The 252,037-nt window shown below is 42.8% G+C and overlaps 8 protein-coding genes and 5 long non-coding RNA genes across 19 annotated transcripts in view; 7 read left to right on the plus strand and 6 right to left on the minus strand.

Annotated features, from left to right (window-relative positions):
• The window catches only part of LOC138947084 (uncharacterized), a 14,453-nt gene extending 11,793 nt beyond the window's left edge, over positions 1-2,660 (plus strand). The window contains exons 3-4 of the mRNA XM_070318526.1: positions 1-200; positions 1,471-2,660. The exon at positions 1-200 is cut by the window's left edge and continues 223 nt beyond it. Coding sequence (XP_070174627.1) covers positions 1-200; positions 1,471-1,892 — 622 coding nt within the window. The 3' untranslated portion in view covers positions 1,893-2,660. The remainder of the gene's footprint in view (positions 201-1,470) is intronic.
• A 3,107-nt stretch (positions 2,661-5,767) lies between these two features.
• LOC138947083 (zinc phosphodiesterase ELAC protein 1-like) lies at positions 5,768-20,764 on the plus strand. The gene is made up of 9 exons (XM_070318525.1): positions 5,768-6,010; positions 6,694-6,809; positions 7,253-7,441; positions 8,125-8,219; positions 8,643-8,738; positions 15,275-15,374; positions 16,718-16,898; positions 17,427-17,521; positions 18,151-20,764. Exons 1-9 carry the CDS (start codon positions 5,926-5,928, stop codon positions 18,277-18,279), a joined length of 1,086 nt encoding a protein of 361 aa, XP_070174626.1. The 5' UTR covers positions 5,768-5,925; the 3' UTR covers positions 18,280-20,764.
• A 2,393-nt stretch (positions 20,765-23,157) lies between these two features.
• On the minus strand, positions 23,158-67,319 carry LOC138947078 (NK-tumor recognition protein-like). Of its 2 annotated transcripts, XM_070318515.1 has the most exons (22): positions 67,288-67,319; positions 61,372-61,439; positions 59,139-59,213; positions 55,195-55,302; positions 54,339-54,383; positions 53,641-53,728; positions 50,029-50,058; positions 48,665-48,810; positions 47,232-47,448; positions 46,440-46,583; positions 44,731-44,860; positions 43,762-44,003; positions 43,393-43,464; positions 42,414-43,121; positions 38,655-38,717; positions 37,858-38,109; positions 37,036-37,137; positions 36,032-36,377; positions 29,689-29,772; positions 28,915-29,021; positions 26,388-27,848; positions 23,158-24,188 (listed from the first exon to the last, which is right to left on the minus strand). In XM_070318515.1, exons 2-22 carry the CDS (start codon positions 61,430-61,432, stop codon positions 24,035-24,037), a joined length of 4,635 nt encoding a protein of 1,544 aa, XP_070174616.1. In that variant the 5' UTR covers positions 61,433-61,439; positions 67,288-67,319; the 3' UTR covers positions 23,158-24,034. The 2 variants fall into 2 exon arrangements, with proteins under 2 accessions (XP_070174616.1, XP_070174617.1); XM_070318516.1 differs by lacking the exon at positions 38,655-38,717.
• Positions 27,977-99,246, plus strand: LOC138947089 (uncharacterized). Its single transcript, XR_011449543.1, has 3 exons — positions 27,977-28,027; positions 60,579-60,893; positions 98,042-99,246. It is a non-coding gene; the product is annotated as an uncharacterized lncRNA (long non-coding RNA).
• Positions 67,734-91,060, plus strand: LOC138947072 (ankyrin repeat and MYND domain-containing protein 2-like). The gene is made up of 11 exons (XM_070318506.1): positions 67,734-67,811; positions 68,426-68,490; positions 70,161-70,299; positions 72,052-72,225; positions 72,575-72,660; positions 81,637-81,845; positions 82,247-82,382; positions 83,446-83,568; positions 84,257-84,329; positions 89,495-89,596; positions 90,198-91,060. The coding sequence occupies exons 1-11, from the start codon at positions 67,745-67,747 to the stop codon at positions 90,386-90,388; spliced, it is 1,365 nt and encodes a 454-aa protein (XP_070174607.1). The 5' UTR covers positions 67,734-67,744; the 3' UTR covers positions 90,389-91,060.
• On the plus strand, positions 85,526-86,966 carry LOC138947073 (uncharacterized). Its single transcript, XR_011449541.1, has 2 exons — positions 85,526-85,871; positions 86,703-86,966. It is a non-coding gene; the product is annotated as an uncharacterized lncRNA (long non-coding RNA).
• A 6,524-nt stretch (positions 99,247-105,770) lies between the features above and the next one.
• LOC138947090 (uncharacterized) lies at positions 105,771-143,526 on the plus strand. The gene is made up of 2 exons (XR_011449544.1): positions 105,771-106,413; positions 140,407-143,526. It is a non-coding gene; the product is annotated as an uncharacterized lncRNA (long non-coding RNA).
• On the plus strand, positions 121,123-136,327 carry LOC138947081 (zinc transporter ZIP10-like). Its single transcript, XM_070318521.1, has 8 exons — positions 121,123-122,449; positions 124,368-124,563; positions 124,800-124,969; positions 127,406-127,594; positions 129,718-129,856; positions 132,435-132,776; positions 133,087-133,274; positions 136,052-136,327. Exons 1-8 carry the CDS (start codon positions 121,469-121,471, stop codon positions 136,196-136,198), a joined length of 2,352 nt encoding a protein of 783 aa, XP_070174622.1. The 5' UTR covers positions 121,123-121,468; the 3' UTR covers positions 136,199-136,327.
• LOC138947088 (uncharacterized) lies at positions 138,570-146,325 on the minus strand. The gene is made up of 2 exons (XR_011449542.1): positions 145,337-146,325; positions 138,570-138,736 (listed from the first exon to the last, which is right to left on the minus strand). It is a non-coding gene; the product is annotated as an uncharacterized lncRNA (long non-coding RNA).
• A 138-nt stretch (positions 146,326-146,463) lies between these two features.
• On the minus strand, positions 146,464-172,009 carry LOC138947082 (STE20-related kinase adapter protein alpha-like). 3 transcript variants are annotated; one of them, XM_070318522.1, is made up of 15 exons: positions 171,934-172,009; positions 167,049-167,168; positions 161,858-161,938; positions 160,927-160,944; positions 158,422-158,536; positions 157,424-157,542; positions 157,012-157,120; positions 155,201-155,324; positions 154,225-154,396; positions 153,484-153,588; positions 152,865-152,958; positions 151,762-151,885; positions 150,409-150,533; positions 149,241-150,040; positions 146,464-149,013 (listed from the first exon to the last, which is right to left on the minus strand). In XM_070318522.1, the coding sequence occupies exons 2-14, from the start codon at positions 167,058-167,060 to the stop codon at positions 149,970-149,972; spliced, it is 1,269 nt and encodes a 422-aa protein (XP_070174623.1). In that variant the 5' UTR covers positions 167,061-167,168; positions 171,934-172,009; the 3' UTR covers positions 146,464-149,013; positions 149,241-149,969. The 3 variants fall into 3 exon arrangements, with proteins under 3 accessions (XP_070174623.1, XP_070174624.1, XP_070174625.1); XM_070318523.1 differs by lacking the exon at positions 160,927-160,944; XM_070318524.1 differs by lacking the exons at positions 160,927-160,944; positions 161,858-161,938.
• Positions 172,010-174,879: 2,870 nt separating this feature from the next.
• On the minus strand, positions 174,880-225,209 carry LOC138947074 (upstream-binding protein 1-like). Of its 4 annotated transcripts, none has more exons than XM_070318509.1 (18): positions 225,054-225,209; positions 222,462-222,995; positions 210,652-210,840; positions 210,063-210,113; positions 209,138-209,214; positions 207,913-207,980; positions 207,440-207,545; positions 204,245-204,498; positions 202,990-203,058; positions 200,541-200,582; positions 199,361-199,446; positions 198,513-198,708; positions 191,326-191,419; positions 189,770-189,860; positions 189,026-189,075; positions 183,481-183,623; positions 181,970-182,021; positions 174,880-180,000 (listed from the first exon to the last, which is right to left on the minus strand). In XM_070318509.1, the coding sequence occupies exons 1-18, from the start codon at positions 225,110-225,112 to the stop codon at positions 179,954-179,956; spliced, it is 2,208 nt and encodes a 735-aa protein (XP_070174610.1). In that variant the 5' UTR covers positions 225,113-225,209; the 3' UTR covers positions 174,880-179,953. The 4 variants fall into 4 exon arrangements, with proteins under 4 accessions (XP_070174610.1, XP_070174609.1, XP_070174611.1 ...); XM_070318508.1 differs by having other exon boundaries at positions 198,507-198,708; XM_070318510.1 differs by lacking the exons at positions 222,462-222,995; positions 225,054-225,209 and adding an exon at positions 213,108-213,209 and having other exon boundaries at positions 198,507-198,708.
• A 1,956-nt stretch (positions 225,210-227,165) lies between these two features.
• Positions 227,166-242,615, minus strand: LOC138947075 (uncharacterized). The gene is made up of 9 exons (XM_070318512.1): positions 241,921-242,615; positions 241,443-241,608; positions 240,535-240,740; positions 238,101-238,243; positions 237,108-237,471; positions 234,906-235,133; positions 232,233-232,437; positions 231,564-231,939; positions 227,166-229,030 (listed from the first exon to the last, which is right to left on the minus strand). The coding sequence occupies exons 1-9, from the start codon at positions 241,988-241,990 to the stop codon at positions 228,701-228,703; spliced, it is 2,088 nt and encodes a 695-aa protein (XP_070174613.1). The 5' UTR covers positions 241,991-242,615; the 3' UTR covers positions 227,166-228,700.
• Positions 242,616-246,790: 4,175 nt separating this feature from the next.
• LOC138946649 (uncharacterized) lies at positions 246,791-247,255 on the minus strand. Its single transcript, XR_011449391.1, has 2 exons — positions 247,096-247,255; positions 246,791-246,927 (listed from the first exon to the last, which is right to left on the minus strand). It is a non-coding gene; the product is annotated as an uncharacterized lncRNA (long non-coding RNA).
• Between the last annotated feature and the right edge of the window lie 4,782 nt (positions 247,256-252,037).

Raw genomic sequence — 252,037 nt, forward strand, 5'->3', positions numbered from 1 at the left:
CTCCAACATCGCTTGGCTCTTCCTTTGGGATCGAGAATACTTCTTGCCGGCCGTGCCCGTAAATGGGGTGACGGCTGTGACCTGCTACGTCGGTCTTCTGATTAGCTACTGCAGCCTGGCCATTAACAGACAGGAGCTGGTAGAGGAGGGGAGATATGCAGAGATAAATGTCATCCGCATCTTTGTCTTCAACGGTCTGGGTGAGTGTTCTGCGTTGAACTGTTGGTTAGACAGGTATCTGAAGGTGCTTGTTGAAATGGGCTGTTGTTTGGAGCAAGTTTGTACCGTATTTTTGGGACTATAAAGCGCTTTGTTGAAAAAGGCGCAACCCCCACTTTTAAGTTTAAAATGAGAAAAATCCAGACAATAGGCGCTTCCGGTGTACATGTATAATTGGATTGGCCGCAAGTTAAAGGAATTATATAGAGTGGTAATACATTATCTGGTCGATGTTTGGTGGGATATAAGAGTCTGCATTCTCCGAGCTGTTTTGTCTTGTGTCAGATCAGTTACCCTATTTTCAGCTGAGACCAATTTACTGCCTGGCCTAGTTTACAGACACTGACCTTCTGACCATTGGTCAATGACAGAGTTTTAACTATGACACCGATGCCTTTTGATGTCTGAGGAAACTGTGTCCATGTCATAGAAGCAGAAACGTGCATATCACTAGACAGGGACTGTGCCTTTTCTTTGTATAGCGGTGTGGGTACATTTGTACTCTTATTTTAGCCATACACAGGGTGAGACCGGTCAGTAGGGCACAGGGGTAAAAGTTGAGGGAAAAAGTTGTGCCTTATAGTCCCGAAAGTACTGTAGATTTGGGTGTCTGAATGTCAGAAAACCCTGGTTTTTGAACTTAAAGAAACTCCAGACAAGTCTATATGTGTGTGACTTCTCTCCTGATGCATAATCATGTGCCTGTTTCTACAGGAATGCAAAAGAAGAGGAGTTTGTGAGCAGGGCTGAAGAATGAAATGAATAAAAGTTATAAGGCCAAAAAAAAAGGTCTGTTTACGGTAACATAGGCCCAAAAAATAGGGTCGGTAGGTCGGGATTATTTTTTTATTTTTTTTTTCCCAAAAACCATATTTTTACGTTATTTTGCAAAAAAACCAAAAGAATTTTTTTTTTTTCCCCAAATGCCAAAAAAAAGTCTAGGGTCGCGCGAAAAAAATAGGGTCGGTCGGGTTACCGTAAACAGACTATTTTTTGTTGTTGTGCCTAATGATAATAATAATGACAGCTTATATAGCGCGAACTACAGGAATCTATGCTCTCCGCGCTTAACATATTAACTATTTTATATGAACATCAAATACTAATATACAATCTAGCAAAATAACGTAACCATAAACTTACAACACATCAGTTACTTATGTAATCATGTGTGTGATAGGTCCAATGACACACATGTTACTTGTTTGTTATTACCTGTTTGTTGTTGTAACCTGTCTCATATTCACACAGGACTCTACGGAGCGTGGACTACCATTGCCACAATCCTCTGTCTGGGCGTCACACTCGTCTACAAAGTGGACCCCCCTCTCTCGCAAGACACCGCCTCCCTCGTCTGTCTCGGCGCCCTTGCCCTTATCTACGTGACCTTTGTGGGTGTTGACCTCACTGTTCTGGAGCAGTATTCTCGCTACACGTTCTCCCCCTACCTCCTCCTCCTCTGGGCCCTGGCGGCCGTGCTGAGCAAGAACTGGAACCCGGAGCAGACGTCATCCATCGTTGTCGCTGTCCTTGCTGGTGTGGGTCTTGTTGGCTTGGTTTTGAAGGTCGTAGTGTCGTATTGGCGCCAGAAGCGAGAGCCGTTTGAATACAGGCGGCTAAAAATCTGGTCCACTCCTGGAAATGACGTCTACCCCGTTCTGTCCACAAAGTAAATGGCTCCTGTAGGTTTGGACTTTGTTTAGTCAACTTTGCGGAGTCTACTTCACCAAGCTTGCTGCACAAAGGTTTGGCCCTGAATTTTCTGTAAAAAGACTTTTCAAAGTCAACTTCACGCAGTCTACTTCACCAAGCTCTCTGCTTGAAGGTTCAGCCCTGAATTTGCGGTAACAAGACTTTGCGAAGGTTTTTTGAGAAGTCAACTTTGGACTTAAATGAAGGATCTAAGCATTGTGGCATATTTTTGTGCCAGGTATTCAGTATTTTCACCTAGTGTTCATGATTGATCTAGTTCAAGTTACACAGAGGTCTTCACCTGCGTTCATGTAACAGCTACAGTGGAACCCCCCCTTTTAAGACCCCACCATTTTAAAACTATCTTCCGGGCGGGGATGTAGCTCAGTCAGTAGCGCGCTTGATTTGTATCCAGTTGGCCGCTGTCAGCGTGAGTTCGTCCTCACGTTCGGCGAGAGATTTATTTCTCAGAGTCAACTTTGTGTGCAGACTCTCCTCGGTGTCCGAACACCCTCGTGCGTACACGCAAGCACAAGACCAAGTGCGCACGAAAAAGATCCTGTAATCCATGTCAGAGTTCGGTGGGTTATAGAAACACGAAAATACCCAGCATGCTTCCCCCGAAAACGGCGTATGGCTGCCTAAATGGCGGGGTAAAAAACGGTCATACACGTAAAATTCCACTCGTGCAAAAAACACGAGTGTACGTGGGAGTTTCAGCCCACGAACGCAGAAGAAGAAGAAGAAAACTATCTTCCTTTTAAGGCGTGATTTTCTCAGGATTTTGGAGGTCTTAAAGGGGGGCTCCATTGTGTTGTAGACTTCCACCCAGGCACCTGATGAGGGACGTTCCGAAAATAAAATGTTTGTTTCTGATCTTCTTCTTCTTCTGCGTTCGTGGGCTGAAACTCCCACGTACGCTCGTGTTTTTTGCACGAGTGGAATTTTACGTGTATGACCGTTTTTTACCCCGCCATTTAGGCAGCCATACGCCGTTTTTGGAGGAAGCATGCTGGGTATTTTCGTGTTTCTATAACCCACCGAACTCTGACATGGATTACAGGATCTTTTTCGTGCGCACTTGGTCTTGTGCTTGCGTGTACACACGGGGGGTGTTCGGACACCGAGGGGAGTCTGCACACAAAGTTGACTGAGAAATAAATCTCTCGCCGAACGTGGGGACGAACTCACGCTGACAGCGGCCAACTGGATACAAATCCAGCACGCTACCGACTGAGCTACATCCCCGCCCCCGTTTGTTTCTGATGACAAGGCCCATAAAATTATGATCGGTAGGTTGATAACTTCTTTTTTTTTTGGAGTGAAGTTTGCCGTTTATATACACAGGCGTATGTGGCGAGCTGTGTACCTTGAATATTGGAGAAGAGCACATATGGAACTTTCCTTGTTAAATCTGCAAAAAAACAAGTTTTGTCTTATTTAGTTACTTTTTATTTTAAAGGGTCAAAAAAGTTCAAGGTCGGGAGAAAAAATTGGGTTAGTCTTGGAATCAGAAACCTTGATTTTTTTTCCTTTGTCTTTTCTGTACTGTAGATCTGAATATTTTGTCACATTATTTCTTGCTAAGAAAGCTGTTACTTGTAGCAAGTCTTACGTTTTTGTGAACCAACCTTTTTTGGGTAAAAAAAAAAGTATATTTGTTTTGCTTGTACGGTTTCTTTTTTTCTGTGAAAGTAGCCTCATTGAGGTGTTTGCGTTTACTCTATGAGGCCAAAAAAAAGAATAGGTGTGGTTACGGTAACATAGCCACAAAAAATAGGGTAGGAAGGTAGGCAATCACTTTTTTTTTTTTTTACTTTTTTTTCTAATGTGTACAAATTAAACCTACTTGACAGGGAAATAAGTGTGCGACTCAGGCGCTTTCGCTTTCATTGCGTTTTCTGCACTCGTTTACTTGTTTTTTTGGGTATTTTTTTGACAAATGTAATAAAAAGTTATAGGGTCGGCCCCCAAAAATAGGGTAGGTCGGGTTACCGTAACCACACCTATTTTTTTTTTAGGCCTGAACGTCCTAATTTCAACAGTAGATCTGAATATTTTGTACTGAACTCTTTTCACCGCTAAAGGGGATTTTCAGCTGCACCCTTGTCTATGTTGAACATGAACCAAGTCTGAAATTTACACATATAACTTTAAAATTTTTTGATACTGTTTACCAAAGTGGTCATGAATTTGGGACCAGACATGATCGATGACTTCCATATCTTTTGTTCACAGAATGCCATGTTAATAAAAGAATCTATGTTACTTCCATGTCATTTGGTGTGTTTGTTGGAGTTTTCTTTCTGTGAGTATGGATGTTTTATCCCCGAGTACGCTAGTACAAGGGTCCAGCAGACTTTAATTGTCTGTGTGTCTGTGTGTGTGTCTCGACTTTACAGCTTATTGCTGGGAAACTACTGGGCGCAGTTCGTTTAAAAGTTGATACACTAACTTGATAATAGGTCCGATTGATCGTATTAAAACTTCATAATGTTACCTGGGACCTAAATGCGAAATAAACCACAAAAAACCGACTTGGCGGTGGGAGGAATTCGCGGTGCAACAGGCAGTCTGATAAAACGGTGCAAGGTCTCGGCAAACCAAGACTATGCCATACTCGTAGCAAAGCCGCCGAATGGTACCGTAAACCAAGAATAGTGACGTAAGAAAATAGAATGTCGACTTTTGATTTGGAACGTGACGTGTTTTAGAATGGAGATGTGGTAGTGTGTGTGTGTGAGTGTGTGTGTGAGTGTGTGTGAGAGAGAGAGAGAGGGAGAGAGAGAAGGAGTGAGGGGGAGAGAGAGTGTGTGTGTGTGTGAATGTCTGAAGAGTACTCAGGTCCAGCGCGAGCGTTTTTTATGTGAAGAAACAAGAAGAAAACTGCCAAGAAAAGAATCTGTTGTGAAATTATGTCACCAGAATTGCATATTCTTTGCATGTGCAGTTAGAGGAGAGAGAGAAGTACTCTTGCAAAAGGAGAAGTGTAACATTTCTTGGCATCGGCTATTTCATTTGTACAATCTTTCAAGTAACAGAGTGTTCAGTTTTCCATGTTCAATGACATTGTGAAATTCCATACACCACATGAGAAACTATGTTTAAAAGTGATTTTATGGATTGTTAAAATTAATTTCACTGCCAACATTTGACAGTATCAATCAATCAATGAGTCTTATATCGCGCATATTCCGTGGGTACAGTTCTAGGCGCTCTGCAGTGATGCCGTGTGAGATGAAATTTTATACGGCCAGTAGATTGCAGCCATTTCGGCGCATATTTACCTTTCACGGCCTATTATTCCAAGTCACACGGGTATAGGTAGACAATTATTAACTGTGCCTAAGCAATTTTGCCAGGAAAGACCCTTTGGTCAATCGTGGGATCTTTAACGTGCACACCCAAGCCATTACAATGTGCCTGCAAGCAAACCAAACGAATAAGCAAACACAGTAAAGAAAACAAACCTTCAACAAAAGAAAAGCGGGAGGGAGAAATACAGAAACAAAATGTGCAGTGCGGTATATATACACACACTAAAGTACCTGCAGCCCTCTAATTCACATTGAGTGTAACCATCATCAACTTCGTAATGACTTTGTAATGGCATAACAAAATGTCCAACATGGGGGCGTACAATTTACACATTTCAAATTGCACATCCTACAACAAACTAAATGGCTGTGGAACCCCCCTTTTAAGACCCCCCAATTTAAGACTCCCTCCATTTTAAGACCTGATTTTCTCAGATTTTTCAAGGTTGTAAAATAGAGTAGTTCCACTGTTCTTCATGAAACCCGCAGAGGGGCGAGCACCCATGCAGATACATAGGGACAAATAAAAAGGACTGGCCTCCCCTGAATGGCGCCGTTTGCAACATCACACGGCAATCCAACACACTGACTAATCAATAAACACCATACCAGGCACACTATCGCTGCTTGCTCATGACACCGAGCAAATGAACATCAAGCGAAAGAAGTCAGAAGCTCTCAGGGTCAGATTTTCAATATGGATGTGACTTTTTTGGGAACGGCATCTGCGTACCCTACCCCTTCTCGTTGCGTGTCCTGCACGGCTATTCGCTTCACAAACAGTGAGTGAGGGGATGTACGATTCTCCTAACGTATTTGAGTGGTCAATGATAATATGACGGAAGGGAGTGTGTGTGTGTTCACACACATACACGTACAACGGGACACACGCACACATACACACACACCGACACACACGTACACTCACACACACAGTCACACCGACACACACACACACTCACTCACAAACACACGTTCGCACAAACACACACGCACACACTGACACATACCACACACACACACACACACACACACACTCTCTCTCTCTCATTCTCACACACATGCACACTCACACCACATACACAAACTCTCACAGACACGCACACACACAGCAACAAAATTAGCTGACATGCAGAGAATACATTACATGTGTATCATAAGGTTGTACATGTATATTATAATGAGAGCAAGTCTCAGTGCTAATATTAACGCCCTTTTAATGTTGGACATGAATGCTCTTCTTAGGTTCATACACAAGGTACCATAAAGTAACTTTTGGACTAAAATCTCATGATAAACTAATATTGAGGAACATTCTATTTCAGAGATCAAATAACCAAAGGGAAGAATTGCTCTAAATGCATACGGCATGTGTAATGGAGTAAGCGAGAGTTGTACTGAACCAATCTACAAGCATTGAAATGAACAAGCCACTTTCATCCTCAACATTTTTATTCCATTTCAGAGGACAGCGTGTGGATGTTTGACTGCGGGGAGGGCTCACAGATACAGCTGATGAAAAGCAACCTCAAGCCCGGCAAGATCAGCAAAATCTTCATCACTCATCTCCATGGTGACCATGTGAGTAATCAGAAGGGGTTTAAGTCGAGCAAAAGTGTGTGTTTTCCTTGTAGGTGTAATTCCTGTAGTTTTTTTCCTGTATTCAGTCGACTTAGACCCGTAGGTAAGGGTGCTAAAATGGTGAAGATTTGTGACGCAAATGTCTATATGGCATATATATGTGTGTGTGTCCATCTGTTTGACTGTATGCTTGTCTGTATTTTGTTATACGTATGTGTCGTTCTTCATTGTGTATATATATGCCTGTCTCTTTGTATTTCCATGGTCCAAACATGACAAAAACTTGAAAGCTTGAAAGTTATGAATAATCATAGCCATTATCACTAAAAAAATATGTGCAAAAACTATATTTCTTTGTAACTTAAGAAGTCTTATAGTGTTCAAGAATTACATTTCTGCCTCCAGAACAATGACAAATTATGATTTTAAATTTTGTGCGACAGGTGTTTGGTCTGCCTGGACTTCTGTGCACGGTCAGTCAAAACAACCAGCGGTCAGAGCCTGTGGAGATTTACGGGCCGCTGGGTTTACGAAACTACATCCGGGTGTCCCTCGGCTACTCTCGATCGGAGCTGGGATTTAATTTTGTCATCCATGAGATGGAGCCCATAAAGCAGCAGCTACCTCCTGATGTAAGTTGGTGGGGTCTGTGTGCTTGTTGTAAGAGGCAGGGATGGCAAAATCGTCCGCCCGATCGCCAGGAGCGAGTAAAAAGTCCGTTGGGCTAGTAGAAACCGCCTGGCAACTTGCCCGGCTTGCCAGTGAAAATGCTGGTTGAATGCAAAACTGGTTGTAATATCGAGTTGTAAAGCCATATAAACACGGCAGTTGCGGCAACTTTGGTATGTACCGGGCCAGCGAAAGTTCTGGCGAGCTAGTAACTTTCTTGAAGTTGCTCGCCCGGTTGGCGAGTTAAACTTTTGAGATTTGCCAATCCCTGAAGAGGTGTGTGTTTTGAGGGAGGGGGGGGGGGGGGGGGAGAAGTACATGGACCAACAGCACGCTGCACTGTGTTCCATTCCAGGTACTGTCAGCTCCAGGCTGGCTCCAGTTAAAAATAACTGGCAAGAACCATTCCCCTCCCGCCTATTTACCCTTTCCTCCCCCATTTCCCTCCAACCCCTCCCATCCCAGTGGCGCTAGAAATAGGGCCAGCAGAACACTCTTTCTTTGTCTATAGCAGTTAGCCTGGCCCGCTCTGGCTGTGTTGACAGAATATCACACACACAGCCACTCTCTCTCTCTCTCTCTCTCTCTCTCTTCTCTTCTTATCTCTATTTTATTCTATCAACTAAACCCTGTTTTGTTGCGACAGACGTGGGCAGTTGATACACCGACTGAAGCGGGCGTCCATCCCAACGAACAACCAGGGTCTGTGATCAAGTGTGATGAGCGACATGTGTGGACATGGTAAGTGTGTGTGTGGGTGTATGCATATTTTTTAATCTGTGCATATGTTTCAGTTTGTATACATATTTTTCGAGTCTATACATATTTTTCAGTCTGTATGCATATTTTTTAGTCTGTATGCATATTTTCCTGTCCGTATGCATATGTTGCAGTCTGTATGCTTATTAATATTATTCAGTCTGTATGCATACTTTTCAGTCTGTATGCATATATTATGTTTCAGTCTGTATACATACTTTCGAGTCTGCATACATATCTTTCAGTCTGTATGCATATTTTCCTGTCTGTATGCGTATTTCTCAGTCTGTATGCATATATTTCAGTCTGTATGCATATTTTCCACTCTGTATGCATAAGTTTCAGTCTGTATTCTTATTATTCAGTCTGTATACATATTTTTCTGTCTACATGCATATTTTTCAGCCTGTCCGACAACAGCTGCACAGTAGAGGCAGTGTGGATCAAGCACCGAGTGCCGAGTTTTGCCTTCATCATCAAGGAGAGAGACCGGCCTGGCAGGTAAAGCATAAGTGTGTGTGAAAGTGTTCTGTTTTTCATTGTTTCATTTCTGGACATGGCTTTTTATGGATGCAAGTTATATTTGCAGCTTCTTTTGCTGGCCTTAATAGCTAGTGTTAATAGTCAACAATCGCTACCCCACATACTTGCTGGACAAAACATCTAGCTTTGGACTCCCTAATACATGTCGTGTTTTTCATGTTAGGCCCCCCCCAAAAAAATAGTCTGTTTACGGTATCCCGACCGACCCTATTTTTTCGCGTGACCCTAGACTTTTTTTTGGCATTTGGGAAGGAAAAAAAAAGAAAAAAAAAGTCTTTGTTTTTTGGCAAAATAACTTAAAAATATGGTTTTTTGGAAGAAAAAAAAGAAAGAAAAAAATCCCGACCTACCGACCCTATTTTTTTTGCCTATGTTACCGTAAACGGACTATTTTTTTGTGTGGCCTTATCCCTCTTCTTGCTGATTTAATACGAGATCACTGCTCAGAAGAAACAACAACAATGACATGGTGAGATAAATTATGCTTATTAAACCACAGGAGCTTGTATCAAAGCGTCAGCCGATGGAGGTTTCCTACATCCTTACTGTAGTATTAAATTACATATTATTACCCAACTCACATATAGCAATTAACTCTAGTTCAGTGCTGGTAACGCTGTACGCGTCCCCTTGGTAACAAGGGAGACCACCCTAAAAAAGAGTGATCCATCCCATAATATCGGACCGATGTCCGGTCCAACATCCGTATGCGTGCGCATACGCCGCCATTTGTATCATTCTCTCTCAGCGGTTCAACTGGGAAGGACGCTTCTGATGTACGCTCCTGCTGTTTGCAGTTTTTCGCCTTAGTCCTTGGCTTTGGCATCTCCCCTTGGTCGTCGCCTATCTGTTCACCTTTACCTAGCTGTGTGGTGAGATCTTTCCGTTTTATTATAACTTTAGCGACATTTTCGTCGCTCGTTTTGTACTTGTGAAATTTTTCTGAAATTGTTTTTCTTTGAAATTTTTCGTGAGTTATTTTGCTATGGCGGAGGCTGCGCTTGTTGATAGCGTGAAAAGGAAGCCGAGTTCGAGGCAGGTGCCTGACGATTCGCCTCCTAAACGTAGCTCGAGGAGAGAGAAGGGCGCAGGAAAATCCGCGTCTGTTTCTTCTGATTCAACTTCTGTTAAATCTCCCGTGTTAGCAGACGTCAGTTTAACTTCCGGTCAGGCTTGTTTACGTTCTGGCAAGAGTGGTGTTTCGGGCAAAGCTTCTTCTTCTTCTGCTTCTGCTTCTGCTTCAACTTCAGATGGCTGCCCTGGGTTAGCGCCAACTGAAGTTGCGTCTTTATTGTTGACTTTGAGCGCTCAAGTTTCGACACTTGCGTCGGAATTATCTTCCACTAGGGAGGAATTACGAGCGCTTCCGTCTGGTGTTTCTGATGTTCTCTCCTTAGCACAGGTACGGCAGTCTCCTGCAGTTCCGGCTTCGACTTCCGCTAAGCCTTCGGCGACTGTGACTCGGGCGGATGTCCATGCTTCGCAGGATGGGGGTACCAAGTTGGTGTCTCTCCTGAATGTGACACCAGTACAAGGTATGTCTACACCGCTTGCCGGTGTGCGAGCTCAGGGGGCTCTCTCGTGCGTTGGAGGCCGTGAGAGTTCTTATGAGCAGCGAAAGGACGAGCGCCCCCGTACGTCTCTTTATGAGAATATCGGGGACCGTTTTAGTCCTCTTCCGCCCAGGGGGCAGGAAGTGGTCGGTTCTGCCGACGATAAACTGTCTGATGTTCTGCCTCCTGGCTCCGAGCTTGATCTCGAGTCGGAGGGTAGGGCGGAAGACGGGGATGCCTCAGTGGTAGAGGATTCCCAACTGAATTTGCCCGTGAAGCTGTCAGCCGCAGTGGCGCTGGCGGCGGAAACGGCGTTCAGATACTTTCCGGAAGGGGTGGTGAAGGACAAGGCTCAGCTTCACCCACCTCGGTCTGCTTTTGACGATTTCCGGAGTGCACAGGAGCAACGGCCTCGCTTCCGCTTCCGGGAATCGTCAACTATTGCCTATGAAATGGCGAACGTCCTGTGTGGGAAACGCAAACCGGCGGTGCCGTTGTTGGTTCAGCACGGCGATGCTCCGGAAGACGTTGTCTCTTGGCTGGCTCAACCTGGGGCTCGAGCAGCTTCCGGTGTTCCGAAGTTCAAGCTCAACCCTTATCCTGTGAGCCTGATTGACACTTTTGCTCTGCCGTCAGGGGCACTTCCGGTGACGCCGGAACTTGCTGCTTTGAGAGAAGATGGTTACAATAGGGACAGAGTTGTCCCATGTACTGACGGTTCTCTCTCAGCCTTGGAGGAAGTCGGAAGGTCTTTGCTGGAGCTCACGTCCTTGTCGGAGTCTCTGCAAAGGTCTTTGTCGAGATCGATTGCCACATCTCTTGATCCTTTTGAATTTCGGTTCGATGCGTCGCCAACAGATGTTTCGACACTGCTGGCCACTCTGGGCAAGGTGACTAGAGAACAGGTTGCCTTGTCTGCCCGGCTGTATACTCACGCAGTGCTTTCAAGGAGATCAGCCTTCTTGACGGGGTCCAGATTTCGGGACACCGCGACTGTGGAGAGGCTGAAGGTCTCCCCTTTTGCTGAGGGGTCTCTCTTAGGGCAGGCGTCTTTCGATGCACTCCAGAAAGAGACGCAGGACGCGCGGGATGTAGCGATCGCGCGTCTGGCTTCACAGGGCTTCCAGAAGCCTCAGGGCAAGTCTCAGACTCAGGCGTTTTCTTCTGCTAAGCCTCAGACGTCTTCGTCAGGTGGTGGGAAGGCCCAGAAGCAGTCCTTCTCCTCCAGGGGTAGGGGGCGTGGAGCTCCTTACCCTAAGAGGGGTCAGTCTTTCGGGGGTTCCAGGGGGTCGGGGCGTAAGCCTCACCCCCAATGAAACTTCCCCGAACAACACATCCCTGTGGCCCCCGCGCTGGTTGTAGCGGGCGGCCCGTCCAGGGCCCTTTCTTCCTGGCTGCAACTGGTGGCCAGCAAGTGGGTCACGGGGATAGTGTGTTCGGGGATAGTGTGTTCGGGGTTCCGGCTTCTCTGGTCAGGGCAGAAGGCTCCCCTGGTCAGGATAATCCCGCCCTGCAGGGCGCCAAAGGATTGGGTGGCATGGAACGCGGTCCAGGAGGAGGTCTCGGCTCTGCTGCTCAAGGGAGCTATAGAGGAGGTCTTGGACGCGCGGTCCCCGGGGTTTTACGGCAGACTTTTCGTAGTGCCGAAGGCCTCGGGGGCGTGGAGGCCGGTGTTAGATCTTTCTCCTTTGAACAAGTTTCTGAGAGTAATCAAGTTTACCATGGAAACTCCAACTTCGGTTCGGGAGGCCTTACGGCCGGGAGATTGGGCAACGTCGATCGATCTTACAGACGCTTACTTTCACGTCCTCATACATGTCGCGGACAGGAAGTGGCTTCGCTTCCCTTGGGGCGGCAAAGCTTACCAGTTCAGGGCTCTGCCGTTCGGCCTGTCTTTAGCTCCGTGGATTTTCACGATTGTGGTCAGGCAGCTTTGCGCTCTTGTGAGACAGGAAGGCATCCGTCTCAGAGCATACCTGGACGATTGGTTAATCCTTCACCAGAACAGGGGGCTTTGCGAGGCTCATACGCACAGGGTGCTGAGCCGGGCGGCACAGCTGGGTTTCTCTGTCAACCTGACAAAATCCGAGTTGGAACCATCCCAGACGTTTACTTACCTGGGCATAGAATTCGACACACTTCGGTGGTCTGTCCGTCCGTCTCAAAGGCGGATCGACAAGCTTCAGGGTCTGATTCGGTCTCTCTACGGAGAGAATCACGCCAGTGCAAGGGTTCTGACTTCGGTTCTCGGTCAGATGGAATCCATGGCTTCCCTCATTCCGTTGGGCAGGGTTCACAAAAGGCCTTTTCAGGCCTCCCTGCAGTCGAGGTGGGATCAGACATCCCAGGACTGGAGTGTTCCGATCGCTCTGGGAACTTGGTTTCAGCAGACCACAGGTGTTTGGCTTCTTCCGGATTTGTTCCGGGGTGTTCCCATTGTTCGTCCACCGCCGGAGAGAGAGTTGTTTACGGACGCATCTCTGACGGGGTGGGGTGCTCATCTGGACGAGCACTTGGTTTCGGGAGTTTGGGATTGCTCTCAGGCCTCCCTACATATCAATGTACTGGAGTTGGAGGCCGTTTCCCTGGCGCTTCTAGCGTTCAAGCCTTTCCTGGAGGGCAGTCATGTACGTCTTCACACCGACAACTTGTCTGTGGCGTCGTATGTGAACAAGCAGGGGGGGACTCGGTCTCACAGTCTTTCCGACATTGCATGTCGCATTCTCAAGTGGTGTCACGCCCAGCACATTCTGTTGTCAGCAGTGTACTTGAAGGGCAGTCTGAACGTCCTTGCAGACACTTTGAGCAGAGGGGACAGGATTGTTCATTCAGAGTGGACTCTCACACACCAGTCTTTGCAGCGGCTTTGGTCGCAGATCGACAAGCCCAAGATAGATCTCTTTGCAACGAGGTTTTCGGCGAGACTTCCTCTCTTTGTGTCCCCCTTCCCGGATCCTCTGGCCTGGAAGGTGAATGCTCTGGAAGTGGATTGGTCAGATCTTCCGGCGTATGCTTTCCCTCCGTTCTGCCTCTTAGGCAAAGTCCTCAGGAAAGTGGACTTAGAGAAACCAGCGCTGGTTCTGGTCGCTCCTCTGTGGCCAAGCCAGCACTGGTTTCCCGACCTACTGCGTCTAGCAGTTCGGCCCCCGATCCCTCTCGCCCTGAAAAGAGGAGATCTCGTGCAGCCTCGGTCAGGCGTTCAGCACGAGAACCCACAGATCCTGGCCCTTCACGCGTGGATTCTGTCCGAAGCGCTTTGCGTAGGGCAGGGGCCTCTTCCCCTACTCTGAGATTCGTTGGACATGCACATAGAAAATCGACGTCTTCGGTTTACTCATCGCACTGGGCCTCTTGGTCTAGGTGGTGCGCGCTTAACGGGGTTAAACCTCTTTCACCTAGGTCTATTCATGTAGCCAACCATCTGTCGTGGTTGGCTGATCAGGGGGCTTCTCCCTCTTCTATTAGAGTCCGGAGGTCGGCGATCTCTTCGACCCTCGCGCAATTAGGCCACAAAATTTCGCTCGGAGGGGTTATCGCTAGTGTTATTAAGGGGGCTGCCCTTTTAGCAGCTCGTTCGAAATCGCTTCTCCCTGCATGGGATTTGTTCCTGGTCTTACGTTTCTTAGCCTCGGAAGAGTTCGAGCCTCTTTTGTCAGCCAGTTTGGCCGATTTGACGCGTAAGACTGTGTTTTTAACGCTTCTCTCTACTTCGAGGAGAGGTAGTGAGGTGCACTCTTTGTCGGGTTTAGACAAGGATATTGCGTTCGAGAAGGATGGTTCCATTTCTCTCAAATTTGTTCCCGGTTTTCTCGCGAAAAACCAGAAACCTGGCCAGCATTCTCCAATCTTGCGCATCCCGCCCTTGAGTAAGATTTTGGCTCCTGGAGATCCCGATATTGCAAATTGTCCTGTGAGAGCTCTCCGATGTTATCTGTCTCGAACTCGGCCTGTTAGGTCAGAAAGTCAAAAGCTTCTTTTCATATCTTTAAACACGGCTAGGTGTAAGGATATAGCTAAGGTGACTCTGGCCAAATGGATCTCCACTCTGATCAAACGAGCATATGCCTGGTGGCAAGTGCAGTCGGGTGATATTAGGGCAGTGTTGCCTCTCACCGCGGCTAGAACCCATGAGGCGAGAGCCTGGGCATCCTCTGTGGCAGTTCTTCGGTCCGGCAAGCTAGCCGAGGTACTGGAAGCTGCGTACTGGCGCTCTGAGGACATCTTCGTCAATTATTACCTCAGAGATGTCGCTTCTGTAAGACAGGATGGAAGCTCCGCGCTGCCTGCCATGGTAGCGGCGGGACAAGTCCTGCATGCCTAGTTTTTGGTAAGTACCCACCACCTATAGTAGCAATCTGCTATATGTGAGTTGGGTAATAATATGTAATTTAATCCAAAATTTTAATAATAAATTTTCATTTAATTAATATACTTACCCAACTCACATCGTTTAAACCCTCCCGCCTCCCCGCTGTGGTGGTATTGGGTTCTAAAAAAGTAGTGAGTTGGGCTTCGTTCGAATGATACAAATGGCGGCGTATGCGCACGCATACGGATGTTGGACCGGACATCGGTCTGATATTATGGGATGGATCACTCTTTTTTAGGGTGGTCTCCCTTGTTACCAAGGGGACGCGTACAGCGTTACCAGCACTGAACTAGAGTTAATTGCTATATGTGAGTTGGGTAAGTATATTAATTAAATGAAAATTTATTATTAAAATTTTGGATTACTACTGTACTATTATTCACTACAAGGAATCTTAACCATGCAAGCTCGCACTGTGAATAATAGTAATAATACTACAGTAAGGATAAAGGAGTAGGATACCTCCATCGATCTGCGCTTTGATACAAGCTCCTGTGTATTGAATCAAACCATGTGAATATGAAAATGCTTTGTGAGATGACTGTGGACAGAACTGACTGCATTGCTTGCAGACTGGAGGTAGAAAAGCTGAAGTCACTGGGTGTGCCCCCAGGTCCTATGTACGGCCGTATAAAGGCTGGGGAGACAGTCACGCTGCCCTGTGGAAAGGAGGTAGGATGGAGTCTTTGTCTTCTTCTTCGTTCATGGGCTGAAACTCCCACGTTCACTCATGGTTTTGCACGAGTGGGTTTTTACGTGTATGACCGTTTTAACACCGCCATTTAGACAGACATACGCCACTTTCGGAGGATGCATGCTTGGTATTTTTGTGTTTTTATAATCCACTGAACTCTGACATGGATTACAGGATCTTTTCTGTGCGCACTTGGTCTTGTGCTTGCGTGTACACACGAAGGGGAACAAGGCACTAGCAGGTCTGCAAATAAGTTGAACTGGGAGATCGGAAAAATCTCCACCCTTAACCCAGCAGGCGCGACCAGGATTCAAACCTACAACCTTCCGCTTGGGAGGCTGGGGTCTTATTCACTGGGCCATTGCGCTCGTCGGTAGGATGGAGTTACAGCTCCCAATAAAGGGCATTTACTGTCCAGGTAGGGGGCCGGGTAGCTCAGTTGGTAGAGCACTGGACCAGTGATCCTAAGGTCACAAGTTAGAATCCAGACTGGGACGGACCCAGGTCAACTTTATGTGCAGACCTGTATCCATGTCCCATCCCCGTGGCACCACAGTGGCACGTAAAAAAAAAAACATGGTCATTTTGCTGTAAGTGCAGGTGGATGATCACACCTAAACACGCACACACCTGGGTAGCGCCACTCTTGTTGCTGCTAGCTTTCCACTGGGAGGAAGCGACCCGAATTTCCCAGCACAAGGATAATAAAGTAAATGAAATGAAATGTGTTCACCTGGTTTGTAAGGACACCTGTCGGATAGGGACAGTTTAGGCCAGTGTCCCCTTATCACAGGTACTACTGTATAACTAAAGCTGATGTCACAAAACAAAAGTTTTCAACAAAAAATCCATCTCAAAACGTCGGGGAAACAACTGTTTTGAGAGCAGGGATATCACACACGAAACACACAGATGAAGCGCTGTGAGTTGTCACAGAAATATGGGTCAATGTACACAGCTACAACGTGCTTTGGCTAGCTTGACCCGCCCTGTGCTCGGGTTTGTAAAAAGTACGGCTGGCAGCGTCCACTAATATTATTGCCCCTCGTCAAACAACACTGGTTCCACAGACTCTGGTAAGAACTCAGGTAAGATTCGGCACCGCGTCTAGATCTGCAATTTTGTCCTCTCCGTGGTGCCGTAAATTGAGTCAAGTGAGTTGATCATTCACATGCTTTAAATCCCAAAACACCATACGGAACCAGTGTTTTCTGAAACGCGTTTTGGGGGATGTGACACAAGAAACATGCTGTTTTGTGTTTGTTTTGCAAGAAAACACTGTTTGTGTTTTGCGTCTGACATTGCCAACCATTGTCTGCAGGTTGGTCCACAAGATGTTCTGGGAGAACCACAGAAGGGACTGGTGGTGGTGGTGGGGGGAGATTCCAGTGACTCGTCAGAACTGCTTAAAGTGGCACAGAACGCCGATCTGCTTATCCACGAAGCGACGTTGGAAAATGCCTGTCACGAGACTTGTGTTGAACGCGGCCACTCTACGCCAAGTGAGTTGTGCATGTATTAGTGAGTATGTGTGAGTGTGTGTGTGTGAGTGTGTGTGTGTGTGTAAGCATGAGTGTGTTTGTGTGGTAAGCCAGGTTCACATGTGGCGATTTGCTTCTCCAAAATAGCGTCTGCTCTTTGCGCAGTGCATTTGCTGTGTGGAGCTAATCGTTCGTCATGTGACAGGGGACTGCCTACGAGTTGATCGGCGATCAGCTCGTGGTCGGCTCTCAGGAACAAATCCTACGATTGAATCGCGGCAATGTGACGGCCCCATCATGGTGTGAAGAGAGAGAGAGAGAGTGTGTGTGTGTTTGTGTGTGTGTGCATGCGTGTGTAAGCAGGAGTGTGACTGTGTGTTAGGGTGTGGAGAGGGAGGAAGAGAAAGAGAGAGAAAGTGTGTGTGTGTGTGTGTGTGTGTGTGTGTGTGTGTGTGTAAGCATGGGTGTGACTTGTTTATTAAGGTGTGGAGAGAGAGTAAGAAGCTTCAGTGTTTGATATTTTCACCATGACAAACAATCTGCGTGCAGAAATGACAGCAGAACTGGCCAAGAAACTCAATGTGCGACAGTTGATAATGACTCATTTTAGTCAGCGTTACCGGCCACTGTCCTATGACATCAAAGTAAGTCCTTTTTATTGGATATTTTAGGTATGTTGAATAGTCATAAATGTTTAAAAGAAAGGATATTTCAGTGCTCTTTAGGGCATTCCTTTGTCAATGCAATTAGTTTACGAGACATATCGAAGCATTACTGTCCATGATTGCTATATCAGCAAAATGGTCGCATATTATTCCTACCCCAAGCTGTTAAGAACCTCCATTAGATGACAGCAAAATGGTTGCAGTTCCTCTGACGTAAAATTAACATGGAGGAATCGTGCCAAGACGTGAACTGTATGCATAAGTACAAGTGCACACACATACACACACCACACCACACCACAACACACCACAACACAACACAACACATCACACAAATGCACTCACACACACACACACACACACACACACACACCTCAGAGAGATAATGGCCGCTTTAAAATTTAACTGTTATTCTGTAAGATCAGTGTGTGTTAATTAATAGGGAAACATAGCTGTGTTTTAGAATAGTGTGACCCTTGTATTGTAACACACATATAATCATATTATATACAGCTTGCAGAAATGGTGCGTGCACTGGTGAGTACCAACACATTTATCTCATATATTTTCTGTGTGATGTTGCAACGGTTCTTTTGAACTCTTTGCAGGAAGGCGAGCAGTCGGTGCGAACACTACTGCTGGAAGCTCAGGAAATCCTCGGTGATTCTGTGACCTGTGCTGAAGATCTCATGACCTTCACCTTGACCCACGAAACCTTGACTAAACTCTGTAGATGATGTTAGGATGCTAGGACTTTCGTCTGGGGACAGGAAATCACTGGAGGTTCTGTGATCTGTGCTGAAGATCTCATGAGCTTCACCTTGACTCATGAAACCTCGAATAAACTCTGCAGATGATGTTCTTCTGGGGGTAAGACAGTCTATGAGTTTATGTTATCTGTGCTGAAGATTTTATGACCTTCACCATAACTTATTGAATCTAAGATAAACTCTACAGATGGCAGTAGTTTATGTTTCAGTGTTACTTTAGAAGCTGGGTCTAACAGACTTATGTAGGATATAGGTGACAACGTGGCCTTTGTTAGCCATTGCAGTCTGTCTCTTGACTGTGATCTCCATGGTAACATAGATGGATCATTTCACCATTTTGAAGGTCATAGAAAAACCTGTTAACTGTTTTGAAGGTCATCTTATTTAGCAGCAGAAATCTCAGCTCCAGAGGGTGTGTTATAGAGCAGCTAATTTTTTTTTAGCTCAAATGTGTGTTTGAACCTGGGAAATAATTTCCATTTATGTATGCTCCCTTCTGGTGTGACTGTCTAAGTGACCTTTGTGTTTGTGTGTGTGTGCATTGTGTTGTGATTGTGTGTGCGTGTGTTTGAGCGGTTTTCATGAGGAAGCACATTCCAATTTCTTAGGATTGTTCATACCTTATTTTTGGCGTTTAAGCATGCCAGGTCTAATGTGTTAGTCAGTCAACATAAAATGTTTAACTTCATTGTAGCAATCTGAAATGTTTAGAATTTCCCGGTAAAATTCTCAAAATACCAACATCCATTTATAATTATTTATTCATTATAATTATTATATATTTATTGGTTTCTCACTGACAATTACTGTATATCTAATAAGCGAGTTGAACTGGTCGATGTAACACAATGTTTTGTGAGAGCAAGGATTTGTACTTGCAACACATAAAACTACCCAAAAGGACCACACTTTTGTTCTGTATAATTTGCCTTTCTTTGCCTTTGGAGATTGCCTGTCTACAACAACTTTTTTTGGTCGATCCCTTGAGTGGTCGTTATAGACGGTGTTGACTGTATTTACAATCAGTTGTTGTAAATCCAAAAACAAAGAGACTGTGTACGTTCCAAAATTCAGAATCAAAAAACAAGAAATTTGTAGTTTTAAATTATTTTTTAGTTTTATTTCTTTTGCAATTTTTGTAAACCTAATTGTGACCTACATATACACCGTGAACAGAGGGTTTTTGTCTTGGAACTGTTGATTGTCTCATTAATTCTTACTCTAAAGAAATCCTTTCCAGCAGATAATCTTTCATCAAATACACACATGAATCAACTTTTTTCTTTTTACATTTAGTCAAGTTTTCACTAAATGTTTTAACATAGAGGTGGGAATCGAGACGAGGGTAATGGTGTATGTGTGTGTCTGTCTGTGTGTGTGTGTGGAGCGATTGAGACTAAACTACTGGGCCGATCTTTATGAAATTTGACATGAGAGTTCCTGGGTATGATATCCCCGGACGTTTTTTTCTTTTTTTCGATAAATACCTTTGATGACGTCATATCCGGCTTTTTGTAAAAGTTGAGGCGGCACTGTCACACCCTCATTTTTCAATCAAATTGATTGACATTTTGGCAAATCAATCTTCGACAAAGGCCGGGGTTTGGTATTGCATTTCAGCTTGGTGGCTTAAAAACTAATGAGTGAGTTTGGTCATTAAAAATCGGAAACTTGTAATTAAAATTATTTTTTTATTAAACGATCCAAAAACAATTTCATCTTATTCTTCGTCATTTTCTGATTCCAAAAACATATACATATGTTATATTTGGATTAAAAACAATCTCTGAAAATTAAAAATATAAAAATTATGATCAAAATTAAATTTCCGAAATCGATTCAAAAACTATTTCATCTTATTCCTTGTCGGTTCCTGATTCCAAAAACATATAGATATGATATGTTTGGATTAAAAACACGCTCAGAAAGTTAAAACGAAGAGAGGTACAGTAAAGCGTGCTATGAAGCACAGCGCAACCGCTGCCGCGCCAAACAGGCTCGTCACTTTCACTGCCTTTTGCACTAGCGGCGGACTACGTTCAGTTTCATTCTGTGAGTTCCACAGCTTGACTAAATGTAGTAATTTCGCCTTACGCGACTTGTTTGTTCTTCTACGGAGACGACTCTATGGAAGGAACATGTTTATTTACAAGAGCTATGTACTCTTTCTTACAACTTAGCATCAATGTTTATAGAAACCTTGTGAGCGTATAAATTTAATTAGATTTTAAAAATAAGACTGTGATAGCATTCACACACACATACACACAAATTCACACACACAGATACTGGTACATTCAAGTTTATTTAATGTTTTTCACACACTGACAGGAATTCTCAAACTACACAATATATTCATTACATGACCTCATGTACATTTCTCACTGACAGACTATTAATATAATTCTGCAACTGGGTTGTTACATGAATGGAATAAAAAGTGAAACACGTGGATCAGATTTTTCTTACAAGATAACAAGATTGTCTGTGTGTGTGTGTGTGCACACATATGCCCATGAATGCAAACTTGTTCGTGTTGATGTTTCAGCACAAGTTGAAGCGTATAACTTGAAATATTGCAAGCAAACTTTGACAGTCATGAAACAGCTCAAATCTGGTCCTCCAGAAGACAGGAGCATTTCATTTTCATTCAAATCAAATCTGTCATGCAAGTGAACATGCAAAACAGAAAATACTCCACCAAAGGGAAAAAACACACCTGCATCTACATGCAGTTTTAGGAGAAACCGCTAAATACTTGCACTAACAACCAATTACAGCGATTCTTTACAAATTATTTTGTTGATTTCTATCAAGCAGATAAGCACCGAAGGTTCCACTGTGACATGCAGCTGTTAACTAATGAAAATGCCATTCCATCAGGAACAGACACGTTCCTTATTCTCTGCTGCACTGATGACAATAAACCTGAGAAGTCCACAACTGTCAACTCTTTCAAGGCATTTTTTTTTTATAATGTGAAGCATTTATAATGAGTATGTCATTTTAAAGTGGAAACACTCGAACGCATTCTAAGGTGCAGTTTTACACTTCATTCAAACTTTTAATTGAAGAATGCTGCTTTGATGAATAACTGCAAACTAAAACAATACACTGATTTAATGAACTGTGCTGTCATGTCACAGAAGGGGGCCCAAGAGAGCAAGAGTAAAAACAGTTACAAAATTACATCATACATGTAATAAAAAGAAAAAGGCTAATCAAAACAAAGTTCATCATCAGTCAGTTACAATTCACAACGCATAGCAACTAACCCCAACCCCCATCTCAACATTTTGTTTTATTCCATCTGCCCAATGCTCTTTACATAATCCACTCAATCATGGTCTACTTGTGTTTACATCTTGTCAGAAAGACACAAAAACTCCTTAGTTACAGGGGACAACCAAGCCCTATCCCTTCATACAACCCCATTTCAATACCTCCTAACCATCATCAAAGAACAGGTAAAGAATAAACAGCCAACATGATTATCATCCTCAAATCTTACAACCACATTCTTCACAAACAAAAAATCATAAAACATACAACCGTTACTATGAAAACACAAGAAGAGCAAACGCTCGATCGAGTCACTTTCGCAGTTCTGAATATTATATGAGGCATCAGATGGACAGGAAGAAATTGCTATTCACAACACAATACAGATGTAAATAATTTGATGTAAAGAATAATCCTATAAAGTTTGAATCAAATCCGATGAATAGTTTCAGAGATATGATATTTCAATTTTTTTCCTTCAAGACATACCTGTGACCTTGAAAAAGGTCAAAGGTCACCAAAGCAGACGTCAAAGTGTAGAGGTCACTGGGAGTCACGTTCACATAAAATTTGAGCCCGGTCACTTTTATAGTTTCCGAGAAAAGCCCAACGTTAAGTTGTGTGTTGCCGAACAGAAAAGGCTAGTTATCTCCCTTGTTTTTCTGATAACGTTCGTAAAAGGCTACAGATGTAAATACTTTGATGTAAAGAATAATCCTACAAAGTTTCAATCACATCCGATGAACTTTGTCAAAGATATAAAATGTCTAATTTTTCCTTTGACGCTGACCTGTGACCTTGAAAAAGGTCAAAGGTCAACGAAACCATCGTTAAAGTGTAGAGGTCATTGGAGGTCACGACTAAACAAAATATGAGCCCGATCGCTTTGATAGTTTCCGAGAAAAGTCCAACGTTAAGGTGGTGTCTACGGACGGCCGGCCGGACGGCCGGCCGGACAGACTAACACTGACCGATTACATAGAGTCACTTTTTCTCAAGTGACTCAAAAAACAATATCAGGAACGTTAAAAATCACTGCAAATGCATTCACTGGTTCCATACACACAGTGCCTACACTGTAATCACTTTAATATCAATGACAATGACTTGTTTTTTTACTACCTATTTTATTCATGTTTTTATTACTAAGTTAGTGGAAGAATCTTTTGTAATGTATGTGTGATGGTGTATGCTTTTGCGTTGTTGACTATGAATGTAGATGTAAATGCTTGTATAACTGTGTTTTTAATTTTAAATGTGTCAAGCGCAAAGAGCATAATTGTAAAGTTATGATGTTGCGCTATATAAATGCTCATTTATTATTATTATTATTTATTAATTCAATCAAACAGATCAATGACAATGACTGAATTCAATCAAACAGATCAATGACAAGGACTGAATTCAATCAAACAGATCAATGACAATGACTGAATTCAATCAAACAGATCAATGACAATGACTGAATTCAATCAAACAGATCAATGACAAGGACTGAATTCAATCAAACAGATGAACAAACAAAACTAATAAAACAAGAGGCGAAGCCATCAAGGCTCACGTAAGAAATCGACAAACAGTAACACACACACACACACACACACACACACACACACACACACACACACACACACACACACACACACACACACACACACACACACAGAAAGAAAGAGCATAGGTGAAACTGTGCAAGAAAGCGAGACACTAGATCTAGATCTGTCTGTCTGCATGTAGCCTACTTACAAGGACACGACTGCCAACTAGTCTCGGCGCGCTCAAAATAATAATGACCGAGACTGTCAGTACTTCCTTCGCGTGACGTCTAACCCTCTTACGTCATAATGTGACGTCAATGTAATGTGACGTCTTCAAATGTTAGAGTTTCTACCACAGACATACACACGCACAGACGCACGCACGCACGCACGCACGCACGCACAGACAGACAAAGTTACGATCGCATAGGCTACACTTACGTGAGCCAAAAACCTGTTAAACATTGACATCAAAGCCTGATGAAATCAAAGCCTAATGACATCGAAGCCTGATGACATCAAAGCCTGATGACATCAAAGCCTGATGAAATCAAAGCCTAATGATATCAAAGCCTGATGACATCAAAGCCTGATGACATCAAAGCCTGATGAAATCAAAGCCTAATGATATCAAAGCCTCATGACATCTTCAAAGCCTGATGAAATCAAAGCCTAATGACATCAAAGCCTAATGACATCAAAGCCTGATGATATCAAAGCCTGATGAAATTAAAGGCTAATGATATCAAAGCCTAATGACATCAACACCTAATGACATCAAAGCCTGATGAAATCAAAGCCTGATGAAATCAAAGCCTAATGATATCAAAGCCTAATGACATCCAAACCTGACGGTTCATCAACCAATGACAACAGTGGACCAAAGCTCCTCCAGCCTGAGTCTAATCACTAGATGATGATGACGAGGAAGAAGACGATGATGACGCACGCTTGCCTCGTTTCTTGTCAGGGCTGGAGTCGCTGCTGCTGCTGCTGTCACTGCTGGAGGAGGCAGAACGTTTACGTTTACTGTCCTCCGCCTTCCCTGCATCTCGTCTGAAAGACAAAAGAAAATAATGAAGAACAACAGAAAAACAATTAGATAACTACAAAAAAACAATAACAGACAACTGAAAAACAATGAAAGATAAACAAACAAAAACAATGAAACACCTAACAGAAAAACAGTGAAAGATAACTAAAAACAACAGAAACATAATTAAAGACAACAGAAAAACAATGACAATCATGCTGGAAATCTCTTCGATAAGCCCTGTGGAAGTGATATTACATACAGAAAAAAAGAGGAAAGGTTTGCGGAAAAGTGAACGAGCTGTCTGGTGCACAAGAACTGGAAATTTGGACAGAGCTGTCTGGTGCACAAGAACTAGATGTTTGGACAGAGCTGTCTGGTGCACAAGAACTAGATGTTTGGACAGAGCTGTCTGGTGCACAAGAACTAGATGTTTGGAAAGAGCTGTCTGGTGCACAAGAACTAGATGTTTGGACAGAGCTGTCTGGTGCACAAGAACTAGATGTTAGGACAGAGCTGTCTGGTGCACAAGAACTAGATGTTTGGACAGAGCTGTCTGGTGCACAAGAACTAGATGTTAGGACAGAGCTGTCTGATGCACAAGAACTAGATGTTTGGACAAAGCTGTCTGGTGCACAAGAACTAGATGTTTGGACAGAGCTGTCTGGTGCACAAGAACTAGATGTTTGGACAGAGCTGTCTGGTGCACAAGAACTAGATGTTTGGACAGAGCTGTCTGGTGCACAAGAACTAGATGTTAGGACAGAGCTGTCTGATGCACAAGAACTAGATGTTTGGACAAAGCTGTCTGGTGCACAAGAACTAGATGTTTGGACAGAGCTGTCTGGTGCACAAGAACTAGATGTTTGGACAGAGCTGTCTGGTGCACAAGAACTAGATGTTTGGACAGAGCTGTCTGGTGCACAAGAACTAGATGTTTGGAAAGAGCTGTCTGGTGCACAAGAACTAGATGTTTGGACAGAGCTGTCTGGTGCACAAGAACTAGATGTTTGGACAGAGCTGTCTGGTGCACATGAACTAGATGTTTGGAAAGAGCTGTCTGGTGCACAAGAACTAGATGTTAGGACAGAGCTTTCTTTCTTTATTTGGTGTTTAACGTCGTTTTCAACCACGAAGGTTATATCGCGACGGGGAAAGGGGGGGAGATGGGATAGAGCCACTTGTTAATTGTTTCTTGTTCACAAAAGCACTAATCAAAAAATTGCTCCAGGGGCTTGCAACGTAGTACAATATATGACCTTACTGGGAGAATGCAAGTTTCTAGTACAAAGGACTTAACATTTCTTTCATACTGCTTGACTAAAATCTTTACAAACATTGACTATATTCTATACAAGAAACACTTAACAAGGGTAAAAGGAGAAACAGAATCCGTTAGTCGCCTCTTACGACATGCTGGGGAGCATGGGTAAATTCTTCCCCCTAACCGCCGGGGTTTAGGACAGAGCTGTCTGGTGCACAAGAACTAGATGTTGGGAAAGAGCTGTCTGGTGCACAAGAACTAAATGTTTGGACAGAGCTGTCTGGTGCACAAGAACTAAATGTTTGGACAGAGCTGTCTGGTGCACAACTAGATGTTTGGACAGAGCTGTCTGGTGCACAAGAACTAGATGTTTGGACAGAGCTGTCTGGTGCACAAGAACTAGATGTTTGGACAGAGCTGTCTGGTGCACAAGAACTAGATGTTTGGACAGAGCTGTCTGGTGCACAAGAACTAGATGTTTGGACAGAGCTGTCTGGTGCACAAGAACTAGATGTTTGGACAGAGCTGTCTGGTGCACAAGAACTAGATGTTTGGACAGAGCTGTCTGGTGCACAAGAACTAGATGTTTGGACAGAGCTGTCTGGTGCACAAGAACTAGATGTTTGGACAGAGCTGTCTGGTGCACAAGAACTAGATGTTTGGAAAGAGCTGTCTGGTGCACAAGAACTAGATGTCTGGACAGAGCTGTCTGGTGCACAAGAACTAGATGTTTGGAAAGAGCTGTCTGGTGCACAAGAACTAGATGTTCGGACAGAGCTGTCTGGTGCACAAGAACTAGATGTTTGGAAAGAGCTAGTTTGGAAAGAACTGTCTGGTGCACAAGAACTAGTTTGGAAAGAGATGTCTGGTGCACAAGAACTAGATGTTTGGACAGAACTGTCTGGTGCACAAGAACTAGAAACAACCTCAACAAGAAATTCAAGTACCTAATACTTACCCAGCCTTTGGTACAGGGGACTTGATGCCAGACGACTTTGGTGCTGGTGACTTTGACCTTGCCTTCTGTGACGACTTTGACCTCGACTTCCTCTCACGGGGTGACTTGGACCTCGACTTCTTCTTCAGTGGTGATTTTGATCTCGACTTTCTTCGCTGGGGGGACTTAGACCTTGACTTTCTTGCCTTCGGTGATTTTGACCTGGACTTTTTTGCCTTTGGTGATTTTGACCTGGACTTTTTGGCCCTTGGTGATTTCGACCTTGACTTCTTCTGGCGTGGTGACTTGGATCTGGATTTCCTTCTCCTCGGTGATTTAGAGCGAGATTTTTTCAGCTGAGGGGACTTGGAACGAGACCTGCGTCTAGGTGATTTCGACCTTGACCTCCTGCGTGGAGAAATGGAGCGTCTGCGGCGTGGGGGCGACACTCTTCGAGGGGTCACCATTTTGGATCTCCAGGACAAGGACCTGATGGGTGACAAAGATCTGCGCTGAGGAGGTGACCGTCTCTTCATCGGGGACCTTCGCACAGGAGACCTTCTCCGGGAGTCTCTTCTAATCGGTGACCTTCTGGGGGATCGCGCGTTCCTTCTAGGCGACCTTGAACTTCTCCTGTTAGACCTTGACCTAGATCTCTCCGGGACCCTTCGCCTTTCAGCACTTCTTCGCCTGGCGGAGGGTGACCTGGACTTGGATCGGCTACCCCTCTTTTTGGGCGGAGGGGACTTGGCTTTGGGAGGGGCGTCTTTTTTCTTTTGCCGCTTTTTCTCCGGAGACGAGCCACTGGTGTCACTGCTAGAGCCACTGCTGCTGGAATCGCTGTCACTGTTGCTGCTGCTACTGCTGCTGCGTTCTCGCACTTTGGCTGGCAGCGATTTCTTTGCCTCTGCTGGCGATGATTTCTTCGCCTCTACTGGTGAGGGTTTCCTAGCTTCTGGTTTCTCCTGGCTGTCTGGTTTTGGAGGAGTTTGCTTTGAGTCCCAGCGAGACGGCAGTTTAGCAGCCAAGGGTGCAGACTCTTTCGCAACTTCACTTTCCTTGCCCTTCGTAGCATCACTAGCTTCTGCCTTCTTCTCTTTGGAACGTGATCGAGATCGCGACGATGAAGATGATGACGACGAAGACCTTGACCTTTTTTTCTCCACGGCATCGCCTTTCTTGTTGGGTTGAGGCAAGCCAGAGGTGGGCGGGAGGGGGATCTGTTCGGCCAAATCGACGGAAGAGGTAAGGGTAGGAGGTAGGGGAAGAGCTTTGGTTTTGGATTTTACCCGGGATTCTGAATCTGACCCTGAGCTGGAAGAACGGCTGTTGCTGCGTCTGTTACGCTTGGCGGCGGCAGGTAACGGGGGAGGGGCATAGAGGGGAGAGCGAGGTTCCAGGGGAGCTGATGAAGTAGGTTTGGAGGTGTCAGAAGGAAGGGGAATGCTGAGGGGACTGGTGCGGTTCATCTCGCCACGTTTCCTGTGGAACACAAGTTTTCGCATGAGCTGTGACATTTCATTTTCATTTTTTTTGTTATACTTTGATAAATAGACGACGCATTGAATACTTTTAAACAAGCTTTTACGTCGAAGATGTCTGCACTACATACAGGTATGTCTTTCTTTATTTGGTGTTTAACGTCGTTTTCAACCACAAAGGTTATATCGCGACGGGGATACAGGTATGTAGAGAGAAGAGTTTACTCAGGTAACTTCGAAATACTCAGGACAATGAATTAATATTCCAATGATGTTTACAAAGAAACAGGCACTGACTTTCCTTTAAACTAAATATTGCCACTGTGACACAGACAAAACGCAATCAGGCATGGGAATTGAAGAAAGTAAACAAGGCTGAAAATTTTTAAGTAATAGCAAAGTCGACGGCGCGAAGCGCCCAGCCCTGCTAGGGTGGTTCGGGGGCATGCCCCCCCGGAATTTCTTTTTCTCCAAAGAACCCAAATGGTGCAATTTGGTGTCATCTAAGTTCCAAGTTTGCCATTAAATTCTGTTTTTAGAACCATTTTTGCCTCCACCATTTATTTTTTCGGCGGACACTTGCTTTTTCGGCAAAAAAATAAATAAATAAATAAATCGGCGGAAATTTGCCTTTCGGCGGACAATTCCCATGCCTGGCAATGGAACCAAGTAGACCAAAAGAAAAACAGTTGGCTGAAAGTACCCATAGCAATTTTGAAAAGACTATGCGAAATCTGAATAAAACGTTGTTGAAGCCTTAAAAAGGCTATACACAACGGGGTGCGTGCACAGTCTTTTCTCTTTTCAGGCATGAAGCATGTACAGGACCCCCCCAATTTAACACTTCCTCCCTTTTCAGGCGTGAAGCATGTACAGGAGACCCCCAATTTAACACTTGCCCCCTTTGAAGACCCTGTTTTTTTCTTCATAAACTCTTTAAATTTAACCCCATTTTAACACTCCCTCCTTTTTTTTTTTATATAACTTTCAGATATGATTTTCTCAAATTTGTACAGGTCTTTAAAGGGGGCTTCCGCTGTACCCTGTTTGCCAAGTTGAGTTCTTACCTGGCCATTTCTGATGCTGCCATAGCAACCTGTTCCATTGGAGGAAGGGGTGGTGTCTTGATGCGCAGCACTGGGCTGTCAATCTTCTTCTCCGCCGCGGCCAACCCCTGCATCACACACACGGAGCTTTTAGCAACTTTCACACCACACACTGGTAAACAGCAACTTGCAGACACGGCCAACCCCTGCATCACACACACGGTGCCCTTAGCAACTTTCACACCACCCACTGGTAAACAGCAACTTGCAGACACGGCCAACCCCTGCATCACACACACGGTGCCCTTAGCAACTTTCACACCACCCACTGGTAAACAGCAACTTGCAGACATGGCCAACCCCTGCATCACACACACGGTCCCCTTAGCAACTTTCACACCACACACTGGTAAACAGCAACTTGCAGACACGGCCAACCCCTGCATCACACACACGGTGCCCTTAGCAATTTTCACACCACACACTGGTAAACAGCAACTTGCAGACATGGCCAACCCCTGCATCACACACACGGTGCCCTTAGCAACTTTCACACCACACGCTGGTAAACAGCAACTTGCAGACATGGCCAACCCCTACATCACACACACGGTGCCCTCAGCAACTTTCACACCACACACTGGTAAACAGCAACTTGCAGACATGGCCAACCCCTGCATCACACACACGGTGCCCTTAGCAACTTTCACACCACATGCTGCTAATCTGTTATCTGTAGAGCGCTGAGTGCTTTTACAAGGGGGGTTCTACCAATGTGCACAAGCTAGTGGTTACCTGTAGAGCGCTGGGTGGTTTGGGGATACTCTCCTCATCTACCTCCATATCTTCAGGCTCTGGAGGCGGCTGCCATTTGCGCTCCTGGAAAAAATGTCTCCATCAGTCATCACTCACAATTAATAACAGCAACCTATTTACGTTAAGAAGCTGCAAGAAGTTGGTACAGAGAAACACGCAACACCTGACTGGTGAGCACATTCAAAAATAGAATGAAATATCTTGTCTTCCAACCTGTCACGATCTTGCATGGGCGACTGAAAAATGTCATGAATCCTGAAAATAATTTAAAAAAAAAATAAAACAAGAAGGGCAAAGCACATACGACTCACATGTTTGACCTTGCCCTTTACATGACCTTGACCTTCAGGGTCAAGGTCAAATAACTAAACCTAGCAATGACATCATACACTAAGAACTGCTTTACACATTTTTCCTACCAAAATACATGTGACCTTGAGGTCATCCAAGGTCATGCAACACAAAGCTGTTAATTCAAGACATAGGAAGTACAATGGTGCTTATTGGCTCTTTCTACCATGAGATATGGTCACTTTTAGTGGTTCACTACCTTATTTTGGTCACATTTCATAAGGGTCAAAGTGACCTTGACCTTGATCATATGTGACCACATGTGTCTCATGATGAAAGCATAACATGTGCCCCACATAATTTTTAAGTTTGAAACAGTTATCTTCCATAGTTCAGGGTCAAGGTCACTTCAAAATATGTATACAATCCAACTTTGAAGAGCTCCTGTGACCTTGACCTTGAAGCAAGGTAAACCAAACTGGTATGAAAAGATGGGGCTTACTTTGCCCTATATATCATATATAGGTGAGGTATTGAATCTCAAAAACTTCAGAGAAAATGGGAAAAATGTGAAAAATAGCTGTTTTTTAGACAACATTTATGGCCCCTGCAACCTTGACCTTGAAGCAAGGTCAAGATGCTATGTATGTTTTTTGGGGCCTTGTCATCATACACCATCTTGCCAAATTTGGTACTGATAGACTGAATAGTGTCCAAGAAATATCCAACGTTAAAGTTTTCCGGACGGACGTCCGGACAGACGGGGGGGACGGACGGACGGACGACTCGGGTGAGTACATAGACTCACTTTTGCTTCGCATGTGAGTCAATAAAAAATAAAAATAAAAAAAGAGAGAAAAACAAGTCGCGTAAGGCGAAATTACTACATTTAGTCAAGCTGTGGAACTCACAGAATGAAACTGAACGTAGTCCGCCGCTAGTGCAAAAGGCAGTGAAAGTGACAAGCCTGTTTGGCGCGGTAGCGGTTGCGCTGTGCTTCATAGCACGCTTTACTGTACCTCTCTTCGTTTTAACTTTCTGAGCGTGTTTTTAATCCAAACATATCATATCTATATGTTTTTGGAATCAGGAACTGACAAGGAACAAGATGAAATGGTTTTTAAAACGATTTCGGAAATTTAATTTTAATCATAATTTTTATATTTTTAATTTTCAGAGATTGTTTTTAATCCGAATATAACATATTTATATGTTTTTGGAATCAGAAAATGATGAAGAATAAGATGAACGTAAATTTGGATCGTCGAAGATTGCTTGGCCAAAATTTCAATCAATTTGATTGAAAAATGAGGGTGTGACAGTGCCGCCTCAACTTTTACAAAAAGCCGGATATGACGTCATCAAAAGTATTTATCGAAAAAAAGAAAAAAACGTCCGGGGATATCATTCCCAGGAACTCTCATGTCAAATTTCATAAAGATCAGTCCAGTAGTTTGGTCTGAATCGCTCTACACACACACACGCACAGACAGACAGACACACACACACACACACACACACACCACGACCCTCGTCTCGATTCCCCCTCTATGTTAACCCTTACACTGGTGCAATTCCGTAACACATTTTACATAGCCACTGGTGAATTAACAGAGAGAAAAATAAAGAAAATCGGTCATATTCTAAAGAATGTGTTATCTTTTTGTGTGTGCATATTTGAAAAATACATGTTGAATAAAACTTGTACAGAAATGAACAAGGAACAACACAAACACAATTTTAGAGGGTCAGTAGCATTGTAATTGACGCACCTGGAGAAAATTAAGGATGACAGGTATTTTATTCAGAATGAAGCTGCAGTTGATCATAAAGTACTCAACAGTCACCAACAAAAGGATATTCAGTCATCACACACTAGTACAGTATCTCAGACTAAGACTCACAAGTATCAGTATCTTCCTTGGTAGTTGTAGGTATGAGTGATCCAGGTAAGAATCCAGGTGAAAATAGCCTTCACATCAGAAACGTTTCAATTGGTTGTCGGCATGTAACTGCAGGTACATGTACAACAAAAAACAAATGGAAACAACTCAATCTTTGCAATGTCCCAAGAAAGACTGCATAGCACGACAGAATGGCAGAGTACAGGTGATGTCATTATAGCAGTTCAGTTTTCACCAGCACCATCACGCGGACCACCTTCTGCTGCTCCCATCTGCTGCCCGAGGACTCTTTGGTAGTCACTTCTGGTGTGGTACACCTCACAACCGTGGGGAATACACAGAGTGACTTGGCATTGTTCACACTGATAGGCAGACTGCTTTCTCTTGAAGCCAGCTCTATTCTGCCTTACTAGGTAACAGGCCACATAGTCACGTTGTGGACGCTGTCTCTTGGCACCGACTGTGGCGGTGTTGTTGGTTGGTCGGTGTGTACCAATCATGCGTCTGGGGGAGTTGACTGCTTTCCTTCCTCTTGGTACTGGCTTTGGAGCTTCTGGAGAAGATTAGATCAGCTGTCGGACTAGCAGCTTCCGGAATTCATGATGCGACAGGGACACACCAGCAAACTTGCGGTGGAGAAAGTAGGCATTGGCCCGTGTGTTGTCCGCAAGGTGGAAGTTGCTGAGGATAGCCTGGAACCTCACAAGGGACAGTCATGTTCTTTGTGAAAAAGGGAGTGGAGGTGATCTCATCCTGGCTCCAGTACTCTTCAATAGTAGGCTTGATGACCAGGCCTGTTGTAATAACCAGCGACAGGAAAACCTTCATCTCGTCGAGAGTGACAGGTAACCAGCGGTGTAGCCTGAAAAATGGAGATGAAAAAATAAATGTTCTATTTTATATTGGTTTTTTTACACACACACACACACACACACACACAAACACACTCACGCTCTCTCTCTCTCTCATACATGGGCATCATACATACAGTGCACACACTCACCCACATACATATACCCCCCCCCCCCCCCACCCCCGTACACAACCATCCCACATACAGTGCACACAGTCATCCACATGCATGTGCAAAAGACACATGCAACCCCCTTACCCTCTCTCTCTCTCACACACACACACACACACCAACAAACAAACATAACACACTTATAAACACTTCATCCAGTCATAGATCTAACTATAGATCCCTACCCAGTTGACTGCATTCTGCTTGTCAATCTTCTTCTTCTAATGGTAACCATTCATAGTTCATTCTTCTTCTTCTTCCAATAATAACCACAGTCACAGTCTATTATTCTGTTGCCCCACACAAACAACTCGTCCCCCCCACCCCGAACACAGATCTACACACACACTGACACGCCAACCCAGACGCACACTTCTGCTTGAGCACTGACACATGAACAGAAACTACTTTCATATCAATATTCTAATATCGTTTTTCAGTAAAAACAAACTATTCACCTGGACAAAAAGGAAGAAGAAAGAAACGGAAGAAAACATGTTTGCAAGAGACAGAGAGAGAGAGAGAGCAAAAGTCGGTCGAAACTGACGAAAGGCTTACCGTGAGTGTGTCTTTAGATTTCCAGCGTCAATTTTTCGTTGAGCGTAGTGATTCGTTTGTTCGACTAACAAATCGATCATTTCATCGCCAACAAACAGTCAGAAAAAATCCAAGGGCTGTGGGTTTTCTGGAAAATCTTCACCGACATTCAAAACGATCAAACGGCATGTGGACAGTATAGCCCCTTCCCCCCACTCACTAGATCTACCGTCCAGCCTTCTTGAACGTCTGCTTCGAAGTCTCTGTTGTTTGGGGCCTGATCTAGGTCCATAATGTCCCCAACGAGCATTACATCTTGTAAATCATGTAAATGGCTTCTTCCCCTATTTCGTCAAGATCGGGATCGGCGAAGAAATCATCAAAAAAGTCTTGAAAAACATTGCGATCACGCCGTGGATCTATGGGAGCAGCCATTTTGGAGCATGTGCTACCAGCTCAGCTGGGTGCCCTGTATTTGTGACACTCGCCTACTCAAATGTGCTTCAGAACTTGGATCTACAGGTTCAGGGCCCAACTGACCTTATTTCTAGTGAATACAGATCTAAGGATAGGTTTTCGCATCCATGGGAGGCAATCGGAACCGACCAAACAGACTGACGCAGCCCCACGACATATGTCGCGACAACCAGGTGACGGTATACGTAAAGTAGCGCGACATATGTCGCGACAACCAGCGTAAGGGTTAAAACATTTAGTCAAAATTTGACTAAATGTAAAAAAGGCTATAATCAAATCCGGATTTCCAGCATATACTGGAAGAATCCCACCCATGATCTTGTGAAATTTCTGAGTACATGTAACCCTTTTATTGTTTTGATGCTACTGAAATTGAAGCTATCATGAAAACAACAACATTCTACTGATCAATATTACACGCCTTCCTCATATTTGTGTGTAAAAAAGTCAAAAAACAAAGGATTACTGTACTCACTGTAATTACTGTAAAAAAGTCTCTTTCGTCTTTCTCTTTAGTTGCGTTTTCCATCTCTCAGACATGGGATTCAGAAAAAGTGATAATTAAGGAAAAAGAAGGTGGGGGTCTGGGGGCCGCAGAAGGCCCCCAGTAGGGTCCAGGGGCAACGCCCCTGGTCGGGGTCTGGGGGCTTCACCCCCAGAAGCTGAAGGTTTTTAGTGTTTTAGACACACAAAAATGGCCCTGAAATGCATATTTCAGCTTAATCATAGCCCCCCCCCCCCCCCCCCCCCCCCTTCTCTTCCTTCCCATGTTTCTCAAGTTAATTTTACGCTAAGACTCAAAATAAGGAGGAGAAAGAGAGAGAGAGAGAGAGAGAGAGAGAGAGAGAGAGAGAGAGAGAGAGAGAGAGAGAGAGAGAGAGAGGCGGGGGTGGGGCGGGGGGTGGTGGCGTGTGACGGTGTGGTTTCAATGTTCTTACCTTGTCGGTGCCAAACGACCCCAGTGACTGATTACCCGACTGGGTTTTCAGGATAGTCAGGTGCTTGTTGCTTTTCAAGTGGCTTTTGAGGGCAGTCTTTCCATTGGAACCGTAGTTGATAACATTAACATCGTTGCACAAAGTGCACTGAGCTTTTCCCGGCAAGTTGATTTTAGCAAAAGCATCGCCAACTTTCAGTTTCACGTTTTGTGTCTTCTGGCCCTTCTCGTATTTCCAGCTCAATGATACAACTTCATCGAGCCAGTCGAATCTCCAGAGATTTTTCTTGTACTTCTGCTGGTCAATTTCCCGGGATAGAACGGTTTCGTCTCGCTTTAGCTTCCTCATCATTTTGGCAGGTGGCTCGAAGCGATGTAAAAATGGCGCCGAATCATTCTCATACGGTATGCTTATACTGAATCCCCGATAGCTACGTTGAAACGGTGACTGTAGGAGACAAAGAGCGCGTTCCCATACGGATCGACCAGCAACAGTCTGACCGTTTTAGGAACCAACCGTTCAAGAATAGTATGGAATGGAGCGTCGCGATCAGCGGACCGGCCGAAAAACTTGGGTCTATACCTACATATACCCCAAAATTTTCTCAGCGGATTTGCACGAATCTCAAGAATGATCCCTGGAGCCTAAAAATTTACGGAATTCCGTAAATTTACGGAAGAATCCCATGTCTGATCTCTACATTTTGAACTTTAGCTGTTTTATCACATGCAGCCAGGTTCATTGAAGCAATAGATAAATTTTGGAAATAACTATGGTGGAATTGTACAGGTTGTGTAAGAGCGAGTACCCTTGCCTTTTCTCCGACAAACGTATGACATGTTGTTCCTGTACACTTGTATACCCCCTCGCTAGTGACTGGCCTATAATGTCATGTGGGGAAAATGTCCCAATTTACATAACAGACCAATCCCTAGCGAGGGTGTGTGTCTCACACACGTGTACAGGAACCACACGTCGTAAGTTTGTCCGAGGAAAAGCCAGGGTACTCACGCTTTCACAACCCATACAATCCCAACAGAGTTATTTCCCGAATTCGTCTATTCAACAGCAATCTCTCATGAATGACATTTGGCTGAAATCAAAGTGAACTCGCATGAACTCGCACCAAAACGTATAGACACTGTACCCACCTCTACAACTTTCTTCTCCTTCTTCTTGTCGGTGTCAGACTCGCTGCTAGCCGACCGCTTCTTCCTGGGTGGTGGCGACCTTGACCCACTGCTTGAACTGTGCGATGACCTTGAACTCTTGGAGGATGACCTCGCTTTGCGTTGGTTCTCCTTGGCCTGAAGGGGTCTCACGGGAATAGCGGTGATCGGTTCTTCCTTGTCCAAGTCGTACATGATCTTAGGTTTTTCTGAAGAATCTGGTTTCTCTCCCAAAGTTTTGATGGAGGACGAAGGACCTGAACCCTGGGGGAGCGAGATCTCATGCAACGCGGCGCCCACCAGCACTGGCGCCTCCATCTTGTTGGACCTGAGAGCGAGGGAGAAAAGAGAAATGATAGACAACTTTGGCATAATGGAGGAAAGAGAGAATGAGGTGAGAGGGAGAAAAGAGAAATAATAGACAACTTTGGTACAATGGAAGAGAGAATGAGGTGAGACGGAGAAAAGAGAAATAATAGACAACTTTGGTACAATGGAGGAAAGAGAGAATGAGGTGAGAGGGAGAAAAGAGAAATAATAGACAACTTTGGTACAATGGAGGAAAGAGAGAATGAGGTGAGAGGGAGAAAAGAGAAATAATAGACAACTTTGGCACAATGGAGGAAAGAGAGAATAATAATAATGATAATTAATCACTTTTCTAAAGCGCAAATCCCGATTCACAGCTCCAAGTGCTTTACAAGTCCAATAAACACCTCACACATACACACACACACACTTCAAGAAAGTTACTAGCCCGCCAGATATTTTGCTGGCCTGGTACATATCACAGTTGCTGCATCTGCAGTGTTTATATATGGCTATGAAACTCAATATTACAACCAAAAGTGTTGCATTAGACCAGAATTTTCACTGGCCAGCCGGTCAAGTTGCAAGGCGGTTTCTGCTAGCCTGGCGGATTTTTTACTTGCCCCTAGTGATTGGGCGGACGATTTGGCCATCCATGCATAAACATCAAGACTCACTCGTCAAGGCTGATGCCAGCAGCATTCTTCCCAGCCAGTGATTTCTGTCCTGGTTTCCAGTGGGTAGGGGGTGGGCTCTCAGACTTTTGCACCAGTGGCATTCTGAAAACAGAGGTATTGGTTATCCTCAACTTGCTCAAGCGACAGTTTTATAACAAACAAGAAACTGCAATGGTAAACACATCTATTTCTTTCTTTATTTGGTGTTTAACGTCGTTTTCAAACACGAAGGTTATATCGCGAAAACACATCTATACTTTACCTGGATTCGTCTTACTTTTACAAAAGAAGTATGTAATAAAACGCAGAAGAAAAAGAGCCAGAAAATCAAGAAAGAAAACAAACAAAAACTCCAGCCACCTAAACATTCCTTTCTTTTTCACAGATGCAAAAACATTATCTTGCTTTTGCAAAGAGATAAAATTAAATGAAAAGTAGAAGAAGAAAAAAAAAGAAGAAAAAAAGACAACAAAAGAAAAATGTAGTTTTTACAAGTAAATTGATTATTTCTCAGAATACTCACCTCAATTTAACTAGAGTGCTTCTCAGTCTAGCACTCATAAGTAAGGTAACTCCTATTAGTTATATTGAGGTGATGTATTTGAAAGAAAAAACAGGGTCAGAGTTCGGTGGGTTATAGAAACACAAAAATACCCAGCATGCTTCCCCCGAAAATCGGCGTATTCTCCCTGAATGGCAGGGTAAAAACGGTCATACACGTAAAAATTCACTCGTGCAAAAACATGAGTGAACGTGGGAGTTTCAGCCCATGAACAAAGAAAAAGAAGAAGAAGAAAGAAATACACAAATAGCTCAACTCACCCAAACATTCTCATCTTCTTCTGGGTGGCTTCTCTGCGACGTTTGCCCCGGTCGGACTCGGAGCCTGACGAACTGGAAGACGACCGTCCTCTCCGGCGTCTGAAGGGTGGAGTGCGGCTTTTCCGGGAATCTCTACGAGGCGGAGATCTTCTGCGGAACGGACTCGAGCCTCGTCTACCGCCACCCCCAAAGCCTCCTCGTCTGACTGGTGAAGGTCTGCGGCCTCGTCTGTCCACTGACCGAGAGTGTCTCCTATAAAAGTAGAGAAAAACTTGAAGCTTCCAGCATCCCCGAATATATATTCAGTGGAACCCCCCTATTTTAGACTTCCTCCCTGTTAAGATCTTGCTTTTTCAGATTTTTGGTTCATAACAAGTTCTGCTTGCCATTCAAACTTTTCATTTCAAGTTTATCAAAGCCTGTACAATTTTGAAAGTTCTGCTCTTTTTGTGAGACGATTACTATTTTCAGTCTGCATAAGGGCAAAAACTGCCCCATCTTAAAACCATGGCAACAACTGAGGTACTGCGAATTTTCTGCATGACATAGCTTGTTAAAGCAGTGACAAACAAAAAACATCTTGTTCCACATACTTGGAAGGAAGCATTATTAATATATGGAAACAATGTTCATTGTTTGTACAATGTATGTTTTATTAATGTTCATATATATATATATATATATATATATATCCCATGAGCTGCTTCTTTGTCTCTGTAATACCACTATGGGTATATATGTTGTATTTTTCGGCTTCAATAAATACATAATGGGCTCAAAAAAATACATCATAGTACCGATTCCGGTTTGGCCGAGGAACTATAGTTCTGCCGACCCTTGACCCTGCACCGAACATGTTTCTGTGGATTGAAGAGCATTGGTCACATGACTAAACAACAGAAAACACAACATTCACAGAAGACAAAACCATGATACGTATCTGAGGTATGCGATTCAATAAACAAAGCGTTTATCTTTACACTTTGGGTGCAGGTCGAGTCAAAAAAGAACAAAAGCGAAGAATCAACTGATAGTGATAGTGACAGCAAACGAACCTCGCTGTTCTGATTGGAGGTAAAGCAAGAGTAACCTCCCTTCCACGAACACTGCACCAGTGATCTAAAAAAATGCACACTGATCTAAAAAAAAAAATTAAAAAAAATTTAAATGGCACGTTGCACTGACACAAGGTGAATCAATGAAACACTATGCAAGACTGAAAATGAAGTGGAAACAACTCTTAACTGCACAGCGGGTCGAGTTCTCCAAGCACAGTTTCATCTAACCTTACGAAACACAAAGTTCAGTTTGAACTGAAGCACGGTGATCGACAGACAAAACCATAACAATTACAAGGTAAATTAGCTTTTCGTGTGTAGCGAGCAGCGTCTGCAGCTAAAACGCACTCACACAAATGTCAACAGCACTGATTCTAAATCTACATTGCAACCTATGGTGCAAACATTCAGTCATGATTCACCCATCAATAGCAACAGCCTCAGTGCAGAACTCAAGAAGTCTGCAGCAAGCACTTCCATTCCTTTTTTCTTTAAAAGGCCCAATATCCAACTACAGCATCAACATCAATATCTTGCACGGGCATTGACATTGTCGGTGTTGCCCAAAGGCAAAGGGGAAGAACCCTATTATCACTGACCCATTACCTTGAAGCTTGTTCAGATTTTAGATCTGCAGCCAGAATACTGAGATTGCCTTCTGTAAAGTTAACAAATGAAACACATGATGTACACTCAAAATCAAATAAATTGTTTCAGACCTTTTTAATTTGACATCCAACCTAAGCAATTCACTCGCGTGCACGCGCGTGTGTGTGTGTTTGCGTACGGGTCGGTGTCTGTGTGTGTTCCTGTCTCTCTGTGTGTTCAACAAGCAAAGATGCACTGCGTCAGTGTACCTTTTTCGCTGGCCGGTTCGCTTCGTCATCCAGCACAGGCTGTTTCATCCTTTTTTAGAGCATGTCCAACTGTTTTGCTTTACACTGCAGTAAGTTCATGGTTATATGAAGGCATCCAAGAGCTCAGCAAGCGTGTATTTCATCCTGATAGAGTAAAATCAGTCCAAACGGCATTCAACACGCACTTTCAAGGAGCGGCCATTGATACCGTTTTAGACAGAATTGACACTACCAGTATGGGTTAATCAACGCAAGCACGATCGGACAAATCAACTCAGAGAGATATTTCACGTACATGAAATGACTGGTTAAATCTAAAGGAAGTTATCCAGTAAAATGTTAGTTTCTTTTAGTAATTCTACACTCCAACACAAAAATTAAACTAGAATTGGGATCCGAGTCAGCCAAACCGGTTTTTCCAAAACTTGATGCACATGGACCTATAGACCGGATGTGCAAGGGGTAACCATGCTTTGGAGAACTTGCGCGATAGTCGTTCAGTGTTATAGCTGAGTTTTAGTCTCGACTTGCCGAGACTATCATCGTAGCGTCATAGATTTCATGACGTCTGTCGTCCATCGCGTCATATTAAGGGGACGTAATCTGTTATGTTTCCTTCTATTCGCTGTTCTATTTCTCTCTTGTGATCAACATGACAAGCCGTATGTGTTTGAGTGTGTGCTCGTGCTACTAAAACAAAAGTCAAACTAGCAATCGTTAAAAACCCAGTCCGTCCGACCAGCACTGCTATGTTCAGACTATCCTCATGTTAAGGTACAGCGTACCCGGTACACACGCCCTTATCGGTACATCATCGACTACGAGTGTTCTCTGGACAAGCTGTTTAATGCATTTTGCGAGTATTTCTAGCTCTTCTGCGGTACAGTAGGCCCTATAGACGATGAAGGTGTCCAAGATCTCAGGAGATGCGTGTGTAACCACTGGTATTCAGTCAAATCCGTGTTTAAGAGGCTTTCAACTGACGGGGACAACCAAGCCACCATTATGCACCGACTTGACATAGATCAACAGACGTGCCTTTAGAATAAGGTATGTGCAGAGGTGTCTCATCTGAACAGACAACTAAAGTTTGATGTTTCCGTCACACTTTGTCTTTTAGATCTTCATGGGATATACAGGTTTTATACAACTCCTGCAATGCAACCGAGGGGTGGATTAAATCTAGTTGATTATTTTTAGACAAGTGAGAAATTAGAACGAACTACTTTGATTACACCAAAAATCACACGTGGATTATTCGAAGTAAGAATAAAGAGGGCTAAAAAATAATCAACACTAGAATTTATTTTTAGAACATTTGAAACCCAGACGATTGGACCCTGTTGCGGAAGAATACGTACAACGTTGACTCAAAACTGTAACAACAATGGCTGACGTGTATGAAGTACACGCATACCTCGCCAGGTTTGTTTCTGTGACCAGTCGACAGACGATGCCATTTGCTTTGTGTGTGTTTTTGTTGTTGCTTACTGTACATGACATACATTACGTGTAAAATCCAGTTCTTTAACAGGCAACAAACCTTGCAAATTTCCAGAAGCTGCAATCTGATTCTAGCAGACGATCTCTCCAATGTTTAACACAAAATCAGCAAACTCTCCTGTCACATAGAACGTCCATTATATAGTGCAATGTTGAAATGAAGTTACCGGTCTGAAACATTTAGTCGTTTCTTCTGAGACAATCCTTGTTCTCTTATCATCTACAGATTTACCGCAGTCTTCACCACGCGAATTCACAACAGAAGTCAGACTTTCGATCATACAATCTACGTAGGCAAGCATGATACGTCATGACGTCATATGATTCCTAGCATATTGACGTAATGCTAAACATCCGGTTATCCCGAGTTTTATCCGTAATACACGTCCGTGGGTTTTTCAATGTTCGGTTATTTCCGTGGCTTCATGCGGAAAGGGAACCGTCGTCTGCTATCAACGACATGGACCATTCTGGTCCTTGTTGCTGACAAAAACATGATTTTAACACAGAATGTAATGTCAGAATAGCTATATAAAGGCTATTGTGTTTTAATCGTAGCAATGGGGTCCGATATTTAGACGAGACAAGTATAATGCCGACGAGTCGGAGACTAAGAATAAAGTAAAAGAATAGGGACTATTTGAATGACGCGCATTTGACACTCTGAGTGATTAGGCTGAAATGAAATTGCCTACCAAATGTCGTCTGCATGACTGCATGTTCGACCCGTGTTGTTCGTTGTATAAATAGCTTAAACAATGACGACAACTCGTTGATTACTGGAAAATAAACCACTCGTGGGTATTTGCAGCCGCTTGGTAATTCACTCGTGTGCTCCGCACACTCGTGAATTACCAAGCGGTTGCAAATACCCACTCGTGGTTTATTTTCCAGTAATCAACGAGTTGTCGTCATTGTTTAAGCTCTATATAACACTCGTGATTTTTTATATGGCTTATATTTCAGTCATATAAATATATGATTGCCAGAGGCTCGTGAGTCCCTTGATATTCATCGGCTGGGTCTTGACTGAAATACAAGCCATATAAAAAACCACTCGTGTTGTAACCTCTATATATGTACCCTTTATGTTTAATTAATAAACAAATAAAAAAAATATTTAAAAATAAAAATCCACCTGTCTTCTCTGGATCTCTGCCTGTCCAGTGGCCGTCTTTCTCTTGAAGCGGATCTGGATCGTCTTTGATCCCTTGGTCCCTTGGCGCCAGCATTTCTACCTTCTCTGGATCTGGATCTGGACCTTCTCTTGTCCTTCAACCATGACAGAGCATTCTCTTTGGACTTTGACCTTGACCCAGATTTGGATTTTGACCTTGACCCAGATTTGGATCGCCGCCGTTCTGTTGACTTGCTCTGGTCTGTGGACTCATTGCGATCTTTCTTCCCTGGTCTTCCGTTCTTCAGGTTGTCCCGACTGCCGGATCGGTTTCTTCTGAACGCGCGGTTGTCTTCTCTTTCTCTGCTCCTCCGCAAGTCTTCTCTTCCTTTCCTCCTGTTGTCGGAGAGGTCCCTCCTCTCTCTGGAGCCGGAGCGATCACGCAGGTTCAACCTTCCACCGTCCCTAGCCGTGTTTTTAACTTCGTCTCTTTTCTTCTTGTCTTTGTTTTCCTTCTCTTTCTCTTCTTCCGAGTCGCTGCTACTAGCGGCGTTTGTCTTCCTGTATTTCTTCTTCTTTGTATCCGCCTTCTTGCCGTCTTCCTTGTGGTCCTTCTTCTTACTCTTCTTGTGTTTTTTCTTGTCTTCCTTCTCCGAGTCAGAGTCCTCGTTGCTCGACTTGCTTTTCTTATGTTTCTTGTGTTTTGAGTCTTTCTTGTGCTTCTTATGCCTGTAAACACAAAGGAGTTTTGTATACAGCGGAACCACCCTTTGACCCTCCCCTGCCCCCTCCCGATGTAAGACCCTGTAAATGTATTCCCATTTTAAGGCTCCCTCTTTTTTCAGATCTGATTTTCTCTCTCTCTCCCTCTATCTGTCTGTCTTCCTATTTCACACACACACACACACTGTGACACACACACACTTTTTTCTGTTCAAAGCATCTGTAAATGTACTTACACACACACACACACACCTTTCAACTAACAAACATCACTTACTTCTTGCTCTCTTTCTTCTCCTTCTTGGGCGGTTCTTTCTTCTCCTCCTCTTCCTCCTCAGAACTCTCCTCCCTGAAAGCAAACAAACATTTTTTTAAATTAAGTGGAAGTTCAATGCCTTTGGTACAGTCGCCAACCAACACAGGCACTGCATACTCCCAGCGAAGGACAAATCAGCCATCTCTCTCTCTCTGTCACACAGACACACAAACCCACGCACACATGCACGCACACACACACACACTCACAAACAAAGAAACACACGCACACATTTGTTCAGCTTCTAGTGCATACAGGACGCAGGCATGCACAGTCTGAGGAGCACTGCACTCTCTTACATTGACACACACACCTTCACCCCCCTCTTACCCTTCTTCTTTCTCCTCCTTCTCAAAGCGTTTCTTGATCGGTGCAGCCTCTTTCTCGATTTCCACACGTGACCCCAGCCTCGACTTGGCTGAAGGTCGTTCTTGTTGCTGCAGGAAGTCACCTTTGGCCCACTTGTCCTCCACCACTGGCTCCGTGGGTTCTGTCCCCTTGACTGTCCGCTCCATCTCCCGGCGCCAGTGAGGGGGCGTGAAACTGCGGGAACGACTGCGAGAGCGGAACCTCTGAAAGGACAAAGGGCCAGGTTAAATAGGAATATTTTTTTGAATTCCTAAACATGGAACTGCTTTTGAATGGAAGCATTTTTTCATCAAAAGGTCACTGATGATTTGCAACTGCATCCATAGACACAAAGGTGATTTATAAATGTAAATTAAAAAAATTAAAAAAACAAAGATATTGAAAGAAAGAAGGTGAGGCTGTACAAACACAGACAATACTTTATGTACATTTTTCCTGTGTGATAACAAGTTTCCACATATCTTCTTTTCAGTGTTCTGTAGAGATGCAAACGCACAATGAAGGACAAATTCTAACAAGTGCCTCTGACTCTTTGAACCTACACTTTTGCAGTACATACAGACTCACTAAACAGAGGTACTTGTGACAAGACACCCATGGAACCATCTAGAAGTGTCCTTACATTGTCCTTTCCTGACAGGTATATTTTAGTCAATAGTGAAAGTAACAACACAAGGTGTCCTTTACTGCGAGGTGTCCTCTCATCAGAGGAACCCCACATAACAGTTACCGCTGCAGACACACACACACAGCAATGTTCACTTAACAAATATACAAACTCACACCCACACACACACACCCAGCAATGTTCACTTGACACACACACACACATACACACACACAGCAATGTTCACTTGACAAATAGACAAACTCACTCACACACACACACACCCACACAGCAATGTTAACTTGACAAATAGACAAACTCACAATGCTGCCTCTGCCCTTGATGCGACGTCCAGTGGACGAGTACTTCACCCTGGAGTTATACGGGACCCGCTCGTCAGAGCGACGGCGGTTCATGTCCTGCGACGATCTGCGTCTCTCTTTAGTGGCTGTCCTGCAAATCACAAAAACGTTTATCCCTGGTCATCAGTTGGAATCCTCCCATCTGCATCTCTTAGGACACAGACTGTGATTTTTTTCCCTGCAGAGCATACTGAAACCATTCTGTTGTTGAGTGTATCCACACTTAAAACCTGGTCAGTTGGTACTACATGTACCATCAAAATAGTTGTTCAGCCCCCACCCCCCCCCCCCCCCCCCTCCCTATGGGCAGCCATACTTCTGTGGAGGAAAAACCTCTGTTTAAAAACCTGTTATTGTAATTTGTTAGATTACCTGTGCTTGAAGACCTGATTTTCCAGCTTTTTCTTTATGACAAATTGACCTCCATTGTAAGGCTTACTCTTCTTTCAGCCCTATATGTCTCAGATTGTATCTGCTTTTAAATACAGGTACCAGTGTTCTCTCATTCCTAACTTAAATACAGGTAACAGTGTTCTCTCATTCCTAACTTAAATACAGGTACCAGTGTTCTCTCATTCCTAACTTAAATACAGGTAACAGTGTTCTCTCATTCCTAACTTAAATACAGGTTCCAGTGTTCTCTCATTCCTAACTTAAATACAGGTAACAGTGTTCTCTCATTCCTAACTTAAATACAGGTAACAGTGTTCTCTCATTCCTAACTTAAATACAGGTAACAGTGTTCTCTCATTCCTAACTTAAATACAGGTAACAGTGTTCTCTCATTCCTAACTTAAATACAGGTACCAGTGTTCTCTCATTCCTAACTTAAATACAGGTAACAGTGTTCTCTCATTCCTAACTTAAATACAGGTAACAGTGTTCTCTCATTCCTAACTTAAATACAGGTAACAGTGTTCTCTCATTCCTAACTTAAATACAGGTACCAGTGTTCTCTCATTCCTAACTTAAATACAGGTAACAGTGTTCTCTCATTCCTAACTTAAATACAGGTACCAGTGTTCTCTCATTCCTAACTTAAATACAGGTTCCAGTGTTCTCTCATTCCTAACTTAAATACAGGTAACAGTGTTCTCTCATTCCTAACTTAAATACAGGTAACAGTGTTCTCTCATTCCTAACTTAAATACAGGTACCAGTGTTCTCTCATTCCTAACTTAAATACAGGTTCCAGTGTTCTCTCATTCCTAACTTAAATACAGGTACCAGTGTTCTCTCATTCCTAACTTAAATACAGGTAACAGTGTTCTCTCATTCCTAACTTAAATACAGGTAACAGTGTTCTCTCATTCCTAACTTAAATACAGGTAACAGTGTTCTCTCATTCCTAACTTAAATACAGGTAACAGTGTTCTCTCATTCCTAACTTAAATACAGGTAACAGTGTTCTCTCATTCCTAACTTAAATACAGGTAACAGTGTTCTCTCATTCCTAACTTAAATACAGGTACCAGTGTTCTCTCATTCCTAACTTAAATACAGGTAACAGTGTTCTCTCATTCCTAACTTAAATACAGGTACCAGTGTTCTCTCATTCCTAACTTAAATACAGGTTCCAGTGTTCTCTCATTCCTAACTTAAATACAGGTAACAGTGTTCTCTCATTCCAATGCTTTGTGAAACGGTCGTGACATAAGAAAAGCACGTACTTGTCATCTGCTGGCGGAGGGTCAGCCTCTTCCTCTTGCTTCCCTCGGAACAGAAACTTCTGGAAGGGCACGTCTGGAATCTCGTCAGGTCGGATGTCTGCGAACACCATGGGCACCTTCTCCTTCTCGGCAACGATCTCTCCACTGCAACATAAACAAACAGCGTACAATACTTGTTTTCCGTTTTCATTAGGCATACAAAAATAAAAGTTGTATGTTTCTGGTAACATGGCTACAAAAAAATAGGGTAGGTAGGTAGGTAGGGATTTTTTTTTGTTTTTGTTTTTTGGTCAGGGTAGAAAATAACTATACAGTGACGCAAAGAGACTGGACTTACTATACAAAGAGAAAGACAACACATTACAAAACAAATGAGACAAAAGGGATGCGGGGTTATCCCCCTTGTGTTACTTTCGTTTTGACGCTTTTTTTGTGCATTTTTATTACAAATGCAATAAAAAAGAAGTCTAGGGTCGACGGGAAAAAACTAGGTAGGGTCGGGTGACCAAAAACATACAACTTTTTTTTTTTTTTGCCTTTCGTTACTGTCCCATCGCTAGGCAATTTGGGTCGCTTCTTTTGGGTCGCTTTAGATGTAATCAGCCACTTGCACTTATGACAGAATGACCGAGGTCTTTTACGTGCCACAGTGGTCGATCTTGTGGACAGACAGACAAATAAACGAAGTAAAAACTTGTCTCAGAAAGCGTTGATTGTGTTCATTATGGCTTGTTTTGTTAAAATCAAAACATTCTAGAACCTACCATTCTTGGCTTTTTATTCTGGACTTACTCTTCAATCTCTCCTTCTTCGGACGGCTCCTTCTTGCCGCGGTTCTCCTTGTCTTTGTCCTTGCTCTTCTTCCTCTTCTTGGAGTCCTTCTTTTTGTGCTTCTTCTTTTTCTTCTTCTTCTTCTCGTCCTCCGATGAGTCAGACTCCGACTCTGAGCTTGACGACGACGAGGAAGACGAGGATGCAGACACAGCAGCTGCCGCTTTCTTCTTTTTGCCTACACACACAATTCAGTGATACAAGTTTCACAGCTGACATTTTTTGGTCATGGTCTTTTCTCCTCTGTTATGAGAGCTTTCACAAGTAAGTGACAGACTGTTGGTAGGCCCAAAGTAGTCTTTATGAACAGGTGGTCGTTATAGAAAGATTCTTTCTATAACGACCACCTGTTCATAAAAAGATGTATTAAATAGGGAAAGACTCGTCGGGAATCCCTTTAGGTTGTTTTATTACCAATTCAGTGCCCCATATGGCTTTTTGACCAATCATGACGGATTCCAGGTGACCCTCTAAATGTTATAACGTTCAGACAGGGACCCTTTTTGTTTATCACGCTAAAAATTAACAAGACAAAGTAAAAATGTAATTCAACAATATCAGCGTGATTTATTCTAAAGAATGACACTTCAAATGCTGTCAGGTAATAAATACTCTCTTTATCTAAAAAATACCGAAAAGCGAGTTTTGTCGGTGGGTGCATAACGGAACAGCAAGGCACCGCCCATCGTCTGAGTGTGCAATGCCGACCGCTCACTAGAAATCTAAATGATCAAAGTTTGGAAAAATCAAGTGAAATTGCGCCACTCGCTTTACATCAAATGTATCTTTACGTCATTTCCCATCCGTCTGGAGTCAGTTCTAAATCTGTCGCTCTCTGTTCAACGAGAAAAAGCGAAGCAACCGAAACGCATGTTCAACATGGTTTATCTTGTGAGATTGTTGTGTGTCAAAGGCATTTGACCTGTGAATATTCATCACGTCAGGTGTGTTACTCTGATTGGCTGACTCGGGTCACGAGAATTCTTTGACTGACAGGCATAATCAGGTAGAAGCGCTCAAGTTCCCATTGCGGCTGTTCTGTCTAATTCGCGGGGTTGCTTCGAAATTTCTTTTGGTCGAATTAAACGGTAATAAAACCGTTATTTCTAATATGCTGACTGTTACTGTTAGCAAATGATAAGAGACATGTCTCACAAACGATATTAGCATTCGCCTAAAAGGCTCATGCCTGATATCTTTTTTCTCGACATGTCTTGTTATCATTTGCTAACAGTCAGCATATCAGAAATAACTCATAGTAATGGACAGGTGGTCGTTATCATGAGGGGTTCGCTACGGCAGGTTCGACTGTACCAGGTGAGATGTAAAACTTAACGATTATCGTCCAGCTTCTAAAAGCATTGGTAAAGCAATGTGTAAAACTATCTTCTCACCTTTGCCCTTCTTCAGTAGAACCAGTTCTCCGCAGTTGATGATCTTGACCTCTGTCTCCGGGCGACTGCGGGCATCAGTGGGCAGCTGCTCCACTTTCTTGATCACATCCTGACCACTCAGCACTTGACCGAACACCACATGGATACTGCAACATGACAGAATGGTGGTCAGTATCTCAAACACTTCCTATCTGTAATAAGGCTTTAAAACAAAGTTGTGTGGTTACGGTTACCTGTATATTTTTCTGCTAAACCTAAAAATTTTATTTGAGAAAAAAAATGTTACGGAAAAACACACTCACACACTTAATACTATTAGACAACAAGAAGAGCAAACGCTCGATCGAGTCACTTTCGCAGTTCTGAATATTATATGAGGCATCAGATGGACAGGAAGAAATTGCTATTCACAACACAATACAGATGTAAATAATTTGATGTAAAGAATAATCCTATAAAGTTTGAATCAAATCCGATGAATAGTTTCAGAGATATGATATTTCAATTTTTTTCCTTCAAGACATACCTGTGACCTTGAAAAAGGTCAAAGGTCACCAAAGCAGACGTCAAAGTGTAGAGGTCACTGGGAGTCACGTTCACATAAAATTTGAGCCCGGTCACTTTTATAGTTTCCAAGAAAAGCCCAACGTTAAGTTGTGTGTTGCCGAACAGAAAAGGCTAGTTATCTCCCTTGTTTTTCTGATAACGTTCGTAAAAGGCTACAGATGTAAATACTTTGATGTAAAGAATAATCCTACAAAGTTTCAATCACATCCGATGAACTTTGTCAAAGATATAAAATGTCTAATTTTTCCTTTGACGCTGACCTGTGACCTTGAAAAAGGTCAAAGGTCAACGAAACCATCGTTAAAGTGTAGAGGTCATTGGAGGTCACGACTAAACAAAATATGAGCCGGATCGCTTTGATAGTTTCCGAGAAAAGTCCAACGTTAAGGTGGTGTCTACGGCCGGCCGGCCAGACGGCCGGCCGGACAGACTAACACTGACCGATTACATAGAGTCACTTTTTCTCAAGTGACTCAAAAAGGACGATCTGGCCAGAGACTTACTATATCTTAGCACAGTTTTTATAAAAAGCTAAAAAAAAAACCTTCCCTAGTTTTTTTAACAAAATATGGAACACTCCTGTCTGTGTTTTTCGTAACGGATCTCTGGACTAGAGCGGTTCTTACATACACAAATTCTAAATCAGGTAAAAAGATAATAACCCTGTCTGCTTAAAACAAAAGCACTGAATTTCTACAGCAAATGAACAGACCTCACACAAGAAATGAATACAAAAAAGTCACAAACGTACAAATGAATAAGCAAGCAAACAAAAAGTATGACAAGTAAGTACATACTTGTCCAAATGGGGAGCAGGTTTGGTGGTTCTGGAAATATAGGAAACATTCGTGAAGAATAACTTCAAAACTTGCATCAAAAGCATGAAAATACAGTTATCACAAAATAAATTGCACTCAAATATATTCACCATGTGAGAATCTTATACTGAAAAGATATTGTCAAACAAGTTTTTCTCTCTCAGAGTAATAGAAAATGGTTTTCATTTCATCTGGTTTCTGCGTTCAACGTCAAGCTCTCAGAATATTTTAATTCTTACTTATTTATGCAAACTCTAGCGCTCATCAATCACACAAAAAGCCCAGTATCTCAAAATTATTCTCCTTGGGTATAAAACGGTTGGTAAATATAAAAGTTTTCCATCAAGATTCCAGACAAGCCATCAACATTTGAAATCTGGATGGAAAACAGCTACCGCTGAATAAAACTCTTGTAGAACAAAAATGGCAGAGTTTTCCAACTTAAAATGTTCACTCGAGCATTCACATGATATAATTTTACAATTGAAGATTCCCTACCAAATTCCAAAACAGCCTTAAAATGGAATTTGGAAGAAAATCAAATTCAGTGTCTCCTAACTTTTTCCACTGTCAGTATCAAAGATTTTCTACCAAATTCCAGACAAACAAGCCAAAAAATGGAATTTGAAAGGAAATCAAATTCAAAAACTTTGTCATCTTTACAATTTTTACTTTACAAGTAAAAGACTGTTTACACAAAAGGTAACAAAACCCCGTAGAACAGTTAAAAATAAAGGGAAAATATGGGGGTGCGGGGAAGGGGCAAGGTGAGGGGGTGGTGGGGGAAGATGGGAGGGGGGTGAGGTGGCCAGACAGCGCATCAGTTCAGTTTGGCTCCTCTCCCCAACTGCATGTGAGAAAATGGCAAACAAGTCTCCAGCCCGACCAGACACCAGATTCATCAACCAGAGGCGATTTCAATCTTCCAGGCCGACCGTTTCCTTCAGTTACCTGCCAGCTTGCCCAGTATAACAGCCGGTGGGCTCTGTGGGTGAGTAGACATAATGATAAAACGCTCGTTATACCACCTGCTGCAAAGTTTGATCACTTACCTGGCTTCCCTGCCCTGAAAATTGCTCTAAGTTTCAGTGAACATTTCATTTTCAAAAGCTTGCCGGCTTCAAACACACACACACACAAGTCTAAACACAGTCAAGACTTTAAGTTTAAAAACCCATCACTTCACTTCACTCAAGACTTAGATATACAGTGACTCAGAAACTTGTTCACTTCAACTGTAGAAAAACCTTCATCTATATGTGCAGTGGAGCTCCCCTTTCAACACCCTGGTTTCTCATATTTTCTTGTTATATCTCTTCTTCTTCGTCTTTGTTCATGGGCTGAAACTTCCACGTTCACTCATGTTTTCGCACGAGTGGATTTTTTCGTGCATGCCCGTTTTTACCCCGCCATTCAGGCAGCCTTACGCCGATTCCAGGGGAATCTTGTTATATAATATTTGTAAATTAAGTTTAGTTTCTTACTGACTTGGGTAGCGTCCTTCTCACCTAGCCAATCATGTCAGCCATCACAGGTCTGTCCATGATTTTACACTGGTTAAGAGCATCCTTCAACTTGAACACACACTTCTTCTTCTTCAGCGTTCCAGAATGTTCTGGTTACGTGTGAGCTCGTTTGCCCATTTGGGTTCCCCACACTATACTCTGGGAGCATAGCCAGCTCACTCCGCTTTCGTTGAGTAGGCATGCTGGGTATTTTCGTGTTTCCATAACCCACTGAACTCTGACATGGATTACAGGATCTTTTCCGTGCGCACTTGGTCTTGTGCTTGCGTGTACACACGAAGGGGGTTAAGTCACTAAGCAGGTCTGCACATAAGTTGACCTGGGAGATCGGAAAAATCTCCACTCTTAACCCACCAGGCGGGCGGGGATGTAGCTCAGTCGGTAGCGCGCTGGATTTGTATCCAGTTGGCCGCTGTCAGCGTGAGTTCGTCCCCACGTTCGGCGAGAGATTTATTTCTCAGAGTCAACTTTGTGTGCAGACTCTCCTCGGTGTCCGAACACCTCCGTGTGTACACGCAAGCACAAGACCAAGTGCGCACGAAAAAGATCCTGTAATCCATGTCAGAGTTCGGTGGGTTATAGAAACACGAAAATACCCAGCATGCTTCCTCCGAAAGCGGCGTATGGCTGCCTAAATGGCGGGGTAAAAACGGTCATACATGTAAAAGCCGTGGAAGATTCAGCCCATGAACGAACAAACAAACAAACAAAACCCACCAGGCGGCAGCGACCGGGATTCGAACTCACGACCTCCCGATTAGGAGGCCGACGTCTTTCCACCATGCCACTGCGCCCGTCGAACACATACCAAAATTCAGCAGCCTGGCAACTCCCTGTGCGCAGTCAAATTCTATCCTCTTTCAAAACAGCATTTTCCCAGACATTTCCCAGTCTTGAAAGGGGACCACCACTGTATACATCTCAACATAAATCTACATGTAATGTTGGAAATCACTTAACTTGTAACACAGAAGTAAACCAGCCAAATGACATGGGACGTGTGAAATATTTCATCCATTACCAACAGTTCTCTAAATGTAATTGTAATGTTGAAAACCACTTAACTTCTAACACAGAAGTAAACCAGCCAAATGACATGGGACGTGTGAAATATTTCATCCATTACCAACAGTTCTCTAAATGTAATTGTAATGTTGAAAACCACTTAACTTCTAACACAGAAGTAAACCAGCCAAATGACATGGGACGTGTGAAATATTTCATCCATTACCAACAGTTCTCTAAATGTAATTGTAATGTTGAAAACCACTTAACTTCTAACACAGATGTAAACCAGCAAAATAACACGGGACGTGTGAAATATTCTATCCATTACTAACTGTTTCAACCAGTTGCATCATTTAATACACAGTCTCTGCCTGTGAACACTTCATACCCACAAAGACATCTTACAGTGGGACATTGTGACATGGATTACTCATGAGTAATTACGTTGATATGATTATGAGGTCATGCACACTGACTAGCAATACTCTGAAAGATTACGCCGTCGATCAAATTGACCAGTCACTACATCTAGCTGATTGTTACAACCAAAATGTTACAAGAGTAAGAAAACTCGGGGAAAAAAACTTGTGAACAACGTTGCCACCCTGCTTTTCACAAGTTTCTGCTCAACATAACCCTTAATAGTAAAAGTTATTTGGATGCCAAGAGAGTGTGCCTAACAGCTACTTCAATCATTTAACTGCAAAACAACTAGATCCTAATCTCGACATAATTACGCTGAAATAAACTGTGCGTGCACCTACCAACACAGTATCACACACCAGACAAACTACTAAAGGAGTACAGATAATGGTATTATATAAAACATAAACCATGGTGATTGAAAACAACACCACAGACATCCCTTGATTCAATTTCTCTTTCAACTCATTACTAGCAACACAATGAATCTATAATTTTTTACTTCAAATAGAATTTTTTGCTACATTTTCACTGCACGCACACAGCTGCAGGGATGTCTGTTAGTATCACAACTCGCAACATCCTGAAAGGCTCGCGGTAATAAATGTTTGAGGCTGAAGCAGGTAATACTCACATGAAGAACTGCGAACCGTTGGTATCCTTTCCACGATTTGCCATTGAAAGAAGAAACTCCTTTTCATGTTTGAATTTGAAATTTTCATCTGAAAATTGACAAAAAGTAAATCAATCATAAGCAAAAAGGAAGAATTATCAAAACAAAACAAGCTGTAGGCACCAGGAAAGTTGATCAAACCAGATTTATATTCTTACAAAAAATAGCTGAGGGTGAAATGACCCGAACAGTTTGGGCACATTTATGAAATGTTTATAAGTAAACCTTGGAGTCCTCTTTCCCCACGAAATAATAGCCTTTTTAAGTTTTCCGCCATCTGCAAGAAGTTTTGGCACTCTGCCATGCTGCCGGTGCCAAGCGACAAATTCCTGCGTACCCAACGAAAACACCTATAGAGCAATCTCCTGAAAACAAATGTCACATGGGCTATCTGATTCTTAACACCAGCTTGCAACATTGTGATAGACAAGAGACAGACATAGACACACAGGTACAGTGGAACCCCCCTTTTAAGACCCCCCAATTTAAGACTCCCTCCCTTTTAAGACTGTGTTTCCTTAGACTTTCTATCCATAACCTCTGTATATGGACCCCATTTTAAGACTCCCTCCTTTTTAAGACCTGATTTTTTCCGATTTTCTGAAAAGGGGGTTCTACTGTACATCTCCAGGCATACAGGTACATATGCACACACTTACCTGGGAAGTTCCCTCCATAAATGGACTCTCCCCCTGTACCATCACCTGCAAGAGAAGACAAATGGTTAAGACTCAAAGAATCACAAAAACACAGCATTAGAGAAGACCTAAAACTAAAAGAAACACATCTGTAGCGAACTCTCATCACCTGTTGCTATGGGTTACTCTGTACTCCTTGCAGACCTGTTTACCCCAAAAACTTGACAAGAGTAATGGTCAAGTGAAAAAATTGTAATCTGATGACCAAAATAGTAACCCAGTGGTTACAAACGCCAACACAAACCTAATTTGAAGCACATTTGAAAATCATAGTCTGAACTCAAATGAAGTATTTTTTTCCCAACATCTCCAAAAAATAGTAATAAATTACTCCAAAATAGTAAAGGTAAACAGGTCTGACCTTGTCTTCGTCAAATATTTCGCTTTCGATAGTAGCCATGGCTACTGAATAACTGGTACATGGACAAATGTTTGAAGATGGATGTGGGTTTTCCAAGCCATGTTATAATTAATGACTGAGAGAATGAGAGAATGAGAACCTGACAAATGTCCACTGTAGAAAGTTCTAAACAGCATGAACACAAATTCAGTATTAGCAACGATTAGTTATTTGCAATATATTACTCATTGTAGATCAACAAATTACGCACTGATCGGAAAAGGTCTATGTTTCAGACCTGGGAACCCCTGTTTTTCATGCGTACAAAATACGGTGAAATCGTATTGGTTCCCAGGTCTGATGGTTCTTACCATATGAACAGAAAAATATTTACACCTGAATAATTCAGTTTGACTTTACATACTGTGGGATAAACTCACGTCACAAACAAGTCTACAAATGATTTCCCCTCCTTACCTTTTGTAAAGTCGCCACCCTGGATCATAAAATCCTTGACGATTCGGTGAAAGGGGGCGCCTTTGAAATGGAGGGTTGCTCCTGTCTTTTCGCTGGTGCCTTTCTCACCTGAAACCAACAAGAAAGTCAGGTAAGACAAACATACATAAAACATGCAGCGTTTTCTGTCTCCTCTTCTGACAATTCCAGACTCTCCTAGCTACAGAAATCGCACGACAAAAGTGCTCAAAAAAGATGAGCCATAACAGACCCTTGTGATGCACATTCATGTGCCTTCTGCCAGGTGCATGGGTGAAACCTAGGGAAAAAACATCTTGACTGAAAATTCTGAGGCAGGGGTCCAGGGGCCGTCAAGACACTGCTGGGGTATGGGGGGTCCAGACCGAAAACGATTTTTGGCATTTTAAAGGTGATTTTGTTGCCTCTCCTGGGTTCTAAAAAACCAAAAATGTGGCACTTTTATGCCTGTCTAAAACAGTAACAGTAAAACCACAGACTGTAATCAGACTGCAAAAAACGGAAATCCATCAATTGACGGACTAATGTCACCCATGCAGGTGACAAAACTACTGTTCCCCTCAGGCTTTATTAAAGAAAAGATATCATGCTGGTAGCGCGACTCCCGCATATGTACGGGTTACTTCCCTTCCTCTGTCAGTGCGGCTCCCGCACAGGTACGGGAAAAGCTAGTGATGTCATTCTCGAACTTAAAAATAGCATGCCCACTTTGAATATTGACCCACAAGCCAGCCAATCCGCTTCTTGGATACATAAATGGCCTCCACATCGCAGGAAACCCGCTTTTTCATTGGTTTAGAAGGTAAAAGACAGCGTTTTCCCAATAGTTTTCTGCGGTTCCTACCAGAGACAAGCGAGCGCTAAAATGGCGAGACTACCTGATCATCAAGAGTTTCTAGAGCTGTTTTTTGACAGTGACAGCGACGAAGAGTTTATGGGATTTGGTGAAGAGGATTTAGTTGGCAATCCTGACAACGATGAGGAAGGTGTCATGCACTTTCCAATCGATAATTGGGAGGAAGGTGACCGAGTACCCGCGGAACTCAGATTCACTGGCGAACCTGGACCGACCGTCGATCGTGACGAACTGAGGAGAAAAACTCCAGCTGAGGTGTTTGATTTGTTCATCACTGAGGATGATTACAAGTCGATAGCTGAAGAAACGAATCGATATGCGGCAAATTATCTCGCCACTGCCCAGCTGAAGGAGCACTCGAGATTTCGTTCCTGGGTGCAGACAACATGGCAGGAAATGAAAGTGTTTGTTGCCATGACTATTGCGATGGGGCTCGTTGGTCAACTCGACTTTTCAGAGTACTGGACAACAGGCGAAGTCACGGAGACACCCTTCTTCAGAAATATTATGACCCGCGACAGAGCTTATTTACTCATGAGTTTTGTTCATCTTGCCAACAACCAAAACATCATTCGTCGCGGACTACCTGGCCACAACCCCCTCTTCAAACTGGGGACGCTCTACACTAACCTGATAGCCCGATTCGCCACCCTGTACACCCCACATCGACAGCTGTCACTTGATGAGGGAATGGTGCCATGGAGGGGTCACCTTTCCTTTAGAGTCTACTACCCTGACAAACCAAAAAAGTATGGGATCAAAGCCTACATGGTGTGTGACGCAACCAACGGCTATTGTGTGAAGTTCAAGCTGTACACAGGTAAATCAACCACACCTGTGTCAACGAATGGAGCAACCTATGATCTTGTTATGCATATGTTGGGGGGGTATTTTGGGCAAGGATATGTTTTGTACATGGACAATTACTACAGCAGTCCCATATTGTATTGGGATTTGTGGCTTTCCGGTGTGGGGGCTTCGGGGACACTTCGTGCCAACAGAAAAGGTGTCCCCCAGGTTGTCAAGGACAAGAAAATGAAGGAGAAGGGGGAGACCTTTACAGTGCACAATGCCAACATGATGTTGATGAAATACAACGACAGGAAAGTAGTACATCTCCTATCAACAGTGGACAATGCCAACATGATGTTGATGAAATACAACGACAGGAAAGTAGTACATCTCCTATCAACAGTGCACAATGCCAACATGATGTTGATGAAATACAACGACAGGAAAGTAGTACATCTCCTATCAACAGTGCACAATGCCAACATGATGTTGATGAAATACAACGACAGGAAAGTAGTACATCTCCTATCAACAGTGGACAATGCCAACATGATGTTGATGAAATACAAGGACAGGAAAGTAGTACATCTCCTATCAACAGTGCACAATGCCAACATGATGTTGATGAAATACAAGGACAGGAAAGTAGTACATCTCCTATCAACAGTGCACAATGCCAACATGATGTTGATGAAATACAAGGACAGGAAAGTAGTACATCTCCTATCAACAGTGCACAATGCCAACATGATGTTGATGAAATACAAGGACAGGAAAGTAGTACATCTCCTATCAACAGTGGACACATCAGCCCAAAAAGCGACCGGCAAAACTGATCCAAGAACCAACACTCCAATCACAAAGCCAGAAGTGGTCGTAAACTACAACTCCCACATGGGCGGCGTTGATCGTAGTGATCAAATGGTCAGCTACGCGACCTTCAACTTTCGTACATTGAAGTGGTGGAAGCGTGTAATTTTCCATGTCATCAGTTTGTCAGTATTGAACTCTTACTTGATGTACAAAGACAGCACTAGAGATCAACCCCCGTTGTTACACGGACAGTTCCGGAAGAAACTTGTTCAGGGCATGATCAAATCTGTCCGACCTGAGGACGTACCTGGCATGAATGGACGGAAAAGACCTGGACGGCCATCTGCGGACAACATCATCAGACTTCAGGCAAGGGGCCACATGCCAGAGAAAATGGTGGGAACCGGGAGGAAAGACAGGATTGCTAGGGCGTGTGTAGTTTGTGAGCCAGCAGAGAGGAGCAGAGTTCAGCCGGGACAGAAGAGGAAGAGGTGTGGCAGGGAGTCTACCTACCAGTGTGACACCTGCAGACAAACTCTTTGTGTCACTCCCTGTTTCAAGATCTACCACTCTTTCACAGACTATCAAAAGAAGTATCTGGAGTGGAAAGATGCTCAGGAAGCTCCTCAGGAGTAAGTGATAGTCTGTCATCATCTTACCTGGCAGACTTACCTGTGCTATACCTGGAATTTGGTGACACTTGACACTGATTATGACTGAAAACAATTTGTGCATTGTGTGTGCTAAATTGTAAGGACATAATGTGTGTACAACTTTATTGTGGGTCATATGTGGAGAACATTTTCACAACTGGTGTGGAAAAACTTACCTGGACTTACCTGCTGATTCATGAGGACAAAACAGTGAAAAAAAAGGACTCAATGACTGTCACAGTGTGTTGTGTTGTTCCCTTCATCAAGATGTGTTCTCATCATGCATATTGTGTTTTTTGCTGAATACAATTCAAGAAAAGTGAGTACTGTTTTCATTTTGTTGTTGTTTGTTTACAATATTTTGTTTATTTTCCGTTGTTTACTAAATGCAGAATCCAGATTTTATACAAACATGCACATCAACTTGTAGAGCAGAGTCTCCTCTTTCCAATGATATATAACATTAGTAGAAACAGATAAGAATGGGGATGCTAGAAAGCATGTCTCCACACCACCCAACCTCAGACATGCTGAGTCTGGAATAAACCCAGCCAATGGCACTGAAACAAAGGCAGAGTAATAGGGCGCTAGAAGGGTTAAAACTAAAGGCAATTTACACATAAAAGATAAGAAAATGTCGGGAACGAAAGAGGGAGAATTAAACGAACAAGAAAGAGAGACAGACAAAGAGAGCGAGAAAGGGAATGTTCAAATAGGAAGAAGCAGGTGACAATGAAACAGCGAGATTGAGAGAGAGCATCAGCAGAGACTTGTCATTATCTTCAAAACACAGAAAGGATACTACATCTCACCTGTGCATAACGCTCTGAAGTTTTCACAGGTCCTGGGGCACTCATCGGAATAGAGCTCAAAGATTACCCGCCCCACTGCAAACACACAATGCACATGATCAAAGCAACAACTGAAAGTAAATTAACTTACTGCAAGAATGTGACAGTGAAGTCAATCCCAGTCAGACTTTATTACTCTTAGTTCTAGTGATCTACACAGATGTGTACACTGGAACCCCCCCTATTAAGACATACCAGTTTAAGACATACCAGTTTAAGACATACCAGTTTAAGACATACCCGTTTAAGACAATAAATTTACCTCTATTTTAAGACCTTATTTTCTGATTTGTGGAGGTCTCAAAAGGGGGTTTCCACTGTACTTATATACAGCTGTGCTCTCGTACCTGCCATGAGAGGTCCCTCTGAGGAGAGGACACATCCTGTTGCCCCTTTTTTTATAACCCTGACCAGAATAAACCTGCCACAACAGGCCACCAGCTTCTTCTGCGTTCGTGGGCTGAAACTCCCACGTACACGTGTTTTTTGCACGAGTGGAATTTTACGTGTATGACCATTATTACCCCGCCATTTAGGCAGCCATACGCTGTTTTTGGAGGAAGCATGCTGGGTATTTTCGTGTTTCTATAACCCACCGAACTCTGACATGGATTACAGGATCTTTTTCGTGCGCACTTGGTCTTGTGCTTGCGTGTACACACGGGGGGTGTTCGGACACCGAGGAGAGTCTGCACACAAAGTTGACTCTGAGAAATAAATCTCTCGCCGAACATGGGGACGAACTCACGCTGACAGCGGCCAACTGGATACAAATCCAGCACGCTACCGACTGAGCTACATCCCCGCCCCACAGCAATGTATGGACATGTTGGGCTGGTCCTGAGGCTGTCCTTTGTCTTATTGCAGGCACCACTGTACATGACACTGACAGAATGCCCTCCATTTTGGTAAAACCTTGATCATCACCCAGAAATGTTTTGATGAATGAATTAATTTCAATCCACTAGAGGCTTATTATTTATTAAAATTATTTCACTAAAAAATCCCACTGTGCATAAAGCACCCTGGCTTTTCTTTCTGTCTTTCTTTCTGTCTTTCTTTCTGTCTTTCTTTCTTTCTTTCTTTCTTTCTTTCTTTCTTTCTTTCTTTCTTTCTTTCTTTCTTTCTTTCTTTCTGTCTTTCTTTCTTTATTTGGTGTTTAACGTCGTTTTGAACCACGAAGGTTATATCACGACGGGGAAAGGGGGGAGATGGGATAGAGCCACTTGTCAATTGTTTCTTGTTCACAAAAGCACTAATCAAAAATTTGCTCCAGGGGCTTGCAACATAGTACAATATATTACCTTACTGGGAGAATGCAAGTTTCCAGTACAAAGGACTTAACATTTCTTACATCTTTCTTTCTTTATTTGGTGTTTAACATCGTTTTCAACCACAAAGGTTATATCGCGACGGGGAAAGGGGGGAGATGGGATAGAGCCACTTGTCAATTGTTTCTTGTTCACAAAAGCACTAATCAAAAATTTGCTCCAGGGGCTTGCAACGTAGTACAATATATGACCTTACTGGGAGAATGCAAGTTTCCAGTACAAAGGACTTAACATTTCTTACATACTGCTTGACTAAAATCTTTACAAAAATATTCTATATACAAGAAACACTTAACAAGGGTAAAAGAAGAAACAGAATCCGTTAGTCGCCTCTTACGACATGCTGGGGAGCATCGGGTAAATTCTTCCCCCTAACCCGCGGGGGGTCCTGGCTATTCAGTTTTGGTATGTAATCAAGCAACAAATAATGGTCTTATCCAAAGTAATTTGTAAAAGACTGGCCAGATCTGAGCAGCTTTCAGTTTCACCAAACGAGTGTGCCTTTAATCATTAAAGCATGTCCTGGGTAGGGATGTCACCCAGGTTTATTTATTCGTGTCACCTTTCCTCAACTGTGAAAAAGTTCAGCAGCTAGAGAGAAATACAGGCAAAGTTATTAAACATTTTGATTTGTAAGCTTTGACATTTCGCTGACAGCAAATGCCAAAATACATCACTGCCTAGAGGTGACAGATCGGACTTTTTTTTAATTTGAAACCGACAGTTTTGCATTTCACCAGGCACTGTATCTGTAGCAGATGTTTCGCTACAACAAACTTCACTATTTCGTTCTTATACTCCTACTGTAAAACTGGTAATTGTATGCTAATTCAGTACAAAATTGATTAATAGTAATAGTGTACCTGATTGTTCTGCGATGCTTATATCGAAGAAACATCGGGGACGGAATACTGTCACTGACATCTTGATTCTGAAAGAGAGAAAAAAGAACTATCAGGTGAAAGAAACTTTTTAAAAATCAACACATTCCTACTCTGCTATAAATATTAATTTCAACTTTTATTACGAACAGGAGAGCGTTAAACTTTAGCAATATACTTTTTATATAGTTGTCAAGCATCACCTCTCCCTGTTTCATGAAACATGCAAAGTGTTACTGCGTGATCTTCAAAGGTTATTGTAACCACATGCACAGTTTCACATCAATGGTGTTGTCCATATGAAAGCTAGAGGAGTTTTTGGCTCACGTCAGTGTAGCCTATGCGATGATAAACTTTGTCTGTCTGTGCGTGTGTGTGTGTGTGATAGAAACTTTAACATTTCTGAGTCTATGGATAAAGCTCGCATAAGAAGATTACGTCTCGGTCAAAAGTGTTTGACGTGTGTGATAGAAACTATTTGAAGACGTCACATTATGACGTAAGAGGGTTAGACGTCACGCAAAGGAATTACTGAAAGTCTCGGTCATTGTTATTGTGAGCGGGCTGAGACTAGTTGGCAGATCCAGTGTCTCGCTTTCTTGCACAGTTTCACCTATGCTTACTGTGTGTGTGTGTGTGACGGAGTGATTGAGTTTGTGTTACTGTTTGTCGATTTCTTACGTGAGCCTTGAAGGCTTCACCTCTTGTTATGTAGGTAGTGTCTCGTTCAAAGCCAATCATAGAAAATAACTTGGTTGCAGGGGAGAGAATACAGAACAAAATATGCGAAGTGCTAAAGATTAAGCAGCAATCAAGCTCAACAAGATTCCCATTAACCTGTGATTTCAATTATGTTGTTTTTGTAGCATACCACAGAGCCTGATATGCTCGTCAGCCCTGAAAGTCTAAACAATTGTGCACTAGCCAAAGGCTGGTGATTCTGAAAATGTACTAGCCAGAGAGCAAACTTGACTAGCCAAACCAAGAATTTGTTTCAGCAACTTTAATTCGCATTTGAGAGTAGATGAACATATATACATCTTTCTACTCGCCATGGCGAGTAAAATACTCGCCACTTTCAGGCCTGCTGGTGTAGATTCATGAAGTCCCTGACCCCCCCCCCCCCCCCCCCTCCCTTTTTAAAACATTTATCGAACATTGATTGAAAACTTTTACACTAGAACATGTCTTCTTCTTTGTCTTCCGAGTCATGAACTGGGTCCTTTTGAACGTTTTAAGTTCAGCCGGTGGAGTTTTAAGTAGAGCTGGATAAAAATGGGTCTGTGGGTGGCCCAGGCTCAGTAAAAGTTTAAAACTACGGACTGGCTATATACGCACTCGGAGTGTATACAGGATCTTGTATACACTCTGGCGTTAACTTCTGGTCGCGAAGCGATTTTGCCATTCGACACCACTTTGCGATAGGAACGCAGAGCAGTTGATTATAATAGTACAAAGAAACAAAAACAATCTGATGCTGCACAGCCTTTGCTGTAATGTAGATTACATTCTCGGGGTGTACTTATAAGACCAGACACTGAACCGCATCACTCGGAGTTGGAGCGTCAGGAACGCTTCACTTTCGATTCATGGTATCAAAGTACGCTGGGAACAAACACAGACAAAAACAAACAGGAAACTGATGCTTCACGGCAGTTTATTGTCGGAGTTTGGAACACACTTGGAGTCTGTATCGACCTAGAAACGGTTGTATACTATCTGCATGGGTAACGCCGACAGAATCCAAAACTTTGGTTTAGTTCCGGCGGAATGTACATTATTTGCCAACCCTTGACACTCCGTAAAAGAAATAGAGGAGGTCCACACGTAAGACTGATTTATCATTGGCTCATCAATTTATACTTCCTAACGACTTGTTATGGGGCATTTCATTGGCTATGTAGATTTGTAAGAGCTTTTCATTGTCCGAATGTATACAGACCCATCGATCCTGTATACTCGGGTACATGACATAAGCTCGAACGACAAATGCTCAAACGACAAATGCTCGAACGACAAAACCTCGAATGGACAAAAGCTCGACGCGACATAAGCTCGAACGACACAAGCTCGACCGGACAAATGTGTTTCTTGTTCACAAAAGCACTGATCAAACAAGAAGAGCAAACGCTCGATCGAGTCACTTTCGCAGTTCTGAATATTATATGAGGCATCAGATGGACAGGAAGAAATTGCTATTCACAACACAATGAGTCACGTTCACATAAAATTTGAGCCCGGTCACTTTTATAGTTTCCGAGAAAAGCCCAACGTTAAGTTGTGTGTTGCCGAACAGAAAAGGCTAGTTATCTCCCTTGTTTTTCTGATAACGTTCGTAAAAGGCTACAGATGTAAATACTTTGATGTAAAGAATAATCCTACAAAGTTTCAATCACATCCGATGAACTTTGTCAAAGATATAAAATGTCTAATTTTTCCTTTGACGCTGACCTGTGACCTTGAAAAAGGTCAAAGGTCAACGAAACCATCGTTAAAGTGTAGAGGTCATTGGAGGTCACGACTAAACAAAATATGAGCCCGATCGCTTTGATAGTTTCCGAGAAAAGTCCAACGTTAAGGTGGTGTCTACGGACGGCCGGCCGGCCGGACAGACTAACACTGACCGATTACATAGTCACTTTTTCTCAAGTGACTCAAAAAGTAAGATCTTCAAAGAGAGGAAGTCTTCAACTGGGGAGTCTTTAAAGGGGGGTTTCCACTGTACAACATATTGGAATAGCACATACTGGTATACGGTTACATCATATTTATAACATAAAGCTCTTGAAAATTATTGGTACAAAGGGTTACAGAGGAGATGTCACATGCAGAGAAGAAAGAAATAAGCTTTAGTCAATAGATCTGTACGAAGTTATGTCTTGCAGGGGGAAAAAAGAAGGAAAAGGTTACAACCACCACGCAACAAAAAGCTGAAGCAAAAGCATGCAAGCGTACAACCCTGTTACTTTAAGAGAGAGAGAGAGAAACTGAAAAAGACTAACGTTTTCATGCTTACTTATTTACTTACCGTACTTTCCGGGTGACAAGGCGCTTCGTTATCTAAGACGCACCCCCTTCTTTTAAAAAAAAATTGTAATCCAGTCACCCATTGGACGCAGGGGGCCGATAGGGCGCACCAAAATTGAACAAGAAGAGCAAACGCTCGATCGAGTCACTTTCGCAGTTCTGAATATTATATGAGGCATCAGATGGACAGGAAGAAATTGCTATTCACAACACAATGAGTCACGTTCACATAAAATTTGAGCCCGGTCACTTTTATAGTTTCCGAGAAAAGCCCAACGTTAAGTTGTGTGTTGCCGAACAGAAAAGGCTAGTTATCTCCCTTGTTTTTCTGATAACGTTCGTAAAAGGCTACAGATGTAAATACTTTGATGTAAAGAATAATCCTACAAAGTTTCAATCACATCCGATGAACTTTGTCAAAGATATAAAATGTCTAATTTTTCCTTTGACACTGACCTGTGACCTTGAAAAAGGTCAAAGGTCAACGAAACCATCGTTAAAGTGTAGAGGTCATTGGAGGTCACGACTAAACAAAATATGAGCCCGATCGCTTTGATAGTTTCCGAGAAAAGTCCAACGTTAAGGTAATTTTTCATTTGACGCTGACCTGTGACCTTGAAAAAGGTCAAAGGTCAACGAAACCATCGTTAAAGTGTAGAGGTCATTGGAGGTCACGACTAAACAAAATATGAGCCCGATCGCTTTGATAGTTTCCGAGAAAAGTCCAACGTTAAGGTGGTGTCTACGGACGGACGGCCGGCCGGACAGACTAACACTGACCGATTACATAGAGTCACTTTTTCTCAAGTGACTCAAAAATTGCTCCAGGGGCTTGCAACGTAGTACAATATATGACCTTACTGGGAGAATGCAAGTTTCCAGTACAAAGGACTTAACATTTCTTACATACTGCTTGACTTTACAAACATTGACTATATTCTATACAAGAAACATTTAACAAGGGTAAAAGGAGAAACAGAATCCGTTAGTCGCCTCTTACGACATGCTGGGGAGCATCGGGTAAATTCTTAACAAGCAACAACGCGTTAAGCGATATCAAACAATTTGTCGCTCGAAACTAAAATAAGTACACTAAAAAACAGCCATATATGATGTCATATAAACAGTTTTGACATCGCTCTACACAAGATTAGCAACATGTGTGTGTGTCATCGTTCGAGCTTTTGTCGCATCGAGCATTTGTCCGGTCGAGCTTGTGTCGTTCGAGCTTTTGTCGCGTCGAGCTTTTGTCGTTCGAGCTTATGTTGGACCACAGGCGGAAGGTATCGTTCACTGGACCACTACTTTCATAGAAAGACTACAAGGTATGACACTGAACTTCGAGTCGTCTGTGTTCTTGGAGTCGCTTCCTGCGGAAATTTTTTTTGTTCAAGACGGTTTGCCTCTTCCTACAGTCTGTGTGAGGTCAAATAAATACAGTTGAATGATTGTTTTAACTGTATGTACCTTTAATTTTCAGCTGCCGTCCGCTGCAGGTTGTTTTTAACCATCATTTGGACGAATGTTCGTTTGCGAACCGCGATACTGTAGTTGGTAAGAAATCATGCATCCCGCACCGAATATGCATACCAGTGCTCATTGGTCTAAAACATATATGTAAATATTGCAGCAAAGGGAAGCTACCCACGGGAGTTTCATTTTAGAGGTTTGGCATAACAACGGAATAACAGTAACCGTGAACGGAAGCGATGCAGACGATTTCAGTCGACCAATGAAAATAATCATCGAATATCCGGTTATTATATAACCAATGATCGCATCGGACTACTATCTCCTCGGACATACGACGATCATCATTCGCACAGGATCTGAGTGGTATGCCGTTGACAGACACGTTTGGTCGCACAAAATACGGTTTAACAAGAGGCGAAGCCATCAAGGCTCACGTAAGAAATCGACAAACAGTAACACAAACTCAATCACTCCGTCACACACACACATACACAGAGAGAAAGAGCATAGGTGAAACTGTGCAAGAAAGCGAGACACTAGATCTAGATCTGTCTGTCTGCATGTAGCCTACTTACTGGGACACGACTGCCAACTAGTCTCGGCCCGCTCAAAATAATAATGACCGAGACTGTCAGTACTTCCTTCGCGTGACGTCTAACCCTCTTACGTCATAATGTGACGTCAATGTAATGTGACGTCTTCAAATGTTAGAGTTTCTACCACAGACATACACACGCACAGACGCACGCACAGACAGACAAAGTTACGATCGCATAGGCTACACTTACGTGAGCCAAAAACATGCAGCTAAATAGAAAAGGTACAGATAGTTAGAACATTCATTTATCACGGCATTTGTAAAGTTACAAAGATTCTTGACATTGGCAATTATTTTTTGCATAATTTTTTCTGAAGTTAGTGGAGCACGACTCGAAGCTGAGTGACATACCTTGTAGTCTTTCTATGAAAGTAGTGATCCAGTGAACGATACCTTCCGCCTGTGGTAGGACACCGGTATACTAGGAATGCACATAGCTTTTTGCCTTAAAAACTATACACACAGTTCAGTGGCAATCAGTGTTCCACGCGGATGGACATGGCATGTAATATCTTAATAACGTGATCACAAACTTTACTACATCTACATCATCAAGAAATGCGTTCAGTTCCAGCGCCTGTGAGCGTGTGTGTAACTGTAACGTGAAATGGCCTTGATCATTGATGAGTCAATGTAGCCGGTACATGATAAAATTCTATTTTTTACAAGTATACAGCAACGTTCGTAAATTTATTGCAGCAGACAACTTTGTCAGTTGACTTGCTTTTAAAATCAGTACGTTTATTCCACGAAAAACACCTGGATTAACACCGAAATTTGAAATAACTTAGAAACATTACCTAAATCCACACTGCTTACTGCGTACCGGAAGTGGAACTCGCATAGACGGTTCCAATTTGCAACTAGGAAAGGGATGTTCACTTTTCAAGCAGAATCATTTACACATTTTTGAGAAGTAGAACATAAACAGACTGACTAAAACACAACCATATATTCCTAAAACTGTTTTTTAATCAAAATAGTTGATACTTTCAAAATATTTGCCTTTTCTTTCTAGAATGTGCTTCATAGAGTCTTTCATCTTATAAATATATAATAGACTCTCCCAGAAATACTCTTTGATAAAACTTATTTAGAATAAAAGATTTGATTTGTCTTATTCAATCAAAACTCGTCAATAAATAAATTCATAATATACCAAAAAAATCTTTGAGCGTGCTCAAGGTAATAAACTATTTTGCTTGAGATTTAAAACAAAATTGTACGTTTTTAATAGCGAGTAATATCAGTTTCAAAATGGCGCCTGTAGTGAAGGGAGAGTTGAGCGACGCTGAGCAAAAGATGCTGGATGCTATCTTAAAGGGTTAGTACGTCACATGTTGGTCCTGAAAATCATGCATAGCATCAATTTGAAGCGTTCTAGCACATTTGTTTCATATTAGGCACACAATTTTGAATCTGTGCGCACTTTTAAGCAGTAGAACTAGAAGATTCCAGAATCTTCAAACTTAACTTTCGTTCTTGATGACGATCGCATGTCTTAGTCTCTCTTACTGGTCTAACCGCTCGTACAAACCAATTACATCGACGTGCGCATGCAAAACAACTGCTAAAGTGCTGTGTTTCTGTTAGGGTTTCCCTCGAGCGACTTTCTGTTAAACCAATGAGCGTGTGTATGTGGTAGTGATACTGAGCATTTGGCCAGTGTGATTCTGTGAATCTGAAACACTGACAGTGTGCATATTTTTGTTAGATTTATGTCTAAACGGTTGCTCCCCCGCCCCCTATTTTTTTGTTTAGTCATAAGTCAGCGCTATGCTGGATGTAAGGCTTTGGTTACCTTACAAAATCATTAATTTTAACAAAACGTGTCATTGTCAACTGGTTGCCATGGCAATAGCAGCCTCATGCATGGAACTTGCTGGAATGTTGACAAGCAACACTGTTTCATGTTACCATGGTGATTTCTGTTTACAGGTAGTACAGCAGAGATTGCGGCACTTCTGAAAGAACCAGGTGTCCGTGTGGACTGCCTGGATAAGGTGAATAATGGTTTTCACTATATATTTAACTTGGAGATGTAGAAATTCAATAGCAGTAATTTTTATTAAAAGGGTCTTGCTCACTAGATGTCTGTGTAATGGTTGGGGGGCTAGGGGAGGGGAATGGAAAAGAATGTTTTTAATTATTTAATTCTTTACTTGGCACTTTGAATGTCAAACCTGTGCAGATGACATTTCTCCATGTAAGTGAGACATTAATTTGTATTACCCATAAAAACATAAGAAAGAGAAGGGCGCAATACAGTGGAGTCCGGGTACAACGAATCTCAAGGGAGATACATTTTAGTTCGTTATATCAGCGATTCGCTGTAGAGTTTTCAACCCTAATTAAGACAAGTTTTCCCACTCACCTTCAAATGATCGTCCCATCGATCTTTCCTTGGAGAGTACAATCTCTAAAAACCCCATCTAGACTAACTAAATCTATCTTCAAAGTGAAGTATTGGACATGCCTGTGAAAAGTAAGCCTGATTCATGCTACATGCACCCTTATATTTGTGTTGAGAGCCGGATTTTTGACGAAATCGATGCAACAATTTCAGTGCAAGGGAGGTAACTCTTGTTACTCGAAAGCACAAGTATTGATGACGTCATGTGATTAGTGCTTCCGCTCCTTCGTAAATCTTCGCACAAACACGAAAATAAAGCCATGAACGGTGAAAGTTGCAAATATAAGTTACGCTGCTCAGAACTGGCACACTTCTCCACTGTACACTCCAATTTGGAGATCATATCCAAGTCACAGACATCGCTGCACTTTGCCTGCAAGTAGCGACGTAGGGTATTGGCAGCAACACGTGCTTCTGTGGCAGTCATAGCTCAGCACAGTCATAGCTCAGCAGCTGATTGGAATAGTGAAAACACAGCGGCGGTGGCTGTTCCGTGCACCTCCCGCTGTTTGTTCAGAGTTCGCATCACGCGATGTGCACTTGTGTTTGTGTATTTTTGTCTTTGGAGACAATTATTGACATCAGTTCGTTGTAGCCTTGTGACTTTTAGAGACAAAACGGCTTTGGGGCGATGAAAACGTGTTTGTTAAAAGAGGGGTTCGTTATGCAAATGAGTTCAAAAGGTTCGATGTAGCCGGAAAGTAACAAGTAAGAAATAGAAGGCTGTCTGCCGGGAAATCAATGGCAGTTTGTTAAAAGAGGGATTTCTTTATACCCAGGTTCGTTATAGCTGGATTCCACTGTATGTATACATCTTCTATCTATACGGCTTGTGTGTGTCTGTCTGTCTGTGTGTTCGCCATGCACGGCCAAAGTTCTCGATGGATCTGCTTCAAATTTGGTGGGCATATTCAGGTAGACCCCGGACACAATCTGGTCGATGAAAATTTTCAACACGTGCTCTCAGCGCGCAGCGCTGAACCGATTTTGGTTTTTATGGTTTTTCTGTACATCCATTCACAGTAACTCTTCCTTATCTTCTCCAGTGTTTTGCGCGTTTATCTCCCTTCCTTCGTGTGGCGTCAATCGCGTACGCCGGGTACCCGGCACAGCCGGGTATTCGGCTCTACTTCTTCCCGGCGAAGCCGGGTATTCATCTAGTATATATGGTCCACCCTAGAACTGTGAAGACCACTATATCAGTGGATGTAATTTGTGTTTCTATTTGAAATGATGATGAATATCTAACTTATGCTGCAGACTGGAATGACCCCACTTCAGCATGCAGCCTTCAAAGGTCGTGCTGACGTGTGCAGGCTCCTGCTTGACAATGGAGCTGATGTGAATTCAAACTACCATGAAAATGACTACTCCACTCTCCACTTTGCTGCCTTGTCTGGTGAGGCTGGTTGAGTTTCCATTTTTGAGTCACTTGAGAAAAAGTGACTCTATGTAATCGGTCAGTGTTAGTCTGTCCATCCGGCCGGCCGTCCGTAGACACCACCTTAACGTTGGACTTTTCTCGGAAACTATCAAAGCGATCGGGCTCATATTTTGTTTAGTCGTGACCTCCAATGACCTCTACACTTTAACGATGGTTTCGTTGACCTTTGACCTTTTTCAAGGTCACAGGTCAGCGTCAAAGGAAAAATTAGACATTTTATATCTTTGACAAAGTTCATCGGATGTGATTGAAACTTTGTAGGATTATTCTTTACATCAAAGTATTTACATCTGTAGCCTTTTACGAACGTTATCAGAAAAACAAGGGAGATAACTAGCCTTTTCTGTTCGGCAACACACAACTTAACGTTGGGCTTTTCTCGGAAACTATAAAAGTGACCGGGCTCAAATTTTATGTGAACGTGACTCATTGTGTTGTGAATAGCAATTTCTTCCTGTCCATCTGATGCCTCATATAATATTCAGAACTGCGAAAGTGACTCGATCGAGCGTTTGCTCTTCTTGTGGTATGCAGGGATGGCCAAATCTCACAATTTTAACTCGCCAGCCGGGCGAGTAACTTCAAGAAAGTCACTATCCTGCCAGAAATGTTGCTAGCCCGGTACATACCACATATAATGAGTGTAAGATTTCTTTACACAATTAAAACAGGGGTGACACGCACATGAGCCTCGGTTTTTTGTTTCATTAGAACATGGCGATGATTTTGCAGACGACAGAAGTTCCTGCATCTGCAGTGTTTATATGGCTTTAAAACTCCACAGTACATGTATAACCAAAAGTTATGCATTTGACCAGCGTTTTCACTGGTCAGCCGGGTGAGCTGCCAGATGGTTTTTACTTGCCCGGCGGATTTGGCCATCCCTGGGTATGCATGGGCTTAGTATAATTAACCATATTAATGGTCTGTTTCTCTGTCCACTTTAAGACCGTTGGGTTGATGTACTTGTGAATGATATGTTTTGTTCAAAACAAAATGTTTCATTAACTAACCATTCTTGGAATTTTTATTCTGAATATTGGATTGTTAGCAGTCTCTCTGTTTTGGGATGGTTATTGTTTTGGCTGGGTGTTGGGGGGGGGGTGTTCTGAGGGAGTTTCTTCTTCTGCGTTCGTGGGCTGAAACTCCCACGTTCACTCGTGTTTTTTGCACGAGTGGAATTTTACGTGTATGACCGTTTTTTACCCCACCATTTAGGCAGCCATACGCCGTTTTCGGAGGAAGCATGCTGGGTATTTTCGTGTTTCTATAACCCACCGAACTCTGACATGGATTACAGGATCTTTTTCGTGCGCACTTGGTCTTGTGCTTGCGTGTACACACGGGGGTGTTTGGACACCGAGGAGAGTCTGCACACAAAGTTGACTGAGAAATAAATCTCTCGCCGAATGTGGGGACGAACTCATGCTGACAGCGGCCAACTGGATACAAATCCAGCGCGCTACCGACTGAGCTACATCCTCGCCTAAGGGAGTTGAATACCTTGGTTATATTCTAGTGCATACCTTCCACTGCTATAGTGCTGTGTTTTTGTGTTGTTGTTTTTCCCTCGCACAACTTTCTGTTTACAGTGTTGCAGTTTGATTACTTAATGCAGTAACTGAGTAAGAGGCTCGTAGCAGATTTATAAGTTTTAAAGAAAAGCTGACTTAAAAATTAAAAATAAAGGCATCTCCACCTTTTCAGGCAAAGTGGATGTTACGAATCTGGTGCTGGAGGCTGGTGCCAATGTGGATCACACAAACTCAGTCAACCGTACTGCGTCACAAATGGCCGCCTTCGTTGGGCAACATGACTGCGTCAGGGCTATCAACAACTTCTTCCCCAAGTTTGAGCTGGAGAAATTCACTGTGCCGACAGGTACGGAAAGACCTCCCACTAACGACCTTGAAAATGTCCAGAAAAATTGGTCGTAAAATACGATGGGTCTTTATTGGGAATTTGCTGGTTGAGTTTCATCACAAGGTTGGTGACAGCTTGGCGGTTGTCGCAATTTCTGCTTTGGTGCTTCTGTTTATGACTTTAACTTAATCTTCAAGCGTCAAATGTTTCTGTGGGGGCGTTATTAGAAGGGAGCGTTATGGGATGTTCCACTATAGTTATTTACAATGCTCAGTTGGAATTTCATTCACTGTTCTGACAAGTAGTTATTTCGGATGTTCCACAGAGAAATAGATTTATTATACCCATATGACTGTTTGTTGTGCAGGGTTTGAGAAAGAGCCGAAGCTGCCACCCGTCCTACTGAACCCTCTGTACTTGCTGATCAACTCAACAAACCTCAACCCTGTCAAGGTAACGCTATTTGTACAGGTGTTGGCATTGTCCAGGCAAAAGCAGAAACGGAATATATTTATTTTTCCCAAGAAAATGTTGCTTTTTAATTAAAAAGTTTTAAATAGTATGAGTCCATCTATCACTCTTGTTTGTCACTACAGTGAGACTAAGAGAGCAGGAGAGAGTTTGTGTGTGTCTGTGTGTGTTCTTGCACTATACAGACCTGTGCACATCTACGGTTTCTCCGTAGTTTCTCCGATTTTTATATGCAGAATTACTCCCAAAAAAAATGTTTGTACTTTTTTCCTGTTTTAAGATGTTTTGACCAATTAGTTGGCCGTTGCGCTGAAAAGACGTTTTCTGATTTACCGGAAGCGCGCGTTCTCAGCATTGAGTCTTCGTTCAAGATTAGACTTAGTTTGTCCAGCGTCTGCGTGGCAACTTGTGATTGAAGTGAAACATGGAAAAGAAAAAAAGAGTACGAGATTCAGATAGTGAAGAGGAGACACCAGCTCTGTCACCAAAGAAGAAGAAAACAGCACAACAGTGCTGGACGTCAAGTTATTCTCAAGACAACCTTGAGATCGTAAAATCCAGCAAAAAAGACGAATACGTAATTCCCTTTCTACTGCATCATAGTGTTTGAGTTTGTGTGCTTTGTGAGCAGAATTATGTCTTGAACTGTCGTTAAAGCTTACTACTGAAACATTTTAAAAACTACTGAAATTTGGTTTGTTTACAACTGATGAGCGTTTTGAGTGTGCACAGGTCTGACTATACAATACCCATATAATACTAAAAGTAAAATAACACTTTCTTTGTTCAATGCAAGAAATTATATCAATGACTGTCTTTTACACATTTCTCTCAGTCTTAAAGATTGCACTTATCTCTTTTTCTCTGGTCTTTTTAGCATTACATCCTTTCACTTCAAACCACCAACATGTTCTCTTTGTCTTTTTTTTTAAAATTAAATAAAATTGTGATTTCTGTTAGGTTGCTTTATTCCTGAAGTCGCACAAAGTCTGCATGGTGTTCCAACTTGTTCTCTTTGTCTTTTTACATTTAGTCAAGTTTTGACTAAATGTTTTAACATAGAGGGGGGAATCGAGACGAGGGCCGTGGTGTATGTGTGTGTGTGTGTGTGTGTGTCTGTCTGTGTGTGTGTGTAGAGCGATTCAGACTAAACTACCGGACCGATCTTTATGAAATTTGACAGAGTTCCTGGAAGTGATATCCCGGACGTTTTTTTTAATTTTTTCGATAAATGTCTTTGATGATGTCATATCCGGCATTTTGTATAAGTTGAGGCGGCACTGTCACACCCTCATTTTTCAATCAAATTGATTGAAAGTTTGGCAAAGCAATCTTCGACGAAGGCCGGACTTTGGTATTGCATTATTGGAGGCTTAAAATTTAATTAATGACTTTGGTCATTAACCCTTTCGCTGCCAATCAAAACTTGCGTATGTGCATTCCTGACTGCCAGGGAATATTGGAGTTCACAAAAAATTCTAGCTCCAGACTGGCAGTAGGTAGGTAAGTAAAACCTATGTTATTTCTTAAAGGAAATTGAACCAAGAATCTGTTTTTAGTGTCTAATCATGGAAATAATAATTAGTTTGGCTTATAATGATGTTTAAATATGAACTTTTGAAAAATCAGTCCGGCGCATCTTCCGGTGCCTGTGGATCAAACACAGGTGGCTGTTTTGCTTGCTCCAAGAAAGGATTATAATCACTGTCATCTACCTGTTTCCAACGAATCGTCCGAAAGAAGATCTCCCCTTTCCTTTGTCAGTATCCATAATCATTTGCACCCCCTGTAGCGTCAGTCCGGCTTTGTTTTTCCCTACTAGGGCCCGGTCGACTGTCACCGTTAGCCATTTTGACGAGTCGAGATTTCTCTCCCCTACCCTGTCGCCAAGGCCGAAAATAGCCTTCAGACGCAAAACTGCGTCACCATTTATGTTTATTCATGAGAATGAGGTATCCTTCCAAGCCATTGGCTGCTATTTGTGTGTCAGCAGTGACGTAGCATTTCTGGAAAATTCCTGAACGGAGAAGACGGGTAAACCCGTCCTGAGGCGCTGCGGCTGCACAAGCGCATGATGGGTATACCTGTCATAAGGCAGTCAAGGGGTTAAAAATCCGAAAATTGTAATTAAAATTCTTTTTCTATAAAACGATCCAAAACTACGTTCATCTTATTCTTATTAAATTACATATCTTATCCCGACTCACATCTAGCATTAACCTCTGGTTTAAGTGCCGGGACGCTGAACTACGCTTCACCCCTTAAGGGGAAGTAACCCTAAAAAAGAACAGCCTAGACCCCGTAAACTGGGTCACAGGTCAAGGCATACCGTCACGTGACTGAGCACGCGAGACCGCCGCCGCCATATTGGAATACTTCACTCTTTCCTCAGCGGTCCTAGCGCTAGGACGTTGTTCTCTCGAGCTACGCATTTTGGCTTTCAGCCAGCTGCCTGGTTGGCAGTTTATCTTCACCCCGGTTATTCTTCACGGTCTCTGCTTCTACGGCTGTATTGGTGAGATCGTTCTTTGTTTGTTTTACTTGAATTTTTGCCTTGTGTCCGTCAACTTTGTTGTTGTTGTTCTACTCTCTGTGAGTTGTTTTCAACATGGCGGACAAAGAGAAGAAAAAGCCTAATACTCGACAGTTAGTTGCTGATTCTTCCCCTGCTAGTAGTCAGATAAAGATAAACCCAAAGGGACAACGGTTACTCTTGTAAAACCGGTGTCTAATTTTTCGCTTTCGGTTGATATTGTTGTACCAGCAAGCCCTACCATGCCTGTTCTAAAAGAATCTATAACAGGAGTAGGGCTCGTTCGGCTAAGCCTAAGAAGAGTGATAAGCAAGATTTCTCTTCCCTTTTCTCTTCTTTCTCCTCGCATATGTATACCATGTTTTCTCAACAGCAGCAACTTGCCGCCGATCTACAGGCTACGCGAGATGAGTTGCGTTCGCTGCCCAAGGGTGTTGGCGATGTTTCTTCACTTTCCCGCATCCGGTTGCCTCCTTTGGCCACAGTCACGTCAGCGGACTTGCGGGCGGGATAACTGGCGCACGCCAGCTTCGGAGAGATGGTCCCTCGGGACACTGTTGCTTCTGCACAGCAGGCACTCTCCTCAGGTACGTTGGGTTCGCCGGTAGCCAGGCTCTTTGGCGAAAGCGTTCCGCATAGACCGCAACTAGTAGCTCCCCCGCCTCATAGGTCAGGGAGTGAAAGTTCGACATACCCGGGGCATACGACTCATACGAAGCGGAGCTCACGGGATGTTGACGCGGGAATGCAATCGATGTTACATTGATCTGGAGACCAAGGTGCACGCGGGCTGTCTATGACTTCCCCCGTCGGTGTACTTGCGTCACCACTTCCGCCTGGGCAGGAAGTTTGGCTCCATGCAGGCTCTGCACCGAAGTTCTACTTCCGGTTTGCAGTCAGCCTCGCTTCCGGTTGATCATGTCCAAGACTCGGCGAGTCACGCGGACTTTTCGACTCATACGGAAGTGGAGTCGGAGCTCGACGATCATCTCTCATTCTATGATGACGACGTTGAGTTCCAATTACCGTCAAAGCTGAAGCCAACCTTAGCTATTGCAGCACAGGTCGCTTACAATATGTTTCTGACGGCGTTGTTTCATAGGCTGGACTTGTCTTACCCCCACCATCAGCGGTGGGTGACTTCCGCCCAGCACCAACAGCAGCTGAAGGTTTTCAGTTCTCTGAGTCTTCTTTAGTTGCTTATGAGCTCTCTAATATTTTAGCAAGCTTTCCAGGCACGGCGAGCTCCCTGACTGTCGGCACGGTGCCTCTCCTCTCTGCTCATGGTCAGGCTCCAGTCGCTGCTAAGCCTTGGCTTGCCACTGTCCGACTTCCACAGGCTAGTGTATCTGCCCTTGCGCGCAGGTTTTCACTCAGCCGTCGGCCTCAGAACCTTATTGACACTTTTGCCCTACTGAGTGCAGCCCTTCCGGTCACGCCGTAGCTGTCCACTCTTAGGGAGGACGGTTACCGTCAAGACAGACCTTGTCTACACAGAAGGTTCTCTTATTGGTTTGGAAGAGACAGGCAGGTACCCTCTTGATCTTGCCTCTCTCTCTGAGACACTCCTTTGGACACTCTCTCGTTCTATTAGGTCTTCCCTGGATCCGTTTGAGTTCCGGAATGACGCAAGTGTTAAAGACGTTTCGACCTTAGCTAAGGTCAACACTGAGCAGATGTCTGTCCCGGCACGCCGTTTCTCCCACGCCGTGTTTACACGAGGTCTCTCACTTCCGATTTCGCTTCGGCTGTTTGGGCGAGTGAAGGATCGTACGCATTAGCATCAGTTTGCACCACCACGGTGTTGCGGGTACTTCTGCACTGGAGTTTTTCGGCTACTTCTGGTTCGTCTTCCGGCGTTCCGGGTAATCGTAGCACTTTGTTCTTTCCTGTTCGCAACTTACGACGTCAACCCTTTGGGGTTCTGGGTCGTTGGGGGCAGTGATGCCTTATATCTTACTTCCTGTTCAGCTTCGCCTGTCTCGGATGATAAGGTTTTGTACGTGATGGCATCTTTTATACAGCTTGCGTCGGTCCCCGCGTCTGACCTTTGGTCTTTCATCGATGAACAGACTAGTTCTGGTTTTTCGGCCAAACTCAGGGTTTCTCTCGATTTGGCAGCAAAATTAATTCCAGGTTTTTTTCTTGAAGACACTTCGTCTTTTGAATCTTTTGACAGGTTGGCTTCCTGGTTTTCGGTATGCCGACCAGTAGTTGCTTTGATTTCTGTTTTTGGCTTTGTTACGTAGTCATTTGCCTACAAGCAGACTGACCTACGGGCACTGCGGCTTTCAGCTATTTCGTTCATGCCACTCCAGGCTTCGGCCTTTGTGTTTCCCGCACGTTCGGTTGCTGTCGTTCAACCAGAATCGCGGCTTCCTCGTACTATCTCCATCTGCTCATGCATGGTTGGTTTTTGGTTTTTGGGGTTTAATGTCTCTTCAGCAGATGCTAGCTGCTATTCGAGACCGGCTCATGCATGGACTGGAGAGGATAACTTGTGGCAGTTGGACTTATCGTTTTCTGTTTCGCTGAGCACACAGACCTCTTTTTATCACGAAACTTTTTCGGATTACTACGAGTCTGATCAGCATTCTACTTAGGTAGAAAGCGGATGACAGACTTTGTTTGAGTAGATAGGCGGTCATTCACGACAGCTGTCGGCCTTTGAATGCACTTTTTTTTTTTTTTTTTTTTTTTTTTTTTGGCCTCTTTAGGAGGTCGTTCGGACTTTCTTTTAACTTCTTCTGTTTTGGCAAGAAGATTTAAATTCAGTTTGTGGGCAACAGGACTGCCGGTTTTGGCACTCTTGTTTAACTTACTCGACGGGTATTGACAGTCCAGTTCATAGCCATGGTCTTTCTTTGGCTTTTTCTGTCACAACCCATGAGGGTTATGAGTCCTTGTCTTTCTTAGACTTGGACTCTTAACGCAGGAAGCAGGACTGCGTCATACACTCGGTCTTGCTTGGGTAGACACTCAAAGCAGGTCATGCACCAGTAGTAGCCTACTTTTGGCTAATCGTTTGGATCAAGCTGGATTCACAGCTTGGTTCTTTGGAGGTGTTTGTCCCTTATAGTTTAGGAACTTCAGGGACACTTATGCTCTATCTTGAGGGTTTTTTCCTCGCTAATGAGGGCTTGATATCCTGTACTCAGGTATCACCCGTTTATCGGGAGGAGATTGGTCACGTCTTTCTTGAGCTGACGTCTATCTCCTAGGCCTGGGGGGCTTCACGCCTTCCCGAGGTCTCACATACTTTCACATTATGTTTTGACGGTAGCCTACAGGGTTCGTCCTATTCAGTTTTGAGCGGACAGCCTTACGTACTGATCGTTCTGTGTTCGGCACAACAGCAAGCGCCCACTTTGACGCTTGCTCCCTTCCTTGTCGATTTAATTTTCATAGCTACTTGCTAGTGAGAATTAAGTTAAGACTTTTGCCGCTTTTGCTTAAGCCGCATTGGTTGTTGAGGAGCAATCTCGGTTCATTTTTTGATGAGAGGTTGCAGTCTCGCCGGTCTACAAATTATTTCTTTGTTTTCGGTTTTAAGACGTTCTTTCGACTCTTCTTTGTAAAGAGTCTAGTTTGTCAGATGGTTTTTTGCCTTGCATCTTTTCATTGAACAAGGGACAAGTGTTTGTCTCTGGTTCATTACGAACATTAGCGTCTACCTCATGGGACTATGGTGCTGTGGTTTACTCAAGCCATAATCCTTTAGTGCTTCACTCCTCGGAGGGTGTTTCACTTGTGGTCATTTGGAACTCTTTGTTCTATTCAGGCGGGAGACGCCGCACAGGTTCGTTTTGTTTTACTCGCTCGCATCGGAAGACATGTCTTGTTGTCTTCCGAACTTTCACAGCTCTCTTTTGAGTTAGGACTGTCTGCCTGGTCTTGCTGATTGCAAGAGATTGTTCACTCTTTTCGTCAGCTACGATCAAGACAGGTCAGTGAGTTTGGCGCTCTTTTCGGCTTCTGGAAGACGTAACTCACGAATCTCTGTATCTGTCTGTTACGCTGTACTTGTAAAACAAGTCATCCAGATGTCTGGCATTGTTGCAGCGAATCTTAAGGTTTTTCACTCGGCTGTTTCACTCAGGTCTCAACAGACTTTATGTGAAAGGGTTATTTATCTAATTTGACCTTATCTGGTGGTTTTTTTTTACTATCATTAGCAATCTATGGGTGGTTGCGACCAAAAAGCAAAAAAAACAAAAACAAAAACAAAAAAGTTCACGAGGATGCTAAGATGTTCCACGAACTTTTGTTGTTGGCGGAAGACGATGTTTCATTAGTCTGGAGAAACATCGTTCAGAACTAGACAAGTCATTTCTCTTTTTACGCCCAGCGTGAAAAGGGCCCTGTCTTCAAGCCTTTTGTCTTTTGTTTACGTACTTTTTGGGTCTCACGCAAGATATTGGGTATTTTGGACATACTCATTCTTGCATGGCTCATTTTGGAGTGCCAGACCAGTTCTTTGGTTCTTTCGTTTTGGACGGATAGAGTCAAATTTGTGCAAGGAAGCACTGGCTAGATGGGCTTTCACACTCATTAAACAAGCTTATGAGTGTGGCAGTCAATGGGGGGGGAGCGTTCTGTCCTTCCTCTGAGTTCGCCTAGAACTCATGGGGCCTGAGCTTGGGCTCTTTTATTCAGCGGTTCTGCGATCAGGCAAATCTCGATCGGCCTCACATAGGTGTTTTGGACGTTTTTTAGGACGTCTTTCTTTATTACTTTTGGCGGGTTTTCTAATACCCGCTGGGATGGTAGTGGTTGCTTACCAGTCATGGTTGAAGCAGGCCGGTTTCTTACCAGAAATAAGTGAGTTTCACTGAGAATCTGTTTACTCGTCAGGATGGGACCAACACCTTTCCGGCTTTGGTAGCCGCAGGGCAGGTTCTCTCCAACTTGTAGAGTGAGTTTCTTTCCCACCACCTACATTAGCAATCTGCTAGATGTGAGTCGGGATAAGATATGTAATTTAATCGAAAATTTTAAAAGTAAATTTTGATTTGATTAATATACTTACCCGACTCACATCGTTAATACCCTCCCGCCTACCCCGCTCTAATTTACCCTAAAAATGAATGTTTCGCTTCGTTTCGAGTGAAGTATTCCAATATGGCGGCGGCGGTCTCGCGTGCTCAGTCACGTGACGGTATGCCTTGACCTGTGACCCAGTTTACGGGGTCTAGGCTGTTCTTTTTTAGGGTTACTTCCCCTTAAGGGGTGAAGCGTAGTTCAGCGTCCCGGCACTTAAACCAGAGGTTAATGCTAGATGTGAGTCGGGTAAGTATATTAATCAAATCAAAATTTACTTTTAAAATTTTCGATTCTTCATCATTTTCTGATTCCATAAACATGTAAATATGTTTGTTTGTTCGTTCATGGGCTGAAACTCCCACGGCTTTTACGTGTATGACCGTTTTTACCCCGCCATTTAGGCAGCCATACGCCGCTTTCGGAGGAAGCATGCTGGGTATTTTCGTGTTTCTATAACCCACCGAACTCTGACATGGATTACAGGATCTTTTTCGTGCGCACTTGGTCTTGTACTTGCGTGTACACACGGGGGTGTTCGGACACCGAGGAGAGTCTGCACACAAAGTTGACTCTGAGAAATAAATATCTCGCCCAACGTGGGGACGAACTCACGCTGACAGCGGCCAACTGGATACAAATCCAGCGCACTACCGACTGAGCTACATCCCCGCCCATGTAAATATGTTATATTCGGATTAAAAACAAGCTCTGAAAATTAAAAATATAAAAATTATGATTAAAATTAAATTTCCGAAATCGATTTAAAAACAATTCAATCTTATTCCTTGTCGGTTCCTGATTCCAAAAACATATAGATATGATATGTTTAGATTAAAAACACGCTCAGAAAGTTCAAACGAAGAGAGGTGCAGTAAAACGTGCTATGCAGCACAGCAAAACCACTACCGCGCTAAACAGACTCGTCCGTTTCACTGCGTTTTGCACGAGCGGCGGACTACGGTCATTGTTGAAAAATGCAGTGTGTTCAGTTTCATTCTGTGAGTTCCACAGCTTGACTAAATGTAGTATTTGCGCCTTACGCGACTTGTTTTAAATTAAATCAAATAGTGATTTCTTTTAGGTTGCCTTGTTCCTGAAAGAGCACCGCGACCTTGTCCTGGACTCGCACAAAGTGTGCAAGGTGTTCCAACATGTTCTCTTTGTCTTTAACAAAAATGTGTAAATCAAATTTTGATTTCTTTTAGGTTGCTTTGTCGTACAAAGTGTGCAAAATTAAATCCAATTGTGATTTCTTTTAGGTTGCCTTGTTCCTGAAAGAACACTGCCACCTTGTCCTGGAGTCGCACAAAGTGTGCAAGGTGTTCCAACATGTTCTCTTTGTCTTTAAAACATTTTTAAAATCCAATTGTGATTTTTTTTAGGTTGCTTTGTTCCTGAAAGAGCACCGAGACCTAGTCCTGGAGTCGTACAAAGTGTGCAAGGTGTTGGACCTTGTGGTGGAGTGCGCCATGAAATCACGAAGTACCAACGATGTACAGGCCATCAAGTGTCACTACTTTGCTTCCATCATACGCCATGCTAACAAGTCGCTCAAGAACTCGGAGGACAACCTCGATGCATTTGTCAAAAGGTTTGTCTCTGTGTATCAGTCTGTCTGAGGACAACTTGGTAGTATTTATCAAAAGGTTTGTGTCTGTGTGTCAGTCTATGTGACAATTGTAGGCTTATACTAGTGATTACTGTGTGTGATACATGAAATGTGATATGAATGCTGTTTTTAAATGTTATACTCTTACTTTCTCCCAAGCGCAAGACAAATTCTTCTATGAAAATTGAAGCCAATAAAATTTGAGTTGAGTTGAGTCTGTCTGTGGACAACTTGGTAGTATTTATGGTGGTATACACCGACTGTTATAGTAATATTGCTGTGCTATCTTTCAGTTTGGTGAAGAGTCGAGATTCACTCTTGTAACTGGTAGAAATGGTGGTATGCACTGCCTGTTACTGTAATATTGTTGCGCTGTCTTTCAGTTTGGCGAAAGGTCGAGATTCAGACGGCTTTCAAGAGATGCAGGATCGCCTGGTCCGTCAATCCCTGAAGGAGTTTCCCTACCCAGAGTCCCAGCTGCTACAGACGCTGGTGCGGCAAATTGCTCCCATGAAAATCGTATGTATCACCATCGTCTCAAAGAGGTTTTGACATTTAGTTGAATCTGTGTTGAAATCGTAACACAGATAGATTGCCTTGAAGACATTTACTGGAAAAGTATGGACTGGTTAATTCTAAACACGATACAAGACATTCCTTTTCAGATGTTTTTTATTTTTTAATTTTTTATGAAGCATCCCATAATTTAAACTTTCCTGTTTTTGAATGTTGAAAGAATGTTGGCAACATTCTATTTAGGGAGTGCATGACACATTAATCATTCTTTTAATTGTTTTGTTGAATAAACATGATTTTAATTTAATTCATGGCAAGGGGGGGGGGGGGGGGGTGGTCAGAAAAGGGGGTATCACTGTATCTCAACAGTATTGATGTCAGTGGTCCAGCTTGTACTCAGAAAGTGACAATGATTGTCTACATGTATAATTATATTGTAACCGTGTGCCGAAACACTACGATCACCTCGGGAGGCGAAGTACCTCGGGAGGCGAAATGCAATCAAACAGGATTGAAAGTGTTAGGGCCAATTTCTTAGCCCTATTAAAACTGCTATGCAAACCCGAAGGTTTCCATGAACATACAGACAATCGGAAACCACCAGACCCCATCACAAACAGATTTCTACGATCCACTGGTGTTGACTTTAAAGGCCAACAACTCGGGTGCAGAGTCTGCTGTGAAAGGAGCGGTAGCCTCCCCTGTCACAATATTAACAAATATTATAAGGGATCCATTGTATTGACATAGGTGTTGGGTAGCTCACTTTGTACAGCACTGGACTTGTCATCCTAACGTTGCCGGTTCGAATCCTGGCAGGGTCGGACACAGGTCAGCTTTATGTGCAGACTTAGAGACGGTATCCATGTCCCACCCCTGTGTCACCACATTTGCATGTAAAAGACCTCGGCCATTCTGCCATAAGTGTAGGTAGCTGATTACATGCACACATCTGGATAGCGCGACTCGTGTTGCTGCTAGCTTTCCACTGGGAGGAAGCCACCCGACTTTCCCAGCATTGGGATGATAGAAAAAATTAAATGAAATTGGTGTTGGTTATTTTCAGGGTGACGGGTCAGCCCTGTCAGTGCTGATCTCGGGGATGTACGGTCCGTCGTTCGAGGACGACACAGCCTGCACCACGTGTGGGGAGACCAAGGCGGAAAAGAAATGTTCTGCATGTAAATGTGTAAGTGTCCAATCAGCAGCCATACTACTACAGTGGAACCCCCCTTTTAAGACCTCCAACAATCGGAGAAAATCGGGTCTCAAAAACTTTCTACCCCAGGGCGGGGATGTAGCTCAGTCGGTAGCGCGCTGGATTTGTATCCAGTTGGCCGCTGTCAGCGTGAGTTCGTCCCCACGTTCGGCGAGAGATTTATTTCTCAGAGTCAACTTTGTGTGCAGACTCTCCTCGGTGTCCGAACACCCCCCGTGTGTACACGCAAGCGCAAGACCAAGTGCGCACGAAAAAGATCCTGTAATCCATGTCATAGTTCTGTGGGTTATAGAAACACGAAAATACCCAGCATGCTTCCTCCGAAAGCGGCATATGGCTGCCTAAATGGCGGGGTAAAAACGGTCATACACGTAAAATTCCACTCGTGCAAAACACGAGTGTACGTGGGAGTTTCAGCCCACGAACGCAGAAGAAGAAGAACAACAACAAATCTGAGAAAACAGGGGGGTATGTTCAACCCTAATGGGAAATTACAAAGGGGAGTCCTATAAAGCATTTGCTTTTCTTGTTTTCTGTATAATTCACCTTTTCAAAGTGACCACCTGTTGATAACAACCTCTTTTTCTTCAATTGGATCGTCGTTATAGAAAAATTCAACTGTAATCAGGGCAAAGTAATCACTTCTGTTCTGTTGCAGGTTAACTATTGCAATCAGACGTGTCAAAAGCTGCACTGGCCTACGCACAAAAAATTCTGCAAGATTCTAGCAGGTATGCTTATGATCTGTTCCTTCTACTGCACAACTGGATTCATTCTTTTTGTATGTGAGAGAGAGAAATTGTACATGCCTGTGTGTATGAGTGTGTGTGTGTGTGTGTGAGCATCATTTGAGAGATTGTCTTTTTGTCTGTCTCTTCTACAGTGTGTTCTTCTTCAAACCAGAATGACCCAATTAAATTCGAACAGATGTGCTTGTCGTTTTGCAAAAAAAAAGGTCAAAAATGATGTGTCATTTCATTTGAAAGACAAGTCAACACGTTGTTTTCAACTTGGTAATGTTGTTGGTTAAAGGGATACTACATGTTTTGATCTGAGGGGAGTTTGGGGAATCTTACTGTACCTTAATCTTGCTGCACATGGCACAATTTGCTCAAAAACGCGCCAGAATTATGATGATTAATTAAAGGTACTGAACTTGTCAAATCCAGGTGCACGGAGCCCCTGGGGCTTTTAGTCATACCTCAGGCAGCTATCCGTTAGAAGAACTACCAAGTTTCATTGACTTGCACCCAAAGAGTCAAGAACTGCGATTTTTTTACGAATTAATTTCGTACTCGGACCCGGCTGGTCTTGACCTATTTTTGGATCTAAATTTAGATCAGGTAGATCACCACATCATGCACAAAAAGACACGTCACCAAGCAAACTATGTCAGACGTCATCATGAGTTTGTGTAAAACAAAATGGAGGCCGGAATCACTCAGTTGAATCGAACTCCGACCAAACACCACGTAATAACTAGGTTAATTTATGCACTCGCGTGAACAAGAAACTGTCGAGCTTCACAGATGTCGTCGTTGGGTAGTTTTGGGTTTGTTTTACTACCATAGGTATGTACCCGCAGCCTCTGGGCTGCTAGGCTGGAAAGAGCGTTGCCAGCTAAAAATAGACTGTGTTCCTCTGTCTTGTTCAGGTCGAGAAAATGCATGGAAATAAAAAATAATGATTGCAAAATAAAGATCTGTTCTTAATCTATCTGTCTGTATTATTTGTTTCTTTCTTTATTACCTTTGTAAGTTGTGCAAACGTGTGAAAGGTGCTGACTGTACATGCGATCGCCGCCGATTGTCGCTTACCTCCATTTCCGTCTCCTCACCATGTTTTGCATCGCGTTTCTAAAATTGCGGTTGTAAGAGTCAAGAACTCATTCAAAGTATGCAAATTACAAGGGTCATATTAACGGGGAGTAACTCTTTCATTACATACAATTCTTTCTGAGACTTTTTGCCCGTAAAATAAAGAAATTCAAGTGTAAAGTTTGGCGTCAGTTTGAACTTGAATATCTCCAAAACTACTGAACGGATCGCACAACAAATAGATGCGCAAGAAAGCTCGTTTTTTGAACAATCCGACGATAATTGTCACGTGAGGGAGACATGCTCCCTGACGCTGCGCGAGCCAATCAAAACCAAGTACCGGGGGTCACATGCATACCGCAGAGCCGATTAGCGTCATGGCGGACCGTGCAAAACCACCACTCGGTGGCCCTGGCAATTTGGATTCGTTTCTTCTCAGCATCAAACCCAGCCTTGGTAAGTACTATATATTTTGAAAGATTAACATACTAGTTGATCACTTTGTAAGTTAATATGAGTAGTTCGGTTTTTTTATCAAGAAATTTGACCGATTTTCCAACTTGTGTAAGCGTCTCCTCATTGAACCTTTCGGCACGAGGCAGTGTTGCCATTTCAGTTCAAAATTAATTTTATTGGTACCGACTGCTTCAATAAAAACGTTTTCATCAAAAAGTATTGGGGTTGTTTTGTTCGTATTTTGCATTCATTTCATCATTTTGTTTATGATTAGTAAGAAATCTCGAGAAATAAAATGAAATTCGAAAACCGGAAGTGACAAAAATCATCGAACTTCGATAGTCAGTGTTGACGATTTTCACCGTATTTCAGTCTTCGATTTATCAGCTGGAAACCGGGAATTCACAAACGCATGTAGCATTTTCTCACATTATTGCTACTTGCACTATACAACAGAGATATTATGGAGGAGCATACACGAATCAATTCTCAAACAGCTTCAATGTTCTTTGAATACACATGTATTATTATGCAGTAAGAATACTAAGATAAGTGTCAGTGTCAGTCTTTTTCTGGTTTCTTTGCATTTTTATCTCGCTTGATCAATTTTCTACAAGCAGTAAGTGTAACTACAGTTTACTGATCTATGCATATGAAGCTGTTTTTAAATTCAAGTTACTAAAGTCAAAGAAGAAGTACTAGTAGTAGTACTTGTCTTGAATCAGGTGATTGAAGGAAAAAAAAGTGGAAACACAAGTAGTGCAGCTCAGCTGTTGTATGTCCATTTACCAAGACAAAAATTAATCCTTGACGGGATCTTGTGTGTTGCAGATGATGTACATTTCCAGAAGATGAAACAAGCCTTGACCAAGACTGGAAAGGGAGCACCGCCAAAGGTTGATCGTGGACCACTCACCCACCGATTAGCTTTGCAACTGGAACTGTTGCGAGTGGAGACAAAGACCACTTGGAAGGACATGGAGTCTTTCTTTCCAAGAACTGTGCATGGGGATCCTTTGGAGGGACTTAGTCTTCGGACTGAACTTGAAGCTACTGTGAAAGAGGCTGCCAAAGTGAAACAACGTGAGGGTGAAGGTGCCGGTTTTACTTTCAGTTTCAGTGACTTTCTTTGTGTAGACCTTGGCCTCAGCATTATGTGCCGGAATGTAGGTGTGCACAGGAGGATGCGCTGAAGGCTGAAGTAATGTACCACAAACTCATCCTGAAGGAGGTATCACCACTTCTGCGTGCAACGGCCAAGCTGCCTGTGCTCACTCGGAATCTCAAGAACTTTTTGACTGATGGGGTAGATGGGGAGGAGGAGATGGAGGAAGAAGAGGATGAGAACGATGAGCAGGAGGAGGGCTTGGATGAAGAGGATATGGACGATGAGGAAGTCGATGTGGAGGAGCAGCAGGGAGATGGAGACGGGGGGATGAAGAGGCTGGTAGACGAGGCCATGAAACAGCTAGAGGAGACATTTCTGTTCAAGGATGTCCGTCCTGGAACAACAATCCTCGTGGGATACGAGGAGGATTTCTATCCTGGGGAAGTAGAGGCAGTCATTGAGGACAGTCTTGCTGCTGTGAACTTCATGGAGAGGTGCTCGGTCAAACAAGACACATACAAGTGGCCGTCACGACCAGACAAGGCCACCGTACATGCGAAGTTCGTGTTGGCTTGTGACCTCCCCATGACCTCTGTGAATGGCAGAATATGGGTGCTGCAGAATGCACCATTCTATTCAAGCCTGTATTTTGCCTTTCACAGAGCGTACTTTACGTAGATCACTAGATGATGAAAAACAGGACTTACCGTTTGTGTCTTCAAGCACTGAAATTGAAAACTCATGCAACATAGCCAAATATGGAACAGTTTATATTTTAAACACATATGCTTCTGCTTACTTATATACACATGTATTCTGATGTTATCATTATTGTATGCTGCCAGAAATGATGTTTTCATGAACTCACATTCCTTGTGTATGCCATTCGCCAAGTGATGTCGTTCAGCGCTACAAGATTGTCACCACTTTATGTTAAAAACAGCATGATAGGTTAGTATTCCAATTTATTCAGCATACCTGAGTGTGTTTGTGACTCTGTCCTGGTACATAGAATCAGCCTACCAAATTTGGTGTGGATCCATCAAGTAGTTTTCGAGTTATCAGCGTTTGAAATAATTGCTCTCTATTTTTGGTCGTTTTCCGTGTGACAAATCAAAGGATGGGTCAAGTTTGAGGGTTTGTGTCTTAAAAGTTAATGTGAACTGTAACTCAGAAATAATTCCTGTGGACAGTTATAACATGAAGTGTTATAAGATTCATTTTCAAACTGTTCACTTCATAAACTTGCATGCTATGATCTTTTGAAAATACAGAGTTGTGCTGTTTTGGAATGTTAATAATGGTGTGTTTTCATGTTTTTGGTGTGTCAGTGCTCATGTATTTCTGTCTGTATTGCTTTCTTTTTCCTAACTACTTACTGTCTGTGTCATAAAGACTGACAAAAACTCTTTTCATCATTTCTATTCACATCATAGAAATTTCTGTATGACCTGAAAGTTGGCCGAAAATAAAAATTCGCGCTTACGGACGCGTCGCTCGGATGAATTAAGGGCATATCTCAGGAAATAATCAAGCTAGACACTTCATTCTTTTTTTGTTTTGTTTGTTTTAACCTGCTCTTTCTAAAATTCTGCTTTTTAAACCTCTGTTTCAAATTTCAAATTTTGCCTGCCTGTACCTACCATAGGAGGATTTTTGAACTGTAAATGCACTCAGCTGCAACAAAAACGCAAAACGAAGGCTGTGAGCTGCACTGTGCCTTTAAATCAAAGTGAGTGAATGCGCTTGAGGAAGCTGCCTCTCTTAGATGTTGGAAACGACAAGAAGCGCTGCATGGTAGAAAGATGGGATTGGCATCTATGGTGCGGCCCCCCCTATTAGCCTTTATGACATACACACACAAGGGAAGTAACTTAGTGAAAATAACCTCAACTAACCACTGAAAGAGTGATCTTTCTTTGCCTATTCTACAACATTTATGTCAGCTTTTAAAACATTTTCTTTTGAAAAGTGAAGGCAGTCCTCCTAAGCGGTAGAATAATTTGTAACACGGCATCTTATGGTAAAACTTTGGAAGTGAGCAGATGCGAGGGCCTTATTCGCTAGGTATTATCTTTGTTTTGCTAACCCCCCGCGGGTTAGGGGGAAGAATTTACCCGATGCTCCCCAGCATGTCGTAAGAGGCGACTAACGGATTCTGTTTCTCCTTTTACCCTTGTTAAGTGTTTCTTGTATAGAATATAGTCAATGTTTGTAAAGATTTTAGTCAAGCAGTATGTAAGAAATGTTAAGTCCTTTGTACTGGAAACTTGCATTCTCCCAGTAAGGTCATATATTGTACTACGTTGCAAGCCCCTGGAGCAATTTTTTGATTAGTGCTTTTGTGAACAAGAAACAATTGACAAGTGGCTCTATCCCCCCACCCCCCACCCCCCCCCCCTTTTCCCGTCTCGATATAACCTTGAACGGTTGAAAACGACGTTAAACACCAAATAAAGAAAGAAAGAAAGATCTTTGTTTTGCTGTTATTCACTGCTGTTGTGGTGTCTTCCAGTGGAGCAAGAGAAGAGAGAAGCGAAACAGAAAGAAGAAGAGAAGAGACAGAAGCAGAAACAGGCAGAAATGGAGGCGGAGATGAAAGCCGCAAAGTTGACAGGTAATGATGTTCACCCTCTCATTATTATTTTTCACTTTCATTACTGTATTGTCCCATAGCTTGAAAATTATGGTGGCTTCCTCCTACTGGAAAGCTAGCAGCAACATAGTCGAGCTATGCAGGTGTGTGTACGTTTATGTGTAATAAGTCACCTGCACTTATGATAGGATGACCGAGGTCTTCCATGTGCTACAGTGGTGACATGGGGATTGAATATGGATACTGTATCTGAGTCTGCACATAAAGTTGACCCGTGCCCCACCTGGCCCAGATTCGAACCCGCGGGTCCAGTGCTCTACCAACTGCGCCAGTAGGCCCATCATTCAAATGTTGTTCATCCTTTGTATTGTGCAGAGAAACTCAAAATTAATCTTATGTTGAAATCTGCAACCAATCCACACACAAAATGTTCACAGATGTTTTAGAAGCATGTTAGTCTGCACCCAATGCGAAACCCAGGCATTGTAGGAAGTAAACATAAATTATTAAAAACAAGTCGGGTTTAGCGTTGTCAAAATGTTTGAGTAAATCTTAACCTTTTCATCCCATTAGCGTAGCAGACTGTTGAATTGCTGTGACACCAATGTCATTGGATTTGCAGAAGCCACGTCCAGTGAAGAAACACAGACCAAGGGAGATAACTCAGCAGCAGCAGGAGGAGACAATTCTCAAGCAGGTGGGTCCGAGTCCAAAACAGAGGAGTCGGACATTAACGGAAAAGAGTCTGGCGAAGAAAAGACAACGGATAATAAGACTGGTGAAGCTGTGGAGGGCAGTGCTGAAACTTCTTGACATTGTTGACAGGAGAGAGAGGTGCTGATAATAATGAGTGTTGCAATTTGACGCATCCCTGGTCCTAATCTTAAAACGAGTCTCATTGACTAAGATGGTTGAACCTCTCTTTTAAGACCGTACAAATTCTGGGAAGATAAGTTGTTGAAAGAGAGGGAGTCTTTGAGTGTAGGTTTATTTTCTGTCAAATATTGGGTAATACGGTCTTGAAATGAAAGGGCTGGTACGGACCTGTTTACCCTTTCTTCTTCTTCTTCTTCTTCGTTCATGGGCTTAGACTCCCACGTTCACTCATCATGTTTTTAGTACGAGTGGATTTGTACGTGTATGACCGTTTTTACCCCGCCATTCAGGCAGCATACGCCGATTTCGGGGGAGGCATGCTGGGTATTTTCGTGTTTCTATAACACACCGAACTCTGGCATGGATTACAGGATCTTTTCCGTGCGCACTTGGTCTTGTGCTTGCGTGGCACACACGAAGGGGGTTAAATCACTAGCAGGTCTGCATATAAGTTGACCTGAGAGATCGGAAAAATCTCCACTCTTAACCCACCAGGCGGCAGCGACCGGGATTCAAACTCACGACTTTCCGATTAGGAGGCCGACGTTTTGCCACCACGCCACTGCGCCCGTCGTTTACCCTTGCTATTTTGGAGTAATTTATTACTATTTTTTTGACTCACATGCGAAGCAAAAGTGAGTCTATATGTACTCACCCGGACGTCCGGAAAACTTTAACGTTGGATATTTCTTGGACACTATTCAGTCTATCAGTGCCAAATTTGGCAAGATGGTGTATGATGACAAGGCCCCAAAAAACATACATAGCATCTTGACCTTGCTTCAAGGTCAAGGTCGCAGGGGCCATGAATGTTGCCTAAAAAACAGCTATTTTTCACATTTTTCACATTTTCTCTGAAGTTTTTGAGATTCAATACCTCACCTATATATGATATATAGGGCAAAGTAAGCCCCATCTTTTGATACCAGTTTGGTTTACCTTGCTTCAAGGTCAAGGTCACAGGAGCTCTTCAAAGTTGGATTGTATACATATTTTGAAGTGACCTTGACCCTGTACTATGGAAGATAACTGTTTCAAACTTAAAAATTATGTGGGGCACATGTTATGCTTTCATCATGAGACACATTTGGTCACATATGATCAAGGTCAGGGTCACTTTGACCCTTATGAAATGTGACCAAAATAAGGTAGTGAACCACTAAAAGTGACCATATCTCATGGTAGAAAGAGCCAATAAGCACCATTGTACTTCCTATGTCTTGAATTAACAGCTTTGTGTTGCATGACCTTGGATGACCTTGACCTTGGGTCAAGGTCACATGTATTTTGGTAGGAAAAATGTGTAAAGCATGTGAGTCGTATGGGCTTTGCCCTTCTTGTTTAGGATTTAGGGGGAAAAAATACTCCATTTGAGTTCAAACTACGATTTTCAAATGTGCTTCAAATTAGATTTGTGTTGCTAATGTTGGCATTTGTAACTACCGGGTTACAATTTTGGTCATCAGATTACTATTTTTCGTCTTGACCATTACTCTTGTCAAGTTTTGGGGGTAAACAGGTCTGGGTGGTATAACATGGGGGTGAGTGTGTCTGTATACAGAGGGTTTACTGCAGGGCCGTTTTGATGTGTTTGTTGTTGTTGTTGTTGTTGCTGTTGTTGGTCTTTTTAATTGTAGGAGGAGCCAAAAAAATAGTGTTGCACGCACAAAGCGGGAGTGTGTGTCACACAGTGCAATCTGAGGGCATGACAGTGCAGACCTCTTTCATTTTGTTCAGCAGGTGTGTGCACACTGTTCGGCGACTTTTTTTTGCAATCAGAATTAACTGTTTCGTTCACCTTGTCACTGGTGTTGGGAACAGTAGCCATTGTTAATGAGTTATTTCTAATATGCTGACTGTTAGCAAATGATTACAAGATATGTCGAGAAAAAAGATATCAAGCATGAGCCTTTTAGGCGAATGCTGATATGGTTTGTGAGACATGTCTGTTATCATTTGCAAACAGTCAGCATATTAGAAATAACGGTTTTATTACCGTATAATTCGACCAAAAGAAATTTCGAAGCGACCCCTCGAATTAGACAGAACAGCCGCAATGGGAACTTGAGGGCTTCTACCTGATTATGCCTGTCAGTCAAAGAATTCTCGTGACCCGAGTCAGCCAAGCAGAGTAACACACCTGACGTGATGAATATTCACAGGTCAAATGCCTTTGACACACAACAATCTCACAAGATAAACCATGTTGAACATGCGTTTCGGTTGCTTCGCTTTTTCTCGTTGAACAGAGAGCGACAGATTTAGAACCGACTCCAGACGGATGGGAAATGACGTAAAGATACATTTGATGTAAAGCGAGTGACGCAATTTCACTTGATTTTTGCGAACTTTCTTCTTCTTCTTCTGCGTTCGTGGGCTGAAACTCCCACGTACACTCGTGTTTTTTGCACGAGTGGAATTTTACGTGTATGACCGTTTTTTACCCCGCCATTTAGGCAGCCATACGCCGTTTTCGGAGGAAGCATGCTGGGTATTTTCGTGTTTCTATAACCCACCGAACTCTGACATGGATTACAGGATCTTTTTCGTGCGCACTTGGTCTTGTCCTTGCGTGTACACACGGGGGTGTTCGGACACCGAGGAGAGTCGGCACACAAAGTTGACTCTGAGAAATAAATTTCTCGCCGAACGTGGGGACGAACTCACGCTGACAGCGGCCAACTGGATACAAATCCAGCGCGCTACCGACTGAGCTACATCCCCGCCCCTTTTGCGAACTTTGATCATTTAGATTTCAAGTGAGCGGTCGGCATTGCGCACTCAGATGATGGGCGGTGCCTTGCTGTTTCGTAACGCACCCACCGACAAAACTCGCTTTTCGGTATTTTTTAGATAAAGAGAGTATTATCTGACAGCATTTGAAGTGTCATTCTTTAGAATAAATCACGCTGATATTGTTGAATTACATTTTTACTTTGTCTTGTAAATTTTTAGCGTGATAAACAAAAAGGGTCCCTGCCTGAACGTTATAACATTTAGAGGGTCACCTAGAATCCGTCCTGATTGGTCAAAAAGCCATATGGGGCACTGAATTGGTAATAAAGCCTGATATTAATGAGGCGAAGTTTAGCGAAGTAGAGTTCGCGGAGGCTGCTGCACAAAGCTTGCTGCATGCTTTGGCACTGAATTTTTAGTAAAAAGACCGCAAAGTTTGACACAGTCTTTGCAAAGTCAACTTCGTGATCAATTAAGGAAGGCCTTAACAGGGTGAGTGTGTGTGTGTGTGTGTGTGTGAGTGTGTGTGTGTGTGTGTGTGTGTGTGTGAGTGTGTGTGTGTGTGTGTGTGTGCGAGTGTGTGTGTGTGTGGGAGTGTGTGTGTGTGTGAGTGTGTGTGTGTGTGTGTGTGTGTGTGTGTGTGAGTGTGTGTGTGTGTGTGTGCGAGTGTGTGTGTGTGTGGGAGTGTGTGTGTGTGTGGAGTGTGTGTGTGTGTGCGTGGGTGTGTGTGTGTGTGTGTGTGTGTGTGTGAGTGTGTGTTGTGTGTTGTGTGTGTGTGTGTGTGTGTGAGTGTAAGTGTGTGTGAGTGTGTGTGTGTGAGTGAGTGTGTGTGTGTTGTGTTGTGTGTGAGTGTGTGAGTGTGTGTGTGTGGGGGGGGGGGTGTGGTGTGTGTGTGTGTGTGTGGTGTGAGTGTGTGTGTGTGTGAGTGTGTGTGAGTGTGTGTGTGTGTACGGGGGGGGGGGGGGGGGGGGAGGGGGTTTCTTATGATTATGGTGTCATCAAAAGTGGCCACTCACTGCCAGTGCATTGCGACATCTCTATCATAAACTCTACTTTTCTATGTGATTGTTGAGACATTATTTTCATTGCGAAAATGAAGCTATATCAAGAAGCGGGAATACCTCTATCAGGCTTTCAAGTGGTCTAGTGTGGGATGAACTGGACATGGTTTTGGAGAGTGCAACCCTTCAGTAAATAGATCCATAATTAGTCAACTGCTTAATAAGTCACAGTAATGAGGAATCAAAACACAAGAAGAGTGAGTTTTGGGAATTTTAGAATTATATAATTTAACAAGAAAGCATAGCTTCTGTTAGTTTAATATCGACAAAGCAGGAAAGGTCAAGGAGAGGACACAATTGCAGTACATGCTGCGGAGTCTGAACCTGTTGACCCAAATGGCACACACACACACACACACACACACACACACACACACACACACACACACACACACACAGATAACACGATATAGCGTCTAATTCTCAGATGGCACCATATTGCACCATTTTGCATCTTTGGTCAAAACGCGTACAGGCCTCTTTGGTGCTTCTTGCTTTCGACTATGTCCCATCGGAATTTGTTTGAGGGGGACAAATGTCCCATTGCCCTTTTCTCCCAGGTTAAACCCTGGTGAGGCCTATCCTTTATTCTAGGGAAACAAGTTCACAGGGTCTCAGCGTATTACCAATACATGTCCTAATATGGGTCAGTTTGTCCGACTGAGAGAGCGTTCATCTCCAAGAGACAAGTACAAGTCAATTTCACAGGCAACATGCTGCACAACTGAACCGTGTCTGTGACCGTGCCAAGAGGGCAAACAGCTTTATCGCATTGCCCAACACACCATAAGTGTATCATGAAAAGGATGTTTAACAGACTAAACCATCATATGGCCACAGAGCTGAAGCTAGTTCCCTCCCCCCTATTCCCGCAGTGGGGCACTGCGGTTATGAAATTAAAAGCCCCTCCTGTTTTTGGAACCGCAGGAGCTTTCTAGTTTGCTGTTAGGTAGATTTTTGGTTCCTCTTTCCTGTCATGCTCTCTTTTTCTTCATGAATTCTTTTCTTTTTTCTGCCTTCTTGCTCATTCACCTGTATTTTTTCCAAAAATCTCTTCTCTTGCCGCTTGTCTCGCGATTCATGTATAGTTTAATCTGTTAGTGTTCTGATGTAAGTCCAGCAGTAGATAGGTTAAGCCTATTTTAACATACTGGAAACTGGTAATCTTCCAGTAGGTATTAATTTAGTTTTACTAAAGCCTGCTGGGACACAAGTAATGGGTTAGTGCATTTGTAAACAGGAATCGCTTGACAAGTGGCCCCCTTCATCCCCCCCTTCCTCGTCCTGATATGGCTCTGCGTAGTCGGCCGGACGTTAAGCAACAAATAAACAAAAAAACAAACCTCCCCCCTATGTCCGTGTGGCAAGAATCAGACAGCAGAGCACATCCTGCAGGCTTGTCCATACCACTGTGCTCTGAGGGACACCACCTGGCCAGAGGAGACAGCGCTACAAAAGAAGCTATACGGCCCCAAAGAGGACATGGAGAGGACAGCACGTTTCGCCCTGCAGTCCGGACTGACGATCTAACAGCGAACGACAAGAAGAAGAAAAGGAGGTTAAGTGTCTTCAATAAAAGTATTGAATAGGGGAAGGGCTCCTAATATGGACCGGCTCCTAATATGGACCACCACCAACTAACGGCGCTAGAGCGCTCAAAAAAGTTTTATTCGCTGTATTCACCCTCTTTGGATAACTTGCACATGTCAAAACAGTTGCAGAAACACAAATCTCAAAACCGTTAGGCTTTTCCTCTTTTTATATTTAGTCAAGTTTTGTTTCACTTTTGGCAGCGTTCACTCTAAATTTGCCGCCTAAAACGGACTCGTTTCTGTCCACAGCCAAAGCTTTCATAACACAAAAATGGCTATATATGACAGCTAAGACAGTATTTGTTACATTTTAGCATCGTTGACCCCGAGTTTCTACTGCAAACAAAAAATAATAGCAAAATCTCAAAGTATGTGCGAGTCCCTTAATATGGACCACCTTCAACAAATCGAAGAAAATAAAAGCTAAAGGCTATTTTCATTAATTCATTAAGAAGCTTGCTGGTAATAACCTATAACTAGCCCTCGAGATTTAAAAAGAATGCAACGAGAAGTCTTCTTTTCGTGGAAGTTGATAATTTCACTTATTTTCACTCTGTTTTTGATAAGCTTCTTTAGTTTCCTGGTGTGCTTCAAATAATGCTCTCATCAACCCGAAACAGATAAATCTAGAGCATATTTTAATTAGGCTGACTTGTACACTAATTTGTATCCTGTTATATTGAAATATAGGGGGCTTTTTACAGTGATTCGTGAAGGCCGCTTCACTGGTCCATATTAGGCGCCCAGGCTCCTAATATGGACCCTTTGTGATTTTTTCTGTATTTAATTTTTGCTGAATGTGTATCAAAGCTATTTTACTTTAATTAGGCCTAACGGTTCACCTAAGAAAAGGACTACCAAACACAAAATAAACTTCTTTGCACGAAAACAAGCTAGTTATCAGCAATAAACAAAAAGTGGTCCATATTAGGGGCCCTTCCCCTACTTTAGTGGGCTGAACACCTGTATAACTGTTGGCTTTCTTGTGCTACCTTATGTGCACGTGTATCATAAAGAGAAGGTTAAGTGTCTTTGATAAAAGTAATGGGTACTTGAGTGTGTTATATTCGATGTCCTTCATGCCAGCTGAAGTGGTCATATAATTGCTATTACAGTGTTCTAGATGATCGAACGTGTAGCAAAGACCTGTACGTGTATGTGTAGATATTGCGTCACCCGTGACTCACTTTTTTCTCCAATGTTCCAAATGCATACATTGTTTTGCTCCCACCAAGACTGCGGATCTTGGCAAACGCGTGACGTACAAACTAGATTTGATGACGTTACCCGTACACGTCCTGAAAAGTGATGATCTAGATCTTGCTATTACCTGCAGAACACCATTCACGGTTATTATTTGCACTAATACTGAAATGTGTGTGATTGTGTACTGCAGCGATACCTCCACTTAACCACCTCCAAAAATCATAAATATTTAGGTCTAAATAAGACGGAGTCTTAAAACAGATAAACTTACTGACACTGTAAAGAAAAGTCTGAGCAAACCAGGTCTGAATATAGAGGGAGTCTCAAAATGGATTGTCTGATAACAGGGTTTCCACTGTAACGACGCAAATAATGAAATACGCAGGGTTGCACGTGTGTAGGCCTGAAGAGGATATTCCAGCAATATGACAAGCAAGCCAGCAGGTCGATGCAGAAAAGAAATAGAGATACGAAGCAAAGAAAGACAGTGTGGTAACTATCATACTGTCAACCCAGCGGTAGGATAGCGTGTGAGCGCCTTGGTGTCGGAAGCGAAGCAGAGTGAAAACTTTCACTTGTTTGTAGCGTCGTTTGCAGAGAGCTGTGAGGTGTGGAAGTAGAACTGGATAATGTGTTGGCTAGGTTTTTTTTATCATTCTTCTTGTTTTGTTGTTAATCTTCTCCTTTGAGCAAATGGCACACAGTTTTATAGAAGGACACATGTGAAAACATTCACACACTTATTTATGGGTGCTCACATGTATGTTCACCTGTATACATCTAAAGCCTGTGCACTTTATTGCAATTCAATGTGAAAATACTGTTGTTGATTTTTAAGTAGACTTCTTGATTTCAATTTCTTATTCATCTTTCTCTGTTGCATTGTCATTGCGAGCACAGGTGGCTCCCTAAATAAATGGGGGGGGGGGGGGGGGGTTGCGTTTTTCTTTTTTCTTTTTTTCTTCTTCTTCAGTGTTCCAGAATTGTCTGGTTAGGTGTGAGCTCGTTTGCCCATTTGGGTTCCCCAAACTATACTCTGAGAGCATAGTCAGCTTCACTCCGCTTTCGTTGAGTAGGCATGCTGGGTATTTTCGTGTTTCCATTACCCACCAAACTCTGACATGGATTACAGGATCTTTTCCGTGCGCACTTGGTCTTGTGCTTGCGTGTACACACGAAGGGGGTTAAGTCACTAGCAGGTCTGCACATAAGTTGACCTGGGAGATCGGAAAAATCTCCATTCTTAACCCACCAGGCGGCAGCGACCGGGATTCGAACTCACGACCTCCCGATTAGGAGGCCGACGTCTTACCACCACGCCACTGCGCCCGTCGGGTTGAGTTCAATTTGGTGAGGTAACTTTCAGTTGTTTGATCTTGTAAATGATACATTGTCCTACTCTTCCCTTGCTACTAAATGTTGTACTGCCACTATCTGTGTCAACTGTTGTTATGTTCATGTTGTTGTTTGATATTACTGGGTGCTGATGGTGTTCTATGCTTGCAATTCTGAAACAAAAACAGCTGAGCATGCGAGAACATGTGTTCACATGTTTTATTGTTTTCTTTTAATCTTCTCCTTTGAGCAAATGGCACACAGCTTTATAGAACGACACTGTAAAAACATTCAGACTGTGCTCAAGTTGTGCGGAGGAGGATGATAAATGTTGTTTTACGCCCTCATGGTTAAACCATTAGTTGCGTGTGCGGACGATCTAAAGCCTGTGCACTTTATTGCAATGCAATGTGAAAATAATATTGTTGTTGATAATTTGATAGACTTCTTGATGTCAATTTCTTATTCATCTTTCTCTGTTGCATTATCATTGCGGGCACAAGTGCATGGCTCCCTAAACATTTTTTCGGTGTTTTCTAAATGGGGGTGGGGCGGGATTCTTTTAATTTTGTTAATTGTTTTTTCTGTCATTGTTGTGTGATTATGTGAAGAGGAGGGGTGGGGGTATTTAATTCTCTCCTTTTTAATGATGATTTTTTTCTCATTGTTGTCTATATATATCAAGGGGGGGGGGTTCTTATTTTTGTTGATTGTTTATCTGTCATTGCTGTCTGATTGTTTCGAAGGACATTTTGACCTTCAGCTGTTGAAAAACTTCTGATGAAAATGCCAATCTCATGTGTTGTTTACGATTGTTTCTTGATGCCTTTTGACGTGAGAATAAAAGACACATTCAGGACCTTCATGTACCATCTTGTTTGATTGTCGTCTGTTATTGCAAGACTAATTGCTGGAGTTAAACTTGGATAATACAGAGGTTATTCATGCAGTGACTATTTCAATCAGAATATCAATCAACAATGCAGGAATTAGGTGTGAAATCTTCCCAAGTTTTTAACCAAGCTCTGCTAAAGAAACACTGAAGAGATAAACTAAAGAATACCTTCTTTGCCATGCAAACTACAATGTTAAATCATCATTGAACCGACCAGACCTTCACATGGAATATGAGCATTTTCACACTTTGACACTTACCGAAAATCAAAACGCAGACTTGGACGCAGACGCTCTCTGATCGAGCAGTGGGAATGTTTTGCTGAAGGATTTTGTGAGTGACACCTGGCCCTGTCAATCTGCAACACTGATTCAGCAAAACAATTGCCACTCTGTACAGACTGAAAGCAGCAAGATTGTTGATGCTTGGTATCAATATCAATCAATCAATATGAGGCTTATATCGCGCGTATTCCGTGGGTACAGTTCTAAGCGCAGGGATTTTTAATTTTTTTTAATTTTTATTTTTATGCAATTTATATCGCGCACATATTCAAGGCGCAGGGATTTATTTATGCTGTGTGAGATGGAATTTTTTTACACAATACATCACGCATTCACATCGGCCAGCAGATCGCAGCCATTTCGGCGCATATCCTACTTTTCACGGCCTATTATTCCAAGTCACACGGGTATTTTGGTGGACATTTTTTTTATCTATGCCTATACAATTTTGCCAGGAAAGACCCTTTTGTCAATCGTGGGATCTTTAACGTGCACACCCCAATGTAGTGTACACGAAGGGACCTCGGTTTTTCGTCTCATCCGAAAGACTAGCACTTGAACCCACCACCTAGGTTAGGAAAGGGGGGAGAAAATTGCTAACACCCTGACCCAGGGTCGAACTCGCAACCTCTCGCTTCCGAGCGCAAGTGCGTTACCACTCGGCCACCCAGGTATGTGTCCAAGTAGAGGGCTGCTCTTATCCCATGGGAAAGGTTGGACAGCCCGGTAGTGTAGCAAGTGATCGCTGCTTACACGGGGAGGTTGGACAGCAACACGGGCATCCAGTGGACTTTCGCCAAACAGCTCGAAGACCTTGACTTTGCAGACGATGTTGGCCTCCTCTCCCACAAACAGCAACACGCGCAAGCAAAGCTGACAAGACTCCGTGAAGAAGCTGAAAAAACAGGCCTGAAGATCAACCGACAGAAGACTGAGGTGATGAAGATGAACAACAAGCAGAACCTTCCTATCCAGCTGCAGGGAGAGACCCTCAAGGAGACAGACCACTTCACGTACCTCGGGAGCGTAATTAGTACGGACGGCGGGGCAGATGAGGATGTCAAGAGTCGTATCAACAAGGCAAGACACGCTTTTAACACCCTGCGACCCATCTGGAACTCCAAAGCACTGTCCCTCCGGAGTAAGATCAGAATCTTTAACACCAATGTGAAGGCAGTCCTCTTGTATGGATCAGAGACCTGGAGAGTGACCAACACCATCACAGGGAAGCTCCAGACTTTCGCCAACAGGTGCCTGCGGCACATCAGATGGCCGGAGAAGATTTCGAACGCCGACCTGTGGAAGCGAACCAACCAGAAGCCCATCAGCCAGGATGTCAAGAAGCGAAAGTGGGGATGGATTGGACACACCCTACGGAAGCCAAACGACAACATTACCAGACAGGCCCTGGATTGGAACCCACAGGGAAAGAGAAAAGTTGGGCGGCCAAAGCAGACCTGGAAAAGATCAATTGAAAGTGAGGCAAAGGCAGCTGGCACGACATGGCCCCGACTGAAAGGAGCTGCCCAGAACCGGGTGCGTTGGCGAGGAGTTGTTGCGGCCCTATGCTCCACAGGGAGTCTACAGGAATAAGTCAGTAAGTCACGGGGAGGTTGAGGATAATTCATGGGTGGGACTTTTCCGCGAATCCGCGGATTTCCGCGGACACAACTTACGAATTCCGCTGGAGTAATCTATTTTTCCGCGTCCCATTTCATCACAGTATCTATAACTTGTTGACTGAATGATATGGAGAGAAGTGAAGATGGAACAGAACACTGGAGGCTTGAGAGTTAAGTTGGGCTGACTGAAAACTCCTGATAACTAATAGTCATTTTGAGCTTCAATGCATTGGGGCGTCACTTGTTTGTTTGTTTGCTTAACGCCCAGCCGACCACGAAGGGCCATATCAGGGCGGTGCTGCTTTGACATATAACGTGCGCCACACACAAGACAGAAGTCGCAGCACAGGCTTCATGTCTCACCCAGTCACATTATTCTGACACCGGACCAACCAGTCCTAGCACTAACCCCATAATGCCAGACGCCAGGCGGAGCAGCCACTAGATTGCCAATTTTAAAGTGGGGCGTCACTTGGATCATACTATTGCCAGTATTGGATTATGGATGCATGGTTCATTACGTTAGTATGTACCATTACAATGATACCATTGTTGTGTGAAAGTGTGTTTTTGTTTGGTTGGGAGTGAGGAGAATGTCTTTTTTATCTGATCCAAACGAGTTGAATTTTAGTCTCCGAATGCACCAGAGTGCACAGATTTTAATGTATCATTTAAAACAAATTTCGGGAGAGCATGCCCCCGAACCCCCCTAGAAAAAAGGGGTTTCCTCTTTTTTACATCACAAGAGAGTCCCACCCCTGATAATTAATAAATAATACATTTTAGAGAGGTGACGAAATAACATTTACTTCACTCACATAGGCCTTTTCTTCGGTTTTCCTTTTTTTTTTAATCGACAAGAATGCCAAAAAACACATCGAGTGCCTTTGACAACAAAAATGTCACTTTTTATTTAGGATTTTAGAGAGTTGACGAATTTACTTCACTTACATAAGCCTATTCTTTCTTTTTCCATTTTTTTTTAAATCGACAAGAATGCCAAAAACAGATTGAATGCCTTTAACATAAAAAGCTGTCTCACTTTTTACTTTGGATTTCTTTCTCTGCTATCCAGTCATTGAGTCATGTTAATGTGATGGGTATAATGCCTTTCCCACGGCAGCACAACCCCTCAATCTGCCTTCTGACGTCATATCGTTGACAGACATGATGATGTTGGTTATAATTCCCGCCAGTGACGACAGATATGAAATGACTTGGTGACGAGTGCAAAATACATGTAGGTAAACACACACTGGCTCATGCACGAGGGAGCGTGTATACACACACACACACACACACACACACACAGTCACAGTCATATATCTATACAAACACTGATGTACAAACACACACACACCCACCCACGCCAGGCAAACAGCAATCCACACAGGCAGGCAGTCAAGCACAAATTGAACGCACGCACGCACACACACTCACACACAAACACACACACGGGCACAGGCAGTCGATTGTGCACACAAACATGACAGACAGTAACTGACCACTCAAATGGAGGCAGCCACACGCATACTCCACACATACGCGCGCGCATACACACAAACACTCGAGCCAAACAGTGACAGACTGGTTGACATACTGGCACGCACACACCGTGCTGGACGTGACAGTCACTGACCATCACACATACACACAGACACACAACATGCGGCAGACAAAGACAGCACACAATGACAGACAGGTAGGCACACGCACACACACACACCGGCACACACACACACACACACACACACACACACACACACACACACACAAACACTGTGCCACGCGCACACACACACACACAGACACACACACACACACACCTAATAGAAATACACCTATATTTTCATTCCGTTCATACACCTATGCAGTAGTTTTCCTGCATTAGTACAACCCGTGACTAGGCTTGTTTGTGCGTGAATTGTTCGTACATTGTGTTACAATACATTTAAAAGCAAAGAAGCAAAACCGGAAAATGGTTGGAAACATTGTACAGACAGCAGTAAACTTGTAATCAGTCCAAAAAAATTCAAACAAATTGGTTGTTTGTTATTTCTGTTTTTTTTTTTTACGACAACGTGTTGGGGGGAAGGGGTGGGAGGGGGAGGGGGAGGAGGGGTCGTGCTGCCCTTGCCCCGACCACCATATTAATTATGTTTTTTTAATTTAGTTTTTCTTGTAGTTTCTTTTATTCTTCTCGTTCAAATTGCACACTTTTGATGTGACCTAGTTCGTGTTTCTTTTCATGTTGACATCGCCCTTCTGCTAACTGACACTTGTCGTGGGTAGTACATATATACGCTGTAAGCACAAAAATAACATTTGTCAATATCTATATGCTGGACATTTTAATTACCAGAAGACCTTCCACTGTTATGAAATGTGTGGAAACAATAATATCAGTTTGCCGGATGGTTGGTTCCTGTCCCACCGGAACAGTGCCTATTTAGGGACTGTCGTTGATGGTTCGCTATCAGATGGTTTAGATAACCGCTCGCGATGGTTATACAATAGACGTTTTCCGGAAATAACTGTCGGTGTTTGCATGGAAGAGTCGGCTTTCAATCGTGCCAACACTGGCAATTATAGCTTATTGTGAGTCGGAAGCCAGGTATGGCACACACTTTGGGTCAACACCTCCAGTAAAATAAAATAAAAGAGAAATGAATACACGAATAGAAAAAAACAAGAAAAAATACATGTTTCAGTTGTTCCTTTTCCCCACTTCGATATGATAGATATAGACCAGTGTATTGTTGATGAAGTCGACCTTTCCTGTCGAGAAAGATTCGGGTAATTTTAATCGAGAAGAAAACCGGCTTCCTTGAACGCCAGTCAGTTCGGTGGAGAAAGAAGCAAAGGGGTTGGTTAATCTTCTTTCCTAAGAAAAAGGGACAGATGAAGGGTAAAGAACGCAACATTTTTATGGAAATGATACGTGTTTGCGATTGGTTAATCTTCTTTCCTAAGAAAAAGGGACAGATGAAGGGTAAAGAACGCAACATTTTTATGGAAATGATACGTGTTTGCGATTGGTTAATCTTCTTTCCTAAGAAAAAGGGACAGATGAAGGGTAAAGAACGCAACATTTTTATGGAAATGATACGTGTTTGCGATTGGTTAATCTTCTTTCCTAAGAAAAAGGGACACTGATGAAGGGTAAAGAACGCAACATTTTTATGGAAATGATACGTGTTTGCGATTGGTTAATCTTCTTTCCTAAGAAAAAGGGACAGATGAAGGGTAAAGAACGCAACATTTTTATGGAAATGATACGTGTTTGCGATTGGTTAATCTTCTTTCCTAAGAAAAAGGGACAGATGAAGGGTAAAGAACGCAACATTTTTATGGAAATGATACGTGTTTGCGATTGGTTAATCTTCTTTCCTAAGAAAAAGGGACAGATGAAGGGTAAAGAACGCAACATTTTTATGGAAATGATACGTGTTTGCGATTGGTTAATCTTCTTTCCTAAGAAAAAGGGACAGATGAAGGGTAAAGAACGCAACATTTTTATGGAAATGATACGTGTTTGCGATTGGTTAATCTTCTTTCCTAAGAAAAAGGGACAGATGAAGGGTAAAGAACGCAACATTTTTATGGAAATGATACGTGTTTGCGATTGGTTAATCTTCTTTCCTAAGAAAAAGGGACACTGATGAAGGGTAAAGAACGCAACATTTTTATGGAAATGATACGTGTTTGCGATTGGTTAATCTTCTTTCCTAAGAAAAAGGGACACTGATCATACAGTGAAGGGTAAAGAACGCAACATTTTTATGGAAATGATACGTGTTTGCGATTGGTTAATCTTCTTTCCTAAGAAAAAGGGACAGATGAAGGGTAAAGAACGCAACATTTTTATGGAAATGATACGTGTTTGCGATTGGTTAATCTTCTTTCCTAAGAAAAAGGGACAGATGAAGGGTAAAGAACGCAACATTTTTATGGAAATGATACGTGTTTGCGATTGGTTAATCTTCTTTCCTAAGAAAAAGGGACACTGATGAAGGGTAAAGAACGCAACATTTTTATGGAAATGATACGTGTTTGCGATTGGTTAATCTTCTTTCCTAAGAAAAAGGGACAGATGAAGGGTAAAGAACGCAACATTTTTATGGAAATGATACGTGTTTGCGATTGGTTAATCTTCTTTCCTAAGAAAAAGGGACACTGATGAAGGGTAAAGAACGCAACATTTTTATGGAAATGATACGTGTTTGCGATTGGTTAATCTTCTTTCCTAAGAAAAAGGGACAGATGAAGGGTAAAGAACGCAACATTTTTATGGAAATGATACGTGTTTGCGATTGGTTAATCTTCTTTCCTAAGAAAAAGGGACAGATGAAGGGTAAAGAACGCAACATTTTTATGGAAATGATACGTGTTTGCGATTGGTTAATCTTCTTTCCTAATAAAAAGGGACAGATGAAGGGTAAAGAACGCAACATTTTTATGGAAATGATACGTGTTTGCGATTGGTTAATATTCTTTCCTAATAAAAAGGGACAGATGAAATGTAAAGAACGTGAAATTTTTATGAAAAAACCACGGGTTTCAGTTTTGGGTGATATTTGACCCCCCGCGGGTTAGGGGGAGTCCCACATTGGTTGGGACTAGAAAGAATTTACCCGATGCTACCCAGCATGTCGTAAGAGGCGACTAACGGTTCTGTTTCTTCTCTTCTTTTGTCTTATTTCTGCCTTACCAGTCCTTTCACCTATATTTCCTTCCAAGAAAACTCTCCCTACTATTCCCTGCAGTTTTCCAATTCTTTTCTTGTTGTCTTATTTCTACCTGACTGGATCCATCACCTTTATTTCACTTACCAAAAGTCTTCTTTTCCACATCCTTATTTCTCTGCACCCCGCATGTCGTATGGAGGCGACTAACGGATTCTGTTTCTCCTTTTACCCTTGTTGAGTGGTTCTTGTATAGAATATAGTCAATGTTTGTAAAGATTTTAGTCAAGCAGTATGTAAGAAATGTTTAGTCCTTTGTACTGGAAACTTGCATTCTCCCAGTAAGGTCATATATTGTACTACGTTGCAAGCCCCTGGAGCAATTTTTTGATTAGTGCTTTTGTGAACAAGAAACACTTAACAAGTGGCTCTATCCCATCTCCCCCCCCCCCCCTTTCCCCTATCCCATCTCCCCCCTTCCCTCGTCGCGATATAACCTTCGTGGTTGAAAACGACGTTAAACACCAAATAAAGAAAGAAAGAAATGTGATATTTGTGATTGGTTTATCTTCTTTCCTGACTACTTGAAAAGGAACAGATGAAATGTAAAGAACGTAACATTTTTATGGAAATAATACGTTTTTGTGTGATTTTTGCGATTGGTTAATCTTCTCTCCTGCGAAAAAGGGAGAGATGAAATGTAAAGACCGTAAAAATTTTATGGAATAAATACGTTTTTTTGTGATAATTGCGATTGGTTAATCTTCTCTCATGAGAAAAAGGGACAGATGAAAAGTAAAGAACGTAACATGTTTATGGAAATAATACGTTTTGTGATATTTTTGTATTAACTCAAGGGACGAACTAGCTGGCGGTAAAGAAAGCCAGTTTTCTTTTCGGTCCAGAAAGAAAGTTAAGCAATCGCTTTGGTTCGTTCTTGATTAGGCTAGAATAAAAACAAGAGGCGAAGCCTTCAAGGCTCACGTAAGAAATCGACAAACAGTAACACAAACTCAATCACTCCGTCACACATACACACACACACACACACACACACACACACACACACACACACACACACACACACAGTAAGCATAGGTGAAACTGTGCAAGAAAGCGAGACCCTGGATCTGCCAAGTAGTCTCGGCCCGCTCACAATAACAATGACCGAGACTTTCAGTAATTCCTTTGCGTGACGTCTAACCCCCTTACGTCATAATGTGACGTCTTCAAATAGTTTCTATCACACACGTCAAACACTTTTGACCGAGACGTAATCTTCTTATGCGAGCTTTATCCATAGACTCGGAAATGTTAAAGTTTCTATCACACACACACGCACGCACGCACGCACGCACGCACGCACGCACGCACAGACAGACAAAGTTTATCATCGCATAGGCTACACTTACGTGAGCCAATGAAGAAAGAAAAATCATCAACCCTCCAGCAAGTGATTGGTCTGTCAATTAACTCGAGAAAAAAGACCAAATAATGTGAAGATTGTGACATGTTTCTGGAAATAACTCGACATGTTTTACCGGAGCTGCCGCCGACTCAAGCAATCGTGGTAGTGCAGATATCGTCAGCTCCGATGAGCATATTTTCGGACGAAAAAGTGGTCATAAATAAAATTAAAATAAATAAAGAATTAAAAAAAACCAAGAAAGGTAAGTTGTTGGAACGTTTGTTATTGACAAAACAATACGTTACAGTCACAGATATTTCGACCCATCGGTCTTTAAAGTGCACAAACAAACAAATATGAATTGTATCAAATAACCAAAGGGAAGTAATCGCTCTTAATGCATACGACATGTGTAATAGAGTAAGCGAGAGTTGTACGGAACCTTATCTCCTGGCACCTGAGAGAATAACAAGCATTGAAATGAGAGGATGAAAGTCGCTTGTTCATTTCAATGCTTGTTATTCTCTCAGGTGCCAGGAGATAAGGTTCCGTACAACTCTCGCTTACTCTATTACACATGTCGTATGCATTAAGAGCGATTACTTCCCTTTGGTTATTTGATATCTTAACATCGCTCTGCCTCATTCCGTTTGAAATTCAAATATGAATTGGTTTAAACAAAGTTTTATTCAAAATTCATCACATAAAACAATTTGAGGATATACAATTATGACACGCAAATACTAATCAAACGTCGGCAGTCTCTTTGTTTTTGGATTCATGAAATAAATAAGTAAAGTGATATATTTCTTTTAAACATATACAAAAATGCTCATCACAGCATATTTTCCATTTCATATCAAATCAGTGGAGCCGAGTTTCCTTCTTTGGCCCATGCATTAGGATTCAGCAAGCTGTATATATACAAGATGTCAACAACCACCACTGATATAGCAGTATCCCTTCCTTATTAGCCCTCAAGCAATCCATTTAGGGAAAGCTGATGACAAGCCCTCTGCTGCCTTTCCGAGCTCTAAAACATCGCAGAACACAACCCTTGGCAGGAGTGTTTATGTTATCGCTCGGCCAGGAAAGAACAAATTTGCAAGCAAGACAAGGAAGAGAAATGAATTTCTGGCTGAAAATGTGCACAGTTAAAAGAAGTCACACACTGAGTCAGTTTAGTACAGGGACCTATATCTAATATAGGTCTATGGTTTAGTAGAAAGAGACATAGTCAGATCAGTACTATCAGGGCTGCTTAATAATAATACACACATTTTAAATCATCAGAATACACTCTCTGCAATCTTCTATACTGATTGCACAAAGAAACATTCAATGCGGAAGAAATCAGTTAAATACTGCTGTTTCCTACATGTCGAACCGGTACATAAGAATCACATTACACCGCCAACCGAAAGACCAAACTTGTCAAAGTTTTGTAAGTGAACACTACATCTTACAAGCAACAAAATATGCATGTTAGTGCATTTACACCTCCAGCATACATACAGATTAAACTTATTACGCTTAAAACAATATTTATGCTGTTTTCAAGAAAAAAAAGTGAGTGTGGTTTAAGCTTTTTGAATATTCCGCGCAAATTTCGATGCTCCGCCTTGCAAGGTCACGGCGGCCGCTAGCTGCTGAAATCTGTGGCACCATGCATAGGCGGTAAAGGCGCCTTCCTGTAACATTTACGTGGTTTTAAGTGTGTTTAACATTTCTCAGTTCCTGGAGCCCTTGCAATGATTATAATGATGACAAGAAGCAGAAGTTTCAAAGTAGTGTTACAAAATGTGGTTGTCTTGAAACAATTAACACAGGGTTTTTTCCATGTTGAGTGCAGCTGAGAATAGTTCTGTGTGAACTCAGTTATGCTGGTCCGCAGTAACCGAGCCGCTACTGTCGGAACTCGCGATAAAAGATAGGCCTAACCACAAAAAACACAATCGGCACTTTCTTGAAAAATCTTCCTTAATCTATTGGTATATATATGATATTACACTGACTAACCTTTTCATCTAAACCCTAGTTCTTCTTTACGAATGAATGTATTTTCTACTTTTGACGAGAAAAAAATATGTATTCAGCTAGAGCCTATGCTTTCTTACTGCTGGGTCGGTGTCTGTAGCAGACGATACTTTGCCGCTCTGACAGAGAAACCGAATACAAGTCTAGAGTAAAGATAATGCAATGAACTTCGATATTTATCAACAGAGACAAAAGGTTCCTTTGGATATGCTTTCAAATAGAGATATTATATTCAGCAAGTATTTGTGTTGTTGAGTCAGTAGTGCATGATAACAGAGATATACTATAGCCTACATTGATCATCTATCTACATAATTATGTCTGATCACTGATGATAAGTTGGAACTCCATTTTGACAATTTTAACACAGATGCATATATTTTCGGGAAAGTGGGTGAAACACTGTACACTTTTCTTGGCAGTGCGGCGGATCTATCCAATTATAATTAAATTCCAATCTTTAATCCCCCCCCCCCCCGGGCCTCTCTCCGGCTGCTGTTCAGTCTAAAATCAGGGCCGGACTACCGGGGGGGTTATGGGGGTTGTGCAACCCCCCCCCCCCCCTAGCCTAAACATGTACCTTACTTATTTAATTTTTTTTTTATTATTGCTTATTTTATGCCGTTTCATGCAAGGAGCGACCATTTTCCTATCTCAGAATATGACCTACCCGTCAGCTTCAGGGGGCTTCGCCCCCTGACCCCCACAACGAGGGGAGGGGGGGGTGGGTTCTAGGGTTTTTGGGCCCCCCCCCAGCCAAAAAATAAAAATATTGAATGAGGTATGCATTTCTTTATTTTACATTGAGTTTCAATTTTTGGGGTATTAATCAGTGACAAAATCTGCTGCCTGAAACTGGTAATGATCATCCTCAGAATGCACCAGATTGCACCATTTTGCATCCTTTTTTTCAAAATTTTCCGGGGGGGCATGCCCCCGGACCCCCCTAGCAAGCTAGGCGCTTCGCGCCGTCGGCTCGGCGCTTCGCGCCTTCACACCCATATCTTCACAATATACTTTTGAACAAAACCAGTCATAAAATGAACTGATCCGCCCCTGCCGCCAGGGGGGACATCCCCCTGGGCCACCACTGGCAACCCCCCCCCCTCCTCTTCGCCTAGTCCGGCCCTGAAAATCATCTTCTTTTATTTTGTTAATCTGTTTGGGGGGCTGGGGAGGGGGGGGGGGGGAGATTGTGTGCTTTACAGAGCTCTGTTAAACAGATTGCTATTTAACCTGTGTTACGGCCACTTCAGTGAATGCAACTCGGTTCATCCATACTGTGGCATACATAATCCCGTTTATTTAAGACGGAAGCACGTGACCATCCTGGCAATACTCTCTAGATAGATAAAAGAAAGTGTTAGCAGATTATATTTCACAGTTTTGGTTTTAATCAATAAGTGCTTGAAGCGATTTTAAATTAGCATAATGATTGACCTTGCTAAAATGTGCAACTGAGATACTTTATCGAAGTTTTTAATACAACATTTTGATGCAGTCATGGCAACGCGTATGCTTCAAAATGTCGTCTGCAAAACCCCCACATACATAGCAAAAAAGCTCTGGTCTTCGCTTTGCAGACTTCTCCAAGAGTTTTTACTGAGACTCGGTTCCGAGATTCTGAATTATAAACAGTGGCCACCAGAGATAAACAACGCCAACTCGCCTGCAGGCTAGCGGCGAAAGACAAACCGTTTAACGCTTGACGAGCAGGGGCTAGTGTTTTGTCAGCACACGCTAAACAAAACAAGGCAGCTATAACACAGGACTGTGAGCTCTAATACTGAATTCGCCTCCACTGTTTTGATATGTGACGTTATGATCGCTTGTCACATTTTATCAGGAGCATTACTAATTTGCCACATTGTTCTGAAGGGGTGTAACTCGTGCTCAGCCCATAGAACCGCCCACGGACAGTTATTTCCGAACATCGTGTATCTCATCCGTCATACGCACCTGCCTGGAGGTATCGGTCCATAGTGTGGGAGGAAGTTACTTATCGTAAACTAGAAAATCCCTTTAAGCGTTAAAATCGAAAATTTTAGTAGTAAATTTTAATTTGATTGATATACTTACCCAACTCACATATAGCAATTTACTTCAGTCTAGTGCTAGAACGCTGTATCGCATCACCTTGGTAACAAGGGAGGCAACTCTAAAAAAAGCTACCTTGACCCATAAACAGGACAAAGTCACGTGACTTCCTGACCTTGCCGCCATATTATAATCATTCGCACGAAGGCGCAGAAAAAGTTCCCTCTTTTTTTTTTAGAACAACCCCACTAGCAGGGAAGGTGGGAGGGAATTAACTATGTGAGTTGGGTAAGTATATTAATCAAATGAAAATTTACTACTAACATTTTCGATTAAATTACATATCTTAAAGGCAGAGTAAGCCTCCCGTAAACCATCACAGATACGGTCAGGCTTTTACACACAGTACAAACACCATTTCATTTAAACACTCACCAATTGAGAACATCCTAGGTGCCCTCCGTAAAGAGCGAACAATTTTCAAAGAATTTATTTTTGCGTGGTTTATCTTACCCCTGAGCCATCGTGAACCCGTGTGATCCAGTTTTCCCTTTTCACAATGCAGTCGTCATAGTTAGTCATTTGAATGCGACTCGACGTGAGCTTATCTACAATAGCACGGTTTTTTATGCACGAAACAACGGCTGTGGTTCACAAGAACTCTAGCGATGGCTTTTGACTGTTGAGAGGAACGGCGATTTGCACTAATAAACCGGTCGTCGTCTGCTACGACCCTTGCGTGACCCTGCTTCCGGGCTTTTCTTTTTTTTAAACTTTCACAACTTTGAATTGTTCTGATCTTGTCTTGATGAAAAACGAATTCTTTTATGATTAAAGAATGTTTGTGTAACAAGCTGTCAATTTATTATTTAGATTTTAAAAGTTAGGTCTAGCGCAAAAACGAGGCGCCGTTGTTGTTAACGGAACAAGTCTACGAAAATAAATTCTTTGAAAATGTCTCACGCTCGACAGAAAGCAGCCAGGATGTTCCCGTTCGGTGAGCGTTCAAATGGAAGTATGCTTGTACTGTATTTAGACGCTCGGGTAGCTCTGTGATGGTTTACGGGAGGCTTACTGTGCCTTTAACCCAACTCACATATGTAGCAGATTGCTTATGAAGGCGGTGGGATGCTCAATCTATGAGCTAGGCAACTGCTACCATTGCCGGAAGCGGGCATTAGAACCGTACTGTCGCGCGCTGGAAAAGTCACGCAGGTAAAGGTTGATAGAGAGCTCCTACGATCTCCAGTAGGCGGAGTCAAGGACTTCAGAATATCCTACCGATTTTAGCACCAACGTAGATATGTCCCTATCTACCCTTGTGTTCAAAGACGATAAGAGTAGTTTTTCTTATGATCTTAAACCCCTTGTAAACAAGAAATTCCTCCGAGGTAGGAAAAACACCCCCGTCCTTACCATTCTCACTGCCACCAACTGAGAAGGTTATTTCCCTTTGACCATTAATATGTCCCTCTATAAGTCCTTGTAGAATCTTAATCCACCAATAACTCCCTAACCGTGTGTTTGACTGGTCCCAATTTTTGTAAGGACCGTCTCAGGAATGTATAGAACCTGTTCACCAAGTTTGGTGACGATCGGTTCGTTCATTCTTGAGATCTATATGCGAACACAAACACACAAACAAACAAACAAACAAACACATCGACCGAATCCTATACACACCCCTATACCGGGGGTGTAAAGACAGGAAGGAGCATAGTGATATAACTGGTCAGATTCATAATAATGGGTCGCCTATGGCGAGAATCCTATAAAGAGGAAAACTATAAAACGGTTGTTCTAGCTTCTGATGCCTGACTAAGAAGTCTGGCCGGAAACAGAGTGAGGTAGAGAGCCTCTATTGAAACCTACATCTCCCTGTAAGCCAAAGAGTGTGTGAATCTCGCTACCTCTGCGCGCTGCAGCTAGGAGTAAAACTGAGGGAGAACGTTTCACGTAATGTTTATGAAGGCTAGCAGAGTCAGCAGAATGTAGCGGTTCAAAATCTGTGGAGCATAGAAACTCCGATACCAAAAGACTCGGACTTGTCTTGCTGTGATCTTTTGTATTGAACCCTATCCAGCATATGGTCTCTCTGTGAAAAGAGACCTGTCATCTTATAATGCGAGCTAAACAAGTCACACTGACAAGATCAAGCATAGCCTAATTCACGTAAAGCCCATGTTCTATCTCGCACAGTCTCAGTGGACGGAGCCCAAAGGAGAATTGTCCAAGATACAAAAAAACACCCCCCCCCCCCCTTCTTTCCCTTTCAGCCTTATCTCAAAAGGCTAATGCAAGTTACATAAAACATCCAAACTCTTCCATAAAAACCCTCAGATCGACTGAAGAGAGGAAGTCAAACAGTAATATTTATAGAAAACAAAAACCTAACATGGAATAGTTCATTTTAAAGGTAAAAAGGTCACCATACTGACCAACCAACAACATTCCTAAAACCGTAGGTTGGGTGAGACTACTACTATTCACAACCAATCACTACTGATCACGCACTTCGTGCATGCTCACAACTTGGAACGGTCTATTTTACCCAAAAAAGAACAAGGAACTAGCTGACATTAAAAACTAACAAGAAGAGCAAACGCTCGATCGAGTCACTTTCGCAGTTCTGAATATTATATGAGGCATCAGATGGACAGGATGAGTCACGTTCACATAAAATTTGAGCCCGGTCACTTTTATAGTTTCCGAGAAAAGCCCAACGTTAAGTTGTGTGTTGCCGAACAGAAAAGGCTAGTTATCTCCCTTGTTTTTCTGATAACGTTCGTAAAAGGCTACAGATGTAAATACTTTGATGTAAAGAATAATCCTACAAAGTTTCAATCACATCCGATGAACTTTGTCAAAGATATAAAATGTCTAATTTTTCCTTTGACGCTGACCTGTGACCTTGAAAAAGGTCAAAGGTCAACGAAACCATCGTTAAAGTGTAGAGGTCATTGGAGGTCACGACTAAACAAAATATGAGCCCGATCGCTTTGATAGTTTCCGAGAAAAGATATAAAATGTCTAATTTTTCCTTTGACGCTGACCTGTGACCTTGAAAAAGGTCAAAGGTCAACGAAACCATCGTTAAAGTGTAGAGGTCATTGGAGGTCACGACTAAACAAAATATGAGCCCGATCGCTTTGATAGTTTCCGAGAAAAGTCCAACGTTAAGGTGGTGTCTACGGACCGGACGGCCGGCCGGCCGGCCGGACGGCCGGCCGGACAGACTAACACTGACCGATTACATAGAGTCACTTTTTCTCAAGTGACTCAAAAACACGCGAGTCACACGTATTCTAAAGGTTACGACGCAGTTTTGCAGCGCTCACACCAAAACCAGGACACGGAAAAGAGCACGTGAGTCTCACGCGTACAGAAAGTTAAAAAAACGCTCCACAAAAACAGGTCACAACAAGGTGCCATGATAACACGGTCCACTTGCTTCACACCGTAAAATGGCTGAAGCAAAAGTATTCACAACAACAACAAAATAGGTGAATGCATGCCACATCGGCATGCACAGTATACTTTTTTTTGCATCTGGCCCTCGCCCTAAAGAGGGACTAAATCTACTATAATAACTACTACTACATACTTACATAATTAGTGAAACAGTATAAGTTTATGTATATAAGCGCATTATATGAAACATTGTAGTTTATAAATGTTCATGACAAGGTGCAAAGCAAAAATTTGCAAGTCAATTTTGAGTCAGAATACTATGCAATAGTACATCAACTCTGCAAGACAATGGATATTATGCAGAACATCATAATTTCGTGAACAAAACAATAAATCAAACGTGAGTGACTGTGTCCCAAAGGACATAACAATCAAGAATATACTATTTTCATTAAATGGGATATATATTTGTTTTCAGTGAAAGAATCTGTGCTGGTAGCTTAAGACATTCGAAAGAGCGTTCCAGAGACGGCCACCTGAATAAACTAGACTAGACAATAAGTCTATCCTAGGAAGAGGAGTGTTAAATAAGAGAGAGAGAGAGAGAGAGAGAGAGAGAGAGAGAGAGAGAGAGAGAGAGAGAGAGAGAGAGAGACTGAGAGAGAAATGACAATGACAATGACAAATCTTTATCAGTTTTTCGAGGGTGACAAGACTAAGCATAGATATGCTTTTTTGCATCTGGCCCTCGCCCTAAAGAGGGACTAAAGGCTATTTTACTACAAGAAACTAAGTCCATCTCACGATGAACACGAGCCGAAATCATATGCACTCGACTTATGAAATAGAAAGAAATCAAATACGACGAAGAGAAGAAAAAGTTTGAAAGTACCATTGAACTTCCATGTCGGCGTGTGGCTGAGCTTAAAATAGGAATGTTGTTGCAATCTGTTAGGCACTTTCCCTTTTGAGAGGTAGTTTTTGCATGTACAGCAAAACACGGCCTTTTTTTACAAATCCTAAAGACTGTCGGAAACTTCGCATGCTCTCTTGTGAACGCCATGTGAAACATTGATTCTGAAACAAAAATCTATGGCATGAATGACAATGGAAAGACGGTCTCTCTCTGATTCCAAGTTCATTATGACAGTTATGAAGTGCTGAATTTAGAAAATCTGTAGATGAAGTAAAATCATTTGTATGTTGGCTTGTTGAAACTTCATAACAAACAGCCACCTCGTCTATATCATTATCTGAAAGAATGCAAACTTCCTTTGAAACACCAACATTTGTATGGAAAACTTCTGTTTCTGTCATCTTTGATTTCATTTGACAACTTGGACTGATGGCATCTTCCAGAGATATATCCATTACTTTCAACTTGCGCCTCTTTGTATTCCTGTAAGCCTGCCACTTATTTATAAAAAGAAACGTTTGATACTTTTACCAAACAGTTAGTATAACGCACGCTCTACCTGTATTCGTCTTTAAATTCTGCAAGACTGAAGCGAAAGAGGTCTGTCTCAGTTTTGTCGTCAGTTTGTTGTGTACATTTACACACGCACAACGAACAACACATGCACAGGCCCGGGGGAAGCTCTCCTTTCTTATGTCCGACCATAGACGTATACATGTAGTTTACATGTTTATTAGTCATCTATTTGATTGATTACGTGTATGATATGACGGAGAGTCGCATCGGTTTGATGCCGTGAACCCAACCGTGGCTGTGGCTGTCGTTTGAAGTAGCCTACTTCTTTATAAAGATTCATTTACATTCTACTTCTGACCAAGGCATGTTTGGTACCTACTGAATCCTTGTTGCGTGTAGTTTTACGTGGCACGTTGCCCAAAGTTGTATTCTTGAGGAGCATAAAATAAAACTACGTGTTACAAAGTTATCTCAAAATCTGCAGTGACTGCTCGCGCAGCAGGTCAGCTAATTATAGCACGCAGTCTCCACAGACAGCTTTCGAGCCGAGACCATAATTATGCCGACTCGCCGCTCCTGCGGCTCGTCAATAACTATGACTAGAAAAAAAAAGGTTACATAAAAACATTAATGGTAGAACATATAAGTTTATGTAGGCTACATGAAGCGCATTATGTAGAAGCATTGAGAGAGAGACTGAGAGAGAGAGAGAGAGAGAGAGAGAGAGAGAGAGAGAGAGACTGAGATGAGAGACTGACTGAGATGAGAGAGAGACTGAGAGAGACTGAGAGCCGGAGAGAGAGAGAGAGACTGAGAGAGAGACAGAGAGAGAGAGAGACTGACTGAGAGAGAGAGAGAGTGAGAGAGAGAGAGAGAGAGAGAGAGAGAGAGACAGAGAGAGAAAGAGAGAGAGACGCTTTGACGCTTTAACACTTTATTGTCATTAGCTAATAAAAGCCTTATAGACATAGCGGCCCTTGTACGTTACACAAAACAGCCTCATTGTGCACTCCATGCAACAAACACCAAAATTGGCAGAGACAGGCAGTTTTATGTATTTATCAAACTCTGATACAGGGCCATCGTGAAAAATTAGTTTAAAGGTGTTTTTTAATACAATTTCAAAATGGCCGCCACATGTAATTTAGCAAAATTATTAATTTATGTTCAGTTGATGCTACAAGCACCAAATTTGGCAGGGAGGTACAGTTTTATGTACTTGTCAAGGTCTGATACAGGGCCACCAAAATAAATTTGTTTAAAATATTATTTTAATGCAATGTTCAAAATGGCTGCCACAAAAAAAAGTCTAAAATTGCAGATTTGCGTTCATGTAGTGCAACAACCCTCAAAATTGGCAGAGATGCACAGTTTTCTGAACTTATTAAGTTCTGATACAGAGCCACTTAAAATATGAATATTTGTTGGTTATTTAAAGCATAATTTCAAAATGACAACCACGGGAATACATGCAAACGCACATGCTGGAACGTAACTGAAGGAACACAAGAAGTTTAGAGCAATGTAGCTTGATTTACCTAGTGTTGGGGGTTGTTAGCAGATGCTCACACACAGTTGCAGAGGGCAGTACACCGTAGTCCGGCTTTGCAGCATTTGCAGCGTTGGGTTCTGCATGACTTCTTGCAGGCACACTTGAGAAGCTCGCGGCATGCTGTAGATGCTTCAGGGCTGATGGTCCAAAGGGGTTGCCACTCTTCGTCATTGTTTTTCCAACCCCATTCAGAGGGATTAGGCAATGCAGGTGTGGGATTTTCTGCCTGGCCCCAAATGTAGCTGCCTTGATAGACTGCCCTTTTGATATGCTGTAGCAGAGCATCGCTTGTTTTCAATCTGCCTGGTTTTCTTGATGAAGAGATGTCTTCTGGCGCTGTTGACATCCAGGCAGTTACTAGCTTTGTCGTAGAGGAGCACAACAAACCTCTCCAACACAGCTCTGTCATCAGGTGTCAAGGTACACGGAGGCGTTGACAGCCGAAGGAAAGTTTCAGTCACATCATCGAACACACTCCACACCTCCCAAGCCTTCTTCTTACTGATGCCATTGAAAAATGACACAGTGTCGCACCCAGTAAAACTGTGGAAAAGAGAAAGGCAGGATGATCTGTTGGGACCAAGGTTCCTGGCAATAAGGTGAGCAGGAATGTGCCGGAAGTCTTTGCCAACACCCATCGCCACCCAAATTTCGTGGTCAGGATAGCGTGATGCAGAGGCGACGGCGAGGACAACAACATCTGTGTCGGTGGTGCGAAGCAAGATGTGTTTGCTGTCCTTTGCTGCATCCACTAGGTGTGTCATTATCCTACTGTCGGCTTCCTCATGGGTGCAAGTAAGCTCAACAGGGACATTGGAAATGGCAATAGAACCCTGGGTGGTGACAATGGTCTTCTCAGTGGGAATTCGCAGGAGACACTGTGCCAGGTACTTAAAGAGCTCCGTTTTGTTGTCATCTACCCTGAGGAATGTGTGCCAGTTGGGTGGTATGGCGCCTGTTGGTGTGACACGCTTTCTCTTTCCCTTGCCCCTCACCTCCCTTGCAGTCTTCTTCAGGCTGTCTGTCCTGTCCATATCCAATATCACATCCAGGCGGGAAACTGTTTGCAGCAAGAGGGTGATGTGCGGCAAAAACACATCCTCTGCATATGCACGAAATGTCTTTGCTGCCCCAGGCCGAATCATGTGCACGATTGCAGCGCCATCCAAAATCAGAACATCTGCATCAGAACGCACTGCTTCAGGCGGTGACAATTGCTCCAGGCATTCCATCAGGCGTGATTTCAATCCCGGCCTTATTTGTCCTTCAGAGGAAAGTGATGGAGGGGTACTGTGATTTTCATGCTGGAAGAAGTCGTCGAGTCCTCCTGGGCGGGTCTGGCATGCAATATAGAGCCTGGAAAAGAGACTGTTGTTCTTTTTAAGGATGGAAAGTTTGCAAGTTCCAGTGCCTTTCTTCTTCCGCTTTGTGCCAGCAATAAGGACCATGTTGTTGCGCTTGATAGGGTCAGAGAATTTCTTGGTCTTTGTCTTGAGCCTATCTTCCACAAATGATGTGTACTGCTGCATCCCTGTCGTCAACATGGATTTCATGGCCTCATGCGTCGCAGCACTGATGATCTCAGTGCTCTGAAGAGTGAGGAAATCGCATGTTCGCTCAGCAAAACGGTTTCCCGCCTCCTTTATGACATCAATGATTTTTGAGACGTTGTCAGCAAAATCCACTTGGAAGGCCAAGCTTTGCTCATGATGGCCAAGTTTCTCCGAGTCTTTCTCAGGAGGGTTAAGGGTCCGTTGAAATTCCTGGATGACGCGTGCAACTTCAGGGCCACTGACCATCCACCGTCCCAAAGCTGGATTACCTGTCAAGCCAACGGCCCCACCATCACCTTTCACAATCGCATTATTCTGTTCATGTGCATGATCCAGTGCCAGTCTTGAAAATGGCCTTCCAGTCTTTTGCAGGACAAAGTGGCCTTGTTGGAATTCATGGCTAACAGACTCAATGGCACTGATTTTTTTCATGTCATTCACATGCACAGACATCCACCTTGCATAGTTATGCTGGTCTAATGCAAAGAACACTGGCACCATTTTCGCGATGTACTGCTGATACAACATGAAGTCACCACTTCTCACGGAAGACAGAAAAGCAAGCACAAGAACTTCTAATTGCATGATCAAAGCCCAGAAGTGAAACGTTGGACTGTTCTCCGTCATGACGACTTTCCACTCATCCACAGGCATGATCTTCTCCCCAAGAGCTTGGCATGAGAGACGATATTGCTCATAGGCAGCATTCATCAGTTGGTAGAGGGCACATACTGTAAGCTGATGAGCATGCCGAGTCTTGGTGACATGAGCAGCTGACAAGAAGGAGTCTGCAGTACCAACTGTAGTCACACCAGCCTGTACAAGGACGTCTGTCCAGCCACTGTCACGCAGGAGACTTCCAAGGGCCTTCAAAAAAGCCATCTCGGTGTGAAGTCCTCCCAAAACGATGGTCATTCTGCTTTCTCCATACAAATCAGGATGCCTCCACTGAATTTGTTTGGCAAGGGCAAAGAGAGGCCCTCTGCAACTGTGTGTGTGCATCTGCTAACAACCCCCAACACTAGGTAAATCAAGCTACATTGCTTTAAACTTCTTGTGTTCCTTCAGTTACGTTCCAGCATGTGCGTTTGCATGTATTCCCGTGGTTGTCATTTTGAAATTATGCTTTAAATAACCAACAAATATTCATATTTTAAGTGGCTCTGTATCAGAACTTAGTTCAGAAAACTGTGCATCTCTGCCAATTTTGAGGGTTGTTGCACTACATGAACGCAAATCTACAATTTTAGACTTTTTTTGCGGCAGCCATTTTTAACATTACATTAAAATAATCTTTTAAACAAATTTATTTTGGTGGCCCTGTATCAGACCTTGACAAGTACATAAAACTGTACCTCCCTGCCAAATTTGGTGCTTGCAGCATCAACTGAACATAAATTAATAATTTTGCTAAATTACATGTGGCGGCCATTTTGAAATTGTATTAAAAAACACCTTTAAACTAATTTTTCACGATGGCCCTGTATCAGAGTTTGATAAATACATAAAACTGCCTGTCTCTGCCAATTCTGGTGTTTGTTACATGAAGTGCACAATTCGAACACATATAAGGGCCGCTAACAAGGTAAAACAACAATTTCTGCATCATTCATAAAAGGGGTAAAAGGACGAATGAACAAAACCTTGATAACAACAAAAACATAGCAAACTAGTTTATGAGTACGAGCAAAAAACACACCGAACTCCACGCGAGTTGCTGGTTGGTCAGCACACATCTATGGCCAGCCATTGACGTCACCAACAATGCGTTCACGTGGTTCACGTTGCAGAAAGGGAAATAACCAGTCACGTCGCGGCAGCCATCTTTTCTTCACGTTCGGTAGCATGCACACGGCCCTCAAATTTGGGACGGACTTTTGCATGAGGCCCCGCGATTTATAAACAAGTGATCCGAAACTTTTTAACCAGGTAGAGTGGTGAAACCGTGCGAGGAAAACACTTTTGTGGTGGCGTTACTGCTAAATACGTTTTCAAACGCAATATTGCAGCCAGCCACGTCTGCTGTCGCAGTTGACGAGTTGTGCCTTTGATTGCTGTTGTTTCGCAGGAGTCGGAACATAAACGAATGAACTTGTGACAACAACATAAGACCACGTGGATTTCCTTAACTGTAAACAGGACTAGGTTTACAAAGAATCAAAATTAGCAACATGGAAGTGGTGAAAAACATGTGCAGTTGTCTGGTTTTCGTGCTTGTCTTGTGTTCTATTGCGCATTCAGAGGAGTCAACAAATTCCATTGCGGGAACGGGCGGGGTGCCAGCAACACGTCCGCTCAATTCAACTGACACCCAAGCTCCGAACCCTCACATTCATGTGCATCAAGATGTAAATGTAACATCGTCTAATCAAAATATCACACAGGATGAAAGCGCGTATTTCGTTTCTGCTTTCTTCAAGAAGTACGGTAATTCCAATGAACTAACTATCGATGGGTTCGCTCGTCTGCTGTGCAGCCTCGGTTTAGTCCCTTCATTGACCGAGACTACCGAACAAGCAGACGACACGTTCCGGTCTGGTGGCCACGAATCACTTGACTGCAAGAAAGTGACTTTCAACGAAGTTGAGGCTATTTTTGACGAAGAGGCCGCGAGGGCAGTAGCACACGATCACGGGGAGGAGGATCACCACGATCACGTTGACGGTCACAGTGACCACGACCACCAGCCTAACAGAAACGGGGGTGGGGGTGGGAGCAAGCCAGGCTCTTCAGCGGCCCAGGGGGGAGACGCCCATCACTATGACGATCATGGCAGTAACCATAGTGACCACGATCACGACCATCACCATGGTGATGCAGGTCAAGGTCACAAGGACCATGACCACAGCCAGCATCACCATGGTGAGGAAGGTCAAGGTCACGAGGACCATGACCACAGCCAACATCACCATGGTGAGGAGGAAGATCATAATGAAGTAGACAGTGACAGTGACACTAAAAACAGCAATGCTGTTCACTCCTCTCACAATAAAACTGGGGGGGACAGTCCGACATCTAGTCAAGCACTAGCAGCCTCATCCCCCAACAGAAGGACAAGGAAGCAAGCTGCACAGGGGGGCCGTTCTTCTTCAAGTTCTGGACCTCAGAACATTCAGAGTCAGACTCTTCACGTTCATCAACATCATTCTCTTGTAAGTAACTTTTATCTAGATGTTTAGGCAAACAAATAATTACCGCAACACGGTGGCCTAGTGGTAAGGCATCCACCCAGTGAGTGGGAGGTCGTGGGTTTGAACCCCGGCCGGGTCATACCTAAGACTTTAAAATTGGCAATCTAGTGGCTGCTCCGCCTGGCGTCTGGCATTATGGGGTTAGTGCTAGGACTGGATGGTCCGGTGTCAGAATAATGTGACTGGGTGAGACATGAAGCCTGTGCTGCGACTTCTGTCTTGTGTGTGGCGCACGTTAAATGTCAAAGCAGCACCGCCCTGATATGGCCTTTCATGGTCGGCTGGGCGTTAAGCAAACAAACAAAATAATGTCCATTAGAGATTTCTGTGATGCATGGAAAATCCTAGCTTTTCCATTTCCAGCAATCCCTTTTGACTTGTGTGACACTTTTACACAATGTATACATTCTCATCATCATGCGTTCGTGGCAATGGAAGACCAAACGCTGAGGTACAGGGTGATGTAGTTTATTCGTCGTTCCGACGACTAGACATCAGGCATCAGACATAAAGACATGTAGACAGGTATAGCTTTATGCAAGCCGGTAAAAACTGACCGCCTGGCTAATACAGCAAACTCTTGTCTTGTCCCTTGGCTGCAGAGATCTTATCTGAACAACCTTCCCAACCATCTTATACACATATACAGGAAGGCAATTATAAACCAATCAAACAAATATCCCATTTGCCTATCAGAATTGTCAGTTGCAGGAGCTGCTTATGTAGTTGTATATATATATATATATGTATGTTGACACGTCCATCCATAGACTGTTTTTAATCTTTATGTCGTCCAGCTAACGCTGTTCGACTGAACTTTGACACAGACAGATCTCTCTCTCTCTATATATATATATATATAAAACATCAGAAATTGTGAAAGAAACAATTGAAAGTCAGCAGAGACTTTCTTCCGAGATTTGTTAAAATCTCTTAGCAGAGAAAGAGAGAGAAATAAGTATCCCTTCACAGACAGCCTATTGGGAGCATCAGACCCTCCTCAAGGGGGACCGAGATTTACAGAGCAAAGTCCCTTTGTGGGGGACGTATCACAAGGTAATCTAGTCCTGAGGAAGGCCATTGTTTTTGTACCTAGACCAGACACGTGTTTCGACACTATTGTGTCTCATCGGTGGTCAGGCCAAAAAAAAAAATTTGTCTGTTTCTGGTCACCCGACCGACCCTAAATTTCGGCGCCGACCCTAAACTTTTTTTTTCCAAACTCAAAATTTTTTTCCTTTTTTTTGGTGGTAAAGGACAGGGTGAGAAAATGAACAACAAAAACGTGTGAAAACGAAAGTCCGCTGACGATTTGTAAATGTGTTGAGTGTCTTGTCTCTATGTATAGTGAATCCAGTCTCTTTGCGCGATTTTTAAAGTTAGTTTTATTGGTCTACATTTGGGGTAAAAAAAAAAATAAAAAATAAAAAATAAAAAAATCCCGACCTACCGACCCTATTTTTTTTAGCCATGTTACCAGAAACAGACAATTTTTTTTTTTTGGCCTCAGGTGGTACTGATGGCGAGAGTTGTCAACCCATGGTATCCAACTAAGAAGCAAACCGCTCTCTGAATGGTAGCTTCTGTTGGCATGGGAGACTGCCCTCATCTGACAACCCCAAGGGGATATCTGTGAAGGGAAACACTTTGATTTAAGGCCAAAGTGTGGAATTGATATTTATTAAGAAAGAATTTAGAAATTTAGACAAGTTTTAACCAAGAAATTAGGTTAAATATATTTATATACATATAGCCACCATCACTTCCCTTCTCGCTAGTAACAAATACTGAGGCATTTAACCGACGGCTTGAATGGATTGTTTACCACATACGTAACAAAGCGCTATGTAACATTTGTTTGTTTTCTTTTGCTCTTCAGTGTACCAGTCCGAGCAAGATACTGGAACACTTCCACATTCCACCGAAAAATTTGACTGCCAGTGACTTTCTCTCGCTTTGTCCCGCCCTGCTGTTTGAGATCGACTCCAAAGTCTGCCAGAAAACACCCCATGCTCATCACCTTGACGATGAAGTGGCTGTTATTGCGGCCTCGTTCTCTTCTATACCTGGAAAAGGTAAAATAATAATTGAAGCAATGATTATTTTTGTATCGATGATACATGTATTGCTATTGTACCCTTGCTGCTGATGATGATGTTTTGCCGCAGTGGGCTTGTTCAAGTAACAATGTAACCATATCCTCAGCGTTTTAACAATACCTGGTCCAGTTTAGGCCAACTGTCTTAGAGGAGGAAGTTAAACCCAAAAAGTCAGTCAGTTTAGTACACTTAGTTACTGATGTGTTTTGCAGTGTGGGGTTTCAGCGTGGCAGCAGTGATGGTGATTTCCCTGGCGGGACTGCTGGGTGTAGCGGTGATTCCCATCATGCAGAAAGTGCTGTACAACCACCTGCTGCAGTTCCTGGTGGCTGTGGCGGTCGGGGCGTTGTCGGGGGACGCTCTGCTGCATCTTCTGCCACACGTACGTTTGCCGATTTTTTATTAGGCCAAAGAAAAGTCAATTGTTTTTTCCAGATGATAATTAACCCTTACACTGGTGCAATTCTGTAACACATGTTACTTAGCCACTTGAGAATTAACAGAGAGAAAAATAAAGAAAAACGGTCATATAGGTTTTCGCATCCATGGGAGGTGATCGGAACCGACCAAACAGACTGAGCCAGTAGCGCGACATATGTCATGACAACAAGGTGGCTGTATGTGTAGAGTAGCGCAACATAAACTTGGCCAAAAAATTAAATTATTGCAACAAATTTCAAACCCAAATTAAAGCATTAATCCTCGTGTCATTTTATTAACACTTTATATGCCAGAGAAGGCCGTTCACTTAACCTTCAGGATCACCATTTGAATTAAATATTTCTTTTACAGGGATCACGTGACCGCCGCTCAAGTAAGGGTACCCTCAAAATCGACCAGACAAAAACGGAAAAATCACAATAGGCAAAACTTTGCAACTTTGACACTCGAGAAGAAAGTCAAACCAATTATCTACCCTGAACAGATTGTTTTGTTTTGCTACCTTGCGTATTTCGCGTGCTATGCTATTCCTACTCCCCCACACGGTCTACTCCTTGTCGTGGGGTGGGGGCTTGAGTATCTCGATAACCCGGAGAGCTATGCCAGCCGGAGCAAATGCTCCTGGTAGGGCCACCCATGCTGGACAGGTCAAAGGATAGAGGTCAGACTAAGCTAGACCAGCTCCCCCATGAGTCTAAAATGGTTTGCGTAGGGTCAACACCCCTGCCTAGAAAAAGACTACGTTACAGAAGCATCAACGACAAATATCCAAGACACATGCCTGGAGGAGGAAGGGTCTCCATCAAGGAGATCTATGACGTCCAACAGTGAAAGCTATTCCTACTGATGCAGGTGTCGATCGCAAGAGCGGTCAAAAACGGGACTTTTTGCGTCATTTTTTAGGGGTATCATGACAAAAAAGTCTGCACTTTCGCAATGACTTGGTGGATTGCTTTGAAACTTTCGGAATATTTTACCAAGGTAGCATCACCTGCATCAGTAGGAATAGCATAGCACGCGAAATACACAAGGTAGCAAAACAAAATAATCTGTTCAGGGTAGATAATTGGTTTGACTTTCTTCTCGTATGTCAAAGTTGCAAAGTTTTGCCTATTGTGATTTTTTGTCGATTTTTTCATTCGTCTCTTCCGTTTTTGTCTGGTCGATTTTGAGGGTACCCTTACTTGAGCGGCGGTCACGTGGTCCCTGTAAAAGAAATATTTAACCCAAAAGGTGATCCTGAAGGTTAAGTGAACGGCCTTCTTTGGCATATACAGTTTTAATTAAATGCTTTAATTTGGGTTTAAAATTTGTTGCAATAATTTTTTGGCCAACTTTATGTCGCGACAACCAGCCTATGGGTTAATGCCACACAAATTAGGGTCCGTAGTTCAGTTTCTTTTTTGTTGTTGATTGAAGGTTGTTTTTTTATTGACACAGGCGTATGGGGCTTTTTTTTATGTCCGGAAGTCGTTTGAGCTGTGTCCCCTGGATGTTGAAGAAGAATAACTTTTCTTGTAAAATCTGCAAAATCGAGTTTTGTCATTTTTAATTTTTTTTTAAGGGTCAAAAGAAATTCAGAGGGTCGGGAGGACAAAATAGGGACTGTGGGGAATTGGAAACATTCAATAAAATGTTTGGCCTTGATGCTCAAATCAAACAAACAAAACAATCAAAAACACTTTTTGGAAGCCAGAACACTCACAGATAAGTTAACATAACAACACATAACGTTTATCATCACAATTTGTCTGTTGTGTATTTTGTTGGTTCACTTAGTTTAAAGATCGATTGAACGAAGTTCTTGTGAATCTTTCGTTTTGTTTGTTTTAACGTTCCACAAACCAACTTTTTATTATTTTTTATTATTAATGCTCAATATGTGTGTGTGTGTGTGTGTGTGTGTGTGTGATCTTGTGTTGTAGTTCCAAGTTTTGTCTGTTTACTAAATTGTTTAGCATTGTCTCTCTATGGAAGCTGCTCACTGCAAAAAAATCTTCTAATGGCTACCCATGAAAGGTCTACAGAAGTAGGAAGATTGCTTGTTCATTATAATCAGTGTTGTTATATCAGGGGGAGATACGGCGATTATGAAACTTACACTGCCAGATATTGTACAAAACCTGCACAAACAGTTTCATTGGTTGGTTGTTCTTGATACTTTTGCAGTATATATAAATTCCAATTTGAACGTTGTTATGCCTTTCCCATAAAGATGATTGTGGATTTTATTTGATTGTCATGCAGGGCATTGCAAAAAAACTGTCACATGACAAAGATTTTTGGTGCATTTCACAATAAGATGACTGGATTTAATTTGATTGTCATGCAGGCCATTGCGAAAAACCTGTGATTGTGGATTTTATTTGATGATCAGGCCATAGCAAAAAACCTGCAGCATGATGAAGGTTCCCACGACGACCATGGTCACAGTTCCCATGACGACAAGGAGCACCTGGAGGCGGTGTGGAAGGGGCTCACCGCTCTGCTGTGTATCTTCTTCTTCTTCCTCATCGAGCGGGTGCTCACCATCGTCACAGAGAAGAAACGCAGAAAGAAGGCCATGGTGAGTGTCGTACACTGGAAGCCCCCTCCCTTCGGCTGGTTGTCGCGACATATGTCGCGCTACTTTACGTATACTGTCACCTGGTTGTCGCGACATATGTCGCGCTACTTTATGTATACTGTCACCTGGTTGTCGTGACATATGTTGCGCTACTTTACGTATACTGTCACCTGGTTGTCGCGACATATGTCGCGCTACTTTACGTATACTGTCACCTGGTTGTCGTGACATATGTCGCGCTACTTTACGTATACTGTCACCTGGTTGTCACGGCATATGTCGCGCTACTTTACGTATACTGTCACCTGGTTGTCACGACATATGTCGCGTTACTGGCTCAGTCTGTTTGGTAGGTTCCGATTACCTCCCATGGATGCGAAAACCACTATGACCGTTTTTCTTTAATTTTCTCTCTGTTGATTCACCAGTGGCTATGTAACATGTGTTACAGAATTGCACCAGTGTAAGGGTTAAGACCTTTGTGACGGGCTGCGTATACAGTCATTCCAGCCAAACATAGCGCACTGTCGGGCCGCGTATATATAGTCATTTCACGCAGATAGTGGTCTAAGGTACAAAAGTCGTGTTTGCTTTGAATGTACGGATATTAGGAGTTACTTCCCATGCTTAGTTCTTCTGTTGCCCAAGTCTGATAAGAATTCAAAGTAGTTTTACGCAATTTTTGACGAAAACAATGTATCGAAAGCAACTTTTAAAGAAGATTGATGGCGGCAGACTCAGGCTGGCAGGAAGACCGGGGAAAGGCAGAGCCAGTCACAATAGTGTCAAGACCTCCACACAAATCTGAGAAAATCAGGTCCTAAAAAGGAGAGCCTTAAAATGGGGGTTTGTTTGTTTGTTTGTTTGTTTGTTTGTTTGTTCGTTCGTTCATGGGCTGAAACTCCCACGGCTTTTACGTGTATGACCGTTTTTACCCCGCCATTTAGGCAGCCATACGCCGCTTTCGGAGGAAGCATGCTGGGTATTTTCGTGTTTCTATAACCCACCGAACTCTGACATGGATTACAGGATCTTTTTCGTGCGCACTTGGTCTTGTGCTTGCGTGTACACACGGGGGTGTTCGGACACCGAGGAGAGTCTGCACACAAAGTTGACTCTGAGAAATAAATCTCTCGCCGAACGAACTCACGCTGACAGCGGCCAACTGGATACAAATCCAGCGCGCTACCGACTGAGCTACATCCCCGTCCCAAAATGGGGGTAAATTTACAGATGTTGTGAACAGAAAATCTGAGAAAACGTGGTCTTTAACATGTAGTCTTATATTGGGGGTCTTAAATGCGGGTTTTACTGTATAGTTTGAACTGGAGTGGGGAAAGTGTACATCCTATGTCTTTTTCACCTTTATAAGTTTGAGTTTTATGTGTTGACAAAGAAAAACCATTTCACTTCAGCTTCATTTTTGGATGGAATTGTATCAAAATGTGACCCTCCACCACGGAATGAGTCGCATGTCACTTCGCGCGGTTCTGCGCTAGGCTTAATATAAGTCCGGGGGGTGTCTGGTAACAGTGTGAGGGTCACCTTAGTCACAGGCTTATAACTCAAAACGATTTCGCTCTTTTCTAAAACGGTTTTCACCACTAGATAAAAACCCTTTAGGAAAATGTAAAAATATGAAAATCATGCAAAGGTGACATGCAACTCATTCCGTGGTGGAGGGTCACAAATAATGTTTCTTGTGGTGTTGAAGTTTACTGGAGAAGAAGAGCTGTAGTATGTTCAGCATTTGCACACTGTTTGCCTTTTGTTTGCTTAACGCCCAGCCGACCACGAAGGGCCATATCAGGGCGGTGCTGCTTGGACATATAACGTGCGCCACACACAAGACGGAAGTCGCAGCACAGGCTTCGTGTCTCACCCAGTCACATTATTCTGACACCGGACCAACCAGTCCTTGCACTAACCCCATAATGCCAGACGCCAGGCGGAGCAGCCACTAGATTGCCAATTTTAAAGTCTTAGGTATGACCCGGCCGGGGTTCGAACCCACGACCTCCCGATCACGGGGCGGACGCCTTACCACTAGGCCACCGTGCCGGTCTCGCCTTTGCAGGAAAAATGTACAAGTGATAAATCTCACTGTGTGTGTTGTGTGACAGGATCGACTGAAGAAGAAGCGGTGTGAACGTCTGTGTAACAAGGAGAACACAGGGGGGGTCGGAGCCAAGCTGGCTGCACACGAGGAAGGAGACTACGCTAACTGCGATCAGATGGTCATGGTCGTTCACCCAAACAAAGGTAAAGTTGGTTGATTTTTTTAATTTTAAAAATTTTATATTTTTAAAAATGTTTTATTAAGGCAGTTTGTTTACATTTTATCTTGCAATGCATAGAACGCAAGGGTATAATGCATAAGACGGAAATGCTCAATACAATAGATAAGCAATTATGACAGATATTGCTCAACAAGGGTGTAAGTCCAGCCGTCCCATGACATACCACAATTCAATATAAAATTAAACGACTTTGTAAACACTAAAATCAATTTTCCTGCAGATGCTTTCAAAAACTTCTTTATCACTTGATCATTACTACAAGCCATGTTATTCTTAAAGGCACAGTAAGCCTCCTGTAAACCATCACAGAGCTCCCCGAGCGTCTACATACAGTACCAGCATACTTTTTTTTTTTTCTTCATTTTTTTCATTTTCATTACTTTATTGTCCCATCGTTGGGAAATTCGGGTCGCTTCCTCCCAGTGGAAAGCTAGCAGCAACGGAGTCGCGCTACCCAGGTGTCTGCGTGTTTAGGTGTATTCAGCCACCTGCACTTATGGCAGAATGACCAAGGTCTTTTACGTGCCATTGTGATGACACGGGGGTGGGACATGGCTTCTGTCTCTGCACATAAAGTTGACCCGTGTCCGTCCCGGCCCGAATTCGAACCTGCGACCTTTCGATCACAAGTCCAGTGCTCTACCAACTGAGCTACCGGGCCCCCTTCCATTTGAACGCTCACCGAACGGGAACATCCTGGCTGCTTTCTGTCGAGCGTGAGAAATTTCCAAAGAATTTATTTTTGTGGACTTGGTCCTCTACAACAATGGCGCCTCATTTTGGTGCTGGACGGCTGTTATGAATATTCAATACCGGAAATCACGCCCGGACAGTAAGCCTCCCGTAAACCATCACAGATACTGTCAGGCTTTTATCAGTCAAGACCCAGCGGATGAATATCATCGGGAGACACGAGCCTCTAGCGAGTGGCTCTCGATTGATATTCCCGCTGGGTCTTGACTGAAATACAAGCCATATAAAAAACCACGAGTGTTGTAATCTGTATATCCCATTCTACCATCAAACACAAAGTGTAGACTACTAGCGGCACTGTTGCGATCTGTGCAGGGTAAAACAGTGTTGCCAGCGAGACTTAGCCCTTTTGCAACCTTAAACTAAGTGACCGTCGCTGAAAAAATAAAACGAATGAGTGCATCGATAAGTACGCGGTAACACTACTTTCAGACCATTTAAAAGCTTTAAAGGCATATGTACGCGCTCCCGTGTTTACAAAGTGTAGTTTGCCCATAATCGATGTCAAACGCACCATAAGACCATGTAATGACGATATGTCGCCATGCGCGGACCATATACATGCATTACAGCTTGTTTTAGAGTCTCAAAAACTTTGGATGTAAACAAAGACGCGGAGTTATTTCCCTTGCGTCAACGCTACCTCTGTTGGCAAATCTATAAATAGGACGATCCAGATCAAAATGAAAATTAACATATCTCAACATTGAAGGGGTCCTAGACCACAATATTTTGCAGGGAACTTAATTTAGCATGTCTCCAGCTGTTGGTAAAGCAATTAGCGTGTATAGTCATCGAGTACATATGGCTTTAAGTAAAGGTTCATAAGTTGCAAGAAAGTAAAGTCGTATAGAAATTAATTTAGTTGAAGCGCACAATTCTTTTGTTTTGCGTTTCAGGTCGGCAGAACGGGCGAAACGGGTTTGGGACCCATTTGGCTTACTCGATCCAGAATCGATTCCACGTTGTTTTTCTCGAACGTGTGTAATTAGGCTTATTGACAGAGAAGCAAATTTTAGGGAACAAATATGTAGGTTTAGATTTAACCATTTGCTCCCTATTTGAAATGTATCTACGTGATAAACTGTTTTGCGAGTGTGTTTGCATGGATGAACTTAAACTGGTATGGGTGTGAGGAAAACGCGACCGACACGTCTGTCACCGCCGATTGATTGCATTTTGAAGGAATATGACTGGATTACGGAAAAATACAAACATGTTAAGTTCTTGGATACCTTCATCGCCAATGTGGACTTACTGCAGAGCCAGGCAAAAGAGTAGACTTGCTCGCAAAACATGTGAAACAGGCGATGTTTGATAGCGAAGCCCAACCGTGCCAGGTAAAGGACGTTTCTCTGTCTCGCTGCGCATGTCACCAGTGACAGTGTTGTTGCTTTGAGTTTGGGGGGGGGGGGGGGGGGGGGGCACAGGGCTAACAACCCTGTCCCGTAGAGAGGTTCATGTCAGAAAAACAGCAACTGCAGTAGGCACACTCTGAAAAGAAAAGTGGCTTTAAGCTACCCTCATACATGCCAGCTTGCTCAAACGTTCTCAATTTGTTCCCACAGCTCTGAAAGGCTACACTGACGCCACGCACAAATACCAATTGCTTTTATGCTATACGGCAGGGTACGTTCTTGTTCTTCTTGATCTACTCACACTTTGTCATTTTGTTCCCACAGCCTTGAAAGGCTACGCTGACGCTATGCACAAATAACAATGGCTTTTATGCAATATGGCGGAGTTCATTCTTGCTCTATTCACACTTTGTCATTTTGTTCCCACAGCTCTGAAAGGCTACGCTGATGCCACGCATGAAGTGTTGCTCCACCAGTGTGACGAAAGACAAAGTCAAACGGACCCGCCATTGGACACGGACGTGGATGAAACAGTCGCGGCCCTCGGCCACTCTCACACTCACGGTCATGGTCATGGACATGGGCACGGACACACCCACTGTGACACAGTCCCTGGCTCCGTGGCGGCCGTGGCGTGGATGGTCATTCTTGGCGACGGGATTCACAACTTTAGCGACGGTCTGGCGATAGGAGCGGCGTTTGCTAACGGAGTGACAGGAGGCATCAGCACATCCGTGGCCGTCCTGTGTCATGAGCTGCCCCATGAGATCGGTGAGCTCTTGCTTTCTTTCTTTTGTAGTTTTCTGTCCTTGAAGGGGAGCGAATGGATAATGAGTAAAAGATGAAAGGTAACAGTAAAAGATAACTTTTGCTATCATATGAACAATGAAAGAAAAGTATAATGTGATTGGCTTCCTATCGTTACAGGCGACTTCGCAGTTTTGCTGGGTGCAAGAATGTCCGTCAAGCAGGCTATAATGTGATTGCAGATTGGCTTCCTATCATTGCAGGCGACTTCGCATTGTCGCTGCATGCAGGAATGTATGAGAAGTATAATGTGATTGGCTTCCTATCGTTGCAGGCGACTTCGCAGTGTTGCTGCGGGCAGGAATGTCCGTCAAGCAGGCTGTCGTCTACAACTGCGTCTCCTCCATCCTCTGTTTCATGGGCATGCTGGTGGGCGTTGCCATTGGCAACATTCACAATGCCAGCCTGTGGGTGTTTGCCGGTGTTGCCGGCATGTTCCTCTACATCTCCATGGTGGATATGGTAAGTGAGTTTTTTGTACCACGTCCGGCAACACATCTGATTTTGCTGTATTTTGTAAGGATAAGGAAAAGATTCATAAAGTCCTGTCAGGTTACCCTCATGGAAATTCGGGCTGCTTTCTCTCTGGGGAAAGCGAGCTGCCATACAGCATAATTGCGCTACCCATTTTTGTTTTTTTCCTGCATGCGTGTAATGATGTTTCCAAGCCCTGAGACTTTCGCTGTGAACTTGGGTTCTTTATCGTGTGCATTGTCTAAAATACTGCTCACTGATCCCGTAAACCCTCCAGGGTCAAAGGGGTACTGCACTGACGAGCGCTGCACCAGCTGTTTCCACTTCTTCCATTTGTGAGCAATCTTCTGGGTTGTTGCCAAGCTTTTCCCAGTCGATTCTGTATTTTGTCTGTCCATCTTTTCTTCTGTCTTCCATGTCTCCTCTTCCCACGCACCGTAACCTGGAGGATAGTCTTGGAGAGCCCGCCCGTCTGTTTTTGTTACATGGCCATACCATCTCGGCTTCCTCTTCTTGACAGTGGCAGACCTGCCTACTCTCCCGAAAAATTCGGGAGACTCCCGATTTATGTCTGTTACTTCCGACCTCCCGATTAGACTTTGAATTCTCCTGATTTCATCAATGAATCCTGTAAAAAAAAAAAAACGAAATTTGTTCCGTGTTGTACATGGTTTGGGCTTTTAGACGCCTGGGCTGAGTACAGCTTCCGGTGCCGCCAAGCGTTTTTGCTTCGGCTGTTATGATTGGTTTACTCAGATACAACGACCAATCGCTAAGCTTGACTTGCGAAGCTCTGTTGACGCGGATTGTCGCGATGGCGGGTAAAGAAGCTGAGAAACGTCTGCATGAGACAGACGACGAATCGACAGCACCATTTGAGCATCAGCAGAAAGTGAAATCGAAGAAATACATGCAGAAGTGGAAAGACGAGTACTATAAGTTGGAAAACATGGAGAAGTCTACGAAAGGCCCCCATTTTGCTCATTGCGGCGTCTGCCACCGGGATTTCTCGATATCCCACGGCGGTAGAAACGACATCACCTATATTGGTATTGAATTCCTTACGTTTGTTCTCACCTGCACCAATCAGTATTACTTTTTCTTCTCTGTGAAATATGGCCCTGTTGAGAGTAAATGTATTCATTTTGAATCCAAGAGCTGGCAAAATAAATCTAGTCATATATTTCTTGAATGACCTTGTTTTCATCTGTATGAATTGGGTTTTCCTGGAGTGAAAAGTCACTAAAATATGTTCACATATTTTATCTGCCTGTCCCATGCTGTCTTTTTCAAGCCATTGCTTAATACATACACTTGATGTAGATGTGATTACAACTGCCAGGCCAGTCATATGAGCTGTCTTCTCAAAGAAAACCAAGCTCTGTTATAGTTTTATTGTACTTTTCATAGCTTTTCAAAAAGGCATATCCCATTTATTTGGTGTTAGGAAAGGCCTCAAAATACACTTTATAAATCCTTAAAACCATTTTCGGTCGGGGGGCGAACCCCCCACCAGGGCGTTGTCCCTGGACCCCACCGGGGCCTTGGCGGCCCCTGGACCCCGGCCAGCTTTGGAGGATCTCCCTAATTTACCTTTGGGGGGGTAGGCAGGTCTGCAGTGGTCAACAGGTCTTCAAAGTCTAAAATACAGTCAGTTTAAAGGAAAGAAAAACAAAGTAAAAAAAAAATTCCAGACTACTTTTCAGTTTAAAAATTAAAAAAAAAAAAAAAAATCCATACTACTTTTCAGTTTAAAAAAAAAAAAAAATTAATACTACTTTTCAGTTTAATAAAAAAAAAAAAAAATCATACTACTTTTTAGTTTAACCCTTTCGCCGCCAATCAAAACTTGCGTATGTGCATTCCTGACTGCCAGGGAATATTGGAGTTCGGGTTGTAATAATTCACAAAAAATTCTAGCTCCAAACTGGCAGTAGGTAGGTAAGTAAAACCTATGTTATTTTTAAGGGGAATTGAACCAAGAATCTGTTTTTAGTGTCTAATCATGGAAATAATAATTAGTTTGGCTTATAATGATGTTTAAATATGAACTTTTGAAAAATCAGTCCGGCGCATCTTCCGGTGCCTGTGGATCAAACACAGGTGGCTGTTTTGCTCGCTCCAAGAAAAGATTATAATCACTATCATCTACCTGTTTCCAACGAATCGTCTGAAAGAAGATCTCCCCCTTCCCCTGTCAGTATCCATAATCATTTGCACCGCCTGTAGCGTCAGTCCGGCTTTGTTTTTCCCTACTAGGGCCCGGTCGACTGTCACCGTCAGCCATTTTGACAAGTCGAGATTTCTCTCCCCTACCCTGTCGCCAAGGCCGAAAATAGCCTTCAGATGCAAAATCGCGTCACCATTTATGTTTATTCATGAGAATGAGGTATCCTACCAAGCCATTGGCTGCTATTTTTGTGTCAGCAGTGACATAGAATTTCTGGAAAATCCCGGAACGGAGAAGACGGGTAAACCCGTCTTTAGGCGCTGCGGCTGCACAAGCGCATGATGGGTATACCCGTCCTAAGGCAGTCAAGTGGTTAAAAATAAAAAATAAAAAATTCCAGACTACTTTTCAGTTAAAAAAAAAAAAAAAAAAAAAAATTCCAGACTACTTTTCAGTTTGAAAATAAAAAATTAGAAAGATTCCATACTACTTTTTGACAAACGCATCCCGAAGAAGGGACACTACCTAATTAAATTACCTCAGGAATGGGTCGAGGCGGATGTGTAATCCACGTTTTGTTGTCATTGTCGTTCAGCTTCCAGAGATGACGGCAGTGGACACCAAAAAGGGAGAGAACCAGTACCTTCACCTTCTGCTGCAGGTGTGCGGCATGCTGATCGGGTCGGGCATCATGCTTGTTATTGCCGTCTATGAACACGACCTTCAACGCAGTCTCGGCTAACCAGATTGATATGGATCGTTTTTACATTGATTTCTACGAACACGACCTTCAGCGAAGTCTCGGCTAACCAGATTGATATGGATCGTTTTTACATTGCTGTCTGCGAACACGACCTTCAGCGAAGTCTCAGCTAACCAGGTTCATATGGATTGTTTATTGCTGTTACTGATTGCACTTAAGACACCTTTTTTTCCCCTGTGAAAACCACCCACTTGCACACACACCATACATAATACACCGATTAACAGTTCTGCGGCCATTTTAGATTTCTTGCATGCGCCGATAGTTTTTTTTGCGAGGTTTTTGAGAATAAATCTTGTTAAAGATAATTTCCGGTTGATTTGAACGCGTAGATTCAGTCTACAAAAAGTGCATTTTTGTAGTCTGCCAGCCTTGAAGTTGCTTTTGAGTGTCCGAAAAAAGTGTGAAAAGGTTCTTAGGATTACATTGGGCACACAAACACACGATTTTCCTGTTTTTTCCTTTGATTTGAACGCATGCACAGATCGTGTTCGCAAGTGTTTTTGTATTTCTTCCTCTTCCGGTTTCCTTCTTCGTTCCATGTAAACGCCGGAACTGTTAATCGGTGTAATCAAGGACGGGCACTGTGGCGGGGTGGTAAGACGTCGGCCTCTTAATCGGAAGGTCAAGGGTTCGAATCCCGGCCGCGGCCGCCTGGTGGGTTACGTGTGGAGATTTTTCCGATCTCCCAGGTCAACTTATGTGCAGACCTGCTAGTGGCTTATCCCCCTTCATGTGTACACGCAAGCACAAGACCAAGCGCGCACGGAAAAGATCCTGTAATCCATGTCCGAGTTCGGTGGGTTATAGAAACACGAAAATACCCAGCATGCTTCCTCCGAAAGCGGCGTATGGCTGCCTAAATGGCGGGGTAAAAACAGTCATACACGTAAAATTCCACTCGTGCAAAAACACGAGTGTACGTGGGAGTTTCAGCCCACGAACGCAGAAGAAGGTGTAATCAAGTTAACAAGAGCATCTTCCACTTACACACAGATCATCAATCAACAGTCAGGCTGCTTCGTGTGCAGAGGAGGATTTTTCACTAAATTTATTTTTCATATAATTGACATCCGATTTCAGTTAGGAAATACCTCCCCCGAAATCGGCGTATGCTGCCTGAATGGCAGGGTAAAAACGGTCATACACGTAAAAATCCACTCATGCTAAAAACATGAGTGAACCAGACCTGGGAACCCATACGATTTCGCCGTATTTTGTACGCATGATTGTCTAGAATACGATCAGTACGGTCAGTGGGAAAAAAATACGACCAGAAACATTCCTGGACTACTTTTCTTCACAAGCTCATCTCGAAGCCGATCCAGTATTTTGACACATGATTACAGTTTTTGTCAGTAAACATTGAAAAAAAGCATTTGTTTTAAATGTATAGGTAAACTTAATCAATGGTGTGACGGACGCGTGTGAAGCATGCTTTAATCATGGATGTTCATATGCTATGTGGAGTACACTCATTTTTTTGAAAATACACCAAGTTTGTTTGAGAATACTCCAAGTGCAAAACATGGGTTCCCAGGTCTTGTGAACGTGGGAGTCGAAGCCCATGAACGAAGAAGAAGAAGAGAAGAGAGAGTTAGGAAATAACTTTTGCTGACAAAAAGCCCCATTCTGGACAGACAGCAGCTATGCTGTACTATTTCTTTTTAGCTACAAGTGGAAGGATGCTCTTGAAGATGAAACGGTGTACTCAACATTTCAGCTTTATTTGTTATGATTTTGGTATTTAATGTTTTTGAAGATGTAACATGATGAAAATTTGAAGATGACAGCATCTTTCAGACAGTCAAAGTGAAAAAAACTGCATCTGTGTAATACTCTGCAACCTGTCTCAATTGATTTGATAAAATGATCTATTGAAAGTCATATCAACCCTCCTACCCCCAAATCATGTGGTTTACCATGCCAATCTCATCATTGGTCCAGAAGATTATTGTGAAGCGATAAGCAGTTTGTGAAAAGTGAAAGTGTGTGGTGTGAATTGCGTTTACCTGGTGGTGAGTGTTGCAACATGTTCAGTCTGACATTCAGGCTTGGGTATATGTCAAGTCATGTTTTTAAATATATCACCTGCTGACTCTGGTATTCCACAGCTGTTCCTGGCCTGCATTTTAGTGCTAGTTACAAATAATCAAGGCTGAGCCTACCAACAGCTGCAGCCAGCACACTTAAGCACCCCCTGCGGGTTAGGGGGAAGAATTTACCCGATGCTCCCCAGCATGTCGTAAGAGGCGACTAACGGATTCTGTTTCTCCTTTTGCCCTTGTTAAATGTTTCTTGTATAGAATATAGTCAATTTTTGTAAAGATTTTAGTCAAGCAGAATGTAAGAAATGTCAAGTCCTTTGTACTGGAAACTTGCATTCTCCCAGTAAGGTAATATATTTTACTACGTTGCAAGCCCCTGGAGCAAATTTTTGATTAGTGCTTTTGTGAACAAGAAACAATTGACAAGTGGCTCTATCCCATCTCCCCCCTTTCCCCGTCGCGATATAACCTTCGTGGTTGAAAACGACGTTAAACACCAAATAAAGAAAGAAAGAAAGATGTGAAGGAGTCAATACTCTTGCTTTCAGTGAGGCAAACTTTTCAATGTGACATTATGGATGAGTCACTTACAAGGGATGTGTCTGATAGAAAGCTTGCCTCGCTAAAAGCAAGAATATTCACTCTTTCACAACCCGTATGAACTCGACATACAGTAGTTATTTTCCAAATCTGTCTATTGTAGATTTCTCTGAACACTTTAAAACTACTTCAAAGAAGATTGAGTAAAATGTGATCAGACAGTGTTTTTTTGCCAACCAGATGCCATTTTTTGTTGTCCATTGTCTTTGTGCATGTTGAAAAGGAAGAAATTGTTACAAGATGTTTCTGCTTGGATGTTGTAGTATCCAGCTTGACATTTCAAAATGACTCTAGATTTGTGTGTGCGAGTTCTTTGTGATGTTTGTGCTTTTCAGCATCAAGACTGTGTTGACGGGGGGGGGGGGGGGGGGGGGGGGGGGGGGGTGTAGGTTGGGTAAAGGTGGGGGAGGGGAGTTGGTTGGGAGAGTTTGGTTTAGGATTTACCAGACACTCGCTATGAAAGCAAAAAAATGACTGCCACACTTGCCTTGTACAACAAAACATTACAGAAAAAAAACAATTCAGTTTTTTTCACTGAAGTTGTCCTACAGTTTAGTACTAGATGGGGGGGGCTTAACGTCCTCACCGGAATCTTACCGTAGGGATATGTATGTGGTGATATGCTAGAGAACCATGCATACACTTTGGTTTTTAAAACCATGTTAGCTGAAAACTGAGAAGTTAAGGTGCTTGTGTTGTGTTCAGTATTTTGAAATTTAATATGTACATATTATTTTCTTGTTATGTTCAGTATTTTTCGATTTAATTTGTACATATTATATATGAAGTCTTATATCGCGCGCGTATCTCCAGACTCGGACTCAAGGCGCAGGGATCTATTTATGCCGTGTGAGATGGATTTTTTTTTCACAATACATCACGCATTCACATCGACCAGCAGATCGCAGCAATTTTGGCGCATATCCTACTTTTCACGGCCTATTATTCCAAGTCACATGGGTATTTTGGTGGATATTTTTTATCTATGCCTACACAATTTTGCCAGGAAAGACCCTTTTGTCAATCGTGGGATCTTTAACGTGCACACCCCAATGTAGTGTACACGAAGGGACCTCGGTTTTTCGTCTCATCCGAAAGACTAGCACTTGAACCCACCACCTAGGTTAGGAAAGGGGGGAGAAAATTGCGAACGCCCTGACCCAGGGTCGAACTCGCAACCTCTCGCTTCCGAGCGCAAGTGCGTTACCACTCGGCCACCCAGTCCCCACACATATTCTTTTATTTTCTTCAGTCCTTTCTTTGATGAACTACTTTCTTATTTTCTGAAGTCACATTTAGTCAATTTGACTAAATGTTTTAACATAGACCGGGAATCGAGACGAGGGTAGTGGTTTGTACTGGAAACTTGTAAAGTAATATATTGTACTACGTTGCAAGCCCCTGGAGCAAATTTTTGATGTGCTTTTGTGAACAAGAAACAATTGACAAGTGGCTCTATCCCATCTTCCCCCTTTCCCCGTCGCGATATAACCTTCGTGGTTGAAAACGACGTTAAACACCAAATAAAGAAAAAGAAAGGTGGTGTGTGCTATTGTTACTTTGTTCCAGTTTGAGTTATGTGTATGTTAATGACTAAAGTTTTATCTAGTCAGTTTTCAGTTGTATCATTTTTTTGTGAGGGTTATTTTTATTGTTACTGTTTCCTTAAATGAATGATATGAAACAGAGTTGAAAATATCTTTAATAGAAAATGTTTGCATCCTTTGTCCTATTCTTACAGTAATCTCATCAGAACTTGTGCATTAGAAGTGCTTTAATACATGTACAATGGAGCCTCTTTGTTAAGACCCTTTATTATAAGAATCCCTTTCCTAATTTTCTCAGATGATTTTATCAGTGTCACTAAATTTTATTCTTCAGGAAATGAGCGGCACTAGAATGACCAAAATGAAACATGGAAAATACATGGAGTAACTTAGTTTTCTGGGTAGTTATTGAAGTGACTTAAATAAAAAAAATGAAAAATTTGCAAAAACTAAAGGACAAAGATTGCCGTCGCTATGGAAACTGGCATACACAGCGCCATATTGGATTTCTAGGCAACGGTTTTACAGCAACATCATACATCAGAAATGCTTAATATTTGGCACAAAGATACACAGGACTTTTATCTACAATCATATAGAACGATATTTTGACAAAAAACTACAGTTGAATTTATATTAATTTTTGAAATAAAGGTGAATGAATATGCAGTTAGAAATTAATTAATCCTTATTACAAAAATTAATTTAAATTCAACTGTAGTCTTTAGTCAAAATATTGTTCTATATGATTGCAGATACAAGTCATGTGTATCCTTGTGCCAAATATCATGCATGTCTGATGTATGATGTTGCTGTAAAACCGTTTCCTAGAAATCCAATATGGCGGCCGTTTCCATTAGTATTTCCATTTTTTCCATTTATTTGTATAAGTCTCTTCAATAACTACCCAGAAAACTAGGTTATTTCATGTATTCTCCAAGTTTAATTTTACTGCCGCTCATTGCCTTAAATTTATTAGATTTTAAGAGGCCTTAAAGCAGAGGTATCACTGTATTGTGGTTTTGTAGAAGTTGCTTTTAGTGTTTAAAGTTGCTGCAAAATGTGTCATTTCTGTAGAATCTACATTCATTGTTGTTCGTGATCTCACATACATGTATTCAGCTCGCTAATTCTCTTCCAAAAGACCTGGAGGAATTTCTTATTTGGACACAGAAATTCCAGTGCGCACTTGCAATTATTTGCACTTTAGATTACAATTCACAGCATTGATTTTTTGTACAGGGTGTGGTTATGTTTACCTACTAAGCATGTAAAGTTTTGTCGTGCTCTTAAGCTTCCCATGGAAAGCAAAGCATTAAATTATTTGTCTTTTACAAGTGCCATCTTTTGATCGAAAGGTCAATCTGGAAATGTTTGAGATTAGACTTTTGCATAGATTTATTGACTTTATTAATTGTATAAATAAATTCATGTTTTGATCACTTTCAGCTGAAAACTGTTAACTTATATTTTAACCTCCTGAATCCCCCGAAAGCGGCGTATGGCTGCATAAATGGCGAGGTAAAAACGATCATACACGTAAAAACCCACTCGTGCAAAAAAATGAGTGTACATGGGAGTTTCAGACAATAAACGCAGAAGAAGAAGAAGAACCTCCTGAAAAAATGACAGAATCTCATCTGTTTGATTTGTACCTGCTAGACACCATCTTGATCTTTCAGGCATGGGAATTGTCCGCTGAACAGCGGATTTCCGCCGAATTTTTTGTTGTTGTGCCGAAAATGCAAAAGTGTCCGCCGAAAAAATAAAGGGGGGAGGCACACAAAAAAAGCACCGGTTACTTTGGCCTTTGCGCAAAAGCCCGCGAAAACTTTCCGTACTTTGTTCACGCACTGCTACCGCCCGCCTCAGTTATTGAACTTTTATGTTTGAAAATAAACCAGATTGCACAGATTGTGTTACAAGTTACATTGTCCTGTTTGTCTCAACAGATCAATTTTTTAAAAAATTTAAACCATATAATACATGTATATATTTTTTTTCTTGAAAAAAGAAAAAATTGGTACATTTTTGTACTAAAAACTCTGATTCTAAAAACAGAATTTAATGGCAAACTTGGAGCTCAGATGACACCAGATTGCACCATCTGGGTTCTTTGGAGAAATTTTTTTCCGGGGGGGGGCATGCCCCCGGACCCCCCTAGTAAGGCTAGGCGCTCTGCGCCGTCGACTTGACGCTTCGCGTCTTCAGTTATAAATTTTCCGCCTTTTTTACAATTTTCAATTCCCATGCCTGTCTTTATTCCAATCAATGTGTGATAAGAAACTCAGACTATCTTGCAAGAAACTGCAGAAGAAGAAGTAGAGCCTCCTAAAAATGATTATTTCAAATGACAGAATCTCATTTGTTTGTGTTTCACTGTGTAAAAAGAAACTCGTGACTATTTTGCAAGAAACTCTATCTGTAGTATGAAAATATCTCGGTGATAACTGAACTACAGTACCAGAATAGATCCATTCAAAGCCAGTTGTTGCCACAGCTAGTCAGGAAGGCTTGCCAGTTGAGAGAACTTATGTTTTGAAGTACATGTGTTTATCTACAGTCGGCGGTACTGGTTTTGTTATCACGCTGTGGCATGCTACCTCTGGCTATACTGTCTCACCATTATTTCTGCTCTGGCAAAGAGTGTACATGTAACAGCATTCTGACATTGGCTCTTAAAAAAATGTCTTCACATTATAACCAAGTGAGGCAGAATGGTAATGGCCGATCTAAGAAACAAAAGGGAAGTAAGCATTCTAAATATACACATCAACAGTAGGGAAGAGTTACGCGTAACCTGACAGAATAAAAAACATTGAAATGAACAATGTCTTCCATCCTCCTTCAACAGTAAGTAAGAATAAATGAGGATGAAAGTCATTGGTTCATTACAATGCTTATTATTCTCTCAGGTGTCTGGTGAGTAATTCCGCATAACTCTCCCCTACTGTTGTACTTACTTCCCTTTGTTAATTACATCTTTTTTCCTTCAGTGGTTCAAGGAGCTTCCAGCATCACTAGTTTGTTTGTTTATTTATTTGTTGCTTAACGTCCAGCCGACTACGCAGAGCCATATCAGGACGAGGAAGGGGGGGATGAAGGGGGCCACTTGTCAAGCGATTCCTGTTTACAAATGCACTAACCCATTACTTGTGTCCCAGCAGGCTTTAGTAAAACTAAATTAATACCTACTGGAAGATTACCAGTTTCCAGTATGTTAAAATAGGCTTAACCTATCTACTGCTGGGCTTACATCAGAACACTAACAGATTAAACTATACATGAATCGCGAGACAAGCGGCAAGAGAAGAGATTTTTGGAAAAAATACAGGTGAATGAGCAAGAAGGCAGAAAAAAGAAAAGAATTCATGAAGAAAAAGAGAGCATGACAGGAAAGAGGAACCAAAAATCTACCTAACAGCAAACTAGAAAGCTCCTGCGGTTCCAAAAACAGGAGGGGCCTTTAATTTCATAACCGCAGTGCCCCACTGCGGGAAGCATCACTAGTCATGTACTTGTTGCGAATATATATGTCAAATATAAATTTTCATTTTATTCACATACTTGCCCAACTCAGTCTTTTGCTGAGTTACTTCCCATGACAGGTCAGTGTAGTTTTCAGGCTCTTAGCATCTAAGACTGGGTCAATGCTTATATATAATTATGTGAGTTGGAGTATGTATGAATATGTAATTTAATTATTGAATACATTGTCACTGCCATCACAATCACCAACCAAAGGAAGAATACACAAAAATTAATCATTTTGTGTTTCATTTGTACAATGTACCTCAGTTTCATTGACTTTTTATCAATCAGGAAGAGCATCACTCACTTTCTTCTTGTACTCTAAACAGCAGAATCTTTATAAAGCCTGTCCTTAACTGGGCGAAGTATACTTCACGAAGCTGGCCGCACGGAGCTTTAGCACTGAGTTAACTGGGCGAAGTATACTTCACGAAGCTGGCCGCACGGAGCTTTAGCACTGAGTTAACTGGGCGAAGTATACTTCACGAAGCTGGCCGCACGGAGCTTTATCACTGAGTTTTCGGTAAAAAGACTTCACGAAGTCAACTTCAGGCATAAAGGTGGATTGATTTTGTTGGTGTGAATAATGGAGTCGGGAGTGTTGTAAAACAAAGCACTATTGTAGTACCCAATATTGACGGACTGTGTGATATCTTCTGCTATGGTCTGTTGAGACAGGTCGTCGATATCACTTTTGCACTGAGCTCAGTTTTGCCCAATTGACCAATGGAAATCCACGTAACATATGAAATAGCAATATTCATTTTTACCGTCCTAGAATGGAAAAATACTTTACACAAAATAAGGTAATCAATGTTTTGTTGTTTTGAAAATGGAATGTCTTGAAGTTAAAGTTCTACTGGTCATTTTGACCTTCCTGGAATGGAAGAATACTTTACACAAATAGGGTAATCAATGTTTTGTTGATTTGAAAATGGAATGTCTTAAAGTTAAAGTTCTACTGGTCATTTTGACCGTCCTGGAACAAAAGGATGATTCATACGCTCAGTATGCATGACCGTATTTCTGTATAAATGTACAGAGTTTGCATGTAATGTGCAGGGTGTTTATGTTGGTTCCCCCCGCGGGTTAGGGGGAAGAATTTACCCGATGCTCCCCAGCATGTCGTAAGAGGCGACTAACGGATTCTGTTTCTCTTTTTACCCTTGTTAAGTGTTTTTTTGTATAGAATGTAGTCAATTTTTGTAAAGATTTTAGTCAAGCAGTATGTAAGAAATGTCAAGTCCTTTGTACTGGAAACTTGCATTCTCCCAGTAAGGTAATACATTGTACTACGTTGCAAGCCCCTGGTGCAAATTTTTGATTAGTGCTTTTGTGAACAAGAAACAATTGACAAGTGGCTCTATCCCATCTCCCCGTCGCGATATAACCTTCGTGGTTGAAAACGACGTTAAACACCAAATAAAGAAAGAAGAAAGTTAAGTTCTACTGGTCATTTTGACCTTCCTGGAACGAAAGGATGATTCATGCATGACCGTGTTTCTGTATAAATGTTCAGAGTTTGCATGTAATGTGCAGTGTGGGTTTGTGTTGGTAAGCGACACTTTTTAGTTGTCAATCTGAAATGTCTGTTATGATGCTTATTCTTGGAATATATTTGCCTCTTGAGAAATATTTAACTGCGTGTTTTTGTTTTTTATACATGGCTGAGAATGTGATGGTCTCATTTAAGAGCTCTCGTGAAATCCTTCCTTTTCTTTCTCTGTCTTCTCATTTGCAGATACAGATATCCATATTCTTCCCTCGTGGACTGGGTGGCCGAGTCGTAACGCACTTGCGCTCGGAAGCGAGAGGTTGCGAGTTCGACCCTGGGTCAGGGCGTTAGCAATTTTCTCCCCCCTTTCCTAAATTAGGTGGTGGGTTCAAGTGCTAGTCTTTCGGATGAGACGAAAAACCGAGGTCCCTTTGTGTACACTACATTGGCATAGATAAAAAAATGTCTACCAAAATACCCGTGTGACTGGAAGTCCTTTGTACTGGAAACTTGCATTCTCCCGGTAAGGTAATATGTGACCCTCCACCACGAAATGAGTCGCATGTCATCTCGTGCGGTTCTGCGCTAGACTTAATAAAAGTCCGGGGAGTGTCTGGTAACAGTGTGAGGATAACCTAAGTCACAGGCTTATAACTCAAACAGTTTTCGCTCTTTTCTAAAACGGTTTTCACCACTGGATAGAGCATTAAAAACTCTGTAGGAAAATGTAAAAATATGAAAATCATGCAAAGGTGACATGCGACTCATTCCGTCGTGGAGGGTCACATATATTGTACTACGTTGCAAGCCCCTGGAGCAATTTTTTGATTAGTGCTTTTGTGAACAAGAAACAATTAACAAGTGGCTCTATCCCATCTCCCCCCTTTCCCCTATCCCATCTCCCCCCTTTCCCCGTCGCGATATAACCTTCGTGGTTGAAAACGACGTTAAACACCAAATAAAGAATAACTCGGTCGCATCCACACCCTCTCTTTTTCATTCTCATTCGCAACTCTTTCAAGAGAAAGTAAGATACATTTTATATGCGTACATTTTTAGTGTAGCAGTACTACATTCACAGACCGGTTTACCCACACTTTGACTTTGGTGTACTTTTCACCCAGATTCAGCGTACTTTCAAAATATTCAGAGCATTTTGCAACTCGCAAGAAACGTTCATGAGCTATTGCTTCAAGGGCAGCAATAACATTGTCCGTTTTAGGCGTTACTGCTTTTCGCTTCGACATTTTCGTCAACGTGCTGGACTCGACGACAACAATGGCGGCAGATAAAATCTCGTCATATCACGTCTCACGTGATTACGTTGACCAATCGTCAAAGCTGGATATTACCCACTGGGCTATCGGGAGAACAGGTTTGGCAACCTACATTCGATTTCTTCTTCTTCCATTTAGTGATCACGATCAAACTTGATTTTTTTTACGATCGTCGTATTTTTTTCTCTCCAAACATATTGGTCGTATCCTTGGCAACTTTGCGTACAAAATACGGCGCAATCGTATGGGTAAACAGGTCTGCATTCATATTTACACCACATGTCAAGCAATGTCACAGCCACATAATGCTTATGCGTGTTGAATAAATACTGATCTAACATGCAACTTGCAAGGTTTGTTCCCAAATACATTTTGAAATCATCTTGGCTATAATCTTCACACAATTGCAGCCTCAACTCTAATTCACCAGATTTGCAGTCCATAAGCTTGTAAAATACAGTCAGTGTCTCTCACTGTCTCGGGCAAAAAAAGAAACAAAATTGAATCTGGCTTCCTCCTCCTTACAAACGTTTGAAAAATAATGTTTTTCTTTTTAAAATAAATCCAACATTTGTGTTCCGTCTTTCCAAACTGATAACAGAGCAGTCTGTCCCGTCTGTTACAGACACTCTCTGTCTTGGCTACCTTCCCTACCACGTCAAAATATAAGAAAATGTAACCTGCTCAAAAGGTATTTGCATATTGCAAACTGCTAATTCAAAGTGATTTTGTTTGTTTGTTTATTTGTTGCTTAACGTCCAGCCGACTACGCAGAGCCATATCAGGACGAGGAAGGGGGGGATGAAGGGGGCCACTTGTCAAGCGATTCCTGTTTACAAATGCACTAACCCATTACTTGTGTCCCAGCAGGCTTTAGTAAAACTAAATTAATACCTACTGGAAGATTACCAGTTTCCAGTATGTTAAAATAGGCTTAACCTATCTACTGCTGGACTTACATCAGAACACTAACAGATTAAACTATACATGAATCGCGAGACAAGCGGCAAGAGAAGAGATTTTTGGAAAAAATACAGGTGAATGAGCAAGAAGGCAGAAAAAAGAAAAGAATTCATGAAGAAAAAGAGAGCATGACAGGAAAGAGGAACCAAAAATCTACCTAACAGCAAACTAGAAAGCTCCTGCGGTTCCAAAAACAGGAGGGGCTTTTAATTTCATAACCGCAGTGCCCCACTGCGGGAAATTCAAAGTGATACATGTGCTTATTGGGAGTGACTACTCTCAAGAAATAAAGTAGTTGAGCATTTTCAGATTACATGGAAATAATCAATTTTGACTGAAAACACAAATTTAACATTAACTATGCGAAGGATGGCTCCACAAGCAGTCAGTAACCGGTTACAGTGGAACCCCCCTTTTAAGACCCCCCAATTTAAGACTCCCTCCTATTTAAGACTCCCTCCTATTTAAGACGCCCTCCTATTTAAGACGCCCTCCTATTTAAGATTTTGGTTTTCTTAGACTTTCTGTTCATAACCTCTGTAAAATAACCCCCATTGTAAGACTCCCTCCTTTTTTAAACCAGATTTTTGGAGATCTCACAAGGGGGGTTCCACTGTATCTGTACTTCTCCTTTCTACCTCCATTGTTGGTTCTCTATTGCAAAGCAAAGACTGACTTCAAATGTCAGGGCCTAGCATTGGAAAAAGTGAGTTCAGCTTACAAAGGCGGGGGCCCCGAATTTGAAGATTTTTTGGAGATTTTTTTTACCTAAAATGACCTCCCCCCCCCCCCCCAAGAAGATTGAGCAACTAAATTATGCCTTTACCAACATCTGCGTTTCACAGTGGCCTGTGATAGCAGCGAAGCCCTTGTTCGCGTAACCTATTTCTTTCCGGCACAACTGACAGTATGCTTTGCCAGAAATAGCAACATTGTATAGGCATTGATAAAAAATGTCCACCAAAATACCCGTGTGACTTGGAATAATAGGCCGTTAAAAGTAGGATATGCGCCGAAATGGCTGCGATCTGCTGGCCGATGTGAATGCGTGATGTATTGTGTACAAAAAATTCCATCTCACACGGCATAAATAAATCCCTGCGCCTTGAATATGTGCGCGATATAAATTGCATAAAATAAAAATTAAAAAAATAAATCCCTGCGCTTAGAACTGTACCCACGGAATACGCGCGATATAAGCCTCATATTGATTGATTGGACTGATGGTCTTATTGATGTGAAAAGCCTGGCCAGCTTTGAGATTCATGCTGAACCCAACTGCTTGCACGGGAAGGAGTGTGCCTTTAATCTCGGTTGACATGTTTCACAGCTGCTAAGGCCACAAAAAAAATAGTCTGTTTACAGTAACCCGACCGACCCTATTTTTTTCGCGCGACCCTAGACTTTTTTGGCATTTGGGGAAGAAAAAAAAACAAAAAAACCCCGTAAAAATATGGTTTTGGGGAGAGAAAAAAAATTAAAATAAAAAAAATCCCGACCTACCAACCCTATTTTTTGGGCCTATGTTACCGTAAACAGACCTTTTTTTTTTTTTTTTGCCTAATGTAATGGCTCTTGTCTTCAATAGCAAATCTAAAAGGACACGCACAAAACCTATCCTGCCTACGTATGAGGTGTCAGAGTGCACCACCCTACGGAGGGATTCTGCGGGCATCGCAGCAAAAAAGAAAGTGTGACATTTTTCTCAGACTCTCGAGGCAGATGCCAGACAGTAACACTTTGTCTCAAGACTGTATCTATAAACTACACAGATTCTGTCAGAAAATAACAGTGGCAAATTTAATGCTTCTATACACTATTTTCACTAGCAAGTCGCTGACACAATGAAAGACCTGAAGTTGGTCAAAATTCTCTTTCTCACTTGTTTGATACAACAGCTCCTTGGAGGTGAACCGTAAGAAAACTCAGAAGCAGCGTTCTTAACCCGTGAAGCAGGCAATGTACCTGCACTGTTAGAGGTAGGCATTTAGCAAACAATATCCACATCTTTTTTTGCACATTAACACATTCTGAAAGGCTGTTCTGAATTGAGCTCGAAGTTCACTTCGCAAAGACTTCAGTCATTGTACCAAAAATTCAGTGAAAAAGATTTGTGCAGTAGACTTCGCAAAGTCAACTTCACTCAATTAATATCTGGCTTTAGCAAGCCAAGTTGTAGAAAACAGCAGACATAAGTCATGCAGTGTCAACATCATAATGCCTGGCAATGAAACAGTAAGATGGCGCCGGAGTGTTTTGTCGTCAGAACATGAGGCGTCGGACGCATCGTCAAAAGTTCCAATCCACCTCCATGGAGACTTCACTCATGTGTCGCGCCAGGTCTTCATCCACTGAGCTATCTGCCAACACAAACAGTCAACATTCCTCAAGTTAAGTCGCCTTCTGTCACCGAAGCAAAGCCAGTCAAAGAGGAGAGATTTTACAGCTAAATTAATAGCCCTGTAAAAAATGCTAATTAATTTTACCAATACATTTTAAACAAATGCTTCTTTCAGTGCTTTCTGACAAAAACAGTAATTATGTGTCAAAATACTGAATTGGCTTCAGGATGCGCTTGTGAGGAAAAGTAGTCTAGGAACTTTTTCTCGTCATATAGTTTTCCCCTGACCGTACTGTACGTATTCTAGACAATCATGTGTACAAAATACGGCAAAATCGTATGGGTTCCCAGGTCTGGGTTACCCTTGTAGATGTAAAGAAAAGTGACCTTTTGGGACGTTGGCGAGGCTGGTGAGGGGTGTGACAGGATGGAAGGCTTCGGGCAGAACCTCCGTCGACTTCTTACGCAGCGACTTGAAACACTGGTGCTCCAACATCTGGCACGCTGATGGTCTGAACACAACAAAGGTGCTCACGATTAATACACTTGCACCTGCCTTTTTCCCCACATATAGCGGTTTCAGCACACTCTTGAGAAATTCGAGAAACTTCTTCCAAATGAAGAGCTAGCAGCAACAAGAGTCATGCTACCCAGGTGTGTGCGTGTTTACTGGTAGAATGACCAAGGTCTTTACCATGCCAGAGTGATGACATAGGTGTGGGACATGGATATCGTCGCTGAATCTGCACATCAAGTTGAACCATGTTCGTCCTTGACCGGATTCAAACCTATGACCTGAGGATCACAAGTCCAGTGCTCTACCCACTGAGCTACCAGGGCCCCCCTACCCACTGAGCTACCAGGGCCCCCCTACCCACTGAGCTACCAGGGCCCCCCTACCCACTGAGCTACCAGGGCCCCCCTACCCACTGAGTTACCAGGGCCCCCCTACCCACTGAGCTACCAGGGCCCCCCTACCCACTGAGCTACCAGGGCCCCCCTACCCACTGAGCTACCTGGGCCCCCCTACCGACTGAGCTACCAGGGCCCCCCTACCCACTGAGCTACCAGGGCTCCCCTACCCACTGAGCTACCAGGGCCCCCCTACCCACTGAGCTACCAGGGCCCCCCTACCAACTGAGCTACCAGGGCGCCCCTACCCACTGAGCTACCAGGGCCCCCCTACCCACTGAGCTACCAGGGGCCCCCTACCCACTGAGCTACCAGGGCGCCCCTACCCACTGAGCTACCAGGGCCCCCCTACCCACTAAGCTACCAGGGCCCCCCTACCCACTGAGCTACCAGGGCCCCCCTACCCACTGAGCTACCAGGGTGCCCCTACCCACTGAGCTACCAGGGCCCCCCTACCCACTGAGCTACCAGGGCGCCCCTACCCACTGAGCTACCAGGGCCCCCCTACCCACTGAGCTACCAGGGCCCACCTACCCACTGAGCTACCAGGGCCCACCTACCCACTGAGCTACCAGGGCCCTACCCACTGAGCTACCAGGGCCCCCCTACCCACTGAGCTACCAGGGCCCCCCTACCCACTGAGCTACCAGGGCCCCCCTACCCACTGAGCTACCAGGGCCCCCCTACCCACTGAGCTACTGGGCTAAATATTCCAAAGTTAGTAAGTCAATTGTTGCTTTTTGGGTCCAGCGGACCATATAGGCCAAAATAAAATATTCCAAAGAACTACAAAGAAAAGCAAAGAGACAGATAAAAGCAAAGTCCCACCTCTGTGCCGAGTTCTTCTCCAGGCAGAGCGAGGCAAGGTGGTGCAGCTGTGGAGAGAACGTTCGCTCAAAAAATATGTGGTTGGCTTTCTCTTCTGGCGTCCTCTTTCTGCCTTCCTCGTCAACTGAAAGGAACAAACGGCAGCTTATGTTTTGATGTGTATTTATATTTGATTTAAAATTGTGTACAGAATAGGTTATTTATCAAATTTTACGTATGTTTTTGTGAGGGGCTTAGAACTGTTTTAGGATTTGTGCCATATAAATATCCTCATTATTATTGTTATTATTATTATTATTTTTATAGGATACGTAACATTCCCAGTAAGACTAAAACAACTGAAAAACTTAGTTGTAGTTTGTACAAAGTCCAAAACAACAGCCAGATTCTTAGAAACATTTAAACACAAAGAGGACACAGCAGTCACCAGATTAGTACTTTCTTCATCAATATTTTGGCAGCAACAAGCTGCCTTCTTCAGGATGGTATGAGGAAAGTACGGAATGACAGCTTGTGTATAAAATCGGTTTAAAGTAAGAATTAAGTTTCCCACTTCATTCCAGTAAAATAAGCAGGGTTGGTGAACCTATTTGAATTACACAGTCCTCATTCACCATACCTGACCCTACTGTCTAATGTTTTTACACATAACGGACATTTTCTTAATTAAAAAAGAATCTTCCTTTGTTTGTACTTCCATGCGGGTTTTTTAAATCAAGATGGCTGCCTCCCCACTCACTCACCCTCGTCGGGGCGGGGATGTAGCTCAGTCGGTAGCGCGCTGGATTTGTATCCAGTTGGCCGCTGTCAGCGTGAGTTCGTCCCCACGTTCGGCGAGAGATTTATTTCTCAGAGTCAACTTTGTGTGCAGACTCTACCCGGTGTCCGAACACCCCCGTGTGTACACGCAAGCACAAGACCAAGTGCGCACGAAAAAGATCCTGTAATCCATGTCAGAGTTCGGTGGGTTATAGAAACATGAAAATACCCAGCATGCTTCCTCCAAAAGCGGCGTATGGCTGCCTAAATGGCGGGGTAAAAACGGTCATACATGTAAAAGCTGTGTGAGTTTCAGCCCATGAACGAACAAACAAACAACTCACCCTCGTCCATGCTGTTGTCATCAATGATGAACTCTCCACACGTTGAAGAGTCGGCCAGCATGGGTTTCGTACCGTTGATTTTTTCCAACAACATCTGTAAAGCAACGTGAAACAGCTGAATTGATTTTCTCTACCAATGCCTAAAATGAAGAAATATTCTGTTAAACTCTTTTAACAAGAGCTGAAAACGCAAAGAGCAAATTAATGCTCAAACAACTCACCTTTGTTACGTGTATGGAATCCACATCTCTATAGACACGTAATCAAAATGAGTGCACCCTCCCTTCCCCCTCTCACACTGGTTCAGGCCTTACCATTCCCATCTGAACAGTAATGTACGCCACACACACACCAGCTGGCATATAAGCAAGGACACACACACACACACACACAAACACACACACACACACACACACAAGCTGGCATATGCACAAGGACACACACACACAAACACACAAGCTGGCATATGAGCACACAAACACATACACAAGCTGGCATATGAGCACACATGCACACACACAAACATACAAGCTGGCATATGAGCACACACACACACACAAACACACAAGCTGGCATATGAGCACACACGCACACACACAAACACCACACACACACACACCTGTGTGACGGGCATGTCTGCGAACGGAGCCTGCCCATTGGCCAGCTCACAGGCCATAATGCCCATGCTGTATATGTCGGACTTGGTGTCGTAGCCTGCCAAATTCTGTCAAAAAACAACAACAACATTTAAACTGAGAAAATCAGGTCTTAAAAAGGAGGGAGTCTTAAAATGAAGGTAAATGTACAGATGTTATGAACAGAAAATGTGAAAAGGCAAGGTCTTAAATGGGAGGAAGTCGTCAATTGAGGGGTCTTAAAAGGGGGGTTCCACTGTATCGTGGTCACATTTTGGGACATAGACTTTAGATTTGTTTAGGGGGAAAACAAGAAAACCATTCAAACTGATAACATAACAAGAACAAATGTTGGCATACATATATATCCATAATTGGCATTAACAAGTATAGCTGCAAAATTATGAAAATGTGTAACCCTTACTCTGCTTGTTAAGATTTAAAATTAATTCGTCTCTTCCAAATGTAATGTGCATTAACAATAACTACAGCTAAAGGAGCTATCAGAAGTTGGAGAAAAAAAAATCACAATATGTGCTGACAACCTGAAGAGGTTATGTGAATCATTAGGAACCTTATCTTTCGAAGATCTCCTGTTTAGATCAAAAGCTAGGACACACACACACACACACACGTGCAACATTTTCTATCTCTCTATCTCACACACACACACACACACACACAAACAAACACTCTCTCTCTCCTTCTGTGTGCTAAACTCTGACCTGTGCAAGTATTTCGGGACTGAACCACTGTAGGCAGTCGACAGCATGCTGAGGGTAGTCGTACACCACGTGAAGCTTCTCTCCCCCTGTCACCGTGGAGAAAGCGTTGTGCAGCCCCGTTAAGCACACCAGACCGCTGCCTGATATCAGAACGTGACTTGCCTTGACGCCCCTGAAAACAAGAAGAGCAAACGCTCGATCGAGTCACTTTCGCAGTTCTGAATATTATATGAGGCATCAGATGGACAGGAAGAAATTGCTATTCACAACACAATGAGTCACGTTCACATAAAATTTGAGCCCGGTCACTTTTATAGTTTCCGAGAAAAGCCCAACGTTAAGTTGTGTGTTGCCGAACAGAAAAGGCTAGTTATCTCCCTTGTTTTTCTGATAACGTTCGTAAAAGGCTACAGATGTAAATACTTTGATGTAAAGAATAATCCTACAAAGTTTCAATCACATCCGATGAACTTTGTCAAAGATATAAAATGTCTAATTTTTCCTTTGACGCTGACCTGTGACCTTGAAAAAGGTCAAAGGTCAACGAAACCATCGTTAAAGTGTAGAGGTCATTGGAGGTCACGACTAAACAAAATATGAGCCCGATCGCTTTGATAGTTTCCGAGAAAAGTCCAACGTTAAGGTGGTGTCTACGGCCGGCCGGCCGGACAGACTAACACTGACCGATTACATAGAGTCACTTTTTCTCAAGTGACTCAAAAAATCATCATATGCTTTTATGTGAGACCTTGGCCGAAGGTGCACGAGAAAACTACCAACCGGGTGGGAGTCAGCCGCGGTGTTGAATTGGTTGACAGGCCTAGTGGATAAGACATCGGAACCCCCTTCGTGTGTACACGCAAGCACAAGACCAAGTGCGCACAGAAAAGATCCTGTAATCCATGTCCGAGTTCGGTGGATTACAGAAACACGAAAATACCCAGCATTCTTCCCCCAAAAGCGTGGAGACCCTTACCTATGAATAATGCCTCTACTGTGTAGATAAACGAGAGCCTTGAAGACGTCCCTGAGAATGTAGATAATCGCTATCTCCGGCAATCCCGCTGTGTGGAAGGCCTGCATAAGATCCCTGCACGACCCTGCACACAAACAAATATCAGCCATGTACTCATGGCTGTTCCCAAAGCTCCTTTTCTGCCTCCTTAGCTGCAGGCAGGCTGAGCTATTTTTAGCATCCTTTCCACCACCGCTCTACATAGCAGTGCTGGCTCACTCAGAGCCATACACTTATAAGTACCATCTTACGGTGTAGCGTGGAAGCATTTGGGTCTAACAAGCAAGCGAGCTTAACAGTGTTTCTTTATTTCTTTATTTGGTGTTTTAACGTCGTTTTCAACCACGAAGGTTATATCGCGACGGGGAAAGGGGGGGAGATGGGATAGAGCCACTTGTTAATTGTTTCTTGTTCACAAAAGCACTAATCAAACAAGAGGCGAAGCCTTCAAGGCTCACGTAAGAAATAGACAAACAGTAACACAAACTCAATCACTCCGTCACACATACACACCCACACACACAGTAAGCTTAGGTGACGACTGTGCAAGAAAGAGAGACACTAGATCTAGATCTGTCTGTGTCTGCATGTAGCCTACTTACAGGGACACGACTGCCAAATAGTCTCGGCCCGCTCAAAATAACAATGACCGAGACCACACACACCACGCGAGAGAGAAAGACTACAGGGAGGCATGCAGTCATGATGCATTAATTGACGTCAAACACTTTTGACCGTGACGTAATCTTATGCGAGCTTTATCCATAGTCTTGGATAACCACTCACACATAGACTCGGAAATGTTAAAGTTTCTACCACAGACATACACACACACGCACACACGCACGCACAAACGCACGCACAGACAGACAAAGTTACGATCGCATAGGCTACACTTACGTGAGCCAAAAATTGCTCCAGGGGCTTGCAACGTGGTACAATATATTACCTTACTGGGAGAATGCAAGTTTCCAGTACAAAGGACTTAACATTTCTTACATACTGCTTGACTAAAATCTTTACAAACATTGACTATATTCTATACAAGAAACACTTAACAAGGGTAAAAGGAGAAACAGAATCCGTTAGTCGCCTCTTACGACATGCTGGGGAGCATCGGGTAAATTCTTCCCCCTAACCCGCGGGGGGTGCTTAACAGTGTGCTGGCTGCAGCTGTTGGTTCGTCGCGATATAACCTTCGTGGTTGAAAACGACGTTAAACACCAAATAAAGAAAGAAAGAAAGCTGTTGGTAGCCTCTGCCTTAACTATTTTTAACTAGCACTAAAATGCAGGCCAGGAACAGCCGTATACTACGTGTGATCAATACAAACCATGGTTGCATATATGGCTATGCTTGAATGATCACATGAAAGTCCAAACAGCCAGAAACAAGGGGGGAAAAAATTAAATTTCCAATAAAGATCTATTTTTCTCACAGTTTGCTTTTATCCGCTTTACTGGCAATCTAAAACCCCTCTTTCAAGATAAATGTTCGTCAGCTCTCTGATGGTGAACATTCTGTGAATATTGATAGTGACAGACGTCACATTCAACACACATGCACATACACACGCATGCATGCATGCACAGATGCACGCATGCACACACACACACACCCACAATCATGCATGCAAAGGCATGCACACATACGCACAGACACAAATGCATGCAAAGACACAAAGGCACACACACACACACTTGTACGGATACATACACATGCACACACCACCCCCACCACCACCAGAACCAAACAAAAGTCAAGCGACTTACCAAAACCCATAGACGGCATGACGGTCCACAACTCATGTTGATGGATAAAGCTACAGTAGTGAGGTAAGATGTGTTCGTGTTGCAACTGCCGCGTCAGCACTATCTCATTCTGCAAAACACAGCACACAGCTACACAATAAAGGTCACAGGTAAGATGTGTACATCTCATTCTGCAAAACACACCATTTACAATAATTGTCTCACAGTTTTTTTGTGTTTTGTTGTTTGGCAAAGAAACATTAAAACAGTCATCCAATCCATACCATTTCTCTTAACTAATGCTTACATGACAGAAGGCAAGAGAGAGAGAGAGAGAGAGAGAGAGAGAGAGAGAGAGAGACAGAGAGAGACAGAGAGAGACAGAGAGAGAACAACAACACAATGCAGGTATACAGGTAAACTAAGCACTGACCTGAATGTAAGCATACTCTTGGTCCCAGTTTTCCAAGTTGACTCGTTTGATCGCTACCTGTGTTGATGAGCCCGAGTGACAGGCCAGGTGTATCGTAGACGCCCCCTTGTGACCCTTCCCTGCAAAATGAAATGAAATAAAAATCATACAGACTCAATTCTACAAACACACTTATACCGTTGAAAAGAAAACTGTAAACACAACTTCTCACATGGGAAGCGGAAATCTTATCCGCTAGACTACTGCAGCCGCCTCTTCGTTTCATTATTCGCATTTCACTTTGGGTGTACTTGCATGATAGCTTGTAAATTCTTTATGTACGCTTTGTCTTTGTTATTCGCTTCATCTAATTTCTGTATGCCTGACATTGGTAAGAACCTGCAAGATTTCAGAGTGACGGGCGCTCTTAATGGGAAGGTCGTGGGTTCGAATCCCGGCCGCGGCCGCCTGGTGGGTTAGGTGTGGAGATTTGTCTGATCTCCCAGGTCAACTTATGTGCAGACCTGCTTGTGGCTTATCCCCCTTCGTGTGTACACGCAAGCACAAGACCAAGTGCGCACGGAAAAGATCCTGTAATCCATGTCCGAGTTCGGTGGGTTATAGAAACACGAAAATACCCAGCATGCTTCCTCCGAAAGCGGCGTATGGCTGCCTAAATGGCGGGGTAAAAACGGTCATACACGTAAAATGCCACTCGTGCAAAAACACAAGTGTACGGGGGAGTTTCAGCCTACGAACGCAGAAGAAGAAGAAGAAGCAAGATTTCAGATCTGGGTACCTAAATTACCACGGGTTTCATGCGCCACTCCTACAAATAAGACCCAATGCCATCAATGCTTGACAATTTCTTTTCCGTTGTTTTTCAATTCTTACATCGTTCATTTTTCAAATTTCCAATTGATGAAAACACTGCGGAGTGTCAGGAAGCTGCGGCAAAACAAGAAATGAATAAGATGAAAAAGGAAAGAGCAAGGAAAAAGGAAAAGAAAAGTGTTTACCTATGACGGTGTGCAGAGTGTAAGCCGACCCCAAGTTGTCAAACTGCACGTTGACCACCTCCGAGCCGCACGATTCGTTGACCGTGCTCATGGTCACCGTCACCTTGTGGTCAGACTGCAACCAGTCAACCAATCAGTCAACCAAACAGTCAGTCAGTCAACCATTTAATCAAGCACTCATTAATTCAATCAGCAAGTCAATTAGACGGTTTCCACTTCCTAGTCTGGTAGCCACTGGTGCTCAAGCTGTCACCTTGTGGTCAAACTGCAACCAGTCAACCGATCAGTCAATCAATCAGTCAGTCAGTGAACCATTCAATCAAGCACTTGTTAATTCAATCAGCAAGTCAATTAGATGGTTTCCATTTCTAGTCTGGTGACCCACTGGTGCTCATGTTGACTGTCAATCAGTCAATTAACCAGTCAGTCAGTCAACCAACCAGTCAACCAACCAGTCAGTCGGTCAACTATTCAATCAAGCATTTATGAATTCAATCAAATTGTTGCCACTTCCAAGCCTGATGACCCATCGGTACTCATGTTGACTGCTATCACCTTGTGCTGAAATCAGTCAACCAATCAGTCAATCAATCAATCAATCAATCAGTCAGACAGTCAGTCAATCAACCATTCATTAATTCAATTAAACTGTTGCCACTTCCTAGTCTGATGCTCATTGGTGCTCATGTTGACTGTCACTGCAATCAGCCAATCAACGAGTCAATATGTCAGTCAGTCAGTCAACCATTCAATCAAGCATTTATTAATTCAATCAGATTGCTGCCACTGCTGTCCCCTTGCGCTGAGACTGAAATCAGTCAACCAATCAGTCAGTCAACCAATCAGTCAGTCAACCAATTAACGGAACGTTGACCACCTGAGTCGAACATCTGGTTGGAACTGATAGTGACAGTCTCCCCTTGTGATAACACTGGAATTAATCAATCAGTCAGTGAGCCAGTCAGTCCATACCATCCATCACTGAATCCATAATACTCTCGGGCAATCTATCCCATCAATCACTTACATGATTAATTAATTGATCAAGTAATAAATACCAGCAAGTTTCTGAATAATCAATCCTCTTATATGTCCATTCGACATAAAGCTATTTATCTTAATAAAAATAATAATAATCACCACACAAAAGTACATTTACAACTCAGCTAACACTGTTTTAAAGGACCACACAACAAGAAGATCACAACATATAATCACTAAATGTGACTAAACCTTGTTTGATCTCTGACTCCCTGACTCTTACTTCTTCTTCTCTTTTGCTCTGTTCATGGGCTGAAACTCCCACGTTCATTCATGTGGATATTTACGTGTATGACCGTTTTTACCCCGCCAATAAGGCAGCATATGCCAATTTCGGGGGAAGCATGCTGGGCATTTTTGTGTTTCTATAACCCACCGAACTCTGACATGGATGGACTGGGTGGCCGAGTGGTAACGCACTTGTGCTCGAAGCGAGAGGTTGCGAGTTCGACCCTGGGTCAGGGCGTTAGCAATTTTCTCCCCCCTTTCCTAACCTAGGTGGTGTGTTTAAGTGCTAGTCTTTCGGATGAGACGAAAAACTGAGGTCCCTTCGTGTACACTACATTGGGGTGTGCACGTTAAAGATCCCACGATTGACAAAAGGGTCTTTCCTGGCAAAATTGTATAGGCATAGATAAAAATGTCAACCAAAATACCCGTGTGACTTGGAATAATAGGCCGTGAAAAGTAGGATATGCGCCGAAATGGCTGCGATCTGCTGGCCGATGTGAATGCATGTTGTATTGTGTAAAACAATTCCATCTCACACGGCATAAATAAATCCCTGCGCCTTGAATATGTGCGCGATATAAATTGCATAAAATAAAAATAAAAAAATAAAAAAATAAATCCCTGCGCTTAGAACTGTACCCACGGAATACGCGCGATATAAGCCTCATATTGATTGATTGATTGAATATTAGCATATCATTCCAACAACACTGGATAGTAAATTTACACAAACACACTTCCTTTCTTCACGAGTCATCCTTGAAGTTTTGTCAAAAAGATTTTACAACAAGAGCATTTAATGTCACAAGAAAGAAAGATACCTGCTGAGGGAACTAATTAAGCTAAAATCAGATTAAAAAAAAAATTAGCCATACCGAAAGGTTCAGTATTCAGTTTACAACTACAAATGGGATACATACTTGGTCTTCAAAGGGAATATAACCATACAACTGTTCTGTTCATCCAGCTAGCTATCCATTAAAGAGCCCACATAATTAATCAGCCTTAAAAATACCAAAAGCACTACAAGCATTTATAAAGAAATATAAACTTCTGAAGAAAACTCAAACAAAAATATAAACACTACAGCCCTCGGAAAATCATTTTTGAAAAGTTTGATTTACAACTGAAAAGGTGAACACAGTTAGTAAATTATAGTTTTATACACAAAAAAATCTAAAATATCAAAATACAACGCAGCTCACTAATAAAATTCATCAATTCAATACTTACAGAGTTAAGCCCTCCCATCTACACAACCGTACAACAACATTTAATGACAACAATGACAACAAAATCAAGAAAAATGGAGAGAAAAAAATATTACCCGAGTTAGAGCTAATATGTAATATATTATTACAAGTAGCGCTACTGTAGATAATTTATAAAGAACAACAAAAGCAAGTAGCAAGACTTAATCAAGACACAAAATGAACATCAAAGAACAACACTAACAAAACAAACAACAGCAACAAGAGACAGACAGACAGACAGACAAAGGAGGCTTCGCTGTGATATATTTGCTTAAGTGCCTAAATAAGCTCACGCTTAGCACAGTGCCACAACGATTGACTATAGTTGTGATTGCTCTCAATCTCATCTTAATATCATCAAGCAAGTAATTAGGCATTTATCATGATAAAAGTAGAAATTCAAAGCCTGGCTATTGAATACATGAAATACAGTGGAACCCCCCTTTTAAGTCCCCCCAATTTAAGACTGACCCTCCCTTTTAAGACCCTGTTCTCTTAGACTTTCTGTTCATAAACCTCTGTCAAATTACAGATTTTTGAAGGTCGTAAAAGGGGGGTTCCACTGTATGGAATAAAAAAAAACCCAGGCATGTCCGTACTTTCACATCCATTTTGTTCACACAAAAAAAAAAACAATAAAAAAATGTAGCTGGAAAAACAACGTAGGAAAACATCATTGCACATTTTCAAAGTAAGCCCATCATTTTTCCAGGCAATTTACTTCCCCCCCCCAAAAAAAAAATTATATAAATAAATTCTTTAATAATCAATGAGACTCAGCCTACCAATTTTTTCCCCAGCAACTTTTAAAAAAACAGCAGAAAATATGTTTAAAGTGAGTCAATTTTTCACAGCAGCTTGCAAAAGCCAGTCAGTTTCTATGACATCAACATCTAAAAATAGCAACCAACCAGAGGTGACGTGGCATTGCGCTCAAAAGGCTTGCGAGCGGGCGGAGATTCGGAGAAGTGAGATTTGGAACAGGCACAGTGCTGCAAGATTAAACCAAAGTAAATGTTGGGCTTCACACCCCAGCAGAAGAAGGCTTGGAGGTTGGAAGGCGGTAACAGTGGTACATATGATGAAAAGACACCCTTGAGACAGGCCAAACAGTGTACCCGCATTTAAGGTTTCCTTTCAAGTCAGGGAAACTTTGATAAAAGTGAATAAATCCAGGGACAATGTACAGTCAAACCTGCCCTGGAGACCCCCTGCCCTGGAGACCCCCTGCCCTGGAGACCCCCTGCCCTGGAGACCACCCGCCCTGGAGACCACCCGCCCTGGAGACCACCCGCCCGGGAGACCACCTGCCCTGGAGACCCCCTGCCCTGGAGACCCCCTGCCCTGGAGACCACCTGCCCTGGAGACCCCCTGCCCTGGAGACCACCTGCCCTGGAGACCACCTGCCCTGGAGACCACCTGCCCTGGAGACCACCTGTCCTGGAGACCACCTGTCCTGGAGACCACCTGCCCTGGAGACCACCTGTCCTGGAGACCACCTGCCCTGGAGACCCCCTGCCCTGGAGACCACCTGTCCTGGAGACCACCTGCCCTGGAGACCACCTGTCCTGGAGACCACCTGCCCTGGAGACCACCTGCCCTGGAGACCACCCGTCCGGGAGACCACCCGCCCAGGAGACCACCCATCCTGGAGACCACCTGTCCTGGAGACCACCTGTCCTGGAGACCACCTGCCCTGGAGACCACCTGCCCTGGAGACCACCTGTCCTGGAGACCACCTGCCCTGGAAACCACCTGCCCTGGAGACCACCTGCCCTGGAGACCACCCGCCCGGGAGACCACCCACCCTGGAGACCACCTGCCCTGGAGACCACCTGCCCTGGAGACCACCACCCTGGAGACCAGCTGTCCTGGAGACCACCTGCCCTGGAGACCACCTGCCCTGGAGACCACCTGCCCTGGAGACCACCTGTCCTGGAGACCACCTGCCCTGGAGACCACCTGCCCTGGAGACCACCTGCCCTGGAGACCACCTGGACATTAAGACCACCCCAAAGGATCCCTGACGGTTTTCCGACTATATAAATCACCTGTCCATAAAGATCGCCTGCCTAAAGAAACCACTTTTGCTCAGTCCTTTAGGTGGTCTCTTTAGACAGGTTCGACTGTAGATTTGATTATAGGACACCTACGTGACAACCAAAAGTGTTGTAACAGTACTGCGTTGAAGCGTCCTTTTATGATTGAGAAACTTTTGAAAAGATAATACATTTGGGATGTTGCAAGATGTCTTTATTGAGATGTGAGCTCTAAATGAAGGGGCGACCTTACATTATAGGTATCGCTGCAGTGGTATGAGAATTGTTAAGTCAAGCAATCAATCCTAGGGATATACAATGTATATAATCAGCACAGCAAGCTTAGTTATAAAGGTAAACACATGATGAAGCAAAAAACACCAGATAACAAGAAGGGCAAAGCCCACACGACTCACATGCTGAACAGACCTTGATCTTTCTTTCAGAATAATTTTACAATAAAACTGAGAAAAACAATATTTATTCAGTAAAGAAAATAATTACAGAAAACTAATGCCATTGTGAGTTGCACATTCAGTAATTGCATCCAAGTTATGGTGCATAATGTGTCAAAAGGTTCTCCATCCTAAAATGCTAATCGCTGGTCATTAGGGGATCGAGTCGAACAAGGAACCTCAGTTCTCCGACTTCTCTCTAGTCTGGCGCCTGTTTTCTCTTTTTTGACAAATATCAGTTTAACTCAAACTGACCTGGAACTTGAAGATATGTAACCTAATGTGAGTTATTATGAAAATATAATGTATTTCCCTCACACATATGTAGTTTTGGAAGAGTCATTTTCAATAGTTCAAGGTCAAGGTCATTTCAAAATATATACATTTCAACTTTGAAGGACCCTGTGACCTTGACCTTGAAGTGAGGTCAAGTTGCCAAACATGTTTCTGAAGATCTAATGTATTTCCCTCACACATATGTAGTTTTGGAAGAGTTATTTTCAATAGTTCAAGGTCAAGGTCACTTCAAAATATATACATTTCAACTTTGAAGGACCCTGTGACCTTGAAGTGAGGTCAAGTTGCCAAACATGTTTCTGAAGATCTTGTAACCATACACCATCAGGCCACAATTGGTGTTGATAGACTTAATAGTGTCCAAGAAATATACAATGTTAAAGGTTTCACAGACGGATGGGGGGGACGGACGCCCGGAAGGACAGGCGGACGATGTCGGTGAGTATATAGACTCACTTTTGTAAGTATAATGTATTTCCCTCACACATATGTAGATTTGGAAGAGTTACCTTCCATAGTTCAAGGTCACTTCAAACTATGTATACAATCCAACTTTAAAGGACCCTTGCGACCTTGACCTTGAAGCAAGGTCAACCAAACTGGTGTCCAAAGATAGGGCTTACATTGCCCTGTATAGCATACATAGCTAAGGTTGCCATTCTCAATAACTTCAGAAAAAAATTGCGAAAATGTGAAAAATGGTCGTTTTTAAGACAACAATTACGGCCCCTGTGACCTTGAACTTGAAGTGAGGTCAAGTTGCCGCACATGTTTTTTGAGATCTTGTAACCATACACCATCAGGCCACATCAGGTGTTGATAGACTTAATAGTGTCCAAGAAATATCCAACGTTAAAGTTTTCCGGACGGACGGACGGACGGACAGACGGACGGACGACTCGGGTGAGTACATAGACTCACTTTTGCTTCGCATGTGAGTCAAAAAATGACTAGAAGCTAGTGAAATTTTCAAGAACATAACACCAAAGTAGAAATAATCTCTGGTAAGTATGCAAATTAAACAGTTAATTCCTCCGAAAACGGCGTATGGCTGCCTAAATGGCGGGGTAAAAAACGGTCATACACGTAAAATTCCACTCGTGCAAAAAACACGAGTGTACGGGGGAGTTTCAGCCCACGAACGCAGAAGAAGAAGAAGAAGAAACAGTTAATAAATGCAATTTTTCTTACAGGAATTCCCTTATTCAGAAGATAGTGGCCAGTTCACATTTTTGAGCTATGCCCAAACTACAGATTTCAGTCATAATACTGCATGAATATAACTTATCTTTTCTTTCGAATTCAAACTATAGAAAAAGAATGGCACACAAGCATAAAGCTTTTTAATGCTGTTTTCCCTTCCTACATTTATTAATCTCAATTAATCTCTATATTTTCAATTGTTCATAATATTTCTCGTATCCATCATAAATTTTAATAACTTCATGTTCGCACATTGTATGTTAATCTTGCCATGGCCATCCTATGCGTCTATGGTGCTCAACGCACAGTATTAACATCTCTTTTAACACTTTCTGCCCCACCTATGTTGACCAAGTTTTTTTTAAGTCAAGACCAGTTGTGGCTGTGCTGCAGCACTGTGTAGAAACTGTGTTGCAACACGCTGGAATGCAGACGTTAGATGGACATTACAGGAAGTCTGAGCGGATATATCCGTACCTGGTCAGATAGAGCCATATGAGTGGGTACGATATATCCGTACCTGGGAGACAATGACCCTCCATTTTAAGACTCCCTCTACAATGAGGTTGGAGGGGTAGGTGTGTGAGTGTGTGTCTTTAAGGCCAAAAAAAAGAGAGGTCTGTTTACGGTAACATAAGCCAAAAAAATAGGGTCGGTAGGTCGCTTTTTTTTTTGTTTGTTTTTGTTTCTTTCAAAAAAACCATATTTTTACGTTATTTTGCAAAAAAAACCAAAAAAATTCCCCCCCCCCAAATGCCAAAAAAAAGTCTAGGGTCGCGCGATAAAAATAGGGTCGGTCGGGTTACCGTAAACAGACTATTTTTTTTTTTGCCTAAAGGGGGGGGGGGGGGGGGGGGGGGGGGGGGGGGGGGGGGGGGGTTCCACGTTGGTTATAAAGTACCAAGCTAAGACAGCAATGTTACAGAATAGCTTCTACCCGGACTTTACAAAGTACTTATTCTAACATTGAAAACAATAAAGCAAATGAATTTCCCCCTGAAGAAAATTTGATTTGAAATAGGCCTCCAGCAAGCAAGAGAGATCAGCTATATGATTAGATAAAGCAGTGGTAGATAACTGTTTATAAGATACTACAGTGGTAGATAACTGTTTATAACATACTACAGTGGTAGATAACTGTTTATAACATACTACAGTGGTAGATAACTGTTTATAACATACTACAGTGGTAGATAACTGTTTATAACATACTACAGTGGTAGATAACTGTTTATAACATACTACAGTGGTAGATAACTGTTTATAACATACTACAGTGGAACCTCCCATTTAATACCTCCAAAAATCTGAGAAATCAGGCCAAGAAATGAGACTTAAAATGGGGATATCTTTACAGAGATTATGAACAGAAAGCCTGAGAAAACAGGGTGTTAAAGAGGAGGGGGTCTTAAAAGCCATACTTATCAGTTCAGATTCAAAAAGATTACCACTGCTTACAATGTATACAAGATACTCAACAGTGACATACTTACATAGACAAGCACTAAACAAAAAAAGGAAGGAAAATGATTGGAAAAAAACTCACTGCGTCTCCCCACACACCTTATAACACCCCCCTAAAACAAAACTCTCATACAATGACAGCATAAACACAACACTCAAAGTAAGAATACTTTTGAGAGAGAGAGAGAGAGAGAGAGAGAGAGAGAGAGAGAGAGAGAGAGAGAGAGAGAGAGAGAGAGAGAGAGAGAGAGAGAGAGAGAGAGAGAGAGAGAGAGAGAGAGAGAGAGAGAGAGGGGAGGGAGGGAAGGAGGGAGAGGGAGGGAGGGAGGGGAGGGGAGGAGGGAGAGAGAGAGAGAGAGAGCACTAGTGTTGTTCCCAGACTATAAAAACAATAAGCTAGTTGGAACTGGGTTGAAAATATGTCTAGGTTCAAATGTAACTCTGGAAACAAAAAAATTTGTTTACTCAGAAGACCTCATACGCATGAAGACTAAGGAACAGTTAGCCAGACAAGCGTGAACCAGGGACTGAAGACCGAGGCCTGAGAACAACACTGAGATCAACAAAAAATGGTTAAAAAGATTTCAACAGAAATTTGTACATGTATTTATAATTCTTCCAGCAGCACCATCTTCCATACTTACCAGGAGAGACATAAAGCAAAAGCTTGCAGATGACACACACAAGGGGCGGAGTGAAATATATCAGAGATATCTGTGCAGCCTCAAGTGCTGAGATTCACATCAACTCAGAAAAGTTGAAATCTGAAAATAAAAATTCAAAACATTCAGAAGTTACCGGCAAATGTTGTCAGTGCTGTCAACAGACAATTTCCAGAAAAACAACTCTGTCAGGTTTTGTGCTTTGTAGAATACAGTGGAACCCCCATTTTAAGACCCCCCAATATAAGACTTCCTCCCTTTTAACTTAAGACCTTAGTTTTTCGGATTTTCTATTCATATCCTCTTGTAAATTTACCCTCATTTTAAGACTCCCTCCTTTTTATATTTAGTCAAGTTTTGACTAAATATTTTAACGTAGAGGGGGGAATCGAGACGAGGGTCGTGGTGTATGTGTGTGTGTGTGTGTGTGTGTGTGTGTGTGTGTGTGTGTGTGTGTGTGTCTGTGTGTGTGTGTAAAGCGATTCAGACTAAACTACTGGACCGATCTTTATGAAATTTGACATGAGAGTTCCTGGGTATGAAATCCCCGAACGTTTTTTTCATTTTTTTGATAAATGTCTTTGATGACGTCATATCCGGCTTTTCGTGAAAGTTGAGGCGGCACTGTCACGCCCTCATTTTTCAACCAAATTGGTTGAAATTTTGGTCAAGTAATCTTCGACGAAGCCCGGGGTTCGGTATTGCATTTCAGCGTGGTGGCTTAAAAAATAATTAATGACTTTGGTCATTAAAAATCGGAAAATTTAAAAAAAAAATAAAAATTTATAAAACGATCCAAATTTACGTTTATTTTATTCTCCATCATTTGCTGATTCCAAAAACATATAAATATGTTATATTCGAATTAAAAACAAGCTCTGAAAATTAAATATATAAAAATTATTATCAAAATTAAATTGTCCAAATCAATTTAAAAACACTTTCATCTTATTCCTTGTCGGTTCCTGATTCCAAAAACATATAGATATGATATGTTTGGATTAAAAACACGCTCAGAAAGTTAAAACAAAGAGAGGTACAGAAAAGCGTGCTATCCTTCTTAGCGCAACTACTACCCCGCTCTTCTTGTCAATTTCACTGCCTTTGCCATGAGCGGTGGCCTGACGATGCTACGAGTAAAATGGCATTGCGTTCAGTTTCATTCTGTGAGTTCGACAGCTACTTGACTAAATATTGTATTTTCGCCTTACGCGACTTGTTAAGACCTAATTTACTCAGATTTGTGGAGGTCGTAAAAAAAGGGGGGGGGGGGGGGGGGGGGGTTCCACTGTAGTTGATTTTCCTTGGAAATACTGAGGCCAACAACCACGTGTGACACTGACAGTGAAATCAAGCGACCGACTTGACAGTGACAATTAGTTCCGATCTGCGTTTTCTGCTGCACTGTCCGCTCAATATTACATGTAAACTCTTTTTGTTGGAAAGAATGTACATTGGAGCTGATCTGTGTTTTGTGCTGCACTGTCCGCTCAATATTACATGTACACTCTTTTTGTTGGAAAGAATGTACATTGGAGCTGATTATCTAATACAATTGTGGTCGCATACTTGCAGAGACAGCCAATCACGTATGAAATCATTTTTCAGCAGTGGTAAGACGTCGGCCTCCTAATCGGGTGGTCGTGAGTTCGAATCCCGGTCGCTGCCGCCTGGTGGGTTAAGAGTGGAGATTTTTCTGATCTCCCAGGTCAACTTATGTGCAGACCTGCTAGTGACTTAACCCCCTTCGTGTGTACACGCAAGCACAAGACCAAGTGCGCACAGAAAAGATCCTGTAATCCATGTCGGAGTTCGGTGGGTTATGGAAACACGAAAATACCCAGCATGCCTACCCAACGAAAGCGGAGTGAGCTGACTATGCTCTCAGAGTATAGTGTGGCAAACGAGCAAATGGGCAAACGAGCTCACACGTCACCAGAATTTCTGGAACGCTTAAGAAGAAGAAGAACAAGAAGAGCAAACGCTCGATCGAGTCACTTTCGCAGTTCTGAATATTATATGAGGCATCAGATGGACAGGAAGAAATTGCTATTCACAACACAATACAGATGTAAATAATTTGATGTAAAGAATAATCCTATAAAGTTTGAATCAAATCCGATGAATAGTTTCAGAGATATGATATTTCAATTTTTTTCCTTCAAGACATACCTGTGACCTTGAAAAAGGTCAAAGGTCACCAAAGCAGACGTCAAAGTGTAGAGGTCACTGGGAGTCACGTTCACATAAAATTTGAGCCCGGTCACTTTTATAGTTTCCGAGAAAAGCCCAACGTTAAGTTGTGTGTTGCCGAACAGAAAAGGCTAGTTATCTCCCTTGTTTTTCTGATAACGTTCGTAAAAGGCTACAGATGTAAATACTTTGATGTAAAGAATAATCCTACAAAGTTTCAATCACATCCGATGAACTTTGTCAAAGATATAAAATGTCTAATTTTTCCTTTGACGCTGACCTGTGACCTTGAAAAAGGTCAAAGGTCAACGAAACCATCGTTAAAGTGTAGAGGTCATTGGAGGTCACGACTAAACAAAATATGAGCCGGATCGCTTTGATAGTTTCCGAGAAAAGTCCAACGTTAAGGTGGTGTCTACGGACGGCCGGCCGGACGGCCGGCCGGCCGGACGGCCGGCCGGCCAGACGGCCGGCCGGACAGACTAACACTGACCGATTACATAGAGTCACTTTTTCTCAAGTGACTCAAAAATGAATCTCAAATGACATCATTGCCACAGAGTTTATCAATTCTCGCCCATTTTTTGCACCATGAAATGCACCTCCACGAAAAGTAACTTACTTACAGGGGCGGATCAGTTGCTTTGTAAGAGGGGGTGCACTTTGAATCGAAAGTGAATGTGATGGGCGCGAAGCGCCTGAATTTGCTAAGGGGGGTCCGGGGGCATGCCCCCCCGGAAAAATTTTTGGCCCAAAGAAGCAAAATGGTGCCATCTGGTGCCATTTGAACTTAGAAATGGTCATAGAATCAGCTTTCCAATTTTTTTTTATTTTTTTTTGCTGGAGGGGGGGTGCACCTGCACCCTGTGCATCCCCCCCTCGTCCGCCCCTGACTTAAATTCACAGAAGTGGATCAGTGTCTTGCAGAAACAAGCACACAAACAGTGAAACACGCAGATCTGACGCGTTTCTTTCAGGCGAGATATTCTTTCGGCTAGCCGTTGCGGAGCTAGAAGGCGAGAGTGTCCAGGAAACAGTTTTATGGCTAGCTACGCAAGAATTAAACACCATTGGTTGATACCGAAAAGGTCGTCTGCACTGGTCGGTAAAAAACCATGGACAGTTAATCGGATTGGCAGCTGCGTGGCCGCAATGCTTTCTTGCCAAGCGAGCAAGCCCAAAGCTACCTAGTGTTCAAGGCAAGAATCCTAGCGTCACTCGCGGCGAGATGTGCCCAAGAAACGGTACTTCCTTGCCCCACTCGCCAATCTCGCCTGTAAGAAACAGGGGACTTTATACAAGCGCATCCCGGAATGCTTGCCTTCATTTAAGACCTCAACATTTCTGTACTTGCTTGCCAGCATCATAGAAATTCATCACCCATTGGCACCTATGAACTAATTCAGCTCTCCATACTATTAAAACATTATCTGTGGTATGTCAATCTGAAGTCCTACCGCAGATCCTGACAATGCAAATTGAAATGTGTAGGCTACACTACAGTGTTGCTGTCTGCATCTGCCTCGACAGTCCGATAATAATGTCCCTCTTTCTTTTTGCTGTGTAAAAAGTAAATTTTAAGGGGCTTATTGTCCGTCAGGTCTTAACCCTTACACTGGTGCAATTCTGTAACACATGTTACATAGCCACTGGTGAATTAACAATAACAGAGAGAAAAATAACAAAAAACGGTCATATAGGTTTTCGCAGCCATGGGAGGTAATCGGAACCGACCAAACAGACTGAGCCTGTAGCGCAACATATGTTGTGACAACCACAGGGCCGGACTAGGCTAAGAGGAGGGGGGGGGGGGGGGGGGTTGCCAGTGGGGGTCAGGGGGCTTTGCCCCCTGAAGCTGATGGGTAGGTCATATTCTGAGATAGCAAAATGGTCGCTCCTTGCATGAAACGGCATAAAATAAACAATAATAAAAAATGTTTTAAATAAGTGAGGTACATGTTTAGGCTAGGGGGGGGGGGGGGGGGGGTTTGCGCAACCCCCATAACCCCCCCGGTAGTCCCGCCCTGAACCAGGTGACATGACAACCAGGTGACAGTATACGTAAAGTAGCGCGACAACCAGCCTAAGGGTTAATTGCCTATATTGGACATGAATTGGTTTATACGATTCGAGTTTTACGCCCTCACGGCTTTTTGATGTTTGCGTGTTTAGGTGGTATCAGCCATCTGCACTTATGGTAGACTGACCAAGATCTTTAACGTGCCATTGTGGTGACACGGGGGTGGGAGATGGATACCGTCTCTGGGTCTGCACATAAAGTTGACCCGTGTCCGTCCCGGCCCGGATTCGAACCAGCGACCTCTCGATCACAAGTCCAGTGCTCTACCACCTGAGCTACCCGGGCCCCGTTTTTGCTGTGATGCCCGCAGACACCTCTTATATACTAATATAGGCTGTGTAGCTCAATTCCACAAACTCTCTCGTAGCAACGAAGTTTGCGACTATGACTATGAATCTGACTAACAACTGTTTCTGTTTCACATCGTCCGGCTTGTTCTGAATTTTGCACATATATTATCCCTGGTTGCTGCTCATGAATGCAAACTCGAAATAACCACACAATAAATGCATATTTTGTTTTAACTTTAACCAAATAAATGTCTTAACCCAAAATAAGCTAAAAGTGTACGAATAACGAAAGTGTTCTACCAACCTCAAGTCGCCATAGATCGTCTGGTTTTCAGCACCGGAAGTAGTTTGGTGGCCCATTCTCAGACAGGCTCAATCGCTAATGAACCGTATGAGAATTATGCCAAGCATGTGTGTGTGTGTGTGTGTGGTTGAAGGCTTATTACCGTTACTGAAAATTGAAAAATTGAATCATATTCTTTTGGGATATTGGCTTTGACTTTAAATGTCATGGTAAACAGGCAGTCCCATGACAGCTTTGCACTTTGTTTATAGCCCCCCTCCCATTTACAGTTTCAGTTTGTCATTCAGCTAGAGGTTATAAACATTGTTCACAAGCTTGGTGATAGAAGGGATTGACATGGTGTCTTATGAATGAAACTTTGCCACTACCATGCATGCGTGTGTGTGTGTCCTCAAGTTGCCACTGTTATGCTTTTTTGTTCATACACTAACATACTGGCTGATAGTGATAGGCAGGGGCGGAGCAGTTAAGAAAGTGTGTGTGTGTGTGTGTGTGTGTGTGTGTGGGGGGGGTTACAACCTGGGGTCCAGGGGTAGACCCCTTGTGGGGTACAGGGGCAAGGCCCCGTTGGGGGGGTCTGGGAGGCTCCCTGAAGATGAAGAGTTTTAGCTATTTTAAGAACAATTTATGGCTTATCCTTGATTTTTAACATGATCAACTGGTATCAGCAGCCACTCATTATTTCTTTTAACGTTAGTATTAAATCTTTTTTTTGTTTGAGAGCCAGGGTCCCCCCTTTAAAGGCATATGTACGCGCTCCCGTGTTTACAAAGTGTAGTTTGCCCATAATCGATGTCAAACGCACCATAAGACCATGTAATGACGATATGTCGCCATGCGCGGACCATATACATGCATTACAGCTTGTTTTAGAGTCTAAAAAACTTTGGATGTGAACAAAGACGCGGAGTTATTTCCCTTGCGTCAACGCTACCTCTGTTGGCAAATCTATAAATAGGACGATCCAGATCAAAATGAAAATTAACATATCTCAACATTGAAGGGGTCCTAGACCACAATATTTTGCAGGGAACTTAATTTAGCATGTCTCCAGCTGTTGGTAAAGCAATTAGCGTGTATAGTCATCGAGTACATATGGCTTTAATGACCTTAACAAATCTGAGAAAATCAGGTCTTAAAAAGGGGGTAATTTTTATAGAGGTTATGAACAGGGAGTCTGAGAAACAAGGTCATAAAATTGAGTGAGTCTTAAATTGGGGGGTCTTCACTGTACATACCCCGCTTCCAGAGCATGACAAGAGTCCAACTCGCAATGGCCTGCCATTAGCTGAAAAATGCACACATCGCTTGCATTTCGCCAACGGTGATATATGTTCCTTCTCTTCACAAATTTGCCAACATTGAGGATATATACGGCAAAGGACATCCCGGTGTAGTATCCCGTTTAATCCCCCCTCTGAAAAGGGCCCCCGGGGGGACTTTTTCAGCTTTAAAAAGGTCCGCCTTTACCGATCAAGCCTGGGGACCCTTTTTAGCTCTGAAAAGTCCCCTGGTGGCCATTTTCAGAGGGTGTACTAAATGGGATACTACACCGGAACACTGTACCAATTCCATATATGAGTTTAGCTGCAATTGGAAAGTGGCTCGCTCATGAGTTTGTAACAATAGGACAGAGTTATGTACTGAGATGGCAACGCCCCGGTGGGGGGTTTGGGGGGCAAAGCCTCCCAGAAGCCGCGAAAATTTTGCATTTGTGAGGTCATTTTTGGGTCTTTCCTTGCAACTGGGAATCAAAATTACACATTTTCAACAGTAACAAAACACGCGGAAGTGGGAAAGGTATAGGGCCGAGCACTCAATGATCTCACAGTGTGCAGTACAGTCCCTTTCCGAAACATCGGTTCCCCGATAGCGAAGATATCTTGTTGCAATCGGTTCTCTAATACTATTAATATTAGTGATAGTGTAGCGTGTGACTTGACTTGTGGCCTATGATGATGGACTTATAACGGGAGGGCAGGCTGTTGTCGACTTGATGTTGTTCATAATTTGAAATAGTTTTAGAAGATCAAATAAACTAAGGGAGTTGGGGGGAAGAGCTTAAAAAGTCCACATACTTATTTTTTTCTCTCTGAGAGGTACATCGGTTGGCCAGGGGGGGGGTCTAGGAACCCCCCCCCCCCCCCCCCCCCCGGCCCTGAGACACAGAAAGACCTCAATTTGAGGGTTGAAAGGATCCAGACTGTGACATCATTCACACATACTAAGATGTAATTCATTTTGTTTGGTAACTGACATCATGATCTTGTGCGGAAGAAAACTGTCCCAAGACAAAATGTAAATAGCAGGTAAAACTGTCTGTTCACGACAATGACAATTCTTTATTTTTCAAGGGTAACAAGAATAAGCATTTTATGGATATTTTTTTTTGCATCTGGCCCTCGCCCTAAAGAGGGACTAACGAGAGAGAGAGAGAGAGAGATCCATTTATTCATGTTCATATTCACAATTATGCAAATATGCTTGAATAGGACTGAAATAAAAGATCTTTCTTTCTTTCTTTCTTTATTTGGTGTTTAACGTCGTTTTCAACCACGAAGGTTATATCGCGACGGGGAAAAGGGGGGGGAAGATGGGATAGAGCCACTTGTTAATTGTTTCTTGTTCACAAAAGCACTAATCAAAAAATTGCTCCAGGGGCTTGCAACGTAGTACAATATATTACCTTACTGGGAGAATGCAAGTTTCCAGTACAAAGGACTTAACATTTCTTACATACTGCTTGACTAAAATCTTTACAAACATTGACTATATTCTATACAAGAAACACTTAACAAGGGTAAGAGGAGAAACAGAATCCGTTAGTCGCCTCTTACGACGTGCTGGGGAGCATCGGGTAAATTCTTCCCCCTAACCCGCGGGGGGCAATAAAAGATCACATTTACAGAATCAGGCCATCACACACACACACAAAGGTAACACATGTTAAAAGTGAACATAGATCTGTATTTGCCATATTTGTCTTTGTATTTTACCTCAACACGTATACACACTTTTTCACATGTACACCTATTTCTCTCCTCTCTCTTTTCCTCCTTTGTACACTCACATTGTCATCTGGATTCTCAGGCATTTTTATCATCTTTCATTCTACACACATGCACAAGGGCTTGAAAGCTCAAGACCCAATTCTAACTAACAAGATTAAAAAAAAAAAGAAGAAAAAAAAGGACACACCATAAATGTAGTCTTTCTTTGACTAGCCTGGGTAATGTCCCCTGCCATTTCATTTCATTATCCCAATGCTGGAAAATTTGGGTCCCTGCCTCCAGGTGTGTGCGTGTTTAGGTGTGATCAACCACCTGCACTTGTGGCAGAATGACCGAGGTCTTTTATGTGCCACTGTGGTGACACAGGGGTGGAACATGGATACTGTCACATAAAGTCGACCCGTGTCCGTCCCGGCCTGGGATTCGAACCTGGGAGCCTAGGATCACAAGTCCAGTTGTCTACCCACTGAGCTACCCGGGCCCCATATGCCTGTGTGTGTCCCATCTGTCCTACCAAAGTCTCTCACTCCCTACCCCTAGAAAAATCCCAAGAGGATGAACAAGTGCTGTCTAATTTCAGTCACCATGCTATTCAGGACAAACAGAACATCTGTCCCCATGGCTTTCTTTTATTAGAAGTCTTTTTTTTCTTCCTCGTTCATGGGCTGAAACTCAGGTAAACTTGTATTTGTTTTTGTTTTGTTTTGCACAAGTGGGTTTTTTCACCACCATTTAGGCAGTCATTCGCAGATTTCAGGCTCACAAGACCAAGTGCGCACGGTATTTGCGTGTTTCTATAACCCACCAAACTCTGACATCGATCACAGGATCTGTTCCGTGCGTACTTTGTCTTGTGCTTGCCTGTACACACGGAAGAGGATAAGGCACTACAGTGTAGCAGGTCCGTACATACCTGTACCAAGGCGACCAGAAAAATCTCCACCCTTAATAACCAAGCAGGCGCGACAGGGACTCAAACACTCAACCATCCACATGGGAAGTCGGTGTCTTGTCCACTATGGGAAGCCGGTGTCTTGTCCACTATGGGAAGCCGGTGTCTTGTCCACTATGGGAAGCCGGTGTCTTGTCCACTATGGGAAGCCGGTGTCTTGTCCACTAGGCCATTGCGTCCGTTTTGATAGAAGTGCAAGGTAGAAAGTGTGCAGTTAGACTGAGAGCTCGCTTCACAGCCTCGCATTTCATAGAGGCACAAAGTGCGAGACTTGGGTAGCAGAGGCTGGACAACCGCCTGCATCAGAGGACATTATCCAGACTAGTTAAAGCAGAACTCGGACTGTACAATGTATTACCTTACTGGAATCAACTGAACATGAATTCAATTGACATGAAAAGGGAATTAGAAAATACAACAATGCTTTAATTTTGTGTAAATGACCACTGAATTAGGCAAGAAATGACAAAGCTGAACACATTGCAATTCCTACTTGTTCTAATCTTAAGCAAAGCTAAAGCGCTATTGATATGAAGCAGCTGGAAAAGTCTACCCTGGCGTACAGTGAACTGACCTTACAGATGAAAATCACGTGAATGCTCTCAGGAGCCAGGAGATTGGTTCCACCAGGTTGGTTATTTTTTGTTATCATCCCTACAACCTGTAGCTATTTGGGATCGTTTGTTCCCCATAGCTCTCACTTGCTTGTGTTGCACGTCAGTGTGCTATGCATTTTGAGCAATTACGTCCCTTTGTTTCGCTGACCCTTCAAGTAGGCCTGTGCCTCACTGTGTGAAGCACTGTGTAAATCATAGTATCCCATCAGCTATTCTCATGTACAAATATTTCCTATTTTTGTACAAACACAAATTACACGCACAATTGAGATTGTAAGATTGTTTTCATGTGGAGTTTGGACTGTACATTTTTATTTTTTATTGTTCTCCAAGGCTTGTTTTTTCCCCCAACTTGTTTTTTCAGAGTTGGCACAGTCCTTCCCATGAGAACTGTTTGGCTCACCTTCTCAAGGACCATACCTACACTTAGACACATACACAAAATCAACATCCTGACTGCTTACTCTGCAGTTAGTAGTTTTTTTTATGAATTAATTTATTTCACAGATACCTGCCAGTGTCTGTTAAGAAATTAATTCATAAAAAAAAAGTCACTCTGCAGAGAAAGCGCCCGGCCAGACTGCGGGTGTGTCCAAGTAGAGACATGGTCTTGTCCCTGGTAAACACCCGCCCAGGCTGTTGGTTTTCAGTGTGTGTTCAAGTAGAGACATGGTCTTGTCCCTGGTAAACACCCGCCCAGGCTGTTGGTTTTCAGTGTGTGTCCAAGTAGAGACATGGTCTTGTCCCTGGTAAACACCCGCCCAGGCTGTTGGTTTTCAGTGTGTGTCCAAGTAGAGACATGGTCTTGTCCCTGGTAAACACCCGCCCAGGCTGTTGGTTTTCAGTGTGTGTCCAAGTAGAGACATGGTCTTGTCCCTGGTAAACACCCGCCCAGGCTGTTGGTTTTCAGTGTGTGTCCAAGTAGAGACATGGTCTTGTCCCAGGTAAACACCCGCCCAGATCTCAAATGGCAAGCCCACCTGTTTTTACAGGAAGGCTTGTCCTTTTAACTTGCAGTTTGTGGTTTACTTTTCACACTTTCCCTAGCGATAATCAACATTACCGCACTCTCCCGGCCCCTACAATACTTTTAGAACATCGCTTTGAAATGTGACACAATCTGTCACTATACACCAATTTTGTCACCATCTAGTGGCAGCGCTAGGAGTTTAGTAAATGACCTAAATGACAGGTAACATGCATCGCACAAAACCCGGTCACCTTATCACACCAACCGGTCAAACTAAGGCGTGATAACGCAGCAATAGCGTTATCTAACCTGTAAGATGCAATCACATTCAATAAGACAGACAATTTCTTCCAGCGACTTTCCCACGAAAACCGGTAAAATACAGGACATTTCCAACCAACTGACCTATCACAGATGATGTTGCAGACGTTGATGCATCAGTGTACCTCACAACAGAGAACAAATATTTTGGCACAAAAGAGGCTCCTTAAGCCTGTCTTTAACTGTGAAAAGTCGACTACGCGAAGTATAATTCACGACGCTGGCTGCATGGAGCTTTAGAATTGAGTTTTTTGCAAAAAGACTTTGTGAAGTGGACTTCCAACTTAATTAAGGACCGCCTTTATCCAGGGTCCCCACTGGTTTTTAGAAACAAAATTCCATGACTTTTCCATGACTTTCCATGAGCCTCAATAACATTTTCCATGACTGGATCCACAGGTCGCCATTTCCGAACACGCAAACTGTTTACGTCTTGTCACTGCCAGTTTTGACACTGGCTTGCTTTGCACTGAATTTGAGTCAGTTTTTACGCAGTGTCTCTTCGACAAGCAAGTCAAGCATTTGCTACGCAGTCAGATTATCGGTAATGTTTGCGGGTCCTGTCATTTCACTAAACTGGACCAGCCACTGTTTGTATCCATCTGCACTCTCGTAAATTCCGTTTCGTAACTGTCACTGTGACTTGACGAACTGTCATTTTTTTCACCGCGATACACAGTTCATTGCGAAGATCTTCCTCGGTAATTCGTTCCAATTCCGCATACTTTTTGTTGTCAAGAAACAACTCGAAAGAAAGTTTCAAACTCATCATCCTCCATCTTGCTTGTCGAAGCGCTAAAGTACTTTATCGATGCAATAACAAAAGCAGAAAACTTCGACGAAACCGACTCAAATAGATAACGGAAGGAAGTGAGCCTCGCTTTGGCTCAAGTGCCGTTAAAAATACCGTTATTCTCGTATGCAAATATTAACGAGAAGTTGGTCATACGAACAAGCCTTGTGCTGGCGACGCAAATCGCCGCTGGCTGGCAAAGGGGGGGGGGGGGGGGGGGGGGGGGGAAATGGCTGGGCGACGAAAATCGCCGCTGGCGTCCTAAAGGTTAATTTTTGTTTCTTTCTTATTTTTGTTAAATTCCATGACTTTCCATGGCTTGAATTGAAATTCCATGACTTTCCAGGCCTGGAAAATTAAAAATCAAATTCCATGACTTTCCAGGTTTTCCATGACCTGTACGAACCCTTTTTATCGCAACTCTTCAAAAACAATTTCAATTTCAATTGATAAGTTTGAGCTAAAAGAATGTCTCTGTTGCAGCCTAACATATTCAACAAAAAAAGGCTTAAATCAAACAAAAGTATGTTTCCGAATCGACACTTTCTGTCTCAAGGTTAATGTTCATCTAAAAAAGCATAAATCAGTGATCGTGCTAGCCAATTTGAAAATCAGTCAAACCAAGTCTAAAACACTGCGTTTATATATTTGTTGGGAAAAATGCGAGTCCACAATCAGCAAATACGACTGTTGTCCATTTAATTTCCAGTATCTTCAGATTTTTACGGGTAAAATACTGTACAATTCTAGTTAACACAATCCCTGATAAATGCAAAGCCTGCTGCTGCGTCATTCCGTCAACACTTGCTCAATCACACAAATGAGTTAGCAGAAGTAAAATCGGCACGAACAAAATTGAATATGCAGTTTCTGCATACTTTTCTCTCCCCATACATGCAACATCATTCCGTACTGTTTCATATAGCGGGAGAAAACAAATGCATGAAGTCCTAGAAAATCATTTCAAAGCTAATCACAAAGAGTCCACACATTCACAAACATTAGCAAACAGTCACTCGGAATCACTTGAAGAGCAGAATGTAAACTTGCTCAGTTTAAAAAGACCAAACAAAACAAAACAAAACAAAACAATCCAAACACTGTTCTTTCCGAGTCAAATGTTGCTGTGCGAACACACACGTGGATCCTTCTTGAAGAGAACTCCTAACCACCTCAAGGTCAATTTCCCTTTCAGGTGAAGGTGAACTCGGATCAATGTCAAGGTCAACCCGGCCTTGAAAGCGTCATGGTCTTATGCACAATTCCTGAATGTTCAACAGTGAAAACCGGTGCACAAGACGGTAGTTGAGATGCCAGTGAAAAAGCGGTTCAGCAGTTCAAGTTGCACAGTCTCTTTCACTGCATAGACTTTAGCAGAATTCTGTACTTGTCGCCCGTTTCTTCTGCAACAGAAAAACTAATAATAATAATAATAATAATAATAAATCACTTTTCTATAGTGCAACTGCAAGTCCCCATTCACAGCTCCAAGCGCTTTACAATTCCGATAACCACCTCACACGATATACAAATCATGACATAAGAAAATACAAGCAAACTAACCCATCATAGCGATAAAAACAAGCATACAGTCAATAACAACAACAAAATTCAGCAAGCAATAATAATAAGCTAATAAGGTGTACTATGCAGTGCAAACACAATGATATCAAAGTAAACTTGGCCAAACAATTATTGCAACAACTTTTGCACGCTAACAAAAGCGGTAAAACGCAATCCATTTTAGTTCAATTTTATATGCTGGAAAAGGTAATTATGTCCACCGTTCATATCATTTGTCCGATCGGTGGTAATTTGTATAGGCATCTCGTTAAAGCCTATCAAACAAGGTCACCCCTAAAATCGACCTGACAAAAACCAAAGCCCCGTGTTTTAAAATCTGCAAAAAATCTTTGTTTAGGTCTTTCGGAAACGTTGCGTTAGAAGACACGCTTAGTATACACGTTCACCAAAATCAACACAGATTTGGGTCAGCCTATTAGTCATAACTTCTGAAATTTTTAAAGCAATTCATTGAGAACTTGAGCAGATATGGCACTTTGAGTGGAGGACCCCCTCAAAAATGGCCGCAAAACGTGCCTTTTTTTTGCGGTTGACCCTTACCGCCTTTGTCAAAAGGCTACACAAAGACTAGAGAAGTAAGGTGCATCAAACAAAATGCTCTGAACTGGAAATTGAATGGCCTTTCTAACGGTAGTCCTAAGTATTTGGTAAGTGTATATTCTGATTTTTTGCAGATTTTAAAACACGGGGCTATGGTTTTTGTCAGGTCGATTTTAGGGGTGTCATTGTTTGACAGGCTGTAACGGGATGCCTATACAAATTACCACCGATCGGACAAATGATATAAACGGTGGACATAATTACCTTTTCCAGCATATAAAGTTGAACTAAAATGGATTGCGTTTTACCGCTTTTGTTAGCGTGCAAAAGTTGTTGCAATAATGTTTTGGCCAAGTTTACAATATGACACAACACTTCATTACCTCCCAGATAACCTGTGGTATGACCCCAACGTTACATGAATATATTTATATAAGTAAATACATTCACAATGATGATTCAAACTATCCGACCAAGCTATCCCCCACACATTCATAATAATGAAGCTATCTTTTTCCTCTCATGTCCTTGGATCACAAGTAGACCTGTCACAAGAATATCGTCACTTTCAGCACCAGCCGAGCATGATGATTTAAAACTTCTGAAGAAAATTTTTAAGTGGCTTTTCGAGCTGACAAAAACCTACATTAAGAGCCATCATATAAATTAATTCAGTTAAAATTAACATTTAATTCAGTCTGAATATTGGATTGTGTGACCGCACCAAACAAATGACATGTTATCAGCTTTATATCAGTAGAAAATCCCCACCATTGGCAGTAACACGACCACTAAATTGCACCATTTCCAACAGTTTATTTTCCCATTGCTGTCAAATTTGGGTTGCCTCCTCGGAGTCCTCCCAGTGGAAAACTAGCAGCAACAAGAGTCTCACTATCGAGTTGTGTGTGATCAGCCATATTCACTTCTGTCAGAATGACTAGAGGCCTTTTACTAGCCACAGTGGTGACAGGGGAGTGGGACACGGAAAGGGCTTCTGAATGTGCAACAAAAGTTGACTTGTGTCCTTCAAAACCTGAATTCAAACCCATGGCAGCTGGTTCCCACCCATTTTTGACTTTGTGCACCCCACCCCATGCGTTCTACTGAGCCACCAGGGCTGGGGTGCACGAAGCGGAACTAGGTGCTACCCAACTGGGTGATACAGAGCAGCAAGGTCGGATTGGTTGAAATTGAGACATGCAGTGAAACACACACAAACATTTAGTGGTCTATATATTCACTCACCTCTCATTCCTTCTACAACAAATCTGGACTGATCTTGTGTATTCTGTAGTACCTGGAAGTACAATACAACATTGTGTCAATGCAAACCAAGGCTAAACAAAGAGACAACAGATTTCACTGATCATGTAATGATAGACGGGGCATGTAGCCTGGTGGTTAGGACGTCAGCCTTCTATGTGGAAGGTTTGGGTTTGAATCCCAGCTGCACATGGTGGGATTGTATGTGGGAGTCACAGCCCACAAATGCAGAAGAAGAACAATATTATGAATTGTCATTGAACAGAATTTGCAGACCCTCTTCTTTCCAGTGTTGTCAGACAGCGGTTGTATTTCTGCACCAAGACTAAATAAATTGAAGAACCAACTTATTCACTATACCTTTATCAACTCTTGCATAACCTCAGTTTTCTTTCATCAGAAATACTTTTCCAATATCAACTTTCAATGCAAGGTTAGTTGTTGAAAGAGAGCAAGTGTTAACTTAAAGGTGATATTGCTGACTGAGCGAAATGTCTGCAAACAATCTGTCATGTGGGTTTGTTTATCCCAATATTTCCAAGGGTGAGCAACTCTCCCACAAGCCATAGAAACTTGATAGTTATTTCTGAACATCGTCTATTAAAAAGTTAAATGTTCTCATTGCAAACCAGAAAAAAAAAAACCAAACAAGAAGGGCAAAGCCCATACGACTCACATGCTTGACCTTGACATGACCTTGACCTTCAGGGTCAAGGTCAAATAACTAAACCTAGCAATGACATACACTAAGAACTGCTTTACACATTTTTCCTACCAAAATACATGTGACCTTGACCCAAGGTCAAGGTCATCCAAGGTCATGCAACACAAAGCTGTTAATTCAAGACATAGGAAGTACAATGGTGCTTATTGGCGCTTTCTACCGTGAGATATGGTCACTTTTAGTGGTTCACTACCTTATTTTGGTCACATTTCATAAGGGTCAAAGTGACCTTGACCTTGATCATATGTGACCAAATGTGTCTCATGATGAAAGCATAACATGTGCCCCACATAATTTTTAAGTTTGAAACAGTTATCTTCCATAGTTCAGGGTCAAGGTCACTTCAAAATATGTATACAATCCAACTTTGAAGAGCTCCTGTGACCTTGACGCAAGGTAAACCAAACTGGTATCAAAAGATGGGGCTTACTTTGCCCTATATATCATATATAGGTGAGGTATTCAATCTCAAAAACTTCAGAGAAAATGGGAAAAATGTGAAAAATAGCTGTTTATTAGACAACATTTATGGCCCCTGCGACCTTGACCTTGAAGCAAGGTCAAGATGCTATGTATGTTTTTTGGGGCCTTGTCATCATACACCATCTTGCCAAATTTGGTACTCATAGACTGAATAGTGTCCAAGAAATATCCAACATTAAAGTTTTCCGGACGGACGGACGGACGACTCAGATGAGTACATAGACTCACTTTTGCTTCGCATGTGAGTCAAAAACTACTTTTCAATTTGACTGTTAATTGGACTTACCTCGTCTGTGACCATGACGTGTATAGAAGAAGGCCCTAGCATGAAGATGTCACCGATCTGCGTTGCCTGGATACCAAAGAGTGACGCTAGCTTGCACTTGAGTTCAACCACCCCGACACAGTCCATGTATACCGCGTGGTACACTGTAAATACACAATACACTAACACACTATTTCTATGACAAGACCTCTCAACAAATTTGATGTTTGGTTAAACACACATACATGTAAGCACACCGAAACACAGATATGCTTACACACACGGTGAACTTAACGTTGTGGTAAAAAACACTAATTCTCAAGCACACTGAAACACAGACATGCTCTCACACACTGTGAACTTAATGTTATGGTTAAACACACTAATTCTCAAGCACACTGAAACACAGACATGCTCTCACACACAGTGAACTTAATGTGGTTAAACACACTAATTCTCATGCACACTGAAACACAGACATGCTCTCACACACAGTGAACTTAATGTGGTTAAACACACTAATTCTCATGCACACTGAAACACAGACATGCTCTCACACACAGTGAACTTAATGTTGTGGTTAAACACACTAATTCTCATGCACACTGAAACACAGACATGCTCACACACACAGTGAACTTAATGTTATGGTTAAACACACTAATTCTCATGCACACTGAAACACAGACATGCTCTCACACACAGTGAACTTAATGTTGTGGTTATAAACACACTAATTCTCAAGCACACTGAAACACAGACATGCTCACACACACAGTGAACTTAATGTGGTTAAACACACTAATTCTCATGCACACTGAAACACAGACATGCTCACACACACAGTGAACTTAATGTTATGGTTAAACACACTAATTCTCATGCACACTGAAACACAGACATGCTCTCACACACAGTGAACTTAATGTTATGGTTAAAGACACTAATTCTCATGCACACTGAAACACAGACATGCTCTCACACACAGTGAACTTAATGTTATGGTTAAAGACACTAATTCTCATGCACACTGAAACACAGACATGCTCTCACACACAGTGAACTTAATGTTATGGTTAAACACACTAATTCTCAAGCACACTGAAACAGACATGCTCTCACACACAGTGAACTTAATGTTATGGTTAAACACACTAATTCTCAAGCACACTGAAACACAGACATGCTCTCACACACAGTGAACTTAATGTTATGGTTAAACACACTAATTCTCAAGCACACTGAAACACAGACATGCTCTCACACACAGTGAACTTAATGTTATGGTTAAACACACTAATTCTCAAGCACACTGAAACACAGACATGCTCTCACACACAGTGAACTTAATGTTATGGTTAAACACACTAATTCTCAAGCACACTGAAACACAGACATGCTCTCACACACAGTGAACTTAATGTTATGGTTAAACACACTAATTCTCAAGCACACTGAAACACAGACATGCTCTCACACACAGTGAACTTAATGTTATGGTTAAAGACACTAATTCTCATGCACACAGAAATAAGCCTCCCGTAAACCATCACAGATACTGTCAGGCTTTTACACACAGTACAAACACCATTTCATTTAAACACTCACCGCTTGAGAACATTCTAGGTGCCCTCCGTAAAGAGCGAGCAATTTTCAAAGAATTTATTTTTGCGTGGTTTATCTTACCTCTGAGCCATCGTGAACCTGTGTAATCCAGTTTCCCTTTTTTTCACAATTTAGCCGCCAGTTTGTCATTTCAATGCAAATCTCTGTAAGCTTATCTGCAATAGCACATTATTGTGTACCTTTGAATCTGAAATGCAACATTGAAACGGCTGCGAACTACAGCAGTGGCGGTTAACGGTTCAGAGGAACTAGCACCAGGCAGCATCGTCTGCTACGAGAACCACGACCTTGCGTGACCCTGCTTCCGGGCTATCTTTTTTTAAACTTTCAAAACTTCGTATTGTTCTGATCTTGTCTTGATGAAAAAAGATTTCTTTTATGATTTAAGAATGTTTGTGTAAGAAGCTGTCAATTTATTATTTAGATTTCAAAAGTTAGGTCAGAAGCGCAAAAAAGCACCGTCCGATTGTCTGACAGACAATCCGCAAAATTAATTCTTTGAAAATGAACAGCTCTTTACGTAGGGCATCTAGGATGTTCCCGTTAGGTGAGCGTTCAAATGGAAGGGTGTTTGTACTGTGTGTAAAAGCCTGACAGTTTCTGTGATGGTTTACGGGAGGCGTACTGTGTGTAAAAGCCTGACAGTTTCTGTGATGGTTTACGGGAGGCTTACTGTGTGTAAAAGCCTGACAGTATCTGTGATGGTTTACGGGAGGCGTACTGTGTGTAAAAGCCTGGCAGTATCTGTGATGGTTTACGGGAGGCTTACTGTGTGTAAAAGCCTGACAGTTTCTGTGATGGTTTACGGGAGGCGTACTGTGTGTAAAAACCTGACAGTTTCTGTGATGGTTTACGGGAGGCTGACTGTGTGTAAAAGCCTGACAGTATCTGTGATGGTTTACGGGAGGCGTACTGTGTGTAAAAGCCTGACAGTATCTGTGATGGTTTACGGGAGGCTTACTGTGTGTAAAAGCCTGACAGTATCTGTGATGGTTTACGGGAGGCTTACTGTGCCTTTAAAGTCCACCTTTAAGACCTCCAAAAATATGCGATAACCCGACCTAGGAAGGAGTCTAAATTGGGGGTAAATCTTTTCGACACCTTGCTGTCTTCTGTTGATATAGTCAGCAAATTTACCTCCGTTTTGAGACCTGATTTTCTGAGAGTTGTAGAGGTCTCAAATGAGGGACTCCACTGTGCACAGATCTAATGACTGGGTGGCCGAGTGGTAACGCACTTGCGCTCGGAAGCGAGAGGTTGCGAGTTCGACCCTGGGTCAGGGCGTTAGCAATTTTCTCCCCCCTTTCCTAACCTAGGTGGTGGGTTCAAGTGCTAGTCTTTCGGATGAGACGAAAACCGAGTTCCCTTCGTGTACACTACATTGGGGTGTGCACGTTAAAGATACCACGATTGACAAAAGGGTCTTTCCTGGCAAAATTGTATCGGCATAGATAAAAAATGTCCACTAAAATACCCGTGTGACTTGGAATAATAGGCCGTGAAAAGTAGGATATGCGCCGAAATGGCTGCGATCTGCTGGTCGATGTGAATGCGTGATGTATTGTGTAAAAAATTCCATCTCACACGGCATAAATAGATCCCTGCGCCTTGAGTCCGAGTCTGAAGATACACGCGCGATATAAGACTTCATATAACATGACAGACATGCCCTTTCTCCACTTCAAACTCACAACAATTAAAAAACAAGTCGCGTAAGGCGAAATTACTACATTTAGTCAAGCTGTGGAACTCACAGAATGAAACTGAACGTAGTCCGCCGCTAGTGCAAAAGGCAGTGAAAGTGACGAGCCTGTTTGGCGCGGCAGCGGTTGCGCTGTGCTTCATAGCACGCTTTACTGTACCTCTCTTCGTTTTAACTTTCTGAGCGTGTTTTTAATCGAAACATATCATATCTATATGTTTTTGGAATCAGGAACCGACAAGGAATACAAGGTTGTCGTCACCAAGACTGAGACTGGTCTCAAAAACCGGGAAATCTTTAGATGATGCAGTTGTTTTTTATTTCAAACCCTCGAAGTATTCTCCCTTAGCGGCTACACACAGTTTAAGTCGTTGGACCCAGTCAAGAAATGACCGTTTGAAGTCGTTTTTTGGCACCTGGTTCAGACACTGGAAAACAGCCGATCCGAGGGCTGATCGACTGTCAAATCGACGCCCAGCCAATTGTCTTTTCAGATGAGGAAACAAAAAAAAGTCACAGGGTGCAAGATCAGGAGAGTAGGGAGGATGTGGCAAAGTTTCAAAGTTTTCTTCCTCCAGGTACTCTTTCACCACCTTGGATTTGTGAGCAGGTGCGTTATCATGAAGTAATTTGATCCCTTTCAATCCTGTAGTTGGTCTGGCTCTCTTGTAGTAACGAACGATGCCAGCAAGAACTTTTTCCTTGTAGTACACCCCAGTGATGCTTCTGCCTTTTTCGCGTGGTTTTTGAAAAATGACGCCCTTTGTGTTATAAAATATTGTGTATAAAACCTTCTTGCCGGAGCGACTTTTTCGCACGATCCGAGGGGCATTGGCACCTTTTTTTTTATCCATGCTTTGTTTTGAGCTTTTCTTTTTGGCTCAAAGAAGTACACCCAAGTTTCGTCTCCAGTCACGATCTCATCGAAGCGTTTTTGATCACATCCGTCGTATATGATATCTTGAGTAGCCGTTGGGCAAACGTAACCCTACACCTCTTGTTCTCTTCAGTGAGGAAATGTGGTACCCATCGCGCGCAGACCTTTGTGTATCCAAGTTTGTGTTTTAAAATTCTCAAGACAGACGACGACGAAATGTCCAGTGTTTCGGCGATAAAATGACTGCTCACTCGGGGATCTTCATCAACTAACCGTTGCACATGGGACACCATTTTATTGTCGGTTACAGGTGGTTTCTTCACTTTTCCCCTTGCATCTTCCACAGACGTTTTCCCTGTTGAGAAATGCTTTGCCCACCGAAAAACTGTCGCGCGAGATGGTGCTGTGCCTGGGCTTACAGTTCTCAGCTCTTCAAGTATGTCACCGGCCGTTTTACCAAGTGCCGTTCTTATTTTGATGTAGGATCGAAAATCCTTCTCTGAAAATGTGCTTTTTGCCGCCATTTTTTAGGCCAGTGTCTCTCGCTTACATGACTAAATACACTGTATCTTTACGAAAACACAACGGATCACAAAGAAATTATGCACAATAATACGTCATGTACCAATCTTGATAATGACGTCATTTGTTATAAATGTCGTCATTTGATTCTGTGCAAAAAAGACCAGTCTCAGTCTTGATGACGACAACCTTGTAAGATGAAATAGTTTTTGAAACGATTTCAGAAATTTAATTTTGATCATAATTTTTATATTTTTAATTTTCAGAGCTTGTTTTTAATCCAAATATAACATATTTATATGTTTTTGGAATCAGAACATGATAAAGAATAAGATGAACGTAACTTTGGATCGTTTTATAATTTTTTATTTTTTTTTACAATTTTCAGATTTTTAATGACCAAAGTCATCAATTAATTTTTAAGCCACCAAACTGAAATGCAATACCGAAGTCCGGCCTTCGTCGAAGATTGCTTGGCCAAAATGTCAATCAATTTGATTGAAAAATGAGGGTGTGACAGTGCCGCCTCAACTTTTACAAAAAGCCGGATATGACGTCATCAAAGACATTTATCGAAAAAAAGAAAAAAACGTCCGGGGATATCATTCCCAGGAACTCTCATGTCAAATTTCATAAAGATCGGTCCAGATCGCTCTCCACACACACACACACCACACCCTCGTCTCGATTCCCCCCCTACGTTAAAACATCTAGTCAAAACTGGACTAAATGTAAAAACCACACACACAATAGCACACACACACAAACAAAACAAACCCAAACAATTTAATCAATAAAAACCAACAAGAATATACCTGCACATTTGATAATGGGATTACCTGATTCAGGTTCTTGACAGATGAAAATCGTTAGCCGGGGTCGCACTGACCTGATGGTAGAGCAGGAAAAAAAGAGCAGCTTATTGCATTTGACAACTCTGAACGTCTATATTTCTTGGTAAAAATATACTTCTCACAAATGAACAATTATTGAAAATGCCTGACACTGTAAAGCTTTTTTCTGACATCTATTTTTCTACACACACCCACACACAATGAAAGCAAAAATACTGACTACACATGCACTGTTTGGCTACAGTTTGTGTTTGTTCAATTTTCTGTCCTAACAAGGCTAATTCTGGAGAAATAGTTGTGTGCTTGAGAGAGAGAGAGAGAGAGAGAGAGAGAGAGAGAGAGAGAGAGAGAGAGAGAGAGAGAGAGAGAGAGAGAGAGAGAGACTGAGAGAGAGAGAGAAAGTGAGACAGAGAGAGAGAGAGAGAGAGAGAGAGAGAGAGAGAGAGAGAGAGAGAGAGAGAGAGAGAGAGAGAGAGAGAGAGAAAGTGAGACTGAGAGAGAGAGAGAGAGAGAGAGAGAGAGAGAGAAAGTGAGACTGAGAATGAGAGAGAGAGAGAGAGACAAAAAGAGAGAGAGAGAGAGGGAGGGAGGGAGGGAGGGAGAGAGAGAGAGAGAGAGAGAGAGAGAGAGAGAGAGAGAGAGAGAGAGAGAGAGAGAGAGAGAGAGAGAGAGAGAGAGAGAGAGAGAGGGAGGGAGGGAGAGAGAGAAAGAAGACGGCCAAGAACTCACTTTGATTGTAGAGCGTTATTTAACCGAATACCATCAGCCAGGCCACAGATTTGTATCAAGTCGTCACGATTTAGCCGCAGTAAATCAGCACCTGCAAACGCAATCAGGGTCATCACGCTGAATAAACCAAACCAAAGTTATAATGCTGAATGGAACACTGAGGTGACACTCAAGTCATCAATTTTTAACAAGAAGAAATGAGAATTATGTCAGCTTAGCCAAACAATATTCTCAACGCAGAAGCCTTAACGGCCACCAGGTTATTTTCTTTCTTTCTTTCTTTCTATACTTGTTCATTTACCAAACTCCATGATCCCAATACGGAAGCCTCAACAGCCCCCCCCCCCCCCCCCCATATGATGTCAAAGCTACAAGTGACCACTGACTCTGATAGATATGTGCAATAACAAGAAGAGCAAACGCTCGATCGAGTCACTTTCGCAGTTCTGAATATTATATGAGGCATCAGATGGACAGGAAGAAATTGCTATTCACAACACAATGAGTCACGTTCACATAAAATTTGAGCCCGGTCACTTTTATAGTTTCCGAGAAAAGCCCAACGTTAAGTTGTGTGTTGCCGAACAGAAAAGGCTAGTTATCTCCCTTGTTTTTCTGATAACGTTCGTAAAAGGCTACAGATGTAAATACTTTGATGTAAAGAATAATCCTACAAAGTTTCAATCACATCCGATGAACTTTGTCAAAGATATAAAATGTCTAATTTTTCCTTTGACGCTGACCTGTGACCTTGAAAAAGGTCAAAGGTCAACGAAACCATCGTTAAAGTGTAGAGGTCATTGGAGGTCACGACTAAACAAAATATGAGCCCGATCGCTTTGATAGTTTCCGAGAAAAGTCCAACGTTAAGGTGGTGTCTACGGACGGCCGGCCGGACAGACTAACACTGACCGATTACATAGAGTCACTTTTTCTCAAGTGACTCAAAAAAAGGTTTAAACTGTAAACTTATCTCTTTCCTTCATTCACCAACAGACCTGGGAACCCCTGTTTTGCACTTCTAGTATTCTCAAACAAACTTGGTGTATTTTCAGAAAAATAAGCGTACTCAACACAGCATTTGAACATCAAAGATTCAAACATGCTTTACATGCGTCGCGCCGTTAATTAAGTTTACCAATACATTTAAAACAAATGCTTCTTTAATGTTTACTGACAAAAACTGTAATCATGTGTCAAAATACTAGATTGGCTTGTGTAGAAAAGTAATCTAGGAATTTTTCACGTCGTATTTTTTTCCACTGACTGTACTGCTCATATACTAGACAATCAAGCGTACAAAATATGACAAAATCGTATGGGTTTCCAGGTCAGGGTAAAACAATGCCCAGGTCTATAAGAGGTCAAAAGGAAGGTGGAAAAGTCTGTACAGCCAATCACCACAGCATGTCTCATTTGAGCCAAAAGGACTCGCGAGGACATCTATTTTAAAGAACAAATGATAAGTTGGCAGAGAGAAAGACAGAGAGTTTTCCCTGACGATAGGCAGTTCAGAGAGAGAGAAAAATCCAGAAATAAACAACAGTTGTGCATACCTGAGAAATTTTGGAAAATGCGAGTGTAGTTGGAAAACCTATGATAGACGAACCAGTTTTTAACTTCTGCTGCAGTAGCTTCGCCTGATAAAGGCTGCAAAAACAACAAACAAATGCAAAGCGTTAAACATATGACATAGTGCATCAGACTGCAAAAATAAATAAAACTGTTAGTCATGGTACTTTTTGACATAACAGTTTAAGAACAATTTAATTTATTTTGACTGTCCATTGTCCTCAGGCATGATCAGAAGCTTTGTTTCCTTGCATATCGAGCAGATGATAGGGTTTTGTTCTTTGTTTATAAACACACAAATCGGGCCTGGTAGCTCAGTGGGTAGAGCACTGGACTAGTGATCCGAGGGTCCCAGGTTCGAATCCAGGCCGGGACGACTCGGGTCAACTTTATGTGCAGACTAGATACGGTATCCATGTTCCTCCCCTGTGTCTCCACAGTGGCACGTAAAAGACCTTTGTCATTTTGCCATAAGTGCACATGGTTTATTACACCTAAACACGCACACACCTGGGTAGCGTGACTCTGTTGCTGCTCGCTTTCCACCTGGACGAAGCGACCCGAATTTCCCAGCAATGGGACAATAAAGTTATGACAAGAAGGGCAAAGCCCAAACCACTCACATGCTTGACCTTGACCTTTACATGACCTTGACCTTCAGCTAAACCTAGCAATGACATCATACACTAAGAACTGCTTTACACATTTTTCCTACCAAAATACATGTGACCTTGACCCAAGGTCATCCAAGGTCATGCAACACAAAGCTGTTAATTCAAGACATAGGAAGTACAATTAAAAATTTTAGTAATAAATTTTCATTTGATTAATATACTTACCCAACTCACATATAGCAATTAACCCTAGTTCAGTGCTTAGCAACGCTGTATACGTCCCCTTGGTAACAAGGGAAGCCACTCTAAAAAAGAGTGACCCATCCCATAATGCCAGACTAACTTCCTGTCTGACTTCCGTTTGCCGCCATTTGCATCATTCTGAAACTCAGCCCAACTCACTACTTTTTTAGACCCAACCACACCCACAGCGGGGAGGAGGGAGGGAATAAACGATGTGAGTTGGGTAAGTATATTAATCAAATGAAAATTTATTACTAAAATTTTTAATTAAATTACATATCTTACCCAACTCACATATAGCAGATTGCTACTATAGGAGGAGGGTACTTACCACATTAATGATGAAGAACTTGCCCTGCTGCTACCAACGAAGGCAAAGCAGAAGAGCCATTCTGGAGCAGTCCAGCCACATCCCGGAGATAAAAATTTATGAAAATATCCTCCGAGCGCCAGTAAGCTGCTTCGAGGACCTCTGAAAGGCGACCCGAACGCAGCACAGCCAAAGAAGAGGCCCAGGCTCTAGCTTCATGGGCTCTCGCCGCTGTCAAGGGCAACACTGCCCTGGCATCCCCCGACTGCTTTTGCCACCAGGCGTAAGCATGCCGTATCGTCGTGGAGACCCACTTCGCCAAGGTAACTCTTGCTATGTCTTTACCTCGGACTGTGTTGAGGGAAATAAACAGTAACTTTTGCGTTTCCGAGCGAATAGACAAAGTCCTAGCCAAGTAGCTGCTGAGTGCCCTAACTGGACAGTTACATATATCGGGATCTCCAGGAGCAAGAACATTACTCAAGGGGGGAATGCGAATAACCGGCGACGATTGCCCCGGCTTTTGGTTCTTAGCTAAAAACCCAGGAATGAATTTAAGTGAATAAGATCCATCTCTCTCTAAAGAAATATCCTTAGCAAGGCCCGACAGGGCATGAACCTCACTGCCGCGCCTTGCCGAGGCAAGCAAAACCAACAGCAAAGTCTTTTTAGTCACATTAGCTAGACTAGCCGACTGAAAAGGCTCAAAAACATCAGAGGCTAGAAACCTCAAAACTAAAAACAGATCCCACGCCGGGAGCTGCGCTATACAATGAGCTGACTCAAGGGAGGCACCCTTGATGACGCTCGCTATAACACCATCTAAACTGATCTTGTGCTCGATCTGCCTCAGCGTTGACGATATAGCCGATCGTCTCACACGCAAAGAGGACGGAGAAGCCCCCTGCCCAGCCAACCAGGACAAATGGTTCGCCACCTGCATGGATCTAGGAGCTAAAGGATTAACTCCCTTCTCCGCACACCACTTCAGCCATGTCGCCCAATGTGAGGAGTAAACAGAATTTGTAGACTCCCTGTGCGCTTGTTGCACTAACTTCAAGGTTGCGTCGGAAGCCCCTGCCCGACGCAAAGAGACTCGCACAGTATCCAGCCGTGAAGCTGCAGAGCTTGGGGGTCTAGATGCTGAATGCCTGACCGTGGCTGTACTAGTTCGCCTCTTCTTACTGCTAGCGGAATGGGAGGCCGAACCGCCAGACGTACCAGATCCGGGTACCAGTGTTGACTTGGCCAAAGAGGGGCCACCAGGACAAGCGCTGGCCTTTCCAAGTCCACTTTTCGCATTACCTTGCCCAGCAGGCAGAAAGGAGGAAAGGCGTACGCCATCAGATTCGACCAATCCAGGCTTAAGGCGTCTACCGCCCATGCCTGAGGATCCGGAAACGGAGAGACAAACAACGGGAGTCTCGACGAGAACCTCGTTGCAAACAGATCTATCGGAGGTTTGATCACCTGCGCCCACAGGCGCTCCAGAGACTGGTGGGCCAGAGTCCATTCGGACTGCAACACCTTGTCTCCCCTGCTTAAGGAGTCTGCCAGAACATTCAGCGAGCCCCTCAGGTACCTCGCTGACAAGTGGATGCGATGCGTGTCGCACCAAACCAGCAACTGACACGCTCTGACGGACAACCCCTGCGAGCGAGTCCCGCCCTGCCGGTTTAAGTACGCAGCCACAGTCATATTGTCCGTATGAACCTTGACATGACTGTCCGTCAGCCGAGGAAGAAAAGCCTGAAGCCCGAGGGCAACAGCCTCCAATTCCAGAACATTTATGTGACTCGCAACCTGTTCGTCGTCCCAGAGACCTGAAGCTGTCAGATCTGCCAGATGAGCGCCCCAGCCCACCTGATAAGCGTCCATTACCAGATCGTGTGCCGGAACCGGAGGAACAATGGGGACACCCTGCGACACCCAAGGAAGAAGCCATACCTCCGTGGAAAGAATGAACCACTCCCCCAACTCTATTTGGACATTCCAGTCCTGAGTTGTCTGATTCCACCGAGACCCCAAAGCTGTCTGAAGAGGCCTCTTGTGCACTCTGCCCAGAGGCACCAGCGGAGCCATAGATTCCATCTGCCCCAACAGGGAATGCAATTCCCGAGCCGAGGCCTGATTCTTTCCGTAAAGTTCCCGAATCAACGCCCGAAGCTTGTCTATTCGCTTCTGAGAGGGGCGTACCAACCAAGCCACCGTATCGAACTCCATGCCTAGATACGTAAAGTTCTGAGACGGTTCCAGCTCTGATTTCCCCAGATTGACTGTGAACCCAAGACGACAAGCCAGACTGAGCACCCTCTGAGTATGAGCTCTGCACCCGCTCTGATCCTGATGTACGATCAGCCAGTCGTCTAGATAAGCTCTCAGCCGAACGCCCTCTTGTCTCACCAGGGCGCAAAGCTGACGCATGACCATCGTAAAAATCCAGGGGGAGAGTGAAAGGCCGAAAGGAAGTGCCCGAAACTGAAACACCTTCTCCCCCCAGCAAAACCGCAGCCATTTCCTGTCTACTGGCCTCATGAGAACATGAAAATAGGCGTCTGTCAAATCGATTGACGTGACCCAGTCCCCCGGCCTCAACGCCTCTCTTACCGAGGCAGGAGTCTCCATCGAGAATCTTACCACCCGAAGAAACTTGTTTAGCGTTGAAAGGTCCAGAACAGGCTTCCAAGCCCCCGATGCCTTGGGGACAACAAACAGCCTGCCGTAAAACCCTGGAGATTCCTGATTGACCACCTCCTCTATAGCCTCCTTGCACAGGAGGGAGGTCACTTCCCCCTGAACAGCCTGCCAGGCCTTCGGATCCCGCGGGCCCCGAAAGGGAGGCGGTACCCTGGACAAAGGAGCCTTCTCCTCTGCCCAGAGCAGCCGGAACCCCGAACTGATTATCCCCAAAATCCACTGGCTGGACACCAAGCATGTCCAGGCAGCGAAGGCCCTGGAGGGGCCGCCCGCCACCACAACGGTGGGGGCTACGGGGACAATCGGCTCGGGAGGACATCATTGGGGGTGAGGCTTACGCCCCGACCCCCTAGAACCCCCAAACGAACCCCTCTTCTGGTAAGGCGCTCCGCGCCCCCTACCCCGAGAGGAAGAACTTTGACTCTGAGCCTTGCCTCCCCCAAACGAGGAAGACTGAGGCTTGCCCTGAGTCTGAGGCTGTTTCTGTGGCCTTTGAAAGCCCTGATGGGCAATCCTTGCGATCGCCAAGTCTCTAGCGTCTTGTGTCTCCTTCTGGAGAGCCTCAAGAGACTCACTGCCCAAAAGAGCACACTCCTCAAACGGAGAAGACTTCAGACTATCAATAGTCCCCTTGCCTCTGATCTTCGACCCTGCGAGAAACGCAGATCTGCGAGAATGCACCGCATGCGTGTACAGCTTGGCAGATAAACCCATCTGTTCTTGAGAAACTCTCGCCAGAGTCGCCAAAAGAACCGTCACATCTTCAGATGACGCGTCAAACCTAAACTCAAACGGGTCAAGAGACGACGCGATCGACCGCGATAAAGATCTCTGAAGGGACTCTGAAACAGAGGCCAGTTCCAAAAGAGATCTACCCGTCTCCTCCAAAGCAATCAAGGAGGCCACAGTATAGGGGACGGTTCTGTCCCTACTGTAGCCGTCCTCTCTAAGGGAAGCCAAATCCGGCGTGATCGGAAGCGAAGCCCCCGGAAGAGAAAAAGTTTCCACCAAATTGACCTGCGGTGGATTCAACTTGAAGTTGCGAAACCCCGCAGACCTAAACAAAAGTTGACCAGGCTGAGCCAACTATGGCTTAGCTGACTCAGGAGCATCCCCATGTTGTACCAACAACGGTACTGAAGGAGCCTGAGACAGAGACTGAGAAGACTTCTTCAAAACCTTGGCCATATGAAAAGCCACTGAAGGCGATTCAAGGAACCGAAAGTCACACTTCTTCTCCCTCGCACCACGGAAGTCTTCAAACGCGGAAGGAGGTGGTACCTCATGAGAATTAGGCTGAACCACCCCTTCCTTGAAGTACCTCGAGGCCGTTTCTGCCGCCAAAGCCACTGCATTAGCCAGCTTAAAGGGCAGTTTGACCTCCATGCTCTCCGCCACTGCGGAAGCACCATCATCGGGACAGTCCTCATGCACCTCTGTGCAATCGGGAAACCGGTCCCCCCCCTGACTGTCATAGTCAAGTGAGGAGCCGGCACGACTGTCCCCTTCCTGCCCCCCGGGCGGAAGCGAAAGCTGTACATTCTGACCATAGACTTGGGACATGGCTGACTGTACTAACACTTCCGTTCGCTCACCAAGGTTCGTACCCCGCACTGACCGACCGCCATGGCGGAATTGGCCAGCACAGGTATCGGAACTTTCACCCATATAGCCAACGGCAGGGGTTACTTCCTCTTGGCGACGCGCTGCACTTTCACCGGAGAACCCAGTTACTAATGCAGCAGACATACCTTCAGAACGACGTGTAACACCAGAAGACGGAACGCTCGCCGGAACCGTAAGTCCACCATCCACATCCTGCACCGCATGCACGTCAGCCCGAGTAACCGTAGCCGAAGGCGAAGAAAGCACCTTAGCCAGAGAGGCCACCCCAGCCACGTCCCCCGGAAGAGCACGCAGCTCCGCTTTCGTCGACGCTACTTCTTCAGCCAAAGACGAAATCTGTGTACTAAGGGAGAGAAGCAAAGTGGCCACGTCCGCAGATTCACAGCAACAGGAGCCGCTTTAACCGGCTTATCAACATGAACAATCTTGTCTGCCGGTTTACCGGGCAAAATGGAAGCAGAGGGCATGTCAACAACATTTTCACAGTTTTTATTTGATAAAGATTCTAACACCGGAACGACAGTCTGTCCCGACTGTTTAGCTTTACGAGGCGTTTCTCTAGGTGGGGTAGACTCAGCAGCTACCGGCTTAGAAGACGGCCTCTTCTTGACGTTATCCGCCATGGCCAAAAACAACTCACGAAAAATTTTCTCAAGAAAAATTTCACAAGTCAAACAAGGCCACAAAACGCCCACAAAATCACGAAAAATCAAAACGATCTCACCTCACATAGTCGCGAAGACAAGACAACAAGAAGAAACCAAGGAGAAAGACCCCAGTCCGGAGACCAAGTATCAAGGCTGAAGAAATCAGCCGGAGCATACAGCACTGCGACCAGCTAGCTGACCGCTGGGTTTTGGAATGATGCAAATGGCGGCAAACGGAAGTCAGACAGGAAGTTAGTCTGGCATTATGGGATGGGTCACTCTTTTTGAGAGTGGCTTCCCTTGTTACCAAGGGGACATATACAGCGTTGCTAAGCACTGAACTAGGGTTAATTGCTATATGTGAGTTGGGTAAGATATGTAATTTAATGGTGCTTATTGGCTCTTTCTACCATGAGATATGGTCACTTTTAGTGGTTCACAACCTTATTTTGGTCACATTTCATAAGGGTCAAAGTGACCTTGACCTTGATCATATGTGACCAAATTTGTCTCATGATGAAAGCATAACATGTGCCCCACATAATTTTTAAGTTTGAAACAGTTATCTTCCATAGTTCAGGGTCAAGGTCACTTCAAAATATGTATACAATCCAAATTTGAAGAGCTCCTGTGACCTTGACCTTGAAGCAAGGTAAACCAAACTGGTATCAAAAGATGGGGCTTACTTTGCCCTATATATCATATATAGGTGAGGTATTAAATCTCAAAAACTTCAGAGAAAATGGGGAAAATAGCTGTTTTTTATACAACATTTATGGCCCCTGCGACCTTGACCTTGAAGCAAGGTCAAGATGCTATGTATGTTTTTTGGGGCCTTGTCATCATACACCATCTTGCCAAATTTGGTACTGATAGACTGAAGAGTGTCCAAGAAATATCCAACGTTAAAGTTTTCCGGACGGATGGACGCCGGGACGGACGGACGACTCGGATGAGTACATAGACTCACTTTTGCTTCGCATGTGAGTCAAAAATGAAAACACCACCACCACAACAGGCAAACTTACACCTACAAATGACTTGGAATCGCCGGCACAGGTTGGAGACGAGGCAACGAGCTCCGGGGGTGGGGGGTGCTGGGGGACGGGCTGTTGCTGTTGTGCCGGGGAGGCGCTGAGGGGGGACTCGGCCAGGGAGCGGGAGGGGGTGGAGGGCTGGGGGCTGGTGACGGCAGGAACGATGGGCGAAGCAACGCTACCCGAGTCACACCTGAAGAGAGACAAAAATGATTCTGTAAAGGATTTTGTCAATAGTGATAATATTCAGCATGTTGTCAGTAATGATTATGTATAGCATGTTGTCAGTATTAATTATGTTCAGCATGTTGTCAGTATCAATTATGTTCAGCATGTTGTCAGTAATGATTATGTTCAGCATGTTGTCAGTAATGATTATGTTCAGCATCTTATCAACAGTGATTATGTTCAACACGTCGTCAATAGTGATTATACTCAGCATTTCGTCTATAATGATAATATTCCGGATCTGGTCCAAAATGATGATGTTCAGCTTCCCATTAGTAACAATTATGTTGAGCATGTATAATAATGCACACATACATACTAGCAGAGCCTGCCAGCCCAACACTCTTCATCACTAAGACTCATCTCATTACTAAGACTCATCTCATTACTAAGACTCATCTCATTACTCAGGTAAGTCAAATATAACTGAAGCTATGTTCGCTACAATAAAAGCTGTACTTCTCATTGCCACAAATCCATCCCCAAATATATGGTTGCCACTCTTAAAAAAAAAAAAAAAAAAAAAAAAAAAAAAAAAAAAAAAAATTGAAGCTTGAACAGATTGTAATTTCATTCTTTCAAACCATGACTGTTAAAGGCATCAACAAGATACTTACGTCAACTCAGAGAAACTTGTGGTGAGGGACGCTGGCCCCTTTATTCCAAAAGAGTTCAGTGACGTTGAGACCTGGTCCAGAGGCACCTGAAACCATGCGCACTGCTCTCAATTTCTACATTCACATTTAATACAAACAAAATAAAACACAGTGACTCACTGACTGGAGAAAAAAAAACCAATTCACAAAACCACAAATCTGTTCATTAATGCTGTTAAAATATATGACTTATTTGTTAAAACATTATGATTCATTTGTTAAAACATTGATTTAAGATGTTTGGTGGCTTGTTGACAGACCAGCTTTTTTGTTGGTCCAAGGGGACCATATCGTCTTTTGTTTCATCTTTATCGACCAAGGCCGAAGGCCGCGGTTGCTCCCCGAGGATCAACAACAAAGTGCTGGTCTGACAACAAGCTACCAAACATCGTTTTTGTCATCATTTTGGTTGTGCAACAAAATGCACAATAACCCACAGGGAGACGAATTTTTAGAATCCAACCCCGGGCCACAAAGCATCGTCACAGTAGCACGAGATAACACGTCAAACTTGTATGTGACGTCAAACGTAGCTTCTTGACGCTTTTCTTCCAGTCTGAAAATGTACAGAGCTGCGATCATACCTGTGAATTCAGTAAGTGTTGAGCATATTTCTTTTCTTTTAAGTGTTTATGACTTTTCGTTGTGGATTTTTCGATTACAGAGGTAAGTTGCAAATTGACCATGAGTCGCCGCGGTAATTATCAACATTGATTGGGTCTTTGAGAGTGAATGCTTACAATCGTTGTCCTCGGAAACACAAATCCAAAGCCACGATGGTTCCACACATCAAACAATCAGCCTGATTGGCTTTTACTTTGACAATCCACGTTTCACATGAAAGCTCAAACCCATTCACCACCTCGAGTTATTGCATGGGGAACATGAGATTTATTTACCAGGTGTTTGTGAATGAAAACTCGTGAAAATGATGACAATATGATTCATTTGTGCCCTGACATTTAATTTTAAGCCCTGGACCATTCTGTCTGTCACTGCTGTCATTTTTGTTAAAAAGAAAAAAAAAACCTCAATTGAAATTCATCACACACACACACATTCATCCAACAAGCCAGGCCAGGATTTCTAATTAAGGTAAGGGTGAGTTAACTTCTAGCACTTGCCATTGTGTATCACTTACTTCAGTTAGCACGGTACACTCATATGATGGCTGGTACTTTTCCTGCAAGACAACAACAAAGATAATGCATTGAATTAATTCAAAAGAAAAGAACTACAAATGAACTCTAAGGAGTTCAAAACACTATTTGAGAGTTTCAAGGACAGGTGGTTAAGTTATTTGAGTGTTTGTGAGTGTGTTGGCATAGATGTGGGTGCATGTGTGTGTGCGAGTGTGTGTGTAGGTGAGTGTATGCAGGAAACAATTGAGTGGGACAGTTGACAGAAGAATAAAGTCAGCAAGCAGTAGGACCAGACAGGTGACAGAAGAATAAAGTCAGTAAGCAGTAGGACCAGACAGTTGACAGAAGAATAAAGTCAGCAAGCAGTAGGACCAGACAGTGGACAGAAGAATAAAGTCAGTAAGCAGTAGGACCAGACAGTGGACAGAAGAATAAAGTCAGTAAGCAGTAGGACCAGACAGTTGACAGAAGAATAAAGTCAGCAAGCAGTAGGACCAGACAGTTGACAGAAGAATAAAGTCAGTAAGCAGTAGGACCAGACAGTTGACAGAAGAATAAAGTCAGTAAGCAGTAGGACCAGACAGGTGACAGAAGAATAAAGTTAGTAAGCAGTAGGACCAGACAGTTGACAGAAGAATAAAGTCAGCAAGCAGTAGGACCAGACAGTTGACAGAAGAATAAAGTCAGCAAGCAGAAGGACCAGACAGTTGACAGAAGAATAAAGACAGTAAGCAGTAGGACCAGACAGGTGACAGAAGAATAAAGTCAGTAAGCAGAAGGACCAGACAGTTGACAGAAGAATAAAGTCAGTAAGCAGTAGGACCAGACAGGTGACAGAAGAATAAAGTCAGTAAGCAGAAGGACCAGACAGTTGACAGAAGAATAAAGTCAGTAAGCAGTAGGACCAGACAGGTGACAGAAGAATAAAGTCAGTAAGCAGAAGGACCAGACAGTTGACAGAAGAATAAAGTCAGCAAGCAGTAGGACCAGACAGTTGACAGAAGAATAAAGTCAGCAAGCAGTAGGACCAGACAGTGGACAGAAGAATAAAGTCAGTAAGCAGTAGGACCAGACAGTTGACAGAAGAATAAAGTCAGCAAGCAGTAGGACCAGACAGTTGACAGAAGAATAAAGTCAGCAAGCAGTAGGACCAGACAGGTGACAGAAGAATAAAGTTAGTAAGCAGTAGGACCAGACAGTTGACAGAAGAATAAAGTCAGCAAGCAGTAGGACCAGACAGTTGACAGAAGAATAAAGTCAGTAAGCAGTAGGACCAGACAGGTGACAGAAGAATAAAGTCAGTAAGCAGTAGGACCAGACAGGTGACAGAAGAATAAAGTCAGTAAGCAGTAGGACCAGACAGTTGACAGAAGAATAAAGTCAGTAAGCAGTAGGACCAGACAGGTGACAGAAAAATAAAGTCAGTAAGCAGAAGGACCAGACAGGTGACAGAAGAATAAAGTCAGTAAGCAGTAGGACCAGACAGGTGACAGAAGAATAAAGTCAGTAAGCAGTAGGACCAGACAGTTGACAGAAGACAAAAAGTAAGGGAAGAGAACAACAACTCTGATTGCTGCTGTTAACCCTATCAGCCCTGACTGCAGTGCAGTCCCAGCAGCCTCTCCAGCCTGGAGGGTTTTGGCACTGTAGTGCAATCTGATGGGTACTTTACTAAAGCGCTTCTAACACTGCAACTAATACTGTAGTTGTAGACACATAAAATTTTGTGTTGTATGATAAGTGCATGTTCTTACCCATTGAGTAGCAGTCAGTACCTTCTGAAGTGTGTAAAGTTCAAAGAAATCCTTCTTCCAGGTCACAAACACAACACCAAAAAGTATGTAAACACACCACTCTGTCACAATTGTTCCAACAAGTCACAGGATGTTTATGTCTCGCATTTGCATCGAATCCCTCGCACAGGTCGTGTGCACTCAAATCACCACTTGTTTCACTCGATTGAGACGAAGAAACATCGCATTCGGCATCATAATCACTGTAATAGTCGAGGAAAATCTCGTCAAGAACCTGCCTCAACGAGTAGCGGCGTTGGTTGCTCATATTTCGCAGGAAAAAATGCTCAAACAACACTCAATCGGACGATTTTCGTTCGCCAAATTGCTCCAAACAAAGAAGAAGGAAGTGGGAACAGATTTACCTCCCTTGCTCGTGACCTGTCTTATTTTTAGATCAGAAACAAGGTCAGAGAAGAAGCGTGTCACCGCCCGACAAACGCCCGACAGTTTGTCGGGCGCAGGTGTTGAAAGCTGCTAAGGAGCGCCCGACAAACTGTCGGGCGCAGGGCAGAAAGAGTTAAGGAGAGACTTAGGAACGGACGATTACCTGACATGGGTGTGCCAACCTTCAAACAGATCTACCACCATACTACAAGCTATTACACATGGTAAGATGTCAAGTTCTTGGAAGAGACAATCTAGCACTACTTACTTTTTCTGCTTCAGATCTCTTTTCCATTTTTTCCCGGTCAGTCTTGTGTTTCCGGTCCGCTCCTTTTGGCTGAAACAGCAAAGTGGCATACACTGTGATACAGTAACTTGACAGACCTGTTAAATAATGAACATAAGCTTGAGAACAGTAACCATGCGTGTAACAGCAACACTCGTTTTCAAAGTAATTCTCTTCGGCACTCTCCGACACTGCATTTTTAAAACAACAAAATCGTCTTGCTCACTGCCACTGCAGGTACTAGCAAGTGGGAGAATCTAATAATTCGTAAAATAAATAGATAAAATAAATAAGTTAAAACAAGAAGAGCAAACGCTCGATCGAGTCACTTTCGCAGTTCTGAATATTATATGAGGCATCAGATGGACAGGAAGAAATTGCTATTCACAACACAATGAGTCACGTTCACATAAAATTTGAGCCCGGTCACTTTTATAGTTTCCGAGAAAAGCCCAACGTTAAGTTGTGTGTTGCCGAACAGAAAAGGCTAGTTATCTCCCTTGTTTTTCTGATAACGTTCGTAAAAGGCTACAGATGTAAATACTTTGATGTAAAGAATAATCCTACAAAGTTTCAATCACATCCGATGAACTTTGTCAAAGATATAAAATGTCTAATTTTTCCTTTGACGCTGACCTGTGACCTTGAAAAAGGTCAAAGGTCAACGAAACCATCCTTAAAGTGTAGAGGTCATTGGAGGTCACGACTAAACAAAATATGAGCCCGATCGCTTTGATAGTTTCCGAGAAAAGTCCAACGTTAAGGTGGTGTCTACGGACGGCCGGCCGGACGGCCGGCCGGCCGGACAGACTAACACTGACCGATTACATAGAGTCACTTTTTCTCAAGTGACTCAAAAATTAGAAATGTACTTAATGAAAACAAATAGCGCTGGGGGCTCAGGGCAGCGTAGGTTCCCTGGTGGGGTCTAGGGACAACGCCCTGGCCCTATAAAGATGCTGCATTTTGGCCTTGTAAATCTGAATTTAACCCCCTCTGGGCATGTAAAGCAAAAACACTATTTTATCCCTCGCACCTGGGTTAAACTATAAAACATGTTAGTTACAGGCCCATGTATCAATCACAATTTTTTGCATACATTTAAAAAATAAAATCATGGAAATCCACAAAATTGCGGAGATTTGGATTGCCTGACACACACAACTCCTCAAACAGCGCTGCCCCTTTACGACCTTTCCCATGAAAACACATCACACATCTCCAAGTCCTCCCTCACCTTGAAGACTTTGATCTGACAGGACGCTGCGTGCAACAGCTTGCCATCCCCGTCATTGTGGGTGTACGTTTCTATCTGGACTCGGAACGGGACGCCTTTCTCCCCGCCGTGTTTCTTGGCCGTGAACTCCGTGCTGATGGCGTGCACCTTGAAGTACATCCCCGTCTCTTTGGTCGGGTCCCAGATGAACTCTATCTGGCTGATTCTGGACGGGTCGAGGTTCACATCCACCAAGCCGTAAGACAAAGGTACGTCTGCGAAAAGAGGACAGAGAGGAATGATGAGCAAACCAGCAAACTCCATAAGAACACTGAACACTAAAGTATCTTTTTTATGTGTGCATTTTATTCTGAAATGTCTTTGGGGGAAAAAAAGCTAGTTAACAAATATGCTGGTTTTTTTCTTCAAATGTGACAAATGTGGCGTCTGGCGGAGTCCCTGCGGCCAACTGCAGACTTCATATCATCTTCTTCTCTTGTGCTTGCGTGTACACACGAAGGGGGTTAGGTCACTAGCACGTCTGCACATAAGTTGACATGGGAGATCGGAAAAATCTTCACTCTTAACCCACCAGGCGGCAGCGACCGGGATTCGAACTCACGACCTCCCGATTAGGAGGCCGACGTCTTACCACATGCCACTGCGCCCGTCTATATCATCAACAATGTTCACAGTGACACTTTAGCATGGCAACGAGAACGCAGGGGAAGAAGAAATGTAACGTCCTGAAAAGGAACTAAGCACTTTACTGAGAACAGTAAGAGAGCACTGGCTGTAAGTGTATTATTTAACAGAAAATTGCCAGCTTTAAGGCCAAAAAAAAAGAGGTCTGTTTACGGTAACATAGGGTGAAAAAATAGGGTCGGTAGGTCGGCTTTTTTTTTTCCCCCTTTTTTTTCTTTCTCTCCCCTCTCTATGATGTTTCACAGTTCATTTCTTCTCATCAATCCCTGTTTTTGCCCAACATAACTATAAACAGTACTTTGAGCTTACCTCCCTTCTGTCGTCTGCTGTTTGCGCTCAAACAGCTCTATTTTGGATGCGGTTTTTTTTTTCTTCAGACGATCCAAAAAAAAAGATTAGGGTCGGGCCTAAAAACTAGGGTCGGTCGGGTTACCGTAAACAGACCTATTTTTTTTTTTTGGCCTAAGCTGGGTACAGGTTCAAACTGTCATGCAGTTAGACATCATAACACATTGTCCAAACATTTCTTGATTGGCACATAGGCTTTCGATGATACTAAAGCAGGAACAATTCATTGTTAAACATGGAACAGCCCTCTGGAAAATAAGGGCATTTAAAGTGATTTCCAAGAACAAAATATGAGGTGCCATTCTTGCTTTGATCATAATACAGTGGAACCTCCCGTAACAACCTCTCCCAAGAACGACCCCCTCCTTTTGCCGACCGATTTTCTCGGCACGGATGCTTTTCACACTGTAACTAACCTCCCAAGAACGACGCCCTCCTTTTTCCGACGACCGACCTACCAACTTAGGGTTAATAACGACTTTGACCTTTTAACCAGGGAGTGTCAAAGGTCGTAATTACGCAGCACACGCGGAACACGCACGCCATTAGTCACGCATCAAGAGTCAGGGGTGGAAGTCTGTAGTCAGTAGTGCATGCAAGTCCAGTGGCCTACGGCTGTCATCTTCTCCTATTGCTGTCACAATTGAAGGACTGTCCTCGAAGTAGGGGGAGGGGTTGGGTAGGGGCAGTTACAACAACATCTCAATAATGAATTGCTGTGTACGTATTCTGTGAGTGTGTGCTCACCAACTGAGACCTCGGGTCAATGACTCATACTTGCCAATGAGCAAGTTTTACCTATGGGACGATCTCCTTTGATGTCTGAGAGGAAACCTTCCTGTCCCAGGTTACAGACACTGACCTTCTTACCCGGGGTCAATCACGGAGTTTTACCTATGAGACCGTGTGTGTATGTATGTGTGTGTGTATGTGTGTGTATGTGTGTGTGCGTGCATGCGTGCGTGCATGCGTGTGTGTGTGTTATGTCTGCCCGTCTGTGCGCTGGTGTATGCCCGTACATCATGCTTATCCATATGCACAACAAATGGGAACACAAATAGGATAACGGACACAACTTTCAAGACTGAACTGCCCAACAGTTGCCACCCCTGTGAAAACAAGAAGAGCAAACGCTCGATCGAGTCACTTTCGCAGTTCTGAATATTATATGAGGCATCAGATGGACAGGAAGAAATTGCTATTCACAACACAATGAGTCACGTTCACATAAAATTTGAGCCCGGTCACTTTTATAGTTTCCGAGAAAAGCCCAACGTTAAGTTGTGTGTTGCCGAACAGAAAAGGCTAGTTATCTCCCTTGTTTTTCTGATAACGTTCGTAAAAGGCTACAGATGTAAATACTTTGATGTAAAGAATAATCCTACAAAGTTTCAATCACATCCGATGAACTTTGTCAAAGATATAAAATGTCTAATTTTTCCTTTGACGCTGACCTGTGACCTTGAAAAAGGTCAAAGGTCAACGAAACCATCCTTAAAGTGTAGAGGTCATTGGAGGTCACGACTAAACAAAATATGAGCCCGATCGCTTTGATAGTTTCCGAGAAAAGATATAAAATGTCTAATTTTTCCTTTGACGCTGACCTGTGACCTTGAAAAAGGTCAAAGGTCAACGAAACCATCGTTAAAGTGTAGAGGTCATTGGAGGTCACGACTAAACAAAATATGAGCCCGATCGCTTTGATAGTTTCCGAGAAAAGTCCAACGTTAAGGTGGTGTCTACGGACGGCCGGCCGGACAGACTAACACTGACCGATTACATAGAGTCACTTTTTCTCAAGTGACTCAAAAATTATACCTCCGAAACTCCCAATAAAGACCCCTCCTTTTTACGACCGATATTTCTGGACATTTTCAAGGTCGTTAGTGGGAGGTTTTACTGTAATAAAAAATAATAAAACATTCTTTTATAGCGCTGTTCATCGCCAAATGGCAGTCTCATGGCGCTTTACATTAGACATTAAAATTCAACATTTTACATATAAAGAGTTTCCTCATAAGAAATAACATACAATTACAAGCATTATTTTTTTTTTTTAAATTCATAGACATTCATCGTTTTTTTTATCTCTCAAATCCTCCCTGCTTGTCAGTACACACAAGCTGCAAGGGTACCCAACAAAATAAAGCAAAAGATACGAACCGACATCTAGAATTCGCTCTCCGGGTCTATTCTGTTTCCACTGTTCCATCTGCTCTCTCTCCATGTACTGTAGTCGGCGTTCATGGAACTGGACCTTCACAACGCTCTGCAAGAAGATGGAGAAAAAAATAAACCTGCCAGCTAGCACAGATATTATCTTATATGCACGGATGGCCAAATCGTCCGCCCGATCGCCAGGTGCGAGTAAAAAAAAATATGCCGGGCTAGTAGAAACAGCCTGGCAACTCGCCCGGCTTGCCAGTGAAAATCTGGTTAAATGCAGCACTATTGATTGTACTATTGAGTTTTCAAACCATATAAACACTGCAAATACAGCAACTGGGATATGTACCGGACAAGGGAAAATCCGGCGGGCTATTGGAAGTTGGAGCTGTTATCAGAACTTGCGCTATAGAGAAGTGATTAATTATTGTTATTAGTATATGAATATAATTATTACTCAGAGCACTCACCCGGAGACATTTGCCCTGGTACTCCGAGAGATCCCCCAATTTTTTCACCTTGATCTCATACGACTGGCCTGCACACATTTAGGGTTTATCAGCGGGAGAATCAGTCAGTATATACTTGTGTTGAAACTTTTTCACCCAGATCATTTTCAGTTCACACACACAGCAACACACACACACTCCGCAACACACACACACAAACAGACAAGACACACACAGACAAACACACTCACATTCACCGATAAAGATACGCACAAACTAACACACACTCGGACAGTTTGGACACACAAACCCCACCCAAACAAAACAAGAAGAGCAAACGCTCGATCGAGTCACTTTCGCAGTTCTGAATATTATATGAGGCATCAGATGGACAGGAAGAAATTGCTATTCACAACACAATGAGTCACGTTCACATAAAATTTGAGCCCGGTCACTTTTATAGTTTCCGAGAAAAGCCCAACGTTAAGTTGTGTGTTGCCGAACAGAAAAGGCTAGTTATCTCCCTTGTTTTTCTGATAACGTTCGTAAAAGGCTACAGATGTAAATACTTTGATGTAAAGAATAATCCTACAAAGTTTCAATCACATCCGATGAACTTTGTCAAAGATATAAAATGTCTAATTTTTCCTTTGACGCTGACCTGTGACCTTGAAAAAGGTCAAAGGTCAACGAAACCATCCTTAAAGTGTAGAGGTCATTGGAGGTCACGACTAAACAAAATATGAGCCCGATCGCTTTGATAGTTTCCGAGAAAAGTCCAACGTTAAGGTGGTGTCTACGGCCGGCCGGCCGGACGGACTAACACTGACCGATTACATAGTCACTTTTTCTCAAGTGACTCAAAAACCCATTTCTTGTGGGTTTTCTCTTTCTGTGTTACTTCATTCTAAGCAAGGCTTACCCTGATTCAGGTAGGTTAGAGTTTCTTCATTCTAAACAAGGCTTACCCTGATTCAGGTAGGTTAGAGTTTCTTCATTCTAAACAAGGCTTACCCTGATTCAGGTAGGTTAGAGTTACTTCATTCTAAGCAAGGCTCACCCTGATTCAGGTAGGTTAGAGTTACTTCATTCTAAGCAAGGCTCACCCTGATTCAGGTAGGTTAGAGTTACTTCATTCTAAGCAAGGCTTACCCCGATTCAGGTAGGTTTAGAGTTTCTTCATTCTAAACAAGGCTTACCCCGATTCAGGTAGGTTTAGAGTTTCTTCATTCTAAACAAGGCTTACCCTGATTCAGGTAGGTTAGAGTTTCTTCATTCATCTTCACTGCCGGAGAAGTAGCTGCCCCAAGAATGTACTGAAACCTGTTGGAAAAAAATGTGTGGTATTGGAAAGTCAAAGAATGATGCAAGCATACAAATGAAGAAACATCATACAGTCAAACACCCCTTTAAGACCTTGTTTTTCCACATTTTCTATTCATAACCGCTGTAAATGTTCCCCCATTCTAAGACTCCCTTCTCTTAAAGACCTTAATTTCTCAGATTTTTGGAAGTCTTAAAAAGGGGTTCTACTAGTTCTAATGTATACCGGAGAGAAAAAAAAACTTGGCTGGATAGCTCATTATTTTCTAACAGTTTGCCAAACAAGGTACATATTATTTTTGACTGAAAAACATCTGAAAAACATTGAAACAAACAAGTAAAGCTAAACAGTATCACTCAACATCTTGATCTCCTTATGGACATTAAGTGTATGCTGATGTCTGTAAGCCAACCTATGTATCTGTACACTTTAGCTCAACCCACAAGGCCGATCATTCGACAGACCTGGGAACCCCTGTTTTGAACTTGGAGTATTCTCAAAGAAACTTGGCGTATTTTCAGAAAAAAATGAGTGTATTCCTCACAGCATTCAAACATCCAAAATACTCGGTCGGCTTCAGGATGTGCTTGTGAAGAAAAGTAGTCAAGGAATTGTTTTGATCGTATTTTTTTCCACCGGCCTTACTGATCGTATTTTATACAATCAAGCGTACAAAATACGGTGAAATCGTATGGTTTCACAGGTCTGATTCAATGTTCAATAGTCGGATGGGTACTGCTACATGTACCTCAAGATAAAGTATCTGAACAAACTCACAGAGCTTTATCATTGAAGACAACCAAACAAATATCAAGTAAGCAACAGAGAGTAACTAGAAAATACTCACCCATTCTCCAAATTCTCCTGCTTGAAAACAGGTAGAGCCAACAACGCTTCACTGTAGACAAAGAAATCATATTCATTATGAAGTTCACACTGAAAACACCATTGCTTACTTATGTGCATACCTATCAGTGCATTATCCCTATAAGCTATAACCTGTACGCACAAAACAAAGCCTGGTTGGTTTTCAATTTACAAATTTGCAAGGGAGGTAACTCTCTTCCGCAAAAAATTGATTTGAATTTTTATTTATCTTTCATTCATGGTTCTTTGATATTGAATTCAGAAAACTCCTGTGTGATGGTTTTTGGAACAAATTACTAAGGGCTCTGCTATTTCCAGGCCGGGCCCTGACTGCTTGTAGAAATATATGCAAAAATATCTCGCATGCATCTCTGGAAAAACGGTCATCGCACATAAAAAATGTCCGTGCAAAAGTTCCTGGAGGCTGCAGCCCATGACCTCTGAATAAGAACTGCAGGTATTGCTGTCTTTCCATATGAACAGCTGTACCACCCCTCCCTGTCCCATTCCAACCTCCCTGGAAGTATCTCACAACCACACCCCCTCTCTCCACACACAGACAGGCCAACCTCATGTTGTAGCTGGAGGTGCCGAGTTCTGTGCCCAGGCCAGACAGAGATCCGTCGAAGTCAGCGGCCAGACCTCCATCGATGTCCCACGACGTCATGGCGTGGCTCGAGGAGGGGTGGGAAATCTTGGTACGCTTGCCCGCTCCTCCTCCCGTCTCGTCCCAGGAATACCCTTGATCGTGATGGTCACTGCAAAGATAGTATAATTGAAGTTTCAGATGTTTACTCATTGTTCTTGCTTTTGCAAATACAATGGAAAATGAATCCACCAAACTGAGAAACAAAAACAAAAAAGCGTTATTAACCATTCAGTTAAAAAAGAAGAAGATTTCTATGTCCCCTGGAAGAGAAAAATAAAACTACAGCAAAGCTGACATCATGTGGGTGTTCCAAACAAACTCATTGTAATGAATGTTTAATGATGCACAATGTTTTGTGAATTCGTGTGATTTCCATTAAACAGGTTTCTTTATTTTTTGTTTGTATTACATCAGCTACTTACTGTTTGTTTACGAGTCTTTTTCTTTAATTTAAAACAGATTTTACCAACAGAAAAAATAATCACAAGGCTTAAAGTAAAAAAGAATGGTTCTTTTTAACAAATTATACATTACAATTACCTCCCTTGTCTTGTCACCCTATATATATATCTATGCTTACAAGTACAAGTAGCTTTTGTTTTCATCATTTTCTGAGTTAAATTATCAAATGAATGTTAATTCATGGCTTGGCTTAAATAAAAATCTTGTTTGAACATGTTCACTTCATACTTCTTTAAAAGGACCCAATGTATCTAATTCTAAAGCAAAAAAACACTGACTGGTTGCACATACATGTATTAAATAAATTGGAAGGGGGGGGGGGGGGGGGGGGGTACTGGTGAGAATAATTGTGTCAACTGTTTAATTGATTCACTTTGTGGGGACAGGCTGTTCAAAATGTTTACATGTATTTCGATATCATTTCTTTTCTGCAGGTATTATTAGACTTATTGCTAATCTTACAGTTACAACATACAACATAGTCTTTCGGATGAGACGAAAAACCGAGGTCCCTTCGTGTACACTTCATTGGGGTGTGCACGTTAAAGATCCCACGATTGACAAAAGGGTCTTTCCTGGCAAAATTGTATAGGCATAGATAAAAATGTCCACCAAAATACCCGTGTGACTTGGAATAATAGGCCGTGAAAAGTAGGATATGCGCCGAAATGGCTGCGATCTGCTGGCCGATGTGAATGCGTGATGTATTGTGTAAAAAAATTCCATCTCACACGGCATAAATAAACCCCTGCACCTTGAATATGTGCGCGATATAAATTGCATAAAAAAAATTATAAAAAAAAATAAAAAAATCCCTGCGCTTAGAACTGTACCCACGGAATACGCGCGATATAAGCCTCATATTGATACAAGCAGCTAAGTCATCAAACAAACACTGTTGTTTTTGGAAGCTGTTGCCATGGGACTGGGATAGTGGGAACCTCAGACATAGTAACATGTTTGCATTGAGCACTTTAGATTTCCCTTCACTGTGGTGCTTTTTGCAGCCCATCCCTGCTTTTCAATTTAATGACAGATGCCACTCACCCAAGGGGGCAGAAGGGAGAAGACTGACTGCACTGAATAATGTGCATGTGACAAATGGTTTGTCATTCATGGAATATATCACATAACCCTGTTTTATTACATTCACCACCGCTGAGCTTAGTCACGCTCTACAGGAGTCAGGAGAGGCCAAAGAATGTCCCCTGTTCACGATTGAATTTAAAAGCTAAATTCTGTTGGTACTCTGTAGTGTATTGCATTATAAATATTATGTACTTCTACTAGCATCCACACTATCCCGTCATAAATGTTCAGTGGTGTTTTTTTGTATGTGACTTTTATTGTTGTTTTAACTTTTATCTCTGCAATTTGACTGAGTACAGCAATGAGCTTGTTGGTGTTCTCAGCATACCTTGATCATTACAAATAATGTTATACATAGTCTAGAACATGCTATACTAATTTCCTGGTGTTTATCCAAAATACGTACTTGACACACACACAAAACACATACACACAGAGCGGGTAATCTTGCAACGCGCTTAACTGCATGACCATGAGGAGAGAAACATGGCGGGATCTTGGAATTGGATTTGAAAGGGGTGAAAATCGAAAGCGTATCTTTGTTTCGCCACTCCCCCAGACATGATACAAACTACGAATATTCTGGCTCGGTATCGTATTTTTCGAGACAGTTACTGCCATGACAATGTACAAGCAAATCCAATCTCAGCCGTCAAAGGCTGACACAGACAGTATACTCTATAAGGACGACATCCTGTCTTGGGAATTTCCCCAAAATTCGGAAGGAACACGAACTATTGCCGCAAAAATGACCACGAGTAAACGCGATTACCACTCGAATGGCTGCGCAAGCACTTGAATAGAAAACTGACCATTGCTACCTACCTAGCAGGGGTTCGAATCATATCCTTCTGGAGAAGAAAGGCGATCGATCAATGGTCGGTACAATGTTTACCAAAACATCGATGTCCACAATGGCGGCACTCAAGCAAGGACGACAACTCTCGCGGATAACAGGCGGAAAAATTAGGGCACAGTCAAATTACTCAAAAGGACAAGGTCGCGCGCACTGGGGGAAACCATCAAAAGTGTTTTACCACGTTTCGGTCGAATGGAGACGAAAGGACTGGATGATATTCAACTTTAAGCGTAGCCAAGGAATTAATTTGATAGGCAACATCTGGGAATGAGGGGATATGTACATTTACAAACAAAAAACTACAACTATAAAACACACACACAAAACAACAACACACACACAGATGATATACAAAGACATTAACCAACAAGCACAAATATAAACAAGTGGGATTCGAAACAAGTGAAGCAATATAATCTGATGGCATCCATGGCATGAAACTAAAAGATCCACTCTGAAAACTCACCTAGCCAAAACCCGAATCCAGACCTGTTTACCTAATTGCAGCTGTTAGTGTATTTTCAAAATATTGAGTGTATTTTCTTACCAGGTAGAGGTGCTTGTTAATCATATGACCGAAGTAAAACTGTTAGCAATGAAATTCGTCGGATCACATATAATCCCATGAAAATCAATCGTAAGCGCTAACCGAAGCAAACCAGGTTTTTATTCATGACCAATCCCGTACACAACCCACATTCAGTTTAGAGACGCAATAAATAAGAAAACGAATTATTTTTTTTTAATCGTCATACTTTCTTATCAACTAGCGTATTTATCGTATTCTTGGAAATTTTGCGTACAAAATACGGCAAAATCGTATGAGTAAACAGGTCTACGAATCATGCAAACATGGGATTTATATATATGCACAAACCAATTTTCTTGAATTTAAAGGACATTGTCTAGCGTATCTCTTATGGAAATGATAAAGTTTGTAAAATAGTCTGAAAATAAATAACAATGTTAAAGCCATATGTACTCGATGACTATACACGCTAATTGCTTTACCAACAGCTGGAGACAGACTAAATTAAGTTCCCTGCAAAATATTGTGGTCTAGGACCCCTTAAATGTTGAGATATTTGAATTTTCATTTTGATCTGGATCGTCCTATTTATAGATTTGGCAACACATGTAACGTTGATGCAAGGGAGAAAACACCGCGGCTTTGTTGACATCCTCACTTTTTCAGAGGCTAGAACAAGATGTAATGCATGTATTATGGTCCGCGCATGGTGACGTATCGTCATTATATGGTCTTATGGTGCGTTTGACATCGATTGTGGGCAAACTACACTTTGTAAACACGGGAGTGCGTTAGTATGCCTTTAATACTAATGATAATAAAAAATATTGAGGATACTCCTTGGTGTAAATTCTAAAATACAGGGTGATGACATAAGTGTTGCATATATGCATATATATGTATATTACAAGACATAAATTTAGAGGGGTACAATCATATCGCCCTAAACAAAGTTACAAACATTGATAAACAAGAAGGGCAAAGCCCATACGACTCACATGCTTGACCTTGACCTTTACATGACCTTGACCTTCAGGGTCAAGGTCAAATAACTAAACCTAGCAATGACATCATACACTAAGAACTGCTTTACACATTTTTCTTACCAAAATACATGTGACCTTGACAAAATACATGTGACCTTGACCAGGTCATCCAAGGTCATGCAACACAAAGCTGTTAATTCAAGACATAGGAAGTACAATGGTGCTTATTGGCTCTTTCTACCATGAGATATGGTCACTTTTAGTGGTTCACTACCTTATTTTGGTCACATTTCATAAGGGTCAAAGTGACCTTGACCTTGATCATATGTGACCAAATGTGTCTCATGATGAAAGCATAACATGTGCCCCACATAATTTTTAAGTTTGAAACAGTTATCTTCCATAGTTCAGGGTCAAGGTCACTTTAAAATATGTATACAATCCAACTTTGAAGAGCTCCTGTGACCTTGACCTTGAAGCAAGGTAAACCAAACTGGTATCAAAAGATGGGGCTTACTTTGCCCTATATCTATCTATATATATATACGACTTGTGTCTGTGTGTGTGTGTGTGTGTGTGTGTCTGTGTATCTGTGTATTTGTGTATTTGTGTATTCGCCATGCACGGCCAAAGTTCTCGATGGATCTGCTTCAAATTTGGTGGGCATATTCAGGTTGACCCGGTACAGGACACAACCTGGTCGATATTTCAACACGTGCTCTCAGCGCGCAGCGCTGAACCGATTTTGGTTCCACCTCAGCTACCCGGGCCCCCATACCGACACACCATAGCCGCTACACCACATCACAACGCCAAAGTTCTCGGTGGATCTTTTTCAAATTTGGACACCGTATTCAGCTACACCCCGGACACAATATCATCGATGAGATATTTCAACACGTGCTCTCAGCGCGCAGCGCTGAACTGATTTTGGTTTTTGTGTTCATTTCACCATTATAAGTAACTCTTCCTTATCTTCTCATCTTCTCCAGGTTTTCAGCGTTTACCTCCCTTCCTTCGTATGGTGCACTATAGTTTGAGGGAGGCATCTTCGGATATTCCCGTTCTGTTACTATTTTTAGAAGGTCACCGCAGTGTCCAGAACGTAAATTGGACCCGTAAATTATCCTCACTGTAAAAGTGCAAAGGTCGAATCAATTTATAGCCACGCGAAAAATACACTGTCATCTATCTCTCTATAGATATGGCTTCTCTGTGTTTGTGTGTGTGTGTGTGTGTGTGTGTGTGTGTGTTTTTTTATGTGAGCAACACCTGTGCATTGTTCAGTTCTGTTTGTGATGTGGTCTGGCGGCTTTTGTGTAATTTTATGTACTGGCCTTCATTTGAGAAGCCATAACAGTTCAAAAGGGCTTAGAGATAAGCTCTAAATTGCTCAATCCTGTTTGAGTGGAGTTCGCCTCCAAAGGTGATTAACACGGTTACATTCGTCGACAAGGATGGGACTCGATATGGTCAGGAATGGCATTATGGCCACTGAATCATTTTCGTGCTGTTCCCATTCCACGAATCTGGGAGGGACCTAAGCTTGGCGGGTCCATTGTTCGGACCCGGCGAAGCCGGCGTACGGCTCTAAGTACTTCTTCCCGGCGAAGCCGGCTACCCGGCGAAGCGGGTATTCATTCTAGTATCATATATAGGTGAGGTATTGAATCTCAAAAACTTCAGAGAAAATGTGAAAAATGTGAAAAATAGCTGTTTTTTAGACAACATTTATGGCCCCTGCGACCTTGACCTTGAAGCAAGGTCAAGATGCTATGTATGTTTTTTGGGGCCTTGTCATCATACACCATCTTGCCAAATTTGGTACTGATAGACTGAATAGTGTCCAAGAAATATCCAACGTTAAAGTTTTCCGGACGGACGTGGGGGACGGACGGACGGACGACTCGGGTGAATACATAGACTCACTTTTGCTTCGCATGTGAGTCAAAAATAGTTTACTTGCCTCAGGGCTTTGAACTTTGGTATTTTAGTTGTGTGTTCTTTGCTCCATATAGCGGACTTCAGTTTGCAAGAAAACAGTGCGCAAACCTCTGTTACTGTTAGCAGAGGATTTGCATAGCTACTGAGACATGGCTAATGGCTATCTCTGGATTTGCTTTTGACTAATTAGTACTGGAAATGCACCGTTGTCGAATTTGAAGGTACAACTATATATTTTCAATTTTCGACCCTGGGTCGGGGCGTAAGCAATTTTCTTCCCCTTTCCTAGCCCAGGTGGTGGGTTCAAGTGCTAGTCTTTCGGATGAGATGAAAAACTGAGGTCCCTTCGTGTACACTACATTGGGGTGTGCACATTAAAGATCCCACGATTGACAAAAGGGTCTTTCATGGCAAAAATGTATAGGCATAGATAAAAAATTTCCACCAAATACCCGTGTGACTTGGAATAATAGGCCGTGAAAAGTAAATATTCGCCGTAATGGCTTCAGATTTACTGGCTGTGTGAATGCGTGATATATTGTGTAAAAAATTCCATCTCACACGGCAGAAATTAATATGTAAAGCGCTTAGAGAACGTGAAGCGCTATATAAATCTCCCATATAAATAAATAACATAAATATGTCGGCACTAGGATGGTAAAATAAAAACAATACTCTTCCTCTGTTTATCTGTCTTCCTGTCATGGCTGTGTTGATGCTCATGGTACTGGTAGTGAGCACATCAGATTTGAACAAACAGTCATTGTTTTCGATTTTCTTGACGAGGACAGAAAAAAAGCTACTGTTTTGTGATTTATCCATCACATTTCCATCCAATACATTCAAAAGTCTGAATTAAATATGGATCAAACCATCCGAAATCATAATCGTCAGTCTACCTAGACAAACAATTGACACTCTCACTGAGACTTTCTACATCTGGGGTTGTTATTCACTCTTTTCTCTCAACTTGAGCCTTTTGAAAATGTACGAAATGTTCCTTGGTTTGTCCAAGACATTGTTGATTTTCATGATTGACATTTAAAAAAAATCTGTTCTCAACTGTACAGAAAGTTGGTTACACTGTACTGTCAGCTTTTTACTTTTCCTGGACATGTTTATAACTCTATCAGTTTGTTTGTTTGCTTAACGCCCAGCCGACCACGAAGGGCCATATCAGGGCGGTGCTGCTTTGACATATAACGTGCGCCACACACAAGACAGAAGTCGCAGCACCGGCTTCATGTCTCACCCAGTCACATTATTCTGACACCGGACCAACCAGTCCTAGCACTAACCCCACAATGCCAGACGCCAGGCGGAGCAGCCACTAGATTGCCAATTTTAAAGTCTTAGGTAAAGTGACCCGGCCGGGGTTCGAACCCACGACCTCCCGATCACGGGGCGGACGCCTGGTAACTCCATCAGCATGCAACGAAAAACTGACAGATTGACAGTTAAAAACTTCTAAGACAAAAAGGTCACATCATCATTCATGCAGTGTCACCATGTGAAATTTTGTGACGCTCCGTTGTTTAGTTCCGACAAAGCAAAGTTTCGTGCGATGCTCCAAATAGTCACAATGCCAAATCACAATTGGAATATCAGTATCGATGTAAATTTAATTAAAATCTATATAATAATACTCTCACATTGGTGTTAATTTAATACTGCCAGATGTCGATGCCAATTAGTGTTTTGTGTCGTGGAGGGAGGTTAAGAAATACCACAGTGTTGTATTCTGCTCTGAAAGCTGGCTGTTTTCAGGACACTGACACACAGTGTTCGCCTTAGCTGGACATTAACAATATATCGTTTACTGGTCAATTAAATTTAAACTCAAAATACAGGCATTGAAATGAGCAATTGGTTATGCATACATATTTCGTAAGATTGTTTCTTTCTGCATCTGACAATCATAATATAATTACTGTGGTTTAGACTGGTTTAGACTGGTTGGCCTGACAGAATTACGTGTATTGATTTCTATGAGAACCAGGATTTTCAGGGAAATACCAGTTTCAAAACTGACAAGCACCACGATCTCCTGAAATAGACCTGAGCTGTTAGCATAATTTCTTTAGCCATCCACACTGACTTTTTCTGGAGGAGCCAATGAGTTGGCCATTTCAAAATTAACACTATACAGTATACACAATCATGATGAAATGTGCTTCTTGTACAGGGTTTGCGCTGACTTTAAGCGGGTTGATGCACAGTGATCATGATGTGATTAAAATACATGTACCCCCAAAATGTGCTATATATGCAATGAGCTTGAACTTTATAGCTTTGGATCCTGGAATCAAAAGCTTAAATCATTATGTTAATGTGAGGGACATAGAACACACACACACACACATGCAAATTGTTTGCACTAGAGGCTTGTTGTTAATGTTATGTAAACAGGTATAATTAGCAGCATAAAAAAGAGTATACATTCCACAAAACCTGGTTGTTTTGTCATGGTGACCAGTTAAAGGTGGTCGTCTACATTTTTGCTTTTTTTCAATAATTTTATGGTTAGATTTCGCTAAAAAGTTATGTCAGATGATGAATGAACCATGGGGAAAAAAGTTATAGAAAAAAAATATATGTAAAAAAAGATTTTATTTTTGGGTAGCGTGACTCACGCTTCCAATATTTTGTTTTCTGTTTGCTGAGAACATGTGCTTTGCCTAAAAATACTGACAAATCAAATTCATGTCACTATGCTTATAGCCACGCCCAAACAAGTGCAGCAACAGTTTGACACTGGAGCGCTGTCCACGCTTTTTTTTAAACGCACGAAATGCACGGGATTTGAGAGGAGTTTTGCGCTTGGCATTTTCCAAATAAGGATATATGTCCTACTATGAGTACTACGCTGGAATACTACAATGAATTTTTAAACGGCTACACTGGCTTCGTCTTTCCTGATCGAAAGGGGGTGTATTGTTGATAATTGTAGATAATAGACTCTGCATTTTAATGGTGAAATGGCGATTTCGGTATAAAAATGTAGACAAGGACCTTTAAACTATAATCTTGTTGCAGGTTTACCAAGCAACAGCGTTAATGTGCTATTAAAAACGGACAAATGCCATATAACAGGGCAAGACTTCAACCTGTCGGCATAAAATTAGAAGATATTCATGACAAAGTACACTATGCTGTGCTGGAGATTTTAATCGTGCTAGACAGTTTTTAAAGTGTGTATTAAGCTTGACTCTCATGAAGCTACTGTAGGTGTTTATTACCTGAATATCCAATCCATTACATGCATCATACCTATTTCTGTTTTACAATCTCCATTGATACTAACATGGTTACACAACAGATTACATTGCATTAACTACTGTGCTACCTGCATAACAATTATTATAATTATATTAACACGATTTAAAAAACAATTCACCCAGACAAGCGTATTAGTTTTTGTCTTAAAGTTATACTACATGTACGAGTATTACGTTTATAATCCTATTATACAGATTGCTAAATCGAGGGTTTTTTAAATTAAAATTTTTTTTTTTTAGAAGGATCTAAATAAGTTCTACAGTCGGGAGGAAAAAGGGTGGGTTGGGGAACCCAAAACATTTTTTTTTTTAGGGCTTAGGCCTAAAAAAAAAATAGGTGTGGTTACGGTAACCCGACCTACCCTATTTTTAGGGGCCGATCCTATAACTTTTTATTACATTTGTCAACAAAAAACAAAAACAAAAACAAAAACGAGTGCAAAAAACGCAATGAAAGCGAAAGCGCCCGTGTCGCACACTTATTTCCCTGTCGAGTAGGTTTAATTTGTACACATTATAAAAAAAAGTTTAAAAAAAAAAAAGTGATTGCCTACCTACCTACCCTATTTTTTTTGGCTATGTTACCGTAACCACACCTATTTTTTTTTTTTTGGCCTTAGCTCCGACACATGCGCCGAGAAAACGGCACTGATTTCACTTTCATTTCATGCATCATTTATAAACATTGTGTATTATAAATGAACTATGAAAGTTGATACAAATCTGTGCATAAAGTAGAACTGGGTTATTCTCTAGAGTCTAGAGCTGGGTACCATTTTGTGACATACATTTTCAGTCCAATAAGAGAACTAATAATATATATATATTAAATGGCAACCAGAGAGTATTCTCTTTACTTATCATTAATACTCCAGTTAGATAACGATACAGACAAAAAATATAATATACTTTCTTGTCTTGAAGGTTTTTTTTAAATTGTAAGTATTTAAATCCATGTCAGTTGTCATATCCTCTGGTTTCCATGTTACGCGAGTGATGTACTTGAAATGCTTGTAATATATACTGAACATAGACAAACCAAATTTGCAAGTCTTTTTAATTCATTCTTTGCACTTGGCCAAGGATATGGAACCAGTATTTATTAATGAAATCAATTTGTATGGTTAAAATGTCTGTGGTTTCCACTGGTACACAGCTCTGGAGAATAACCCAATTATGTTCTATCATGAAGAGAGAGAGAGAGAGAGAACTCGAACTCGAACTCGAAAACTTTATTACCGAGGGATGATAGCATTAGGTCCATATGGTCCTTTCTTACAGCTAGTCCCTACTATAATAAGAGAGAGAGAGAGAGAGAGAGAGAGAGAGAGAGAGAGAGAGAGAGAGAGAGAGAGAGAGAGAGAGAGAGAGAGAGAGAGAGAGAGAGAGAGAGAGAGAGAGAGAGAGAGAGAGAGAGAGAGAGACTGAACTTTATTTAACAAGGATAAAGATTTAAGGCTGGGCCTTTTCTTACAATCTGTCCTTGACACAGAGAGAGGGACACACACACACAGTATTTGTATGGCAAGGAAACAGCTGCTCTCCTCCAGTGATTTCAGAATCTGTGCCTGCTGCAAAGTTCACTGTTCTCTCAGTGCATGGAGGTTGTTCACCCTACAACTTGGTCTAACTATAAGTACTGTTTATTGTTGTTATCTTACTTCTCAGCTTAAACTTTCATGGTGTCAGTGCTGAGCAGCATGGCCTCTACTTAAACAGCTAGGCTGCAGGCTTACAGTGTGAGAGCAAAGCAGATTACAATTTACAGTATTATGAATGCGAGTTATAGTTATACTTATAATAAACTTGGACTTTTGGTGTAAGGTTTGCCCTTGGAGGTTTAGAATTTATACCAGGTTTGTGCTGCTATCTGTGACGACTTTTTTTCTCCAGGGCTACATGTCACGATGTTCATTGCTTTTTTAACAACCAGACTGTGGCTGAAGAGTGATCAGGATTTAACACTAAGACCCCCCCCCCCCCCCCCCCCATTTTATTTTTTATTTTAGGATTAGGTAACAGCATGATTATAAACAAAATGCAGGTTCGATGGGTCTTTTTTAATTTTTAAATTTAATAGTATGGATTTTCTGAGGATATGGTCTGTGCCAAATACATTCATGTCCATTGTCTGTGAACTTAACTCAGTCTTAATTTTGGAGTTGGCGGAAAAAGATAGGGTCAATCAGGTTACCCTAATCACATGTTTTTGTTGGGGGGGGGGGGGGGGGGGGGGGGAAATTACACATGTCCAAATGGCATAAGCTATCTGGACACTGAACACAGAGTCTAACACAAAGCTGATTCTGTCAAACAACAGACTGACCCATCACCTCACATGTTTCTGAGAATATGACATACAATTTGTTTGCATACATTATGTTTATGTTTGCATGGGTTTTGTGTGCGTGTGTGTGTGTGTGTGTGTGTGTGTGTGTGTGTGTGTGTGACAAAATTCATTGTGCTTTCACTGCACACTTTACACAAAATATGGGAGACTATTTTATAGTTAGCAAAATATTTCCATGAGGAGCTGAGGAAGTGACACATCACAAAAAACAAGCGCAGGTCAATAATACATACCCCATGCTGAGCAGTCGGTCAGGAGACAATTCCGCAAGCGTTTCCGCCCAGCTGGACGCGGACTGACCGAAACACGAAAGTCCATTCTCAATGTCAGCAAATGACAAGACCCGCAATTTGGGGTTGGTCACCTTACCCCTCTTTGCAGTCTTTCCGCCTTTCACACTGTGTTCGTTCGAAGACGAAGTACCGCTGCCTTTCGGATGAAAAGCTCTTCGATCACGCTCTGAGCTTGCACTTGATCGAGTTGAAGAAAAGCCGCCAGTTGAGCCAGAAGGTGCTGTGATGCTGAAGGGGTTGGAGCTGCCGTTGACGGAAGTGATGATCTGGATGAGGCTGGTGACAGAGCTTGTAGAGCTACTTGTGGGGGTACCTGTTGGGGAGGTAACTGTGTTTCCTGCGCTGAAGGCAGGGGCGGAGGTGGTGATGATGATGGGCATGGGGGTGGGGGTGGGAGCAGGGCTGCGGGTATCTTGGCTGGTTGAGCTCAGGTTGCTGATTTCATTCTCCCCGCCGACGCTTGGTGGCTGGTCACTGGTGAAGATATAGAGAAAGGAAACTGCGTCAAAAGAAAAGACTTTTTCATGCGCACAAAACTTCATTCCAGGTCCAGGGTGCACGAGAAAGTTACCAACCAGATGGGAGTCAGCCGCTGTGTTGGATTGGTTGAAATTAAGATTTGTTGTGATTTCAACCAATCAGACTCCCTGGTTTGTTCTTTGGGTGGCAACCACTTTTGCTTCATGCACCTCAGCCCTGCTTACCCTTCTCAACTAAAATATTGACATATAATCATATCATCTTCCTGATTTGTTTCTCATGGCACTCGCAACGTTTCTCTACTGTCCCACTGTGGAACGCCCCCCCCCCCCCCCTTTAAGACCACCCAATTAACCACCACCAGACCCCCTCCCCGGAAGCCACTGATATATGATGAGATTTGCTCGCCTAGTTGTTGCATCAAATCTTGTAACTTGGCGTTTCCCTCTGCTAAAACTAGAGAAGACATTGTCAAGAATGTGACATTTTGCAGACTTCACAAACTGAACCAAGATCAAACTGAACTAGAATGAAATAAAATATATGTTTCTGATGGCAAGGCAAATAATGTAGGGTTGGTAGGTCTGTACAATTTTTTTTCTTCTAGGTTAAAGTCCTCTTTTTGTTGGTATTCTGTACCCATGTGCATTTAGCTTTTATTGGCTGAAACTTGCTTCGCCCCTTAGATGTTAGAAAAGAGAAGCTTTCCCTGTTAACAGTTAAGCCTACAAGTTTTGTCATTTACAATTTTTTTGTGAAGGGTAAAAATAAGTTCGGTTGGGCACCCAGAAACACTGACTTTTCATTTTTTTTTTAATTGAACATCAATCAATCAATATGAGGCTTATATCGCGCGTATTCCGTGGGTACAGTTCTAAGCGCAGGGATTTATTTTTTAAAATTTTTAATTTTATTTTATGCAATTTATATCGCGCACATATTCAAGGCACAGGGATTTATTTATGCCGTGTGAGATGGAATTTTTTTACACAATACATCACGCATTCACATCGGCCAGCAGATCGCAGCCATTTTGGCGCATATCCTACTTTTCACGGCCTATTATTCCAAGTCACACGGGTATTTTGGTGGACATTTTTATCTATGCCTATACAATTTTGCCAGAAAAGACCCTTTTGTCAATCATGGGATCTTTAACGTGCACACCCCAATGTAGTGTACACTACAGTCCCCAGTTTCTTTAAGGCGAGAATTAGCAAGTGAAGTGAGTGGGATGAGGAAGTACTGTTTCTTGGGCAATTCTCACCGCAAGGAACGTTAGGATTTGGCTAGCGAAGGTGAGGATGCTTTGGGGTTACTTGCTATGCGAGAAAAAAAGCAGCCACACAGCTGCCAATCCGATTGGCTGTCTATGGCTATTTACCAACCAGTGCAGACGACCTTTTCGGTATCAACCAATGGTGTTTCATTCTTGCATAACTAGCTAGATCACACCGTTTCAAAAACACTCTCCCTTCCTAGCTCTGCGAGCGGCTAGCTGCAAGCAAGTCTCGCTTTAAAGAAACAGCCTTTAGCCGTGTCATCAGAAGCCTCGTCACCAGAAACAACTTTTTTTTCCCACCTGATAGTATAAGTAATACTGTGATAGAAGTTATTTGTCATAGAAGCCCATATAATTAAAACTGACGAAGAATACCAACTTGTTATGCTTGAAGTTCCTATTTAGTGACATGAGTGATGTGCCCTGTGACTGACCACCCCCCTCCCCCCCAACCCGAGTTACCTCCCTTGCATTGTCGAAACGCATGCACACTGTGCGTTTCCTTTTGCCAGCTAGCAGCTTTAGATTCCTGAACAGACGCAAGCAAAATCCCCGCATTTGATGAGATATATAAACAGAAGAAACAATGCGGTGCGAAAAATCCTTCTGCTCTGGCAGCAAGCTGCAGGGCATATTGTTGTAAACAAACTGACCATGGCCTTTTTAGCTTGACCAATTATAGATGGCGAACCAAGCGACTCGAGCAAATCCGCTGATCAACCTACCACACCCAAATACATGTCCCATCCGCGGCCTTAATCTGCGCTTACCTCGACTGCGGAGATCGCCAGCATGTCCCAAAATAATCACAATCCCCAGCTGCTGCCATTATTGGCAATGTTAGAAGATCGTAACCCTCATAAACTGCCTTGTTTGCGCGACTTCAGGAATGGTTCTTTTTGCAGCACTGGTCGACGATAGCACAGTTGGAGAGTTGTCTTTTCCTGCGCGAAGAGGACAAAAGTAAACTTCAGCAGAGAAGATCGTCGAGTCAGATAAACGGCCAAGACTGGACGAGTTTCTCAACAACAAAAAGTGTGGTTTTAGATTGTACAAGGAAACACACCACTTTAAAATAATTCTATTGCTTTATACCATTGAATGAGAGTTTTTTCAGGACGTCTGTTCCTGTGCCATTGAAAAATGTGCACCTTTCATCGTAGCACACACATTTCTGTGAGACCCTGAAAAACTGATACATTCTCTCCACTTATATTTGATAGCCTACTGTGTCAGAACTTGATCTGACTTTGAAAATGGTACACTTCAGAAAAAATAAAACTTAATTTATAAGCTTAGTTGTTGCAGTTCTGTATGTGTTTCAGATTTTAAAAACGAAAGATAACTAAAAGCAGCGTTATCATTTAGGAATGGACAAAAGAGAAACTGACTGATACTGAGAACGCGAACGCTTTGCATCCATTGAGAAAAGTGTGAACGTTACCGTTTTACAAAACAAATGTAGCCAACTTGCTTTGTCAAAGAAACAGGATTAAAACACGGATCAGTTTAAGCTTATACTTTGGTAAATAAAGTTCAAAGACTGACGGCAGTTACTAGGGGAAGGGCTCTTAATATCAGTGGACCACTTTTTCTTTCATGCCGGCGATAGTAACTAGCTTGTTTTCTTGAGAAGAAGTTTTATTTTGTGATTGGTAGTCCTTCTCCTAGGCCGCCTATTTAGAGTGAATAAGCTTTGATGGGCATTTAGCAAACATTAAATACAGAAAAAAATCACAAATGGTCCATATTGGGAGCCTCAGTGGCGCCCAATATGGACCAGTACACGAATCACTGTAAAAAGCCCCCTATACTTCAAAATGACATGATACAACTTTGTGTAAGTCAGACTAATTAAAATATGCTTTAGATTGATATGTTTCGGGTTGATTAGAGCATTATTTGAAGCACACCAGGAAACTAAAGAAGCTTATCAAAAACAGAGTGAAAATAAGTGAAATTATTAACAACCACGAAAAGAAGACTAAGCTTATTTGATATATTTTTTTGAAATCTCGAGGGCAAGTTATAGGTTATTTTCAGCAAAGCTTCTTAATGAGTTAATGAAAATAGCCTTTAGCTTTTATTTTCTTCGATTTGTTGAAGGTGGTCCATATTAGGGGACACAGACGTACTTTGATATTTTGCTATTATTTTTTGTTTGCAGTGGACACTCGGTGTCAACACTGCTAAAATGTAACAAATACTGTCTTAGCTGTCATATATAGCAAAGAACACGGCACACGAAATTGGGGGTTTGTTGATAAAAAAACCCACCCCAAACAACAACATGTTGTATCTAGAGGTTACAACACGAGTGTTTTTTGTATGTATGTCTGATTTCAGTCAAGACCCAGCGGATGAATATCAAGGGACTCACGAGCCTCTGGCTCAAGATCAAATAAAGGGGCATAACCGATCTAGACAAAGGCAATTTTGTCTTGTAGCGCTTACGCCCCTTCATTATAGATATTCGGGAACTTCCATTCACACGATAAACGACAAAAACGCGGAGAATCCCAAGGGAAAGAAATAACACGTAGACCCACACTGATCTTTGTATTCCTGCCAGTCTATTGTACTCCTAATATCGATATGTGCTTACAAATCGACACACATACGAGTAGGCCAACACGAGAATGTCCACACTCACTCTGACAGTGTATTTTTGCCTCTTGAACAGACAGATAGACAGACAGAGACTCCCCTGTCTCTGCAACACACACATACACACACACACACACATACACTGACACTCACACACACACACACACTGACACGCACTGACACGCACACACACACACACACACACACACACACACACACACTCACACACACACACTCACTCACTCACACACGCATTGCCAAGCAAAATCACGAAACACGTTCACAGATTTTTTATTATATTTAGATTTTGTCGCAGGAAACAAATAAAAGAAGAAAAATTAGTCCAACGCATATAATACGAAATGAGTACACCAGTAAGAAGACGAAGAATTATTCCAAAACAGAAGAAAGACCGAGTTAATTGACAAGAAAGGCACAAGAAGAAAAAAAAATGCACGTGCATGTATTATAATGATAGACCCTGCAAGCATTTTGTATGATTCGCTTTAGTGTTTAGGTAAAACAGAGTTTCAAATGTGTCTGTATTGTTCAGGTCTGTTATACACATAATAGACAACATCTCTCATTGGTATCAGGGTCACCCATCCATAATTGATACGCTTTTAAGGAAATGTCAATGAGACACATTTCTCCTTTAGACTGACTTGTAAGTGGCTAATGTGTTGCTGTAAGTTTACTGTTACGTTATTTTGTTAGAATGTATATATTTGATGTTTAAATAGTATGTTTTAATTCATAGTAAATTTGCAAAGCGCGGAGAGTATAGCTTACTGTTGTCCGCGCTATATAAGCTGTCATTATTATTATTAAATGTCATAAAATTATGAGCAGAACTTGATTTTTGCTGCCCATTAGAGTCTTCCGAAACCACAAAATCAAAACACAAGAAAGGTAGGTTGTTGGAACGTTTGTTATTGACAAAACAATACATTCACAGATATTTCGACCCAACGGTCTTTTCAAGTAAACAGACAAACAAATATTCACACGGTAAACTTATCTTGATAGTTCTATCAGTTTACGTCCACTCGTCAGGAAGCCGAGCCAAGCTGTTGGGTTGGGTGGAAATATATGTGAATGTATTGTTTTGTCAATAACAAACGTTCCAACAACCTACCTTTCTTGTTTATTTTTATTCCGAATTTTGGAACGTTGGCAGTCACTTTGTTTTTGGATTTGTTCTTCCGAAACCATGTTTAATGTGAAACTTTTGATAGGCACAATACCATGGAACGACGAGAAGCTACATTATACAAAATACTGTACACATGCTTTTTACGTTTGTTTGTTTGTTTGTTTGCTTAACGCCTAGCCGACCACGAAGGGCCATATCAGGGCGGTGCTGCTTTGACATATAACGTGCGCTACACACAAGACAGAAGTCGCAGCACAGCATTATTCTGACACCGGACCAACCAGTCCTAGCACTAACCCCATAATGCCAGACGCCAGGCGGAGCAGCCACTAGATTGCCAATTTTAAAGTCTTAGGTATGACCTGGCCGGGGTTCGAACCCACGACCTCCCGATCACGGGGCGGACGCCTTACCACTAGGCCAACCGTGCCGGTCTCTTTTTTACGTCATTACTTTGTAAGATTGTTTGTCCATATAACGTCTACAAAAAAATCGACCTCCATTTTAAACCTGATATCCCTAGATTTGATGCTGTTTGTTTTTTGGTGCGTATGCTTGTGTGTGGAGGGGGTGGAGGAGGAAGGAGGTTCTACTGTACAACATACGTCAGCAGAAACAAACCTATCAAAGCCAAGGCCGTAACCTTGCTGACCTCTAACCTCGCGGAGGCACAAGGTCATAGAACTGCACCATGGACCGGAGAGGTGCGCGCACCCAGGACACCCAGGTCACGGCCACGCCAGTAGGGGTCAAGGTCACACCGTAAGGACGAATGTCCTTTCCTCTGCTGGTCACCTTTCGCCACGACCCCTCCCGACTGATGACCACGACGCAGAAACCGTCAGTGTAGAGATGAGAGAGCTTGCTGCTACATAGTTCTCCACCAGTGGCGACGTACATGTTCTCTCCCATGTCGAAGGCGACGCCGCGAGGCTCCAAGAAAGTCAGGCCAGGGCTGCTTCGGGGGCCAGTGATGATGCTCAGCTGCAACAGAGTAGAGTAGAGTAGAGTAGAGTAGAGTAGAGTAGAGTAGAGTAGAGTAGAGTAGAGTGAGGTGGAGTGGAGTGGAGTGGAGCAGAGTAGAGTAGAGTAGAGTAGAGTACAATGGAGTAGAATGGAGTAGAGTAGAGTAGAATGGAGTAGAGTAGATTAGAGTAGAATGGAGTAAGAGTAGAATAGAGTAGAGTAGAATGGAGTAGAGTAGAATAGAGTAGAGTATAGTAGAATGGAGTAGAGTAGAGTAGAATGGAGTAGAGTAGAGTAGAGTAGAATAGAGTAGGATGGAGTAGAGTAGAGTAGAATGGAGTAGAGTAGTGACTCAGTGTTAGGTAGTGGTGGTGGTGGTGGTGGGGAGGGGGGGGGGTTGAGTGGGACTTTGATGTGTGATTCTTGATTTCCAAATGTTCAACATTTTCTTTAGCTGCATTATTTTAGTTATTCATGAGTGGGTGGGTGGAGGGGATGGGCTAGTTCTAACTATGCATTAGATTATAAAATTGTATTCTGTGTAGACCCTTCCACCAGCATCTTAGACCACTCTTTGTACATTTTCTTTTAATAGATGATTGTCATTTGTTTTACCTCATGTCTGCCCTGCGTGTGCTGGTGTGATCGTGACTGCTGTAGTGTGGGCGTGTGTGTGTTGGTGTGTATGTCAGTGTATGTGTGGGCGTGTGTGTGTGTGTGTCAGTGTGTGTGTGGGTGTGTGTGTGTGCGTGATTTTACCAACACTACGCGAAATTCCTTGTGCTTTAAATGTGTTTTAATGTCACTTGGCTCAATAAATACTGTATTCTGTATTCTGTAGATTAGAGTGGAGTGGAGTAGAGTGGAGTAGAGTAGAGGGAAGTAGGAGACGAGTGGACTAGAGCAGAGTAGAGTATAGTAGAGTAGAGCATAGTAGAGTAGAGTAGAGAAGAGTAGAGTGGAGTGAGGTGGAGTGGAGTCGAGTGGAGCAGGAAACAAGTCGCGTAAGGCGAAAATACAACATTTAGTCAAGCTCAGTCGAACTCACAGAATGAAACTGAACGCATTGCATTTTTTTCGCAAGACCGTACACTCGTAGCATCGTCTGTCCACCGCTCGTGGCAAAGGCAGTGAAATTAACAATCCAGAAAAGCGCGGTAGCGGTTGCGCTGAGGAGGATAGCACGCTTTTCTATATCTCTATTCTTTTTAACTCTCTGAACGTGTTTTTAATCCAAACATATCATATCTATATGTTTTTGGAATCAAGAATGGACAAGGAATCGATTTTGGAAATTTAATTTTAATCATAATTTTTATATTTTTAATTTTCAGAGCTTGTTTTTAATACGAATATAACATATTTATATGTTTTTGGAATGAGAAAATGATGAAGAATACGATAAACGTAAATTTGGATCGTTTTATAAAAAAAAATGTTAATTACAATTTTCAGATTTTTAATGACCAAAGTCATTAATTAATTTTTAAGCCTCCAAGCTGAAATGCAATACCAAAGTCCGGCCTTCGTCGAAGATTGCTTGGCCAAAATTTCAATCAATTTTATTGAAAAATGAGGGTCTGACAGTGCCGCCTCAACTTTTACAAAATGCCGGATATGACGTCATCAAAGACATTTATCGAAAAAATGAAAAATACGTCTGGGGATATCATACCCAGGAACTCTCATGAAAAATTTCATGAAGATCGGTCCAGTAGTTTACTCTGAATCGCTCTACACACACACACACACACACACACACACACACACACACACACACCACGACCCTCGTCTCGATTCCCCCCTCTATGTTAAAACATTTAGTCAAAACTTGACTCAAAAATTTAAAAAGAAGAATAGAGTAAACTAGAGTGGATCAGAGTATGAGTAGAGTAGAGCAGTAAGTTGTGATTTCCTTATCTGTTCATCTTTACAATCAGCAAATGTGTTTACAAACGATTTGGAAATAAGTCGCTCTTCTCATTTAGTTCAACTAAGCTAATAGAACCGGATAAAAAAGAATAGAATAGAATAGAATAGAATAGAATAGAGAAAAGAGAAGAGAACAGAACAATATACAGTAGAACAGAACAGAATAATAGAACAAGTCGCGTAAGGCGAAAATACATTTAGTCAAGCTGTCGAACTCACAGAATGAAACTGAACGCACTGCAATTTTTCAGCAAGACCGTATACTCGTAGCATCGTCAGTCCACCGCTCGTGGCAAAGGCAGTAAAATTGAAGAAGATTGCTTGGCCAAAATTTCAATCAATTTGATTGAAAAATGAGGGTGTGACAGTGCCGCCTCAACTTTTACAAAAAGCCGGATATGACGTCATCAAAGACATTTATCGAAAAAATGAAAAAAACATCCGGGGATATCATTCCCAGGAACTCTTATGTAAAATTTCATAAAGATCGGTCCAGTAGTTTACTCTGAATCGCTCTACACACACACGCGCACAGACACACATACACCACGACCCTCGTCTCGATTCCTCCTCTTTGTCAAAACTTGACTAAATGTAAAAACAGAACCGAAAAGAATACCTTGTGCGTGTCTAGGTCCAGACGCATGATGACATCAGTGTCAACCATGTAAAGGTGGTTATCATTGACAGTCAGTCGCTCAGGATTGTTCAGCTTCTTCGCCGTCGATCGGTTCAGCAGCGACGTCACTACTACGGCGCTGTAGCCATGGATGGATATGACGTCAATGCGAGCATTACCCTCTCCTGCGTCACGAGTAGTAACGCTGGCAAAGAGGGTTTGTTCAGATCTAGCTGCCAGTCCGTGGTACTTCTCTTTGGTTAGAATCCATCTGTCCCGCTGGGCCCAACTCTTGGTCGTCGTTGTGTTGAGGATGTAGATGTAGGTGTCGTCCACTGTGGCTGCTACCAAGCCGCCGTCCATGTTGGTGAGTTGTCTGCGTAAGAGAGAGAGAAAGAAAATGATAGGGTTGCAAAGGTCGGTTGTCCATCTCTAACTTCGCTGTAGGAATCAAAAGAAATGAAATTTGAGAAGAGTGGCTCAGCCGGACAGACAGACAGACAGACAGACAGACCGACAGACAGACCGACAGACACGCACGCTTGCACGCACGCACGCACGCACGCACGCACACACCGGCAAACACACACACACACACACACACACACACACACACACACACACACACATATACACACACACACAGATAGAATGACAGCCAGACCTTACCTGGCATGAGTCCCGTATTTCAAACGTCGCGTGGTGACGTCACTACCCGGCCTGTTTTCTGCGATGATGACGTGGCTGTGATAAAGATCAGTCATCACAACCGCTCCCTGAGGCGTGACGACGACATCGTTGACAAGAGACTTGCTGTGTTCGTCCGCTGGTGACACCAGAGAGAAGGTTTGCCGCAGTCTTGACACAAGAGGATCTGAAAAAAATTAGACCGGTAACACATGACTGAGATCATATTCTGCAGAGATGTCCCTTTCTACAGAAGGAGCGACAAGAAGTGTGGCCGACCCCACTCCACTGCAGACCAAGCTCCGTGGCAGTCGACTGGAGCTGGAGAAGACGACAACCTTCATCTCCCGAGCTGGACTGAATGTGTAGTACCAGCAAACGCCAAGAAGAAGAAGAAGAAGTAGAAGAAGATGACTGAGATTAAACTCCATACTTCCCGGGCTGGACCTTTTGTATGAGAGGGGGAGGGGGGGGGGGGCTTCCGAAATGAGACAGGGGCTGGCCACGTGGATGTCGGAGGGGTTTGCCAAGTAATTTAGCATTTGCAGGGGGGATTCTGTCCTTGAGAGAAAGAGCACCGGTAAGGTGGGAGCGGGGGTTGGGGTGGTGGTGGTGGGGGGGGGGGGGGGGGGGGAGAGAGCTTCCGAAACCCAGGACCCCACCCCCCACCCCCTCCACACAGGTCCAGTCCTGTTTTCTAATTGTTTCTAATTGGAACAGTTATTCTGTCGATCTCGACCTTAAAGGCACACTCCTTCTCGTGGTCAAGAAATCAGTTGGGCTCACTTTCTCAGATCAGGCCAGGCCGTCACATGGGAACAGACCATCCGGCATCCCTCCATTTTGTTACATACCAAAAGCAAACATCCTGGCCGTCACATGGGAACAGACCATCCGGCATCCCTCCATTTTGTTACATACCAAAAGCAAACATCCTGGCCGTCACATGGGAACAGACCATCCGGCATCCCTCCATTTTGTTACATACCAAAAGCAAACATCCTGGCCGTCACATGGGAACAGACCATCCGGCATCCCTCCATTTTGTTACATACCAAAAGCAAACATCCTGGCCGTCACATGGGAACAGACCATCCGGCATCCCTCCATTTTGTTACATACCAAAAGCAAACATCCTGGCCGTCACATGGGAACAGACCATCCGGCATCCCTCCATTTTGTTACATACCAAAAGCAAACATCCTGGCCGTCACATGGGAACAGACCATCCGGCATCCCTCCATTTCGTTACATACCAAAAGCAAACATCCTGGCCGTCCCATGTGAACCGGAATTGTTCGATAAATTAATTGTGTAAACGCAATCAGTTGCTTTTTAAGAAATAAATTCACCAAAAAAGTTCAGCTCATCACGGCCAGCAGTCAGGGTGTTGATTTTTGGAATGTGACCAAGTGGAGTGGTCTTATCCATAAAAGTAAAAGCCCCGCCAGCTCACTGAGATGTTAAAGCCATATGTACTCGATGACTATACACGCTAATTGCTTTACCAACAGCTGGAGACATGCTAAATTAAGTTCCCTGCAAAATATTGTGGTCTAGGACCCCTTCAATGTTGAGATATGTTAATTTTCATTTTGATCTGGATCGTCCTATTTATAGATTTGCCAACAGAGGTAGCGTTGACGCAAGGGAAATAACTCCGCGTCTTTGTTTACATCCAAAGTTTTTGAGACTCTAAAACAAGCTGTAATGCATGTATATGGTCCGCGCATGGCGACATATCGTCATTACATGGTCTTATGGTGCGTTTGACATCGATTATGGGCAAACTACTCTTTGTAAACACGGGAGCGCGTACATATGCCTTTAAGCCGAACAGTTTTCACGGGAAGGAGTGTTCCTTTAAGAAGTCCAAGGAGTATTCGTTGTGCTGTGATTGAGACTAATCCGCAATGATTTATTTGCATGTACAAGTCCTTTCCCCCAAAATATGATGTTAAATTTTTTCTCGGATAAGAGAAATGAATTGCCTTAATATTTCTTATAATTATTCGAGGTTTCCGGATAAGAAACACTTAGGATATAAGAAAGCAAAACAAAACAAAAAAGCAAACAAATCCCCTTTTCTTTTTTATAAGCGTGTTCCGCTGTAAATGGTGGATGGCTGACGGAGAGAGTTCACTTCTATACGACTAGTGTCTGTCTGTCTGTCTGTCTGTCTGTCTGTCTGTCTGTTCGCGATGCACGACCAAAGTTCTCGGTGGATCTTTTTCAAATTTGGACACCGTATTCAGCTACACCCCGGACACAACCTCATCGATGAGATATTTCAACACGTGCTCTCAGCGCGCAGCGCTGTGCGCGCTGAACCGATTTTGTTTTTTTGTGGTCGGGATCCACTACCAGTAACTCTTCCTTATCTTCTCCAGTGTTTTCAGCCGCGATTATCTCCCTTCCTCCGTGTGGCGTCAATCCATATTCCCGTTACTACGTTACTATTTTTAGAAGGTCACTGCACGTTACTATTTTTAGAAGGTCTCCAGTGTTTTGCGCGTTTATCTCCTTTCCTTCGTGCGCCGGCGAAGCCGGCGTACACAGGCGCAGCCTGGTATTCGGCTTTACTTCTTCCCGGCGAAGCCGGTAATCATCTAAATTCCAATCATTTCCAGAAACAAAACTTGAAAAGTTACTAACCCGTCTCAAGCTCTTCTTCGGCCTGATCGTCCTGAGCGCGCAGTGCCAGTGAGTTCTCCAGGGTGTCGAACCTCTTCACAAAGGGTGATAAATCCACCGATGTGGCGTTGCATTGAGTTGTCTTGGTCAGCTCAGCGAATTTGTGATCCATGGCGTCAAGCTTGCTGGAGACGTTTTGCACGACTCCCAGCAGATTGTTGTAGTTCTCATGACTTCTGCTCTGTGCTTCTGAAAGAATCGAGGTCAAATGAATGAGGTGAAATCAGTTTCGATATATGTGTTTCAAAACTAATCAGATAAGGTCTACAACATCTGAACCAGTTTTACTTCCCCTACCCCCCCCCCCACCCCCCCCCCAACCCCCCCCCCCCCCCCCCCCCCCGCGCTCATTAAGGATCTGGCCTGACACTGTAGAAAGTGTGAACGCAGGGGACCTCATAGAACTTCCCGGAAAATAAGCATTTGTGCACACAACGAGATTCTCGTCCAAAAATAATATTACACATTCAAAACTGAGGCAATGCGAAAAACTGATTAAGTGAAATGTAGAAGTTGACACCATGTTAAGCAATTATATTGGACAGGGGTACTGTTGGCATTGTATAAAAACATCGTTTTAGTACAGTGGAACTACACTTTTTAAGACCTCCCAAAGTCTGAGAAAATCAAGTCTTTTAGAAGGAGGGAGTCTTTAAATGAGGATTAATTTACAGTGGTTATGAACACACAAAATCTGGCAAAAAAGCTTAAAAATATGGTTTTTGGGAAAAAAAATAAAAATAAAAATAAAAATCCCGACCTACCGACCCTATTTTTTTGCCTATGTTGCCGTAAACAGAAATTTTTTGTTGGCCTTATGAACACACAAAATCCGAGAAAGCAAGGTCTTAGAAAGGGGAGTCTTTAATGAGGGTTAAATTACAGTGGTTATGAACACACAAAATCTGAGAAAATCAAGTCTTTTAGAAGGAGGGAGTCTTTGAGGGTTAATTTACAGTGGTTATGAACACACAAAATCTGAGAAAATCAAGTCTTTTAGAAGGAGGGAGTCTTTGAGGGTTAATTTACAGTGGTTATGAACACACAAAATCTGAGAAAATCAAGTCTTTTAGAAGGAGGGAGTCTTTGAGGGTTAATTTACAGTGGTTATGAACACACAAAATCTGAGAAAATCAAGTCTTTTAGAAGGAGGGAGTCTTTGAGGGTTAATTTACAGTGGTTATGAACACACAAAATCTGAGAAAATCAAGTCTTTTAGAAGGAGGGAGTCTTTGAGGGTTAATTTACAGTGGTTATGAACACACAAAATCTGAGAAAATCAAGTCTTTTAGAAGGAGGGAGTCTTTGAGGGTTAATTTACAGTGGTTATGAACACACAAAATCTGAGAAAATCAAGTCTTTTAGAAGGAGGGAGTCTTTGAGGGTTAATTTACAGTGGTTATGAACACACAAAATCTGAGAAAATCAAGTCTTTTAGAAGGAGGGAGTCTTTGAGGGTTAATTTACAGTGGTTATGAACACACAAAATCTGAGAAAATCAAGTCTTTTAGAAGGAGGGAGTCTTTGAGGGTTAATTTACAGTGGTTATGAACACACAAAATCTGAGAAAATCAAGTCTTTTAGAAGGAGGGAGTCTTTGAGGGTTAATTTACAGTGGTTATGAACACACAAAATCTGAGAAAATCAAGTCTTTTAGAAGGAGGGAGTCCTTGACAGTGGTTATGAACACACAAAATCTGAGAAAGCAAGGTCTTAGAAAGGAGAGTCTTTAAATGAGGATTAATTTACAGTTGTTATGAACACACAAAATCTGAGAAAATCAAGTCTTTTAGAAGGAGGGAGTCTTTGAGGGTTAATTTACAGTGGTTATGAACACACAAAATCTGAGAAAATCAAGTCTTTTAGAAGGAGGGAGTCTTTGAGGGTTAATTTACAGTGGTTATGAACACACAAAATCTGAGAAAATCAAGTCTTTTAGAAGGAGGGAGTCTTTGAGGGTTAATTTACAGTGGTTATGAACACACAAAATCTGAGAAAGCAAGGTCTTAGAAAGGAGAGTCTTTAAGTGAGGATTAATTTACAGTGGTTATGAACACACAAAATACGAGAAAGCAAGGTCTTAGAAAGGGGAGTCTCATATTGGGGGGGGGGGGGGTGTCTTAAAAGGGGTTCCTCTGTATCCCAACAATTTCCCTATCGCACCGTTTTTCAAGCCATCGTTCTCATCCTGAAGACGTTTAACCGACTCTTGCAGCTTCGTGAAGTTTTGCAGTAGATCCTCGAATTCCTGCTTCCTTTTCACACCACTTTCAACGTCGTCCGTGACCTCTCCTTGACCTTCAGAAGGATCGGGTGTAGTAGCTTCACTACACCCTTCGCTACTGGGCTTGGTCACGTGCACAAATTGTTTGCCTAGCAACGGCGAAGATGGCGACAAGCACTGAAGCGAGGGAGACTGACACGAAAGGTGGCACCTGTAGCTGCCTGGCAACGGGCGACGAGGAAGGTCAAGGTCGAAGTAACCGTCGGCAAAGCGGGTGCTAGGGAACACCTGTCCCGCGGGGTCCTGTACAGAGAGAGAGGGAGAGAGAGGGTTGGGTGGGGTTGGGGGTGGGGGAGGGGGTGGGTGGAGATTATTCACTGGCACGTCCACGCTTCTCATCTTTAACAATATATATCACATATAATTATATTTATTCATAAGACCTTTAAGCCAGTTGTTAATTCTCCTACTAAGGGGTCCCGGCTCTCCCCTCTCCAAAGCGACAAACAAACAAACAAACAAGCAAACACACAAACATGCAAAGGACAGGCTCTCACTCCAATCTTTGGAGGAAGCAAACGACATCCAAGCTTAGCTTTCACCTGTCATCTCGTTGTTTAAAATTCCAAAATTCAGAAAATCAAAAAACAAGAAAGGTAAGTTGTTGGAACGTTTGTAATTGACAAAACAATACGTTACACTTACAGTCACAGATATTTCGACCCAGAGATCTTTTAAGTGCGCAGACAAACAAATATTAATTAAACAAAAAAAAGTCTTAGCTCGCAAAAAGTGCAGACGGTTACGGAGAAGACACAAGCGAAGGAATGTGTTTTCTCCCCGTCTTTTTTTGTTTAATTAATATTTGTTTGTCTGAGCCGATCTGCTTTCAAAAGAAGGATTGTACCTTTAAAAACAATTACAAGACTTACCGTCCATACAACATCTACAGGCGGAAATCCGCGACTTGTGAAATTCCCACAGCTCAGAGTTATCTGCCGCTCTAGTGCGCATGTCTGGACACCCGACGTCACTTCATGCACCGTCAGTTTATCCCCAGAGAGTGTAGGGGCATCTGGTATAGAGAAAACAAGAAATAGAAGTTAATGAGTTTCACGTTGTAGTCGTGACGTTTGCTGCTGGTGCTGTTGTTTTTGTGGTGGTAATTTTTACTTTGAACTTTAGCGTTGTAAATTCGTATCTCACAATTCAGTGGCTTTATTGACTTATTTTTGATACAAGTCCCTTTATTTAATCAAATCAACGAATATTTCTCGTGAAATTGATTGCGCTCCAAAATCAAGCTAAATTAATTAATTTGGTCATTGATCGAATAAAAAGTAGAGAAAATGCATGCGCAATATCAGCAGAGTTGTCTCCCATCCTTCGAAAAAAGGCTGTGCCGATGTTTTCCTTCCAAAAGCCATGTAATTGAAAGTCTGTACAGTTCATTCCCTAACTTCAAAGGTATTTACTATGACATGTTATGCACTAAAGAGCAGATTGATGAGTGTGGTAGTTGAAACAAATATGAGGTGCAGCTGTCTGCCTGACAACCTGTTGAATAAGGAATTCTATTGAAAGATATCTGTGATAGTGTGAGACCACAGCCGATCAAAAGTCCGTCTGCTACACACAGCTTTGATTCGAAAGTTTTCGGGGTCGATTATTCTTTTTTAAGATACCCAAAACAACGTTTAGGAAACCGCTATTGCAGAAAACTGTGCCATGCATCTTCATGCCAGTCGGATAACTTGCTCGATAAGGCCTTCTATTAAAAGATTTTCAGAAATAGTGTGAGGGTGATGTTTGCCGGAGGTTGTAGCCTCTCAGTGCGGACTCTAAGAGTCCGACTACTGTGACTGAAAACGAGGCCAAAATGAAAAGACTGTTAATTACTAATTTTCACGTGAAAATGGTAACCCTAGGTTTTGGCACTGACAAGCCGTCATAACCTTACGCCAACGACAACCACAGGGGCTTGTACTCTGCTTTAACTTCCTCCCCCCCCCCCCCCCCCACTTCTCCTACGGGATCGAGAAATACATCCAGATCTAAGCACCACACGCCCCCCCCCCCCCCCCCACCCAATCCGCTTCCAACCGGCCCGCCCCGGCCGAATCGCATAAGACAGCTTGACTCAAGAACTCCCCCCCCACACACACACACGCACACACCCCACCCCCCACCCCCACACACACACACAGCCCCGGTGTGACGCCGTCATCTTGGCCCCGCCTTCATATTACGATTCTCGGCCTCGTTGATCTTGTAACTCCACACTGAACAAAAAACAACACCCTTCGCCAGTACTGATGAGCGACCTTGGGTACCTTACATTCATGGGGCCAAATTTGTCCAACCAATTTTCTCTATTTAACTTAGAAATTTGATTCATCCTAAAATGTTTTCCTTCTCATTCAAGGGACGTAACCACTCGGTACACGTTTTCGAAGAAATCGATTTTGTGGGTGAAATCTATTACATTTCACCACCAATTTTCTTCACATGCAAGAAACTGACATGCTTTTCGTCCTTAAATAATGTCACTTCATTTTTTTTTACCAGGAAACAACAGTTAAGTCTCGAGTATAAATCGAGGGGGTAATATGACGGCAGGGCCCATCCTGAACTCAGGTCAAAAATGAGTTACTTCCCTTCGGGTCTCATTCTATCCCTGACAGGATGCTTTGGTTTTCCTTCTCTGGAGAGGAAATCGATTTTTTACTTATTTAGATCTTTTCGTAATGTGTTATGGATATAAGCAGATTCGTGATCGTCGACAATGATTTTTCATGGTGTTGTGTAATTTTTAAATTACAAAAGAATTGATATCTAAGACAGTTTCAAGCGAGCTTTCTTTCGCGGATATACTGTGCAAACAACTCTAAAGTGTCACGTGATAATCAAAGTTGGCTTCGGAGCGCGCCGGTGCAGACGATTTTTTTTCTGTAACCAGTTGAGAGTGATGCAACCATACACAGTATCAGGGTCTCCTTCCGACAGCAGTCTCAAAATTTCGACTTGTTTTGACCTTAGAACGATGTCTTTATCATAACTGAGAAGAACAGAACGGAGATCACTGTCGAAGTCGGCCAATCTGCAATCATTTTCGTCTCGCGAACGCTGATCTCAAATTTAGATCAGTGCTCGCGAAAAACATAAATATGGGAGATAACTCTGTATTCTTGTTTTGATAGATTCGCGCTATAATTCAGCATGCTGTCAGAGAGAAACTGGCGATAGCCGTGGAGCGATGATTATCAGAATGGGCAGGGCCAAGATGACGGCGTCACTACGGCCCCCTCCCCCCCCCCCCTCCCCCCCTCCCCCCCCCCCCCCTTAGGAGACTGCACGGTAACCTACCGCCAATGACAGTGAGGAGGGCAGAAGCCCTGTGCTCGGTCTTCATATCGTTCAAGTTCTCATCCTTGGTCTGCACGGTCACCGTGACGACATAGTAGCCGGTGTGGTCAAGCTGGGTGTTGTTCAGCACGAGTGCGGCGTTCATGTCCGGGTCCCGCGGCAGTACCTTGTAATCGCTGTTGCCTGGCTTGATCGAGAAGCGATCTCTGAAACGGTTACGGTTTAGAATTATTAAAAGTTTGACGTTAAAAAGTTAGTATTTGTTTCGTTTTCGTCATTCCAACGTGAGAACAGAGCTTTTTGGTCTTTTTATTAAAAGTTATAAGATGTAAGGAGACATTTAAAACTACAGTGGTTAACATAAACACGCCGCACAAGTACAGCGTGAGACACGCGCACGCACACAGCGAACAACACACAAACACACACGTATACTTGTACACATACACACTGAAATCACTCTCACACACACACACACACTATACACACCGTGCAGACACGTACACAGACGCACGCACGGACCCTGAATAGGTTTGTCTCATCACTAAAAATAGCGAAGAAGATTTTTTTTCATTAGATGACGGAAGTAACATCTACTGCAGTTTCACAACCAAAAATTGCTACGAAAAGAAATCAGTTGTGCTTCAACACCCCGATAGGTTACAGTGAATAGGGGATGTATCCTTAACGGATTATGACACTATTCAGTTATTCTGGAGAAAAACAGAAATGCTGTGGTTGTGTGTGTGTGTGTGTGTGTGTGTGTGTGTGTGTGTGTGTGTTTTAACTTGATGGGTTTGTCACTGGGTGTGACATTGTGTAAGTGTGTGTATGCGTACATTTGTCCAGCATTTCTGTTCTTCTCCAGAATAACTGAATAATGTCATAATCCGCTAAGGATGGCTTACCGGTAAATGGAGGCAAGCATGGTCTGGTCTTCATGCCCTTTGTACCAGTAGACTGTTTCGATTGTCTCCCTTCCCTCAGTGGTGACGAACTGCCAGGGCAGGGTGACCTTGGACCCGACACAGCCGGTCACGCGAACAAAGGTCTCCGACTTCCACTCAAAACTCTCTGCGTGTTGGTTGGAAGAGTAAAAATACAATAATGAAATAAATGGATGAAGGAGTAAACAAATGAGTTAACAACAACAACAACAACAACAACAGTAACAACATTAACAACAACAACAACCTCAACCGCAACAACAACTACCACAACAACAACAACCGCTGCAACAACAACTATACAACAACAATCGCTGCAACAACAACAACCGCAACAACAACTACAAGACCACCACCACCAACAACAACATCCGCAACAACAACAACAACAATACCACCACAACAACAATAACAACGACTGAAAAGATTGGGATTTTACCAGCCACATTAACGAAGACTACGAGGAACAGAACCAGGAAGCAGCCACCACTGAAACGCGACCTCGCCATTTTCACTGGCTGCGACAAACACTTCACTTTTCACGCCGAGAATCTCCACTGGTGTCTCGGATTAAAACAGCAAAATAATGTAATTCATTACCAACCCTATTGGCCTAAAATTGTCTGCAACTTTCAAACTAACATCAACAGGCAATTGTTTTCCAGTTTTTTAAAGTTTTTTTCTTTAAAAAAGACTGCGACTCTCTCTGGCTCTCTCCTTCAGAGTTTTAAGCTCTAAGAACAATCGCTGATGCAAGCGGTTAGAAATTGTGCTCGTTAACAGTAAAAAACCCAGCAAGTTTTCCAAAACCAAAACTTCTCACAATGTCTGTACATCGGCACAGAAACCTGAATGAAAAGTCTACATATCTCTTCAGTGGAGTTAAAAGCTCGAACACACACTTGTTAATGCTGTCAGAAAGTATGCACTCGAGTTGTCAGTTTTGTTAACCGAAATGCCAGCTCGCAAGCTCTGCAACCAACATTATTATGCACGCCACTAGGAACGGACACGGATGCAGAATGTGATTACATGGATTCCTGTGACACTCGAATCTCAAGTGATCTTGGAAAATGTACAATTTGCACATCAGCTCGTTTCTGTGATAGGCACAGGAAAGTAAGAACCTTAGAGGGTCTTTGACAACATCCCTCCCCTCTCCCCTCTCGCCCCCCCTCACTTAAAAAAATGAAGAGCTTTGAAAACTCGTATCTTACGTGAATGGGGTGGAAGGAGGAGGAAGTAGTTAATTTGAAGGTAGTATGTAGGTGAATGTAGTCACTTAGTAGAAGTAAACCACGAAGGTAAAGAGAACACCATGTGGGTGCCTCTTTAGTAGCTGGTCTTGCACTGAATGAACAACTCTTGCTCTTGTCTTGGACTTTACACACTTTTACAGAATGATAGACAGGAGTTCACTGGCACAGACCGACGAATCACTTGATGCAACAATGAACATGTAACTCTGGAAAACCATGACTGTTGGTTCACATTTCTAATTCCTTTTCCTTTCGGCCTCTCCTCGCCAACCCAGCCATGCGTTGCTCAGAATTACACTAGCCCGCTCAGAGAAAAGTCGCTCTGGATTGGTCTATGTAACGGGCTCACAACGAGGCAAATCGCTTCACGAAGGCGACGAAGAAAGCACGATTGCTGCGAGATATGAAAAAAGTTGTACTTCTGAAACTAGTAGACGATTCGGTCAGTGACTCGTCAGAGAGAACGTGGTTGTGATGGGAAATTTAGCTGGGGTAGTCCCTGAACCTTGAAAAGACAGACAGACCAAAATACAGCCAGACAGACCGTGCGGGCATACACAAACACTTACTCGAACACAAACACAGTCGGGGTTAGGTGGGGGGGGGGGGGGGGGGGGGGGGTTGGAGCTTCCACATGGACTCATACGGAAAGTCAATAACCTGGCTGCTATATGTGCAAAACAGGAATGAAAAGCGGTGGATCCCTCGGGTTACGTCGAAAACCACGCCGAGAAGATCGCAACACGCTACACGGCATCGCAGTGTAAACACCACCGCCATCTTGGATTACGCAGCGCGCGGTGGGCGAGCATATTAGTCTGGGGACTCGTGGCAGGATACTGCATATCATTGAACAAAGCACCAAAATTGGCATACATATACCTTTTTACATTCTCTATCGAATAAGAGGATGACACAACTGATCGGAAAAGGTCATGACCTTCAAACCTATACTCTTCATAAAAAGAAACGCATCATTTCTAAAAGTCTCTATACTGCCAGTTTCTGTCAGAATCAGGTTTGCAAAATGAGAAAAAGAAAGCCCTTTAGTATTCCTAATGGCATGAGAGGATGACAATTTGATGAAATCATCACGATTATACTCGTCATAAAAAATAAAGCATCATTTCCTAAAATCGCACACAAAATTAGCAAGTTAGCAAAAGTGCAAAACAGAGCAAGAACACATCCTTTTTAGTATCCCTTGCGACAATTAAACACACAAAAGCACGCAGTCTCATGTTCACAGTGAAAGAAATACATCTTTCACCAAATTGTAAACTCGGTTTCGGGGCGCGTGTTGTTCGTTTTACTCGCGAAAAGGGAAACGATGCCTACGCGACATCTTCTTAAACTTTCGCAAAACAGCAATGTTTGATGGATCCATATCTGCTTATCAGAGTAAACAATGTATCCATTGGAAAGGTAACAAGGTCACTAAATCGCTTGACACGCATTTTGAGTGATCATGAGCTTGATATCACTTACCTTACTTTCCCGCAAACAACAATACAGAACTTCCGTCTATCTCGATGTTTATGAGGCCTGGATGTCACTTCTGTAGCATGAGCCGCCACAGGAGCACATGACTTCCTTCTGCCTTGTTCTGAGGTATAAAAGAAGGCCAGTATATATATATATATGGCCAGCGGCTATGTCAACCATGCCAATGACAGACATTCGGCTCTCCTGCCAGGAAGCCAAACTGCTGCTAGCCAAGCTAAAAAGAGAGGAAAGAGAGCAGACTCTGTCACAAACATGTGAAGAGAGAGGATGGATACACCTCCCCTACAATAGGAAAGGGCTCCACCTCCCACTCCCCCCGAGACCCATGAGCCTGTTGTGTAGCTTGCGCACGGTCAGCAGCCGCATCTACTGGGACAAGGCAGTCTGTCAGTGTGGCAAGACTGGACACCTCAAACACGTGTTTGAAGGTTGTGACACTCTCAAGGAAGAGATGGCTAGTCTCATCCGCTACAGAAGGGAGAATGCCCTTAGTCTGGAAGACTTTCTCCGCCCACACCCATCCTTCGGAGAGATACCGATGATGGTCTTGGTCACCAATCTGTTCACCTCAACTGTTGCGAGCTGGTTCTAGTGTGCTTGCAGCAGACCCAGCACAGCACAGATCCACAGACACACATTTTGTAGTCCTGGCATCCTGAAAGGCAGAGGCAGAGGCCCCAACCTACAGGTTTGCTTCCATACCAAAAACGCCTCCTGAGAGACGGGAACTTGGGAGCAGATGCAACAGCTCCGCTTGAACCTCAGAAACCAAATGTGCCTCCATACACACAGATCCCTTAGACGGCCGAGGCTGTGGCCTCTAAGGTTCTCTTGTACCAAACCGCCTCCTGACTCTGCATCAGATTGCTTGCGCTGGCATCTGCTTACATAGACCCACATTAAGTCACCACCGAGTGGTAGACACAGACGACATTTGGTAGCACTGACTGCCAGCTCCACGGTAATGCGTACCCCTAGCGCGGCTCTGCTTGGGTGGGAATGTTCTGAGCAAAACACTATGTGTTACTCCATACCCCCCGCCCTCCATGGAACTTCTTGACCCCAACATATTGGGTGGGGAGTTTGCCCAGTCGGTAGAGGCGCTGTAACCATTTCAGCACTGACCCAAGACGACCCAACCCGGTCCCTAGCTCATTTCAGGTCTCCTCTAGCAGCCGGCAGCCAGCGGTCTACACCCCTACCCCCCCCCCCCCCTGCATTTATAGTTTTTATTTTCATACAAAGGCCGATTTTCCGTGTAACATGCCCCTAATGGCTTTGCCGTGAGGGCGTAAAACTTACATTTTCTCTTTCTGGCCAGTGGTGTTTCCCTCGACGTTGAGTGAAATGACCTTGAAGATGTGGGTCGTTTACTTCTCTTGTCTCCTTTCCTTGTGTTGAACATCAGAACTTCGTAAACTGACGACACTGACTTCTGCTTGTTGCTGATCTCCGTCAAAGTCAAACCAGACACGTTTCCATGCATTATCATACCTGTGAGTGCACGCAGACTTTCGGGAACAACGTCTGCTGAGGCCTTAACAGTACCGTCAAAACAATAGTCTTTGGAAAGGATATCTTTACGGACAATCTGTGCGGCACGTGCAAGATGAATGAAATGCGTCATCATCTAATGTTCTTGCAAAATTCAGCAAACTGCTGACGTCTGTATCGAAAATAAGGACAGTTTCTTTACCTTGCCTTTGAGCTTGCAGATTTGGCACCATATGAAGAAGTCTTTCTTTGAGTCTTGTTGTATGAACCTTTTTGTTATATGAACAGTCCAGCTCACGAAACTGGCTGTCATACACTTTGCACAGTTCAGACATTTTGAACAGTGACATGGACTTGCTTTCTCTCTCTTCTTCAATGAAAGAAAGGAGTTGACTTAACACTGTTAACTCATTTTGTTCGTGTGCGTCATTAATTCCCCGTTCTGCTAAGGCTTTTTTTTTTTAGATTTATTGTACAAAGTCAACTTGCAAGATGAATGATTTGGCGTCCAAGGCATGCATATCCCCCTCTGATAATTTTCCCAAGAGTGATCGGTCCTGCACAATCTCTGCATATTCACGAATTGTTTGGTAGATGGTAAATGTACATGCGTTCACAAGTTTTTCAGAAGTACCATCTTTTCCGCATCGCGGTCACACACAGGTCCTATCGTCGTCCTTGTTTTGACGGGGCTGTGCAGTTCTTTCTGGTCATTATCTTCTTCTTTCAAGTATCTCTTCTCAGCACGAGCAACTTTCCGGTATCAAATTTGTTCCTGCAGGTTCTGTGCCATACAGCTTTTTTCTCTTCAAAGGTTGTCTTCATATAGTTACCTTGTTCAAGGAGATCCTTGTTTAAAACAAACACAGACGAATCCCCAAGGGCTTCAAGTTTCAAAATATTGTCGACGACACGACCGTACCCAGTCTGCACGCCAGCTTTGGCAAATGTTGATTGTGTCGGATTTACTAATTTTTCTTCTGTTTCTGTTTGGCATATCGCACATAAAGACCAGTCGACCAGGGCACGGGCCTCTAACATTGATGGGTGTGAATTACCTTCATGAACCGCTTCTTCTGAAGACTCCTCTTGTGTTGGCAGTGGTCTGGGATCCAAGCTTTTTTCCTGGACAGATTCCGGGAGATTGTGAGGGTCCAGGGAAGTCTCTGCATCCAGGATGAGATAACCTAATGAAAACAAACAAGGGCAATAAATCAACTGCAAAACAATTTTATTTGTGACTTAATCAAACAACACACACACACACACACACATACACACACACACACACACACACACACCTAATACACAAGCGAGCAGGCATATCCCCCCCCCCTCACCCTTTCGCCTCATACCTTCGCGAACCGTGTCTTCAGAAGACGTTCCTTGTTTTGGCAGTGGTCTTGAATCCATGGTTTCTCTTGACTGATGCGAGGGTCAGGAAACGTCTCTGTATCCAGAGTGATAAAACCGAATCAAATACAGACAAACAAGGAAATAAATCACATGAAAGGCAATGCTGTATGCGACTTAACTACTCCCCCCCCCCCCTCACACACACACATAAAAACACACATGCACACATACATTCTCTCTCTCTCTATCTCTCTCTCTCTCTCTCCCCCCACACACACACACACCCACACAGGCACGCACACGCACACACTGACACACACACCCACACAAACACAGACACGCACACACACACATACACATACACATACACACACACACACACACACACCGGCACACGGCACACACACACACGTACCAACACGCATGGCTAGAATATTAGGTTACATTAGATATGTGACATGATCGTCTACGGCTCTGTGCAGCGAATGAGAGAACCCAGTAGTGACCGCACGCAAAACGCACGTGGATTGAATGAAGCATGCACTTCAAATGTCTGTGTTTTCTTATGATACATATAATGTTAATAGACTGTCGTATCGATTTCTGTACATGCAATAACATCATCAAGATTCAAGAGTTAATTACCAATTACCTACATATCGAAGATGTACAAAATTCAATTTGATTTCTGACTGTCAGGGCCACATAAAAACGAAAGCAAGGTAAACACGAACAGATCTAAACAGCAAGGCGTTTCCAAGATTTTGTGTTAACAAAATAATATTGTTGAAACAGTGTTACGAACAATAGCCGCTGCTTTCACAGGAACTCTTATTTTCCCAGACCAATCGTAGACTGGAACCATCTACAGGACGATCAAGTTCTGGCAGGATCTATGGAGATCTTTAAATCTGATCTCCACCCAGTTTAGGACTTATTTATATGCGCACCTCCCTTCCGTCGATCAAATGACAGAAGTGGTTTTTCAACGTATTGACACAGATACAGATCTGGCATTCATTGCAATCACTTTCGCGCCCCCCTCACCCCCTCCCGTCTACCCTCCCCCCCCCCCATTAAAACATGTATACATGTAACTGAAAGCATCTTACCGTTTACTCGAAGGTCGTGGGTGCAAAATATATAGCAGGCGCCTTCATTCTGCAAACTCAAACACCATGCTGTTGCTCTTCAAGCAGACGACAAGTATTCCGCGCAAAGCGATACGTCTAAAATCTGATTGGCTGATATTCACAAGGTCGCGGATCACTCGTGTTGGAGTTATCTCCCGCACTGCGTTGTTTACCTTCGAAACGATTTTTATTTAATTAATTTTTTCACCCTTTCATACTTGCTGGATGACTTGTGTCATCCTCTTAATCGATTCTTTGTACTTTTATGTGCAATTGCTGAGAAAACTACAATTTGTTCAATGATTTGCAGTATTGTGGTGTATTCTTGCCACGAGTCCCCAGACGTCTGGGGACTCGTGGCAGGATACTGCATATCATTGAACAAAGCACCAAAATTGGCATACATATACCTTTTTACATTCTCTATCGAATAAGAGGATGACACAACTGATCGGAAAAGGTCATGACCTTCAAACCTATACTCTTCATAAAAAGAAACGCATCATTTCTAAAAGTCTCTATACTGCCAGTTTCTGTCAGAATCAGGTTTGCAAAATGAGAAAAAGAAAGCCCTTTAGTATTCCTAATGGCATGAGAGGATGACAATTTGATGAAATCATCACGATTATACTCGTCATAAAAAATAAAGCATCATTTCCTAAAATCGCACACAAAATTAGCAAGTTAGCAAAAGTGCAAAACAGAGCAAGAACACATCCTTTTTAGTATCCCTTGCGACAATTAAACACACAAAAGCACGCAGTCTCATGTTCACAGTGAAAGAAATACATCTTTCACCAAATTGTAAACTCGGTTTCGGGGCGCGTGTTGTTCGTTTTACTCGCGAAAAGGGAAACGATGCCTACGCGACATCTTCTTAAACTTTCGCAAAACAGCAATGTTTGATGGATCCATATCTGCTTATCAGAGTAAACAATGTATCCATTGGAAAGGTAACAAGGTCACTAAATCGCTTGACACGCATTTTGAGTGATCATGAGCTTGATATCACTTACCTTACTTTCCCGCAAACAACAATACAGAACTTCCGTCTATCTCGATGTTTATGAGGCCTGGATGTCACTTCTGTAGCATGAGCCGCCACAGGAGCACATGACTTCCTTCTGCCTTGTTCTGAGGTATAAAAGAAGGCCAGTATATATATATATGGCCAGCGGCTATGTCAACCATGCCAATGACAGACATTCGGCTCTCCTGCCAGGAAGCCAAACTGCTGCTAGCCAAGCTAAAAAGAGAGGAAAGAGAGCAGACTCTGTCACAAACATGTGAAGAGAGAGGATGGATACACCTCCCCTACAATAGGAAAGGGCTCCACCTCCCACTCCCCCCGAGACCCATGAGCCTGTTGTGTAGCTTGCGCACGGTCAGCAGCCGCATCTACTGGGACAAGGCAGTCTGTCAGTGTGGCAAGACTGGACACCTCAAACACGTGTTTGAAGGTTGTGACACTCTCAAGGAAGAGATGGCTAGTCTCATCCGCTACAGAAGGGAGAATGCCCTTAGTCTGGAAGACTTTCTCCGCCCACACCCATCCTTCGGAGAGATACCGATGATGGTCTTGGTCACCAATCTGTTCACCTCAACTGTTGCGAGCTGGTTCTAGTGTGCTTGCAGCAGACCCAGCACAGCACAGATCCACAGACACACATTTTGTAGTCCTGGCATCCTGAAAGGCAGAGGCAGAGGCCCCAACCTACAGGTTTGCTTCCATACCAAAAACGCCTCCTGAGAGACGGGAACTTGGGAGCAGATGCAACAGCTCCGCTTGAACCTCAGAAACCAAATGTGCCTCCATACACACAGATCCCTTAGACGGCCGAGGCTGTGGCCTCTAAGGTTCTCTTGTACCAAACCGCCTCCTGACTCTGCATCAGATTGCTTGCGCTGGCATCTGCTTACATAGACCCACATTAAGTCACCACCGAGTGGTAGACACAGACGACATTTGGTAGCACTGACTGCCAGCTCCACGGTAATGCGTACCCCTAGCGCGGCTCTGCTTGGGTGGGAATGTTCTGAGCAAAACACTATGTGTTACTCCATACCCCCCGCCCTCCATGGAACTTCTTGACCCCAACATATTGGGTGGGGAGTTTGCCCAGTCGGTAGAGGCGCTGTAACCATTTCAGCACTGACCCAAGACGACCCAACCCGGTCCCTAGCTCATTTCAGGTCTCCTCTAGCAGCCGGCAGCCAGCGGTCTACACCCCTACCCCCCCCCCCCCCCCTGCATTTATAGTTTTTATTTTCATACAAAGGCCGATTTTCCGTGTAACATGCCCCTAATGGCTTTGCCGTGAGGGCGTAAAACTTACATTTTCTCTTTCTGGCCAGTGGTGTTTCCCTCGACGTTGAGTGAAATGACCTTGAAGATGTGGGTCGTTTACTTCTCTTGTCTCCTTTCCTTGTGTTGAACATCAGAACTTCGTAAACTGACGACACTGACTTCTGCTTGTTGCTGATCTCCGTCAAAGTCAAACCAGACACGTTTCCATGCATTATCATACCTGTGAGTGCACGCAGACTTTCGGGAACAACGTCTGCTGAGGCCTTAACAGTACCGTCAAAACAATAGTCTTTGGAAAGGATATCTTTACGGACAATCTGTGCGGCACGTGCAAGATGAATGAAATGCGTCATCATCTAATGTTCTTGCAAAATTCAGCAAACTGCTGACGTCTGTATCGAAAATAAGGACAGTTTCTTTACCTTGCCTTTGAGCTTGCAGATTTGGCACCATATGAAGAAGTCTTTCTTTGAGTCTTGTTGTATGAACCTTTTTGTTATATGAACAGTCCAGCTCACGAAACTGGCTGTCATACACTTTGCACAGTTCAGACATTTTGAACAGTGACATGGACTTGCTTTCTCTCTCTTCTTCAATGAAAGAAAGGAGTTGACTTAACACTGTTAACTCATTTTGTTCGTGTGCGTCATTAATTCCCCGTTCTGCTAAGGCTTTTTTTTTTTAGATTTATTGTACAAAGTCAACTTGCAAGATGAATGATTTGGCGTCCAAGGCATGCATATCCCCCTCTGATAATTTTCCCAAGAGTGATCGGTCCTGCACAATCTCTGCATATTCACGAATTGTTTGGTAGATGGTAAATGTACATGCGTTCACAAGTTTTTCAGAAGTACCATCTTTTCCGCATCGCGGTCACACACAGGTCCTATCGTCGTCCTTGTTTTGACGGGGCTGTGCAGTTCTTTCTGGTCATTATCTTCTTCTTTCAAGTATCTCTTCTCAGCACGAGCAACTTTCCGGTATCAAATTTGTTCCTGCAGGTTCTGTGCCATACAGCTTTTTTCTCTTCAAAGGTTGTCTTCATATAGTTACCTTGTTCAAGGAGATCCTTGTTTAAAACAAACACAGACGAATCCCCAAGGGCTTCAAGTTTCAAAATATTGTCGACGACACGACCGTACCCAGTCTGCACGCCAGCTTTGGCAAATGTTGATTGTGTCGGATTTACTAATTTTTCTTCTGTTTCTGTTTGGCATATCGCACATAAAGACCAGTCGACCAGGGCACGGGCCTCTAACATTGATGGGTGTGAATTACCTTCATGAACCGCTTCTTCTGAAGACTCCTCTTGTGTTGGCAGTGGTCTGGGATCCAAGCTTTTTTCCTGGACAGATTCCGGGAGATTGTGAGGGTCCAGGGAAGTCTCTGCATCCAGGATGAGATAACCTAATGAAAACAAACAAGGGCAATAAATCAACTGCAAAACAATTTTATTTGTGACTTAATCAAACAACACACACACACACACACACATACACA

Source organism: Littorina saxatilis, linkage group LG14, assembly GCF_037325665.1.
Source record: "Littorina saxatilis isolate snail1 linkage group LG14, US_GU_Lsax_2.0, whole genome shotgun sequence".
Lineage (NCBI taxonomy): Eukaryota > Metazoa > Mollusca > Gastropoda > Littorinimorpha > Littorinidae > Littorina > Littorina saxatilis.

What these genes read in the sequence shown, in the direction of transcription:
- LOC138947075 (XM_070318512.1), bottom strand. Translation starts at nt 241,990, where the DNA reads ATGGCGAGGTCGCGTTTCAGTGGTGGCTGCTTCCTGGTTCTGTTCCTC. An exon ending in ATGCTTGCCTCCATTTACCG is followed by an intron (nt 240,741 to 241,442) that starts GTAAGCCATCCT and finishes TAACCGTTTCAG; the next exon opens with AGATCGCTTCTCGATCAAGC. An exon ending in CCTCCTCACTGTCATTGGCG is followed by an intron (nt 238,244 to 240,534) that starts GTAGGTTACCGT and finishes TCTCTATACCAG; the next exon opens with ATGCCCCTACACTCTCTGGG.
- LOC138947072 (XM_070318506.1), top strand. Translation starts at nt 67,745, where the DNA reads ATGGCGCCTGTAGTGAAGGGAGAGTTGAGCGACGCTGAGCAAAAGATG. An exon ending in GCTGGATGCTATCTTAAAGG is followed by an intron (nt 67,812 to 68,425) that starts GTTAGTACGTCA and finishes TTCTGTTTACAG; the next exon opens with GTAGTACAGCAGAGATTGCG. An exon ending in GAAAGCCGCAAAGTTGACAG is followed by an intron (nt 89,597 to 90,197) that starts GTAATGATGTTC and finishes TTGGATTTGCAG; the next exon opens with AAGCCACGTCCAGTGAAGAA.
- LOC138947083 (XM_070318525.1), top strand. Translation starts at nt 5,926, where the DNA reads ATGGATGTGACTTTTTTGGGAACGGCATCTGCGTACCCTACCCCTTCT. An exon ending in AGCAGCAGCTACCTCCTGAT is followed by an intron (nt 7,442 to 8,124) that starts GTAAGTTGGTGG and finishes TTGTTGCGACAG; the next exon opens with ACGTGGGCAGTTGATACACC. An exon ending in CGCTGCCCTGTGGAAAGGAG is followed by an intron (nt 15,375 to 16,717) that starts GTAGGATGGAGT and finishes CATTGTCTGCAG; the next exon opens with GTTGGTCCACAAGATGTTCT.
- LOC138947074 (XM_070318508.1), bottom strand. Translation starts at nt 225,112, where the DNA reads ATGGCAGCAGCTGGGGATTGTGATTATTTTGGGACATGCTGGCGATCT. An exon ending in TCTAACCTACCTGAATCAGG is followed by an intron (nt 207,981 to 209,137) that starts GTAAGCCTTGTT and finishes AAATGTGTGCAG; the next exon opens with GCCAGTCGTATGAGATCAAG. An exon ending in AATAACGCTCTACAATCAAA is followed by an intron (nt 189,076 to 189,769) that starts GTGAGTTCTTGG and finishes CTCTACCATCAG; the next exon opens with GTCAGTGCGACCCCGGCTAA.
- LOC138947082 (XM_070318522.1), bottom strand. An exon ending in CATGCCGTCTATGGGTTTTG is followed by an intron (nt 155,325 to 157,011) that starts GTAAGTCGCTTG and finishes GTTTGTGTGCAG; the next exon opens with GGTCGTGCAGGGATCTTATG. An exon ending in TGACAACAGCATGGACGAGG is followed by an intron (nt 151,886 to 152,864) that starts GTGAGTTGTTTG and finishes TGTTCCTTTCAG; the next exon opens with TTGACGAGGAAGGCAGAAAG.
- LOC138947078 (XM_070318515.1), bottom strand. Translation starts at nt 61,432, where the DNA reads ATGTCAGTGACAGTATTCCGTCCCCGATGTTTCTTCGATATAAGCATC. An exon ending in GAGAAGAAAGAGAGCAAGAA is followed by an intron (nt 43,122 to 43,392) that starts GTAAGTGATGTT and finishes TTGTGTTTACAG; the next exon opens with GCATAAGAAGCACAAGAAAG. An exon ending in AGGAGAAGAAAGTTGTAGAG is followed by an intron (nt 29,773 to 36,031) that starts GTGGGTACAGTG and finishes CATTTTTTCCAG; the next exon opens with GAGCGCAAATGGCAGCCGCC.
- LOC138947081 (XM_070318521.1), top strand. Translation starts at nt 121,469, where the DNA reads ATGGAAGTGGTGAAAAACATGTGCAGTTGTCTGGTTTTCGTGCTTGTC. An exon ending in CTCTTCTATACCTGGAAAAG is followed by an intron (nt 124,564 to 124,799) that starts GTAAAATAATAA and finishes TGTGTTTTGCAG; the next exon opens with TGTGGGGTTTCAGCGTGGCA. An exon ending in AACGCAGAAAGAAGGCCATG is followed by an intron (nt 127,595 to 129,717) that starts GTGAGTGTCGTA and finishes GTTGTGTGACAG; the next exon opens with GATCGACTGAAGAAGAAGCG.